At 37.2% G+C, this 288,358-nt stretch overlaps 7 protein-coding genes, 4 long non-coding RNA genes and 1 pseudogene across 20 annotated transcripts; 5 read left to right on the top strand and 7 right to left on the bottom strand.

Annotated features, from left to right (window-relative positions):
- Positions 1 to 7,361: 7,361 nt before the first annotated feature.
- LOC5569187 (protein Gawky) lies at positions 7,362 to 61,947 on the bottom strand. Of its 5 annotated transcripts, none has more exons than XM_021845365.1 (11): positions 61,386 to 61,947; positions 31,839 to 32,077; positions 31,697 to 31,774; positions 30,644 to 31,630; positions 20,879 to 22,480; positions 20,497 to 20,808; positions 19,792 to 20,399; positions 14,904 to 15,063; positions 14,372 to 14,818; positions 9,433 to 9,757; positions 7,362 to 8,294 (listed from the first exon to the last, which is right to left on the bottom strand). In XM_021845365.1, the coding sequence occupies exons 4-11, from the start codon at positions 31,625 to 31,627 to the stop codon at positions 8,143 to 8,145; spliced, it is 4,590 nt and encodes a 1,529-aa protein (XP_021701057.1). In that variant the 5' UTR covers positions 31,628 to 31,630; positions 31,697 to 31,774; positions 31,839 to 32,077; positions 61,386 to 61,947; the 3' UTR covers positions 7,362 to 8,142. The 5 variants fall into 5 exon arrangements, with proteins under 5 accessions (XP_021701057.1, XP_021701059.1, XP_021701058.1 ...); XM_021845367.1 differs by having other exon boundaries at positions 14,910 to 15,063; positions 61,386 to 61,946; XM_021845366.1 differs by lacking the exon at positions 31,697 to 31,774.
- A 7,481-nt stretch (positions 61,948 to 69,428) lies between these two features.
- LOC110675693 lies at positions 69,429 to 70,270 on the top strand (annotated as a pseudogene).
- Positions 70,271 to 71,143: 873 nt separating this feature from the next.
- LOC5569186 (protein Gawky) lies at positions 71,144 to 105,911 on the top strand. 2 transcript variants are annotated; one of them, XM_021845363.1, is made up of 11 exons: positions 71,144 to 71,281; positions 81,400 to 82,182; positions 94,212 to 94,263; positions 94,324 to 97,222; positions 97,279 to 97,575; positions 97,629 to 98,068; positions 98,480 to 98,612; positions 98,683 to 99,141; positions 99,202 to 99,517; positions 100,999 to 101,230; positions 101,301 to 105,911. In XM_021845363.1, exons 4-10 carry the CDS (start codon positions 94,388 to 94,390, stop codon positions 101,142 to 101,144), a joined length of 4,626 nt encoding a protein of 1,541 aa, XP_021701055.1. In that variant the 5' UTR covers positions 71,144 to 71,281; positions 81,400 to 82,182; positions 94,212 to 94,263; positions 94,324 to 94,387; the 3' UTR covers positions 101,145 to 101,230; positions 101,301 to 105,911. The 2 variants fall into 2 exon arrangements, with proteins under 2 accessions (XP_021701055.1, XP_001652769.2); XM_001652719.3 differs by having other exon boundaries at positions 71,153 to 71,480.
- Positions 105,912 to 132,409: 26,498 nt separating this feature from the next.
- On the top strand, positions 132,410 to 149,274 carry LOC5569185 (DDB1- and CUL4-associated factor 11). Its single transcript, XM_001652718.2, has 8 exons — positions 132,410 to 133,051; positions 133,130 to 133,217; positions 140,676 to 141,093; positions 147,531 to 147,814; positions 147,885 to 148,131; positions 148,198 to 148,353; positions 148,422 to 148,528; positions 148,610 to 149,274. Exons 1-8 carry the CDS (start codon positions 132,882 to 132,884, stop codon positions 148,793 to 148,795), a joined length of 1,656 nt encoding a protein of 551 aa, XP_001652768.1. The 5' UTR covers positions 132,410 to 132,881; the 3' UTR covers positions 148,796 to 149,274.
- Positions 149,275 to 155,986: 6,712 nt separating this feature from the next.
- LOC5569184 (F-box/LRR-repeat protein 20) lies at positions 155,987 to 202,084 on the bottom strand. Of its 2 annotated transcripts, none has more exons than XM_021845361.1 (11): positions 201,914 to 202,084; positions 198,022 to 198,652; positions 169,174 to 169,281; positions 169,027 to 169,110; positions 168,690 to 168,962; positions 168,522 to 168,624; positions 168,376 to 168,461; positions 168,120 to 168,311; positions 167,954 to 168,055; positions 157,215 to 157,427; positions 155,987 to 156,257 (listed from the first exon to the last, which is right to left on the bottom strand). In XM_021845361.1, the coding sequence occupies exons 2-11, from the start codon at positions 198,070 to 198,072 to the stop codon at positions 156,150 to 156,152; spliced, it is 1,320 nt and encodes a 439-aa protein (XP_021701053.1). In that variant the 5' UTR covers positions 198,073 to 198,652; positions 201,914 to 202,084; the 3' UTR covers positions 155,987 to 156,149. The 2 variants fall into 2 exon arrangements, with proteins under 2 accessions (XP_021701053.1, XP_021701054.1); XM_021845362.1 differs by having other exon boundaries at positions 198,022 to 198,431.
- Positions 163,571 to 164,931, top strand: LOC110676648. Its single transcript, XR_002500597.1, has 2 exons — positions 163,571 to 163,751; positions 164,854 to 164,931. It is a non-coding gene; the product is annotated as an uncharacterized LOC110676648 (long non-coding RNA).
- An 847-nt stretch (positions 202,085 to 202,931) lies between the features above and the next one.
- Positions 202,932 to 203,646, bottom strand: LOC110675692. 3 transcript variants are annotated; one of them, XR_002499719.1, is made up of 3 exons: positions 203,591 to 203,646; positions 203,159 to 203,445; positions 202,932 to 203,100 (listed from the first exon to the last, which is right to left on the bottom strand). It is a non-coding gene; the product is annotated as an uncharacterized LOC110675692 (long non-coding RNA). The 3 variants fall into 3 exon arrangements; XR_002499718.1 differs by lacking the exon at positions 203,591 to 203,646 and having other exon boundaries at positions 203,159 to 203,232; positions 203,302 to 203,575; XR_002499717.1 differs by lacking the exon at positions 203,591 to 203,646 and having other exon boundaries at positions 203,159 to 203,575.
- Positions 203,647 to 206,639: 2,993 nt separating this feature from the next.
- LOC110676645 lies at positions 206,640 to 213,113 on the bottom strand. The gene is made up of 2 exons (XM_021845359.1): positions 212,364 to 213,113; positions 206,640 to 206,904 (listed from the first exon to the last, which is right to left on the bottom strand). The coding sequence occupies exons 1-2, from the start codon at positions 212,960 to 212,962 to the stop codon at positions 206,667 to 206,669; spliced, it is 837 nt and encodes a 278-aa protein (XP_021701051.1). The 5' UTR covers positions 212,963 to 213,113; the 3' UTR covers positions 206,640 to 206,666.
- Positions 209,529 to 273,338, top strand: LOC5569183 (myosin-2 essential light chain). Of its 2 annotated transcripts, XM_001652715.2 has the most exons (4): positions 209,529 to 209,686; positions 209,798 to 209,825; positions 272,352 to 272,680; positions 272,742 to 273,338. In XM_001652715.2, the coding sequence occupies exons 1-4, from the start codon at positions 209,684 to 209,686 to the stop codon at positions 272,823 to 272,825; spliced, it is 444 nt and encodes a 147-aa protein (XP_001652765.1). In that variant the 5' UTR covers positions 209,529 to 209,683; the 3' UTR covers positions 272,826 to 273,338. The 2 variants fall into 2 exon arrangements, with proteins under 2 accessions (XP_001652765.1, XP_001652766.1); XM_001652716.2 differs by lacking the exons at positions 209,529 to 209,686; positions 209,798 to 209,825 and adding an exon at positions 250,300 to 250,842.
- LOC110676646 lies at positions 234,445 to 236,932 on the bottom strand. The gene is made up of 2 exons (XR_002500595.1): positions 235,307 to 236,932; positions 234,445 to 235,199 (listed from the first exon to the last, which is right to left on the bottom strand). It is a non-coding gene; the product is annotated as an uncharacterized LOC110676646 (long non-coding RNA).
- LOC110676647 lies at positions 270,331 to 271,911 on the bottom strand. The gene is made up of 2 exons (XR_002500596.1): positions 270,718 to 271,911; positions 270,331 to 270,653 (listed from the first exon to the last, which is right to left on the bottom strand). It is a non-coding gene; the product is annotated as an uncharacterized LOC110676647 (long non-coding RNA).
- On the bottom strand, positions 272,894 to 280,107 carry LOC5569182 (STE20-related kinase adapter protein alpha). Its single transcript, XM_021845358.1, has 4 exons — positions 279,655 to 280,107; positions 274,932 to 275,629; positions 273,727 to 273,857; positions 272,894 to 273,665 (listed from the first exon to the last, which is right to left on the bottom strand). Exons 1-4 carry the CDS (start codon positions 279,817 to 279,819, stop codon positions 273,586 to 273,588), a joined length of 1,074 nt encoding a protein of 357 aa, XP_021701050.1. The 5' UTR covers positions 279,820 to 280,107; the 3' UTR covers positions 272,894 to 273,585.
- Positions 280,108 to 288,358: the final 8,251 nt, after the last annotated feature.

The following is a 288,358-nucleotide window of genomic DNA, read 5'->3' as shown; positions in this document are numbered from 1 at the left end:
CTTTGCCGATATCGTATCAGGTAATTTGAACTCATCCCCTTTTCATACTACGAGGACCCGTTCTAATTGTTTCAAATCAAATGGAAAATACCCTGCCCCTACAGGAAACTTTTACTCCGCCTCTTATTTAGTTCATCTACCAAAAATTCTAACGGAAAATCATCAAATGTACCCACTTCAAGTGATATGTCTGCCTCTGATTTTAATTTTCTAACTGAACAATTGAATATAATGATTGATGCAATGTTCAAAGCCACTACTATGACTGAAGCAGTCTAAGTCGGTGTAAAATTTATTGATCAGATTGTTATTGGATTACGTTTTTCTAATGGATCCAAAAAAAAATTTAAATATTTTAAATTGGAATGCTCGTTCTTTGAATGGTAAAGAGGACGAGCTGTTGAATTTTCTTACAGCTAATAACGTGCATATAGCAGTTATTACTGAAACCTATATAAAACCTGGATCCAAACTTAAAAAAGATCCTAACTTTTTTGTTTATCGTAATGATCGACTTGATGGGGCATGTTGGGGAGTTTCAATCATCATTCATAGGCGTATAAAACATCAACTGTTTTTGTCATTTGAAACTAATGTTTTTGAAACGTTAGGTGTTTCTGTTGAAACACAGCTTGGTAAATATACTTTCATAGCGGCCTATTTGCCTTTTCAATGCTGTGGACAGCAAGTTTGTTTGCTCCAAACTGACTTGCGAAAATTGACTCGCAATAAGTCAAAATTTTTTGTCATTGGTGACTTTAATGCCTAACATCGGTCATGGAATAATTCTCAAAGTAATTCCAACGGCAGAATTTTATTTAATGAGTGCTCTTCAGGATATTTCTCAATTCAATACCCTGATAGCCCTACTTGTTTCTCCTCTTCTAGAAATCCATCTACGATTGATTTGGTCTTAACCGACACTAGTCATCTTTGTAGTAGCCAACTAATAGCTCATGCTGATTTCAATTCTGGTAATACCCTTTTACATTTCAAACATCCCATGAAGCGATTCTCAATCCAATCAGCTGCAATTATTTTCGAGCCGACTGGAATATATATGAATCATATATTGACACTATTCTTGATGTTAACATTTCTTTACAAACAAAACATGATATTGACAATGCTCTTGAAACTATAACAAATTCCATTGTTGAAGCCAGGAGCATTGCAATTCCAAAATGTGAAGTAAAATTTAAATTCGTGATTATAGACGATGATCTTAAACTCTTGATCGGTCTTAAAAACGTGAGGAGAAGGCAATTTCAACGCACTTAAAAAAATTATATGGCAGGATTTGCAGAAAGAAATCAAGAAACGTTTTGCATATTTGAGCAACAAAAATTTTGAAAATAAAATTTCTCAATTGGACCCTGGTTCTGAGCCCTTTTGGAAATTATCTAAAATTTTGAAAAAACCTCAGAAGCCAATTTTGGCATTGAAAGAGGATAATTTGTTATTAACTAATTACGCTCAAAAACTTGCTATGCAGTTTGAAAGCGCGCACAATGTTTATTTAGGACTAACTAGTCCAATTGAAAATCAAGTTACTCAGGACTTCGATAATATTCTCAATACGCTCTCTTGATTGAGAATATTATATATTCTAAAATTCCTGGGAGACTGATTTGGACGAAGTGAGAATAGGGTAACGACTGTTTATTCCATTCTTAAGCTAAGTATGCTGTTTCGCTCAAGAAAAGTAAAGCAATTCCTTGACTGAATGGGTCAATAAATTTCCTACAGAGAGCCCCCTTTGAAGTGACATTTCTTCTCAACTGCGTACTGCGATCAGAAAAATTAGATTTTCTTGACCATTTCTTGGAAGAAATTTTCCACGCATCGAGATAGGCGATTCCTTTTCTTGTCAGTAGCAAACCAGCCTTTAAACGCTAACAGTTGGCGCCAGCGGCAAAAAGTACAGGCAACAACCTTTCGAACACTCAGTTTCTTTTACTGGTCGCCGAGCGACGACACTGTTGTTTGTATTCCACTCACTGATCGCGCTACGCTAGATTCTCAAATTTCTCAAACTTTCAACCCAAGCGCATGGAAGAACGGTAGTCGGAGAACTGTTAAAACGTATGGAAAATAATGAAAAACGTAAATTACTTATAATTGAGAAACTGGATCAAAAATGCAGTGATAAGAAATCAAGTGCAAAGTGAATACATAACTTTTTGTGTTTAGTTCATCTCTCGTGGTGTTTTTTTTTTTGCTTCAGGATTTCGTTTTTACTACCACTGAAAAAACACCATCTATTGCATTTTCAGTTTTGAATATCGCCCTATTGGGTCCTAAAATGTTTAAAGAAATCTTGTTTTTATGTAATGACACGAAAGGGCAAGTTTACTGCAACTACTTTAGCAATTTTTCCCGCTCGCTCGGGTACATCACATTCAAACTTCAATTTGAAAATCGGGTCCATAAATGAACCTTGACACTTTTGATCATGTTTGACGTTCGCTTAGTCGACAAAAACACCACAGGGCTTTTAGTTTTAACACTGGGGTTGTTCCTATCTGACATTTCGGAAGGGATACGGAAAACAAAATACACCCAAACTTTGAGTTTAAGCCAAGAAGTGTGACAAAATCTAAAAAAATCTATTTTTTGGACTTATACATATACATAAAAAAATGAGAAAACATGTTTTTTAGGCCTAAACTAAAGCGTTTAGCATTAAAATTGAGACAGGCCTTTAGGACACTATTTTTAATAAAAAAAATCAAAGCTCCTGGCGATGATGGAATATTCTACATCCTCATCAAGAAACTTCCAGAAAGTAGCTTATCATTCTTAGTTGATATATTTAACAAATGTTTTCGATTTGCCTATTTTCCTGACAAATGGAAAAATGCTAAGGTTGTACCAATTTGAAAACCAGACAAAAATTCTGCAGAAGCTTCTAGCTATCGTTCAATCAGTTTGCTTTCCTTCATCAGTAAACTTTTTGAACATAATGATGGTCCACATCAACGAAAATACAATTTTTGCAAATGAACAGTTCGGATTCCGCCATGGACCGACCACTCATCAACTTTTACGTGGAACAAATTTGATCCGTTCCAACAAATCTGAATTCTATTCTACTGTTCTTGCTCTTCTAGACATAGAAGACAGTGTTTGGTATTAAGGTTTTATTGTGGTTTGATCGTAAAATCTCCGCCAAAGAACGAAGCCTGCGTGTCATCCATATAGTCGATTACAAAAAAGTTTGGATATTTTTTCATCATATTTGCAAAAATGGAAGAATTCTCCTAATGCTTCCAAAACTCAACTAATAATATTCCCACATAAACCAAACCTTCAAGTAGACATGTTGTCACGATGAGAGGGGTTCCAAAAAATTGGTCAAATGAAGTTAAGTATCTAGGGCTCATGCTAGATAAGAATTTAACTTTCAAAAATCACATTGAGGGCATTCAAGCCAAATGTAATAATTATGTAAATTGTCTCTATCCCCTTATTAATAAAAAAATCTGTCTTAAGAACAAGCTTTTGATATTCAAACAAATTTTCAGGCCAGCCATGTTGTATGCTGTACCAATTGACTGTTTAACGATAAACTTGAGACGATCGACGCGCCACCATATTTCATATAACGGAGGTTATTAGAACTAACTTAGAGGTGATGATTTGGAGGTTATTTGGCAATTGGGTCCTAAAATTTGTAACGAAATCTTGTTTTTATTTAATAACACGAAAAAGCATGTTACTGTAATTACTTTAGCAATTTTTCCCGCTCAAATAATGGCTATATCATGTTTAAACTTTAATTTAAAAATTTGGTCCATAAATGAACCTTGACACTTTTGACCATGTTTGACGTTCGCTTAGTCGACAAAAACACCACAGGGGTTTTAGTTCGACCACTGGGGTTGTTCCTATCTGACATTTCGTAAGGGACACGGAAAACAAAATACGCCCAAAATTTGAGTTTAAGCCAAAGGATGTGACAAAATCTAATACAATTTTTTTGGGCTCAAACCAACGGAAAACATTAGAAAATTGAGTAAACATGTGTTTTTGGCCTAAACTTAAGCGTTTGGCACTAAAATTGGGACAGGGCTTTAGGACCCAATTTGGAGGTTAAAATCCCCTCCAAACACTAGCGATTCTGCGGTGGGATGTTGACGTTTGATGACGAATATGTACTAGCTGTTGTAACACCATGAAGAAAGCTCTGCAGAGAATTCAAAATAAAATTTTAAAAATGATTCTGAAGCTTCCTTCCTGGTATAGTACCAATAAGTTATATAGAATATCCAATGCACACTGGGCCAGGAACAGAATTTATCCAGACAAAACCTCTAGTGCTTTAGTGGTGCATTTTATCAGGTTGGTGTCTTCGAAGACTTATCATGGATTTATTTATTCTTTAATTTGATGATAAAAGTTACCGCCGTGCGGAGTGACATTGGGCTTGACCGCCCTTTCTAATGCATCTCATGGCTAGTACGGGAGTCTAAAAACTAATCCATTTAGCCTGGGACACGGTTATATGAAAAATTTAGATTCTCGCTCCAGTCCACTTTTTGGATTGCATTTAGGTCCCAGAACAACTGTGCAAAATTTCAGCTCAATCGGTGAAACTATATTTTAGCGCCAGCCCTTCAAAGTTTGTATGGGATTTACTATGGGAAAACTTACTTTTGCAAAGAAAAATCACCAGAGGTTGCCCATTGTACTCTATAAAAATTCTGAACACGTCCTTTGATAGATATTTATACGATGAACAACATTGTCGAAGACCGCAAAGCAATCCGACGCTTGATAAAAAAGTTATGAAGTAAAGACTTTTCGGAAATTTTGCACAATTTTGTTATTATTGTTATTCCTTTACGTGTTAATCATCGTTGCCTTGTCAGTAGGTTTTCATTGAATAACTTTTTTCACAAGTGTTGGATTGTTTCCCGGTCTTCGGCAATATTCTTCATCGTAAAAATACTTATCGAGGCCTGTGTTCAGAATTTTTATAGAGGTCAATGGGCGGCCTCTGGCGATTATTCTTTGCAAAAGTAAGTTTTCCCATAGTAAATCCCATACAAACTTTGAAGGGCTGGCGCTAAAATATAGTTTTACCGATCGAGCTGAAATTTTGTACAGTTGTTCTGGGACCTAAATGCAATCCGAAAAGTGGACTGGAGCGAGAATCTAAATTTTGTCCCACACTAATGGCCATCAAGTGGCTATTTAAAATGTATTATTGAAGCTTACCACATTGTTTTCATATTTCCGGTTTAAATCTTTGCCCAAAACGACCCTTATGGCACAATGTCACCCCGCATGACGGTTATTTGAAGTCTTAGAGCTCTTGTGTCTTCGACAATTTGTCGTAAATTTACACGTTCTAAGACTTTTCCGAAAACGTGAAAGCTATTGGACGCGAAATTTAAAAAAAAATACATCGCAGCGCCACGTGTGCGGCGAAATTTCCAACTAACATCTATCATCAAAATACAGAACAAATAAATCTAAAAGAAGTCTCCTCAAACACCAACTCGATAAAATGCACCTCTGAAGCGCTAGTGGTTTTGTCTGGCTAAATCATTCTCCTGGCCCAGTGTGCAATGTTGAAACATTGGAACAAATGTCAAATAAAATAATTAATAATTTCAGGCAAAAATCGTTACAATCTTTTATTGCCACGATTAATGCGCTTTAGGTTAAGACAGGTTAAGTAAATTAAAAACGTGTTTTTGTTCCCTCTTATAAGCAGGTGAAATCAACTCACCTGTAAAAAATCTGAACTGCTACGGTAAATAAAATGTAATATATTGTTAACAAAATGTTAATAAAATCTTAAATTTGTTTTACCAAATTAGGATGATAGTGTTGTCTAATAACACAGAACACCTAGATATAAGAAATTAATGTAATGTTTAGTAGTGATCCTTTATAGAGAGATAAGCGGAAATAAAATGGAATGATTTGGCAACAGACCAGCAGTGATAATTTTGCTTGGCGTCGAGAATAATATTGTAACACGGACATAACTTCCTCATTGCTAAAAAGTGTATTTCAAGCAATCAACAGAGACCTTTATGCGATTGAACGATGGGCAGCAGGAAACGGCCTACACCCCAATCCCAAAAAGACGCAAGCGATAATATTTAGCAGAGAAGAACTTCCACCTAACGTTGATATCATTTTCTGTAATGAAGCAATTCAATTATCAGAAGTGGTAACAAACCTAGGCTTGCAATTGGACAGCAAATTCAGTTGGTCACAACAGGTAAACGCAATCACGTCTAAAGTATTCAACTCAGTAAGAGTCATGAAACGTTTTTCACCTGTGTTACCTGTGCCCATTCGAAGAAAATTGATCCAAGCGGTTGTGATGCCGATCCTCACCTACGGTGATGTAGTATTCTACCCTGGACTTACGAACCTGCAAAAACAACAACTTCATCGATGTTTCAAAGCTGCAATTCGCTTCGTCTATGGTCTACGGCGTAGGGACTCGACGCAAGCCTTCAGAAACACAATCACTGGTTGCGATCTTCAACAATACTATCACCTACGAGTATGCTGCTTTATGAGACTAGGATACCATGGACAGCTGCCTGAGTATCTTCAACAGCATATGCAACGAGGACAGATGGAAAGAGCTAGAACCTTCGTAACTCCACGGTATTCTTCGATCGCTAGAAAGAGTATACTTGTGAGTGGCATCTCCCAGTGGAATAATCTCCCCTTTGCACTTCGAACGATGCCATCAGCAACAAGCTTCAAGGAAGCTTTGAAGCAGCGTACGCCTAGTAATTAAGGAAGCAAACACTTTATTTTCATTATTATGTTGAAAGCTTTGTTATCCAATGTAATTTAATCCTAAAATTGTTTTTCTTTGAGCAAATGTTTGTATAAACAGCAAGTTATCGTACACAATAGCTAACAATAAATACAAATACAAATACAAAATTTTGTTTCGTTATAGATCTTTGAGCTACATCCAAACTAATAAACAGCCGAAAAAATCAACAACTAAAAATCGCATTGACAAACATTTAAAAAAAAAAAAATATTTCATTGTTTTGCTTCATGCAAAATTACTATGTACAAATATTGCTTTGTCATGTTCCTGTTTGTTTCCGTTTTCCGGCTGCTTTTGCTTGTCCATGAGTGGATCCCTGCCCAGACGAATACCAGTACCAGACACAGCAATATCCGGGTTTTACCCACATTCTTCTCATCCGTCGCCCATAGTTCGTGCACTTCTTGTCCAGTCAACCGTTCCTATGATTCAGACCCAAAAAGGATTTGATAAACATTTGTTGGTCAATAGAAGATACAGGACGAAACTAGTTTTTAATTCATACTGGTTTATTCAGATATCTAAATAATTTCAAAAATAATTCAATAATAACATTTATGTATATTTCTCATATACAGTAAATTTAATGTTCTCGCCTTGATGTATATTAAAATTAATAAATATAGTTTTAATTTTCTTATATACTTCAAATGTCTATATCTCTGGTTTTCATTACCACTACTTGTCTTAAAATCTAAAAAACTGACTTAGACAGCTATTTTTTATCATTTCATTAATACTAGATTTATGTCTCCTTTTGTTTATTCACTGCAAAGTGTATGCTTTTCTATTATTATTTTATTTTGCTACGAAGATTAAAACTTTTTTTCATATAAAAATGATGTTGCAATCGCTTTTTTTTTTCTTCAATAGTCGACTATATGTCCGTTGTCTTCCTCTGAAGGTATTGTCGCGACTCGAGAGTAACAGATCTATGTACGCGTTTTCTTGTGTAATCTAAACAATAACAGTTCATCGTAAAAACACTGAGAATCACCTTTGTGAATTGCATTTATGTTCGTTTTAGCATTTTCTAAATGTAATAGAATAGTGCCCTTATGGGCACAATGACTGGTTTGTTTGCTTTATTTTTCTCTCAATAGAATGATAAAAATACACGTTTGAAAAGAAAAGTTGATAACATGTTGGACGACAGTTCCTGTGTAATTTTATTTCACCAAAATAAAGGAAAACAATAAATATACATATTTTTAAAACATATGTAAAAACACAACCTTGTAGAAAAATGGATAAGTATGTTTATAATTAGACTTTCAATGCCTAAATAGGGCTCGAGACCATTCTATGTTGGAGAAGGTTTTCTAGTTCAACTCGCTTCCTAGTAAACTTTCTGGCAAAAATGAGTTCAGATTGGAAGGTGTGCTCCGTTCGGTGGCGCCTTCGATCGGTGCCCAGAACATACTGCCAGTGCCAGTGCTAGTAGGTGGCCACCCGGAGCCCCAGGTGTCAGAGCCTGTAAAAAGAAGTAGAACAATATGCGATAGTTAGTCAATAGGTATACTGCCCATACTCGCATAACAGTCCCATTTGAATTTTCATCATTTTTCAGTTTTCTTCATGAATCGTACTTATTATTAGTGTACTTCTTGGTAGCATATCTAAAATTGTATCTTTGTATGGACAAAATGCGAAAAAAATACCAAACTATGTGCGTCCCATATTGAAAGTACCCGCATAACAGTCCCACTAGTAGATTACGATGAAATTCAAGCCAACTCTTTCCTGTTATGATTCCTGTAATCTTGCGTCGTAGTTTTCATTTCAAAAGAAAAAGAAATACTACTAATTTGAGTATTGTAAGTCAACTTTATTCCATGAAAATGTAGTTTTTGTTTTTGCTTTACATGACTTCATTTTTTTCCAGAATGCTTCTGGTGATATTGATGGTTGAAACATTGTAAGTTTTTAATTCTTAAGAAAGTCTAAACAAAACATAAAATAAATAGCTTTCCTCCAAGTCAAAGCTATACCTGTCACATCTCTCGTCCTCTGGTCAATTAGTAACGAAATCTCCGCCTCCGGTAGGTTAATCTTCAAACGACATGGAGGGGAAAGCTTTTTGGGCCTACATGGGCATACGCACATCACCACTGGTATCGTCGACTGGTCGAACTGAACACTGTCACCACCTCCACCGTATAGTTGATTATTTTAAAGGAAATATTGCAATTAAAAGATGATAGCACTAATTATAGCAAAAGGAAAAGTGCTTTGGAAGATGTAGTAAACTTGCCAACAAATGTGTCAATGTGCGCGATAACAAAGTAAGCGAGTCCCAAGTAATGGGACTGGTATGCGGGTATATTTGCATTTGATGAGAAAAGTACTCGGATAACGAGTCCCACCTGCTTTTATCTTGGATTTATACAGTTAAATCAATTGCATCAACAATATTTTATTCGTTGACCATTTTCTTATACTGTAATGATAATGTGCTTAGTAATGCCACCAGAATTTTATGTCGCCACCAGCGGCGTTACGAAAAATTTTTCAATAAGGTTCAGATGCGTTTTTCTCGACATGATGATTTTCCAAATGGGACTGTATTGCGAGTATGGGCAGTATAAGATGGGCCAAAATGTAAACCCTACCGCCAGTTCTGGGAGCTTGGCGCCAGGATTGGGCAACGCTCGTTACTCCACCACTGCTGTTGGGTGGTGCCACCATGGCGTTGCTAGTGATGCTTCCAGCTTGCGTTCCGAGCTGTTGTAGATAGGCCTGCACCTCGGTGTCGCTGGGACATTCGGCCCCGATAGTACTACTTCCAAGTGGACAGTTGTTGAGCGCCTGTTGAGCCTTGTTTGCTTCCTCGCGAGAAGAGTATTTGATCAGTGCCAAACCGTGGTTGGCGTACAGTTGCAGATTTTGTAATGGCCCGTGTTGCATGCAGAGCGTTCTAAGCGTAGCGACATCAATCTGTAAGAAATAAATGTGTGTAGTTTAAATAATCGAGTACATTCGCTATACCCCACTGTGTCTTACAAAAAATATGTAAAAAGAGATTTGTAAGCCAACGCTTTTGAAATATTTGTTTAAACGTGTTAAATAAGATTGCACAAGATTTTTTTTTTGTATGGTATTCAGTTGGAGCTGCCTGACAGCTTAACTTGTCAAGGCTGAACCCTCGGTCTGGCTTTTGCCAAGTTTCCCCTCTACCAGGACCAATACTCAGACGGACTAGGCAATGGCGCCCACATGAACACTGTTTTTTAATTAGTATTTTGACGTGGTAGTTTTTGAAAAGTACCCATTTTCCCTTGCTTCTGGGAAAAGGAAGCATTGTGAAAATCAGCAGCTCTATCAGAATTTGTTTGAAATAGTAGTGTAGTAGTGTCATTACTAATACTGTCTAGTCGAAATGGTTTTGAATAATTTGTCATTCAAGTGCTATTCTGATTACTCCTGTTTTTTTACGTAAGATTAGAGTCTTAAATGTCAATTGTCGTCAAGTCTTAACAAAATTAGGCTATTTAGTAGTAGTTCTAGTTAATTTCATTTTTGTTGTTAAAAGTATTTATTGGTCATTACGTTCATATATCCTTAAAGAAAAAAGTCGCTTTCCTTGTCTGTTCAACAATTTTTCGAAACTAGCAAGTGTACCCTAATGATCGATCTCTGCGTCTTACTTTCCATAGTCATTTTTATAGTGAATATTGAAGAGTAAAGTTACCTTAGGCTTCTATTACAGTCTCCTACAAGATTCACTTTTCGGTGGCAAATGCAATGCTTCACAACGCCTACTTTCTGCTTGTAAATTTTGCGAAAATGAAGCTGGAATCAGATTATTTATAACGTTGTTACAAAAGAGGTATTTCTTATGGCAATGTAAAAACCATATTAAAATAAGATTGTCGCCACTTTTTGCTACTCAGTGAATCTACTACTCATTTTCCTAAGAGTTCCTAAGTATTCGCTACGTCGTATATGTGTCTAGCTAGCTAATAGTAAGAGTGGCTACGGATCATTCTGGTTAACAAAAGGCAAACTGAACGTCACCAATAGTATTAATGTCCACTTCGAATAGATTAATTATTTGAAATGGGCATCAATTCTATCAATGACGCAGAATGTCCGTTGGATCACATCCGAGATATTATTGCGTCTATGCCATATGAATTATGACGCGGCTTTAAGCAAAAAATGCCAAAATGTGATAAGGTACCGCGGGGCAAGTGGGTAAATGGGGTAAGTGAAAACAATTGATATATTTTACTGAGTATGTGAATTAACGTTTTAAACTCATGCGTAAACCTTTGAGGCCATTGAGAACATTACGATAGGTAAGAGATTTTTGAGATTTTTCAGCCTTTATTGCATAATAGAGCGAAAAATTGTTAACTTGTCAACTGTTACTCCGTAACAAGTTGGCGGCGTACAATCTTATTTTAATATTTTCAGTGGAAAAAAGTTGCGGAAAATAATTTCCTGTACCACTTCTTAGTTGTCCTCTGTGACAGTTTCAAACTGCAATAAAAAAAGTTTGAGAATTCATTCGACGTAGACTTAAAAATAACTAAATTTAAACACCGTCAATTTTCTTATCAGGTGGGGCAAGTGAAAAGTTTATCATTGAAGATTGAATTTGTGTTTCTCTTTAAGTAGCCATAAGTAAACATGGTTCGCAATTATCATAGAAAAACCTAACGTGCTGATAATTCAAGAAACACTATACTCAAGCGTTAAAAGCTATTAGAAATCATGGAACTTCTCTAAAAGATGTTGCCAAACATTACAATATTAATATGTCTGCTTCGGGCAGCCAATTAAAAGGAAGACGTTGACTGAAAAATTGCAATATTAGAGAACACACGGAAACCTCGTGGAATGTCTTTGTAAAGCTAGTTCCAAACATAAAAATGGGGTATAGGTCTATCCACATAAAAAAGATATTAAATTCGTTATTGAAGGATTCCGTTCGATTTCTCCCGAAAAGTTATCCGACGTCATATCCGACTTTCTCAAAAACTAATAACGAGCGGAGGAAATTCTACAGAGCAGAAATGCAATTGCTGTCCTATAATGTAAGAACTAACATTGGAAATGTTGCAGTTATAATGTTGTCGAATCATTTCAACTAACATAAATGAAGATTAGAAAATTCAAGTGAAAAGAATAACATTTTCTTTGTTTATATGTCATTTATATTATTGTTCATTGGGAAGCCTTAACAAATGTTAAAGCTAATAGAAATCTTAAATATAACTGTTTGTTTTTGGATTTATTGTTCAAAAGGGTAAACTTTTCACTTGCCCCACTTTTGGGGCAAGTGAAAAGTAAGGAGACATTTTTCAAAAACTTTTTCTGTATTTTTTTCTTCAATTTTTCATAAAATTCAATTTCAGTATGCTGCTTATATTTGGTGGGAGTCAAGCTAAAAAATATACACGACCTCATTTGTTTCAATTTAAAGTCTCTAGAATTTGAAGAATCTCAACTATGGGAATTCCATTACCCACTTGCCCCACGGTACCTTACCACCACTACAGGTTACGCCTTTGGTTTCGGCCTTTGGCAAGGTCGCATAACCAAGGGGAGGGACAAGATTTGGCGGCGTTTTTTGCAATTAAAACGTTTGGTTTTCATCGGAATCGAATCGTCGATTTTCTTTATAAAATCACATATTTTTAGATACCTACCTAAGTTCCAACAAAATTAGGCATTGAGGTATAAGATTTTACGATTAAGGCTTTTTTTATTTAGCCGATAAAACTTGATTGTTCCCAGTTCGGCATAATGCCACCTGACATATAGTCGTTTGACATGATAATTGCTTGACATAACTCTAAAAACATCATGATACAATTGATTTCACGAAACAATGGAGCGTTAATAAACCGACAGCGATCGCAAATTGCATTATCAGACATTTACCATTAATATGTTTTAATATCATATAGCCGTAGTGGTAAACGCGCAGCTATTCAGCTAGACCAAGCTGAGGGTCGTGGATTCGAATCCCACCGGCCGAAGATCTTTTCGGGTTGGAAATTTTCTCGACTTCCCAGGGCATAGAGTATCTTCGTACCTGCCACACGATATACGCATGCAAAAATGGTCATTGGCACAGAAAGCTCTCAGTTAATAACTGTGGAAGTGCTCAAAAGAACACTAAGCTGAGAAGCAGGCTCTGCCCCAGTGGGGACGTAATGCCAGAAAGAAGAAGAAGATGTTTTCTATTCTTTTACATACGTGCTATTACATCGATCTTCGATCTAGGTCCATGGCAGTGTCTCTCCATCCTCCATGACGGCCAACGAATTATGTACAATAAACTGCACAAGTGTTAGTTCGAAAATCCATACGGGAAAGTTATGCTTTTATGGATAATTGGGTTAATTCTACGAGTTGCGTGAGGTGACAATTGTCGGTGTCGTATAACGAGGTGACAATTGTCGACTCGAGTGAAGTGACTCGCCGTGCAAATCAAATGGAGAGTCACTTCACTCAAGTTGTCACCTCGTTATACGACACCAACAATTGTCACCTCACGCCAGTCGTATAGAATAAACCCAAATATATCGAGGTTTCAATTCTCGACTCGAATGAGGTGACTCCCCATTTAATTTAGGGAGTCGACCCTTTGCGTATTATGGACCCCCTACAGAAAAACATAAAATTAACACTCAAAGCAACTTTATTCCTATGAAAATCCACCGGGGGAACTTCGATTACATTGTTAGTCAGCAGTTTCAGGCAAAATATTTGGTTTAAGACGCATAAATACAGATACAGTGAAACCTCCATGAGTCGATATTGAAGGGACCATCGACTCATGGAAATATCGAGTCATGGAATAGCAATCCTTGGAAAGCTACTTCTAGGGACCATCATAGCAACCATGAAATTTTGTTTTTAGTATGGTTCCATGAGTCGATATCGAGTCATGGAACATCGACTCATGGAGGTATCACTGTATTTGAACAGTTTTGTAAATGAAATCACACAAGAGGGTCCATAATACGCATTTCCAGGTGGGTCCATAATAGGCTCGTCGGCAGCGAGCCGGATTACATGGGAATCAAATGGAGGGTCCATAATACTCAACGTCAAATTTGTAAACAATCCTATTATGGACCCCGGGAGGGTCCATAATAGGCATTCGGACAACAGTTTTTCAAATGCATAATTCACTGGAAAAATCGAATGATTTTGTATGTTTCATAGACGTACTATGAAGTAAAGACATTGAATTTGTTGTTAGACTCCACAAAACGTATATGCGTCTGAGATATCATTGCGGAAAAGCGTCTAGAATGAATTTCAGGTACTAAGGGGTCCATTACTAGCATTGAAACCCTACACGGCGAATAACTTTTCTCGAGTCGAGAATTGTCAACTCGCTAGACGAGACCGACAATTCTCACCTCACTCCACTCGTAGAATGAACCCAATTATCAGATGGATTTATGTCGAACGGAATTATACCAAACTAGCTAGGCTCACTATACTTGTGCACTCTTCTTATTACAGTTCCTATTTTATTCATCTCATTTTCATGTTTTTTTTTTAATTCTGCATACCCGTACATACCTGTGGAGTTAGATTTTTTAGTAAAAGCCACGACGACCCCCATCCACTCGGCCAGTTACCGCCCGAACCGGATCTTTGAACACCACTGCTGCCGGGCCAGCCATTGGGAGCGGACGACACATTTTTGTTAGCACCCAGTCCCGGTGGTGGTCCACGCGTGGGTTTTCCCACCGGAGCTCCCCAGAGATCAGAACTACTGCTTGCAGTGGTGGATGTTATCGTATCAGGCCATGTATTTTTGGCAGCATTGCCAGCCAGCTTTCCACCAGTTGGATGTGATGAGTTGAAGCCCCATGTGGAAGACGTGAGACCCATTGAATCTGTCGGCGATGCTTTGCCAGCGGTACCGAACAAATCAGTCTCCTTTGCTGTTGCAATAGACAACGGACTGCGAGCCACACTACCAGGGGTAATACTTGGATCGTCGTCAATTTTCATCTGCGCACCCTGAAATGGAACAAAAGCGCTTAGTTAGAAATTTGATTCTCCGGCTTTGTACCGAAAAATGCGTTCGAAAACGCTTAGCGATCACCTTTACCTTCCACGGTTTGCCTGGTTCGAACTCAGGCACTAGGTCGGAGAATGCAGCATTATCCTGTGGTGAATTCCAATCCTTGTTATCCGGATCACTGCCAGTAGAGGTTTGGTCAGGCCAACCATCAGCCATGTGAGAACGTCCAGACGACCACGTTCTAAAATGAAATATAAATGTTTGAATTCTGGTTGACAAATTATATTTACACTGAAAATAATCCAAACGTTATTGTTAAGTGAAAAGAAATGTGTTTTGTTTTCACTCAACTTTTTTTGAGTATTTACGCGGATCATGATTTAGCTCAGAATGAACCCATCTTATGGATCTTATGGACTACCGTCAAACGGGCTGACTTGCAACGGCGGAGTGACTTGCAGCACATTGTAATTTACAACCAAATTTCACTATAAACACAAATAAGGTACCGCGGGGCAAGTGGGTAAATGGGGTAAGTGAAAATAATTGGAATATTTTACTGAATATGTGAATTAATGTTTTAAACTCATGCGTAAATCTTTGAGGCCATTGAGAACATTACGATAGGCAAGAGATTTCTGAGATTTTTCAGCCATTATTGCATAATAGAGCGAAATATTGTTAACCTGTCAACTATAACTCCATAACAAGTTGGCGGCGTGTAATCTTATTTCAATATTTTCTGTAGAAAAAAGATGCAGAAAATAATTTTCTGTACCACTTCTAAGTTGTCCCCTCTGACAGTTTTAAACTGCAATAAAAAAGTTTTAGAAATAATTTGACATAGACCTAAAAATAACTAAATTGAAACACTGTCAGTTTTCTAATCACGTGGGGCAAGTGAAAAGTTTCTCATTGGAGATTGAATTTGTGTTTTCTCTATAGGTAGCTATAAGTATAAAAGGTTTGCAATTATCATAAAACAACAGAACGTGCTGATAACTCAAGAAACACTACACTCAAAGCGTTAAATGCTATTATCATGGCCAAATCATGGAACTTCTCTAAAAAAAAAGGTTGTCAAATAATACGATATTAATATGTTTACTTCGGAAAGCCGATTAAAAGGAAGATGTTGATTGAAAAGTTCCAATATAAGAGAACGCACGGAAATCTCGTGGAATGTCTATGTAAAGCTAGTTCAAAACATAAAAAATAGGGTATAGGTGTATCCACATAAAAAAGTTTCTAAATACTTTATTGAAGGATTTCGTTTGATTTCTCTTGAAGAGTTATCCGACGTCATATCCGATTTTCTTAAAAACAAATAATGAGCGGTGGAAATTATAGAGATCAGAAATGCAATTGCTGGCCCATGATGGCCCATAAGAACTAACATAGTAAATGTTGCAATTATAATGTTGTCGAATCATTTCAACAAACATAACTGAACAGAAGAAAACAAGCATAAAATTTTCTTTGTTTACATATTACTTATGTTATTGTTCATTGGGACGCCTTAACAAATGTTAAAGGTAATGGAAATTGTGAATGTAACTGTTAGTTTTTGAATTTATTGGTCAAAACGATGAACTTTTCACTTGCCCCACCTGTGGGGCAAGTGAAAAGTAAGAAGAGGTTTTTCAAAAAAAAATTCTGTACTTTTATCTTCAATTTTACATAAAAATCAATTTCAGTATACTGCTTATATTTGGTGGGAGTCAAGCCAAAAAATATACACGACCTTATTTGTTTTAATTTAGGGTCTTTAGATTTTGAAGAATCCCAACTATGCGAAATCCATTACCCACTTGCCCCATGGTACCTTATCAAAAGAAAATTTGTTATAAGTCGGTGCTACAATACGCGTGACTCACAATTCAAGTAGGGTGATGTGCTAGTATCCATCGTATTAAGCATTGATCAGTGAGAACTGCAATTTTCCCAGTATTGCAGTGAATGATGCTTATACAAACCGATGCCAAACAATTCTTTCTAAAAACGGCTTTAGTATTGTACAATAGGATTTGGATAAATCTTGATCGTCTTTTTGGAAATAATGCAAAGAAAATGCATCTTGCCGTATTCTCAATCCGTCGTATCGTTTTCATTTCTGTCGCAATCAGTTTCTGGATTCGTCTCACAGCTTACGGCTTACTGTGATATATTGAGTGGTCAAAACACAACATATCAACACCTGGGAGGGAGAAACCGATACAAAATTTATGTACGTCATATTGAGCCGAGATTCTGCTGTCACGAACTGTCACTGTGAGCCCAGATCTTAGAGAATGGACAAACTTGATAAAAGCGCGTAATGGATCAAAACATTTTTTTGCATTTCAACAAAGTTGACAACAATCGGTTGAAAATCAATTCCTGCACACCCAAAAGCAATGCTACGATAGCACCTTATAATTTGATCAAATATAAAGTATTGAAACACGTATCTTTTTACTCTTTCTCAATCAAAATTAAAATTAAGTACACATAAAACTATGGCCCTTTTTCCAAGTTTGTCCAGAAAGATCGAAGGTACACAATAAAAGAAAAGTAGCGATTCTTCCAAAGCCTGCCTTGATTGTCATTGGTGAGCGGGAGTTATCTTGCAGTTTGGAAAAGTGTTGAGTCATATTTCGTGTGTAGTATCTGTACCTCCCTCCCAGATCAACACTATTGCTGTTTGCATTTGAGATGCAAATCTTAACTAAACGTCCTCCAAATGCGGTAACACAAAACAATCAAAGGACACCTAGCAACGATTGTATAAATCACCGCCGCCCTAGCAAGAAAAATCTATCTTTGACACCGCATTTCTTATGAAAAATCTTACGCATTTAGAGTTCCCGCATTTGATATTTGCATTTCAAACGCACACAGCAATATAATAAAATGTTTCACTAGAATGTATAAATCTACGGGCATCTCCTTCCATTCCTTCAGCAAGATGGAATATAGTAATTTCCTTTAAAATTCATTGTTCGTCATCAAAATTCAGCCCAAACATATGAACACAATTCCTTTTGACCGTACAACTATGGCATTTGCTCACAGTACAGCGAAAACAACCATATTATTACGTCGAGCATCGTGCACACATTGATGCGCACAAGCTTTTTTTTTATTCAGTAGGTACGACGGATTGAACTTTGTTTACATTCTGAATTTTACGCGGCAGGTGAGGAAATTTCATAAAATTTCGTGAATTATTGAACTTTCACGGCGTGTGACTGGAATGAAATCCTTCAGTGAAGAAGTACGAAGGTTTTCCATAGTGAAAATAAGTGCCTGGCGAAGTAAGTCACACAGGGGGCGGGAAGAAACTTGTATCATAAAGTGGTGTTATTGGTGTCGATCGTTAAGCATTTCTCTCAAATCGTGTTCATCCATGCGACTTCGGTGAAAAAGTGCAAAATGGATAATTGAACTGAAGTTATTTAACGAAATACAGTAGTTTTATTGCATTTTTGGTGTACAAGTGCACAAACCATGACAGCTTCCACAAAAATACACTTGGAAAATGAATCTATGTTGTAGGTAAGTTGGAATATCCGTCGTAGTAGAACATTTTAAGTTTGATACGACGAATAATAGCGCTTACGACGAAGTAGAACGAGACCCTAGTGGCCACAATTAAAGCAGCCATTAAAAATATGTTTACACATTAAACATGATTCATTAAAATGTCTTGAAAACTGATAATTGATAGAGGTTCAAAATCGTGGTCTGAAACATGAGGTAGATTTAATTTACAATACTGATTCTACTGATTGGTGTTTCTGATTTTTAATAAAAATACTTTTTATACAAATGTACTTTTGCGGGGTGACTTGCAACACTTAATTTCCAAGCAATTTAGAGTTTTATAAAAATGGAAAACTTAATACTCAAGTCTACTTAATAATCAAAAGAGTAATAATTCATCAATCGACTACAAACATTCGTTAATAATATTGTTCATTTTTCCATTCATCGTCTCATTTTTCCATATAAAAATATCTTAATTATTTTCTTACAAATACACAATCAAAATGCGCTTGTACTGGCTTGAATCCTTTAAATACATGAATAACAATACTTTACAAGTACGACTAAAAAATATATCAACATGTTGTAGGCAAAAACTAAATTAGCATTGAGTGTTGCAAGTCACCCAGCACAAGGGCATTTGAAAAAGTTCACCTATTTTATGTTTTTTGAAATGATAGTTTGATTTAATCTTCCGTCATCTCATGCTGTAGGCGGATCGGCGAATAAAAGTTCAAAAAGGAATTTATATTTTTAAATGACGTTTAGATCATGGTTTTGGCTGATTGAAGTTGAAAATTTTTGCAAGTCACCCCGTTTGACGGTACGTCTGATCCACTGTACTTTCACGTAACTGTTACGTGGATTTTCCAGTATCTTTTACAAATTGTTTCAATAGATCTTAGATGATAGTTCAATGAGATATATTTATATATATTTATCTGGTGGTGAAAAGATATTGGTAGAAGATTGAAACTGAAGCGAGTCATTTGACATAAAGCCAACAACTCCGTTTTAAATTGACGCTTATATTGAGCTGTTCGGTAATCCAATCCGCATGGTTATTAAATTAATTAACTCATTACGCGTGGTAAAGATGGACAAATTATGGGTGAAATTATGAAAAAAATCCACGTGCTCGGATCTGTTTTGCATAATAGCCATTTGACATAACTAGAAATATATCCCATCTTGCCAAGTGACCATTATGCCAAATGTCCTTCATGCCAAACGGCGTTATGCCAAATGACCCAGACCCGATATGCCGCGAAATCTGATTCACTGATGGTATCTTTCAACCCCCATTTGATTTTTATAAATCGCCTGGTAATTGTTGCCAGTCAGGTAGAATTAGTAAAAACTGATTTTCAACGATTTACGAACGAATTTTTACGTAGCAATGACGTTTGGATTATTTTGAGTGTACTTTGTTTTACTTTACCCGTCTTGTAAACCTAGAGAACTCATGTTCGAGCTTGCCGTTGATAAAGTTGATTTTCCGGTCGTGCCAGGAGCACGAGAAAAATCAGTGAGATCATTAGCACCACCGGCGCCACTTTCTTTTTCAAGCGATGGCAGTTTCCACTGGTTCAGGCGAGACTGTTGACTAGTAATACCAGTGGCACCGGCAGCAATTCCGGCGTTCACTGCAGCGCCACCAGCGCTGTTATTGACTGCAGCAACGGCGGCGGCCGCAGCTGCAGCACTGGTTGGAAATCCTCCACTGGAGGTCACTGGATCTTTTCCAAGAGCCATATCTGCAAAGTTGCTTTGCAAAGAGACAAGGTCTTGTTGGCGCAGATAATCAGCCCCGCCAAGGCCCGGGTTCATCCCCCCTGGAGTTACAGGTGGCTGGTGGGGACCTGTAGGCTGATGCTGCTGCTGTGGTTGTTGCTGTTGCTTAACGTAAATTGCTTGCTGCGCTGCTATTTGTTGCTGAAGCTGGGAGATCTGCGCCTTGTGTTTGTTGATTTGCATTGTTAGCTGCACGGTACTAACACCGGTAGCTCCACCACTTCGAGCGAGGTTGTTTTGAATGTGCTGCATTTGCTGGAAGTTAAGATCATAAAGATGTTAATAAATGCTACAATTTGAACCTTTTGAACCACTTTTGTTGTACTGATTGTGAACTTCACATGGTACTTACTCGTATCTGACTGAGTAGCTGGTTGAGTAACAACAAAGTCGTAGGAGCAAGGGGCTGATTCAATATCTGGTGGTTCAGAAAACCGGCATGAACTGCCATCTGTATCTGTTGCACGAGCATTCTCAATTGTTGAGTCGAAGGTTGTGCTTGGGCGTTTTGTGGGTTTGATGCGGATGCAGTAGCTAACGGATTCGGTCCTTGCGAATATGACGAATGACCGGCTACTGGACCTTGAGACAGGTACTTGATACTGTTCAAAGCAGCCAGATTGGGATTAGTGCCTCCAACGCCCGGTAAATTGTTCAGGAGATTCTGCCATTCGAAATAGAATGATTAGATACAATTTTTAATGTACAAATATTGCTTTACGGGATATACAAACCTGTGAAAATGGCATTCCCGATCCATGACCCGCTGGGAACCGGTTGTTGAAAGGAGCGTCGAATCCACTTGCCGAATGATCATCCGGGCGTCTCCAATCGCCCAGGCCACCAGTTGCACAATGACGTTGCAATATATCAAACGATTCGTCGAAATTCATGTTAGTATTTCGGAGAGCACATTCAACATCTTCTTTCTTGAAACCATTCTCACAAAGCATCCGATACTGATTACTCTTCCGAATAAAATCAGCCTGACTGAGTTTGTTCTGTGGTTTATTCATGTTCCAGTCTGCGCTTGCGCCACCACCGCCGCCAATCATATCACTAGAATCAGGCCACCCACCACTACCTTGCTTTCCCTTATTCCAGAGATTATTTTGACCAAAGTCATTCCAAGGTACATTAGCACCCAAAGCCTTATCATCCCATCCGCCGTCATCCCATGAACCATTCAATGGCATTCCTTGGTTTTGACCCCACATATTGCTGTCAGGTTTCATACCAGGATTCATTCCACCCAAACGCATGCCTCGTGCAACTGGCCCACCAACGAGCATATTTCCAGCAGGATTTCGTGATACGGAATTCCGTGAAACATTATCTGGCATATCTTTCCAGTTAGAAGCATTCGAATTTTGACGTGACAAAGGTCCTTGATTCCATATCGCATTCGGTCCATCATCTAACGATGGTCTTGTGTTTAGTGATGGGGACGAATCGTCCCATGCTCCAGGCAATTTGTTAGGAATAGGCGCATTCCATTGGTTGCCGCCACCGCTGGTTACTGTAGGAAGAGGCCCTTGTGCAATTTTTGCAGCAGCCGATAGATTCGGGACATTTGGTTGATCCCACATTCCAACGTTACCATTCAGACGGCCAGATATGCCACGAGGATCGCCACGAATATCTCGAGCTGTATCCATTGGAGTGTTTTGCCCAATCGGGCCTGGAATATTAACAGATGGAGCGGCTGCATTTCTTCCATCCCATCCGGAAACTGCTGGCGGCACAGTTGGATTGGCAGCGGTGTTGCCACCAATCACACCAACTCCTCCCCATTCGTTTTCTTTTTTAACCGCGGCCGTATTTGGTCCAGAAGCGTTGCCTGGTGGCCACATGGCAGGGTTATTCTGACCCCAAGCAGGTGGAGCTGCTGCTTGTGGATTTGCTGTTGCACCACCGTTCCAAACGTTGGCCTCACCTGAATCATCGTCTTCGCCCCATGTGCCTCCAATGTTGGATGCCGGACCCCATGGGGCTTTTTGCACTGGTTGTGGTGCTTGAGGCGCACCACCGTTGCGCAGATTTGCCTCCCATAGCTCTGTGCCATTGTTGGTATTACAAGGTTTCCATCCTGTGGCGGACGGGTTCGGTCCATTGCCTCCTCCAGATCCACCGGGTGGTGCATTATTTTCCGGCTTTCCAGGTTCCGGTGACCCAGGAACTTCCCAGTTCGTATCCTGATTAACATTCTGGCATCCCCAGCCGTCCTGACTGAACAACGCTTCACGCATATTACTCAGCTGCTCCAATTGGCTTTTTGCTGCAATGGGTCCGTTGTTGGCAAGGGCTATTTGCTGCTGTTGTGTTGGCTGCTGTTGCTGAAAATAAAGGAAGAGCAAACAATGAAAATATGTTGGATATGCGGTAGCAAGATTAAAACGCTGGGTTTTTTTATACGCCATACAAGAAGGTTTGGACCAAATATATAACATCACGAATTCTTGATGATCTACAAAAACCGCGAAAACACAAAATGCCCATACCGGAGACGATAACTTTTCTAGAAGATCATGAATTCAGTGTATGGACCCATTGTTAGGGACGTATTTCCAAGTAGGTGTAATGTTATAGTAATGCCTTTAACATTTCATTAGTCGCTCACGCAGAGAAAACAATTTTAAATATTAATGAATTCTATATGGATCCAACAAAAAATATGTATTGTTTGTCGGCCTATGAATGGTTTTCATTGTTTCAACAACACTGCGAATTAGGTTCAACCATTTTTTTTGTTGATTTTGACAACCGCGTACAAAACAGTTTATATTCCAAGTGATGTAGATTATTGTTGATTCAAAAATAATTAAAATTATTTCAACTCAGTACATCCAGTTGTATTGAATTGCATATCTTTTTTTGAAAGAAACAACAAACAATATGTTCTTCTTCTTGGCATTAACGTCCTCACTGGGACAGAGCCTGCATCCCAGTTTAGTGTTCTTATGAGCACTTCCACAGTTATTAACTGAGAGCTTTCTTTGCCTAAATTGCCATTTTCGCATTCGTATATCGTATTGCAGGTACGATTATACTCTATGCCCAGGGAAGTCAAGGAAATTTCCATTAAGAAAAGATCCTGGACCGACCGGGAATCGAACCCAGATACCTTCAGCATGGCATTGCTTTGTAGCCACGGACTCTAACCACTCGGTAAGGAAGGCCCCAACAAACAATATTATTATTTTGAATAGCTGATAATTCTTTGCGTGCTGTATTGTATTTTGTACAACACAGGTGAAAGAAATTGCTTTTTGTACACAGCATCACGGTGCTTTTGATGGTGATCAACTGCACGACGCGCTAGTCCTGGTCAACAATGCAGAGAACCAAATTTACATATAATTCCCCTATATACGTATTTTCGGCAACCTAAGCTGATACCTACTTTCTCCTGCAATTTTCTCAGACATAAGGTAAAACAACGCAATCAAATGACATGCTTGTCTGTTTGTTTTTGTGCGCTAGCTAATCCTTTTTCGATTCATATCGACAGAATTTTTACATTTCGCGGTTTGAAATCTAATTCTTCAGAAAGAGGTGCACTTTGCGAAAAAGAACCACGTGGTTATTGAGCTGAAATCGAATTCAGGTTAACTTTTGCGTCCATGAGTCCTCTTATGGCGTAGGAGTAACGCGCCCTAACTAGAGATCAGGGAGTCGTGAGTTCGATTCTCACTGAGAAGACGTGTAACTTTTTCGCAAAACTTCACATCAATTTGTCCATTTAATTCAATTGCAAAGTAGGAATGTTTAGCTTTTTGGTAGTTGTCAAAAAATATATTTGGATATATTACGAAATTCGAAATAATGCATTTTGTAGTAAGTTCGTCACGGAATCTGTTTACCGTGAGCGGAAATAGGAACACTTAGATGCAGTAACAATTTGTTACTAACAAATGCAATTAGGGTAGGTGTACCAATTATGGACATAATGGTTCCCTATATCGCCATATGTCATAATTTGATTGTCTTAAAATTTTTGATCATTCTGTGTGTGTTCAAGTAGTTTTTTTTTTTCTATCTTTATTAACGAGATTTTTAGCCCTGGGCTAGTTCATCTCGGGACCAACGGCTTTACTTCCCTTCCGAAGGAAATCATCACTGAAATTTTTTCAGTGACTATCTCGGGGTTGGGTTTAATATCAAATATATTTTAATTTTCAAACATTCAAAAATATTTAAAATGTGAAGGTTTTCGAGAAAACAAAAATGGCCAAATAGGGAATCACTATAGCCATAACTGGTACACTTTCCCTATACATTTTTTATGGAAGTTTTTCAAATAATTTTTAATTTGCCGCTGGTTACCTATATACTTGGAGCTACATTGTGACATAAAAATAGTATTGATCGACACAATAGTTATTTTACAATAAACATTTGAACACATAACTTCCCTTAAATGAGCGGAATCTGGTGCACTGATGGTACATCAGTATTGAAATAGCTTTCTAAAAAATCAGAATTGATGGAGTCATTAACGTATAAAAATACTAGAGTACCGTAAAGTGCCCTAATTCATCGCATTGCCTAATTCCGCGCATTTCATACAAAATTATTTATATATGGGAATACACATCAATATTTCAGCAACTTTTAATGCCATTTGATGCTACTATGATTTAGAATAAGTTTGAAGTCTCAAATAAAAGCAAATAAGGCATTTTTCACGGCGTAAAAAAATAATTAGTGGAGGTTTGTACGCTATGTCTGAACCAGACGATTATAAAAATCGAATTTACATCGTTTTTTTTTCTCGCTAGAGATTAGTATTTGATCCATATTTTCATAATCGGAAAGTTTTAAAATATTCTATCGGTGAAATTTTTTCTATACATTTTGTATGGGCTGAAATGCGTCCAAAAACGAGGTTTCCATGGGTTCTGGTATGAAAAATAGCTGAAAAGTGCAAAAATCAAAATTTCACCGATAGAAAATTTTAAAACTTTCCGATTATGAAAATATGGATCAAATACTGATCTCTAGCGAGAAAAAATCCGATCTACATTCGATTTTTATAATCGTCTGGTTCAGACCCGGTGGACCGTCTAAGATGACGCATTTTTTTCAATTTCCTTAGCGTCCGTGCTAAGACTGTAGGAACTATAAACAAACGCGATTTCTTTATTGAAAATGTTTATTTTTTTATGCAATTTTCTATGGAACTACTTGCTACAGATATGTTTCATGATGCTTCTATTAAATTTTATCAAATATTAGCATAGTTATTGAGTTTTATTTTTAAAATTATTGCACGGACACGTCTTTTTAGAAACCACGGTTCGTTCATGATGGGAGGAAAACTGCCGTTTTATGCATAACTGTCCCATATTACTTTTTTTCATTTTTTATTTTTTGCATCCAAATAGTCTATTTTAACCTATATTATTAGAAAACAATTTCATAACATATACTTTGTTCGAAGACTCTACGAAAAACATACCAAGTCAATTTGTCCCATTGTTGAATTTCTACGCATAACTACATTTCTACGCATATTTGTCCCACTATGTATTTTTCAGCATCACTTTCAAATAAAGTGCTAGATTTTTAGGTTTTATTATTCTGTGTAAAATCATTTTGACAACATTTTGTTACTTAGGCTTTACATCATATGGAACATTACCTGTTTCACAACATAGTGTTCTAAGACTATTGTTTGAGTCCAACAAATGAATAATTAGGTAAAGAATGCATAACAATGACAAAATAAATTTTTATCATATTGGCGCTTACGTCGATTATGCGAACATGATCAAAATAGCTAAATGTCTCTCCTTCTTTCTTCCCACCTTCCACTTTGTCTTCATCTTACATACGACTTTTCTCATAACTTTGCATTCAAGTGCCTATGCGTCCTTTTTAACCACATAAATTTGCATACCCATTATACGGCTGCACTTTGCTACATGCTACATGAGCCTTAGTTTAGACCCTCAACGTAGGCTTTATAATACATATCTTCCACTTTCAGTACAAAATTCACGTCAAAGCTACCGTCAAGAACAATGTGCAAAAATCGGTCTGCTAAAGTTAGTGGGACTTTTATGCGTAGAAATATCCCCCAAAACTCGGTATTTCTAGGCAAAACTGTCCCACTTTGAATTTGAAAGCAAAATACACATTTTTTTCGGTAAAACCAACTCTTGACTCTAGAATAGACCCATTTCCCCATATTATAGTGAAGAAATTTAAAAAAATGTCATAACCTTTATCCATACGGAGCATAAATGTGCCAAAATCTTTAATTACGTTTTTCTCGGTTTCATATTTTGGAACATGGGACAATTATGCGTATAACGGCAGAAAAGTTTGTCCAAACACTAAGGACCAAAAATTTCAAAATTGTTGTGTGAACAATAGACCACAAGGAGAGACAAGGGTAGTTCTGAAAATAAAAAAAAAACACCACGTGGCTTATGGACAACCCCAATAGATTATTCTATACATCTGTAGATACGAAATTAACATTGTGAACCACAAATAACATTGCCAATGTTCACTTGATTGCGATACTTATTTATATTCTACAATTCTTATTGAGACTTATTGAGATATCAACAAATAGGGGTTTTCTATGAATTACGACACACTCTCGGGAATGATTCACAAAAACGTGACGATCCATACATAATTTACGAAGCCTCGATACAAAAAGTATGTGATATGGGGGAGAGGGAATGAAAATGGCCATATGTTGTGTGACGTAAGAAATTTAAGTTTCAGTTACCTGTGGCATTAGCGGCTAGCATTAATTGAATTGTTTAATACATACCGATTCCAAGCAATAATGTGAACTGGACCTTGTATTGTATGAACAGTGGAGAATACAAATAAAGGGGTAGTAAGGGCGGTTTCGCAAATGGGGTGGAATGAGCACCCCTTGAAATCTGCATAAATTTCTCCTGAAATAACATGCAATCCCAAAGCTGACATGGAGATGAAGCAATAGGCATATTAATAGTGAGTATTCTGAACTCAAAGAAAAAGGAATAAATTATATTCGAAAAAACTGCACATACATATTGCCCCAAATGGCTCTTACAAATTTCATCATTTTAGAATGTTGATGTTTGACTGTCACAATGTTTTTTTTTTTTAATTTAATCTTTTTGTGCAGAATGTTTCTAAATTTTAATAACCTTCAAGTTTAATTGTAATTTGTAATTGCTCAATCCACACCCTGGCAGACAATTATCCGCCCATCTAGACACGGGCTGGGTGAGGACCTACCAAGCCTCCCCCGTTAACATGTCCTATACCGTTTAGCACACCGGGATCTTCCACAAGCAGGCGCCGGAATTAAAGCGGTCCCACAAGCTTCAGATACATTAAATAGATATAGTCCCTCTGGCACTAAACCGAATGGCGCCCTCCGCTTCACCACTAGTACTGCTTCCCCACACGCCAAGCACAATATCGAAAGTAGCGCGTTGTATAGCAAATACAGTACACCACCTCCGACACTATGCCAAATGTACAGGAAAAACAGCACCAGTAAGAAAGCGGAAGGCGCACCACTCGGTTCAGTGCCAGAAGGACTATAAGTATAACGAAGAAGAAATGAAAAGATAGTAGAGTTGGTTCGGTTATTTGATTGCTGAAACGAAAAAAAACAGAAAAAAACAGAAACAAAGTGTTAACATTAAAACGGGGTTTTATAATTGATAAATGAATCGATAGTTTCTCATCTGTTACGTTTCCTTATCGTAGCGCTGTCGATTTTTTCCATCTCCAGGGTGTTCGTCTCCGCTCGAGCAATGAGGACCATGATGAAATGAGAATATAAAAATGTGAGCATTAGTGTTGATCTAGTAATAGATTAATTTAAACTGCTTTTCATGTGCTAAGTAACTTGTAAACTCCTACTCAATTATGTTTTGTTGGCCTACACGTTTTATTTAGACACAATTTTTATTTAGAAAACTATTTGGATCCGAGATTTTAGGTGCAGATTGAGCATGTTTGATAAAACAAGCATCCTGTTTTCAGTTAAAGAATGTTCAAGAAGTTGATGATTCTGTTATTTATACTGGCTACATACAAGAATTCACTATTGATGTAATATATGGATATTGAAAGTTCCAACGCGCGATTATAATACTTCAGTTTTCGTGCTGTTGTATTGGTGTAAGTAGTGGGAAACCAATCAGTTTGGTGATTCTAACGGTAACAAATAGCAAGACGAAAGGAAAGTTGATAATCTATCATCATTATGATTTCAGTCCTAATTTCATGATCCGTTTAATAAATTCCGCGTATGATTCGGCAATTTTAACAATTTATACATGTGTATTCTAAGAAAACAGACTACGAGCATTTATTACCTGTTGCAAGGTTCCTAAGTGATCAGATATTTATCATTTTCTACAGCCTAATTTAATAATACCTACATTGGGTTGTAACAAAAATTTGATCTTGGGATGTTGATTTGCCTCCTAATCATAGTTTCGACAATAGTCACATGCTTACTATCCCTTATGGCAGTGTTGTTGATTCTATTGTCTATCGCTCATCAGTTTCGCGCCACCCGGCAGGGACTTGGTCCTATGTACCCAATACTCTGCTGTGTCTTAACTTCACGCAATACATTCTGTAGATGTGTGATACAGTTTGCGGAATATTATGATTTATCACTTCGTTCAGATGGAAAATTCTGTTATGGTACCATATTCACATATCAGATAACTCCCACCTGGAACGATGTAATACATCGGAGACATGTAGATTCAGATGTATGTATACGATCTATGCCTAGTTCGGCTCTGATCGACAGGCAATCAGTGTATTCAGTTTTTCAACTAGCTTGAAGCGATGAACGTTTCAAGACAAGCTCTCCACTATATCTGCTAGCAATCACCGGTCGTCGATAGACATTTCGGTTCTTTTCTGCTAAAGATAGATCCGATTGTATGCCAAAGACTATGGCTCATGCTTTTCAATACAGCTGGAAAAACAAGAACTACACCCAGCACCAAATAGTACGTAACTATGAGGCGGACCGGAAGGTTTGATGAGCAATCCCCACCAATTTTAATAACCTTCAAGTTTAGTGAACAAAATAATTAATTTAGTATATTGTATGAGATGATTTCATAACCTAAGTAGGGTGCTCATATCACCCAATCGATAAAAATCGACGCGAAAAATGTCAAATCTTGAAAATTAATTCATTTATTCGTGAACTTTCTAAGATATGATAAGATATTATAATTTCATAATATGTTCTGCTCTTCTATCGAATTTTCCTTAAGGTGGTCAAACTGCTCCACTTTCCCCTATACGAAATACACACGTACCAACGCCACGGTAATGAAAATACTATAACAAATGTTATCTTTATTTCATGTGATAGTCAAAATATTAAAAAAAAAAACGTATAAAAATATAAAAACGGCTCATACAAAACTTTACTTTTTTTTTAAACAAAAAGTGTTATGCAGGGGGCGAAGGGTTGAAAATGTTCAATTTCAGCGTTACGTAATGAATGGATTCCTCCTTACATTAAAATTAATGTTAATTTGATTGTTTCGCGAGTGCGCGGAATTAGGCATTCTTCTGCGCGGAATATGAAAAAGCGTTTAAAAAATGCGCGGAATTAGACAATTTCAACGAGTGAACTCTTAAAAAAAAAAAGTCACAATTGTAAATTATGAATATAGTCAAGTTCATATTTTTCCCATAATCTAAAACAGATTTGCTAGCGATCCACTCATAAAGCTTTTTTGTTGATGCAATACTAATTTTTAATCAGCCATTTGAAATGTTTTATTCCTTAACTGCGCTGAATTACGGCACTTTACGGTACGCCAAAAAATCATGTAGTCCGGTCTGTCTGAAAACCGACCGACCGAGATTCATTGTGATTATTTGAGTTATTTAAAAAAATTCCCGACATGATCATTGAAGGATTCCTAAGAATATTTTGAAATATGTATTTCTGGAAAAACGACTATCAGCATACAATTTGTTTTAAATGGCGGAATCTTGAAGTATACTGATGTTTGTTAGATTTCAAAAAATCAGTCTGTACAAAATTTTATGTGATTGTGCTCACCAGTTTATGTGGATTGTGACCTAACATGTCCTAAATTGGTCGACGTGCTCTAAGAACAATGTACACACTAAGCTCTTACGGTGAATTTCACCGTAATCTCAACAGCTGAACAGTTCGGTGAAATAAAACACCGTAATTCCGTCGAAATTTTACGGATTCCGGTGATTTTTCACCGAATACTGTAAAAATTTACCGTACTCCGTTAATTTATTTCACCGAACTGTTCAGCTGTTGAGATTTTTACAGGAATCCGTAAAATAATTTAAGGGTGTATAATGTTTCAAAGAAAAAGTATATGATTTACGCATCAAACATTTCAGTATGGACGCATAAGGCACTATGAAGCATTATCTAATCCGGGCTGATGTTTAAAAATTGCTTGCCTTATTATACACATGTAAACTCATACATTCAATTACCGTACCTGTTGTTGTTGCTGCTGTTGCAGTTGTAAATTATTGTTAGCAGTATTTGGGTTCAGCCCTGTGGGCTGCGTGGGATTTCGGTTCCAAGCGTTCGGTGTGCTGTTGCTGGTGGTATTTTGCCCCTGTTGCGGCGCTTTGTTCGCATTTTGATCCTGTGATTGTGATGGCTGCCGTTGCGATTGACTCGTTGCTGGTTGATTGTTATTATTACTAGTATTATTACTGTTTGCATTGCTATTGCCTGGCGTTCCGCCCCATGCTTGCGGCGGTTGTTGGTTTGCCATGCCCCAAGCACTAGTACTGTTGGCGGATGTCGGAGGGGTTCCCCAGGCACTGGTGCCATTATTGACCGAGTCCTCTCCACCACCACACAAACGCATGCGAGGCCGTAGTCTTCCTTGAGATTCTGAAACGAGACGTTGCAGCAGCGTCTTCTCATTGGCGATCATTGCCAGTAAATCGTCGAATTTCGTATACGAGCTATGTCTGGAACATGATGGAGACACGTCGTCAATTTTCTGCTCGTTGATCAGTTTTTGTCGGTCGCAGCTTAAAGTAGTACATTCAGCTAGTGGTAGATTACGACTAATACTAACATTATTCAGGTAAGCATTAAAATCACATTTCATAGTCACAGAATTAGTGGTTTGCATCAGCTCAGTAATATGGCTAACGAACGCCTTGTTGGCGCCGAAGTCATCCAATGGAAATCTTGTGATCAGCGAGAAGGTGCACTCACAGTCGCTGTCCGTTGATTGTGTCAAGTAGATATAGTCAGACTTGTTCAGATACGGGAAGGCCACTTCCACGCTAGATGTGATGGAAGTAGAAGAACTTTTTTCAGCTCTAGTGACATTTGACATATCACCGTGCGTTTTACGGTGGAACATTGTCGGAATGTTGACGCCGCGTATGAGTGGGTTCAATCTGAATCGAACCAATGCGATGCTGGGATTTCTGGTGCTACTTTTCATCATCTCCATGATCTGTTATAAAAAAAGTAATCTATGTTACAATACGCACTTTTCTACAACCCTACTAATATTACATACAATTAGAACTTAGAAAGCATTAGTCAACGCCACAAGTTTTTACCCTACCGGTCCAATAACATGAAGCACCTAGATGTCCTAAAACCAAAAAAGAGCCATTGAAACTTTATAATGCATCTATAAAAAATTAGAAGTATTTTACCTTTTTCCTCACTTGGACGGAGTTCAGATCTCCTAGGGCAAGAACATAAGGATGCTGCTTAGTTGAATTTATCACAGTTGTCACACTTTCCTGTGCAGTGTTTGTCGAGAACGATTTTCCAAGGGAATCCCTGTGTTCTTAGTAGGTATTTATGATATCTCCTTCGAAATCTTGGGATTAGTTCCCCAAGTATGGCATACACTCACTGCGGCACCTCTTTGCACAAGTGTTTTAATTGTCTGCGAAATAATGAAACACACAATGAAACGTGCTATTAGATATTTGATTATCCTATTCTGTATCCTAGAACTGTGGATGACGAAAGAAAACTGTACAAACAAAGCAGATTTATTGCAAGCTACACTATTTTTCTTTATCAAACCATGTAGACTACGTACATACGCTCTGTGATAAAAGTTACTAATAACATGCTGTTCTTCAATACAAAATGCCCAAGTTTGCGGATCTGTTTCTCAGCTTCTGGTGATCTGAATTGGCTTAAATTTGAATGACGAACTACAAATAACTTGAAATTTTAATTATAGTGAAAACATTACAATCCGGTCATTTTACAAAAAGTTTTGGAGGGTTATTCAAAGACAAAAAAAAACAATTTAATTCAAAACCGGTAAGTTATAAGTCTTTATTTTGCTCTGAGAATTTGCATAACTTTGCCGAAAAAAAAAACAACCATCCACAACCTACCGTTTTTTAAATTGAATTAAAAAATCTCTTGGTTACTTACTTTTGTCGTTGAACAATCCTCTGAAACTTTTTGGAAAATGACTGAATTCATTACAGACAAAACTTCATGTTGTTTGTAGTTCGTCATCCAAATTTCAAACAATTTGAACCACCGGAAGCTGAGATACAGATTCCCGAACTTGGGCATTTTGTATGGACAACATTAAGTTGGGGACGAACCTGGTGTAGTGGTTAGAACACACGCCTCTCGCGCCGAGGACCTGGGATCGAATCCCATCCCGAGATAGTCATAAAAAATTTTCAGTGACGACTTCCTTCGGAAGGGAAGTAAAGCCGTTGGTCCCGAGATGAACTAGCCCAGGGCTAAAAATCTCGTTAATAAAGATAAAAAAAAAAATTAAGTTACTAACTTTTACCACCTAATGTACAAAGCTGTTGCCCAAGTATAGTCGACTACAATCGTTGAAATAATGGATTGATACTAAAGTTAACATTTATAATGAAAAAAAATCTTCGCTTAAGTATTTTCAACTATCAAAGTATCTAATATCTTGTTTCAAAAAGTGGCCAGAAAAACTCGGATTCAACATTATAAATGAAGAGTTCTGTACTATTTAGAATGTACCGGAGGTGGTCAGTCGGATTTCATACCATGAAGAACCGACTACAGATTTGTTGGATAATAAACAGTTTCAATTCTCGAAAAGTAAATATCAATCATAATAGTTCACTAAAACGCGTTTCCATAAGCTTAGCACAGATGTTTAGATACTAATTGATCACTTTATCGTACATTTGAGGCGTTCCGGAACCCGAAAATGTATATTTGTAGGAGCAATCATGTGCTGGAAACATGGTTATCCACTTCAATCGTTTTGATATATTAACCACATTATAGCTGATAATAAATCTTCGAGCTGTTTAGTAGAACACCTATAAGTAGATGAAAAAACCGAATTTAGTACTATACCATTTAATTCCACTAAAGTTTGTATCCTTTGACAGATACGCGTATTTCGACCTCAACTGTAAGGCCGTCTTCAGTGTCGTGTCTAGTACACGACACTGAAGACGACCTTACAGTTGAGGTCGAAATACGCGTATCTGTCAAAGAATACAAACTCTAGTGGAATTAAATGGTATAGTACTAAATTCGGTTTTTTCATCTACTCACATTATAGCTGATTCCAGAACTCCAGAAACTGTGACTTGAAATTCGCCTACCTTCAGAGGCACAAAAGAACAGCATCCTTTTCACCCGACCTGATCCAGTGACCCACTGGAATAACTCTGGTCATAGGAACATTCACGAGATCCTTTGGCAACTTTTAGAAACTAGATATGTACGAGTATACTGACAAAAAATTATTGAAATCCATGAAGTATTCGCTGAGTAGTGAGTTTTAGCTTTTCTTCTTTCACTCAGGCCTCAGAAACTACTACTGGTGCTTCATTTTGGTTTATTATTATGATTTTGTTGATGATGTTTAAATTTTTATAATTTTCACTCCAACAATTTTTGTTAACCAAATAGGTGGCACACTTACCCCAATAAGTATACATTTCAACCAAACTGGATTTCGTCTGTAAAACTTAATACTTTTTTCGTTCAAATGCCACAATAACTTACATATTTGAATAGTTTCACGATGTACAGTACGTTAGAAAAATCTGTTAGGGTATCCGTCCTATTATGGAGGACTTAAGCAAGGTGGTTGAAATTAAAATCGTATTGCAGTGTCTAAAATCTAAATATTATAGTATTTTGCAATGTTAAGTGTTAAAACTATCCTTTATCTGGAGTATAGTGAAGTAAAACAGTATTGTTTGGAATTATACATACATTTTCTGGATATAAATCTGAAGCTCTTCCTCTGTCCTATTATTGCGGTATTTTGTCTTATATTGCGGTAGTGCCGTCCTATTATTGCGGTATACCAAAATTTATAGATTTTATTACATTCAATATACATTCAATACCACACAATGTTCGAGCATTGAAATTATGCTTCCTCCATGTTAATGACACTGCACGGTACTGTCAGTTTGTGTGACTTTGGACATATCTATGAGGAAAACTAATTTATTACTTTATATCACGATTTGAAAACAAATCAACAGAATCGAATGATTTTCTGCCGGTTTCGTCTCCACTTTCGTCGTAGGTGGACAATGTTAAAGTGAATAGAAAAGGTTCTTCCATCTGAGACCACTAGTCGCTATATAAGAAATGAATTTGTTGACTTAAGTATAACCTACAAATTTGATGCTTTTAAAAATATTTTCCACTAGCAGCACAATTTTAAAGGATTGCTTCCTTGCGATCATCTTATATCCCAGTTTTTCAACGTGTTTTTTGAATGTGTTCCGATTTTCAGTCAGTTTACGTGATTTTTTGGTAAAAGATTGTGCTTATTTGCAAAATATTTGTAAATAAGAGGAACTACAGGGTAAAGATAAACATTAATCTTTTGTTTGACTAAATAAATGTATGAATAACTCAAAATTATGTCCCTAATTAGTATCCTAATAATACAATTAATGTTTTTAGCAATTACATTTAAAATGACTATTGAAATTTCGTATTTTTGAATGAGATTTGCAGATACCGCAATAATACGCAAAACGCTATTTTCATTGTCCTATTATTGCGGTATATGTTTTTTCTCAAAAATATAGAACTTTTATTCAAAATTCAATAGCTATCACGTAACTACATCCATATTGAACTGATATACCCGCTACATATAATTGGTTTGGTTCTAAACTTAAAAAACTAAGCTTATGTAAACCCGCCCGTAGATAGAGAGACTGGTTAAAAATATAGGCTTTTCTTGATGCATCATTTAAAACTGTTCTTCCAACGATCAAAATCGTTTAATTTTTAAAGCATTCATCTGGTACAGCTTGGGAATACTATAAGTTTTCATCATCACCAACAATATCCATAGAAAATAGAGTTTTCGATTGATAATGAGGGTTTAATTCTTATACCGCAATAATAGGGAATACCGCAATAATAGGCAAATTACCCTAATAATTTACCTTTCACCATGCTATTTAGAAACAAAAAAATCTTATAAAAATCCACTCAAATTTGGTTGTCTTTGCATTAGTCGAAAAATAGGGCAATTTTCATCATATTTTGATCATTGTATTGTGAACTATAAGGGAACATATTGTTGAGCTCAAAAAGAAAATATATGTTGTAGTTTTTATAAAAAAGCAGGGGTGGCACACTTGCCCCAAAGTCCGCTTCAAGGTTTACATATTTCACTGAATTCAGCTCCTCAAATTGAGTTCGACGTGCGCTAACAAGCCCTGAGTTGGCCGAAGCAAGAGCTTTAAAAGCAGCCTGACAATCTGGCATATTCCCTTACAAATATCCAGACGTCCACTCGTCTCGCGAAGGGAGTTGTGAGGAACATTTCCAATAAGCAACGTGACAAGCAATTGTGACATCACTCGAAGCAAGGACAGTTGTGTCTCAATTCACCGGAAGTGGAAACATCCAAATCACTAGGAGTTCCAATGGACGGAGAGGATTCATGGAATTTGTGGAGTATAACAAATGCAAAGTCTGCGAATTTACATTCATATGTTCAGAGAGATGTAGCGATGATCAGATAATGATTCATCAACTGATACATGCCAATTCGTCAACTTGTGACTAATTCTGTTCGAGCAGAGCATTATGCCTTATACTTCTTCTCTAGCCGATACCATGAAGGTTCGGCGATTTCCTACATGAAGTAATCCAAGATTTGAACTACTTAAGCATTCCATCAGACTGCAGCTTCTCAAATTGATATCTGAGCTGCTCCAGATGATGCGATGAGTATCAGCATCACTGCTCACAATCAGCAGAAGGCCTTTTCATAGGCAGTGAACGACAACTCGTTTAAAATCATCCATTGGGGATGGTTCATCATGTGGTTAATACACCACAAAACGAAAGACGTATTTCCTATTGAGGTCACCAAGAAAAATATCAATTGTGACAGCACATACATCTCTGGTTGTTACCTCAGAAATGAGTGTAGCAACATCAGCGCTATTTACCAGCACTCAAGCACGAAGCATGGCACGCGAATTTGCCATTTTATGTTTCTGAAAGTAGCAAAAACTGGGTCCACAAGGTTACCTAGATAAAAGTTCACAAAAGTAAAGTTTTTGAACTAGCGCCACTTGAGCTGTATCATTTGCATGATACAAAGCTTGATCGTTGCTGATATTTTATGCTGTAGATTGGTTTAACTAAGCTATCCTAACCGTAGCCACTACCCAAACTAGGCAGGAATAAGCTTTTCGCAATCTCAGCACGAAAAAGACCAGCAGCGAAAAAAATCAGATCGGTATCTCTTAAACATCGCCAAAGGCGAAAAGCACTGTGTAAAACGAATAATGCGGAACCATAAAGGTGAAAATTTAAACTAAATTACAACGTATTAATAATCCCACCCTTATTTAGCCTTAGACTTGAGACTGAAGAAGGGCAGCCGATTATCTCGGAGAAACACAAGGTTGTTCCGGGTAGCACAGGAAGTGCACAATACTGTAGAGGGCACCCTGGTACTCCACAGGCTCCGTTTGCGGTTAGAATTTATTTGGACCCCCCTAACCATTCATTCTTAGGCACGGTAAGCTTAAAACCGCATGAATTAGGGGTCACCTGTTAGGTGGATTTTTACCACCGGATTAGGCAGTCCGTAGTGTTAATTCTTAGCCAATTGAAACAACCGCTACTGACACTACGCGGCTATCTAGACTGATCGGGAAAAGGAAGTTAATGCTTCCAAAACTCAACTAATCATATTCCCACATAAACCAAAAGCTCTTTATTTGAAACCTTCAAGTAGACATGTTGTCACGATGAGAGGGGTTCCAATAAATTAGTCAGATGAAGTTAAGTATCTAGGGCTCATGCTAGATAAGAATTTAACTTTCAAAAATCACATTGAGGGCATTCAAGCCAAATCTAATAAATATGTAAAATGTCTCTTTCCCCTTATTAATAGAAAATCAAAACTTTGTCTTAAGAACAAGCTTTTGATATTCAAACAAATTTTCAGGCCTGCCATGTTGTATGCTGTACCAATATGGACTAGCTGTTGTAATAGCAGGAAGGAAGCTCTGCAGAAAATTCAAAATAAAATTTTGGAAATGATTCTGAAGCTTCCTCTCTGGTAAAGTAGTTGCATAGAATATCCAAATGTTGAAACATTGGAACAAATCGTCCCCTTAATGCTACAACTAGATAACTCGAAAATCAAAATTTTGAGATGTGCAACTTTGTAAATATGACCGTTTAACAAGGTGATGGTTATTCGCAGAGAATATGATTGGAAAATAAACTTCAAGTTATGTATATTGAATCACACGCTTATGAGCTGTAGATATTTTTCAGATCTAATTGAGAATAATATTTTGACATATTGAAGTCAAAAATTTCAAATTTCGAGTTATCTAGTTGTAGCATCAAGAGGACGAAATGTCAAATAAAATAATTAATAATTTCAGGCAAAAATCGTTACAATCTTCTATTGCCACGATTAATGCGTTATGTATTTAGGTTAAGATAGGTTAAGTAAATTGAAAACGTGTATTTTTTTTCTCCTACAAGCAGGTGAAATCAACTCACCTGTAAAAAATCTGAATTGCTACGGCAAATGAAATGTAATATGTTGTTAACAACACCTAGATATAAGAAATGAATGTAATGTTTAGAATGATACTAATAAAGAAATAAAAAAAAAACAAACGGTGTCCATGTCGAGTGGATATTTACGGTTGATGGGCCGTCTATGAAGAACCTAACAAAATCCAACTTTATCCTCAACTATCGTTTTGTCGAAATACAGCTGAGAAAAATAAAGGGCAAAACCACTCAGTCGAACGAAAATTCAACTAACAGGCTGCCCCAAGAGAAATCTATGGCAGCCTTTAGCCAAAACGCACAATTGGCCGTCCCTTATTTTTCGAAAATGCGAAATGCTAAAAGTTCGTCATTGTAAAGTGGTCGTTTTAGTAAGAAAAAAATCAGGTAAAAATTTGAAGTCCGTACGTGGACGCTAAGTGATCCCCCAACGACCCTAAAGGTATTGGGTGTAGATGACCCCCGTGCGCCAAATTGCGCTCGCTGCTCTAGTGTACGCAACATGAGTACGAAAAGCCGCTAGCAACAAATTGATAATCAGCATATAATTTTAAGTAAAATCATATTTTTTACTGTGGATATCTTCATAACACTGCACGCTGACATAAAATTCTTCACTTCAAAGGGATCGTTCAAATATTACGTAACACAACCGGGAAGGGAGGGGGTTTTCCGTAGTGTTACAGTCCACACAAAAATTGTAATTTTTCCATACTAAAGTTGTTATGTGGGAGAGGAAGGGGTCTAAAATTGCCAAATTTTGCGTTACGTAATATTTTAATCATCCCAAAGAAAACGAACTTCTATGCTGTGCTGATTATCAATGCGCGCACAGCAATTTGTTACTGGTGGCATTTCGTACTCATGCTGCGAGCACTAGAGCAGCGAGCTCAATTTTGCGCACGGGGTCATCTACTCCTAATACAGGCCCGCCCAACCTACCAGTGTTATAAAATAAAATAACGCATTGAAATGTTCACAATTCTGGACTCTTGAGAATATTTTCCAGAAATTTATTAGAGTCTTACTCAGGATTCTGTCAGAAATTCACCTACTGTTATGCAAAACCCCTGTTTACGAGATGTTTAAACTATGCACTAAACACCGAATTTGATCTGGTAATCCTTGATAACCTATGGAATTCTACTAAGATTCTTTGAGAACTCTCTCCATGAGAATCCAGACGATTTTTCATTAAAATAATGTCTAGAATTCTGTTAGAATCATGCCAAAGATTTAGTAAGAAATGAATCTACTTAATATTTGTCATTATCCTACCCATGACTGCCTGTTCGACCAGTTTAGCTCAAAGTTGATAAGATGCTTTTCTAATTATTTTAAATAAAATTTTAAATGATTCGGGTGTTATTATGGAATAAATTAATAGAATAAAAGAATATAAGAAATCACCTAACTGAATTTTTAGCTTGAAATTGACTTTAGTTGAAAATAGCCCTTAGTATGATCTCACATTACGTTGGAGGATCAGTTATGAGGAGGGTCTTCAAACTCTTCGCGGGCCGCACAGAATGAGGCCGTGGGCCGGATGCGGCCCGCGGGCCGTACGTTGGGCAGGCCTGTCCTAATACCTTCAGGGCCGTTGGGGGACCACTTAGCGTCCATGTACGGACTTTAAATTTTTACCTGATTTTTTTCTTATCAAACCGAGCTCTTTACAATGATTAACTTATAACATTTCGCATTTTCGAAAAAAGTGTCTAGTGTTCATTCCTTCTCGCCAAGAGTGGCAACCGAGTATTCCTCCAGGCTCAATCAAATTCTACACTGATGGATCGAGAATGAACAATCGTTCTGGATCTGGAGTGCAAGGACCAAGAACTAAAATCTCTGTCCCTCTCGGACAGTGGCCTACAGTTTTTCAGGCTGAAATGTATTCTATCATTGAATGTGCGCAGCTCAGCGTAAAAAGGAATTACACAAATGCCACAATCTGTATTTTCTCCGACAGCCAAGCAGCTCTTCATGCTATGAAAGCTTACACTTTTAACTCAAAATTAGTGTGGGAATGTGTTCTTGCTCTAAAAACCCTAGCCATCCGCAATCGAGTTAAACTATATTGGATCCCAGGACATACGGGTCTAGAGGGTAATTATATTGCCGATGAGCTAGCCAGGAATGGATCGGCCAATACATTCATTGGTCCTGTGCCATTCTTTGGCGTATCAAACTGCTCACGAAATATTGAACTGGACAGTAGCCTGGGACACGGTTATATGAAAAATTTAGATTCTCGCTCCAGTCCACTTTTTGGATTGCATTTAGGTCCCATAACAACCGTGCAAAATTTCAGCTCGATCGGAGAAACTATATTTTAGCGCCAGCCGTTCAAAGTTTGTATGGGATTTACTATGGGAAAACTTACTTTTGCAAAGAAAAATCGCCAGAGGTCGCCCATTGACCTCTATAAAAATTCTGAACACAGATCTCGATAGGTATTTCTACGATGAACAACATTGCCGAAGACCGCAAAGCAATCCGATGCTTGTGAAAAAAGTTATTAAGCATAGACTATTCGGAAATTTTGCCCGATTTTGTTATTATTGTTATTCCTTTACGTGTTAATCAACGTCGCCTTGCCAATAGGTTTTCAATGAATAACTTTTATCACAAGTGTCGGATTGTTTTGCGGTCTTCGGCAATATTCTTCATAGTAAAAATACCCATCGAGGTCTGTGTTCAGAATTTTTATAGAGGTCAATGAGCAACCTCTGGCGATTTTTCTTTGCAAAAGTAAGTTTTCCCATAGTAAATCCCATACAAACTTTGAACGGCTGGCGCTAAAATATAGTTTCTCCGATCGAGCTGAAATTTTGCACGGTTGTTATGGGACCTAAATGCAATCCAAAAAGTGGACTGGAGCGAGAATCTATTTTTTGTCCCACACTACTGGACAGCTGGTCCAGTCCAGTCAAATTATATCCAATTGGAAAACAGTTTCCAATACGAATCAGTCCAAAACGCATCCCCCAGGGAAGTGGTCGGCTTTATCAGGCTGATCGTACCATATTGGGGAATTCACAATGCGGCAACTTAGGACTTAGGACGCGCAAAGTATTCCGGTGGCGTTCTCGCCACTAAGGGTCTTTATAAAAGCAAAATGGTATATCACAATAGTTCTAAAAAATGGACGCAGTGATCTCACACCCGACAGAAGAAGGAGAAGGGAGAGTTAACTGTAATATATTGAATAAATAAATTTAAGCAAAATCATATTTGTCATTTATTTAGCAGAACAAACCCTAAAATCTAAAATTTTGTTTTTAAAATCTATTAAACGATCATATAAGAATCACAAACAAGAGGAATACTTTACATCTGAATTTTGCATGGAATTCATTAACAAAATCCAATACTTCACATACGTATTTATAATCAAATGTATATGTTTTATCCGATGAATGTAATTAAAATTAAAAAGCAACAGTTCGTATTGCAAATTGATGAACGTTATGTGAAAAGCTACATGAAAAAAAACTATATGTGTTTTCAGACAAATCTGACATGAATACTTGGTTCAGTGATGATAAATAGAGAAAAGGTAAGTACAGTATGTTAAGAGCGGATCAATATGTGCGGTTGGGGGCATCAGCATGAGGCATGTTCGTCTGCCGACGCGGTGTAATGAAAACACCCCGGCAGCTTGCTGATGGCCTCAACAGTACATGTAAGATGTCAAATTTTAATACAATATAGGGTAACTCGGTGTAATACGCCCCAACGGGGCAATACGCCCCTCTGCATTTTCACGGGATTGAGGCTTCTTTTACACCTAACTATGATTACATATCTTAACTATTCGCGAAAAAATGATGTTGCGCATATATGTTCTTTGAGAAGTATAAACAATCAATAGAAATTCTAAAAATATCGAAAATCAGGTTTTTGGTGTAAAATTTTGCTTCTGATAAGCAAGCCTCAGGGTGGATGAAGCCCATTCTTTACTTTTGTACTTATTACAAAAACTTTTACCGGAATACGCTAATAGACCCTTTTAAAGCTTAGCAGGTGGTGGAATTCTCCTTGGAAACATTTATACAACGCTGTGGACCTTTTTTCTATGGGAGGGGCATATTGCCCGGGTTTGTTTTGAAATGTAAACATTGGGACGGTATACAAAAAAACATCTTGTACACTTTTTTGAAGCAACTAGGAAAGATAAAGTTGCATGCAGAGCATGGCCAACTAAATAAGCAACACTTTGACATAAAGAAAACTTTAGAAATGAGGCATTTGCTACTGCGATAGAGCAATTTTTTTCTTAAGGGGGGCGTATTACACCTTTTTACCTTACAGTGTTGTATCCAGCTTTTCATCATATTTTTAAGAAGGGTGCATCACAGTCTCATGAGGCTACCCAGAATAGCGATAAAGACGTTTGTAGTATCATGTTATATGTCTCCGAACAAACTGACTATATTATGTATACATTCGGCAAAATACCACTATTCTGCATAATAAAATGATACAATCTTCTTAACACCAAATCTAAAAAAATGTAAAAATATCTTTCTGAGTTTTGCGCAATATAGTCTTCTATTCTTATTTTATAGACAATATGACAAGAAGTAATTTCTCATGATAATTCAAATGATCAATTATGGTCATAACGCCAAATGGTCACTCAATGTTCCATATTATTAACATATTATTAAGGGGAGGGGGTTTTGAGATATCTTAGGTGCCATACACATTATTTTTTTATTTTCAAACAAAATATCATACCACAGAGGGAGGGGATCGAAAAATCGCCAAAATTGACTTGCGTAATTAATGGGCAGACCTTATGTCTATCAGATTTACATAGAAAAATCTTTGACGCCATGTTATACAGTATTGGACAAAACATTTGCAACTTTTTCGATTTTCCATACAAAATGACCAACTTTGGTAAGCTATATATCAGCTATTTATGGACCGATTGGAATGAAATGTTGGCGGAACATCAGATATAACTTGAATATCAACATATATTTTTGAATGATTTTTCCACTAACAAGTTTAAACGCAGTAACGGTTTGACTAAAGTGAATTTTTTGACGATTTTTATAAATGACATAACTAAACATATTCAAGGAATAGCTTCATGGTAGTTGTAGATTTCAACGAGATGAACAACTTTGCTGAATACAATTTTTTTGTAAGGCTATCAGATTTTGCGATAAATAGTTTTGAATTTTTTGTCAAAAATTACACTTTAGTTAAACCGTTATTACTTATAAACTCGTGATTGGAAAACATATTCAAAAATATATGTTAAAATTCAAGTTATATCTGATGTTCTGTAAAAATTTCATTTGAATCGGTTTAAAAATAACTGAGATCTAGCTTACCAAAGTTGGTCATTTTGTATGGAAAATCGAAAAAGTTGCAAATGTTTTGTCCATTACTGTATGAGAAAAATAAGAGGTCTCTTCCACTCTCTTCAGTACGTATTCAACTAATCCGTAATTCCAGTTGTTGCTAGGAGTGGCCAGAGTAACTATTGATTATTGCAGGATGGGTCAATCTTGTCCAACAGACTATACTAAGTTTGAAAACTCCAATTGGTTAGTGGATAAGTGAAACCTTATTGTATCGTATACGACTTAAGGATAAGTAGCCCGTCATTCGTTTTGGCATCAATGATGATTTTTCAGCTTGCATTTCAAAGTGAGAAAACTCAGTCTTGATAGTTTATATTGACTTGAAAAAGTATCACTGTACGCGCTAACATGCATAAAGTATGCTGATACTTTTTCAGCTGTGTCAGTGCAAAACCAACTGAGAGTGTTTCGGAAAGCCCAAGCAAGACAGTTTGTTCTCGGGACGCCGGGGTTTGTGTTTCGTTTTCGCGCGTTTTGCTGGGCAGTGCTTCGGAGAGCCCAAGCAAGACAGTTTGTTTTCAGGACGCCAGGAGTTTGTTTTTGTTTTTAGTTTCGCGCGTTTGCGGGACGCCGGGAGTTTGTATTTCGTTCTCGCGCGTTTTGCTGGGCAGTGTTTCGGAAAGCCCAAGCAAGACAGTTTGTTTTCGGGACGCCGGGAGTTTGTGTTTCGTTCTCGCACGTTTTGCTGGGCAGTGCTTGGAAGAGCCAAAGCAAGACAGTTTGTTTTCAGGACGCCAGGAGTTTGTTTTTGTTTTTAGTTTCGCGCGTTTGCGGGACGCCGGGAGTTTGTATTTCGTTTTCGCGTGTTTTGCTGGGCAGTGTTTCGGAAAGCCCAAGCAAGACAGTTTGTTTTCGGGACGCCGGGAGTTTGTGTTTCGTTTTCGCGCGTTTTGCTGGGCAGTGCTTCGGAGAGCCCAAGCAAGACAGTTTGTTTTCAGGACGCCAGGAGTTTGTTTTTGTTTTTAGTTTCGCGCGTTTGCGGGACGCCGGGAGTTTGTATTTCGTTTTCGCGTGTTTTGCTGGGCAGTGTTTCGGAAAGCCCAAGCAAGACAGTTTGTTTTCGGGACGCCGGGAGTTTGTGTTTCGTTCTCGCACGTTTTGCTGGGCAGTGCTTGGAAGAGCCAAAGCAAGACAGTTTGTTTTCAGGACGCCAGGAGTTTGTTTTTGTTTTTAGTTTCGCGCGTTTGCGGGACGCCGGGAGTTTGTATTTCGTTTTCGCGTGTTTTGCTGGGCAGTGTTTCGGAAAGCCCAAGCAAGACAGTTTGTTTTCGGGACGCCGGGAGTTTGTGTTTCGTTTTCGCGCGTTTTGCTGGGCAGTGCTTCGGAGAGCCCAAGCAAGACAGTTTGTTTTCAGGACGCCAGGAGTTTGTTTTTGTTTTTAGTTTCGCGCGTTTGCGGGACGCCGGGAGTTTGTATTTCGTTTTCGCGTGTTTTGCTGGGCAGTGTTTCGGAAAGCCCAAGCAAGACAGTTTGTTTTCGGGACGCCGGGAGTTTGTGTTTCGTTCTCGCACGTTTTGCTGGGCAGTGCTTGGAAGAGCCAAAGCAAGACAGTTTGTTTTCAGGACGCCAGGAGTTTGTTTTTGTTTTTAGTTTCGCGCGTTTGCGGGACGCCGGGAGTTTGTATTTCGTTCTCGCGCGTTTTGCTGGGCAGTGTTTCGGAAAGCCCAAGCAAGACAGTTTGTTCTCGGGACGCCGGGGTTTGTGTTTCGTTTTCGCGCGTTTTGCTGGGGAGTTCTGTTTGATCTTTCGACCTTGACGCTTGCTTTTGCCGGAGCGAGCGACGAGGGCAGGATCAAACATGTCGCGCGTCGATCTCGTAAGTGAAAAAGTGGCGTGATCGGGGAGTTCGGTTGGAGTAAGTTAAAAAGTGCCGCGATCGGTTCGTTCATTTTGATCTTTCGACGACCTTGACGCTTGCTCCTGGGCAGTGCGTCAAGAAAGCCCGAGCTGTCGTCCGTGTTTTTTTTCGGGTCACGCGCCTATTTTTTTATTTTTTTTTTCTGAGTGCTAGCCGAGCAAACGAGTGAAGCTGAAAGTGGATTGTGGCTGCTCAGTCAAGGATAACGGATCAATTGGTGAGCTCGTTTCATGCTACTATTTCTAATCTATAAAATGTATGACTGCACATTTAATCGTTACAATGGTGGGATGTAAATATGATGTTTCAACAAACTATGGATGGTTCGTCACTGTGAGTGTCGACACAAACTCTGATTCATGATTTATTTATGTTTAACATTTTTTTGTCAGAACACCCCTTATATACCTTTATTTTTGTAATTAAAAAAACTTTGAATGGTTCGACACTACAAGTGTAGACTTGCGAAAGGTTCACTTTATTCACAAATCTCCCAACTGGTGGGGAACGTGCCTTTGGAGCCGGCCTTCTGATGATGTCCCACCCAATCAAGTTTTTTGTTTCTTTTCAAATGAGTAAAATATAATAACACATGCTTTCGTACTGACAGCTGTAGCAATGTTACATTTAGGTATTTGTCCAACAAACTTTGAATGGTTCGTCACCTCAAGTGTCGGCATAATTTTCCTCTACATAGAAATTATATGAACAATTATATTTACGTATAAGCATGTATATATCTCACAAATCATTGTTTATCATGGTCTAATCGCTTATCAAAGTGAATCCTTTGACCCAACGATCCTCCCCATTGACAAACATCCCTCCCAGTAACCTTTGTGGAGATGCAGAGGCAAACACGGTCTCCAAATAGCAAAGGTTACACACTAACATTCCTTCCCTCAATCCCACCTGACTGCAAGGACGTGGCCGGCGCCGTTATTGACCTTGTATAAATAGAGGCACTGAATTATGCACACTGAAGAAGATTATGGCCAATCCCAGCTGAACTTCTAGTTGATTCTTTGTGCATTTTCACTGACTTCGGTCAATCACGGAATAGCAACCATTGATATGTGTAGTCAGTCTAAGCTAAGCTAAGCTAAGCTAAGCTAAGCTGTGTCAGTGCAAAACCAACTGATTTTCTTTGATTCGAAATCGTGAGATGACTTAGCAACAATCATCAACGATGCGTACAAATTTCAATGACGGCCTACTTCGCCTTAACACCTACCATGTATACTAGGTATTGATCCTTTATAGAGAGATAAGCGGAAGTAAAATGGAATGATTTGGCAACAGACCAGCAGTGCTGATTTTGCCCGGCGTCGAGAATAATATTGTAACGCGGACATGACTTCCTCATTGCTAAAAAGTGTATTTTGTTTCGTTATAGATCTTTGAGCTACATATCCAAACTAATAAATAGCCAAAAAAATCAACAACTAAAAATCGCATTGACAAAAATTTTAAAAAGAAATATATTTCTTTTTTTTTTTGCTTCATGCAAAATTACTTTTACCGAAATAATTTCAAGCGGATTACATAACTCTTCAAGAAAAGTCAAAACAAACATAACGCTTGTTCGTTTGGCTCACAATTTGACAGCTCTCGCTGCTCGATTGGCTCGCGCTTTGACAGAAATGTCAACTTCCGCGAATCTCTTTTATACTATTGCTAATACTAGGTGCTCAACATTAACATAGGGTGATGTGCTAGTATCCATCATATTAAGCATTGATCAGTGAGAACTGCAATTTTCCCAGTATTGCAGTGAATGATGCTGACACAAACCGATGCCAAACAATTCTTTCTCAAAACGGCTTTAGCATTGTACAATAACATTTTGATAAATCTTGATCTCTTTTTGGAAATAATGCAAAGAAAATGCATCTTACCGTATTCTCAGTCCGTCGTATCGTTTTCAACTCCGTCGCAATCAGTTTCCAGATTCGTCTCACAACTTACGGCTCACTGTGTGTATTGAATGGTTAAAACACAACATATCAACGCTATAATAAAATGTTTTACTAGAATATATAGATCTACTGACATCTTCCTCCATTCCTTCAGCATGATGGAATATACTAATTTCCTTTAAAATTCATTGTTCGTTATCAAAATTCAGCCCAAACATATGAACACAATTCCTTTTGACCGTAAAATTATGGCATTTGCTCACAGTACAGCGAAAACAACACAATCAAAGAAACCGTATTTTTACATCGAGCGTCGCGCACGCATTGATGCGCACAAGCTTTTTTTTTTCTCAGTACGACGGATTAAACTTTGTTTACATTCTCAAATAAACGCGGCGGTTGAGGAAATTTCGTAAAATTTGGTGATTTATTGAAGTTTTACGGCGTGTGATTGGAATGAAATCCTTCAGTGAAGAAGTACGAAGGTTTTCCATAGTGAAAATAAGTGCCCGGCAAAGTAAGTCACCCACGGGGGCGGGAAGAAACTTGTGTTGGAAAGTGGTGTGGCTCAGTCGATCGCTAAGCATTTCTCTCAAATCGTGTTCGTCCATGCGATTTCAGTGAAAAAGTGCAAAGTGGATAATTGAACTGAAGTTATTTACCGAAATACAGTAGTTTTATTGCATTTTTGGTGTACAAGTGTACAAACCATAACAGCTTTCACAAAATTACACTTGGATAATGAATCTATGTTGCAGGTAAGTTTCAATATCCGCCGTAGTGGAACATTTAAAGTTTGATACGACGAATAGTAGCGCTTACGACGAAGAAGAACAAAACCCTAATTCAAATCTGAGGATATTAAAAAGCATTTAAATTGCTTCAGTTGCTTGCTTAGTTTATATTGTAAATATTTTGAAAATTAAAAGAGAACATTTTTTGTGTGTTGATAAAAACTAAATAATTTGTTGACGAAATCGGAACGCGACAAAAACGGAACATACCTGTACTTTTAAACCATTATGAATTTATAGAATCGCTTTTTCGAAAAGAAAGATATTCATAAATTCTAGCGATAACGACAAAAATTTCTTGTGAATATCGCACGTTTTATTTCAAAAGAATCTTATGAAAGAGCGAAAACCAGTCAAGAAATCAATTCACAAGCGTTCTCTTATGGTATTTGTTTATTTGTAATATATTTCAGAAATTGAGCAGGCCTGAAGTACTGTAAAAATTCATTGTGATAGGACAAAAATAACTGAGTTTATTCTTCCCAAGTAGATCATTCTATTTGGAATCATTGGCTAATACTGCACGTTATGTCTAAACCAGGAGATTATGAAAATCGAATGTATGTCACTATCAATTTGTGTGATTTGTGCTAACGTAAGAACAACACGACATTCACGAAACGCGACGCGAGACAAGACATAACACTTATAGTTCTTACTATCGTCAAAAAGTTTTAAAAATTACCTTTCTGTCGACCGGTTTCGGGCGCGATGTAGCCCATCTACGGGACAATGTCCGACTGACTGCATTTCGTACGTTGCTCGTACACGTCCGAAGAGAAATGCTACTGGTGCTTCGTGTCTACCAAATCGAATAGGCACGATGTGATGGGGGGATCGTCTTCATTCATCAGCGGTCCTTGATTGTTGCTGATAAACATGGATTCCCATGCGTTTAAGTTCGAAGCTTTCCTAATGCTTTTGATGAGCTTCGCACTTTCCCAAAGGATTTCATGATTTGTATTTACCGCATGAGCTGCTACACTGGATTCGTTTGTTTTACCGCCCGTTACGGCATTTTTATGTTCTCTCAGGCGGTGTTTGACTTTCCGGCGGGTTTGATCAATGTAAACAGCTGGGCAATCCTTACAAGGTATCTGATATATTCCAGATTGTTCGTCCGGTGGAATCTTGTCCTTAAGGTTGCACAGTAAGTCGCGTAGGGTCTTATCGCTTTTGTGTACAACTTGTAGGCCTTGTCGATTTAGTGTGTTTTTAATAGAATTGGTTACTTTCGGAAAGAAAGGCAGACTGACTCTTCTAACTTGTTCGGTATCCGATTGTAGTGTAGTTATGTTTCTTCGGTGTCTTTTGCGTTTGTGTTTTCGGAGAATTTTGTTAACAAATGTTCTGTCATACCCGTTTATCTCGGCTGCCACGTGGATTTGGTTTTCTTCTTTATCGAATTCGTCTTGTTCCATTGGAATGTTGTAGAGCCGGTGTGCCATTGAGTGAAAAGCGGCCTGCTTTTGGTCGCCGAAGTGGTTGGAATCGGAAGTGATATAGCGATCAGTGGACGTAGGTTTGCGATAAATACCAAATTTTATTGTATCATCTTCTTTCCTGCTGATTGTCAGATCGAGGAAAGGCAATTTGCCCTCACCTCTTTTTCTACCGTGAAGTTAATCGAACTGTGTTGGGAATTTAACATTCTCAGGGTCTGGTCTAAATATCGTTCTTTCACTGGGGCAAAAATGTCGTCTACGTACCGCCACCAGACTCTGGGAAACAATATATCCTTCTGAGCATCAACCTCCAAGTCACTCATGAAGACGTCTGCTAGTAAAGGCGATAGCTTGCTGCCCATGCTCAATCCGAAAGTTGGCCTGTAAACCTTTCCTCTAAATGTGAAAAAGTTTTGCTTCATACACAACTGAGCAACGGAAAGATACGCGTCGATGTGGTTTGGTGGAGCTCGACTGCGTTCCAAATGACGACGGAGACTTAGTAGAGCTTCGGTGACAGGTACGCTTGGGAATAGTGCTGCGACGTCAAACGAAACTAAAATCTCACCTTTTCTTAGCTTGAACTCTTTTAATTTTTCCACTAAGTCAACCGAATTTTTCACGCTTTTTCCATGCTTTACAGGGTATTTTTTCATTTCATTGACTAGCCAAGCTGCCAATTTTTCCGTGGGCGTTCGAATGTTAGACGAAATTGGACGCATTGCAAACGGCTAGCAAAACAGAGAACAAAAATCGTCCTAGTTTCGATACGTGGTGCACAATTCGAAAATTAAAATCCCGTGATGTGGTGTACTCCCGTGCGGATAAGGGAAACGCGGTGGTGATAATGGATCGAGAGGACTATGATTCGCGTGTGCATACAATGATCGGTTCTGGGCCGTACGAAGAAGTGAAATTTAAGAACGGTAAACCGAAAGATCCTCTCAATAAAATGATCGAGGAAGTGAATCATACGCGGCAAAAAGTGGCCCATCTGATAGGCGAAGAGAAGCTTGAAAGAAAACTTCATGTGCCGAATCCAATGGTTGCATCTTTGTACTGTTTGCCGAAGATCCACAAAGATCCCATTGCAATGCGTCCAATTTCGGCTAACATTCGAACGCCCACGGAAAAATTGGCAGCTTGGCTAGTCAATGAAATGAAAAAATACCCTGTAAAGCATGGAAAAAGCGTGAAAAATTCGGTTGACTTAGTGGAAAAATTAAAAGAGTTCAAGCTAAGAAAAGGTGAGATTTTAGTTTCGTTTGACGTCGCAGCACTATTCCCAAGCGTACCTGTCACCGAAGCTCTACTAAGTCTCCGTCGTCATTTGGAACGCAGTCGAGCTCCACCAAACCACATCGACGCGTATCTTTCCGTTGCTCAGGTGTGTATGAAGCAAAACTTTTTCACATTTAGAGGAAAGGTTTACAGGCAAACTTTCGGATTGAGCATGGGCAGCAAGCTATCGCCTTTACTAGCAGACGTCTTCATGAGTGACTTGGAGGTTGATGCTCAGAAGGATATATTGTTTCCCAGAGTCTGGTGGCGGTACGTAGACGACATTTTTGCCCCAGTGAAAGAACGATATTTAGACCAGACCCTGAGAATGTTAAATTCCCAACACAGTTCGATTAACTTCACGGTAGAAAAAGAGGTTGAGGGCAAATTGCCTTTCCTCGATCTGACAATCAGCAGGAAAGAAGATGATACAATAAAATTTGGTATTTATCGCAAACCTACGTCCACTGATCGCTATATCACTTCCGATTCCAACCACTTCGGCGACCAAAAGCAGGCCGCTTTTCACTCAATGGCACACCGGCTCTACAACATTCCAATGGAACAAGACGAATTCGATAAAGAAGAAAACCAAATCCACGTGGCAGCCGAGATAAACGGGTATGACAGAACATTTGTTAACAAAATTCTCCGAAAACACAAACGCAAAAGACACCGAAGAAACATAACTACACTACAATCGGATACCGAACAAGTTAGAAGAGTCAGTCTGCCTTTCTTTCCGAAAGTAACCAATTCTATTAAAAACACACTAAATCGACAAGGCCTACAAGTTGTACACAAAAGCGATAAGACCCTACGCGACTTACTGTGCAACCTTAAGGACAAGATTCCACCGGACGAACAATCTGGAATATATCAGATACCTTGTAAGGATTGCCCAGCTGTTTACATTGGTCAAACCCGCCGGAAAGTCAAACACCGCCTGAGAGAACATAAAAATGCCGTAACGGGCGGTAAAACAAACGAATCCAGTGTAGCAGCTCATGCGGTAAATACAAATCATGAAATCCTTTGGGAAAGTGCGAAGCTCATCAAAAGCATTAGGAAAGCTTCACACTTAAACGCATGGGAATCCATGTTTATCAGCAACAATCAAGGACCGCTGATGAATGAAGACGATCCCCCCATCACATCGTGCCTATTCGATTTGGTAGACACGAAGCACCAGTAGCATTTCTCTTCGGACGTGTACGAGCAACGTACGAAATGCAGTCAGTCGGACATTGTCCCGTAGATGGGCTACATCGCGCCCGAAACCGGTCGACAGAAAGGTAATTTTTAAAACTTTTTGACGATAGTAAGAACTATAAGTGTTATGTCTTGTCTCGCGTCGCGTTTCGTGAACGAATGTATTTACTTGTTAAAAGTATTTATTGGTCATTACGTTCATATATCCTTGCAGAAAAAAGTCGCTTTCCTTGTCTGTTCAACAATTTTTCGAAACTAGCAAGTGTATCCTAATGATCGATCTCAGCGTCTTACTTTCCATAGTCATTTTTATAATGAATATTGAAGAGTAAAGTTACCTTAGGCTTCTATTACAGTCTCCTACAAGATTCACTTTTCGGTGGCAAATACAATGCTTCACAACGCCTACTTTCTACTTGTAAATTTTGCGAAAATGAAGCTGGAATTAGATTATTTATACCGCTGTTACAAAAGAGGTATTTCTTTTTATGGCAATGTAAAAACAATATTAAAATAAGATTGTCGCCACTTATTTCTACTCAGTGAATCTACTAGTCATTTTCCTAAGAGTTCCTAAGTATTCCCTACGTCATATATGATAAAGATGTGTCTAGCTACCTAATAGTAAGAGTGGCTACGGATCATTCTGGTTAGCAAAAGGCAAACTGAACGTCACCAATAGTATTAATGTCCACTTCGAATAGATTAATTATTTGAAATGGGCATCAATTCTATCATTGACGCAGAATGTCCGTTGGATAACATCCGAGATATTATTGCGTATATGCCATATGAATTATGACGCGGCTTTAAGCAAAAAATGCCAAAATGTGATACCACCACTACAGGTTACGCCTTTGGTTTCCATCTGAGAGAGAGGAGACAGCTTACTGACAACTAGATTGTTTTCTTGGCTTCTTTGATTTCTTCTTCTCATGTTTGGGTTGTGCACAATGGTTCGGAGAGCACAAACTGGGTCAAAACCATTTTCACATTCCATTTGCTATCAAAAAAATCTAAAAATTACAAAAAAAATCAATAGCAATTTGAGTCCAATCGACAATATTTAAATAATCAATGATTTTATATGCGAGAGCACAAGAAAACAACCTGGATGTTCAATCATATCCAGCCTGAGTTTGGCCAAATTTTGACGGTTTTTCATGGTCTGCCCTTCGAATGTGCGGTTTTCCAGTGACAGTTGATGACAGGTTCCCTTGACTTTTGGGAGCTCGCAATCTAAGCCAGCTGTCTCCTCTCTCAGGCTCATATGGGCTAATAATAAAAATAGAAAACTATAGAGGACGAATGTCGCTGCTGTTCCCATTGTTCTCGCTCAGAAACATGTCGGGTACATAACTGTCAAACTGCATACGTTTTCTCGTTGACATTTATAGCCCCGCCTATCTCCGCCAGCAAAAGATGTTCCGACGGCGACGCCAGCGACATTCTTCCTCTATGGTTTATTTTTTCTATTGGGCTAATGGATTAGGGTTCATTCAAATATTACGTAACGCAAAATTTTCCAATTTTAGACCCCCTCCCTCCCCCACGTAACAGCTTTTGTATGGAAAATTTTAAGTTTTTGCATGGACCGTAACACTATGTAAGACCCCCTCCCTCCCCCTGTTGCGTTACGTAATATTTGAACGAACCCTTATGCCCTTCCATCGCGGCAAGGTCGCATAACCAAGGAGAGGGGGTAATTCGGGGTAAAACCGACACCCTAAGTTTATTGATAAAGTTTGTGTACTTTCGCTTGTTAAACAAACCTAAAATTGTTGTAGAATTACATATTGGTTAAAAATCTATCAATCCTTACGATCGCTGGATGATATATTAAGATTATATAGTGATTTAAATCAAATTGTTATTTCATCATTTTTAGGTGAGACAATTTAGAGTGCGGGTAAGACCGACACATGCACTTTGAATAGAATGTATACGTTGTGAGCATAACCATCACATGGCATATTAAAAAGAATGCTTTAAACATGACTTTCGATTTTTATGACCCCTTCCTCTAATGGATTATACACATATTACGTAAATTATTGGGGAGAAGCCAAAGATCTACTAAATATATGTGAAAATTTCAAATATTCCATGCTAATTTTATAAAGTTAGGGTGAATACACATGGATATGATTGATTTGTGTTCATGGAATGTTTACGAAGATGAAGTTGTAGCGAATGATTGGTTTTGAAAATAAATACTGTTTTATTTTAACAGAACAGAAAAGTGCAATTATTTTTAGATAACAAAAACTGTGGAATCTCATGGTTTGTAAAAAAACATCTTCTTCTTCTTCTTCTTTCTAGCGTTACGTCCCCACTGGGACAGAGCCTGCTTTTCAGCTTAGTGTTCTTATTATGAGCACTTCGACAGTTATCAACTGTTATCGTGTGGCAGGTACGAAGATACTCTATGCCCTGGGAAGTCGATTTCCAACCCGAAAAGATCCTCGACCAGTGGGATTCGAACCCACGACCCTCAGCTTGGTCATGCTGAAGAGCTGCGCGTTTACCGCTCCGGCTATCTGGGCCGGAAAAAAATAAGATTAATTTATGTGAAAACATTTCAACTTCTCAAATTTTTTTATATGAGAAAAATGTCTTCAAGCTTTATCAAATAAGTTTAAACGTGAAACATAGAAATATTTTTTTAATACTCAATGATAAGTTTGTGGCAAGTTATATACAGGGCTGGTAGCAAAAATTGGTACCGAAAAAAGTTATTTTAGTGACCAGTAGGCGAATTCCGGCGCGTATTTTCTTCGAAGAAAAGAAAATTTTCTTGCTGGTGGATTATGGAAGAAAATTTCTTCTCTTCGAAGAAAATGTGCGCCGGAATTCACCTGCAGATTTGAGAAAAAAGTGACTAAAAAGTGACTTTCGATTCTCGAAAAAGTGACTAAAAGTGACTTGAAAATCCAATCGAAATCAGTTTTATTTCAATTCTAATATATTACTGTTTTATGATCAATATCCAATAGATTGAGAATTTTCAATATGATCTTCTGCAGGTAGTAAATCTAGTTGAGTACCATATTTGGAAATTTGTATTTTACTTCCAAAACTTCAAGATATTCCCAACAATTTTTCAAACAGAAAAGTTTACTTTTGCATAAATATTCCTGTTTTAACAAATTTTCAATCTTTTCAAAATGTTGTGTCTAAGTATCACCAAACTATTTTATTTTGTAAATTTCAATACGATTTGGAACATTTGAAAAAATAAAATTTTTGTCGTTTCACATTTCCATCCAAACTCTCCTACCTAATAAGGTTAATGTTTTATGTAACCAGATCAAGATTACGGAAAATGTTATACTTGGGCAATAATCAATATGTCAAATAAAAAATGATGATAGAAGATCGAATATGATTAAAATACTTCTTAAAACCGCGTCCTTCAAACGCCGACTTAAAAAGAACAAATGGTTGATATAAGTTACATTGGAATTTTCCATCAGTAAGTTTAATGGGAGGTACGTTTGGCTGAATGGACATTTAGCATAAAGACGATAGGTTTAACAGGCTGTTTTTTTGAGCTATTCTTTTAAAGTAGTTAATAGCACTAATCTTCTAATATTTAAATCAAAATTACCGTCAAACGGGGCTTCTTTTGACATTATTTCCACATTCTTTAACTTTGAGAATTTGTAACTCTTAGAATTATGGATAGATGTTGATAAGTTTTGCCTATAAATAAGTTGTGTATGTACGTAACAAATGTGCAAAATATTAGGCAAATCAATCAAGAAATAACAAAAATGCTTGAATAGCGAAAAAAGCGTGTCTTTCAAGACAAAAAAGGGGCTACTTTGGACATTTTTACAATTTGCTAATGAAATGATTTTTTTTATAACTTTCAAACTGATTCTGTCGTCCACTGTGATGTTATGGAACGTTTTTCATTGATAAACTTAATGTAGAAAATTGCAAAGCTAGAATCAATTACACATATATAACAAATTTCAACGAAACATGCCATTCACTATTCTCAGTTTGCAGTATGAAACTTAAATTTTCAACTTCCTCTTAAATGGAACTATCAGTTACGAATGCTCGATTTTCAAGTTGACATAAACAAACGACGTAACTACTAGGTACTGCGATGATGAATGAGTTATGTACAAAAACTCTTTTTTTTCTATTCTTACTGTTATATGAACGATATGTTGAAGGATCACATTAATACCGGTAACTAATTTAATACCAGTAAGTAATTTTCATAGAAAAAGCAATCTATGAAGTACCCTCTCCTAGGACGTGTAATCTTGCCGCGATGGGTGGGCTTACCCCATTAGCACTTATATGGGAACCAAAGACATGTCCAGTCGTGGTGGTATCACATCAGGAAATATTTGTTTAATGCCGCGTCATCAACCATCTGGCATAGATGCATCAATCTTACGGATGTGATCCAACGGTTATCCTGTTACCAGGCATCGGGGTAACAGGAGCCGTAGCCACGCTTTGATGCAGATAGGTTAGATTTTGTTTAAATGTTTATAATATTGACTAATGAGGAGAATGACTGAGGATCCATCGAGTAGAATGTGACACAAATGTTAATTTGTTATGCTTCTCTCATTAGAATCATAATAAAAAACCACATTTATTATGTTGGTATCATAAAACTACAACAACTTCATTCTCGCAAAATTATAATAAATAGATAGGGCTTAGGCGCGATGAAGCTTTATTTTGTCACCGAAAAGTGGATCCGGACAATAAAAAATGACTTTCTATTTCTTTATTATTTCTAGTATAGTTTTTAACACATAGAAATGTATTTACGACGATTCTAAATGAAAACAGACGAGACCAGATTTGAATATGAATAGATGTATAAAACAAACTGATCAAAATCATTATTGACCAACATGACAAAAGTAGTAAACTTAAAATATTCAACTTGTCCAAGTACTAATAAACATGTTAAAAAGGACCTTTCGCAATACTGACCAACGGGACTGAGGAAAAACTAGATCAACAGTCAACACATAAAGTTTCCGATGTCGTTGACTATAATCAGCGATGTAGTCAAATGTAATTCAATGAAAACTCACTAAATTCTGTTTATTTCTAATAATAATAACTTTCTTTCTTTCTTTCTTTTCATGTATAACAACTAACAACAACACCATCACGAGGGTGCAAGTCGTCTGTCGTATGTATCAAACGTCGTGTTAGGAGCCGAAGCACATAGATCAGCACGGACACGGATCGAATTACCATCAAACTGAGGTAAAAACGATCCATATGCGTTGGTGGGTATACTAAGAAAGGGGTAAGTAACATTTTTAGTTCTTAGCGAACACATATTGTATATCATTTTAGCCCCCCTATATATTCATAATACCGTACCAATACTTTTGTCTATCCAAACTGTAAACTAACTTGAGACATTATTCAATTGAATTCTCATTTTGAGAAGACCTCAGAACAATAACAATAAGACGAACATAAAGCACATCGATGACCACACCAAACACATTTACAGTACATTTAGATTTGATACTTCTCCTCATATTAATTATCTACAACTTGGATTCGGTACTACAAGATGGCAACATAGACAGATAGACAGTCATCTCTCCTAGAAAAGTATTGCATTGATTAGCATTCCAGTACGACCTTCGGGAGATAAAGACTATTTAAAACCAAACACTTGATTCATATTTTGAAATTCATTCATATAGTATAACACATCACGTTTCAGACTAGTAGCATAAACGACTAAAATACTAGAGAATACATGACGTACAATGACGAGGCACTTCAGATAGTTCTTGTTCGCGTATAGATGGAAGTACATTTCATTTTTTTCACTTCAATAACCTTCATTCCATTCGGGAAAAAAGGATCTCCCTATCGCTATCGTTTAATATACGACCGCATTCTGTATAATTAACATTTTCTGTCTATCATTGTCAAAAGATTCTTGGAGATGACATCTGTGCTAAAATTTGTCAACATAGACTACTACAACATAGCTCTGTATGTTATTTCCAAGAAATGCATTAATTAATAACATATATTTTCATGTCGCTTCTCCATGCGTAAACAAGAATCCGATTGCTCAGAACTAAAGGATGACTATACAAACATGACTACGGGAGGGAAACTGAAGCAAAAACAATTTAATAAAACTACTTCTGCACAATATTCATCCAAAATAGTGTTAAAGCGGGCAACATAGCCTATTCCGTCTAAATATTGGCAAAAGTAGAGGTAAAAATTTGCACTACGGGGTCCAGCACAGACAACGAAGCTGTCATACAGCTCCAGCTGAGTACACCATAAAAAAAAAAAGAAAAAAAATACAATCTATGAAGTAAAGTTTAGCTTGATCGTAAAGAAGTAAGTTTGCTTTTGTAATATGCTTTTAGCTTCTAAGCAGTTTAGAGCTGGCTTGAGAGTAGTTTAATTTAGGCATTTGAAGGATGCAACTGTTCTGTACTACAAATTCATGTAAATTATGACGAAAAATTGTTTTTTAGAGATTATGTTGTGAATTTGGCATTGGTTTATTGACATATATGCGTTTTATGTCTGTTCACTTTTACAAACATTTATTTTATTTTTTTTAAGTTGTAAAATACACAAACCAAAACATTATAATAAAATAAAAGTCGCAAAAATAAGACCTTTGATCAATTATTTTAATAAAACAACAATTTTAGGCAAAACAAATCACAAGATTTTCATGAAACATGACGATTCGATAGTTTTGTGATGCTCCCAATAAGTTTCCAAGACATGGGTAAAATTCAAACAATTTTTGTATAGCCAATGTTTTATACCTTGTGAATATTTATTCGGGCTTTTTTGAAATGTTTTCTTGTTTATCCTGTTATTGTTGATTTTGTTCCAAGAAAAAATTATGCCTAGTGGTAGAGCATATATTGGGTAAAAAAAGTGCTGAAGACACAAAATAGCCCAGATTAATATTTACGCTGCTAATAAATACAAAACGTGAGTGTCCAAAGTAGCCCCTGGAATCAAAAGTAGCCCCGTCCGACGGTACTTGGACACTTTCATGATTCACTTGACATTGAGGGTTATAGTTGGTCGAATTGGAATAAAAAATACTTCAATACCGCGCATATTATTGTCAAATATAAACTCTGTGGCTCTCAAAAACCTCCTGCCGAAGTGAATCAAAAAATCCAAGAAGAGGAGGCCCCACATTTCTTTGAAGAATGCATGCAAGATTTCATGAACGATTCAGTGAAAACGATAAAATGACGATAAATTAATAGTCGAAAAACACGAGTCTTTTTTACGTCGTTTTTTCAAAACAACTTGGTTTTACGCCGTTTTTTGAAACAACGCGTTTTTTTACGCGGGACGTCGACCGACGTAAAAAAAAACCTTAGGGTGTGCTCTAGCTTAGATCCATCCGACCATTTTTAAAGGTTTGGTTTGCAAATAAAGTCTGTCTTAGGAAGCATGATAAGTTTTTACTCTCAAATAGAACATTGAATAATTATTCTTTGTTATTATTATCTGCGATAAAATAACTGAAATATAATCATGTTTATTTTATTGATATGATGCAATGGCGTAGTCAGAAATTATTTGTAGGAATATTAGGAGTCTTGAGAAGAAAAAAGAAAAATACACTAAACATAACCTTCTTAAAACCCTCTTTTTTACCTACGTTCAAAACAGCTAAACTATTCATATTGTTTATTGCAATACTAAGTTATCTCAAATGCATATGCATAAAAACTAAACACAAAGAATATATAAAAAAATACTCTGTATAATCGAGTCTAAAATTTCGGATAATCGAGTCCCCGGATATTCGAGTCCGACCTGCACTACAAATTACGTGGAACTCAATGAAAGATTAACTTTTTTACAAGTTTTTTTTTTTCACATGGAAACCATGAACCACTATTTTGATACCGACAAGAAGATGTTCTGGTGATGACCTAACTTAAAACTTAGCCTAAATTAAAAAAGGCCGGTCCATTATTTTCTCCCGAAAATTTAGCTCAAAATAGTTGAAAAAAGTGACTTTTTGACGTAAAGAGTGAAATGGCTTCGAAAAAGAGACTTTACAAGTGACTGGCCTCAAAAAAGTGACCAAGTCACTAAAAAGTGACTCGCTACCAGCCTTGGTTATATAGTGTCATATTTTACATGTTAACAAGTTCGCCATCCATGAACTTCACTGGAATTCGAAGATAAAGCCTCATATAAACTACAGAGAAAGTCTTCCGACAAGAAAAGTTCCCTGAAGTTAGATTATGAAGCAAAGAAAGGTGTCGATTTTACCCTAAATGAAAGTGTCGATCTTACCCCGTGTGGACATTTATTTTTCAACAGCGTTTTCAGCTGTCGAAAAACCATAAATTAAATTTTCCTCTATGTTGTATCAACGTAATAATAGTAAATAATGATGTAGACACAGAACTAATAATGACATTTCAAAAACTTCATATGCACAGTTAAAGAACAACAGCGAAATATTGCAACCGCTGTTGCTTCTATGTTATCCAACATGATTTTGTTGTTTATTTTGGCAGTTTATTGATAGCGTTAGTTGTAATGTCATCCGAAACAAAGCATTTCACAAGTAAAGATTGAGCGTGGTGGAAACTGCATGAAAAATCAAAGGGTGTCGATCTTACCCACAGTGTCGGTTTTACCCTGATTTCCCCTACTTCTTCATCACTACTCTACACCTAGGTACAATGTCAATTATTACATATTCATAACTACATTTACCTACATCGTTTTTTTTTTGTCGCTGGAGATTAGTATTTAATTTGGTCCATAGTTCCATAATCGAAAGGTTTTAAACTATTCTATCGGGAATATTATGATTTTTGTCATTGTTATCGATTTTTATAATCTGCTGTTTCAGGCATAGCGTGTACTGTATTACTTAAATTATGACTAACATAAATAATTGAAAACATAACTAGCCTACAAAAGTTTGGTAATACCTCTTAATTTTATCACCAACTTAGAGCCATTTGGTGAAGAAAAAAGAGATATACCTCGGTGTGAGGATCGTGAGTGAGCACGTAAGAAAGGAAGGAATGAATGAGTGAAGCAAGAACGGAAAGCAAAATATTGAGCAAGTGGTTTTTGACGAACCACCTCTTCTATGCTTTTTCGCTGGTTCTAGACAGAGTTAAACTTTGCATATTATTTTGTGCAGTTCAGGTCATGGTTCGTTTCATGGAAATCCCTTCGAAACAGGTACCAAGACTTGTCTTATAAAACTCATATCCCCCCAAATTTCCCCCTCGAGTATTACTTACCTTTGGCTAGTGAAGGTATTTCCATGCAGAAGTAGAATTTGACGACGACATCAATTTCTGCTGCTACCATTTTGTGGAAGTGAAATTCTCATTCCGTACTTTTGGTCCTTCATACACATTTTTCCGTCTTCTTGTGGCACATTATAGTCGAGATTCGGTTCTAGTCCTTAATCACACACTAGTTCACTGTTTCTCCCCAATCGGGGAACAGTTGGGGAATGATTTGGACCACCAATAACCGATTAGAACACCAAAAATATTATTTTCTTATAAGGTCATTTCGCCCGCGATCAGACCGACGAGAAAAAAAAAATATTTCACCTTCCACTGGTACCGTCCCCAATTTCAATCGGCCTAAAAATCAAGCACATCCAACAATGGGTGCCTATTTTCACTACACGTCGATTCTTCGTACCGGAAAGGTCACCGGGAGCAGGTTTTTCGCCAATTTTAACCAGAAAAATCACTTTTTCAATCGAACATCGAGAAAAATATGTCACATCAAAGGTATTCCAGATTCGCCATTGTGTAGCTTTTTTCCTCGATTGGATGTGTGTGCGTATCGCTACAGGTCCGGAAGCTTTATGCCGTTTGCATCGTTTTGCAATGACAAAAGCTTTGCGGGAAAGCTCGACTGATTGACATTTCGCCATGCCCTGCAGGGCTGTTCGTGAAATGCGCACCTCACAAGAAGCGTTTGTGCGGTACACACTCTTCAAACCCAATGAGCCATTTTACGAGACGTTTCGGAACAGCTGATCGCCGCAACGGCGTCAATTGACAGGAGACCTGGGATTAAATCCAGCGTGATTTTCAATAACGCCTCATCTTACCAAACGAGGACATGGAGAAAATGACAAAAATGAGATCCAAAAATGTTCGTTACTGCAACATTACACCTAGTTATTGTATCAGCTACCTCCTTGTTACCCATATTGCACATAAAAAAGCACTTTTGTGATCAGAAATATTTTAATAATTTTTCTCCATTTAAGTTTTCGCCTGGATGAAAAGCTACGCTAGAAATGCGCACAGTCATCAACCATCATCATCGCGAAAACTGACGCCGATGATTGAAAAATCCCAGGTCTCCTGTCATTTGACCAGGCTTCGTAAAATGGCTTATTGGGTCCTAAAATGTTTAAGCCTGATTTGCTGCTGAACAGGAATCGCTAAAGAAATTTCTCGCCGATTCCTTGCAGAAATTTTCTACAGCGACTCCCGTTTGCATTGACATCTCTTTTCAACTGCGTACTGCGATCAGAAAAAAGCACTTCCTTGATCGATTCCTTGCAGAAATTTGCCATGCATCAAGATAGGCCGAGAAATTACTTGTCAGCAGCGAATCAGGCTTTAATGAAAACTTGTTTTTATTTAATGACACGAAAGAGCATGTAACTGCAACTATTTAAGCAATTTTTCCCGCTCAAATAACTGCTACATCATATTTAAACTTTAATTTAAAAATTGGGTCTATAAATGAACCTTGACACTTCTGATCATTTTTGACGTTTGCTTAATCGACAAAAACACCACAGGGCTTTTAGTTTTAACACTGGGGTTGTTCCTATCTGACATTACGTAAGGGACACGGAAATCAAAATACACCCAAAATTTGAGTTTAAGCTAAAGAGTGTAACAAAATCTAAAAACATATTTTTTGGACTTAAACAAAAGAAAAACATTAATAAATTGAGTAAACATGTGTTTTTGGCCTAAACTAAAATTGGGGTAGGCCTTTAGGACCCTATTGGAAAATATTGCGCCGTTCCCACCTAACTGGACCCCGCACTTCAAAAGTGCGGGCGAGTTCAAAAGTGCGGAAACGTGAAACCTCGCGTAACAATTCAAAAGGGCCAATCTTCAGATCGTTGACTTTGAGAAAATTCGATTTGAATATTATTCACCACATTTTCAATTCCTATTTTTCAGTATTTAAATCAATCAATGTGATTTCTTGCTAGTTGAGTGACGATTTACTATTAGGGCTCATTCATTTATTTCAAAACGCTGAAATTGGCCCTCTTGGACACCCACCCACCCCCTTATAACGCTTTTTGTATGAATATTATTCAGTTTTAGTATGGGCCGTAACATCGTTTGGACACCCACCCACCCCCTCCAGCGTTATGAAATTTGTGAATGGGCCCTTACTACACGCTAGTAATCGATTTTATTCTGAAAACTGACAAAAATGTGGAAAAAATGCCTTTTCGGTTTTCAATGAATGAGCAAGAGAGAGTCATTGGCATCTCACCATGCTAAGACCAATGACAGTTTGCGAAATTTTCCGATTGTAGGCCCTCTTGATGGAGCGAGAACCAATCATTGGCCTTTTCGAGCGGGTGCCAATGAATGATTTGAAAAAAAGGTTATTGGTCGTTTTGAAAACCGAGATTATAACGGTAAGTTTAATGATTATGTTGATTATGTTTGCATACCCAAGAAACAATTTTTGCTTTAAGAAAAGTTTCTCAGAACTGTTTTATTAAGCTGTTAGTTGCCTAATGATTGACTTAGTTAATATTAAACTATTATTCAAGCCTTATTCACCCAGAAATGGAGAATCTATTCAACAACAAAAATTTTATTAACGTATTTTAGTACATGTTTATTCAATGACCTTACCTCGGCTGTTAAACAGTAGTAACATTATAAGTAGACTTTATAATGTTTATTCAACGTTTTATCCACCAGGTGTACAGCGAACATCCAGAGATGCTTATTAGGCGTTTGTTTGACAGGATTTCGTAACGTGTTATTTCTAAATTGTCGAAGAAAAGTTGTAGATGCCATTATTACTCATGGTAACAAGTGTACAAAATAGTAGACTTTGTTCAGCATTACTTCAACAACAACACATGCTGAACACAATCTGTTTAAGCGTTTTGTTCAACTGAATTGGACATCATATTTATTTATAGAATTAATTGTATAAACGTACAAAAAGAGGTTTGTTCAATGTTTCTTCAACATTTATTTTATAATGAAAACAGCAAAAACATTGGTAGTTATTTGCGCACTTCATCAAATACTCATATCTGGATGCCTAGGAATTTGGCACTTCATTATTAAATCAAACATTGTTAGGATGTCGAGACTCGAACTCAGGACCTTCCGATTTACAGGTGCATGCTTCTCCACTGCTCTAACCAAGGTTACATAGAACAGCAGATAAAGAGCAGTATTTAAAGATATAATAAGATAATCGAACAAATTATCGTACATATGTTGTTTAAACATTGTCTAACTATTTTGCTTGCCTACGGTGTATGTAAACATCTTTGTTGAACATTGCTTGTGAATGGTCTCAAACGTAAGACTTATTCAAGCTATCAGTTTTATTATAGTTTAATAACAGATGAATAATCACCTTATCAAAACATACTGTTGAATTAACACTGTACAAAGGCTATTTTTGGAATGACGATGATCATAAGTAATAAGGACTTCTTCAACTGTTCTTCCACGATTTAGTTATTACTCGTTATAAATCCCTGTTAAACAAACGCTGAACAAGCATTTCTGAATGATCGATAGATAAATGGTGGTTTACTTGTTGAATACACATTGTAGAGTCTATTTATAATGTTATTAATGTTTAATAGCCAAGGTAAAGTCATTGAATAAGCAAGTACAATATTGCGTTAACCAAATGGTTTATTATTGAATAGATTCTCCATTTCTGGGCCAATAAAGCTTGAATAATAGTTTTAATTTCATCAAGACAATAGGGTCCTAAAGCCCTGTCCCAATTTTAGTGCCACACGCTTAAGTTTAGGTCAAAAACACATGTTTACTCAATTTTCTAATGTTTTCCGTTGGTTTGAGCTCAAAAAACATTGTTTTAGATTTTGCCACATCCTTTGGCTTAAACTCAAATATTGGGTGCATTTTGTTTTCCGTGTTCCTTACGAAATGTCAGATACAAACAACCCCAGTGGTCGAACTAAAACCCCTGTGGTGTTTTTGTCGACTAAGCGAACGTCAAACATGATCAAAAGTGTCAAGGTTCATTAATGGACCAAATTTTTAAATTAAAGTTTAAACATGATATAGCCATTATTTGAGCGGGAAAAATTGCTAAAGTAGTTACAGTAACATGCTCTTTCGTGTTAATAAATAAAAACAAGATTTCATTAAAAATTTTAGGACCCAATTATTAAACAATCAGTAAAACAGCTCTCAGAAACTTTTCTCAAGGTAGTAATTGTTTCTTGGGAAGTTTAACAATACTTGTGATTGAGAATTTCAATCTTAGTCGGTAATAATGGTTACTACCACACTTCTACAAGGTTTGAACAAGGATGTACCTACAACTATGTTTAAGAGCTTTTATATTACTGGTGGTTGAAAAATTGAATTCAAAGCTTTTCAAAGCAAACATATTTTCACTGCAGTTTTGTCCCATTTAAGTATTGTTGAAAAGTGACGAAACAAGTGTTGCTAAAAATTGTAAAAGCTTGTTATACAATTGTTTGTCGCATATGGAACAACAGAGTCTGGATCTTGAGAAACAGCACATCTTCAATTACTATAGAGAGGCTCTTATACAACCATACTAAATTATCAACCAACGTTGCTTCAACTTTGGTTCTACTTGCTATTAAAATGCCATGAAAGTGAGGAACAAAAGTGCTGCTAATAATATATGCAACATTTGATCATCACTTTTTACAACTTATACTTTTGTTCAACTACCACGGCTGCTGTAAAGCTTTAGTTAAGCAGGCAAGTTTATTAATCACCTACAATTGTTTCTTGGGTAGTTTGTGGGTGTTGGGAGATGCTATCGAATGATATGAAAACCCGATTTGTTTACAATTTGATCATTGACCCTTTAGAATTGTTACGCGAGAAATCCTTTTTTTCAGAGTTGGTGGGCAAGTAAAGGCACACTGTAAGACCAAAGTACCCTTTAAAGGGTGAAAAAGTACCCTTTTTGAGAGAAACTAGTTTAACTCATAAAAAAGTAAAGGGCCTTTACTCTTTAAAGAGTAAACGGCTTGTACGTCAGATCAACGAGTGAATTTTACCCATTATCCAAAACATTTTTTCTGTGAAACAGAGTAAAATTTACTCTTCTTCCAGATATGAAAATATGTTTTTCTCGTTTATAAAAATATCAACTAAACAAACTTTGCATAAATTATTGTTCATGTGCGGGAGTGGTTTATGTTGATGTTACTCGCCTAGCAAACTGGCATTTACTTTCGGCAATTTTGAAATGCATACGGGATGTTTATAGCAGCAAAAGTATCCTGTAATCAAATAATTGTTTCTTTATAATCAGAGCACTAGAGGGACAGAAATTATACCTAGGGCGCATTCATTTATTTCATAACGCTGAAATTGGCCCTCTTGGACACCCACGCACCCCCTTGTAACGCTTTTTGTATGAATATTATTCAGTTTTTGTATGGGCCGTTACATCGTTTGTACACCCACCCACCCCCTCCAGCGTTATGAAATTTGTGATTGGGCCCCTACCATTGATCTATCCAAATTTAAAAAACACTTATTTCATCGTGTTACTGCAAGAATGTCTCTGCTCCATAAAGAACTATTATAAAATTGCATTTTTTTTTTCATCCATTAAAGAGTGTTCCGTTGTAAAAGGGTATAAAATACTCTGTACCTGAAAAAATAATGAACCCATCAGCCACTGCTTGGTGATCTTCTAAGTGCGATACACAACTTTCCCAATAATCCATCTATCAAAGCAAATTACAATATTGCTGTTTGCATTTTAGATGCAAATGTTGAGTAAACGTCCTCCAAATGCAGAAAACACAACCCGAATAAAAAATAAATTACAAAAACAATATAACGACAGTTTCGTTTCCATATGGAAGTAGGAAAAGGCTCATAATTAAAGAATTTCTCAAAGCCTCAATGTCTCGAATTTCATAAATGCGTAATGATTAGGCATCAAATGCAAATTGGAATGGTACTTTCTCGGTGGCTTCTTTCTCGATAATCTGTAATAAATAACGATTAGCAATGAATTCCAATAAAAAATAACGAACCATTTTCAAACATTCACAACAAACAAATATGCGTTGCTACAGAACGATACGTTGTTAAGTTGGTGTTGTTAACGTCATAGCTAAGTTGATTGGAATGTTGAAAAAATGCATCTGATGCAAATAAATGTACATTTGATGTACACTGAAGAAGTGATCCACCCCTTGGGTTATATCATGTGTAAACTTTAATTTAAAAATTGGATCCATAAATGAATTTTGACACATTTGATCATGTTTGACGTTCGTTTAGTCAACAAAAACCCCACAGGGGTTTTAGTTTTAACACTGGGGTTGTTCCTATCTGACATTTAGGAAGGGGACGCGGAAAACAAAATACACCCAAAATTTGAGTTTACACCAAGGGGTGGGACAAAATCTAAAAAAAATAATTAAAACATGTTTTTTGGACTTAAGCTAACGAAAAACATCAACAAATTCAGTAAACATGTGTTCTTGGCCTAAACTTAAGCGCTTGACACAGGGCTTGGGACAGGGCCTTAGGACCCTATTGATGGTGAAAAGTATTGAATTTTTATTTTGTGTGGTTAGTCCCCCAACTTACCGGATATTCGTGCCAACAGTAGCAAAAGAATTTTAACTCCCATAGAAGTAAAGATATTTATCATGGTTGCATTCGTCGTCACAGCTAATGTCAAGTGACCAAGCATGGGAAACATTCACTCGAATATTGCGTTTCTCTCGCTCACTTCCACAAGCGTTCAAGAATGAGATTGCCGTTTCTCCAACCAAGCTGAGTGTTTCAATTTCCAATAGGTCAGGAGAAGTGGATGAACTTGTCATTCATTTTTCTGTCAATTCTCATACAAAATCTACTTTTTCTTTGACATAAATTCACTCTAGGTGAACCACTTCCCCTGGCCTATGCGCTTTCTTCTTGTTCGCCGAGCGACAAGTTAGACAAAAACGGCAACAGAATGATTCACTACCGACTCCTTGTGCCGAAAGCATCCGATTGCTGTAACGAATGATTCTTTACATTCCGATTCCGCACGAATGGCATTCGTGTTTGAGAGCTGAAGAGCGTTCACTGACTGGGAATACACAAGGCGAAAGGGTTCATTCATTTATTTCATAACGCCAAAAATGGCCAGTTTTGACACCCCCCTCGTAACGCATTTTGTATGAATATTCTGCAAATTTTGTATGAGCCGTAACATCACAAGGACACCCACCCACCCCCTTTAGCGTTATAAAAATTTGTGAATGAGCCCAAATGATTCAGTGAACGCAAAATCTGTACATTTCGCAGAAAGCATTCAGTGATTGAATGGCGAATGCGTTTTTTGTGTCTCCCATTTAAGAGCGGATAGGTGCTCTCTCCCCAATTTAGTGCAAATGTAAACATTCTCTAAGCCCTCTTTATACGGCTTTATGCTGAGTAGAGGCGCTGTACATACGAACGAAAGCTTCTATGCGATCCTTTTACCAACAAATCTGGCGAATCTACTCAGCTATTTTTAAGCTGTGTTGGCAAGCTCTTATTCATACCGATCATTGCTCTAACTCGACAGTTATACGACATGTAGCTGTGTAACATCTTCGAAAGGCGCTTTCTCAATTATTTCGCAACTGTTGAATAATTTTTATACAGCTTCGCTGTATTATCGATTAAATATTATTTCCAAGCTGTTTCACAGCTTCCAGAATTTATATCTTAAGTATCTGAATTTAATGTTCCCAACGTTACACAATTAAAGTATCTGCCACCGCTTGGAATCGAACTCACGATCTCTGCATCCACAAGTCCTGACGTTGTCTTTGCTGCCATCACAGTATATATCGAAGGCAAAGAAAACACACCGTTTTGTTCCACATCGAGAACGGTCCATATAATATTCTATAATGATGGTAAAATATGTTATAGCCACGCTTACACCACTTCATCAGGCTGTAAGAGGGTGTGAAACGTCAAACGCAATGTTAACATCCAACAGGCTGTGTAGATTTGCGCTCCTGTTTGCGGAATCTTCTTCGATAAAGTGCTGCGGAAAAGAGTGCGCGATGGCTTTCGGTGATTATCCGGCGGAACACAACCCGAAGATCCACGGACCTTACAACCCTATCCGTTGCTACGGCAAGCCGGATACGCCCTTGAGCCAGGTAAAGTTGATCGAATTGAGTGCTTGATTTGGCCACCGTGACAAGAACCCAAGGCTGCCGCTGGAACCATGAGCCGTACCTTTTGGAGATGGCAACACAAATACTGGAAACCCAAGCGGATGGGAATTGCCCCGTTCTTCCAGGCGGAATGGTGTTCTTCTATGCCATCAACTGCGGCAAACGGAAGCACCACAGGACTACAAGTACCATTAAACGAAGGCACCCTGGAAGCAGGGCAGTGAGAAGCGGAACCTATCCACAATTCATTAGAAAAGCGCGATCCGTGGATAACAATTTAGGCAGGATCCGGAGGGTGGTTCCGGCTTATGGAAAATATACATTAGGCATAGATTGGTAGACGGATGCTGGCATACGCGAAAAATAAAATGTGAAAATCTAGCGGAAATTTCGTTTTTATGTTAAATGATGGTCACTGCTCCTGAATTGATTCTTCGAAAATTACAATTGTATATTCGCTGTATAACTAACGATAAAGCGCTTCTTAATTATATATTGAGCAGCATAATAAATCATATTGTATAGAAGCAACCAGATTAATGATGGGGACTTTTATTTCACATCATTGGGTTGCTACTTTTTACGGTGCTGAGTTACAGCTTAGTGAAAGCAGCAAAAGCGATAACTGACGAAGTTTATTCAGCTAATATTTATAGCAGCAAATTGTTTGCGATACAGCTGTATAAACGCTACTAGTTCTATTTTTGACAGCTTTCAATTTTTGCTGCGTTCGCTGCTTCAATTCAACTGTTATACAGCACAATGCAAATAATCTTGGCTTATAGCGCTAAAATTGTTAGTTGGGTCCGCTCCGTATAGCTTTTCATTTTCGGTTTATCTCAATAGGGTCCTAAAATGTTGAATGAAATCTTGTTTTTATTTAAAGAGCAATGTTACTGTAACTACTTTAGCAATTTTCCCGCTCAAATAACGGCTATATCATATTTAAACTTTAATTTAAAAATTGGGTCCATAAATGAACCTTGACACTTAAGATCATGTTTGACGTTCGCTCAGTCGACAAAAACACCACAGGGGTTATAGTTTTTTCACTGGGGTTGTTTGTATCTGACATTTCGGAAGGGACACGGAAAACAAAATACACCCAATATTTGAGTTTAAACCAAGGGGTGTGACAAAATATAATAAAAAACATAAAAAATGTTTTGTGGACTTAAACAAACGGAAAACATTTAAAAATTGAGTAAACAAGTGTTTATGGCCTAAACTTAAGCGTTTGGCACTAAAATTGGGACAGGGCTTTAGGACCCAATTGTTATGCGATTCATCGGGATTGCGCTCACCCTAGTAGTCACTGAACACTCGGTGGCAGCAGATACTTTGCAGATATTTTATCGGTAGCGTTCGGGTGAGTGAGTGAATTTTCCCATGCTTGCAAGTGACTTCTACAAAACTACTTATTTTTACTTTTTGAATATTTTTCACTTAACATTTCTTGCTTTCTGAACTTGTTTGAGTAGAGCTGCGTTGCCGTGTGGTTGAGCGTTAAGCCCCACACTCCCATATCCCGCGCAACCATTTTTTTCTCGCTGGGCCTCGCAAATGTTTCTGCACCCCAGAAAACGATCAAAACGTTATTTGCAAATGGCCATCGGGTGAGAAATGGCTCCAGTATGTGTGAAGTATTTTTCTAACTCAAAATTCGGCGTTGAATGATTGTCGCGATCGGCGAAAAACGTTTGCAAGTGCTACCGGAACCGTTCGTGCGTAAGTGGCTGGTGTTATTCAGTGAAACTGTGCTGCGGAAATAGTGAAAATCACGCATTTTAATTTCGTTCCCATCGCCCCCCCGAGAAAGAGAGCAGTGTTCACAATTCCTTCGGTGCGTGCTCCGCTGCTGTTTCGTGCCCGTGTTCGTACCAATACACATACACACCGTTAGTTTTCGACAGCAGAAGAACTTTCGGTACGTATACGAATACGACACACACCGTTAAACGTAACCCACACGCAAGAATGAATGAAATTTCATTCGGGCGTTTGTATGCGGTTTACGAGACGGCGTGTAGTAAAATAACTGCGCCTGTCGTATTGAATGTAGTAGTGCTTTGTTTACGACGTAGGTACGGAGAGGTTCTGAAAAGTGGTGATCACTGTACTTACGGCAGACACCTTTTCGACTTCTCGTCGTTCGGTTCGGTCAGCCTTTTCATATGCGACCACTTCAAAACAACTAGAATAATCGTTTCGTTTCCCGTGGTGTCACCTTATAATGAAATCGAGCGATAATTTGGATTTAAACAGTGCTGCCAATACCAGTCTTGGTATTTAGTATGGACATACTTTTATGTGTCTATAATAGTAGTTTTGTATACTTTATTTATCTCACAGTAGCAATTCATTGTAAATAAAACGAGTAAACTACTAGTTATTTTGCAACATTTACCATATTGAATTTTTAAGGTCAATTTCATATATTGCATTTAAAAAATCGTTTTCAATAAATAGCTGTCATCTATTATTCGACAATAATAAAAGTTCCCATTTCCTTTAAACTTTGGAATAATATAGTGGTTCCCAACCTTTCCGAAACCACTAGCTCCTATGGAGTCCTACAAACATTTCGCGGACCCCTAATAATATATATTGTTCTTGTAATTTATAGGTATTTCAAAATTAACATCGTAGATGTATTCAACAGATACTCTTAGCAGGTACACTTAAGAATCACGCCTGTTGTCGATTCTTTGAAGGAGACTACTAAGCACTGAACCAGGAGTCTATCAAGTATCTTTGCAGAAGTTCAACAAGAATTTCTCATAGATAATATTGCCAAAATCTAACAAAAATATCCAGGACAAGTAGGGTAAAGAACCATTTCAGCATGTCCAAGATTCACTTTGATATTAAGGTTTTTTTTTTGTCAAAATGTCTGAAACTTGGCAGTAAGATGTACTTATAAACGGGACAAATTGTTGGAAAGTATGAACCCAGTAGCTTTCAGCAAACTGCCAATGTGAGTTGAAACGTGACGGGAATAAGACACGTCTCCCTTCTTGAGAACATTCCAACGAACAATCTTAACAGACATTCGTGAGAGACATTCCCAGGTGTTAACTGAAGTTGTCATCAACGTCACTTTTAAATAATAAATGAAAATCTCGCCAAATAATTTTAAACATATGTATATTCAGGTTTCCACCAAGTAGAAAGCTGTTGTAAATATTTCAAGAGACTTACAAATGGGCTTTTAGAGGCCGAATATCCAATATATTAGCAGATCAACAGAATATTGGAACTAATCTATTTTTTCAGGACATGTGTAACAAAATGGCACCGTTACGATTATTTTTTTTAATTGCTCTTCATGTCTGTTTGTCCCGCTATCATTCATTTTTAATTTGTCGTTAAATAGTGCGGAACTTTTCCCGGACACTTAAAAGATTGCTGCACTGTGGGTGGTGTTAAAATAAATAGTTTGATGTGATGGTTTTAGGTGCCCATTTATGACAAATATTACCATTTTTGTAACGTACAAAAATAAATTTGAAAATATATATATATGAATTTTGACAATGCATTTTGATTATGTGTTTTAGTAAAAAATTGACCTGTCATAACATGTGGCTCCCAATACCGGACACGATCTAAAAATGCCTCGAAGTCTTACTTACTTACTTACTTATTTGGCTTTACATCAATTATCTTGATAAAGCCTCGCCAACAATAATTCGCCAATTCACTCGGTTCATGGCCGCTTCTCTCCATCCTCGACTGTGACCCACGCTCTCCAGGTCCTGGTGCACCTGGTCAGTCCACCTAGCTCGTTGCGCCCCACGCCTTCTTGTTCCGACCGGATTCGTAGCGAACACCATCTTTACAGGGTTGTTGTCCGGCATTCTTGCAACATGCCCTGCCCAGCGTATCCTTCCAGCTTTAGCTACCTTCACTATACTGGGTTCGCCGTAGAGTTGAGCGAGCTCGTGGTTCATCCTTCGCCGCCACACGCCGTTCTACTGTACGCCGCCGAAGATCGTCCTTAGCACTCGGCGTTCGAAAACCCCAAGAGCTTGCAAGTCCTCCTCGAGCATAGTCCACGCCATGAGGCCCATAGAGGACTACCGGTCTTATGAGCGTTTTGTACATCGTACATTTGGTGCGGGGGTGAATCTTTCTTGACCACAGTTTCTTCTGGAGCCCATAGTAGGCACGACTTCCGCTGATGATGCGCCTTCGTATTCCCCATTGTTGTCAGCCGTCAACAAGGATCCGAGGTAGACGAACTCGTCCACCACCTCGAAGGTATCTTCGTCTATCGTAACACTGCTTGCTAGGCGGGTCCTGTCGCGCTCAGTTCCGCCAACCAGCATGTACTTTGTTTTCGACGCATTCACCATTAGCCCGACTCTTGTTGCTTCGCGTTTTAGGCGGGTGAACAAATCTGCCGCCGTTTCGAATTTTCTCCCAATAATATCTCGTGAAAATCGTGCCTCGACTGTTAAGTCCGGCTCTCCGCATAACACCTTCAAGTGCAATATTGAACAACAGGCACGAAAATCCATCGCCCTGTCGTAGTCCCCGCCGAGACTCTAACGAACTGGAGTGTTCGCCCGAGATCTTCACGCAGTTTTGCACACCGTTCATCGTTGCTCTGATCAATCTTGTGAGCTTCCCGGGACAGCTGTTCTCGTCCATGATTTTCCATAGCTGTCGTATGCCGCCTTGAAATCGATGAACAAATGGTGCGTAGGGACCTGGTACTCACGGCATTTCTGGAGGATTTGCCGCACGGAAAAGATCTGGTCCGTTGTCGAGCGGCCGTCGATGAAACCTGCTTGATAACTTCCCACGAACTCGTTTGCTATAGGTGATAGACGACGGAAGAGAATCTGGGATAGCACTATGTAGGCGGCGTTTAGGATGGTGATTGCACGATAATTTTCACACTCCAGTTTGTCGCCCTTTTTGTAGATAGGGCATATAACGCCTTGTTTCCACTCCTCCGGTAGTTGTTCCGTTTCCCAGATTCTGACTATCAGCCGATGCAGACAAGCGGCCTCGAAGTCTCTAAATTTGAATAGCATTGAACGTTTTTCTCCATGAAAAGCTTTCCATTGCCAATTCAATGCATTTGCAACATTCACAAGAGTTTTTTAAGTTTTACTTAGTCTGCAAGTTGGTCATCAAAAAACCTCTTTCATAAACGATGAAAAACATCACATTTTACGTGTTGATCTGAATTTTCAGATTCTATAACATTCCCCAGAAAACCATTCCCCCGAAAACCATTCCCCAGAATTCCGTTTCCCAGAACGAACTATTCCCCAGAATCTCATTCCCCAGAATGTAACATTCCCCAGAATTTCATTCCCCAGAATGCACCATTCCCCAGAATGCACCATTCCCCAGAATGCACCATTCCCCAGAAAGCTATATGAATATCCATTTTCTATTTTCTTTTTTTAATTTTTGGTTTGCGTGAGTCATTTATGTGACAGGCTAAGGTCTGATGTGACAAAACAAATAAGTAAGTAGGGGATTAGAAGCATAATGAACACACGGGGCGAAATGGACACCCCCTTATTCTCTGGGAATATGCATATTTCAGCAAAATTTTATAAACTGTACGAAATATGTATTGTATATGAACTCTTTGACGGTATACAAGTTTATGCTTTGCTTCATTTGTCCTCTGAAATTCTACTATATTTTTTCTCAGCTAAAATTAGTTCATACGCAAAGCGGTGGAAGAATTAAATTTTAGAGCAAAGTAACTAACCTAGAGAAGTTTCTTCTTGCTAATGTGATAAGTGGGAAGCACTTTTACATGGCAGTACGTTTTGACACCCATTAATAATTTAGTTTTTACTAAATTCCACAAAAGTGTTCATTTTACCCGGATACCTTTTTATCAGTCGTGTTTTGGACCCAATTTTCTATCTCGTTTTTCTGACATTTAATAAGATTTTTTTCTCACCATGAATGGATCCAGCACGTCATACTAATTACGAACTTGGAAACCAGCCAAGAGTAACTGAAAAATTGCCATTCTATGTAAAATAAGCATTTGCCTAATGTGTCCATTATGCCCCATAATCCCCTTATTCATGATTATTTTGCATATTATAATAATACACCCTTCTTTCAGTAAATTCCCATAAAATATACAAACTATATGTTTATTTTTGCCTATATAGTGATGCACCTTTCTTCCAGTCTTATCTTATTAATTATATAGGCAAAATATATAGGGGCCCAGACAGCCGTAGCGGTAAACGCGCAGCTATTCAGCATGACCATGCTGAGGGTCGTGGGTTCGAATCCCGCTGGTCGAGGATCTTTTCGTAAAGGAAATTTTCTCGATTCCCTGGGCATAGAGTATCTTCGTACCTGCCACACGATATACACATGCAAAAATGGTCAATCGGCAAAGAAAGCTCTCAGTTAATAACTGTGGAAGTGCTCATAAGAACACTAATCTGAGAAGCAGGCTTTGTCCCAGTGAGGACGTAACGCCAGAAAGAAGAAGGCAAAATATATCGATGGAGAGCCCATATAGCATAAGGGCATTTGGTATAAAGTCATTTGCCATCCAGCCATACTTATGCTCCTTCTTTTCAAAAAGGATGTTCTTCATGTTATGCCAAATGGTCATTGGCCAAATGACCATGATGTCAAATGGTCCTTGATCATTTAATCAATCATGTCAAATGCCTTCTTGTCATTTGGTATCCTTACGGAACATTTTGCCTATATCGTTAACAGGATAAGACTGAAAGAAGGGTGCATCACTATTTTGTGCAAAATTAAACAAGTCATTTGTTTGTTTTTTGAACTTGACGTAAAGAAGGGCGTATCATTTTAATGTGCATAATATTACGTTTTTATTTTGCCGAATTTACGTAATAGTTATATCGGAAACGTATAATATGAAACTACGAACGTCTTTATTCCATTCGGGGTGGCCTCAAAAGGTAAGCTATGATGCACCTTCCTAGAACATTGATGAAAAGCTGGATACATCACTATATTTGGTAAAAATTGGACATACATGAGAAATTATACATTTGGAAACTACTATACCGAAAGAAGGGTGTAGCTCTATTATGTGCAGAATAGTGATGAGTTCCATATTCTTTTGATTAAATATTGGATATTCTGTTTGCCTATAGACTGATCTATCAGTCTTCATAAGTGCCAATAAAAGTGAAACTACTGTGATAGTTCATTTGCAAATGAAATTTGAATTATGCGTAAAGTGTTCATAATTAGCAGCATGAATGCTAATCTTCTCATGTACTTGTAAACAACTTTGTATGAAGTTTCATTTTCAAGTATTTTTAACTAAATTGTTTCAAAACTGTAGAGTAGGTATATACTTTTCTGGGGAATGGTCCATTCTGGGGATTGGTTTTCTGGGGAATGGTTCATTCTGGGGAGTGAAATTCTGGGGAATGGTACATTCTGGGGAATGAGATTCTGGGGAATGGAATTCTGGGGAACGGGTTTCGGGGGAATGGTTTTCTGGGGAATGTTATAGAATCGAATTTTCATTCTTCGGGTTTTTATTGCATCTTTGATACCGTGATCCATGAAATTCATAGAAAATGAATGTATTTTGAGACACTGGTGCGAAAATTAAAAAGATATCTTGTAAACAATCAAGCTGTCCGAAATTGGGCGATAGGAGGTGCAGGGCCAAAATTGTAGTTTAACCATATTAAATTTTTAGTTCAAGTATGGTACAAAATATATTAATTCTTTCAAATCATGATTGTATTAGTCCATGCTTGCGTGATCCAAATTATTTTGCCATATTCAAAATAACTACTAATTAGGTTCAAATTTATGGCGATACGTAAAATTTTCAACAATTTTCAAACATCTCAACTTTTTTGAAAAGGCATGCATATTTTAAGGATGTGTTATTCTGTGAAAACATTAATCTCTATAAGAGCTTTCTTTTCTTCTAATACACCATCTTGATTAGATCATGATTTCTCAATTTTTCGACTTTGTCCGGTATTGAGTGCTGTCCGGTACTGGGGTATCTCCCCCTAATTATATTGATCTCTTCGCTGCTTTTGACAAAATCAGTAGTAGTGCCTTTCTATTATGAATTCAGTCTTATCTTGTTGGTAGTAGAATATCCATTAAGATTGATGACTGCATCACATCGTCTTTCTATGTAGCGTCCGCCGTTCCTCAAGGGCTCTTAGGATCATATATCTTCCTTCTCTATTTAAGGTGATTATAAAACGAAGCCAAACTTTGAATTTTTGAGTGCACAAGACTGGAGAATCTGACAACAGTTCGCGTTGAAAACCAATCAAATTGCTTGCTTACTGGTGGTGACAAATGAGATAAGTTTTCAACGCGGAGCGCTGTTTGGTTCTCAAGTCTTGTGCTCTTGAAAATTTGAGGTGTGGCTTCGTTCCATAATCACCTTAAACAATGTTAACTTGTCCCTCAAATATTTTAAACTGTCCAATGCCGATGATTTTAGATTGTATACCTAATGTGGCAACGACACCTCATACGAGCATGAGCACTGATGATCGCAGAATTCATAGTTGCTACTTCGTGATTGGCCAGAATAATCGAAATTATACAATGTACATTTTCGAGAATTCCAAACAAGATAAAGTCGTTACGGTCATCGGGGGAGAGCAAATTATTGTGTCATCCTACGGGACTGGTAGCAGGTTTCTTTTCAGAGTCCTGGTCACTGTTTTAATGCTAGTCTCTAAAAAGTATCTATTTTTGATGGATGATCTCTAAAGACTTTTTTTTTTAACCAAAATGGGTTCTAAAATCACTTTTTTCCCTTTTCGTCTACTCTTCTGTGAATTCCATTTTTTTCAGATTACTCAAGGAAAAGCTTCGTGATTTCGCGAGTTTTCCAGTGATTTCTTCTAAAATACCTTAAACGACTCCTTAAACAGTGATCATAGCAAAAAGTCATCTGAAGATACTCTTAGGAATTTATTCAGATTTTCTTCTAGTGATTTTCCAATAGATTTTTACATAAATTTGTCCAGATCTTAATGTTGAAAGTCCGTGCGTGAGTACTCAAACGCCACTATCTCCAGTAATTTCCACAGGGCTTTATTTAGAAATTTTTCCCTCAGATTTTTTTCTCTGACTCTCCCAACGATTTTTCCAGGAAATCTACAGAAAAAACATAAAGTTGTATTCCGGAGTTTTTGAAATTCGTTTACGATTTTTTTTAGGAAAGCCTTTAAGAATCCCTTCAATAGATCCCTCGTCAATTTCATATTTCCAGTCTTTTTATATGGATTCCTTCAAAAATCCATTTACAGTTTCTTCCAAGACAAGAAATCCACCAGAGATTATTATTGAAAATGTAATAAGAATTATCACGTAACTTCTCACCCTCCCCTTGGTTATGCGACCTTGCCGCGATGGGAGGGCATAATCCATTAGCCCATATGATGGAAACCAAAGGCGTAACCTGTAGTGTGGTATCACATTTTGGCATTTTTTGCTTAAAGCCGCGTCATAATTCATATGGCATAGACGCAATAATATCTCGGATGTGATCCAACGGACATCCTGCGTTATTGATAGAATTGATGCCCATTTCAAATAATTAATCTATTCGAAGTGGACATTAATACTATTGGTGACGATCAGTTTGCCTTTTGCTAACCCGAATGATCCGGATCCAGAACTAGACACATCGGGGAAACTTGGAAAAAGCCAGACCGAGGGTTCAGCCTTGACAAGTTAAGCTGTCAGGCAGCTTCAATTGAATACCATACAAAAAAAAAAGAATTATCGCGTAACTTCTCAAAAGGACCTATCTAACATTGAGAGGCTCTTTTTGTGTACTTTCTCTACAATAACTGAGCCACATTAACCTCTTCTGTTGCTTTTTTTTTTTGTACGAAACGCTAATCAAGCACATTGTCTTTCGTGTCATACTATTTTTTTTAACAAAAACATTAGTATTGCACTGTTATCCCTTTTACGGACGATTTTGTACCATTATGATTAACTTTTTGTTCTAAGTGGTAATGCTGCATTGTTTCAGAATAAGGGCTTCTCTGCATACATCAAATTTTCTTCACCGTTGCTCTTTTCGCAGAAAATTGATTCTCACTATATATTGCTTCATTAACAAGAATTATTACAGATTTATATTATTTAGCGAAAGAGTGGATCGATGAAGAGAAATTGCTCATGTCAGTTGGACCCTTATGCAGTAACAGAGCAGAATTGTACACTTCTTGAGGTCCTAATAAAACTCATTGCCTTTGAAGAATTGAAGACGGAGAAAAAGTATAAATGAATCTGGCCCTGAATGAGCCGTTTCAAAAAAATATGAGCGAAATATCAGCGATAGAGGAGAGAATCTCTCATTGTTTTAGGTCCTTTAGAAAAGTTCAGCGAGAATTCTTCCACAAATATCTCAATAAATTTGTGGAATTCTTCCACAAATATCTCAATCATAAATTCATCATGAAGAACTCGTATGAAATTTCTCAAGTTATAATTCCAGGTTTTTTTCCAAGATTTCTTCTGCAGTTCCTTCAAACATTTCTAGAATAATTTCTCAAGTAACAAAAGTTTAACCACTTTCTGCCCACGACTTTTATCAATGTTTTTAATGATTGGAAATTGAAGCATTTAGCATAAGAAGTGCTTAAACAAATGTTTTCAGATTTTACTTAAATTAATCGGAATCTTAAAGAAAGGTTTTTGGATGTAAATCATTGTTTGATTGATTGTTTATCAATAGTTACATTATTGAACCAACAAGCAGGCTACTTTGATACTCCAACGAGCCATTAACATAATTGCAAACAAGCTTACAGTATTGAAGTGAATTAGTTAATGTTGAGTTAGTTAAAAGGTGATGGTGATCTACAGACACCATGTGTGAGAAATATCAAACGTATGAAATCGATCCTATTTAAAACTTCATGCTAGTGCACAAAGCTAAAATAGAAATTGCATTCCCATTTGTTGCTTTTTTTTGCGGAATTTGTGCCTTGTAAATGTTGGTACATTATTGAAGTTAGATACCAAGCTGTTTCGCCTTAAAGGGATAAAAGGGCAGGATCCGTCATTGGTTTCAGAATTTTCAAAAGCAGTTATTTCGTTCAAAATCGAGAAAATTTACACGAAAATGTGTTTACTATTACAGTGAATAGATTGCCTATTCTCCAACTGAAACACAGTGAACACATTTTCAATGAATAAGAAGTTTTGAACAAAAAATGCAATTGAATGATGATGATGATGATTACGATGACGGATTCTTGAACGTCAAGGTTCCACATCAGTGAACATTACATCAATCAACACACTTACTCAATAACAATACCTTCCAATGCATTTTACAAGTTTATCCAAAAATTTATGAAATTTTTTTTTCGGCGATTTCCTGGAGACAACGCTCTAAGAATTGTTGTATCAGGTCTTGTAATTTCACAAAGCATTGCAGGGGATATTTCTGAATGAAATTGAAAGGAATCTCCGAAGTAATTTCTTAGCGTTTCTCAAAGGTATTTTTGGATGTAATATTCAATAAATGCTAAACTTTAATTTTGTAAGAAATTTCTACAAATCTCTGAAAGCAGATCTGGAGAAATTGGCCTAAACAAAAATCATGGAAGAAATTCTTGGGAAGTCATGGGGTAATATAATTCAAAGTACCCAATTGTAAACTCGAGGTATCTAATAGAATTCGGTGTCATAGAATTATAGGGTTGTGGGTAAGACTCAATTGTGAAGTACACGAAGCTATGCTGAGTTTGCGCAAATTATTATATGTAGACTAGGCCAGACATTTTGAAACATTGTTAACCGAACTCATTAATCTTTAATACAACGTATACATTTTCTTATCATTTCAGATTTGGCAGCACTGATATTCGTACCACACCACACCAGTATCATTGCTGTCTCGCGCGGTGCGAAGGCGATTTTTTCGCTGTCCGTTCGTTCACAGTGCTCTGCTCTTCTCATGTCCCTAAAATAGAAATTTCAATATGTGATGTATATTAGTATTTAAAAACGGTATAGTGAACCCGAATAAAAAAAGGAAAGTTGATTTCATATATAGGATAAAAGTGCGAAAAACTTACATTACGGTGTTTTCAAGGATAGGAAGTGCGGTACAGTCTGCCAATCTAACGAGAGTGAACATTGCATTAAGGGAGAAGCCAGTGACGCAAGTGAAAAAAAACATACGAAGAACGGGAAGCAGTCCACTTGACGACAACTAATATTCAGTAATATTGTGTATTATGCTTGGATCCTTCGGCGAAATTTGTGAATTCTGCAATGAATAAGTGCATATAAACAGTGTTCTAAGTCAAAAGTGATTTTTCTGATAAAGCACAAATACACCAAAACGATCGTAAAGTTGCATAATTGAATGAATACGAGGGACAATAAAACTGGTGTTCTTGTTTCTCGCCATTGTCGTGTGGATGCAAAACATCACTCTCAAATATTCTGCTGATGAAAACAAAAACAACAGTAAAAATAGACGAGAAACACTGTCGACGAAAACAGTAAAACACTATTCCTGAGCGACACTATTGCAGCCACCCCTTGAGGCGATAAAGGCAGTGGTGTTTGTGGTGGAACTTGGGATAAGAGTTTCATACGATCGACACACCTCTACAGTCACGGTAAGTAGAGAAAAAAGCATTCATTTTAGTGATATATTTTTAAAGATTCTTTCCTTACCATCGCTTATCCGACTAGTTGGAAAGTTGAATGTAAGTCAACCATGTGAATAAACAACGGTTTCAAGTATTTGACAATTTGTATGCTTAAAAATTATAACTTTGGCAAAGAAAGCTCTCAGTTAGTAACTATGGAAGTGTTCCTTGCAAACTAAGCTGAAAAACAAGCTCTGCCCCAATGAGAACGTAGAAGACGAAGAAGACCATTACTTTTTTATTTATTTGGTGGAACAGCAATGAAATTGATGAAATCTCGCAAACCATATTTTGCTAAATTACTCGATGCATGACTGCCTCTTTCCATCCGCGGTCGCAATCCACATTCTCCAGATCATCTTGCACCTGTTTAATCCGCCTAGATGACTGTGTTCCTTGCCTTCTTGTTACAATTAGATCTGACGCGAACACCGTTTCTACAGGAAAACGAATTCATTTATCTCCTTGGAAGTATCCCCGTGGAAGTATCCCCGTATATCTTGATACATGGTTACCTTATAGACAAGTCCTGTCACCCGAAGTTCCACCTACCAGCATGTAGCCACTTTGTTTATGATGCCCTCTCTCAAACCAAACTTATGTTCCTCTGCGTTTTCAGGTGGGTTATCAAATCCACATGTATTCTGCTAATATTATCCATATCATTCACGGAGCACACAGATTCACCGTATATAGTAAAAATTTTACCAGGCTGTTAAGCTTGGCTCTACGCAAGATACTGCGCAATATTGAACAGTTTACGCCTGCTATCTATGATCCTAGCGAGACTTGAACAAACTGAGCTTCCCGGAAATTGGGTTTTGATCAATTCTATGGTTTTTCATAGCTCTACATCAGCAGTTCCTTTGTAGTGATCGAGAAAAAGTCCTCAGAAAACGCTCCTAGTAAACCCGATAGACCACCAAAAGATGTGTAATCAGTAAATCAGCTACTCAAAAGCAACTCTGTCAATACCATCTGTAACCCGAGATTTTTGCCTATCATAAAAGAATGTAGAAAAGCACACAAGGTGTCAACTACCTGGAAAAACCTGGAAAGTCAGGGAATAAATTTTTATACTGTCATGCAAAGTCATGCAAAATCAGGAGTTTCACTAGAGGTCAGAAAAATTATCTATTTTAAAGCACAGCATCAAAAAATTTGAATGTCTACAAAGTTATCTATTTGTTCAACTCAACGATACAGCGATCGTTAATACCCATGATGTGTAGACGAAAATGGTAATCAATCTTTTAACCCACCGTCGGTCGCCCTAGTGTACTGAGTACACGCACTTTGCGAAAACTCGAAAAACACTTTGAAAACCCCTTCAAATTGATCCGGGTGTTGGTCCTATTCCAAGATCTACTCTTCTTCTTGCTTGTAGAGAAGAAATTTTTCGAAAATATCAACGAAAAGTATTCGAAAACTTCGTGTTTCTAACCTAAGTTTTTACGCGTGTACTCAGTACACCAGTGCGACCGCTCGTGTAACTTTTTTTTACCAGGCCCGTCACACGAGCGGTCGCATTGTGTACTGAGTACACGCGGAGCATTTTGATTATAAATCTAAAACTAGACAAGATAGAATATTGATGTCTTCGGCAAATTTCTTCAGTTCAGCGGTACCAATCGGTCAGTGGACAAATGAAACTTTGAAAACATTCTCACCCTTCAGTGGTCATCGGAATGTGTCCCGAGGGAACCGATGGAGTGCACATTTCACAATGCAACATCTCGAACACAAATATCTCAGGATCTAGATATTTTAGCTAGATGGTGTCTTCGGCAAAGTTGTTCAGTAGATCAAGGACTAACATGTGATAGGCTGCTTGTTTCGGAATTTTGTCACCAGTTGGCGCTAGTGAGCATGTAATTTTTCAAACACGGATATCTCAGGATCCTGATCACCTAGAAAGATGCGGTCTTCGACAAAGTTGTTTAACAGGCCAAGGACTATCATATTATAGGTCATCTAACTTGAAATTCTGCCATCAGATGGCGCTAGTGAGCATGCAATATTTAAATCACGAATATCTCAGGATCCCGATTTTTTAGAAATATGGTGTTTCCGGCAAAGTTGTTCAGTAGTTCTAGGACTAATATGTGATGATGTATTTAATTCGGAATTCTTTCACCAGATGGCGCTAGTGAGTATGACAGTTTTTGAACATAGATCTCAGGATTCTGATTACCTAGAAAGTTGACGTCAACAAAAGTGTTGAGTACGTCATGGTCTAGCATGTGATAGACCACCCAACTTGAAATTCTACTACTAGATGGCGCTTGTGAGCATGCTGTATATTGATCGCGGCTATTTCACGATAGCAACACCATACCGAAATACCGTAGGGTTATTCCGGGGAGATAAGGGTCTGAGGCCAAGGGAATGTCGATGCACTGTGCACCACTTGAGCAATTCAACAAGAATTGCTCAAGAACAGTGCATCGGCTGGTTTTAGTGGGTCGTCGTTGGCGCGGCATCCCCACACTACCTGAGTTACCTTCTCAGGCGTCTGTTTGCAGGGAAATTTTAAAAAATCTCAGGATAGCTATATTATAGTCTTCAGCAAAGCTGTTTAAAGGATCAAGGACTAGACATATGATTCCGAATTCTTCGTCAAAACGGTGCTAGTGATCATGCTATTTTTGTAACGCAGATATCTTTGGATCTTGACTCCTAAAAAAATGATCCTGAGATATCCTCATTACTAAGAAATATTACATCTTCGGCAAAGGTGGCGCTCGTCAGCATGTATATTTATGATTGGTAATATCTGAGGGGATCCCGATTACTTCGAAAGATGAAGTTTTCGGCTAAATGGTTCAGTAAATCAAGTACAAACTTGTGATGGGCCTCACCTGGTTCGGAATTTTTCCGCTAGATGGTGATACTGAGTATGCTGTATTTTCAACCCAAATGTCTAGGATCGTGATTGCATATTCATGAAAATTATGTTTTCAACTGTCGTGCCTACTATGGGCTCCAGAAGAAACTGCGGACAAGAAAGATTCACCCCCGCACCAAATGCACGATGTACAAAACGCTAATGATGCTGGTAGTCCTCTATGGGCATGAGACGTGGACTATGCTCGAAGAGGACTTGCAAGCTCTTGGGGTTTTCGAACGCCGAGTGCTAAGGACGATCTTCGGCGGCGTGCAGGAGATCGACATGTGGCGGCGAAGGATGAACCACGAGCTCGCTCAACTCTACGGCGAACCCAGTATAGTGAAGGTAGCTAAAGCTGGAAGGATACGCTGGGCAGGGCATGTTGCAAGAATGCCGGACAACAACCCTGTAAAAATGGTGTTCGCTACGAATCCGGTCGGAACAAGAAGGCATGGGGCGCAACGAGCTAGGTGGATTGACCAGGTGCACCAGGACCTGGAGAGCCACAGTCGAGGAATGCATATATCAAATGCGGGAACACCAAACGCGGTAAGATTCTTAACAAGGAAGGCGATGTCAAAGATTGATTTTCTTTGCTAGGTTGGCGGTGATATGGATCATGGTTGCTTAGTACCCTTTGGTTACTTTGTGTTATTGTATTTGAAGCCCACTTAGAGTGGATTTGCACGTCAAACGCAAACAGCAATACTTTGTTCATAATTAATGCTATATCATAACAAATTTAGGAGGGAGTGAGCTCGAGATTCTGTATCAGAAAAATTTTAATTAGGACCTCTAGCGCAGACTGATGGAAGTACATCTAGCATCCTTCTGCATTTTGAATTGAACATGGACGAACTTTGAGTATATTTTACCTCTCATACGTTGGCCCGTGATATATACAATAACTTCATCAAATACGCCGTCTTTCTAATCTAATTTTATTTTTCTAATCAGGATCCTGAAATATCTGCTTTCGAACAAAATACACAATCCTAGGGCTATTCAAAATATAAAAATATTTGAAAATCCAATCTCCCACATCTTCCTTATCATCCTTACCATAAAAATAGTGTTCTGTTTTTAGCTTTTTCGGTGGTGATTTAAAGGTTGCCTAAAGACAATGTAGGTTTATATGAAAATTACTATGGAAAAATTTTGAGAAATGTTCCAGACACGTTAGTACTGTAATGCTAACAATACATTACAAATTTATCATCCCATAGTGAAAACTCATTCTTCAAACCCTTATGAAGGATGTTCCTGAAAAAACAAATCCCTTTTGAGCTAAATTGTTTGGGATTTTTGTTTTTATGTTTGCAGGGCTATAATCCCATATGAAGCTAAATAAAAGCAAACAAACTCATGAATTTCTCTTCTCCTATGGACCGATGCACGAGTTCATTATTTGACGTTTGAGTGGTGCCGTGTTATTTACGTGACCATGGCAACGAGTGAATTCGGCACCGCTCAAACGTCAAATTGGTGAACACGTGCATTGGTCCATAAGTTGGAATGAATTCATCTCTTTAGTAAATTACTTTATTATAGTTTGAAGAATGACTTTTTATTATGTGATGATAAGTTTTTACTTACAATCTAGTACTGACGTGTTTGGAACATTTTTTTTTCTATTTCTCCATAGTAACTTGCATATAAACCTACGTAGTCTTTAATAACCACCTAGGAACTGAAAATTTCACAGAACACTATTTTTATGGTAGTGATAATAACAAAAATATGGGAGATTGGATTTTCGAACTTTTTTAATTTTGAACCGCTCTAATAATCACTAGCACCATGTTGTGGAAGAATTGCGAATCAATCAATCACATGCTTAGTCCTTGATCTAATTTACAGCTTTGCCGAAATACAGCATGCTCACAAGCGCCATCTAGTAGTAGAATTTCAAGTTGGGTGGTCTATCACATGCTAGACCATGACGTACTCAACACTTTTGTTGACGTCAACTTTCTTGGTAATCAGAATCCTGAGATCTATGTTCAAAAACTGTCATCACCATCTGGTGAAAGAATTCCGAATTAAATAGATCATCACATATTAGCCCTAGAACTACTGAACAACTTTGCAGGAAACACCATATTTCTAAAAAATCGGGATCCTGAGATATTCGTGATTTAAATATTGCATGCTCACTAGCGCCATCTGATGGCAGAATTTCAAGTTAGATTACCTATAATATGATAGTCCTTGGCCTGTTAAACAACTTTGTCGAAGACCGCATCTTTCTAGGTGATCAGGATCCTGAGATATCCGTGTTTGAAAAATTACATGCTCACTAGCGCCAACTGGTGACAAAATTCCGAAACAAGCAGCCTATCACATGTTAGTCCTTGATCTACTGAACAACTTTGCCGAAGACACCATCTAGCTAAAAAATCTAGATCCTGAGATATTTGTGTTCGAGATGTTGCATTGCGAAATGTCCACTTCATCGGTTCCCCCGGGACACATTCCGATGGCCACTGAAGGGTGAGGATGTTTTCAAAGTTTCATTTGTCCACCGACCGATTGGTACCGCTGAACTGAAGAAATTTGCCCAAGACATCAATATTCTATCTTGTCTAGTTTTAGATTTATGATCAAAATGCTACGCGTGTACTCAGTACACGATGCGACCGCTGGTGTAACTTTTTTTTGAGCGACTGACGGAAGGTTAATATAGCAGTTACCTTGATACCAGAAAATGCTCTAATCTTTAGTAGAGTAAACTATACTCTATCATCTATATGTTTTGCTCAAAACCTTAAGAATAAAAAGACGTTTCAAAACATAGAGAAGTAAAGCCCATTAAAGCATGTCAAACTGCGTAATTTAGCTCAAAACATCGAAGTTAAATTAATAAAACGATATGTAGAGAAAAACAATGAGAATTTTCGTATTTAGGTAAGGATGAATCAATGTCATCTTAAATTTTCAAGAGCTCAATTTCACTTGTAACTACTCTGCTTTTACCACTTTATTCGTACGAATCTTCATTTTCGAAAAGTAGGGGGAGCCCTGTACTGCCCATAGCTGCATATTTGTCACATTCGACATTTTTGACAATTTCGAGTTAATACCGTGGAGAGTCAAAAAAATTATTTTTTTCAAATTCTTTTCATTTTTCCGCTGAGTACTCATACTTGGAGCTACATTGTGACATAAAAATAGTAGTGAAGTCATCGACTCAATAGCAGGGTGGCCACGGAACCGGGAAAAGCGGGAAAAAGACGGGAATTTGAATCCATCGGGAAAAAAAGCGGGAAAACCGGGAATTTGAAGCGGTCACCGGGAAAATCGATTTTGAACAAATATCTTTGAGCTCTAAACTCTCTAAATCATTAAAAATTATTTATTTGAAATAACAGCTTTGATTGTATTGTAACGAAACATCTATGAATTTGTACAAATAGGGCAAATGCTTTCTTAGAGGAGGTAGTGTGTTTTGACATGTTCCTCTCTAATAAATGATTATGTAATATTTTTCTATGATCTACGTTTCGAAAATGAGACAAGCAATCGAACAATATACACGTAATTGAATTGCTAAGCTATTTAAAACAATTATTTTTCTCGAAAATTTTGCTTCTTTGCACCTATAGTGGTGCAACAGTACCCATAGTGCAGGGTCCCATAAGCAATCAATGGATTGCGCCGTTGAAGGAACCATGCTTAAAACATACCACCACTAAAGGAACAGTGTTCCTAATATTGGTGCAAGGGTTTTTGCAGGGAATTTTTGAATAAATCGTAATTTCATACATTTAAATGATAGAAGGACTGGTTAGTTAAAATCACATATTTTATGATTTTATCAGACAGTTCAGCTGTTTTCCCTTAGGTGCACCACTAATAGTACATTTAATATGTCTTATCAAATATTAATGATTTGACTTGACTATTCTTTAAAATGTTTTATTTAACAATGGTTAACGATGTTTCGATTTACTTTTAATATTTCCTCTTAATGTCAGGGATAACATTTTTTGGACTTCTCTATAACTTATTTAACTTAAAGTTTCACATCGAAGTTGAGAAACTTCAGAAGATTTAAGCACTCAAAAATATCGCATTGAAAATAAGTCCAGATATTATTGAAAACAATCCTTTATTTATAAGAGCTTGTAATATGATATAAGCTAACTAATCGACTAAGAATAAATAAAGTACAGATACATGCTTTTACTTGTGTGGCTTCATTTCATTTTCAAGAGATGTGCCGGCCGGTAAATCTCTCAAATAAAGTTATTTATCTATCCTGTTTTTCATCATAAACTTATTTGGTTTAGAGAACCTTTCATTCTCATGAAGAAGTAATCGAAGGATTAGAAATTGTGGAAATATCTTCAACCTCATTGACTGTTTGGGACCCTGGATGGTTTACTTTGGCATCTGGGGCAATTGTCTTGACAGTAAGATACACCTAAGCAAGTAGCGTATTGTTGAAAAATATGGGTTCAGTAGCTTTAAAAAAAGGCTACCAAAGTGAGCAAAAACTGACAAAAATCTACTTACTAGCACAAATAAAAACCGGGAAAATACTGAAAAATATACCGGGAAAACCGGGGAAAAAACGGGAATTTGAAAATTGGATTTTGGTGGTCACCCTGCAATAGTTATTTTATAATAAACGTTTGAGCACATAACTTCCTTTAAATGGGCGGAATCTGGTGCACTGATGGTAATTGTAACCACATAACAGTAACATTGAGATTTTAAATGAGCCTCGTAATATACTAGCAATGAAATTTCTATCAACTTTTTTCTGACTATTCACCCAATATGCGACAAAATTTCAGCCTCAAATAAGCACTTTTGAGTGATTCGTAATTTTTAGAAATTTTGCACACTTGGTGTTCCATTTACTCAATGCCTACTTTTGTCGAATGTGACAAATATGCAGTTATGGGCAGTGTATGCTCGGACACTTCTTGTTTTTGGCGCCTGTATTTCGTTACGATACGATACGCGTCAACAAGGTATACAAACAAGGTTCCTCTCCAGGCTATCAAAAGATGGATAACCAAGTCCGTCAACGCGCATTGGGCAACCGAATGGTCCCAGCAGAGCACGTGTCATCTACGTAGAAGTACCCAACCATGGACCGACGTTATTTCATTAAAAGAACAGCGGATCATCTCCCGACTGCGGACTGGGTACACCTGTTTATCGCACAACATAGAAGGCTTGTCTTTCCATAGAATTCGCACTACTTGCAATACACACAACAAGGTGGAACATTTCCTATGTGTCTGCCCTCAGTACGAACAAGAGCAATAATGAACTAACGGGGAGCATTCAGAAAAACCTATGCAACGATACGACTACACTCAACACTGTCATTTGTTTCCTGCAGAGGCGTCGCGTCCACATGTGCAACATAAGCACTGCACAGGTGGCAACTCGTTTATCCTAACCAGGGATGGAAAATGTACTGTAGCAAACACAGTACATTCACATTTTTAAACACGACCATCAAAATCCAAAGCAAACCATGACCGTTCAAAACAAAAAAATGTCACGGCTCTTCAAAACTGTAATCAGGGTGGCCAGTGAAAAGTCAATTTCAAATTCCCGGTTTTCTCCCGTTTTTTCCCGGTATTTCACAAATATTCCCGGTTTGATGATATGCTAAGAAACATTATTGCGATGTTTTCACCATTTAAAAAGACTTTTAAGTACGAGTTTTTGGATCATAAACCAAAGCATTTCTATTAGGGGTAGACGGAAATCAGATATTTTGCTGCGCATTCAAATTTTCTGGGCTTATACTGATTCTGCTAAATTCCAGTTTGATATAATAGATCCGGCAGAAATAAGGACAAACCTTTTTTTAATTATTATTTTGTCAATCTTCAAGCGTCGCGACTAATATTTCAATAGCGCGCTGTGTTCATAAACATCGTAAGAATGCAGCGCCACATTTAAAAACTGATTTCAAAAAGCGGCAACTTGAGGTGCGTCGCGAGTTTCACTGGCGCGATCCGGATGGGTGGTGACGCGACAATATATGAAATGATATTTTACGACGATCACTTTAAGTTTTTATCGTTTTTATTGCTTTCAAGTCATAGTATCGATATATTAATATCGTTCCGTCTCTAGTCGTATAGTGATATCCGGAGACCTCAGATTGTTTTTCCAAGATATAGCATATTTTAGGTTAGGACTTTATAGACAATTTAAAAATATTCTGCATGCTCAATGTATCTACAAAACTCATGTGAATCAAGGTGTTTGACCACATCAATACTTCTAAAACTTTTTTTCAGAGCTTTAGGATCAAAGAAGTATTAGCCTTAGTATTCCTTATGGACTGCATCAAATTTTGAAAGTATAGAAGTGGCCCTCAAAATCAGTTGGGTTGAAGACCACTGGCCTAGTCCGTCTAAGTATTGGTTCTAGTAGAGGGGAAACTTGGCAAAAGCCAGACCGAGGGTTCAGCCTTGACAAGTAAAACTGTCAGGCAGCTCCAACTGAATACCACAAAAAGAACGATGAATCAACAATTTCACGTCACAATACTTGTTCCGTGGCCGCATATCTCCATCCTTGGTTCTGCCCCACGCTCGCCAAATCGATACGCACTTGATCCGCTCGCTGCGCTCCACGCTTTCTTGTACCAATCGGATCCGAAGTGAACACCATCTTTGCAGGGTTGCTGTTCGGCATTCTTGCAGCATGCCCTGCCCATCGTATCCTTCCAGCTTTGGCTACCTTCTGGATACTGGGTTCGCCGTAGAGTTGAACGACCCCGTGGTTCACCCTTCGACGCCACACACCGGTAAATACCGTCCTAAGCACCCAACGTTCGAAGACTCCAAGTGCTTGCAAGTCCTTCTCGAGCATCGACCATTTTTCATGCCCGTAGAGGATAGAGATGGTCGGGTCTCGGGTTTTCAAACCCGAAACCCGACCCGAACCCGAACCCGACGGGTTCGGGTCGGGTTCGGGTTTGAAAATTTTTATTTTTTCGGGTTCGGGTTCGGGTCGGGTTTGACGGTTAAAACAATATCGGGTACGGGTCGGGTTCGGGCTTGAAAAAAGTCGGGTTTAGCCGGGTTTGGGTCGGGTTTGGGGATAATTGTTCACAAAGTAACAACCGGAAAGCTTCCCTATGCATCAGAAACGATAAATTTATCATCTTTTCGAACTCGGGTTCTATTCGGGTTTTTCTTAGAAAACTTTCTCGGGTTTCGGGTCGGGTTCGGGTTTGAACAGCGAAGATTTTTCGGGTTCGGATCGGGTCCGGGTTTGCTTTTAAATTTTTGTCTCGGGTTCGGGTCGGGTCCGGGTTTGAAGGAATAAAATAAGTCGGGTACGGGTCGGGCTCGGGTTTGAAAAATGTGAAACCCGACCATCTCTAGTAGAGGACTAGCGGCCTTATGAGCGTTTTATACATAGTACATTTGGTGTGGGTGTGAACCTTTTTTAATCGCAGCTTCTTCTGGAGGCCATAGTATGTCCGACTTCCACTGATGATGCACCTCCATATTTCACGACTAACGTTATTGTCAGCCGTCAGCAAGGATCCAAGATAGACGAACTCGTCGACCACCTCGAACGTATCCCCGTCTATCGTAACACTGCTACCTAGGCGAGCCATGTTGCGCTTGGCTTCACCTACTAGCATGTTCTTTGTCTTGGTCGCATTCACCTCCAGTTCAACTTTCGCTGCCTCGCGTTTCAGGCGGGTGTACAGGTCTTCCACCTCTTCGAATGTTCGGCCGACAACGTCCATATCATCCGCAAAGCAAACAAATTAACTGGATCTCGTAAAAATCGTACCCCAGCTTTCCGCATAACACCTTCTAGCGACATATTGAACCTTGTCGTAGTCTCCGGTGGGATCCAAACGAACTGAAATGATCGCCTGAAACCAGTGTTGACAGGCTCACACTTAAATCTCAACCAATACGCTCTCCCGTGAGAGCAAATTCATTGGAGATCTGCTTCGCAAATCTCACGCTTGAGATTTTGATGCAAAATCAACTCAAACCGAAGATTCAGTCGCAAACCCGTCAAAAACTCGTGAAACCCGAATGTTGTTGTTTACGTGTATGAGTAAACTGTGGAAATACGAGACAATGAGTCAAAAAGGTGAGCCGACTCATCCATGATTTTTTGACTGGTGAGTTGCGTGCTTAAAATCTCACGCATGAAAAATCTCAAGCGTGAGTTATGAGAAATTGAGTTTTTCACAACACTGTCTGAAACCTTAACACAGTTTTGCACACCTTCCATCGTTGCTCTAATCAGTCCCGGGCACGTCGCATCCCTTGTCGAGTGCAACAGTGGAAAACTTACGTCAATCCGTTCATCCGTTCTCAAGCTATTTCATGACATACAAACACCACTTTATTTTTATTTATATAGAAGATAAAAGATACTTTGAGAACATTTGAGAACTCGTACTCGTACTCGAGTTTAGAATATGTTTGGTTTATCGGCTTCAAGATGTCAACATTGATCTTGCACTTTAATTCAACCAATTCAACATACTGAACTTTACCCTGTTTTATAATTCTGCTAAAATTCTAGTTCAAACCGAATCAGAACGGTAAACTTGTTAACTGCCTTAAATGTCCTTTTAAATCCTTGTATTTCATTCGAGATCTATGTGAATGCGGAAATAACGTCAAAGTATAACGAATATTATATTTTTAATTACTCTTTCTCTTTTTACATGAAAGTGTATAGGGTAAAACATAAAATTGATCATGCTGTTGATCGATTTGAGACATTTTTCAGGTTTTTGTCTCATTTTAGTACTATTTATAACGTGTCGTGCTCAAGACTACACTTTTGAGCATTGTAAAGTTATGTAAATCCTATACGACTTCTAACTTTGATGAGAAGGGGCCGTAGCCCCCCTCAAGGTCGATGGCTGTTTACGCCCATCCTGAGGATACCTTATTAAAATTCTTGGCGTATAATTAATCCTTGCTTTTCGATCTCTTTGCTCTTCTAGTCCCTATTTGATCTCTTTTTTAGACTTGATCGTGCATTTGAGATTCCCACCCAAAAAGCACATACATCTTTACAATTGACTAAATGACGAACAAATGTTTTTAACTACATTGCTTTGTTTTCTTTTTTTCAGCTTACAAAACATCGCACTCCAATCCAGTTTGTAGTATCAAAATAGGCAAAAGGTTAGTTAAATGTGTGTTATTATAAAACAGCGATACGATATTTTTTCTTTTTTTCCATAGGATTGAAATAGTTTCGTTCACACGCCAAGAGTAATCATAATCAGAGTACAGCAAATAACAGAAAATGCAAATCTTCATCTCTAGTATCGAAAATCATACAAAGAAATTAGACGTATTAGTAACGATCCTTAATATTAAGAAAGTGGACAAATACATCATTAGTACTGCTACTACTACCGCTACAGTGGAATCTACTATTACTCCTACTATTTCTTCAACTATTACAAAAACTACTCAAGAATACACAAACAAGTCTGAATACGCTTTTAAGAAATCACTTAATAGTCTGCTAAGTTCAAACAAAAACGGGACAAATTTCAAGCAAGAGACACCAGTGAAAGCGAATAAGACTTACCAGCTGCTCTCATCCATTGAACAGGATCTACCACTGTTACTACAATCGATCGATGAGTCTGAACAACAATCAGGGATTGTATCTGATATTATACTAATCGTTAGTGGTAAATCAAACTTTTGCAACAGTGTTGCAACATCCAGCATCGATTGCAAAACATCTGTAGTGTTCGAAAGAGGGCAGCGGCATTTGGTTTGGTCTCCAGCTAAGCAAAATTATGCGCTGATTGAGCATTGGCCACAAGAAGCATCAGGTGGCAACTTTACTGAAATGGAAACCAGAAACGGGAATTCGACACATTTCAATCATCTGATCAGAAGCATGATGAATGATAATGACACTGTGAATATGATATGTGATTCAATTGATTACCTGATAACAGTAAATACTAATCATAGCATAGTGATTGATGGATGTAGGAGCTTGATCTGTAATGACCAAAATCTAGTTCTTAAGGATAAAAATGATGTAGCCATGGCAAACAATGCAAACGATGCTAATACTTCCGAACAAGCCAAACGAACCTCGAAACTAGTATCAACGTACATTAAGTTTGATGATTTACTACGTATGTCAGAATGGGAGACACATGTGAGCAGAGCAGGCACGAAGCCACGCATGCGGCTTTGTGGCGGTGGAGAAGATTCTATTAACAACGGTACTAATGCATGGGGAGCACCAGGCACTAATAATCCAGGCAGCTCGTGGGGTAATGTAAACCCACAACAACCTGGTGTGTGGGGTAATAATCAGCAAGTTGGAGGTCCAGCCTCATCTGGTGCCAATTTGAAACAACAACCGCCTCAACAACCCGGTTCTGCTGGAGCGGTAAGTGCACCAACTGGACTGTCTGCTGCGGAAAACGCTGAACCTAATGCATGGGCAGGAGGCAATCCAGTGAATCCCAACAGTACAAACGCACAAAATCAACCTGCTAGTGTTAACAATGCATCCAACAATAGTAACAGTGCCAATTCGATTCAAGGCCAGCAGCAACAGCAGACGTCCCAGCCACCACCAGGGGAAACACCAGCGGCTCAACCGAATCCTAAATTAGAGCGTTTGAATACGATGATAGAAGCTCTTCATGCTTTGGATGGTTGGGGCTCTGAGAATGTCAATCAAGATTCCCGGTGGGATGTACCTGCATCTCCAGAACCAGGATCGAAACCCGATCCAAATAGCGCTACAAGTGGCCCTCATGCTGGAATTCCCATGTGGAAAACAAATACAGGAACAGAAATTTGGGAAGCTAATCTACGTAATGGAGGACAGATGCCTCAACAAGCACCTGTGCAGAAGACACCATGGGGCCCTTCCAGCAATATTGGAGGAACATGGGGAGAGGACGATGACGCGAATGAACCTGGAAGTGTTTGGAATGGAGCTACCGGTATGAATCAACCTCCTGTTACTCCTCAGAGTGGACCATCTCAACAGCCTCCATGGAATGCTGGTAATATGTGGGGCCCAGGTGGAGTTGCTCCTGGGGCTATCAAAAAGGACAATGAATGGGGAGGAGCAGCTGGTGGTCCTGCTGGTGGATGGGATCAAAGAAATCCTCCTCCATTGGGCGCACCTAATGCTAACGCCGGAATGGATCCCACAAATGTTGATTTGCGAAACATGCGTATTGCTGGTGCAATGGACAGTAACCGAGAAATTCGAGGTGATCCTAGAGGTATTTCAGGCCGATTGAATGGAAATGTAAACCTTTGGGAACAACACCAACTACCTGGCATGGCCCCGAACAAAATTCCTCAAGTTACAACACCGAGTACGCCAACTACCGGTCCTCAGTGGCCAGCTGGGCAAATCCCTGCTCATAACAAAATGCCATCTGGTTGGGATGATTCGTCTACCCCAGGAGTGCGTAGAAATGTCGACGACGGAACTGCGCTTTGGGGGCAAGGAAATCTTAGTCGCCAGAATTCTAACGTTTCGAACTGGAAGGATGGTCCGGAAGGCATTCAGCGAAATTCTCAACAAAGAAATTCAATTGTTGCCGGAAACCTACCGGGCCCAACTGGCAACCGTTTAGGAAACACTGGCCCAATCAAACCGGATAACCTGTGGGGTCAAAATAACGCTGGTGGTCGTGGCGGAGCTGGCTGGGATGAATCTTCTGGCAATAATTGGGACGATAAAAATTCTGGATCATTGTGGAATGAAAATGCATCCGCTGCCGGTTGGAACAAACCTAAACAAATGGCACCCAACTGGAACGAGCCAACTTCGGACATGGGCTCCGAATGGGGAATGCACAATAATGTTATGAGCAAGCCACCCAACAAGATTAATCCATTGGAAATTATCAGAAGCAGCAAACACTACCGAATGCTTTGTGAAATGGGCTTCAAAAAAGAAGAAGTTGAAACAGTTCTTCGTATTTGCAATATGAATCTTGAAGAATCCATTGAGATGCTACAAAGGAATGGTTCTTCTGCTGATTGGCGACGACAGGATGATCACGGGCCTGGTTTTGGTGGTCAATTTGGAGATAGATTCTCATCCGGTGGAAATTCAGCTTTGCCGTTCCCTCAAGTAATTTGTTGTAATATTAAATTTAGCAAATTTGCTCATTCTTGTTTATATTCTAGCCCAATCAGAACCCACTAAGCGGTTTTGGTGGAAATCCTAATATCAATTCATTCAACAACATGAAGTTTGGTGCTGGCAATGGTGGCCCTAATGGGGCCATAAATGGTCCGTTCGGACAACCTCCAGCAGCGCTCAATCAGAATGCACAATCTCAACCCTCGACACAACAGCTTCGTATGTTAGTCCAGCAGATACAAATGGCCGTACAACATGGTTACTTAAATCATCAAATTCTCAATCAGCCACTGGCACCACAAACTTTATTATTGTTGAACCAAATGTTGAATCATATCAAGGTAATTTTTCGCTTTTTGAATGCTTTCCGTTGACTTATTTTAATTATTTCTAGCAATTACAAGTTATGCAAAGCAATCTAAACCGAAGTGGTGGGGGTGGTGCTAATGCTGTACAAATTTCTCTTGGAATCAATAAGCTCAAATCGCAAATCGGTAATCTGCAAAACCAGATAACCGCCCAGCAAACGATTTATGTCAAACAACAACAGCAACAAAATAATCCGAACGCAGTTCCAGGCGGTGGCCATCCAGCAAATGACTTGTTCCGTACGCCTAACGACCTCTCCGGGTTGCCGGGCACGTTCTCTGACATGTCGTTGAAAGATAACGGCAATCCGTTCCCATCGACTGGAAGCACTAGTCAGCAATCTCGATTGAACCAATGGAAGCTTCCAGCGACCCCAGTAGCTGATAAGGACTCAGATCTCACCGATTTCCCTCGAGCCCCTGGAACAAGCTCAAAACCTGCTGGACTGGGTGTAATGGATGACGGGTATGTATTGTATTATACCGAGACTTTGAAGGCATTGTTGTAGTGTAGTTCTTGTCCACTTCGTATAATTGATAATGAGGCACATCTTATTTTCTCTACTTTGCTTTGCTTTCGTTATAGCGGATATGTTAAATAACCTAAAATTCTTTATACGAAAAATATCTCATTGTCGAGATTCAGACAATTAGAGACATTATTGGAAACTCCCTATGGCAAACTAATTCATAAAGATGCCAAAACAGTATTTTACTCTATTTATCTTCATTTCCTACATTATCAACAATGTCATAATTTAGCGTTATAATATTATCTTAATTATATCCAAATACGACACGTTGGTGTTACGTATTGGTTCGGTATTTTGGTGCTACATATAGAGGTGTATCTTTAATGCTTATTTCTACATTTTAGTACTTGGTCTAATGGTCGATCAAATACCGGTGATGGTTGGCCGGATTCTAACACTCATGACAAAGATTGGGCTGGTAATGCGGATGCATTTACTGATTTGGTGCCAGAATTTGAACCGGGTAAACCATGGAAGGTAAGCGTCTGGTGAAAAAATGTCCATAACACTATATTTTAATTAACCTTAATTTGTTTCTTTTGTATAGGGCACTCAAACAACTCGTATTGAAGATGATCCTACCATAACACCAGGAAGTGTTGCACGTTCTCCACTCTCCATAGCAGCTGCCAAAGAATCGAATTTATTTGCCAATAGCAATAATAACAATAATATTAACAATAACGCAACCAATAGCAAATCCTCGCCGACTGAATCTATTTCGTCCTCAACCTGGAGTTACAACCCAAATAACACTCATGGTGGATTTGGTGGTTCTAAACTGTCGAAAAATCCTTGGCCTGATAGCATAGTTCCTCCTTCAGACTTGTGGGATAATCCACTAGGTAAGAGTCGCGTAGGTCCACCTGGTTTGAAGACAGCTGGTGGTAAATTAGATTCCAATGGATGGTCATCACACTCAGCTGGCAGTGGAGCAGCTGGCTGGAATAGTGGAGCTGCAACGTGGTCATCAACATGGATATTGCTCAAAAACCTATCGGCACAGGTGAGTTGGAATATACTACACACACTGTTCCAACAAATATCTTAACTATATGTTTTGCAGATCGATGGTCCAACGCTACGAACCTTGTGCATACAGCACGGTCCATTACTAGCCTTCCACTTGTATCTCAATCATGGCATTGCCTTGTGTAAATACTCGACACGTGAAGAAGCGAATAAGGCACAAATGGCGCTGAACAATTGCATGCTGGGCAGCACTACAATCTGCGCAGAAACACCAACTGAAAGTGACGTGCAAAACATTTTACAACACCTGGGACCACCCAATGGTACTAACGGCCTCACCGGCAGTCAATCCGGTGGCCAAAACTGGCGTCTCGGAGCAGCAGCCCAATCACAGTCCGTGCGCACCCCAGGTAAGGATAGGGATAGGCGGGACAATATGGTCATACGAGGCAGTAATGGCATCTTTGGGAAGCGGTACGTTTGGCATTTAAATATTTGGCCGAATAAACTCCTATTCCAAACGAACATTAGGCGGAGTTTTGAATAGCCTTTTATTTTCAGTTATACCCGCTGTTCATATAATAACTGCACTAACCTGATAATGTTGATTATTTTGCAAAGACATCTTCTTCGGCCAAACATCCTTTCGATCAAACGTCTTTATGACGAAACATCAAACGCATCTTCTTCTTTTCTGGCGTTACGTCCCCACTGGGACAGAGCCAGCTTCTCAGCTTAGTGTTCTTATGAGCACTTCCACAGTTATTAACTGAGAGCTTACTATGCCAATGACCATTTTTGCATGCGTATATCGTGTGGCAGGTACGAAGATACTCTATGCCCTGGGAAGTCGAGAAAATTTATAACCCGAAAAGATCCTCGACCGGTGGGATTCGAACCCACGACCCTCAGCTTGGTCTTGCTGAATAGCTGCGCGTTTACCGCTACGGCTATCTGGGCCCCAAACGCATATCATATCCCAATGAGCCATTTTACGAAGCTGGTCAAATGACAGGAAACCTGAGACTAAAGTTTACCTTTTCAAATATCGTCATCAGTTTTCGCGATGATGATGGTTGATGACTGTGCGCTTTTCTAGAGTAGCTTTTCATACTGTCATCACTTGCGAGCAATCTCAGATCGATTTGTAAATTGGTGCCGATGAAATCGATTGACGATAAGCATCACAAAATGCTCTGTAATGACCTTCCATCGAATTGAACGCCATATCATCGTTGACTACCAAATCGATGGTATACTACTGAACAGAGTAGATGAAGTATGTGACAATATCAAACCACAAATTGATGTTTTCTTACAAATGTAAAAAAGAGCCCCTTTTCATTGTTCAGGTCCGTTTTCCTTTGATTAGCCATACTGTTCCGATCGACCCCATTGTATATATATATATATATATATATGTATATATATATATATATGTATATATATATATATATGTATATATATATATATATGTATATATATATATATATGTATATATATATATATATGTATATATATATATATATGTATATATATATATATATATATGTATATATATATATATATATATATATATATATATATATATATATATATATATATATATATATATATATATATATATATATATATATATATATATATATATATATATATATATATATATATATATATATATATATATATATATATATATATATATATATATATATATATATATATATATATATATATATATATATATATATATATATATATATATATATATATATATATATATATATATATATATATATATATATATATATATATATATATATATATATAACGCCCGGGAAGAGCGTTCAACTTGCTTGATGCAGGGACTAATTTTAACGAACAATTTCAGCTGCTGATGCCTGGGGTTCGGCTTGGCCCACTACTGGAGCTGGATCAAATCTGTGGGGCCCGCTGGAAGGTCCATCCGATCGAGCGACACCTGCTAATTTAAATTCCTACTTACCCGAGAGCTTACTTGGCACCGATTTGAACTAAATCGAAAATCAAAAAGATGCACTTTTGAAACACGAACATAGTTAGCTAGAAGGAAAAAGTGAGCCAAGTCTGCATAGGATAGATCGGTAAGTATTCATTTCCAGCTTTGCAAATGTTATTGCTTCATCGGTATCTTTCTTTAATCGGTTGTCTTAGAATTTTGTTGGACATCAATGAACGACGGTAGCTGAAGGCCTGGGTTTATAAATGAAGTGTCTTTTCATAGTCAGCGGTTTCGCCTGGCGTAGTATTAAGGTGTTGTGAATGTTTTTATCATTTTTAATAAAAGCGATATACAATTAATATATATTTAAAACAAACAAATGTGAGGATAACAGAAAACAAAACTGAAGCAACACGAACACACAAAACACTTCAAGTCAAAGTAACGTCTAGTTATATGTTTCAAAATGTTAAGTTTTACAGTTGTAAATTAATTTCATGAGTGAGAGGTTCTGAACCCTCCGAACACAAAGCATGCAAATCCTATTACATTTAGGTTGCTTTAGATATAAGGCAGAGAATAATCTGCTGTATTTGGATTTTGTGTACTTGCAGCATTCATTTCCACCGTTTTGTACAAAACAAAAACTAAAGAACATGAGATGGTGAGATTCGTGCATATTAATTTCGTCTAAAAGTCACACTGAATGATGCACATTTTGTAGGTGAAAGCAATTTATAAGAAAATCAAATGTGGTATTAGACTTTAGATTGACGTAAGCAGCAAGTCTGTAAAAATAATGGAAAAAAACTTTACTAATGCTAAGAAAGACAAAGAAAATATCGTTTGTTACTTTAAGCAACATGTGTGAGAAGACAATTAACACAAAAACCTGTTGTAACATTACTAAATGATAGGACCTAATTCGGTTTGTTCGAACCTGAAAACGCTTTTCAACGAACGCCATTTAAAACAAAAGCTTTCAAATTTAAGAGTATTGTTAACGGTAACGTTACTTGCTAGTACTGCAACTATTATTACTATTATTATTTTGTAAGTTTTCTGGTAGTATCAAGACATTATCATGCTTAAACTAAGAACATCCTCAAAGACAAGGAATAACGCGGAGTCAAAACGCGAAAGAAAAACAGCATATTTTCCTCATTTTATTATTATTTTAAAGAGGTGTAGAAAATTATTGGTTGTATTATTTATTGAAATATGTATTTTTATTTTCGTTTTAATAATGTTATCTTTGTACAGATCAGGTAATCTGAGAATACATTTTGTTCATTGACATTAATAAACCAGCTGTACAATGCGAACATTATTGATGAAATCAAAGTGATAATGTTCCACTTCAAACACTCGCCCCCCAACCAACGATTTTTATTCTCAGCGTCCATTGTAGTCCGTCAATTGTTTGGCAAAGCGTGACGCTAAACAAATCAAAATCAGCAATTTGGTATGTGTATTGCAATTATATGGTAAGTGGCAGAAATCAAAGGCATAAAATAAATTCGTTACTGATATTAGTCAATGTGCTTACAAGAAGAGTACGTACGTACAAGCAAACGCATAGGGCATCTTTAATCCGAAGAAAGAAATGATTTCTTCCTTGTAGTTGATTAACGTTATTGGCTGATAACGCCAGTAGAAATAATTTAATCTTATCGCGCCTTCCTTTGCCCGGTGAATCCTAGCCGGCTTTGAGACTATTAGCATCACGCGACTCAAATCAATAGAATGTGCACACCTCATAAAGGACAGGGTTGCGGTACATCTGTAAGAAACTCACAACCACGGTACTCACCAATTGCTCAATTTACCAAGCGCGGATATATGGTTTATTTTTTTTTAATTTCTCCATCAGACTCTAATTATCCTTGAAATGTTGTATTCGAATCATTGTGGTAATTATTTTTCGTTTTTGCAACATTATTTACTCGAAGCTCTAAACATTCAATATTTTATATAATAAGTTTTTCAGATTACTGTTTGACGATAAATATTTGTTTGGAACGTCAGTTGCTGTTACGCCATTAGACGCTTAAAACTGCCATTTTTTCCAGTGCACACGTGATTGAAAAATTGTAACGATCTATAAGTGATACGCCTTAGATTTGACAATAGACGATACATTATAGAGAGACGAGAAAAATGAAATTTCTTCAATTGATTACGAACGTTGCAGACAGTAATATGCAATAATGAGGATGTATTCGATTTACCTATTCCGATATCTTAAATGATAATGAATGGGTTTGAGTCAACCTTCCTCTGAAAAACAAATCTAAGTTGTGTCACTAAGTTTCAATGTAATGAAGACCTAGTCTTCAAATAATACATAAAATTGCAATATGATGCAATACTAAATTGTGATACTTTCCCATTGAATAACATGTTAAACACTAAATTATAGACAAAAAACATCTTCCATTGTTTTACCAAATCTTGCAAATGGAAACGCTTTATAGTTTATCGATAGTTATAATTTATACTCTGAACTTATTATGTGCCAAAACGTTAACTGTGTCCAAACAAATCCGTGCTAATAAAAAGTGAGTAATTCTGTGAGTTGTGAGTCGATCAGGCGTTTTTTACCCTTCCTATAGGAGTGTTTTTGCTTGCCATTCACATTGTATTCCAAATGATAACAATATAACATTTCAAACGATGAAACACATTAAAACTGAAACAATGATTACCCTTAAAACTTAGCCTCTGTAAACAATAAGTTAAATTATTAGTAAACACTAAGAAAGTGATTAACAAAGTTTTCAGATTGTCAAAATCGGGGTCCTTTTTGAGTTTACTGTCTTGTGATACTAACTAAAACAAATATAGGTTTGAAACCAAACTCCAAAGTTATTTTCCGTTTCCTAATATTAATGTTTGAATCGTAACGACTCTACTATTGTTTGTGCGAAACAGATCATCAATTCGCGTAGCATTGCATTGGGGTAAAAGTTTCAAAAACATTTTGTCAGAAAAAAAAGTCATCTCGTGATGATTTGTCACGGTACGGTTTTCTGTAACAACTTGTGATCCACCGCAAAATGTTGTACGGTCATAAAAGCAGATCTGTTTTTTTGACCGTTGAAAACCTTAACCGTAATGGAAATGGTTAGTCTTAGATGTAAGTATAATGAAGCTCTTTCCAGTGTGTCACCAATATTTTTTTTTATTTGATTGTTAAACATTTAAGGTTATGTACCTACATTCTTCCAAGTCAGCACATCGATACGCTAGTTTTGGTTGTTTTTGCTCACAATTACACGTTATTGTTTTGCCCTACTATTAAGAAATAAAAAAAAACTCAGATATACCAGTTCACGAAAACATAGCTTTAAGATTTCAAAATATGGAAACATAACACATAAAAAATGCATCCATAGAATTTAAGCAAAGCCAAGTGTGTGCTAAAACCTAGAGATAACAAATATTGATATCGGTTATTTTTTCCAATGAAAAAAAAAAAAGAATTACAGAAGATCTGGTACCATGAAGTACTTGAAATCAAAGGCAACTTTTTTTGATTAGAGCACATACGTTTTTCGCTTCACAGATACAGAATAGCTGTATTCAATCACACACCCTCGTGAAGATAATATGTTTCCACATTCAAAAGCGCTAATCACGCAAATAAATTATTGAGAACAAAACATTTGGATTAGAAAAAAGTCTAATGTAGCACGGGCTTATGCGCATTTCAAATGGTGGTTCGATAAATATGGAAGTTTCCGTCAAATTGATCGTAAATCTATAAAAAAATGCATCTAGATCATTCCCTCTGTACGTTATTGGCAACTACATGTCATTAACAATCGACTTTTATGTTTTTCCAACATTATCATCACAAACAGTGGCTACAGTTGACCTTTTTAAATACGCCGAATTTTACAGGCCATAAGAAGAGCCACAAGTATTGCTATTTTTTCAAATAAAATAATTAGGCATCGTTCAATAGGCAAGTTGGCCGTTTAAAATGACACTCTTAATAGACCTTTTTTAACTTTTCTGGTCAAAACCCTAAAATTTAGACCAATCTGATATATAAAATGGCCGCCTTAAACGTACTACCACGCATAATTCAAGGACGAAGTGTCTGATTTGAATTGTCAATGTTTTGTGTAGTTCGGCTTATTACTCAATGTAGTATAAGTTGGTATGCCTGGTTGCTTATAACTTTGGAGGTGATAATCATGTTCTCATTTCTTATTCGAATTTACTGTTTCTTGTATCAAACCAAAAATGTTTTTACATGTACATGTTTGATATTGTATCGAAAGACATATTTGCAAAAACCAGACAAATTCAAATGCCTGTGAAAGTATGTTCTTGTTCAGTATCAGAATTGCTAGAACTGTTGGCAAGAAATGTGTTTAGCTAAATATGGTAACGGTCTAGTGATCAGCAAATATTTTTTTTTAGTTTTATTTTTATTCTTTTGATGTAATGGGGCGTATTGTTAAATCTTTTTCTATATTCCTTATACTATATTGCCCTCTCTTTGTATAACTGTGTCATGTTCTATGGCATTTCTTAAATTGAGAAAGGCGGTGCATAATGAGAATATCAAACATTTGGTCACGAACAGCAGTTTAGTATCAATGTATTTTTCCATCACACACTTCTATAACATTTAATGATTACGTACTACCAAATGAAATCGTAAAAAAAATGTTTGACATTGTAAAATTCCACATTCTTCGAAGTATTGTGGAGATATATGAGATTTCCGGTCATGCATTTTTTAAAAACCCAGAAGGACTTTAGTTTTCATGATGATAAATTATGAATAAAATTTCATTTTTTTATATGTGCATCAAAACCAAAGCAAGCAATTACAAAGTGCGAAAGATTGTGATTTTTTACTTTTCCTCTTCTTTTTCATCACTGGCTCCACCTTCATAGTTAAACCGGTGGTTTTAGAAGGATCATGCAAAATGATACTTTTTTATGGATAGCGTTCTGGATAAAGCCCCGCTATCGGTTATTTAGACTTTGAGAAAATTATTTTAAAATGGTCGATTTTTATACAGTCAGGGCATGACCAAAACTTTTCATTTTTGTTTTTTTTTTTTGCAAAGTAAACATGGCTTTTGTATAAAAATTTACCATTCAAAGATACATTTCCAATCCGACGTATATGCAAAAATATAAAAATAGACCTATGCGCAGAATAAAAACATATATTTCAATCAACAGATTCGTCATACTATTTCTGAATTGACATGTTGAAAATTGAGTGATTCGGATTCCACTCAGCTGACGACTCGGCAAACTAATGAGGGAAATCATCAGTTTCTATAAGGTAAAACTTCTCGCGTAACTTTTCAAAAAACTTATCTATCATTGAGAGGCTCTCTTTGATTACTTTCTCTTTAATCAATTGCTAAGCCACATTAACTTTTTCTGTTACGTTTTTAGTATGAAACGCAAGCCAAGTCTTTCGATCTATAGTTAAAAACTTCCCAAAAGCTTTAATATTGCACTATTATAATCGGAAGAGAAGAAAATCACTCATTGTTACATAGGTCCTTTAGTAAAGTTCAGTGAGATTGCTCAAGATGTTAGTTCTTCCTCTATTTTTTGTTACGGCTTCGTTGGTTTTGGTTGAACATATAAACTGATAAATTTATTTAATTTATCAGGTTTTTATATGAATCTACAAACCGACGTATGTGCAACTTCAAAACAAATACCGGTTTATAGAATATTACACAAGTACGAAACGAAATGTCAAACCGACGTGTCAAGTAAGGTGTATGTCATGTCATCATGTCGTATGTGACAAACACAAAACAAAAGAGTTTATTTGTTCTTTTTTCAACTACAGTCGATTCTCCATAACTCGATATTCAAGGGACCATCGACTTATAGAATTATCGAGTTTTAGAACATAACGATACCAAAAAATTTAAAATCAAAGGTTCAAATTTCTATATTTCCAAAACTTTTATGATCACTTCTGCAAACAAACAATATCATTTTGTTGATATTATTTTGAAAAAAAAATATCTTTGGACACGTTTTTCAAAATGTTCGAAAAATTCCTTATTTTTACTAAAATTTGTTTTATTATTTTTATTTTTTAAACTTTTATTACAACTTGCAAGTCCTTTATTCACTGTCAAATCAGAAATAGGCCGTGTTTTCCTGTATAAAAAAGGGGTTTTTAGATGGATATCGAGTTATGGAGGGCAATTTTACTCCCACGTGGCATCGACTAGTGGTTATAGAAATATCGACTTATGGAGAGCATGATGTATGGGAATTTGAAGGGATCGCAAAATCCATCGAGTTATAGAACATCGTGTTGTGGAGAGTCGACTGTAATAGTGTTTACAATGTTCTTTTTTTAACTAAAAGTAGATACAATAATAGGAAAAAACAGAAAAAATAAAAAAAAAAGATTTAAAATGCTTTACAACATGTATTGCATCGCATTTTTCTCAAGTTTTTCCACTATACACACAGATATGTCGTTTTGATAAATTATGCGTGTATTCATTGATAATATTGATCATACTGAATAAACTACAATCAAATGGAAATTTTATGTATGGAAATTTACTATGGTAATACAGGGTGCTCACTATGCCTTGCCTACTCCTACCTGGTACAGTTACGTGTAAAAGATGATGTATTGAATGGTTTTAGACTTCTAAACTGTTCCAGCCATGCCATCTCTAAAAATTAAAGAATATGCAAATAAACGATTAAATTCAAAGAACTATAATTTCGGAACATCGTATTCATACAAGAACCGTCATGTGTAATGTTGGCTACATTAGACGTCGATTTCTTAAAAACATTAAATAAAACTTGGTGCCATCGATATTCACCCGTTGTTTCGTATACTATAAACTTCGGAGTAACAAACACTTGTCGAACCCATTCAAATATAATTTAAGCCGTAATCTAGATAATGTGAAATGTTTTGCATTCTAAATGATTTGGTTGGAATAAATATAAATTGTCACTTACATTCGGGAACACAAATTGCGTCACACAACCTCGTCTTGCGCACGAATACATAGTGCATACATTTAATCTACCGACTAAAATCAGGCAAGTACATACACACACCTACTAAAAAAAGAAAGATGCGTAACAAATTTCTTGAAGAGACTGAAATGCCAAATTGATCATACCTTTAAAGTAATGCAAAAGGATCGAAGAAATGTAGCGCCTGTTATTTATTGTAACAAACTAACACGAAGAAGAATGAAAATCGGACTAATTGTTTCTTAGATGAATCTTTTTATAAGTTTAAATTTCGGCGAGTATATTGGACTAATGATAACGTTCAATGAATATTTCAAATTGTATTTGAATAGGGCAACGTGAGGTACTGATATTTCGCGTTTTAGAGCATATACTGTTCACTATAGCTGTATTCACCAGACTACAACTACAAATGTGCAATAAACTATTTATCGTGGTGATCTTTTAAGGTTGTGCTGGTTTATGGAGCTTATCCCATCCTACAGCTAAATCAATTCATTCGGTGTCGGCAAGATCTAAATCAAGCCCAAATCGTGTGATATTTTTGAGATATTCCAACGTAAATGATTAAAAGAATCAAAATTTGCCATACTAATTATCGTAATGAATGATATTGTGACCCGAATGAATTGATTTAAGTTGATGTCAGATAGGAATGCGGATATCACTATCTTACGGTGCATAAAAACGGAAACGGCATCCAACGACGTCATTAGTTTACAAGTTGTACTGGAAACGCTCAAACTGTACCCATGGTCATTCAAAAAGAACTTGTTGCTAGTTACCATTATTAATTCTTAATTAGTTCAATTAAAAAAAACTTAACATCACTCGAAATAAAGACTCAATAACAGCTACATACAAGTAACATTGTATGCGGTTAAAAAGCCGAGACCTTCATTAATCTTTTTACCACATGACTTGGTAGGATATCAATATGCATTATCAAAATACATTATAAATTCACTGTAGAAACAGTAGAAGAAAACGCACGATAACTTCAAGGGACGTAAATCTCATCCCCGCAAAATATGATCCTCGTATTTCTTATTAAGTAAGGGTTTTACTAATTTATCTCCACCGTCTGACCAATGAAAACCAACGGTTGTTGCTTATCAGAGCTAGATCAGCCTAGATTAGACAAGATTGTTAATTACAATATTATTTCCACGCTTTTCATTCCTTATGAAATAAAACGCTGAGGCACACTGTTACATCGACAATTGCTTCCTTTCATTCTGTAGCTACTGAACAATATTATTGAAGTCAATTGAAAATATATACCGCGAAGTTGATTTAAAGGCAACTTTCTGTGAGCTAAACCACTATGTGTTGCGCCAATTGGCTACGAATGTGAGCTGTTATTTCAAGGTATACAAACCACATATGCACATAAAATCGCAATCTATGGCACCACTCAGGGGTGCAATCGCAAATGTATCATAATTCAAAAATCTGCATTCGTTTGCAGAGTTGAATTCACTAAAACAACTGCAAATTACACAAGGAATGTTAAATTTATATGCAAAAGATAAAATTGTACTAACAGTAATAAAATCTGATACGGCAAAGTGTTCATTTAAGTAATAATGCGAAAATAACAAAAAAAAAATCAACAGTAGTCTTATTTTCTTATTTTAAGTGAATTGAAGAAATAATGAGAAACCACATTTAGATCCCCAAAAATGAGAAAACAAAATAAAATAATAAAAACAAGACTGATTTAACGATAATGAAAAAAAAAAACAAAAAAATTATAATAATTACAATCACATATGAACAACAACATATACATACGTATCATGATTTCTACCTATATTGATGTATGTAACTGACGATGACGAGCACAGCAAAATCTTTAACATGTTTTTCTACTTGTGCGGTTGGCAGGTGAAGTGTGCAGACCCATGAAATGAATGAGAGGTTTAAGCCAAATAGAACAGTATAACAAGAAACAGCTATTTACTAACGTTGATTTTGGTCCATATCGTAATGTGTAATTTTCTCCTTCAACTGCCTTTTTTTATTATTCAAACCCGTAGTTGCCCAAATACTATTGGGTCGAGTAAGTTTTGCCTATGCGTGATCAATGCAATTCAAAAGTTGCGTGGCTGCATAAAACCATATCCGTCTACTTCCAATTCGAAGTGGTTTTTTATATGAACGAAAATAGATTTATATTATCTGTTTGTTTATCTGCTACTGTTTCATTCAGTAATCATACTTTTGACGCTTACGCTAGAAGCGCAAATAATATTCTGAACATTGCATTCTTAATAAAGTTATGCTCATTAAATCTTGTCCCAAAATGTTTTTTTTTGTCAAAAAGACATGCAAAAAGAATTGATTATCCACATCAGAAATCATAGGGACCCTAACATAAGGCGTAAACACGAAAGGCGGAATCACAAAAGGCGGAAACTCAAAAGGCAGACTGCCTAGACGTGTAACGAAAGGCGGAAAACAACATAAGGCATAATCTGAAAAGGCGGAATCAGTCAAAAACATATTGGAATTATTTACTTAAGCTTCCAAACGATAATTAGACTGTGTTGTTTGCGGTTCCTATTCTTGGCAAATTCTCCAAGCGGACTGGGATTCCCTTTTGAAAGCGTTTTTTTTTTAATTTGTGTGTACTGCCGTTCTACTCATATTTTTCCCGCGGTCCATAAGGTTTACATAGAACATAGGACAAGAAGGCGTAGAAGGCCTATTGATAGCCTATTGATACATAGGCGAAATGATGATAAATGTCAAAATTTTGGGAAAACTAAAATGCTTGTAGCTCCCTCCCATGCGAAATATCGTATCAGCAAATATTGCCAACCGATTGTAATTCGGAAAAGGTCATCGGAAAAAAACATTTTCCGATGACTTTTTTCACGGAGTAGGATGATTAGCAACATTCAATTGCCAAAGTCACGTGATATTCATGAAATTTAACAGCCCTCTCAGAAGTCTCTTCCATACGAGGTTGATGTTGGGTGAAATAGTGGCGCCTGTTTTTATTTATATGTGTGTGCTCTAAATGTTCAATGAATCTAGCCAATTGTATTGCTTCTTCTTCTTGACATTACGTCCCCATTAGGGCAGAGTTTACTTCTCAGCTTAGTGTTCAATAAGCACTTCCACGTTTATTTGCCAAAGTTGCCATTTTTTCATTCGTATATCGTGTGATTCTACGGCACTAGCTCGAAAATAACATTAGCACGAATGATGGACATAGTATATTCTTCGAAAAATAATAATATATTGTCAGTGATCTTTCCTTCTTTTAATCATCGGCTATTCTTTCTGGACTTATCACCTTGAACATATTTGGCACCACGAACCACAAAAGAGTCAGCTACGTCAGCAGAGTAACCATACGCTGTTTCTTCGAGTTACATTGCAGCTGCGATAGTGGAATTCAAGCTGCCCATATTCGGGCTTGTGTCATTCGGGCTAATGTTATAGAATCAATAGAGATGAAGTTATGGATTGTGATTATTTGAGTGATACGGCAAACAGTGCCTAATTATTTCCTAAAAGCAATCCACAGGACCACATAAGGCTAATTTAAATTAGGCGAACTTTTTGAACCAGCAGAGCAAACGGCCGGCCTGCGTCTGCTGGTTCAAAAAGTTCGCCTAATTGAAATTAGCCTTATGTGATTCCGCCTTTCGTGGTTCTGCCTTTTGTGCGTAGTTGCCTTTTGTTAGTTCTGCCTTTCGAAATTCCGCCTTTTGTGTTTCCGCCTTTCGTGTTTCTGCCTAACGTAGGACACCCGTTATGCTCATTAAATCTTGTCCCAAAATGTTTTTTTTGTCAAAAAGACATGCAAAAAGAATTGATTATCCACATCAGAAATCATAAAGTATGTATTAGAAAGCCTTTGGCAAGCAATCATCGTTTATGTAATTCTGAAAAACTTTTTTGGGTACTTTTCGTTGAAGTGATGCAACGTACATCCTATTACTTTTTTATTGGCTTTATCATCCAGATCAACAAGCAAAACAGTAAATGAACTATATCACCTATTATCCTTCACAGGGTCGCATTTTTCGAATACTACACTACTGACAAAGCCTTCCCCAAACAATTTCAGGTGCATAGCTAAAATGAAATTCATATATTTGACAACTTATTTTGAGTGTTGAAAACGTTAAGACAAGACGTTATCCATTAATACCTATGCTATAGTATACACAAGCGATCGTGGTTCCCATTCAAAAGGTACATTCTAGTCACTGATACTGTGTTAAAATGAGATATTAAACCAGCCACTGCTTATTCTTCAGAAATTCCAAAACCTACAAAGGTGCGTTGCGGCAAACCGTAAATTATGCTTATTCAACAACAACAAAAATCAACTATAGACAAGTAACGTTAACACACTCTGATTGAACTGATATAGAACCAAAACTATTGCGCAACATCTGGCTGAATTAATCAGATTCACGCACAATGTAAAGCTGTTTTGCATAAATGAAACTATCACGTACTAGCATGGAAATGACTCGTTTCACTGATCTTGGCGAGACGAAAAACTACCCTTTCCCAAACAGGTGCTGTGTAGAAAGTAATACCTAATTAAGCGTACTTAGACCATTAACGCTACCACCTCTCTTAGGCTAAATCTGACAAAAATAAACAAAGAAAACACATAATAATCAAGAATAATCTAACATGGTGCGTCCTTTAATGGCAAATAAACTGAAATATAAGAATAGTAGATTGTGATACATTTATATCTTGAGGTCTTACATACAACACACCCAACAACAACAAACAACAACGTACATTTATCGATATTCGGTTACATGTTTAAAGTCATTCCTGTCTAATGATTGAGAAACAAGCTTGCAGGACACAGAGATAGGTTTCATTTCTATTGTTTACCGTTTTCTTTGTACAACTTTAGGTTTTGCTAAACATTTTATAGAAAATTCAGTTTGCTAACTGATACACATAAACCCACAATCACACAAATACATATAGATAGTAACATGTGCATCAACAGGAAGAATCAACCAAAGTTTGGAAACAAATTTAAATGAGATACATTCAACAAAACAATAAATGACAAACTACCAAACGAATGAGCAAACACAAATTTAACAACTAAGTGGTAAAATTAAAGCCGAAAATAATTCTAACTGTAAAAAATTGAGAAGAAAAACATTTCTTCGCGTTCTGTTTTAATCATAGATGAACAAAACACGTTGAAATAATAAAAAAAGATCACACACAAAACACAACACAATCAAATTGTATTTTACGGAAATGAGGAAAAAAGACAACAAATTCTAACGAATAAAAGTCGTTGCTGAAACGACGAAACATGAGCGGTGAACATTGAAAAATACAATAAAATGAAATCGTGAGAAATGTTTTGCCTTTAAAAACACTATTTATATGAACAATAGCATCTAAATCAATGTAGCCAAAAAGTATAATTGACAAGGAAAATACTATAGTAATTAATGCGATATTAAAAATATCAATAAATAATAATTGAGAAATTTGGTGTCCATTGATTGTCTATTCCTTCAAAGAAATAAAAGAAAATCATTTGAAACTTTTATAGAATTTTATATTTACCATCAGCGGTCAAAAAATGTAATTAAAACAGGAAGTTCTCTGACTGACATTGAATGTGTACGCGCATAGGTTTAAACTTAGGTCAGCGGTCGCATGCGAGGACATCCCAGCTACAAGCTAAATGTGTTCCAAGTTTACTGCAACAGACTTGTGTGACTCAAACTTTCCGTTCTATCTCACGTCTTTCCTCCAAATTGGGTCAAATCCATGTATCTGTTGGTCACTACAGCAAAACAAAACGAACAATATTGAAACCCACCCGGTAGTCTGGCCTCGCAGGTCGTGGGTCCGTTCCAAAAAAAAGTCGTACACCAAAGGTCGTTCAAGTCAAATTGAAAGCTGTAAATTTATGAATTTCATTGGAATAGAAAAGCAGTCAAAGTCCGTTTCGTTGTGTTTAGTCAAATATTGAAGTCTGTTGAATGTGGTTGAAATCCGAAGTTAAGCAACATTATAGCAAAAGAAAGTATGGACAAAAATCAAGAATGGAATGTACTTTGTGATTATTATAATATTTTGACACAAAATGATGTAACATTGAAAACGATAAAGATAAGTACTAAAATAATGTGTAGATATAGTTTCCATGAAAAAGAATATTTTAGAACAATCGTAGTCTTTAATAAGCAGAAAAAAAAACTAAAAAAAAAATAATAAAACCAAAAACTAAAAAAAAATGAAAACACAATTCATGATAATATTCTAGCCTTATTTAAAAATAATGAAAGAAAAATGAACCTATATTACGAAGTGAAAAGCAAAAAAAAAGAAACCTATGAAAGTGATTAATATTGAGCATTGATTTACGAACATATATTAATGAATAAGAGTCATTGATTATATAACATTTAAAGTGTAAAAAAAAAGAAAAATAAATTATCTATTATGTAATGCTAAGATCGTTTTATTCTTGTTTATGTATTCCAATAACAAAGCAGCATAATCAACGGTGCCACAATTTCTCAGCTGTCGTCTGTTCGATTCAGGTAGGTATAAAATGAGTTCATAATATGTTTCAGCCATCAGCTTCATCCTATTGGAAACTGCTGAAAAATTACGGCGGGAGAAAAATGGGGTGGTAGTGTCTTATAGATAAATTCGTGCCTGGTCGATTCTTGGTACAGAAACAGATCTTGCGTTTAGTATCATACAGGCCTATTTGCTGTGATCGATTTCTCTTCGGGTTGGCATTAGCATTAAGAATTTCGCACAAATTCGTAGGTCGTACAGTCCTAGACCATTATGAGGGTTTGAGGGTTGCCTCCTTCCCGTCCGTTACCAAAGTCAGAAATTTGGGACTAACCTCTAACTCTTAGACAAGATTGACGCATCCGCCAATAGTCATTGGCGTAAATACAGGGGGGCTAGGGGGGCTTAGACCACCCTAGAAAAGTTCAAGACCCCCTAGAAAATTTTAACTTTCATGCTAAGTATACACTTTACTTAAGGGATTTTTTCGATCATAAAGGTCAAGCCCCCTCTAGATTTGAGTTCAAGTTACGCTTATGCCAATAGTCGAGAGCTGTCCTGGCCTCGTCCTTGCGAAAGCTGGGGAATGGGAAAGGATGATTGATTGAACACCTACTTCAGAAAGATGCAGAGAAATCTACGACCTCTCATAGGTGTTACGGGATGTTGAGGAATGTTGATGGAAATGGTAGTGATACGTTCGGTACACGTTCTGACCGACCAATGGTTAATATTTACGCATTGTCATGCGCTGCTGATCAGAATGAACTCACCAAATCCCTTTTTCAAAACTCCTCTGAAATCCGTCGCTTCTCTAACAATGAATAATAACGTGAGACGTAACTTAGCGTTGCACGCCCCGCACCGTGATCGATTTCTCTTCGGATTAATACACAAAAAAATGATAAATCGATAATCTGTTGACCGGCCAAGTTATTAGCTAAAGAGAAGTCGATAAAGTGAAATCGACCATTGCTGCTACGCCCTTAAAATATTGAACGCGAAAGATTCTCAAAACATTCTATTAGCGCGTTTGCTCAAAAGGACACACGTGGCGTTACCTAGAGGAAAGAAACAGCCGCGATTCTGCTCCCTTTTGCTTCACTTTTTTATCTCTATTAATGAGATTTTTATCCTTGAGGTAGTTCAACTCGGGCTTAACGGCTTTATTTCCCTTCCGTCATAACCTTTTGCGTCATTATTAGTGACTATCTCGGAGATGGGATACGATCATAGGTCCTCGGCGTGAGTTCTAACCAGGCCCGTCCCCAACTTTTTACTTCACTCAGAATAACGGGTAGTCTAGTCAGATAATTACGAATTCGTTTTTGAACCTTGGTTGGAACTGACGCAAACCGTTCTGAAACACAGTTGGGCTTATTCTACGAGTGGCGTGAGGTGAGAATTGTCAGTCTCATATACACTCAAAAAAATCCAAACGTCATTGCCACGTGAAAAATCACGTAGATCATTCCAAATTCATTTTGACTTCACTTCACCTGACTAAGATAAAGATCACTAAGCCATTCATAACCATCAAATAGTGAATCGGTAATTGTTACTGAGGTTACCTATCGCACTTACGTGAAATTCACGTAGGTGCCTAAGTTCATTTTGACATCTGCATATTGTACGTACATTCGGTGTTGAGCGCAAATCCTAAGATGGCGCCCGCTTGATTTTTGCAGAACTTCAGAAGCTGCTGAACTTTAAACCCTGTGTTAGATTGATTTTAAGGTAAATATGCTTGGAATACCGAAGAATCCCTGCATTACTTCATATTTTACACCTGATTTATAACCTCTATCAATTCTAGCACGCGAAGGCTGCAACAAAACAGAGCATACTCACAACATATGGGAAACAAGATTCACAATGCTCAGATTGAATATAAAAATATCACAATCTTTTAGATTTGTTTACATTTTCCAATTGGGAATTAGTTTTCTTCCAAAGCCTATAAGAGATAAGGTTGGTCTATATTCTAGTTAATTTAATGCAAAACCATCTAGGTCCTATTGAAACGCTTCGTAAAGGCTACCGGAAAATCCACCTAGCTCTTACTTGTAGCTCCGGTGGAATGGACGAAGTTCAAAAGTTCATGCGTTCATTCTGGGCTACCTATGATTAACGTAAGAGCTACGTGAAAAGTGCGATGGAAAAAAACCACGTATGTTTTCACGTAACAATGACGTTTGGATTATTTTGAGTGTAGCGAGGTAACAATTTATTCTCGACTCGATTTGAAGTGACTCTCTATTTACACGGCGAGTCACTTTAATCGAGTCGAGAATTGTCACCTCGCTATACGAGACCGACAATTCTCACCTCACGCCACTCGTAGAATAAACCCAAATGTGTCTACCTACACAGCAAAAAAAGTTGTTGAATATTACATCGAAACCGCTGCAATCAAGTATTTCCCTCGATCGCGTTATATTACACAGCCCGACGTACTCGCGACCTACACACTTAGATTTTCTTTCGTTGTTCGGTAAATTTTCTTACCGAAAACGAACTGTAAAAGAAAATTTAACAGAAGTTTCGGTATTGCAAACGAGCTCTACCGAAAATCAGTAATAATTAGCTAAATCTAAACATCATTTCTCTGTTTTCACCAAAACCGCCAATTCTTTTACCGAAAATCTTATAAGTTGCTAAGATGCACCGTAGACTGTAAAATTTTACCGTACTTCAGTACACCCGATTCTGTTTTTGCACGGATTTTTTTTACACGGCCGTGCAAAAAAAAGTTTCCATACATTTTTTTCCGCCAAAAACTTATTTTTGCATGAAACGTTGAGAACTGGTGTTATTTTTTTTGCACGGTTTTTGAAATTTTGAACTGAAAACTTTTTTTGCACGGTACGCATCCCCCGTGCAAAAACAGAATCGGGTGTACATAGTGTTACATAGCCTTACCGAACAAACGGTAATTTGAAATGTTTGAGTCCGCCATATTTGTTTGTGAAAGCAAAACTTTACTGGGAAAAGCAAAAATCTAAATCGTCGTTGAATGGATAAAGGTAAATTACCGAATAAAGTCCAACGGTATTAACAAAAACTAATCTAACTTGTTATTTTCTAGATGGAACATGAGACATTCATTGCATCAGCTTTGTTTGCTATAGGAGAATTGCAGCAAACGGGCCAGGACTGTGGAATTAGTGGATTGTTGCACCTTACCTTTACGTTGTTGCCGGAGTCGCTGAGAGTATTTAATGTCCCATTTTCGCGAACTTTCCTGTTCATTAACGAGGATTTTTGAAAGACTTTAATAATGAGAATAACAGGAGCAAAACTCATGTGTTAAATATGTATACATTGTCATTATTTTATTTCAGTGGAATTGAATTCATGAAAAAAATAAACTTGTCTAGAAGAATACAAAATGTGGATTATTTAATTTGATATCAGTTTAAATTCTGTTTCTCAATCATCCTATTCAATACCGACTGCTTGCTGATATGAACAATATATTGGTGTAATAAATGCGACCGATGTAATTTTTCCGATGTAATAATTTCAACGTTCACAATACGATGTAATATAAGAACTATGTAATCTAAGCGATTTGAGAGAAAAAAGCGATCACAAATTCTACTCAATGCTTGATTAAATTGCTATTTTTTTATTCTTTTTCAATCTTTAATCATATTTATGATTTAAAATCGAGTATTACTCATGCAGATTGAATTAATACTTTGATAATAGCAATTTAATCAACCATTGAAGATAATTCAAAGATAAAATATGTTTCGAATAAAAAATATACAGAGTCATTTAAATCATAATTTTTTTCTATTACATTTTTTATTGATGGATCATAATGGCTAGGACGCTTCTTAGACGAATCCGGGGAACTCTTGCAGATAAAATACAAGCCTGAAGGCACTCGGTGATGTATTCAGATTTTCTCAGCAAACAGTGCTCGTTTGTGTTTTTCGTACCGAACTAAAAGAAAAGAAAATATCGAATTAGTATATAGGTACATATCTTGGATTTTAGTATTCTAGATTAAAGGATCAAAGGGATACTAAATATTTGAGAAAGTATTGTTATGTTGAACGGAAGTTCTATCCAAATATTTAAAAGGAATGTAAATTTTCTTTTTTTTTTTTTTTTGAAATTCCCAGATGAAAAGATTTAACAAATTCGCTTCAGGAAATCCTTTTGGCATAGGTTCGTCTGGAATTTCAGAAATTAAAGTAACATATTCCTCGCCTAGAAATTATTGCAGGTATTTCACAATTTCTCTTCTGGTCATTCTTTTGAAATTGCAACCAAGGTCGTCTCTATGAGGTTTTCAAGCTTATTTCACTAACGATGCGCTTCGAGAATTCTACTACAGATTCCTCTTCATGTTAAAATCTCGCATACTCTGAGATAACGCCCTAAAAGCCATTGGTAACCACGTGCGTAGCTCGTTGTTTCTGAGCAGATGAAAGAATAAGCATCCAAACCAACATCACGGACAGGTAAACATTGATCCTTTCTTCCCCATAGCGTTGTTCAATAACATGAAAATCCTTTAGAATGCTCAGAAACAACTAGCTACACACATGGTTACCAATGGCTTTTAGGGCGAGATCAGAAGTTATGCGAGAAATGATTATATTATGCTTTGTTCAGACTATGGAGTTGTATCATGATACAAGCAATGTGATACAACTTTATCACGAAACCCGTTCACACTGGATGTTATGGTGATATTGTTCGATAGCTGATATTATGTTTTTACTTCTTATTCTTACCACATTTCATTGATTACTTTGCCAAAAACTCACAGCTTCGGAAGTTCATCGGAAAAATTCGTCTTCCTATCAGGTTCGTAGTTCGATTCGGAAGTTCCTTCTGGAAAAGTATAAATGGGAGCATTCCTAAAATTCCGAAAAATTCGGTAAGTTCTTTCGAGAAGCTGGAATTTTCTGTGAAATTTTCTACGTAATTTCCTTTGAAAAGTTGATCAAGCAAGTTTCTTCTAAATTTTCTTCGAAATTTCCTTCGAATTTCCATTGAAATTTTCTTCGAAATTTCCTTCGGAATTTTCTCCGGAATTTCTTTGAAGTTTCCTTTGAAATTTTTCATTAGATTTTTTTACGGAATTTTCGACGGAATTTCCTTTGAAGTTCCTTTGTAATTTCTTTCAGAATTTGCATCGGAGATTCCTTCGAAATTTGCTTTGGAGCTTGTTTTAATTCTACGCAATTTTCGTTGGAATTTCCTTAGAAGTACCCTTCAAAATTCCTTTGCAGTTTTCTTCGGAACTTCCTATCTAGATTTCTTAAGAATTTCCCTTGGAATTTATTTCGGGAAGTTGCTTCTTTCGGAATTTCCTTTGGAGCTTCCATCAAAATGTTATTCGGAATTTCATTTCGAATTTCTTTTAGAGCTTTCGATTTCACTTCGGAATTTTCTTCGAAATTTCCTTTGGAATTCTGTAGAGATTTTTCTTCTAAATTTGCTTTGAATTTTCCTTCGGAAATTCCTTACAAATTTTCTACGGAATTACCTTTGGAATTTCTTTTGGAGTTTGCTTCGGACTTTCCTTTGGAATTTTCAGTGGAATTTCTTTTGGAGCTTCCTTCGGATTTTTCTGCGCGATTTGCTTCAGATTTTTTTTTTAATTTCTTTTGGAGCTTCTTTCGAAATTTCCATCAGAATTTCCGTTGTAATTTTGTTCAGAATTTTCTTTTGAATTTTTTGGAATTTTTGTCGGAATTTCCTTTGGAATTCACTTCGAAATTTCATTCTGAATTTCCTTAGGTGTGTCCTTCAAAATCCCTTTGGCGGCATCCAAAAATTACGTAACGCCCTAGGGAGAGGGAGGCTCAAGCGTTACGGCTCATACAAAAATTTATAAATTTTCATACAAAAAGCTTTACGGAGGGGGGAGAGGGGATCAAAAATTTCCAATTTTAGCGTTACGTAACCAAGTTATGTCACGCTAAATTTCAATTTTTTGGACCCCCCCCTCTTTGTCTCGGTTTTTGTATGAGTCCTCCGAAGTTTTTGTAAGGCTTGTCACGCTCGGCTTGACCCCCTCCCCCCTTCGGACGTAATTTATGCATGACCTCCTATTTAATTTTCCTTTGGAATTTCTTTCAAAATTTCCTTCTCAGTTTCCTTTGAAATTTGCTTTGGAGTTTCCTTTGAAAATTCTTTCGGAATTTCCTTTGCAGCTTCCTTCCGATTTTTTCTGAAGCCACCTTCGGAATTTCTACAGAATTTTCTTGAGAATTTCCTCCTAAATTTGCTTTGGATTTTCCTTCGGAAATACCTTATAAATTTTCTACGGAATTTCCTTTGGAGATTCTTTTGGATTTTCTTTTGGAGTTTAATTCGGAATTTTCTATGGAATTTGTTCGATATTACTTTTGGAATTTTCTGCGGAATTGATTTCGGAATGTTTTTCATAATATTCTTAGTAATTTCTTTCGGAGCATCTTTCTAAAATTCCTTTGGAATTTTCTTCACAATTTTTCTTTGGATTATTTTTTAAATTTTCTCTAATTTTCTATGGAATTTTGCGCGGATTTTTTTCGGAATTTCCTTTGGATTTTTTTTTTGAGCTGTGAAATTTTCTTCGAAACTTACTTCGGAATTTCCTTTGGATTTTCTTCGGAAGTTCTTTCGAAATTTCCTTCGGAATATGCTTTGAAATTTTCTTCAGAATTTGCTTTGGAGTTTACTATGGAGTTTCTTTTGGAATTTTCTACGGAATTTTCTTTGGAATTTTCTACGCAAATTTCGTCGGAATTTCCTTTGGAACTTGCTTTAGAATTTCCTTTGAAATTTTCTTCGGAATTTCCTTGGAGCCTCTTTTGGAGCTTCCTTTCTTCGAAATTTTGTTCGGAATTTCCTTCGGGATATCCTTTTGAATTTTCTTCAGAATATCCTTTGGAATCTTCGTAGGAATTTCTACATAATTTTCCTTCGGACTTTCTTCTGGAGTTTCCTTGGAATTTCTTTTCGAGCTTCCTTCACTGAAATGAATAGTTTCGTACAATGAGCAAATATTCTCAAAGTTACTATAAAATCAGTTATAATGAACTTTATTATATTATTTTCAGAATGTGCTCTGTCATTTATGTATGGTAAATTCAAGAACACAATGTCTTCAAAAAGTCCACGCATATTTTGTTATTTTATGGGTCAATCCACTATACTCATTGTTGAATTTAGAATGTATAATGGTTCTCAATTCTACAATAATTATAGTGTGAAGTTGACGAACTTCGAAGTAAAAAATTCCATTCGTTTTTGTCAACATTCCACATAAATTACTTTTTTTTTTGTTTTATTAGTATCATTCCAAACATTACATTTATTTCTTATATCTAGGTGTTCTGTGTCATTAGACAACACTATCATCCTAATTTGGTAAAACAAATTTAAGATTTTATTAACATTTTGTTAACAACATATTACATTTCATTTGCCGTAGCAGTTCAGATTTTTTACAGGTGAGTTGATTTCACCTGCTTATAAGAGAATAAAAAATGCTTTAAATATACTTAACCTAACTTAACCTAAACATATAACGCATTAATCGTGGCAATAGAAGATTGTAACGATTTTTGCCTGACATTATTTTTTATTTTATTTGACATTTGTTCCAATGTTTCAACATTGGATATTCTATGTAACTCATTGGTACTATACCAGGGAGGAGGCCTCAGAATCATTTTCAAAATTTTATTTTGAATTCTCTGCAGAGCTTTCTTCCTGGTATTACAACAGCTAGTCCATATTGGTACAGCATACAACATGGCTGGCCTGAAAATTTGTTTGAATATCAAAAGCTTGTTCTTAAGACAAAGTGTTGATTTTCTATTAATAAGGGGATAAAGACATTTAACATATTTATTACATTTGGCATGAATGCCCTCAATGTGATTTTTGAAAGTTAAATTCTTATCAAGCATGAGCCCTACACTGAGGAAAAAAATATATCGATTTCCATACGAAACGGGTATGAAATTTTACCAGAAGAAAATATTATAAATTTCATACGATGTCGTTATGAACGAATAGGGTCCTAAAATGTTTAATGAAATCTTGTTTTCATTTAATAACACGAAAGAGCATGTTACTGCAACTACTTTAGCAATTTTTCCCGCTCAAATAACGGATATATCATATTAAAACTTTAATTTAAGAATTGGATCCATAAATGAACCTTGACACTTGAGATCATGTTTGACGTTCGCTTAGTCGACAAAAACACCACAGGTTTTAGTTCGACCACTGGGGTTGTTCCTATCTGACATTTCGTAAGGGACACGGAAAACAAAATACACCCAAAATTTGAGTTTAAGCCAAAGGATGTGACAAAATCTAAAAAAATGTTTTTTTGGGCTTAAACCAACGGAAAACATTAGAAAATTGAGTAAACATGTGTTTTTGGCCTAAACTTAAGCGTTTGGCACTAAAATTGGGACAGGGCTTTAGGACCCTATTAGCTTGTGGCAAGGTATTTAGAAGGGAGGTAGATCAATGTGTCAATTACAGTGTTTCGCCATATTGGAAAAATTGTTGACAGCTGGCCAATTTGTTTTGCTCGATCGGGTCAGCAAGCCATGAAATCCGAAAAACATTTTCATCTCAATCCATTTCATATGAAGAAACTTCATTAAACATCTAGCTCTATCCATTTTTGTTTTAGATTTCAGATTGCATTTCATAAATCAAACAACTTTATGTTCAACCATTCATTTTTATTCAAATATATTTGCATCATATAGAATCATACAACAAATTTAGTCGAAATTCCGAACATTCTAAACAGAGTCATGGTAATAAAAAACTTTCTCTTCGGGATTCATCAAGGATCATTGAAGGTAGTTTTTGTCAGTGCTCACCGCATCAAAACAAAGGCGCCACTGTATATGGGATTTAACATTGTGACAGCATTGCTGTTCTGTCAAACACACAAGGCTACGGTGGCGCTATCTATGATTTCCATAGCGGCCGTTTTGGTTATTTTAATGATCCATTGCAATCTCTTGGCTTGTATGCATGACCAGTTCAGCCTGTGCTAGCGTTGTACATATTCAGGCAATCCACAATTCGGTATGTCTTTGCCATAGATAATCAGTCTTGTAGTGCTGAAAATGAGATAATACGTTAGTAATGGGTTATAACTCTCGTCTTAAAAATATAGCGAAACATCCCTCACTCAGCACTTGGTCTGGTCCTGGGAGGGAGGCACCGATACTACACACGAAATATAAGACAACGTTATTTTGAACTGCAAGATAACTCCAGCTTGCCAACAACAATCAAGGCAGGCTTCGAGAAAATCGGTAGTTTCCTTTTGTTGTGCACCTGCGACCTTTCCTGACAAACATGAAAAAAGGGCCACAGTTTTCTATGCACTAAATATTCATTTTCATTGGAAAAAGTAGAACGATGCGTTTTTCAATGCTTTATGTTCAATAAGATTGAATGGTGCTCACGTGACATTACTTGCGTTATGTGCATGAATTGATTTTCATTCGATTTTTATCACTTTTGAAGAAATACGAAAATGTGTTTTAATCAGTTACGCGCTTTTTTCATGTTAGTCCAATGTTTGAGATCTGGGCTCACAGTGACAGTTCGTGACAGCGGAATCTCGGCTCACTATGACGTACAGAAATTTTGTATTGGTTTCTCCCTCCCAGGTCTGGTCAATTCAGCTGCTAGCTTCCGATGGAGAGATTCACACAATTTCACTCGGGTTTCAACACGTTTTCTTGACTACCCTACTAGCTTGTGCACCTCTTGAGTATCGTAGAGTTCAGTGTCATAACGGTATCCTGAAAATAGCAATATTGAACCAAAATTACAAAGATATGTACTTACTACCGAAAGCTTTCGTAAAATTTTCCGGGCCAAGACACAGTCATAAACAATAAACAATTGAACAATCCCATGGAAACGATAGCGGAGCAAAATCATTAGGACAAACTTGCCAGCTCGCTGACTCGCCTGCTGTCATTTTCCTCCCCCTCGCTGTTTACCACACTTCGCATCCACTGACTGCTTAGATCCTTTTACCTGTCTTCTAAATACCTTGGCTTGTGGTATAGTATGCTTTTTGCAGTACAGTAGTATAGATTCCATAAATGTTTCGTATGAAATCTATGAATACTTGTTATGAACATCAAATTGTACTCGTATGAATATCAATATATTTGAGTATGACCCTTGTACGACACTTCATGTAATTTATTTTATACTATTATGACTTTTGCAGTATTTCAATTGTAACAAGACGTTTCTCGTACTTTTCTTTGTCTTATAGAATATCACTTATAGCGTCCTTTTCATTCTAAACACGGCCACTTATTGGAAAATGTTGTTTGCAACTTTTTAAATTGATTAGAAATGAGTACTTCAATATGTGTAAACTATGCTATATTTTTGCAAAAAATAGACAATAAAAACATCATTCACTTAAAAACATACATTTCGATCGCTGTTTACAAATCAACAGTTTGTATCCCCGTTTAAAATGACATCCTATTGATTATTGCCGTTGTCAGAACTGAAGTCTCCTGGCAGTTTGGCACCGCTAAAGAAAGTTTCTTTGAGATGTTGAACAGATTCTGAAGGAGATAGTCGATTAATAATATGAAACATAAGATAAAATCTAATAACTCAACTTACGTTTTGTTCTACCCTTCTTGATAACCTCGTATTCCCATTGTGCTCCCATTGCACGAGATAAAGCTTTACAAACTTCTTCTTTAGGCCGCCGTATTTACGCTCTACGTAGAATTATCGATAATTACTTTTTACCTCTAAACACGACAAAGGCCTTCATCAAAACTATGAAATTCGCGAGCTTCTTCTGTACAAACGCCATTTTGATCCGAATAGAAAGTAGACCAGACTCGATTCATAAGAAAAACGTATGAACTTTTTCAAACAAGGCTTGCATTGGATTTCATAAGTACATCGTATGAAATGTTATAGAGCCTCGTATGAATCTTGAATTTGATTCGTATGCTCTTCATAAACGATTTATGGGAATCATACGAATCGTATGAAATGTTTTTCAGCTAGCAAAATACTGTTTCATACGAAAGGTGTTATGAATAACATAACTCCAGTTTCCTCAGTGTAGATACTTAACTTCATCTGACCAATTTATTGGAATCCCTCTCATCGTGACAACATGTCTACTTAAAGGTTTCAAATAAAGAGCTTTTGGTTGATGTGGGAATATTATTAGTTGAGTTTTGGAAGCATTAGGAGAAATCTTCCATTTTTGCAAGTATGAAGAAAAAATATCCAAACTTTTTTGCAATCGACTACAGATGACACGCAGGAGAGGCCTGTGTCATCCGCAAACAAAGATTTTTGACATCCCTGAGGTAACTCAGGTAAGTCAGATGTGAAAATATTGTATAATATTGGTCCCAAAATGCTGCCTTGAGGAACACCAGCTCTTACAGGAAGTCTTTCAGATCTGGAGTTCTGATAATTAACCTGAAGTGTACGATTTGACAGATAACTTTGAATTATTCTAACAATGTATGTTGGAAAATTAAAGTTTTTTAATTTTACAATCAAACCTTCATGCCAAACACTGTCGAATGCTTTTTCTATGTCTCACTGAACCAAGAAATATTATAAAAAGTATTAAAAAAGTCACATACATCAAGAATCATTGAAACCCTATCAATGTTATGTGTATCCATTAATACTCATTTGACAAGAACATAAACCTCATTAAAATTCCCTATCATATTTATTGATCAATATTGTAAATTGTATGTGAACAAAAGCCATGTATGTTATCCGATAATAATCATGTGATTTGCAGATATGAAAATTTAGGTTTCCAAAACAGTATTTGCAAGATGGCGTATTTGGTGTATAAAATTTAAGCAGTTTTAGGATTCTTGAGATGCAAAACACAACATTTTCAATATTTGTGAGCAAATTAATTATGTAACGACTGAAAAGGTAAGTGCAAGAGTTACGTACAAAATAATTATACATTAATTCAAGTTTTGAATCTAAAATTTACAGAAAAAAAAACAGAGGAACCAATCAACCAAATTTTACAATCCTCAGACTTGGCAGGAAGAAACAGACTTGGAATCGGATTGTTCAATATTCTTTGTTGATATTATTGATGCCTTCGACTAATATCAAACTTGATCTTTATCAAATGCAAAAAGTGATACGGATAAACGAAAATAAAATATTGTATAAATAACTTTAAACGAAAATCATGTTTTTCTTTTATTTGGTAGAAAAAGCCTAAAATCTATAATTTTGTTTTTAAAATTTATTAAACGATCATATAAGAATCACGAATAAAAAAAAATACTTTTCATCTGAATTTCGCATGGAATTCATTACAAAATCCCATAATTCACATATGTAATTATAATCAAATGTATGTGTTTTATCTGATGAATGCAATTAAAATTAAAAAGCAACAGTTCATATTGCAAATTGATGAACGTTATGTGAAAAGCTACATGGAAAAAAACTATATGTGTTTTCAGATAAATCTGACATGAATACTTGGTTCAGTTCTATATAGAAGAGCAAGACCAGTAGAATAGCCTTCAGATTTGTTGGAACGGATCAAATTTGTTACACGTAAAAGTTGATGAGTGGTCGAATGTCCATGGCGGAATCCGAACTGTTCATTGGCAAAAATTGAATTTTCGTTGATGTGGGCCATCATTCTGTTCAAAATAACTTTTTCAAAAAGTTTACTGATGGACGATAGCTAGAAGCTTCTGCAGGATTTTTGTCTGGTTTTGAAATTGGAACAACCTTAGCATTTTTCCATTTGTCAGGAAAATATGCTAATTGAAAACATTTGTTAAATATATCAACTAGAAATGATAAGCTAATTTCTGGAAGTTTCTTGATGAGGATGTAGAAAATTCCATCATCGCCAGGAGCTTTCATATTTTTGAATTTTTTAATAATAGTTCTCACTTCTTCCAAATCAGTCTCCCAGGCATTTTCGAAAACGTTCTCTTGATTGAGAATATTTTCGAACTCCTGAGTAACTTCATTTTCAATTGGACTAGTAAGTCCTAAATTCAAATTGTGCGAACTTTCAAACTGCATAGCAAGTTTTTGAGCTTTTTCGCAATTAGTTAGTAATAATTTGTTTTCCTCTTTCAATGCCGGTATAGGCTCTGAGGTTTTTTCAAGATTTTAGATAGTTTCCAAAAGGGCTTAGAGCCAGGGTCCAATTGAGAAATTTTATTTTCAAAATTTTTGTTTCTTAATTGAGCAAAACGCTTTTTGATTTCTTTCTGCAAATTCTGCAATATAATTTTCATAGCAGGATCGCGAGTGCGTTGAAATTGCCTTCTCCTCACGTTTTTAAGACGGATCAAGAGTTTAAGATCATCGTCTATAATCACGGATTCAAATTTTACTTCACATTTTGGAATTGCAATGCTTCTGGCTTCAACAATGGAATTTGTTAAAGTTTTAAGAGCATTATCAATATCAAGTTTAGTTTCTAAAGAAATGTTAACATCAAGATTAGAGTCAACATACGTTTCATATATATTCCAGTCGACTCGTAAATAATTGAAAGTGGAGCTGATAGGATTTAGAATCGCTTCTTGGGATATTTGAAATGTAACAGGGACATGATCAGAATCAAAATCAGCATGAGTAACTAATTGGCTACAAAGATGACTAGAGTCGGTTAAGACCAAGTCAATCGTAGATGGATTTCTAGAAGAGGAAAACATGTAGGGCTATCAGGGTATTGAATTGAGAAATATCCTGAAGAGCACTCATCAAATAAAATTCTGCCGTTGGAATTACTTTGAGAATTATTCCATGACCGATGTTTGGCATTAAAAAAAATTACAAAATTATTATGTTTAATTTACATTTCACTACCAAACATGATTATAGAGATTTAAAGAATAAATAAATTTGCCATAACCGCAACACAAACGTTTTTTAAAATGATGAAAACAACAGGATATATTCTATTAAATAGTATATCAATGCTCTCTGCCCATTCAAGTTATTTTGTATTTTTCTTATAAAATCAATAAATTGCAAAACAGGGTGCTATTTTGAATATAATTTGAATATTAATTCAAAGATAATTGAATGTTGCGATAACATCAATTATGTGGAGGTATGTATAGCGTAGCTAGAGATCGGGGAGTCGTGAGTTCGATTCTCACTGAGAAGACGTGTAACTTTTTCGCAAATCTTCACATCAATTTGTCCATCTAATCCAATAGGGTCCTAAAATGTTTAATGAAATCTTGTTTTCATTTAATAACAGGAAAGAGCATGTTACTGCAACTACTTTTGCAATTTATCTCGCTCAAATAACGGATATATCATATTAAAACTTCAATTTCAAAATTGGATCCATAAATGAACATTGACACTTGAGATCATGTTTGACGTTCGCTTAGTCTACGAAAATACCACAGGGGTTTTAGTTTTAACACTGGGGTTGTTCCTATCTGACATTTCGGAAGGGACACGGAAAACAAAATACACCAAACATTTGAGTTTAACCCAAGGGGTGTGACAAAATTTATAAAAATATAAAAAAAATGTGTTGTTGTACCTAAACACATGAAAAACATTAAAAAATTAAGTAAACATGTGTTTTTGGCCTTAACTTAAGTGTTTGGCACTGAAATTGGGACAGGGCTTTAGGACCCTATTGTAAATTATATGTAATGTTTAGCTTTTCGGTAGTTGTTAAACTTCCACTGGTTAGCCGTAAACCACGATTCATAATTAAAAACAAGTATTGTAAAATTGTCATTTATCATAATTTTACCTGAATTTCATACATGTCAGCTAATAAATTGTCCAAATGTACTTCACTACATCTGAACATCATAATACAGCACTTCAGCCATCAAATAGAGCTTTGAAATTTAGTTTTCAATGTTCTGCGTTTAAATTTTGGTAGGTGTACGAATATGGAATAAGGCTATCCATGAGGACTTTCCGCGATAGGACTGACAGCTAAAAGTGTGAATGCAACCGAAACGAATGCGTAAACAAAGCATGTGAGTGTTGCCGGAGCTTTACATTTTCCTTTGTAATCGAACGGTCACTCCGATCGCGAAACGTCAAAAGCTCTTGGTAAACAAAAAAACCAGCTGATCGCAGCTGTCTCATGGATTGCCTTATTGGGTGAATTTTAGACATAAATTCAATACTTTTCCATTAATCCAAAGATGAATGTAAATGGAAACATTTTTTGATTGGCAAATAATAGATGACAGCTATAACCTTCAATGTGGATAAAGTATTTTAAACTCAATACATCATTTAATAGTTTTTTACTAACTTGATGTGAAAACAGTATTCTGTACGAATATGAAATTGGGCCACTGTAAATAGTTTTCAATGACACAGCATTGAAGATTTTTTTCAAAGTGCAGCAGTTTTGAATGCCATGAACTATGCAGCAGTTTCATCAACATAGTTCAAATAACAGAGTTTTTTTTTGTATATTTAACTAAACAATGGACCTATGCACGGGTTCACTATTTGACGTTTGAGCGGTGCCGTGTTATTTACGTGGCCATGGTAACCAATGAATTTGGCACCGCTCAAACGTCAAATTAGTGAACTCGTGAATCGGTCCATAGTAATATAGTATTCATTAGTGAAGCCAACAACCTCCCCCATTAAACATTTGACAGTTCAACAGCCGACTAAATTTGTTGAAAAATCGGTCGATTGTTGCACCGACGCTTATGGAAGATTAACACAGGGATCAACCGAATATCACCCGATTTGATAGGGTGGGCCAACGTAATCCTACTAAATAGGTGGATAAATCGGTATTTTAAGTAAAATCCAAACAAGTTGACCTACTAAACACCAGATTTCGTCGGCCACCCGATTTAATCTGGTGATTAGTCAGTTGATCGCTGTGTTAAACTTCCATAAGCGTCGGTGCAACAATCGACCGATTTTTCCACCAATTTAGTCGGCTGTTAACTGTCAAAATGTTTAATGGGGTCGACAAAATTCTGTCATAATAGTAAAAACTACAACACATCTTGTTATAGTAATCATGAAATCACTTCGGTTAAAAATCGTTGGTGCGAGTCTGTCAATTGTAACCCCTATTGTAGTAATTTTCACTTCAAAGCTGTTTTCAGTGATTAGAATTTTTTTCGGAATATCCTTATAATATCTGCTTTAAAACGACGAGCTACACGCTCGATTATCAATGGCTTTTAGGGCAAGGTCATAAGTTATACGAGAATTCTCGTATTCTATTATAAGCATGGCTTTGCTTTGTAACAAAATGCACTGTAAAGTTCCCTTAAGGGGGCAGGATTCGTCATTAATTTCGAAATTTTCAAAACCAGGTTTTTCCTTCAAAATAAAAATAATCACAGGAAAGCGTGTTCACTGTATTCTATTCTTCAACCGAAATACAGTGAACACATTTTCATCGAATAAATTTTAGTTTTGAACAGGAAAACTGCTTTTGAAGTTTTGATGATGACGATGATTACGATGACGGAGCGTTGAACGTTAATTCAGTGCAATGTCTAATTCCAAAATTCTCACACAAACGTGTGATCTTGCCCTAAAAGCCATTGGTAACCGAGTGTGTAGCTCCTTGTTTCTAAGCAAATGAATGGAACTATGATGAAAACCAGAGTGGATTTAGATAAGAGTGGCGTTAATGTCAAAATTGGAACAGCGGTGAACTGTCATTTCCATACAAATCCGCGTTCCAATCGAGCAGGAGACCTGTCAAAACTGGAACATGACGTCACTCTTCTTGTTTACAGGCACTCTAATGAAAACTATCTCCACTGGGAGATAGAGTATAAGGATCTTTTCTTCATCGAAGCATTGTTAAATAACGTGTATATCCATTCGTTTGCTCTGTAACAACATGCTCCAACAAGCTTTTTAGAAAAATTCTCTGCACGCAAAATAATTGTGCGATAAAAACTACCATTTTAGGGGGTTAACTTAAGCGCTGGCACCGGCAATTTGCAGCAGACCATAAATGCGCTTGATTTTACCATGTTTGTAGTCGGAATCAGTTTGTTGTAAATTATTTCTGTCAAATGTACCAGTAATGTGGTGGAGTGTACCGCAAACATAGTAAATTGGTCTAAATTTCCATAGTGGTTTCTGCGCTCGTGTACATACACGTTACATGTCACCAACATTATTTCAAGAATGCTGGTTGAAAATATAAACAAAGATCAGTTGTTCCCAGCAAAATCAAACGGCAGTATTTACAATCAGCAAATTTGCGTAGGTGTTCGTGACACCGCTTAGTGAGAGCTCAATGGTAGTTACAAGAATGGGCGTAGTCAGCTAAAATAGTTAATTTTACCACAGATTTTTTTCCCGTGTGGGGCTTTGATGTGGCAAAACATTATTCAATTCATGGTGGAACATTTCGTTCGGTGTGTCTGAGCCATCTGAGATGGCTGCGTACTGATTGTAAGGAACAGTTTTGGAAAGTGAAACAAACGTCATCGAGTTGTTGCGCTTGTTGCTGTCACGACAGAGCTTGACTGTTTTTCTAGAGCAAATAACCATTTGGGCGGAATCGATGATACTACCAATCTTGAAAAGAATGATTTATTTATGAAAAATCCCTTTAAAAATTTGCAGAACATTACTGATAATATACAGCACATAATTTAAATAATCTCTTGCTTAAAACCTTGTTTGATTGTGATTGGTATTCATATTATTTATCTACAAAAAAAAACCTGTTGCGTCTTCATCGTAGTTTACCCCTGACATCGTCATTGTTGTTTTTCGTTTCTTCAGTTCAATAATCGCGATCAGAATAAAATCGGGAAACTTCTGAAAACCCGTTATTTAATTCGTAAAAATAAATGTTGTTGATTTGGTGATCGTCGCGACATTTCAAAAATAGTATTGTAAAGCGGAATTATTATCGACATTACTGCAAGAAGGCTAAATCAAAAACGGCTAGGATTTATTATAGTTGCGTAGAAAACAAGAAGACGGCGTGAATAGCACAGCTAAATTCTATTTGTAACTCTGGACGCGGAACAAGGATAGCACTCGTGTGATCTTGAAAAGCTCATTAAAGTTTGAGATTATTTCCATGTTTCCTTGATCCATTTGGAGTGGAGTGAAACAATAATACTTTGAAATTATTGGGATTGTGCCGGCCAGCAGGATATCGTTTCTTGTAACCCGCAATCACCCTTCTTCAAGGGGTCTTCAGTGGTTTTATGGGCAATATTGTCCTCAGGAGTCGTGCCCTAGCGAACATGAGCGACGTCGAATTCGAGGAAGATGTTGATATTATCGAGGAGGAGGATCTGTTCGATGACCCGCTGGAAGGGGAGGAAACAACACATGAAAATCATCTGGTTTCCATTTTACGACAACTAATCAGCAGGTAGCTACATGATAACGTTCTGGTTGTTCAAGGACAACAATTTCTAAATTTTTTTTTTGTATTGTTTTTTATCAACAGTGGCGAGATACAAATTCTCAATAATGATCATTTCCCCTCGATGGCTCTACCCGTAATCAAAAAGCGACCGAACTTGGATCAATTAAAGGTAAAGCGCAAAAAATGTATAGGTGGATTGATAAACGAAAGGCAGTTAAGCTTAGTTGGTATTTATGGGAATACCTCTAAGGATATACTGGAAGATAAGATTAGGAGTAGATGTCTTTCATAAATCCGTCATTGATTTTAGAATTGAACAAAAAAATTTGTCCACTGTATTCTATTCCCCAACCGATACATAGGGAGCCTGATCCTATTCTTGGCATTTTTGCTTCACTTCGGCAGTGGGGTTTCTTGAAAGCTACTGAGCTCAAATTTGGGCACAATATGCGTCGTATTGAAGTGCTTTTTATTGCAAACCCCCATGCCAAAGTGAATCAGGGAAGTGCCTAAGTAGCTCTGCACCCGAGTGAACGTGTATTCATTTTTTTTTTCGATTTTGAACGAAAAAACTGCTTTTGAAAGTTCGATGATGACGATGACGGATTCTTAAACGTTAATTTCAGAAAACATTTTTTTTTTGTTTAAAAAACCATTTAAATCCTTGTAGCACAATAAAAAATATTGCTAATAAAATTAATATTGTATCTTGTAATTTCCTGTTGCATAATGAAAGTACAAGTACAACTGTACAATCTAATACATATTATAGGTCGGTTTTAGTAAGCTTACTAGTTGAATTTACAAGTGCGCGTTGCATCTAATCTAATCTAAGCGCTTGCACAGCCAATATTGAAAAGCATCCTGGAAATACCTTAAGTAGGGGAATTCGGGGCATAATGGACACATCAAGCAAATGTTTCTTTTAAGGCCATACAATGACATTTTTTTCAAATCACTCCCGGCTAGTTTTCAAGTTTGATATTAGTACGACGTGCTACATTCATTCATGGTAATAAAAATCATATCATATGTCTGCAATGTGAGATAGAATATTAGGTCCAAAACAAGGCTGGTAAAAAGGTATCGGGGAAAATGAACACTTGCATTAAATTTAATGATTCCAAAATATTTAATGTCTGTGAGTCGTTCCGATGTGTAAAAGGGCTCTCCCTCAACCATAAGAGCTAAAAAGAACCTTTCTGGAATCGTTATTTTGCTCAAAAATTAGATTCTCCCACCAATATACGCCAATTAGAAGCAGAGAAAAACTTAAAGTCAAATTTCAAAGGACAATTGAAGCAAAACGTAAACTTTTTTTTACCGTCAAACATTTTACATGCAACACAGATTTCATGCAGTGTATGAACTTTTGATGAAGTATACATATTCTCAGAGATTGAGGAGGTGTCCATTTCGCCCTGGGTGTTCATTATGCCCCGAATCCCCCTATTTAAGATATTTTCTTGTCAGTATTAATATTTGCAGAATATCGGCGATATGATACAAATATTAAAATGGCCAGGCCCACTGTGCAGACTTTGGGGTTGAAGGCAATTGAAAAAATCATGACGAATAGGTTATTCACGCATGAATAAACTGATAGACAAAAAAAATTTCAATTCAAGAAAGAAGAAACGGGGACAACCGTACCAACCGTTTCAATTCAGGGTTAGAGGTAAAATCGTTGGGAGTGGCGTTGCTAAAAAAGTTAATGCACACTCCATTGTTGTTCTCCTGGGATGGGACATAGGCATTTCTTCCTCATGTCCTGGCTCTAGAGCCTTGGTTTAAGCGCCTTTGATCGCTCTCTGAAACGAGAAGAAAATTTATTTTGCCCCAAACCCGCTATATAGGAACCCGCTGTACAGAACCTGTTCCCCATGAATTCATTATGTGCGCAATTTGACCAAAAACTATAATATTGAGTATTTAAAACGATCTCACCAAATGTAGTGTACCAACATTTGTTGTTTTTATACTCCCGGATTGCATTCCGCTGTTACGAGCAATGCTTGCATGTTGCGTTTTCACAATCAACGGTAGCTTCTCGGTGGTCAGCAAATACAGCATGTTTCGTTTCTCGTAGCCTTGTGTATTGTATGTATGCAGACGCTAAGACCGAAACTTCTTGTCCATAAGCTATAGTCACTTTTTCCGACTGAACTCGGGCTCACACACTGAACGGCACACACGAAAGTTCACCGTTTTTGGAAATAGCAGCAACATTGCTTGAAAAATGTTCTCAGTATCAACACTACTACCGGATGCATACACTTTATACCGTAATGAATCGAATTTACAAGTGCGCGTTGCATAAACAATATGAAAGGCAAGGTGTTCATCTAACTAGAAAATTTTGGCGGGGCATGCACGGCTGCCTATTAATTTGCACTTTGCTTTATGACTTACTTTTTGTGAGTTGCTATAGCAATAGTTTACGGTTTCTAGTATTTTTTTTTAATTCAATTTTTGGTTCTCTGGTCAGATTTTACTTACAGTTTCTATGGATTTCTTGTGGATGCTTTGTGAATTTCTAAAGTCTGCTCAATATCAGACTTCAAAGAGATTTTGTGGAACACTATTGAGATAAACACTTGGAAAAAAAATCAGAAGAATGCCCATAGTAATTTTATATGAGGTCCTTGATAGATCCATTTTTAGATTCATGGTCATTTAGATTCAGATTAGATGAGAAATAAAGGAAATCGTATCGCTTCGATTGACCAATTACGTGATTTTTTTTTTTGGAAAATCACCAAAAGATGAATTGCTAACAAGATAATTTCCTCGGCTGATTTTCTTGAAATTCTAAGAAAATTACTAACGTTTTGTAAAAAGCTAAGCTAAAATATTTCTGGAAAAGATCTAAGTGGTTTTATAATGGAATTCTGAACTGACTTATTAAGAATTATTGTTTGGTTGTGGTGTCCTGGAAATATCGATACTGATTCTTGAATTCTTGGATTACCAACTTGTTTAGTCCGTGATCTATTACAAAGTACTGAAGAGATTTTCGTTTGTATTTCTGCAGATTTAAAGCGATTTTCAGCCATTTTTAGCGAAATTCTTGTGATATCCTCAATGAATTCATGGTAAGATCTTTGATTTAAAAATAAATTCCAAAGTCCTTTGGGTATTCTTGGGCAACTTTTTGTTTAATTTTTGACGACATTTATGAAAAGATGCTGATGTTTTGTAAAATATGGTCTAATTTAGCTGTGTATCTAAAGCAGATCTTTCTTCGTTTTCAATAATATGTTTTGAATTTGTACGAATTTTTGTGATTTTATTTTTTTTTTTGTTTCAGTTCAACGGGGTTGGTGGTCTAATGGCTACCGCTTCTGCTTCATAAGCAGAAGGTCATGGATTCAATCCCAGGCCCATCCCTTTCTCGTACTTTATAGTTGTATCTTTCACTTGCTTCTTTCTTCCATTCTTAATATATCACAGTTGATCTATCATAGTTCATAGCATTTGCTAGAAACCGGACGGACAAAACAAAAACCGTTTCTCTAAGATTCCATCCTTCCATCATTATAGCACGCCTTTCCTTACCAAACAGCAAGCCTTTCTGCCATAATAATTACCGCACCTTTTCACCCTTTCCGCATGAACTGGCGTAGACATCTACCGTGGGGGGACCCAGTTTCATACATCATCAATTCCTCCCCCTTTCCCTCATTGGTCTGCATTCTGACTCGGCAGGCGTCATTGTTGCCTAAAAAAGAAGATCACCAGCACTTATACATTACGCACTCGCGATCCTGCTATGGAAATTATATGGCAGGATTTGCAGAAAGAAATCAAGAAACGTTTTTCACAATTAGGGAAAAAAAATTTTGAAAATAATATTTCTCAATTACAGGCTTAGAGCCAGGGCCCTTTTGGAAATCATCTAAAGTTTTGAGAAAACCTCAAAAGCCAATACCGGCATTGAAAGATGAAAACAAATTATTACTAACCAGTCTTGGGAACTGTGACCACAATTCACCACAGTTCATCGATTCTGCCATTCCACCAAAACACAAAGCAGCAGCAGCATCAATACCATCAGGCGTTGCGCTGCCAACGGTTCACACACTGCTTGACTGTTTTTGTCTCTCCACTATGACCATTTTCGGGCAGCCATTCCAAGCTGAATGATTGAAAAAAGTGTTAAATCATTCAATCGCTAATATTTCGCTTGTGTTTTCAACTAATTGAAATCTATTAGCTCTAACAGAAAGACCACAATCATTCCGTTACGATACATATAAACAAGTTCAATTTCATACTGCCTTTATCGAGCAAAAATGCAAAACCCCGAAAACCGCAAAAATCGTGTCACCACTGTGCTCGAGTCATTTCGCATTCGGGGTTGAAAAACGTTAGGAAGAAGAAGATTACATTTTTTGAAGAGCCGTGACATTTTTTGTTTTGAACCGTCATGGTTTGCTTTGGATTTTGATGGTCGTGTAGAAAGATATAAATGTAGAGGCGGTTAATGTTTGCTCCAGTACTTTTCCCATCCCTGTTACTAACTAATAGCGAAAAAGCTCAAAAACTCGCTAAGCAGTTTGAAAGCGCGCAAAATTTTAATTATGGACTTACTAGTCCAATAGAAGGGGCCCAGATAGCCGTAGCGGTAAACGCGCAGCTATTCAGCAAGACCAAGCTGAGGGTCGTGGATCTTTTCAGGTTGGAAATTTTCTCGACATCCCAGGGCATAGAGTATCTTCGTACCTGCCACACGATATACGCATGTAAAAATGATCATTGGCAAAGTAAGCTCTCAGTTAATAACTGTGGAAGTGCTCATAAGAACACTAAGCTGAGAAGCAGGCTCTGTCCCAGTGGGGACGTAACGCCAGAAAGAAGAAGTAGTTCAATAGAAAATCAAATTACTCAGTAATATTCTCAATCAAGAGAACGTTTACATGTGACTTGAAAAGCATCATTTTCATAGCAACCGGGACTGTTAACCAAGAAATTTACGTGAAAGAGTGTTTGAATAAACGTTGGCTGCCTCTCCTGAAGAAACACGGTTGTTCCGTACTGTTTTGGCCGGATTTGGCATATTGCCATCACGGTAAAAAGGCCATGGAGCGGTACGCCGCCAACAACGGTGCGGGTGATCCCCAAGGACCAGAATCCTCCCAACACGCCAGAACTCCGCCCAATTTAGAAATATTGGGCTATTGTCAAGCGGAACCAAAAAACTGCTAGTGACAAGAAGGAGTTTAAGGCAAACTGGCGTTCTGAGGAAGGTGGACAACGTGACTGTACAAAATCTGATGGCAGGGGTCAAGCGAAAGGTCCGGCAATTCGGATTTGGAAAAGTGGAAGATTAACTGAATATTTTTCATGAATTTTATACTGTTTGAATTTGAAAAAAAAATATCATTTGGTTTTTAAACGATTTCACCAATTTACACGCATTTTCCCTTGATCAAATTTTGACCGTATCATCCTTACAGTAGAAGATGGGAAAGGTAGTTTTTTCTCACTTTCATCACTTTATAATCGTTAATTACTTTATATCACTATTCACTGGTGATTATTATCGGTACACCAACATTATTATCACCTTCATATCCAGCCACCACAATGTCACTATTATCTACATCACTTAACCCTCTAATACCCAACCCCGCCTTAAGACGGGGTACACTTTGGAATTTTGTGTATTTTTTCGTAGCTCGGAAATAATAATGATTTTATTTTTGGCTAAAACCTTGACTCATAACACGCATATAGGAAAAGTTTTTTATGACTTTTGAAACTTTTTTATATTTTTGAAAATTGTTTGAAAAATTGTATTCTTATATAACCTACAAATGCCCGGGGTTCATTTAACGTGTGATATAAGAAATCGTACCTTTTATATTTTTCTACGATCAATTTATCACAAAAGAAGAGCTTGGTGGTATTCAAATAATTTCAAACCTGTTTTTCCGTTAAATACACGGAAAATAAAAATATTTCTAGAAAAATATTAAAAATTCAATATTTTTAAAATTACTGTAAAAATTTGAATTTTTATTATTGCCAAAAATCAGTAACTAGAAGAGGCTTCAAGAAAAAATAAAAAAGGGTAGGGATGTTCAAAAATAAAAATTATAAAAATCAAAAACCGAAATCCATAGATTTGCGAATAAAAATAAATCATTGCCCAAAACGTGTTTAGAACGATTTTAGAAAACTTAAAATGATATTTAGATCGAAAATAAAAATTTGGGTATTAGAGGGTTAATCACATGTTTTGTAATCTAACACCATGACTTTATTAACGAGATTTTTAGCCCTGGGCTAGTTCATCTCGGGACCAACGGCTTTACTTCCCTTCCGAAGGAAGTCGTCACTATAACTTTTTACGTCATAAGTGACTATGTCGGGGATGGGATTCGATCCCAGGTCCTCGGCGTTAGAGGCGAGTGTTCTAACCACTACACCAGGTCCGTCCCCATTATTATTATTATCACAATCACTTCAAATGTCATTTTCAAAATTTCATCACCAATCAAAATAATCCAAACGTCGTTGCTACGTTAAAAATCACATATATCATTCCGCATTCATTTGGCCTTCTATTCACCTGACTAAGGTAATAATTACTAATAATTAGACCCGGTGATTGTTACTGGAGCGACCAATCGCACTTACTTGAAAATCACGTAGGCACTTAAATTCATTTGGTCATCGCGTTCATTCCCTGTTGAACTCAAATGTCAAAATGGTGGCCGATACTTTTTCAAGAAGCTGCTGCTGCTGGACTTCAAAATAAAAAGAAATCGCTTATTTCATAACGACAAGTGTAACGCAGAGTTCCATCAGACACCCATTCTTACGCTGCATTATAAAACGATTGATCACACGTTGGCTTCGAAACTTAACCAACATTACTGATTAGTACAAGCTCGTGTAAACGAATTGAAACATCAACCAACAACCATCACTGGTTTATAACCAACTACTGAGACCTTCAAAGAGAACCGGATAATATGCCGAAACAAATTGAAAGATCTTCCGCATGAAAGCAGTCGTTTCATGATAAATCATAAACCGTTAAAAGTGTGCCAAATTGTTGGTAAGGGCACAGACAAACAGACGTAACACTTAGAACAAATATCGATCAAAATCATAGTCACGAGGACATGTACGCCCAATGCTAAAATCGGTGTGTTTGGCCGATAGGCCAACAGATGGCGGTAGTGTGCAAACGTCAAACACGAACAAAAACGATGCGAGCGCTGCGGGTGGTGGATCGGCCACCTACCATATTTTTTAACCGACCGTTAAAAAGGTTGTCGATGGCCAATGATGAGAGTGTGACGTCTGTTTGTCTGTGGTAAGGGGATATGTTTTACAGGCGGATATTGTTATTGTGAAATTTCTACTTTAGCACCGTCAAACCCTGTGATCTCGGCCAGGGAATCGAATTCAAAGTGCTGTTTCAAACAATAAAAACCGATTGTCGACAAACAATACATATATTTGTTCAATCCATTCAGAATTCATTTATTATTGAAATTGTTTTCTCTGCGTGCATTTCAAAATTTTACAATGCTGTCTATCGTATCGTATACAAATAATTTGCAGATGTTTCTTCAAGTAATATTGATGTTCTTTCTTTTCCTCATTATAGAAAAGTGCGATTTATCAAAGCATCAAACAAGCATCCGGATATGGAGCAGACGCCAGTAGTCCTTCGGAAAAATTTTCCGTGCTCAATATGCTTGCCCAGCGGCAGAGTGGATTGGGAACCAAAGGTGGCCCATTTGTGCAGAGTGACAAATGCAAAATCAACAACCTCTTTCTGCCGAACCGAACGGAGAAACACGTCTACAACTGCAACTCCAAAGTGTTTTGTGGAACGTTTTCTCGCGACGGTACCCAGTTTATCACCGCCAGCCAGGACAGCAAAATTCGAGTGTTCGATGCAACCACCAGTCGGTATCCTTTGGTGAACCAGATCGAAGCGAAAAATGTTTCTTGGTCCGTGTTGGATATCGATTTCAGTCCCGACGGAGAGCACTTTGTCTACTCGACGTGGAACGATGCTTGTAAGTACTGTGGTGTCTCGTTTTGTATATAAATAAATTAAGACTGCGTCAAAAATAAGGTATACCTACCTAACAAATTTTCACATTTGGATCCCCAGAAGCTACAGTAGAAATTTAAACAAAATCTATCAAGTTTAAAGTGGACTCAACAAGTTATTTATATAATAGAATTCCATATCAACATGTGATATTGGCTTTTAAGCTATACATTGAATAAAAGTCATCAGCATATATTAGTAGGTATACCAAAACGGATTGTATTAGAATGGAATTCATATGATTTTATATTATATACTATTTAGAAAAAAAATAGGCTGTTTAAGGCGGTAGACATGAGTTGAACAATGATTTTATTATGGCAGATCGAAAAATGCTTCTTAGCTGCCACGGTTTAATTTAAAAAAAAAATTTCTTGCTAAAACAAATGTTTTATCTTACGTCTAGCGCAAAAAGTTGCGGAAAATATAAAAAAACGATTTTTTACAGAATTTAACGTGTTGAAATGCTGTTAAATGGGCGGTGAATGGCGTCCTTACGGTACAAGTATTTTATTGAGAAATTGTTTAACAAATACCATCGGTGCACCAGTAGCCGCTAATGCCCCTATTACCGCTCACTAGTGTAAAAACGGATTTTTCGTGTAAAAATGCAATCTTTTTCACACGGATATCGTCTAATAACATCAACAATGAAGCCATCTGACATTATTTTGATTTGTTTAAATAATTCTTTACATTAAAACCACAAGACCTCGTCAGCGGCTCAGTAAGCATTTAGGTGTGTTCCAATTACCGCTTAGGTCAAACATTTAACAATATTTCAAAGAAGTGTCTATGTTACAGTACAGCCTCTTTTATTGCTGTTGTAGATGTGGTTTGACCATAAAACATGTCAAGATAAGTGACAAAATTTGAAATAATGCGCTTATCGCTATTGTCGAAAACCTTAACTACCGTAAAACGGGGTGAATAGAAAAAGTGGGGCGAATAGAAACAAAGTGACCTACAGGTAGAAATGCGTCTATTATGTAAAGATAAACTTAAAAAACCTACTGAAATATATTTTTTCCATTAGTTTAATAGTAACAGAGTATCGACCGACTATTTTCAAATAATAAATTTTGCAACATTTTGCTTAAACAAAATAAGAAGAAAATATTGAAATCTCAACCGTTTTTGATAGCTTGAAACATCCGCCATTTTTGACAATTTGCAACATGATCAAAAATTGAAATTGTTTTTAATAATTTCAATTTTTTTCTTCACTAGGTTAATTCGTTATGATATTTCTTCAAGATGCACTCGAACAAGTGTTTATTTTTCCATTTAAACGGAAAATATATTGATATTCACTGAACAGTGTTTCTATTCGCCCCATTGCGGGGTGAAAAGAAACATACAACATTTTTACAAATATTTGTACGAAATAATATTTGTTTTTTTTAACGGCTATTGGGGTCTCAGCTAAGGAAGACGGGACCCATATTTGAGAGTAATAAAAATGGTTTTTATCTACACGGTTTAAGTTGTACACATTCAAACATGTCGGAAAGTGTTTCTATTCGCCCCATTTTACGGTATACGATTTTCGTTACCCACTTGCCTCACGGTACCTTACTAATTACACACAGGTATGAAATTGGCAAAGGTTAGGAACATCTAAAACTCAATTTGAAACTGATTCCACCTTTGATTTCTTAACATGTGTTGAAAAACGTATAACGAAGCGTTTTTATAGTGCTTTGTTGTATATGCGATTCCTTCTACTATTAGCCAAAGAGCTGCTTTTAGGTCTTTCCTACCTTCTCCTATATTGATTCCTATAATCTCAGTAGCACTGCTAAAGTTAACTTTTATCTGTTTCCTCACTACTTTTTCAATCCAATTCCATATTTCTCTAGAATATATACACTCTTTCATCCTATGTATATTAGTATCAAGTTTACTACATATTTCACATTTGTTTTCTGACTGACCTCTTATTTTATATTTGCACAATTTTTCATTATTTGGAAAAATGTCATTCAAAATTACATATAACACTGATTTAGCTTCTGGACTAAAAAAATTCATACTACAATTTTCCCAGACATTTTGCCAATCATAATTTGGAAATTTCAACTGAATTTTTAGGACATGTTCTTGTTTTGCTATTAAAGAATCGTATATTAATGAAACCGTATTTAAATAGTCTATGGCTTTATATTGCATGGCGATATTAATCCAATCGTGAGTAACTCGAGACAATTTGTGTATGGACAAAAAAAAAAGGAAATGATCATTTTTTCTAATAGAACTACTAATACCGTAAAAAACTTGTTTAATAAATAAGGCTTTCAACTTCTCTTCTACGCAAATTAGTGCCATACCACCTTTCCCGAAGGCAAAGTACAATTGTCGAGCATCCACCTTGAAAATCTGAGAGCCCCAAAAATAACGAATGACAAGTTTTCTTAATTCCTCTATATGGTCTTTATCCGGTGGTAAAAGTTGGCCAACATACCAAAGTTTACTCAAAATATACGAGTTGATTATCCAAGATTTTTGAACAAAATTAAGATTTCTAACTCCTAAAGCACCCAGTGCACATTTGCAACTATTGATCAACCGACTGTAATTAACTTTAGTAAATTCTATCAAATTTTGCGCAAAAGTTACTCCTAAAATTTTTAATTGCTTTTCTTCCTTTATCTTCTGTGGACCTAATGCAATATTATTAATTCTCGTAAAAGCTGATTTCTGAAGATTCAATCGGATTTCAAACTTTCTTTTATAATCATCAGCTATGCTCAATACAGTATCAAATTCTGAATCTGAACGAATGATAATCGTAACATCATCCGCATAAGCAAAAATTTTAATGAAATTTCCGTCAATTAAAATTCCTGTCACTGATTGATAAACTTTTCTTAGAAACGGCTCCAGATACAGAACAAATAATATCATAGATAGCGGGCAACCTTGCCGAACAGATTTTTCAATTTTGAACTTATTTGTCAAGTGGCCATTGAACAGCACACTTGAAGAGGCATGACGGTACAAATTCTTCAAACAATCTATTAAACGAAACGGGAAATTGTATCCTTCTAAAACTTGCCATAATCTACCATGGTAAACATTGTCGAAAGCTTTTTCCATGTCCAAACTAAAAATTGCAGCTTTAAATCTCTTCGATCCATTCCCTTTCGCTATCATAGTTCTTAACTGATCGAGATTTTCTATGCAGGATTTGCTGGCAACGCATGCTGTTTGTCCTTCACCTACTACCTTTCCTATCACCTGCTGTATGCGACTAGCAATGATTTTTGCGAAAATTATGTAATCGCAATTGAGAAGGCTAATGGGTCGAAAGCCTGAGATGTTTTTTGATCAACCTGATTTTGGTAGTAATGTTATATATCCTTCACAAAATTCGGAAGGAGGAATAACATCGCCATGCAATAATCCATTGAAAAGTTCCAACATATCATTTTTTAACAAATCGAAGTGTTTTGCATAGAACTCATAACTTATACCGTCTGGACCAGGTGTCTTTTTCTTTGTACAGCTAAAAACCACATGTTTCAGCTCATCTTCACCGATTTCACGTATCAAGCCCCCAGCATCATTATCTCCTAACTTCTTGGTTACGTATTCGAGCATGTCACAGCGGTCTTCAGTTTCATCGTCAGTTTGTCTAGCAAAATTACCGGAAAAATGTTCAAAAATGTATATTTTCAATTCGTTCGTTCCTCTAATAGTGTTACTTCCATCATGTAGTTCTACAATCGTTCTGCTTTTCGAGCTTTTGTGTCTGGCTATAATCTGATAAATATTAACTTTTTCGTTTTTCATTATTCTATTCGCGGATAGTTTTGTTTCCATGTTTTTCAATTTTTCGTTTTCAATTTTGAATATCAAAGCTTTTGTAAAGTTCATTTCAGTACTAACGTCTTCATTTTCATTTTGTAAATTCGAAAGCTCTACTAACGTCTTATACAGCTCAGATTTTCTTTCGGTCATACTACGGTTGAATTCTATACTTTTACTTTTGTAAAACTGTAAAACTTGTAACTCTGGTAGCTTTTCCAACGTCTTTCAAATCTAAGTTTGTTACCAATGTTTTCAAGCTGTTACAGTAATTTTTAGTTGAACCTTTTGTATCATTTGCATCTAAAATACAATTGAAGTCGCCACCAACTTAGTGATGACAAACTCCTAACTTATTGAAGTGAATTGCAATATCTTCTGAAAATAACTTTTCTCTTTCCTTTTTGTATTGGTTCCCTGCGTGGCCGTAAATATTGACGTAATTGATATTATTAATTTTAACCGAGATTATCCTTCCACTAGGATCACAGATTACATCGCTGTAATCTAGCCCCCTTCGTATTAGTATAGCTGTTCCTTGATTGTTCCCAATGTTAACGATCGCAATGTGTGAATAGATGAAAGAAAAATTTCGAAAGGCTACTTCCTGACAGAAAATAATGTCTGCGTTGCTGTTAACTATGTAGTCTTTGAACAACGAAAGCTTAACTCTTGTCTGTACCGTGACCTGCTCTAATTCCGTGTGTTGCCTAATACCGTGTATTTGGGAATTATGTGGATTTCTAGCATATTATATTATTTATTTTTCTAAATGATTGTCACAAACGTTAGCACATTAAGTAGTATTTAGAAAGCCATGACAAACTTGAACTAAAGTTGCACACACAAACAAGCAAAAATAATGTTAGAATGTAATCGCCTGGTGCCAATACACGGTATTAGGGCACGGTTGCTTATGTGTTCCAAATACCGTGTTTCAGTTATAATTCCAAAATGGCGAAGTGAAATATATATTTTATTTCCCGAATCAATCATGCAAACCTCAATACGTTCTTCGATACAAAAGTTTTATTTTTGATGCGCTTCGTTCGTTCAATTGAGAGATGTTTCAAAATGTGACTCAGCAGTCGGGGTCAGATGCACGGTATTTGGAACACTGGTATGTTTAACAACATCAACTGTAACTATGGTTAAAATTTTCAAAATGATTCAAATCATATTTTTTATGCAAAGTATATAAAACGGTCTACTATATAAAACATAAGAGACTTGAAAATAATCATACGTTATTTTTATCTGATCGATTGAAACTTAATTTTTTTTTAACCTCACGGTAATAGAGCATGTCACGGTATAGCATTAAGATTAATGCTGGCTACAATTCTACTGTATACCATCATTACTTTGATTTTGAATTCCGCTTACTATGCCCTGAAGATGACCTACTCTACTTCCTCGTTTGATTCGGGACATCCTTCACCACACTTTTGTGAGCGTCGAACTCAGGCGACTCCTTATCACTATCGTTACCTCGTCTCTTCTGCATGGTTCTACCTTGTCTGGTCTGAGTGCTGAGACCTTCACTTGCAACTTCGAGCGTTCGAAGCGGCGATATATCCATCTCTTTCATTCGCTGGATGATGCTTTTCGAACCTCCTGAAGATTCACCTAGTTCCATTTGCTTATCCAAAGCCGGCATTTCATCCACCTGGTTCTCTTTTTGGTTACCCGAATCCGTAGGTACCGGTGTGATACCCTTAATGACATCTGCAAACGATGTTTCGTGAGCGGTCACGTTGTCCTTTTGCTAGTTTCCAATTCTGTGCTGCACTGAGGAACGCTTTGGGCAGTCAGCCTTGACGTGCCCTTCCTCTTTGCAGACGAAGCATCGATTGCGTAGTCCTTCATAAAAAATACGACACTTAAAGTGTCCAATGTACAATGCTGACGGAATTTCCGACTTAACCTCCATATGTACCCCACGTGTTCCACTGTACGCATTGAACCCAAGATCTGCAGGCAGTTTCTCTCGCACCACCTGCCGCACTGAACCAAATTTTGCCATTACATTCGCGATCTCCGTATCACCGACCTCCGGCGGGAGGTTGAAAACTCTCACATAACGGAAGAACCCATCAGCTGGTACCACGTGGACTTGAGCCGTTGTGCCATCACCATATTTGAATGTTTCCGTTGCACGCAAACGTTGCGTCATTTCTTTCAGCACTTCTTCGTCAATGAACTTAACATAAAACGTGTTTTCCGTTGGATCTCGGTATACCGTATGAACATCTGTCTCCTTGATTTTCAAATCCTTTGCCACAAAAGTTATGGCATCCTTCACCGAGGGCATAGCTCTATTCTTTCCGAATTCAAATCCAATTGTGTTTTTCTTCTGCACTCGATCCATCCTTTGTTCAAATCCGTGTATTGTATAAGCGATAGCACTAGTGACCTTGACCACTGGCAATCTACTTTTTTGTAATTGACCGAACGGAGCAAACCACAAAAGCGTGTGTACTCGACCGCTTCTCGTCTACTACTGATGTTAAACAATCCTTGTAACTAGGCAATGCGCTTTAGATAATCATTCAGGAAGCATCCTAATTAATTGATATTTGATTCTAGTGTTCGTCTCTCGCATGCGCAACATGGAATCGGATGATATAAACTGTCTGTTTCTTCGGCCACTTTGCCCAAAATTCGGTGTATTCACTGTTGCATACTCTAACTGCGGTAAGCAAATCCTGGCAGGAGCAAACGACGGTTGCTTATATACATACGATTTGGTGGCAAATCGACGCGTTTTGATGGTTCCTGTTGCTCAAGAGAAGCATCATGTGAATGCTGTTGGATTTCTGGATGAAACGTCGAACATCTTCTTCAGTGGAACCGATAATGGACTGATAAGAGTAAGTTGATTCATGTTCTGTAAGTGTTGAATTAAGGTAACAGTCAATAAATATTGTTTTATTGAACTAGGTTTGGGATCAACGCTGCTTAAACGAAGCAAACCCAGAATCCGTCGGGGCGCTAATTGGACACTTTGATGGCATCACTTATATTGACTCGCGTAATGATGGACGCTACATCATTTCTAACTCTAAAGACCAAAGCATCAAACTATGGGATCTGCGAGTGTTTTCTCCTGCTGATGCTGAGTCAAGAATCAAAGACCAAGTTAGTTATGGCCACTGGGACTACCGATGGGACGATGTTCCCAAAAAATGTGCGTTGAGATTTAGATTTGTCACTATACACTAAGCTATACTAATTGTTCTTTCTATATCGATAGTCTATAACCCAACAAAGTCGATCGACGGCGACACTAGCGTGATGACCTACAGAGGACATAGAGTACAAAAGAGTCTGATCAGAGCCAAATTTTCTCCGGCTGCGACCACTGGACAGCGTTACATTTATACAGGCTGCGGCACAGGTCGTCTTATAAGTAAGTTTAGTTTTACCTACTATCTGGTCAAAAGTCCTGATTATGTTCTAAAAAATCTCTTTTTTCAGTTTATGACGCTCTTACCGGGAAAATTGTACAAGCAATCGAAAGTCACAGAGATACAGTTCGTGATGTCGCTTGGCATCCGCATAGGCCAGAAGTACTAACCTGTTCGGTAAGTTGTTGTTTCTGCACGCCCTGAGAAAGCGTTCAAAAGCCATTGTTGGACGTAATCGACACTATTTTCTTATTTCAGTGGGACTTCCATGTAAACCTCCAGACCTACCAATGCGCGGACAATGCAAAAAAGAAGACTTGTCCATATGCGTCCAGAACCCGTCGAATGGTGGACAGTGACGATGAAAGTGAAATCAACAGCCCGCCGTTGCGTCGTTCACGCAGAATAGCCGAACGGGGAAGGGCACAAGCCAATTACGAGTAGAGTGCATCCGGTAGGAAACAGCAATACTATCTCAAACAACAATCATTTGTAGTCATGTGGAATTAAGTTGCTCAGTGGTGAAAAAATACCGCTTTGAAATAAGCCAATTTTTCTTGCGATCGACTCGATAGTTGAACCAATATCTATGATTTTATTCTTGAATATGGAGGAGTCATCCAGTTTCGGCTTAATAAAGACATGTGTGATTCTAAGCGGTACCTACACATGCATGGTTTTATTGCTGGGTATAAGAATTGTATAAATATTAGGTACGTAATACTGATATGTTATTGCCTTCAATTATGGACTGTCCGAGTTTAAATTTGATTATGTAAGACTCGCTCTAAAGCTTTCTTCAAATAACTTTTTGACCTGCTCTTTTGGAATTACATAAATTATACCCCTACCGTTTATAGGTTAACTAACATTGATATGTAAATGAAATTACGTTACATAAATGATAAGGACATGGAAGAGAACTAGACGTATATTTTTCTTTTCAGTTATATATAGAGAATACTTCTTGGGGCCGCTCATGACCCACGTGGACTTTTTGGGAGGAGGGAGTCAGACAAAAATCTGTGCTTTATGATAATTTCTAGTATTTTGAATTTGAGTTTCACGTTATTTAGAAAATTAACGGGCAAAAAGAGTCGATTGACAGTACAGTTACCTAGGTAACTTAAGAGCAGTTACATCCTCAGGTAGCACCAGCATCATAACATTGTGTTTTTTTCGAGGTGCACGTGCTGAGGTCTGGGTCATTTGGCATGAGTCATTTATTATAAATGAGATTTAATTTGCCATAACATTTTTCTATCATCTCTAAGTGAAAACCCATTTTTAAAACGTTAGTACCGCGTAAAAACCGCGTTATTTCAAAAAACGACTTAAAAACCTGAGTCAGATTTTTTCCGTATCCCTGGTGGGAGAAATTCAGACTCCTTCTGTGTGACCTTTTCCGGATCTGCTTTGCCGAAACCAGAAATGGAGAGACGGAAAAATGAGTAGATGGCTGCATTCCATATTTCCACAGGTGTCGAAAAAAAACGTGGTTTAAGTTTTAAGGGGTTGTGCATGAGCCGTGTTTTCATTCGTGGCATGTGTCGGATTAGGTCCAATGATTATTCGTTTAACGCGCATACCCACCGTATTGGGCTCTCAGAAAGCAATCTCTGTTTGCGGCTTGGCCTACCTTACCAGAATATCGAACATGTCGTATGTCAGATCAGATCTGAACTGACTGAAACTCTCCGGATACGAGGAAAACAGCAGAAACCTGTTAGGGAAGTGTTGGCGGGCCTTGATTTGGAATATATGAATTTGATCTACCTGTTTTTGAAGCGTATCAATATCCGAGTTTGGTTGTCGTTCGTTCCCTGTCTTCCTTTTCTAACTTCAAATTGTCCTCTTCTCGCCGGGTCTCCCACAAACCGTTTCTGTTTAGTTTCGTTACAGATTTGGGCATCCTGTCCCATCAAGCTTCATCAGCTTAGTAATCTAAGTAGCTTAAATACCATTATAAAAGTACAATTAAAATCCCGAAAAATCCTTTCCTTTTCTGTTGAATAAATGTATTATCTAATCTCGAAACTTCCACAAACTAACATAGTTTTATAAAATAAATACAAATTATAAAATGTAAATAATGTAAAAAAAGAAGAGATTTCGGCTCTGTTATGCCCTACGGCGCTCGTGTCTGCCAAACAAACGAGACAAGTAAAATAAATCGAGCGAATATTTGTCATGAATCTTCTCAAATTCCAAATTTGCCATCAAATGCTTCTGGATGCATCCATTTTTCAAAAACTTACCAGTACCGTAAAACGGGGTAACTTTGATAATGCGGGTAACTTTGATAGTGTGAGACTCACAACATATTAAACGAAATAACAAGGTTTATGTTAATCAGTTAAGCAAAACAAATGCAAAAGTAAAAAGTATTAGTATGACACCTCATGTCAAAGCTATTTTCATTGAAATCAAGTACATTTGAGGATTTTTATGCAAATATTTAAAATTTGTGAGATTTTAGCATTTTTGAAACGCTTACAAACAATATGTTCTATGATCACTATTTGATGAAGTCATAATGAGTTCGTTACTTATTTTTGAAAGCCTAGTTGTAGCAGACCATGAATTCGGTCTCAAATCTCTGAGCGAAAACCATTTTTAAAAACTGGGACCATTTTTGTAATCTAAGTCAGAAATTTCCTTATAGCGTTAAACGCATAGAGGTATGCGACACCCTACAAATGTTCCGTAATGCATTCAATTTTGTTCGATTTATACTCCATTATCAAAGTTACCCCAAAACAGAAAACCGACTTTCGATTTTTTGAAAAAATTATATATCCATTCAGAATAAATCTTTTGGCAATCTATCAACTGGAATCGATAGTTAGGATACCAGTACTTGTTTTAAAAATATATATTATAATTCTTTGAAACAGCATGCATAAATATTCGCACGGCGTGTCTGGTAGAACAATATTATCACAAAAAAATAGGCATCGCTAAATCTTTCAGCATTCGAAAATATACGTTTTTAGCTTTCATTTGACGGGTTCCCCAAAAAAATCCACCGAGGGATCCCGAGCATTTTTTTTTTATTTTAAATTTTTGTTCCTTGAAGTACAATATTTTCAAATATAATCATGGTAAAAGACAGTTTTTTTTTCTCTCAAGCTCGATGGTAGCCCAAATTTCAAATGGAAGTTGATATAACATAGATATATAAGATTACATATTGTAATAGACATAACTGTCCTATGTGATCTTGGGGATACGACATTTACTCGTACAGTGGAGGACACACTCACTTGAGTTCAACTAATTTTCATTCTTTTACCAATATCCGCACAGCTGAGCGGTAAGCAAATTAATTTTAACTGATATGTCAGCCTTACATCAAGTTTACTTAAAATAGCACCTTTGGGTGCCGTTACCAAACGTCACTTTTACTAACATGTCAACAAACGACCTTTTACCGAGATTTGCACAGCTGAGATCGGCATTCGGATTTAAGTGTGTATTAGATTCTAGTGTTTATTTGTTTCTGTTCATATTTAGAAAAGATTAATTTTATTTTCCTTCTTTCTGGAATTACACCCCTATTGAGACAAAGCCAAGTTCTCAAATAAGAGTTCTTTGGTTATTCATTTACTGAGAATTTGATTCGCCTATCATGATTGTTTTATTTTTTTATATTGTGTGTAAGAAAAATATACTCGACCGATGAGATCTAATCAACCATCCTGAAAATTCCACAAACTACGTAACGCTATAGGGGGAGGGGGGAATAGCGTTTAATTTTTCCATACAAAAAACGTTACGGAGGGAGATGGGGTGAGGTGGTCAAAAATTTCCGATTTTAGCGTTACGAATAAATGGACGCTGCCAAACGATTGATACGAAATAGAGCTCTTTTTAACCATTTTTACAAATCAATATCACTTGCTACTGGGTTAATATTGTCATGTTTTCCACAATTAATATGATATAAAAAAACAACATGCCAAAATAGTGACTCTTTGAATTGAAAATAGTCTTGCAGTTGTGTTAACTCAACTGTTAAATCCAGAAAATATCGTGGTCAACAGACACTATTTGCTTCATAAATTAGCAAAAATGCCACATTTGAGGAACAGAAAATCTATTCAAGATTCAAGAAACGCCATTCCATGATCAAGTAAGTACTAACAGTTTGGACCAGACCAAAAGAATCATTGAGTCATTTTTTTTTTCAATCAGTACGAAACAGTCGATAAATTCGATATCTTTGGAAGTTTGTTCATTATGTCTCTGCAACATAAATTCCATGGACATCTGACATAAAAAAGGGACACATGATTTGAAATTGGAGATCCTAATTTGGCTCCTTCTGACTTAAGTTTATGGAGCTACTGTAAAAACAGAGGCAGAGCTCAAGGCAGACTCTTGAGTCGCTATCATCGCAAAACTCCCCAAAAAGCTCCAGAAGGTAATGTAAAATACATGCTATATGGAGCTCATTTTGCTACGACCAATAAATGCAGCCACTTGATTGATGTTGCTTTCATGAAATAGCCCAAAAAATTGCAAAAGTTGCACCCTGTATTCGCTGATGTCCGCACGAATGTTAAGGTATCCTTTCGAGATATTGAAACCCTTAGAATAAAGTCATAAAAATCTACTGTAAATTGCAGTTACTCAACTCTACGGGGCAAGTGGGCACATGAAATTTAACTTTTTATTCTTCCTCATAACACTTACCGTTGCCAATAATCACATAATTAACCATATCTCATGTTGAAAACATATATTATATGAATATGATATCAATCTAAAAGGAGTATAAAATGGTTAAATTTTCTTGTTTGTAAGCTACTTACGTGTTTTAATTACTGCAGTAACTGTGAAAATTGTATTATTGTTGTTCTGCTTGTCAGAAAATCACTTTCACGGTGGAATTATTTTTATGATTTGATTTAACAGAAAATATCACTATATTCTTATAAAATTTTAAAATTCCAAGCTAAAAACATCAAAATAACTTCAATACTATTAAAAAAGTCTGTGTAGTGTCATTTACTCCGGGTGCCTGAATAATATTCTTAATGAGGATTTTTTAAGCTTTTTGCTAAGGCTTGGGTAACACGGCGTTTAAGCATATTCCATTTACTTTCGTAGGCCGTTGTAATGTTGATCCATTCTACTTTTAATCTTTAACGGTTGATTGGCAAAGAAAATTCTCAATATCTAAGTACTCATCAAACTCTAAGCTGGGAAGCAGGCTATGTCCCAGCAGAGGTGTAATGCCAGACAGAAGAAGAATAAATTTAATGTATTCTGACCATGAACAGAAACAGTGCTCGGTTAGATATACTTCCACAGTATGAATAAGTGAACAGTCGAACTTACAACATATCTAATCGAATAAGTGTCCTATAGCTCAATAAATCCTCAAAATCACATAGGACAGTTTTGTTTTTTACAAAATGAAACTCAATAGATATGTATATATATTTATTTTATGAACTTTTATATGGAAATAAAACTTTTATCCAACGAGCTGTCTTTTGCAATGATTACATTTAAAAATAATGTACTCTAAAGAACAAAAATTTTAAATAAAAAAAATGTTCGGGATCCCTCGGTGGATTTTTTTGGGGAACACGTCAAATGAAAGCTTAAAACCTATATTTTCGAATGGTGAAAGATTTAGCGATGCCTATTTTTTTGTGATAAACCTTTCCCATATACACGCCGTGATTCAAGTTTTCTTCGAAAAAACTATCAAAGTTACCCCGTTTTACGGTATTTGATTTTAGGCAAAATTTTAGCTATCCCCTCTGTATATCACGAGGAATGTAACAAAGATATGGAAGAGGGGGTTTTTAACATTTTTTAATTTGAACACCATTACTGTCTAGGATCCTTCGTGTATGTAAAGAAGAAGATATCTTGAATGGCTTAAGCATTACTTTTCTCAAAAATAAATACATGATTGCAGGTGGAGATATAGGGTGATAGGTGATATTGGTACCAGGACTGTGTTTAAAGTTGTTGAATAATTTTTCAATCTTGGCTAGAACATATTATTTCGGAATGTCAATAAAACACTTTTTTACATTTATCAGAAAATAATTATTCTCCGCGCATGTTTTTTTTTCGTTTATTTATATGTAAAACCTTGTTTTTCATCAATTTCATGTCTAATGTTCTTCTACAATCTTATGTTGTAGCATCGTAAATATATTTCAATGTTTATGTATAGATCACAATCAAATTAGCTCCTTGCTCATTTTACGTCAACTTGTTCGTTTTTATTTCACTTTCTATGCATTTGCATCAATCAGTCCCGCCTGTTGCATCATCATCATCATCATCATCGTCAGTCAGTCGCTCCAGAGCCACTCCATTCCCATTCATTCCTGATACCTCAAAAATACGGTTTCTCTATTTCAGCACAGTTCTCGTTCGCCCAAAAGCACATCGCCAATATTACTAAATCCCTCTCTCTGTATCACAATCGCTCGCTTTCGTCACAGATCCGATATAGAAGAAAAATTGCTCCACAAAATCATTTCCATCAACACCCATTCTGAAATGGTTTGCCGGTTCTTGTTTTTTTTTAATCTCGCATCAAGTTTGGTTGTAGTGTGTGTGTTGTGTATGTATGATTCATGCATTCGCTTGCTTATTTTGATTCGATTAGTAATAGTGTTTTTACGACTAATATCATTATGCCTACAGTTTATTGTTTTTTTTTATTCTTTCTTCCTTGAAAACTTAATTTGCTCTTAGCGCTGTTACTATCATGCATTTGATCGATTCAATGTTTTTTTTTTGTTTTTCAAAAGCTACGTACTGTAACCTAGACTGCAACTGTTTTATTTTACCTTATTAGTAGAATAACCGTACGCATGATCTTCTTTCCCTATTCGAATAGTTCATTAAGCTAAGAGTTGAATATGTGACTCGTGTTATTTACTCGCTAACAAATAATGCAAAATTCCAGTTCTTTCATTCACCCTACGTGCTTTCTCCTTTCTAATTGAACACATGTTTGTTTATATTTTACTGTTTTTTCGTTATTCAATTTATTATCGAATCCTAGAGAAGATTTTGATAAAGGAAAATATTATGTTCAAACTTGTTAGCGGTAGTGTGTTGTGTTGTAAGGGGAAAATACTGCGAGACTCTAGTTAAATTGTTGATAAATGTTAGCCTGGCTTTGCACTGGTTGATATTTCGTTTGTTATTCTTGTATTTTCTCGGGTGTTTCGTGAAAGCAAATGTTTTCATTGGGTTGGGATTGACTTTGAACATAGTTGCTTTCTTGGAGGCATTTCGTTAGATGCCCTGTTTGTGGTTATACCAATTATACGACGATGATATTTATGGTGGTGATTAGAATAGATTATTATCGTTCAGTTTTATTTTTTTCACATCCTAAATAATGAAGGATAGGGAAAGTGTACCAGTTATGGCCATATTGGTTCCCTACTTGGCCATATGCAAAATTTGGATAACTTTTACATTTTTAATCTTTTTGAATGTTTAAACATCAAGATTTATCCTTTATTTTACTGCTAAAACACAAAAGATTTTTCTAAATGTGAAGGCATTAAAGATATCATGTATGGCGAAATAGGGAACCACTATGGCCATAACTGGTACACCTACCCTATCTCTAATTTTAGCGCATTTCTCATGAATAAAATGTTTGTTCCGTGAGTAATTTAATGCTGCCAAGGTTCTTACTTCCCATCCTTGCTCATTTAAGAATCATAAGTATAAATTATAAGTATAAATATCAGTCATCTCTACTCCTACAGAGAACTTTTCTGGCTAAGCCAATTGCCTGATCTCAGAGAATCTCACAACAACGACAATACCGGGGTCGTGGTCCGTTTGAGGTCGGTGGCGGTGTCACTGGAGCAAAGTACGCATGTACTTTTATATTTGGTAGATGGTTCTGAAATAATAGAAGTTATGTGTTCATTAATAAGTTTAGATTAAAAATTGTTCAACATATAAATGAACGCACCAACATAACGATACCACAGATGTAACATTTTTTAGAATAATTTGCAATCAAAATCATCGAGTGTCCGTTTGACGCGATTCAATATCTTCGAATCAATTAAAAGGTTGTCGAGATGAAGTGAGAAGTGGCGATACGTCTGTTTGTGGCAATACTTTGAACAACATAAACTCTTTTATAACCAGCAACAGTGAGATACTTGATTTAGGATTTTACTTTTACTTTGTTTTGTTATAATTCTAATCTGAATTTTTAAGGAAAAAGTTACAGTATGACAGCGTTGAGCATTTTATCAACAAATATGATAATACTTTCGATGCTTAAAGGTTATTTTTTGATTATTTGTATATTGTCATATGAGAGTGGCGAAATCGCAAAAGGCGAAATACCACTTAAATAAAGATAAATAGAAACTTCACATCAATTTGTCCTTTTAATCCAATTGCAAAGTATATGTAATGTTTAACTTTTCGGTAGTTGATAAATAGATTATTATTTATACTATATGCAAGAAATGAAGAATTTTGAGTGGGGGCTTCAAGCATGTTGAAAACAATTTAATTTAAATTCTATCGTGAAAATTAAACCAACCTATGTATATCTTAAACGAAAATTTAAGTCCTATTTTACATGCTTGGTGGTTTCAGATCACTAAAAAGTTTAATGTATCATAGTTTTAATTTCATGTGAATATCAATAAAGCTAGCATTTTTTGCAGCTTTCGCGACCTGTGGCCCAAAATTGTGACGTGCTGGTACATTCATAAGAATCAGAAACCCAAAATTTACTAGAGACACATGATTTGATCATGGAGACTGGCAAAAATGGTATTTTTGTTACGCTGTTTAATAAAATTTTGGTGCAAGTGTAGGTACTGCATTAACTTACCCTCAGCCGACGGATAGCATTTCTAGATATTAGTTGGCAGTCGTAGAGTTCTATCCGCTGCAAATTGTGACAGGATATTAGATGTTCGAGCGTTGCATCGGTTATCAGTGGACAGTTGTCCAGTTCCAGGACGGAGAGACTTTCTGCAGCGCAACCGCCGGCAGCCAGCTGCCGGATGCCTTCGTCGGTAATCAGTTCGCAGTGTGATAGAGTCTTGAATGACAAATATAAAAGAAAGAAAATGTTAGTCAACGTAGGTAAAGACTTATGGTAATGGATAGCGGTGATGGTCTTCTTCTTCTTCTTCTTGGCATTACGTCTCCACTGGGACAATGCCAATGTACTTTTCCACAGTTATTAACTGAGAGCTTTTTTTGTCAGTTGTGATCCAATCCAAAGAAGAATCCAAAAAAGTACACTTAGTAAATATTCAAGAGACATCCCTTCTGAAATTCTTCTTCTGTCAACTTCCTGAAGAAAATACCAGAAAGAATTCCTAAAGAAAATTTTAGGACAATATCTGAGAACAAAAATCCAAACAAATTCCAGGAAATTTCCCTGTGGTCCCTGTGGAACATCTCTGGGCACGAAAATTGTTGTAGATATTATAGTGAACTTTCTTGTCGAATTCTTGAAAGCAATGCTTCTAAAATCTCCAGAATTCCTAATCCATTTTTCAACCTATTTGGTAATTTACAGCTTTAGCACCATTTTCCAAAACTCAAAACTCATTATTTCTTCAAAAACTCAACTTGGGCGAAATTTGAAAAAAAAAAAATGTTTTGAAATACTGGATTGTTTCCACTCCATCCATTGCAATGGCAGAATCTTGTAAAAGTTATTAATTGATGCCTTACTACTGATAACTCGTAGATTTCTTCATCACCCAGGGAGCATTCCACATGATATCTGTAGCAGATATGCAGTTCGAAGTAGATTTTTGTGAAGATTTATGACGAATTTCTGACAAGGTCAACGGAGTGTTACAGCTGAGAATTTCAACGGGTTCTTTTCAAATCCCATACTTCTGATGTAGCTACCATGCAAGGTAGGGATTTTCCGAATATTCATATCGAGTTGCGTGCAATTTATCAAAAATAAGATTCCTGGCTTGCAAAAAATTCATTTTTTCTCAGAGATATTTTTTTTATGTAAACAATTTTTTTTTCAGAGTTTTATATTTTTTTTATGAAAAGTTGAAACCTTAAGCTTTTATTCCATGCAAAAAAAGAATGGTAATCGGTTGAGCTGTTCAAATGTTATGATTTTTTTAAAAATAAAAAAAATGCGCTGAGACCTACAGTGTGTACCGATAAAAAAGTACTATTTATTTATTTTCAAGAAATATATCTCAAAAACTAAAAAACATACCTGGCTGAAAATTTGACAGTAAACGTAAAATTTTCTGAACATTCAAGAAAAAAAAATGAAAACAGCAATAGTTCTTTTGGTCCCGAGTTGAAGCCTCGGTTCAAGCGGTTCAAAAGTTATGATTTAAAAAAAATAAAATTTTTGCAAAGTCGGAAATGGTCACCCTAATCATAAAATCCAAAAACACGTCTATCCTCATTTCGGAATTCTCAAGGAATTCGGTGACCCACAAGATAGTTTTTTTTTCATGGAATGGCTTGTTATTTATTATAGAGTTTTGGCACTTTTTAGCAAAAACTGCTGGAAACTTTCACCTACCCCGAGCTATCTGTATGCCTAAGAGGATTAGGCTCTGTGGATCTCATTCGTCAGTTTTTATTATCCTAAAGAGTCTGCTGGATGAGCTTCTCAGTTGTGGTGGTGGTGGTGGTATGGTGGTTCAGGAACCGTCTCACTATACTGCAGGTTCCAAGAACCACCGTGTTTGGATGCTGTGTAGGTTCTTCGTTAATTCCATTTCGTCTACGGTCCTTAGGAGAGATTCCGGGACAATTCCAGTCGCTGATAGGACTACTGGAACTATACGGACCAGGTGCCACATCTGCTTCAACTCCTCCGCCAAGTCATGCTACTTTTCTATCTTGCTGGAGAACGTTGATTGAACATTGTGGTACAACGATGTCGATGAATGTAACTCGCTTCATCATTTTGGGGGGTTGGCACGGATGAGGACGTCCTACAGCAGTGTACTGCTAGACAAAACCTCAAAAATTCATGTTCTCAAAATCACTTGTTAATATTTTCAGAGACGGTGACGAGTGACGGTTTCTCAAAATTTGAGACTGATCTGTTTTGTTTTCGATTTTTGGCAGCATCGTAAGTGTGGGAAAGTCAGCAAAATTGGACTGATTAAAATTCATCAACTATGGTTCAAACAGTTGTATTTCAATGAAATCATAACCGATTTTAGCTCAATAGGCTTCATTTGAAAGCGTAGTCTTAAGCCTTCTATTTGACAACAGTTACATAATGTTTAAAATATTGAATTATTATCTGCAGCAAAAGGGTTTTTTACAATCTTTCTCCAAAATATTGGTAAACTTGCAAACTTTCGACAACTTTACATAATGAAGAGTTTCGGGAAAATGAATTACTCACTATGAATGCAAATGCAAATCGTTCATACTTTCAGACATGCAATAGTTTTTCTTGTCCCTTTTTGCCCCTAGGGATGAAAATTCCATTTCCTTTTATCACTATAATTTATATATTTCATTATTTAAATCTGAATAATATTTCATAACTCGTTTAAAACTTTAATGAAATTACTAAAAGGATGATACATTTGTATCTCTAGTTCAGGATTATGCACAAATGTCAGCATTACAACCATTTTTTGTAATAATAGTTTTTTATTCGATTGGATAAAAAAACTTAATTTGGACAAATTTCACTAGAAAATTTTAAATTCGACAGTTATTTCTTGCGGGATGATATCAGGTATCCAAGATAGTTAATAGATTATAATTATCAAGCGATCTGGGACGTATTTGAGGTTTTGTCCGACCTTTGCATGAAGGTCCGCCACTGTACGTTCCTTATGATCTCGCGATCCCAATACAGCTTTATGCAACTATTTTCCAAAACCGGGTCAGGCACCTACCTGCCTATAGTAGGGCACAAAACGATTTATCAAGTTGTGCTTAACTTCGTTGTGACGATCGAAGTAGGCTAATTCAGCTAGTACAGGACAGCCGGCAACTACATGCTCGATAGTCTCCCCTACTGAATTACACTTCGTATAGCGGTCCTCCACGTTTTCGTGCAATATGTACTGCCGATAGTTTTTCGTCGCAATTACCCGGTCCTGGAAGGCTACCATGAAACCTTCTGTTTCTGAGAAGAGGTCACCCCGCATCAGCCACGTGTTTGACGCCTCCTTACCGATGTACTCGAGTTTCAGTTGATGGGGGATGCGTTCCTTCTGCTTCCACGTTGCGATCATCTCGTCGACAGTTTTGATTTCGCAGTTCAGTTGGTAATCTTCCTTGCGCCAGATACAGGGCGCCGGATCCGTGGTCAGCTTCGCATACAGTGCGGTAAATTTCGTGGCGGATCTGGCTTTCTACGAAATATGCCTGCAGCTGCTCGATCTGGGAGACACATAGTGCCTGGATATCGGTGACACCTCTTCCTCCCTCCTGCTGCACCAGGCAGGGTGACTCTCTCAATGGACGATTTTTGGTGGCGCATTCGGTGCTTGGTGAACGCCACTTGTACTGCTCGTTTTATCGCTTCCAAGTCAGTCTTGGTCCACTTTATCACCCCGAAACTTTACGTCAGCAGGGGCACAACAAACGTGTTGATCGCCTTCACCTTGTTGCCGGCAGACAGAAAGCTCTTCAAAATACAGTTGACACGAGATAAGAACTTTTCCTGCAGCTACTTCTTGATCATCGTGTAGCGAATCCGAGGTATTCATACGTTTCGCCTTCATCCATATTCTGAATCTCCTACTGTTCGTTAACGCGGAAACAGCTGGCATCCACAGCTTGACCCCGATGAAGATGAATTGACCGGCATTTGTCAATTCCAAACTCCATCCGGATGTTGTTATTGAATGTCGTAACTTGCTGCAACAGCTAAGGCAGCCTCTGCACTGATTCCGCAAACAGCTATGCCGTCGGTAATGTATAGGGATCTGCTCCACATCCCCATCGCGTATTACATCAGCCTGATGACGTTCCCGTCTACCTTATACAACTGCAGTACCTTGAGAAGGTACGAGTGCGGTACTGTGGCGTATGCCTTTTTGAAGTCGATGTACGCCATACTCAGCTTCCTTACAACGACTGCATCTATGATAACCTGATCTTTGCAGCCTTGCATGTTTCTGCGACACCCTTTCTGTTCCTTAGCCATCACGTTGTTGGTGTCGCAATGGTCTGGCACCCTCCACGCTATTGCCGACGACAGCACTTTGTACAGACTCGAAAGGCACGTTATTGGTCTGTACTTCGTTGGGTCAGCTGTGTTTTGGTCCTTTAGCAGAAGAAATGTGACACCCCTGGTAATGAATTCCGTGTCCTAGTGCAACCTACTGCTCTACTTTAAAAACCTTTGAAACTAATCCTGGTTGATTTTTCTAACATATTTCAGGTATGTCTAAGAAATTGATATGCAAAATTCTTTGATAAATACATGATTTTTTTTCAAGCTGGCCATCAAACTTCCCGAGGGCTTGAAGATGTTCACTTAAGGCTAAGTATGACGAGCTACTTACTCTAGCAGCCATGATGACTTCACATCTCGCAACTTCAAAGTAATTAAAATAGTCCTCATTGTTCATATCGATATGGAAAAGTATCTCTATATGCGCTTACATGCAGAATGTACAAAAGATAGACAAAATGATTGAGATAGGCAAAATTTTGTCCAATTTCAAATGATCATAACTTTATGAAAAATGGATAACATTGGAAGCATCTGGAATCAGTCGAAGACAAATTTGGTCTAGTTTCAGGAACTTGCTCGGCCATGCATATTGGCCACCGGACACCGGAAATGTTCCAGATTGTCCGAATGGCATTTTTTTCTGTCGCTTGTATTTTTGTGTGGTGTGAAGTTGTATAGATGTTTACAATTTTCCTAGAAACAAGAACTTATAGGAAGTTGAATACCCGCGGACGCATTAAGATTCGTTAAAAATCATCAGAACAAGTGGGTAACAAACTTTAATATTTTTAAGGAAGCAGTTTTAGAAGCTCCGTTTACCATGAACACTGTGCAGTAGATCCCATGTGCTTTGGAAGATGTGGAGAATTTTCAGAACCACAAGATCTAATAACCACTTCATTAGTAGATTCCAGGGACCCCTAAGGCAGTGGTCAATTCGGAACATGACCACATCCCCCGGAGGAAATGAAACCTACTACCGTGACCTGCTCTAATTCCGTGTGTTGCCTAATACCGTGTATTTGGGAATTATGTGGATTTCTAGCATATTAAATTATTTATTTTTCTAAATGATTGTCACAAACGTTACTATATTAAGCAGTATTTAGAAAGCCATGACAAATTTGAACTAAAGTTGCACACACAAGCAAACATAAATCATGTTGGAATGTAAACACCTGGTGACAACACACGGTATTAGGGCACGGTTGCTTCGGTGTTCCAAATACCGTGTTTCAGTTATAATTCCAAACTGGCGAACTAAAATATACATTTTATTTCCCGAATCAATCATGCAAACCTTAAGGCGTTGTTTGACACAAAAGTTTTATTTCTGATGCGCTTCGTTCGTTCAATTTAGAGATGTTTCAAAATGTCACCCGGAAGTCGGGGTCAGATGCACGGTATTTGGAACAATGGTATGTTTAACAACAGCAACTGTAACCATGGTTGAAATTTTCAAAATGGTTTAAGTCATATTTTTTATGCGAATTATATGAAACGGTCTACTGTATAAAAATTAAAATACTTGAAAATAATTATATATTCTTTTTTCCTGATCGATTGGAACTTAAGTTTTTTTAACCTCACGGTAATAGAACATGTCACGGTATATAATGGTCATGGCAGCCGGTGGTTCTGAAAGTGATCCCGAGAGCATCATCTTCAAAAATCTTAAAGTTTGATACACATATTGATATGGTTCCAGACATGTTCCAAATTGGCTACTGGCACCTGAAACCTACTATTCAGTGGTCAAAGAAATAAGTTGCTCTGAAGGCTTCCAGAAGCATCACCTTCAAAAATCTTGATCTTCGAGACCCATTTCTGAGTGTTTCCGGACATGTTTTAAATTGGCCACATCCCCCGGAGCCCCTGGAACCTATTCTAGAGTGGTCATGACAGTGCTGAAAATGCTTCGAGAAGCATCACCTTTGAAAATCTTGAAGTTTGGTGCTTATATTGATATGGTTCTAGATATGTTCCTAATTGGCCTGGAACCTACTATAAAGTGGTCAATGCATCTGATGGTTCTGAAATTGCTGCTGGAAGCATCAATTTGATGTTTGATGCCCACTTGGATATAGCTCCGGATAATATATACATGATTAGAAATACTATAATCGAAGTTACCATTTGTGGCTATCGTGAGCAACTGTGATCAAAGTTACCTTTGAAGATCTGAGCTGCCAATCGTCATCGACCTGATTTGTTATTCCCTAGGACAGGACGTGACAGCTCAACTAAGACTGCCCCGTTGTGTTTCAGTCGTTAACCTTGACGATACAAAAGCCAGTGTTACCAGTATCCTTTTGAAGCAAATTTTGTGAACAAATTCAAATATAAAGGCTCATAATTTGATTGTTTCTTGTACGATTCATACATTTAGTGCATCAAGGATGCTATATTAAAAAACAAATCAGATTTTAATTCAAGACCGACGATATTTTAGAGAGAATTGATTCCATATTCGATAATTCCAATGGGTCCGGGGAGTGGCACAAGCAGGCAGGCCGAGGTTTCTTCGAAGCACGTATTCCTGAGCCGACCAAAAGTGAAGTTTTTAGAATTTTCTTCACTTCGGAAACCAAAAAAACAATAATTGGAGCTGGTCTGAAGCTTCGTTAAAATGCTTACACAGCTGCCGGTTTGCAGTAAATTATTAAGACTTTTCTAACTACAATCGGTATCAGAAAATAGCACCTTCACACTGGCTACGAATACAGTTATCGGATGGTATCACACTCTATCAGTCGCTAGATCAGTCGGGACGGAGGACAAGACCGGTTACAATACGAGGGAACTCAGCTAGTGTTTTTTTTTTTTTTGGAGAGCAGTAGCTTTTCCTGAGCGCCCTGAAACGCTCAATGAGTTTGACATTTTGACAAGAATAGGAAATAAACATTGGAGCAAGCCATGAATTGCCGATTTCCTGAGTGTGCATTTAAATGCATTGAAATTTAACAGATGCATCAGAAGTGATCCACCCCTTGGAATTGACACAATTTCCATTATTTTGGTCTCAATTAGGCATTTTTATGTATTTTAACATTGAAGGAGCACATGCTTTGAACCTAACATCGAATATGAATAGATTTGAAACAAAAAGATTCCATTTAAAATTTTCAAATTTTTGATGAAAACTCTAAAAAATGAACTAGCAACACGGCCGGGCTAGCAACAAAGTGCCCTGTTGCAATCAAACTTAACGATGTGAAAGTAGGCCTTTGTCAAAACGACCAATGAGAAGTGGTCTTTTTTGACAGGCAATTGGTTTCATTTTTGTACTTTGACCTGTCCGGTCTTGTCTTAGGTTATTCCTAATCAAGCCCTCATCAAGAGCAGACGTATTTTATTACAACTCTACAATAAACTGTTATTTGTTCATCAAGCTCTATTTACTACTTCCTTCCCACTTTTGAGATCCGAACAAGACCAAATCTCTTCAGGTTATGGGTCCCTCGACGAAAGAGAATTACGGATGAGGGCAGGATCGTCAATGCACAGAGATTTGGTCTTGTTCGGATATGCTACCGTTTATGGGATAGGTCAGCAAGAAAAGTTTTCATTGCGAGAGATGTACGCTTCAATGAGTCCTGTATGCCGTTTGCAACAAATTCGGAGCCGGTTGATGATAGTCCGCTGGTGATTCCAATACGTTACGAGCAAGAGGGGGAGAATCAAGTTGATGATGCTGCGAACGATGTGGAAACCGTCCGTGAAAGTGACACAGATAATGATGATGATGATGCTGATCGATTTTCCGAAAATTTCCTCGATGAACTGAGTACAGACGAGGACGAATCTCAAGTTAAAGACCGACACGATACACAACCTGAGGCGCTCCCTTCGCATTCAAGACGTGAAGACAGCATAGAGTAAACCACGAGGCGCAGCGAACGGGAACGCAGACTCCCAGGTAAGTTCCTGGATTTTTTCACCGGTTTTAGAGCAACCTCTGCTGTTAAAATTCCCAACCATGTAGATTCACCGACGAACTATGCGGAAATCACAGACCGTGATGATAGGGCGCTCTGGTATGCTGCTGTGAACGACGAGCTAAAATCCTTGAAGAACAATCAAGTTTGGAAGATCGTTCAATGCCCGGATTGTGTGAGACCGTTACAATCGAAATGGGTTTTCTGCACTAAACAAGACGAAAACGGCGTTGTCATCAGACACAAGGCAAGACTTGTAATCAAGGGTTACCTGCAGAAACCTGGATTGGACTATCAAGAGACGTATGCTCCAGTGGCATTAGGGGCCCAGATAGCCGTAGCGGTAAACGCGCAGCTATTCAGCATGACCATGCTGAGGGTCGTGGGTTCGAATCCCGCTGGTCGAGGATCTTTTCGTAAAGGAAATTTTCTCGATTCCCAGGGCATAGAGTATAATCGTACCTGCCACACGATATACACATGCAAAAATGGTCAATCGGCAAAGAAAGCTCTCAGTTAATAACTGTGGAAGTGCTCATAAGATCACTAATCTGAGAAGCAGGCTTTGTCCCAGTTGGGACGTAACGCCAGAAAGAAGAAGAAGATGCTCCAGTGGCAAAATACGATACGGACAGTATTGGCAGTTGGCGTTCAAAAAGGGTATTACTTCCACCAGATGAATGTGAAAACAGCTTTTCTGCATGGCGAATTACGCGAGCAGATTTACATGACGATTCCAGACGGAGTGAGGGCGAACCATGGTGAAGTGTGCCAACTGAAGAAGTCCCTTTATGGCCTTAAGCAGTCGCCAAGATGTTGGAACGAGAAATTCAACAATGTCATTTTGAAGCTCGGATTCAAGAGGTCTAGACACAATTATTGTCTTTATGTGCGACTTGGAAAAACAGCCGGTGAAACCATATTCTTGGTACTTTACGTGGATGACCTACTTATAACTGGAGCCCATTTGAGCGAAATTCAGGCCCTGAAACTGCAGCTGTCCCGTGTGTTCAATATGGCCGACTGTGGAGTAGTGAAGCACTTTCTTGGGGTCAAGATCCAATACGATTAGCAAAACGGAAGAATGGAATTATCGCAGAAAGCTAATATAGCGAAGATGCTTGAAAAATTCGGTATGGCTGAATGCAATTCATCACGTAGTTCTATGGAGAAAGGTCTACAACTAAATAAAACCCAAGGTGAGCGAACCCAAGAGCCATATCGAGAGCTTCTAGGAAGTCTGATGTACACGATGATGTCGACAAGGCCGGATATCTGCTTCTCTGTTGGGTACCTTGGCAGATTTCAACAACAACCTAATCAACAGCACTGGATGGCACTCAAACGTGTGGTACGTTATTTAAAAGGAACTCAACATATAGTGATGAAATTCAAACGGTACGACCACGCGAAGCCGCTTATTGGTTTTGCTGATGCGGACTGGGCTGGTGACCGAGAAGATCGCAAGTCAGTGAGCGGATACATTTTTCAAGTCTATGGAAACACCATATCGTGGTCTAGCAAGAAACAAATAAGTGTTGCAATGTCATCGAGCGAAGCCGAATACGTTGCCTTGAGTTGTGATGCTGCCGAAGCTATATGGTTGACAGGTATTCTGGATGATTTAGGAGTGAAGCAAATCGAACCGGTTACGATGTTCGAAGATAATCACGGATGCATCGGTATGGCGAAAAATTTGGAGTCCAAACGAGCTAAACATATAGACATCCGATATCATTTTGTCCGTGATCATGTTGCCGAAGTAAAGCTTGACGTACGACCAATAGGTACAAACATAACTGACCGAAAATATGGAACCAGTTTTACGAAATTGGTCATATTTCTGAAGATTTTCAATGAATATTTATGCGTCCGCGGGCATTCAACTTCTATACTTCTATACATCTTCACACCGCACAAAAATACAAGCGACAGACAAAATGCCATTTCGACATGACCTCGGGAAATGCGGAGCGTCTCCGGTGTCCGATGGCCAATATGTATAGCGCAAGTTCCTGAAACTAGACGAAATTTACCGTCGACTGCTTCCGGTTGCATCCAATTTAATCCATTTTTCATTAATTTATAAGCATTTAAATTTAGGCAAAATTTTGCCTATCGCCTTCATGCTGATACTTTATCAGCTACGTCAGTGCTAAACCAAGCGATTTTCATTGATTTGAAATCATAGGATTACTTATCATCAATCTTCAGTAGCGCGTACAATTTTCATTTATGGTGGAAGCAATTTTTCAGAAAGCTCTAAAAAAATGAAATTCGGAGGAATCTTTCATTTTTTAAAGGATTCTCTCAGAGGTTTATTAAGACGTTTTAGTCACAATTTGTACTCATAAAAAATGACAAGAGTTTTTCAAGTAAAGAACTTTTGGATGTAGCTTTGGAGGAGATCATAGAGTCATGTGTCTATGACGGATAAAATACCTGTACATACTTCAACTATAGCTATATGCTCACCAATTTCTCCAGACTGGGACATCCCACTGCGAGGTTTGACAGTGTTGCGTCAGTTATTTGACTACATTCCTCCAGATCCATTCGTTCCAGATATTTACAGTTCTGCAAAAAAAAGCAAAATATTTATTAAATGACGCTTATTGATTGGTTCCAATTTTTCATTTACCTTAGCTAATGCAATGAATCCTGAATCGGTAAACTGAGTGCAACCGGCGACTTCGAGAGTGTTGAGATAGTGATTGTAGGTTGCTAGTGCTATCAGTGTGTGATCCGTGAGCTCACAACATTTGGACACGCATAGTTGCCTGAGATTGATGCACTTTTCTGCTATCTTCGACACGGATGCATCTGTTATAGTCTGGATTTTAAGGGACATTAAATAAATATACTCTATACTCTATTCGAGTCTTACTAATACGTACTTCACAGCTGTGTAGATTTAAAACTTCAATATTAGGACAAAATAACGCTAGTGCGATAACAGCTCTGTCGTTCACTTGTTTGCAACCTGCTTTAACGAAATAATTATTAAACAGTTCGGTTTTGCTGAAGCTGTTGAAGTACTCGCCTTTACTACTAAACTTTTTAACTTTATTGCAACCCCTGGCTATAGCCTCGACACCATTTTCCGTAATCAGATTACACCAGGAAACGTTAATTTCTGTGAGATTCTGCAAACCAAAACCATAACCTTAATAATGATTAATGTCCACCTTCGATTATATTTGAATCTTACTGGACACCCGTCCGATAGTGCCTTTAGGCTACAGTCAGAGATCTCCGAGCAGGACTCGAGGTTGATGGCGGTCAGTTTACTGCAGTTTTTGCTGAGCGGTTGAATGGCAACGTCGGTTATCTTTTTGCATTCGGCCAAATCTAGATGTTCAATGTTATGGCAGTGTTGAGCAAGGGTTCTAATCGATTGGCTTCCAACGGACTGGCAGCCACGGAGGCAGAGATATTTCAGGAAACCGCCGCACCGCAGCGAAATGTTTTCGATAACCGTACCCTTCAAAAGACAAAAGGTCGAATACGCATTGCATTTAAGGACATCAATGAGTACAACTACCTACCTCAATATCTCTCTGAAAATCAAACAGATTGATTTTCTGCCAATTCGAACCATCTAGGGCTAGGATATTCCAATACCGGGATACCTTTAAACGAGAAAAAACTATTTTTATGAACTTGAAATGTTACAATCAATGAAATCTTTTTACCTGACCACATCGGCATAGCGAGGTGACGTCAAGATAGGATAAAATTCGCAACAATATCTCTTTGGGTAGTTTCTTGGATATTTCATCTTCGGGAATTATGTACGTTTTCTAGAATAAATGGAAAAAAAATGTTACAATCGATGCATAATGCCGTAAGTATCACCTGATTAAAAGAACAAGAAGAGAGTAATCGTGACCATGAAAACCGATGATTATAGCACATTTATTTAGCTTACAGTGTAGTACTTACCGTTGCATTGATTTGAGAATGGCGTGTTTTGAGTCAATTAACAAATAAGGGTGCGAGGTGTTTGGTACGATTTTTACCTCATAATTAGAGAGAGTCAATGGACAAAAATAACCCTGAGTACTGTGACCTGCTCTAAATACGTTGAAGGGCTAGCTACCACTCGTTTTTAATTCTTTTAAATACAATTTTTTACAATTTTACAATTTCTAAATTCGAATCGGTTGGAAACCCATCAAAAAATTTGAAATAGTAGTACTGCAGGAAAGTTTGCAAATGAAAGTGCATGAGTCCTATCCTGAGTAAGATCCGAGAAACTTGCAAATTATTGGAATTATGCCAAGACTTCTGTTGAGAGCCCCATCAAAAATTTAACTAGAAATTTCATCATAATTACTACCGGACTTTTTAGGTTATTGTCAAACTGACCTACACTAAAAAATATTTAACTTCCCCAGGAATTATGGGAAAATGCTTTCAGAAATCCATTTAAAAGTGTTACCAGCTTGTTAGGGATTTTTTTTTCTAGAAGTTTGATAGAAACTTATCTGGTAAAACTTAAAATGATCCGGAAAAATAATCAGAGCCGATAGCAGTCAGACAGCAAAATAATAGTGACTTCAGTCACCAAAATGATCAAAAAGTGACTTCAAAACTACAACTAGAAGGCAGAGCTATTTGGGCACTGCATGATTCACTTTGACATGGGGAGTTTTTAAAGGCCGAATTGTCTGAAGCATTGCAATAAGAAGTAATTCAATACGACGTATATTGAGGCCAAATATAATATAGTTCAGAAGCTTTCAAAAAACCCTCTGCCGAAGTGAATCAAAAATGACAAAAATAGAATCCGGCTCCCTATTAGTCATAAATGACAAGAAATGAAAACACATGAATTTAGAAAGTAATTTGAAATATTTCTTAACAGATATCTGTCTGGGATAAGACTTGATTGTCATAAATGGTCAAAAAGATGACGCATTGTAGATTTGACTTTTAAATTTTTACGAGACGAAAATTAGCCTGGTAGAAGCCGGATCCAGGCTTTCTTGGTACATTTGATTCACTTCAGCAGTGTTTTTTTTTTCAAAGCTACAAAGCTCCTATTTGGGCTCAATACGCGTCGTACTAAAGCGCCAATTTTCGACCCAACACTAATGTTCGACCCATTTATACGAATTTGGCCTACTTTGTATGAAAATCCGAAAATTGGCACATAATTCTTGTAGGTCGAAAATTAGTGCTTTTTCCCTAGTTTATCAAATACATAAACTCAGGAAGATAAATTTATGATTTATTTTTAGCGATATTTTTGTTCATGAGGAACTTTCTGGCAAAACTGCATTGAAAGCTTTGAAGTAGAGGTACAAAACGAATTATTTGAAGCATTAACAAAACCGTGAAATAAATTAGATTGTTGACAACATTGTAGCAAAAATCGTGAATGAAATTCAGATCATTCTGTTAAAATCCTGACTGAATTCAATTCCTGACAAAATTCAAAAACAAGCAAAAAATAGAAACTCAGACTAAATTTGTGACAACGTTTCTTTAAAATTAAACCTTTTCTTCCAACAATGACTCCGGAACAAAAATTATTATTGATGAAATTGACCCAAACCGAATTAGAATGTTGTGCATAAGTAATTAGAGAATGGTTACATGTAGGCATTGCAGAATTCGCTCTCATTTGAGTGTGAAGCACGATCAAAGCAAGCAAAGAAAAGCATCCCATCTGTTGCGCTCCACGATCGCCATTGTATCGCTAGGTGTAACAAGTCTGATAAATGGAAGCAGCGAGCGAGAGCCCCAAAGAGAGAGCGATGATAAAATCCATTTTTCTCGCTTGTTTACCGTTGGGGATAGGTGTTTTTCTTTACTGGCACCATAAACAATCCACGAACTTCCAATAGCAATAGTGTCCCCCAGGCTTGGAGCATGTTCAGAGGGGTTTTATCATGCACTGTTATCCCCCCAATCTGATCAAAGTTGTAGCAGTGCACGATAAACAGTCTCTCATAATGTGCAGCATGTTATGATAGTTACAGAGAGCGATACGTGAGAGATTCTCTAAATTTTCTCAGGATTCAATCCCTGGTTACATGAGTTTCAAATGAACTTTCCAATAAATGAATTATTGTAAACTATCACATCACTCAGTATACGACAGCTTTAGCGGTCGAATTTTGTATACTTAGATAAAACAAACAGTAAACGATTGGAATCGCATATTTGTTGCTGGAATTCATGAAGAGGTGAGTTTAAGGTGAAACATCTTGGAATACAAAGATGGCCTTCACAATGGCCGACTTGTACACCTATTCACGATTTCAAAGGCACTAAACTGGAGAAATAGTTGCCAAAGATATTTGATCTTCTTATTTTAAGCTTTCTGCTAGTGCACAAAGCCAAAATAAAAAGTTCACTGTAGTTGGATGCTTTCTTCACGAGATTTGTGCCTTTGAAGTTTTAGTGCAATCTTAGAAATTGATTCCAAACTGTTTCACCTTAACGTTAGGGTATAGCCACTGATATCCCTATTGATTAACCTTTCGGTCGTCGCGCGAGTTTTTGTAATGCGAGTAGTCGTGTGTCGTGTGTACAACACCCTGGATTTTTCATTTTCAACATGAAATACCTCGCGATCTAGATTAAATATAGAAAAACCATCTTCGACAAACTTGTTTAGGGTTTATTCATAAATTACATAACTCCAAAAATGGTAATTTTTGACACCCACCCACCACCTTGTGACGCTTTTTGTATCAATATTCAACAAATTCTGTAGGTGCTGTAACACTTCAAGGACTCCCACCCAACCCCTAGAGCGTTAAGGTGAAGCGGCGTGTAACTCAAAGAATCATTAGAATCATCATTGATGTAATAGTAGTAGTGTCGCCTTTCCATGTATATTTTCAAAACAAACAAACAAAAAATATAACATTTGTGTTAAGCATATTTTTATGTAAACACATGGGAAATTTAGTAGATTGACGAGTATTGGAAATCAAAATCAACTCTTCAATCGTACATATCAAAAGAAAACATTACAATTTAATGAAGGGCAACGGAATTTCTCTGTTTTCAATTGGATTTATCGCATATTTTTGTTATGCATCGGTACGGTTTATGTTTGCAAGGGATGACAGTGTTGCCAGGTGATTGGTGACAGATTTTTCTAGCAATTGTTATATGCTTGTTTTCGGAACATTTGCTGCATATTATAAAAACTTATCATTTTGCAAATAGATTTCCATCACAAGATCACTGATTTAATAAAATTTTAATGATTTTTGTGATCAATTCACATTAAATGCTATGATTTTACAGATAGCAACTCTGACATCACTGCGCTCAACGATCGCGATGATTGTGCACACACGATAGACGCGTCCCGACGCATCCCGACGCATCGCACTGTGGAGCTTTTCAATTATTTTGGGTGGTCCAAATTGATAAACTCTTGGTATGATTTTATGCTTCGTAGAGATGGTTTTTGTAATTTGAGAGAATCGAAAAACAAACAACGTATGAGTTTCAAGTTTCTATGCTTTGCTCAACCTTTCCGCACTGAGAATTCATACAACAGAAAACAAAGTTGGATATTTTAGACTATAAAAACAGGCATGTCTCAGTGTGCGGTGACGGCATCGATTCGCAGCAAGTGAAAACCACCGCCATAATAGTTTTGAGTGTTGCGGCTGATAAAACTTTATAAATATTAGATTCCCGTTTGAAATGTGTTCCTTTATAGAAAGTGAATGGAAGATTTGTTTAGTGGAAGTGTAGTGAACGCAATATGAAATCCAAAACACAAATGTTTGCTGCAGAATTACAATGGAAAAGGTAAGCACCTTCTATTTACAAGTGTAGTTGTGTGAGGCAATGAATTGCCGCATAAAATCGAAGATTTTTTTTGAGAATATAAATCTCATGTATATTGTCGCTAAATTGATAATGCTGTATCTGAAAGTGTTGATTAAATATTGAAATACCACCTGAAGCAGTTTTCTTCGCATAAATTATCCATTAAATCAGGTGATAAGCAGTTATATTTTATCGATGTTGCAAATACCAATACTATCATAACGATATGTTAATGATTTTGGAAGAAGCCATTTTGTGATGACGCACCAAAAGGCCTTAAGAAATTTGTGATTTTGGCATTCGTGTGGATTTATTAATGTTTTATGACAGTTACGTGAATGCTAGGATAGCTAGAGGCGACGTTGCTAGAAGATTATATTTTGTGAGTCAGCTCTTAGTTGTTTTCAAAACCTTTTAAAGACAAACTATAAAGTTAAAATTTTGTGGCTACAAAACCAGCTTTATTGCAGCATATAATACCTCATTTGAACTGCTAGTGGTGGCTGAATAACACTTAAGGACTGTTCATTTTATAAAGTGGACACTTTGTTTATGCTATATCTTTTTTATTTATTGATGAAATCGTAAACGGTTTTCTGTGTATCGTTCAACTATTATTCTACAATGTTATGAAAATACAGAAACTTACAAAATGCTTTCGGTTGAAGAACTAAATAGTTTTTGCAAAAACTCCTAAGAAAAACTGTTCGTCAAGTTTGAGCATTATTTTTCGCATGAAAAAAATCCTAAATTTAATGAACAAATTGTATGTTGGTATCCTTTACTATTCAACTTAAGGTAGAGCTTTTAAAAACATCAATAATATTCCATCAGTTCCTGACGCTGAGTCACTTTAGTGATCTATTCCTTATGGTCAAATTTGCTGATACACCATCTTTTTACTACCAGCAAAAAAGTAAAGTAATAAGCGTGTTCAAAACTGGTTTAGATTACTAAAGAAACTATATATGTATAAAAAAAGCAAAATCTTGAGTTTTAACCGCATTCTTGGGTACCAAATTTACTCTTTATGGTGGTTTTATTGAAAAATCCCATACTTTTTAAATTATATACGCATGTTTATCGATCTAGAGCAAACTGTAAGCGTTTTTCTCAAAATATTTTGATAGGTAGTCTCAGAATAACACATTCTGAAAATAATACATGCAAAATAAATTTGATTTAATTCAAGCAGTGTTCCCAATCTTGATGATTGTCACTGTGCTTTGAGTGGTCTTCTGAAAATAAATTATTTGTTTTTCTATTGTGCTTAAAATATGACGTGGGGACTAAATCAGCAACTCTATGAAGGTGTAAGTTATTTTTATTATAAATACTATATTATTACTTCCGTCTGGACGTACTTTAAACCTTAAAATTCTACTCATATCAGTTCCATTTAAATTTAAGATATTTTTCTTTAAAAAAAATTGATAAAAAATTATTTTATGATATCTGCAAAATTGCTTCTCCAAAAATAACTTGATATTTTTTAGCAAGCTTCTAATTGATGATGCTTTCTAAGTACAACCAATTTTTGAAAATAAAAAATATAAATTGTCGAATTTTCCTGCCGATTTTTAATAATCCTTGATTTTGATAACCTCCAAAAATCGACCGTTCTAAACTGTGCTATATTCTGGCCTGCGAGGTGAACACGCTCCTCGGCACCGTGGGGTTGGCTTTTTGCTCAGCGCCCAAGCTTACGCCGCGCTTATGAAGTGGGAGCCTATAAATGAGAGAATAATCGTCGCCAGATTTAGAACACGGGTCCGAAACCTTACCATAGTCCAATGTTATGCGCCAACCGATGCTGCCGAATTGCAGGACAAAGAGAACTTTTACAGTCAACTCAATACTGTCGTGGATAAGATTCCGAAGGGTGATATCAAGATCTACATGGGCGACTTCAATGCGAAGATCGGATCCGACAACTCGAGCTATGAGCCTGTCATGGGACGCCATGGTCTCGGAGAAACTGTTGGCAGAGTTTTGTGGCAATAACGACATGGTGATCGGGGGATCGCTCTTCTCCCATCGTCCGGTTCACAAGGTCACGTGGGTCTCCCGTGACGGCTTTACCGAAAATCAAATTGACCACATCTGTATCAGCCGAAAGTGGAAACGGAGCCTTCTTGATGTGCGGAATAAACGTAGCGCTGACATCGCATCCGACCATCACCTCCTCATCGGCGAGGTGCGTCTGCGCATTGCGCGGATTCGTCGACAGGAGGAAAGAGTCGGACGTCGATTTAACACACGCCGACTGGAAAATGCCACAGTGAAAAGGTCCTTCGTCGAAGAACTGGAGACTCGTGCTGCTAATATTTCGGAAGGTGGCAGCGTAGAAGAGCAATGGACCGCCATCAAGAATGCCTTCATCACTACCAGCGAAAATAATCTGGGTGAGCTACGCACTCGGAGAAAACCGTGGATTACCGATGAAACCTGGAGGAAGATAGAGGAGCGGAGAGAAGCCAAAGCCGCGATAGAGCTGGCGAAAACCAGAGGAGCCAAGGCACTTTCCCGTCAACGATACTCGGCTCTAGAAAGGGAAGGCGGGACAAACGAGCGTGGGCGGACTCCCTGACGAAGGTGAGAAAGCCGCAGCAACCGGCGACATTCGTCTTCTCTACGATATCTCACGACACCTTAGCGGGGCAAAGATGAATACGACGATGCCCGTGAAAGACACGACTGGACAACTGTTAACCGACCCCACTGACCAGCTAAAACGCTGGTTTGAGCACTTCGAACAACTTTTCCAAGTGTCAACCCGGCCACCAACACCTCAGCATGATCCGCCTAGGGTTCGGCGTATTAGTTGCGTTAACACCGAAGCTCCATCACTGCATGAGATAGAAACAGCCATCCAAAGTATGAAATCCAACAAAGCCCCTGGGGTCGATCGCATATCAGCCGAGATGCTCAAAGCAGACCCCGCAATACCCGCTCAACTGTTGCATCAACTATTCCGCAATATCTGGGACACCGCGACTTTTCCGGCCGACTGGATGCAAGGCGTGTTAGTGAAGGTACCCAAAAAGGGTGACCTCACTGTATGCGATAATTGGCGGGGCATCATGTTGCTTTGTATTGTTCTCAAAGTTCTATGCAAAGTGATCCTAAACCGGATCCAGGAGAAGATAGATGCGACTCTCCGTCGACAGCAAGCGGGATTCCGTGCCGGACGATCCTGTGTGGACCATATTGTCACGCTCCGTATCATCTTGGAGCAAGTCAATGAATTCCAAGAGTCCCTGTATATGGTATTCATTGACTACGAAAAAGCTTTCGCCCGACTCAATCACGAAAATATGTGGGGTGCCCTGAGACGCAAGGGTGTTCCTGAGAAAATCATCGGCCTCATCGAAGCGCAGTACGAGGCCTTTACTTGCAGAGTATTGCACAACGGGGTCTTGTCTGAACCCATCCGGGTTGTAGCTGGAGTGAGGCAAGGATGTATACTATCACCACTACTGTTCCTCATCGTAATTGACGAGATCCTGATAGGCGCCATTGACCGTGAACAAAACCGTGGGCTGCTGTGGCAGCTTATTACTATGGAGCACTTAAATGATCTCGCTTTGGCTGATGATATTGCTATACTAGCTCAACGGCGCTCGGATATGCAGAGTAAGCTAGACCATAGTTTCCCAAACTGTGGGTCGCGACCCCCTGGGGGGTCGTGGGACAGTTTCTGGTGGGTCGCGAGAAAATTTCGTTTTGAGCTTGACTTCCAGGACACATTATTTATTTTTTTCAATCAATGCTTCAAATGTTTGATATGGCACCAGTCAGGAATATTCACGGCTCTTGAAGAATCTCTTGAATTTTCAATTTGCTTGGGATTGGAATCATAATGGATTCCGAGACCAAACTTTCTGCATTCCGTAGAGCAAAATATTCGGAGATTGATTCAATAAACTTGATGATAACAGATTGTGATTATTTTTCTCGATAATTTGCAGTATCTTAGTTTGAAAAAAAAAAAAAACAATATATTGATTTTAAAGCGACAACCATAGCGTGTGTAATATTCTTACAAGAATTATAAAGAACGATAGGTGTGAAATGTTTTTAGTTGAGGAAACTAAACATCGCATTTTTATTTAATTTCTGAATATTATATATCTTTTAAAAATAATTGAAAAAATTATTAGTTTTACCATCAAACAATATTTACTGGATGAAGTCATTTTATTCGAATTTGTATAACTACGAAAAAGTTTCAAATATGCACCATTTACAAGTAGTTCGGTAGCTTAGTTGGTAAAGCACTCATCTAGCGTATAAGAGTCCTGGCTTTGAATCCCTGCCGATCACGTGGATTTTTTTTCATAGTTCCACCGATAATTTATTCATTATTACCACGTGTAATGAGTTAATTAATTTAACCATTTACAATTTCATCATTTTTACTACAATTTTCAGCAAATGATTTCAAAGTAGAAAGTTGGTCATAACCTTTATCTAGATGCCTGTGAGGAGAAAATCTAAAATAATTCGTTGTTTATCTTTACAATAACGAAAATCAATCAAAAACAACAGTGGTGCTTACTTTGACTATGCGAACATGAATTTTATAGATTGCATGTCTACCACTTTCCTGGCAATGTAATTAAAGATCTCGAAAATTTAAGTACGAAACTCATTTTTTTCCACAATTTTTCACTGGTGGGTCGCGAGAAATTCTCTTGATGACTAGGTGGGTCGCGTACACGAAAAGTTTGGGAACCTATGAGCTAGACGATCTTGCCGAACGCTCCTCAGCGGCAGGTCTCAATGTCAATGTCAAGAAGACCAAATCGTTGGATGTAAACACGGCCGGCCCTTCCAGCTTCATAGTAGCCGGGCAAACAGTGGAGAACGTCGAAAACTTCCAATATCTTGGTAGCCAACTGGCGTCTGACGGCGGTACCAAGATCGACATAGGTGCACGGATCAAGAAAGCGAGGGCTGCTTTTGCGAGCTTAAGAAATATTTGGAAGAACAGTCAGATTAGTCAACGCACCAAAATTCGAATATTCAATTCCAATGTCAAATCTGTGCTGTTATACGCCAGTGAAACGTGGTGTGTATCAGCGGAGTGCACTCAACGGCTGCAGGTGTTCATCAACAGATGCCTGCGGTATATAATTCGGGCATGGTGGCCACACAACTGGATTTCTAATGGTGACCTCCATCGTCGGTGCCACCAGCAACCGATACAAACCGAAATTCGACAACGATAGTGGGGGTGGGTCGACCACACTCTACGTCGGGGCGGAAACGAAATCTGCAAACAAGCGCTGGAATGGAATCCAGCAGGACATCGCATCAGAGGCAGACCCAGAGGATCATGGCGGCGCAGCCTCAACAAAGAAATAAAAGAAGTCGACGGCAATTTGACCTGGTCAGGTCAAGGCGATAGCTGGTAATCGCCCAGGATGGAAATCTTTCACGTCGGCCCTATGCACCAGAATGGGTGCCCAGGACCCATAAGTAAGTAAGTAAGATGAAGGCAACAGTGCCTTGACCGTGGCTTTATGGGCATTTATTTATGGCACCCTGGAAGTAATTCGTAAAACTAAAATTGTTACTTGGGCTGTCTCTGGCATATCTACCTCATTTTTCAGACGGCAGATTGAAGGTTCTGATGAGGTGTTTTCAAAAAGCAAATTTAAGGTTTCTTCTATAGAAGCAGATTACTGCAGAAAGTTCACTAGTAATTTATTCAGCAGGTATGTCCTGGTTTTCGCCAAATTTTTATTAAATTTCGGCCAGAAACTTCATTTCAAAGTCGTTTTCTTATGTTTGCCAAAACCTTCTCCAAAATATTACCCATTTTTTTTTTGAACATTCTCCGTTGAAATTGATCATTAAATATTAACCTAAATTCGTCAGGGAGCTACTATCTTTCTTCACACTTGGATTCACAAATTACACTTTAGTTGTCTTTATAGCAACACATAACTATTAACTTGCTAGTTATTTGTGAAAAGCTAACCCAGCCTTAAATTACATTATTATCACGAAAATAGTGCCTTTAGTGACCATTTTTCTGCAAAAAAATGACTATAATGGCTTTTTGCTGGAAATAGTGACTTTTTAGTGACCAGGTCTAAAAAAGTGACTTGCCAGCCCTGAGTTTATTCACTTTTGTAACTGACAAGGATACTAGAGAGCGAACGCGGTGTTCCGCTGTGAATGTAATTCAAAACTTCATTCACAGGTTCAGTGATAAAAAACAAGATATGCTATCCCGTTTTTGACACACACGCAAGTTCATTAAAGCGAACCCCGATTTGATCATCGTCGAATCGGACAAAGGTAGGCAGACGGTGGTGATGTATGAGGAAGACTACGATATCAAAATGCGCAAAATGCTAGCTGACCAACACACCTACGAGGTCATCAAGAAGAACCCAACATCGGGATACCAGAAAACGAACAACAACTTCGTGCACAGACTTCGGAATCTTTCACTGTTCGATGCTAGAACTGCATTCCAGCTTAAGACAAATGCAGCACAGTGTCCCAGAATACATGGTTTGCCAAAGATACACAAGCAGAACATGCCACTAAGACCTGTGGTTTCCAATATAGGGGCACCAACATATATGTTGTCCAAATTCATTGGCAAGATAATACAGACGTCGATCAAAAGTAGCTACAACGTCAAGGATTCTTTTTCGTTCTGTAGCCACATTAACTCGGTCGTTTTACCAGATGGCTACGTTCTGGTGTCCTTCGATGTCACATCACTGTTTACGTGCATTCCTCGCGATCTGGTATCTAGGATCATTATAGAAAGATGGCCGGATATTAGAGAAAACACGGATATCAATTTGGATCTATTTTTGGAGATAGTAGAGTTCTGCCTCGGATGCAGCTACTTCTCATACAAAAGGAAGGTTTACAAGCAGATCTTTGGGACTACAATGGGGAGCCCTTTATCACCTGCAGTGGCAGATCTCGTAATGGAATCGCTTCTTGATAACGTGGTGGGAATAATACAGTGCCCCATACCATTGCTAAAAAAAATATGTATATGATTTGATCCTTGCCCTGCCACCTGATAGGATAACAGAGGTCCCACACATATTTAACAGCTTTGATCCGAACATCAAATTCACATGCAAAGTGGAGCAGAAAGAGAGAATTCCATTCCTGGATCTAACACTTGTACGACAACCAGACCAAACCATCAGGACCGAATGGTATTGTAAACCCATGACGTCTGGTCGCTAAGTGAATTTCACCTAGAGTGAATTTCTATCAGAGAAAAAGTAGATTTTGTATGAGATTTGACAGAAAAATGAATGACAAGTACTGTAGTACTGTACTTCTACAAGTAAACACTGGGAGTTTGGATATGGGGAAGGGATTCGTTTTGGTAAACGATAAATATATAATTTGAAATGAATGCGACTAACCGGATTCGCCATATTACTCGGTAAACGCATTGAACGCCGAACAAGTGTGCGTCACTCGCCCTTGTGAGCAAGCAACAAGATCAAAAGATCAAACACTACTAACGCGTTCCGTGATCCGTGACACTATTCCACCGTGCTACGCGAGCGGCGCGCAACACGATTGATCCTGCTCCCATCGCTCGTCCCCACAGGAGCAAGCGTCAAGATCGAAGGGTCAAACACAACTAACTCATTTTATGTGGTGGACAAAAATACGAACATACAGTCAGTAGAGATGGTCGGGTTTCAGTTTTTTCAAACCCGAACCCGAGACCAAGATTTAAATGCAAACCCGGACCCGACCCGAACCCAAAAAAATGTCTCTGTTCAAACCCGAACCCGACCCGAAACCCAACATTGTTTGCAAGAAAAATCCGAGTTCTAAAAGATGATAAATTCATCGTTTCTGATGCATAGGGAATCTTTCAAGTTGTTACTCTTTTCACGATTCTCACCAAGCCCGACTTTTTTCAAGTCCGAACCCGACCCGTACCCGATAATTTTATAGCCTTCTAGCCCGACCCGAAACCGAACCCGCAAAATTTTAAATTTTCAACCCCGTTCGAAAACCCGAAACCCGACCATCTCTAACAGTCAGGTCTCCTATAGGGTCTGCCACACACTTTCCTGCCACCGCAATTTCTCAGCGGGTTTTAGTTGCAGATTTTTTGTTTGTGACTTTACTGCTCATACTTGCAAAACAGTCCCATTTATATAATACATTATATAGAATATGGGACTGTTATGCGAGTATGGGCAGTTTGTATATACTTATTAGGCAGCATCCATTTATTACGTAACGCTAAAATTGGAATTTTTTGACCCCCTCCCCCCCCCCCCTTCGTAAAGCTTTTTGTATGAGCCGTAACGCTTGGGCCTAATCCCCCCCTTCTCCTAGAGCGTTACGTAATTTGTGGATGCCGCCTTAGTGATACTCAAACTTAACATACACTTATTTCGTAATGGGAACGGACCTGGTATAATGGTTAGAGCACACGCCTCTCATAACGAGGAACTGGGACCGAATCCCATCCCCGAGAGTCACATATGACTTTTATAGTTCTAGTGACACCTTCATTTGGAAGGAAAGTAAAACCGTTGGTCTTGAGATGAACTAACCCAGGGTTAAAAATCTCGTTGTTAAAGATAAAAAATATACTTATTACCTACAGAATATCACCAGCACAGATTGAACGTCAACTAAAAAATTGCGGTGGGCGTAAAATCGAAAGCTGAGTTTAAGAGGAGACCACCCATTCATACGATTTTGGACTACATTGTATGAAAATCCTAAAATTGTAGGTCGAATATAAGTGCTATTCCCCTACTTGTGAAGTAGTTGTAGCGATAATGTATTTGAATTTGGTTAACATTAAGACCATTTTCTATGGGAAACATTCTATTGCAGAGTGACGCTGAATGCATTTGTATTGATCAGAAAGCACGTCGCCATCACCGTCATCACGCCACGGTCGAAGAAGGATGGCATTCCTGCATCTATATACTACGTGAGTCCCTTTTTCTTTGTGCTGTGGAAACGTATTCCACGCCAGCGCGAACTGGCCCATTCAGATGTTCTGGATAGGAACTGCTCTGTTGCTTGCTCACTAGTGGGATGTAGGTATCTGCATGCCTTGCGCTTGCAGAGAGCGTGTCTTTTCAGCCATGAATGGTATTATGCACTTCGTGCCTTCGTCTGGATCATGTCTGCAGTGTTGATAGACTCGCACTCAAATGTCAATCAATACGCTCTCCCGAGAGAGCAAACTCATTAGAGATCTGCTTCGCAAATCTCACGCTTGAGATTTTGATGCAAAATCAACTCAATCAACTCAAACCGTAAAAAATGATTCAGTCGCAAAACCCGGCCAAAACTCGAGAAACCCGAATATTGTTGTTTACGTTAGAAAGGATTAACATAATTTTACCAGACTAACAAGAAATTATTGCCGTGTGTGAGTAAACTGTGGAAATACGAGACAATGAGTCAAAAAGGTGATCCAACTCATCCGTGATTTTTTGACTGCTGAGTTGCGTGATTGACAACTTACGCATGAAAAATCTCAAGCGTGAGTTGTGAGAAATTGAGTTTTTCACAACACTGCATGTCTGGAGTTGTAGATATATGGGAGATGTATTTCCCCAGTACCAAACTCGCACACAGCGACTGCAACAAGGTATGCTTATTTACTCTGTTTCCTCGTGTAGATTTATACTTCCCTCGAATTTGTACTGACCACTGGCATTGGCGTAGTGTTTGGTACTTAGCTTCTTTGTTCAGAGCTAGCGATTATTTTTTCTTTGGGGCACGTTCCAGGGATCAGTTTCATTAGCCATTAGCAACAGCTGGCTGAGAAAAATAAGGATTTTCGCAAACTCAATTCGGAAAATTTAAAGTCGTGCCACACGATATACGAAAGCGGAAAAAGCATATTGGGCAAAGAAAGCTGAGAAACAGGCTTTGTCCCAGTGGGGACGTAAAGTCAAGAAGAAGAAATATCTAATTTCAGATTATGAAATTTTTCATAAGGAATGTGAATGATAGCTTATAATATATTTCATTAGACGAAATTCGTAGACGAAAATCATTCAGACCTGGTAAATATCTCGAAAGGCTAACGAATATGAGAAAACAAGTCTTTTCGCTATTCGAGCCGATTGGAATACATATGAAACAGACATTGATAGTAATCTTGATGTTAACATTTTTTGCAAACAAAACTTTATGCTCTCGAAACTTTGACTAATTCCATTGTTGAAGCAAGAGGCATTGCAATACCAAAATGTGAAGTAAAATTCGAATCCGTAATTATAGACGATGATCTTAAACTCTTTATTCGTCTTAAAAATGTGAGGAGATGGCAATTTCAACGCACTGGACATCCTGCTATGAAAATTATTTGGCAGAATCTGCAGAAAGGAATTACAAAAAAAAAAACGATTTTCTCAATTAGGAACCCAAAAGATTTGAAAATAAAATTTCTCAATTGGACCCTAGCTCTAAGCCCTTTTGGAAATTATCTAAAATTTTGAAAAAAAAAAACCTCATAGGCCAATTCCGGCATTGAAAGAGGAGAACAAATTATTACTAACTAGTGGTCCCGGCAAACTTCGTCTTGCCATCAAGTAGGCTATTGAAAAACGCTATGGAACATTCCATACAAAGTGACAGCTCCGTTCACGCTCGTTTTTTTCCAAATTTCCCGGTGAATATCCTGGGATTTTTATACACACGAACACGTCGGAACCCTTGATAAACAAAACGGAGAAAGAATAATTTAAATACGTTGACCCGTTCGTAAGTCATTTCGTGACAACACCATTCCATTTTTATTTATATAGACTAATTGCGAAAAAGCTCAAAAGCTTGCTATGCAGTTTAAAAGCGCACAATTTCAATTTAGGACTTACTAGTCCAATATAAAATAAAGTTACTCAGGACTTCGAAAACATTCTCAGTCAAGAGAACGCTTTAAGGAGGTCTGTAGCCTTGAGGTTACGCTTTCGCTTCATAAGCGGAAGGTCATGGGTTCGATTCCCAGCCCCTCCACAAAAAAACCCGCCCAGCCACCAGAAGACGCCTCACGGAGGACCGTGCTTTGGGGAGCACATCCATCCTCCGCCAGTATCAGATGGTGACTGAGACAAACTGACCCTCTTCGCAGGCAGCTAGCCTCACTAACAACAGAGCTCTCTCCTACCTGCTCGGTGTGAGAGTAAAAGAGTAGGAGAGAGTGAAAGTTGATGTAAATATAGATAAGTTAAAAATAGATCTGTATCGATAAAGAAGCTACAGATCACCTAATTTCGGCACAGTAGTGGCCACGAGCACAGAGTGCTCGAAAATTCCTGGTAGACTGATTTGGAAGAAGTTAGACCTATTATTAAAAAATCAAAAATATGAAAGCCCCTCCCCTGGCGATGACGGAATTTTTTACATCCTCATCAAGAAACTTCCAGAAAGTAGCTTATCATTCTTAGTTGATATATTTAACAAATGTTTTTAGTTGGCATATTTTCCTGACAAATGGAAATATGCCAAATCTGTACCAATTTTAGAACCAGACAAAAATCCTGCAGATGCTTCTAGCTATCATCCAATCAGTTTGCTTTCCTCCATCAGTAAACTTTTTGAAAAGGTCATTTTGAACATAATGATGGTCCACATCAATGAAAATTCAATTTTTGCCAATGAACAGTTCGGATTCCGACATGGACATTCGACCGCTCACCAACTTTTACAAATTTGATACGTTCCAACAAATCTGAAGGCTATTCTACTGGTCTTGCTCTTCTAGACATAGGAAACGCATTCGACAGTGTTTGCTATGAAGGCTTGATTGTAAAATTTAAAAAACTATAATTTTCCAACATATGTTGTTAGAATAATCCAAAGTTATCTGTCAAATCGTACACTTCAGGTTAATTATTAGAACTACAAGTCTGTAAGACTTTCTGTAAGAGCTGGTGTTCCTCAAGGCAGCATTTTGGGGCCAATATTATACAATACTGATTGATCTGGCAAACGTCGTATTGCCATGCAGTAGGCTATGAGAACCCGCTTTCGAAATGTTCGGTTTGTAATTACCGTTCATTAGTACTTTCTCAGAAATGTTTACCTAATTTTATACCACACGAACACGTCGTAGCTCTTCACGATTTGAACTGTGAAAGAATCACGAAGATCAGTTGACCCGTTATGGAGCCAAATTTGTGATATACAAACACCATCCCATTTTTATTTATATAGATTTTCACATTTGACTTTCCTGAGTTACCTCAGAAATGTCAAAAATCTTTGTTCGCGGATGACACAGGCCTCTCTGCCGTGTTATCTGTAGTAGATTGCAAAAAAGCAATGTTGTGACAGTTCTTTTGGCAATTGGATTGGTCTATGAGAGGGGTTCCAATATATTGGTCAAGTGAAGTTAACCTTCTGTCTGTGTTTTGGGGTTATATTGACCCCAAATTCAAATCGCGAAATACAAATGGATTTCCGATTTTTCTGCAGTTTTAGAAAGCGAATTTAATTGAGTTTTACTAAAAAGTATAAAAAAATTCAAAAGGGAGATGGTTCATCGCGGGTGGGGTTATTGTGAAAAAGGTCTAAAAACAGCGTTTGTTTGAAACTTTGGATGCTTATATCTCAGAAGGAGTTCTTTATAAAATTATACTTTCTTCGGTGAAGTTTTGCAACAGGGAAGGGCTACTATATCACGCATTGGTTAGTTGGGAATTTCACCCCATGATGACGCTAATTAAAAAAAAACATGGTTTTCTGATTCCTCTAAGCGACTATGATGTTCTGTAACTAGATCTGGTGCTAAATTCTGATGATTTGAAATATTGAAGTATTCGGCAAAGTTGCTCATTAGTCTAATGGCTATACAATACATGTTTGCTTACTTCAACATTCTACAACTAGGAAGCGCTAGTGAGCTACAATTATTTCAAACTCACATATCTCACGATGTAGTACAGCTAGAAAGTCGGCGTTTTGGGGAAAGTTGTTCGTTAGGTTTAGGACTATGTGCTTGCTTTATTGGTGAGGAATTCTATAACTAGGAGGCGCTAGTGAGCATTAAAAATTAAAAAAAATATATTAGCTTATGTAGTTTGGATGGAAGGCTGTTGTTTTCGGCAAAGTTGTAATGGTTAGATCAACGGCTATATACTGTATAAAATGTTAAGCATTCTACTGCTAGGAGGTGTTAGTAAGCATCATAAATTTCCAACTCATATCTCATGATGCAAAACAGCTAATAAGCCAATGTTTTCAGCAAAATTGTTTGTTAGGTTCAGGTTTTTCATTACGATATTCTGTCACATAGCCCTGAACCTAACAAGGTAGTGGAGGTAGCGAGCTTTGAGAATTTAAATCATTTATATCTGCCTTAGCAAATTAGTAATAAGGTTGATATTTTCGGTAAAGTTGTTTTATAGGCAGGTTTTATGAGTTACGGTCGGAAGAGTATAAGAGAGTAACAAGCCACTAAGACCCACCTATTTGTCCTAGATGATGAGGAGGTCGAAGTGGAAAAATGGCTCAATCAGCATCTGAGGTTGGTTTCAACTCATGAGACAAGTTCTTTCCGAGTCCAAGAGTTTATCTTTCGATATCTAGGAGGGAAACGATTCCGAATCAGTGGAGTAGTAGACCTCTTAACTTCTAAAATAAGCTTCTTGTTTCAAGGAATCTAAATGTCTCATGCGATGAAACCTGTTCACAGTTTCAAAAAACGACTTTGAAGCTTATAAGTAGAAGCAATAATTTGATACGCTAGAGTACCGATGCATGGTCAAAATCAATATCATTCAACCAGCATAGTGGCCGAACCTGATTAAGGGGCGCGCTTTTGAGAGTGCAATGGTGACAAACTTTTTCTCCAAAAGGTATAAATAGCGGTATCTTTTTCTAAAGAGGCTCTATGCAAAATGGTAAAGAATGATATTTGAATAAAAAACGACTACTTCATTATTTCTCAATAGTAATGGAGTAGAACGACATGCACTAAACAAAGGACACGGGTATACCACAAAAGATCAAAGAAAATTGGTCGCAGTGGTTCATCCCGAACAGAAACAAAAAAAAAAATTGAACTATAATGAATTAGCCAAATTTAACAAATATATAAAATGTCTTTATCCACTAATTAATATGAAATCGAAACTTTGTATTAAGAACAAGCTTTTGATCTTCAAACAAATTTTCAGCCCAGCCATATTTCATGCTCTACCAATATGGATTAGCTGTTGTAATGCCAGGAAAAAGGCTCTGCAGAAGATTCTAAATAAAATTTTGAAAATGCTTCTGAAGCTCCCTCTCAGGTATAGTACTAATGAGCTACATAGAATATCCAATGTTAAAATATAGGAATAAATTTCGAATAAAACTATTAATGATTTTACACAAAAATTCTTGCAATCTTCTATTGTCACGATTAATGCGTTATATATTTGGATTAAGTCAATTGAAAGTGTTTTTTTTTTCTCTTATCAGCAGGTAAAATCAACTCAACTATAAATTCTGAACTGCTGCGGCAAATGAAATGAAATGTGTTGTGGACAAAATGTCAAGAAGAACTTAGTTTTACAAAATTAGGATGATAGTGTTGTCTAACACAGAATACCAAGATATAATAAATAAATGTAATGATTGAAATGATCCCAATAAAAGGAGAAAAATCTCAGAATCCACAAAAGGCCGTCACAATAGTCAATTTCTGGCCCAACTCAAGTTTTCAAAGAGGATGGGGTGGTTTTGCAGATAGCCGTAGCGGTAAACGCACAGCTATTCAAGCAAGTCCAAGCTGAAGGGTCGTGGGTTCGTGGGTCGAGGATCTCTTCGAGTTAGACATTTTCTCGACTTCCTTGGGCATAGAGTATCATCGTTCCTGCCAAGCGTTATACAAATGCAAAAATGGTCAATCAACGAAGAAAGCTCTCAGTTAATATCTGTGGAAGCGCTCATAAGAACACTGAGCTGAGAATCAGGTAACGAGAAAGAAGAATAAAACTAATGAAATATATATGGAGTTATTTTCTTACTTCAAGGTTCCATCCAGTGTACAAATCCAAGTAATCAAATAGCAACATATTTCGCCCTTTGGGCTAGTATAGTGCTATTCTAAAGCTAGCATGCCCTATATTAGCTGTATAACAGCCCTTTAAGCCCAAAAAGGTGTATTAGTGTACTAGTGGCTACACATAGTAGTTTCAAAATATTATTGTGGCGCCCAAAAGGAATCAGATGTTTCCAGATTCATTCTAACGTTCATAGTCTACATTTCTAACAACTTTAGAAAAGTAAGATCTCATTCTTTATAACTGGAACTTTTTTTCGCAAATACATTATGGGATTAGTCATATCACAAGATTCCACAGTAAAACGATACGAATAAATCCACAACGACAACGTTTCCTCTCAGCTAATTATATTGAAAGATAAACATTTACCAACATCTTCCCCGTTAATCTGTTACCTACACTCACGGCTGTTGGGCCACATTTTCCTTTGTCTGGTCGGGATAGTGGTGCAACGCAGCCGTGATAAAGTTGACGATTTACTAACATTACCCGCGTTCCGTATAGTTATCATCATCATTCATGCTATTATTGGAAACTCCCAATTCGTCTGACCTACATATTTGTGTCGCTGTGTGCACCGTCACGAAACGTAAACAATTCCGCCGCCCGTTTCAATTCCACACCGAGTGCATAAACCAGATTCTGAACAGGCGAGAATCAAAACATTACAAAATGTGAAAAGCACAGTGCAGCAGCTGTTGATAAGATAGTAATATAGGCGGTTGGGGCTTGACCAAGGACAAGATAGGTACATTAAATTCTCAAAATCTGTCTCAAACCTATAGGTTAGTTTGAGTTGAATTTTATTAGAGCACTCTATTAAAACTCATGGCTTTTGTCAGCAAATCCGTATTCGCCAAAAAAGACAATTGCTTAGCATTCAAGGGACTTGCTGTCCAAGCTTAATAAATTGTGTTACCAGTAATTTAGAGTTCCGAAAAAAATCACTTAGGATCTCACTCTCCGACAGGGTCTTAGAAAAACTTGAAATTTTGTAATTACTAAATTCACCATAATTGTAGTTTTGTGGAAATAATTTCAGCTCGATTGCTTGAAATGAAACGAAAGTAGAGCATGTCAAAGTTGAGCATTTTGTATGAAAATCCACATGCGCTGCTATTGACCAGAACAGCACTGTTTTGACAAATTGAGTTGTTTCGATAATCTCGCGTTAGATTACTATGTGTAAATTGTTGTAAAAAATTCAAATGAATGTGCTTGAAATTTACCTGCTTAAGGTGAACCAGCTTGGAATTCACCTTCATAGACCGTATTATATATCTTTAAAGGCACACATCAATCTGACGAACAACAGCGCTAATCGAACACTCGACACTGAAGAAGTCTGTAAGTCGCAGACGAAATAGGCCTATCCGTCAAGATAAGCAACATATTAGAGTTTAAATTCCTAGTAATAGTAATAAATACCTTTTGCTCGTCTTACTAGTGATTTTAGTATTTTTTTTTTTTTGCAAAAGTGAAGTGTGTTTAACTAGTAGTTATTTTTCTCTTTGCTTGATTTTGTTTCTGATCATGTCCCTGTTATATTTCAAATATCCCATGAAACGATTCTCAATCCTGTCAGCTCCACTTTAAATTATTTTCGAGCCGAGTGGAATACATATGAAACAAATATCGATAATAATCTTGATTTTAACAATTTTTACAAACAAAACGTGATATTAACAATGCTCTTGAAACTTTAACAAATTCCATAGTTGAAGCCAGGAACATTGCAATTCCAAAGTGTGAAGTAAAATTTGAATCCGTGATTATAGACGATGATCTTAAACTCTTGATCCGTCTTGAAAACGTGAGGAGAAGGCAATTTCAACGCACTCGCAATCCTGCTATGAAAATTACATGGCAGGATTTGCAGTAAGAAATCAAGAAACGTTTTGCACAAATAAGAAACAAAAATTTTGAAAATACAATTTCTCAATTGGACCCTGGCTCTACGTCCTTTTGGAAATTATCTAAAATTTTGAAAAAATCTCAGAAGCTAACACCGGCATTGAAAGAGGAAAACAAATTATTACTAACTAATTGCGAAAAAGCTCAAAAACTTACTCTGCAGTTTGAGAGCGCGCACAATTTTAATTTAGGACTTACCTACTAGTCCAATAAAAAATCAAGTTACTCAGGACTTCGAAAATATTCTCAATCAAGAGAACGTTTTCGAAAATTCCTGGGAGACTGATTTAGAAGAAATGAGAACTATTGATACAAAATTCAAAAATATGAAATCTTCTGGCGATGATGGAATTATCCACATCCTCATCAAGAAATTTTCAGAAAGTAGCTCATCATTCTTAGTTGATATATTTAACAAATGTTTTTAGTTGGAATATTTTCCTGACAAATGGAAAAATACCAAAGTTGTACCAATTTCAAAATCGTCCAATCAGTTTGCTTTCCTCCATCAGTAAACTTTTTGAAAAGGTCATTTTGAACAGAATAATGGTTCACATCAACGAAAATTCAATTTTTGCCAATGAACAGTTCGGATACCTCCATGGACATTCGACCACTCATCATTTACGTAAACAAATTTGATCCGTTCCAACAATGTTGAAGGCTATTCTACTGGTCTCTACTAGACATAGAAAAAGCATTCGACAGTATTTGGCATGAAGGCTTGAGTGTAAAATTAAAAAACTCTAATTTTCCAACATACATTGTTAGAATAATTTAAAGTTACAGTCGATCCACAATTAAGAATCGTCCACAATTAATGAATCAGCTGACATTAAATGACAAAATAACAACAAAAATCAACACAAAACATCACGTAAACAATTTTACTCAAAATAAATTATAAGCGAAAATGTTTCCGTGATGTTTTGTGCTATTTTTTACTGTTATTTTGTCCTTTAAAGGCAGGTGATTCATAAATTGTGGGTGATTCTTAATTGTGGATTCACTGTATCTGTCAAACACTTCAGGGTAATTATCAGATATTATATAATATTATATATATATATATATATATATATATATATATATATATATATATATATATATATATATATATATATATATATATATATATATATATATATATATATATATATATATATTATACAATATTTTCACTTCTGACTTACCTGAGTTAATTGCAGAAATGTTTGGATATTTTTTCGTCGTCGTGTTTGCAAAAATGGAAGATTTCTCCTAATGCTTCCAAACCTAACTAATAATATTCCTACATAAACCAAAACCTTTTTTTAAACTTGAAGGAGACATGTTGTCACGTTAAGAGGTGTTCCAATAAATTGGTCAGATGAAGTTAAGTATCTAGGGCTCATGCTAGATAAAAATTTAACTTTCAAAAATCACATTCAGGGCATTGAAGCGAAATGTAAGCAATATGTAAAATTTCTTTATCCCCTTACTAATAGAAAATCAAAAAATTGTCTTAAGAACAAGCTTTTGATATTCAAACAAATTTTCAGGTCAGCCATGTTGTATGCTGTACCAATATGGACTAGCTGTTGTAATACCAGGAAGAAAGCTCTGCAGAAAATTAAAAATAAAATTTTGAAAATGATTCTGAAGCTTCCTGGTCCTGGAACAAATGTCAAATAAAATAGTTAATAATTTGAGACAAAAATCGTTGCAATTTTCCACGATTAATGCGTTATATATTTTAGTTAAGTTAGGTTAAGTAAATTGAAAGCGTTTTTTCTCTTATAAGCAGGTGAAATCAACAACATGTAAACATTCTGAACTGCTACGGCAAATGAAAGGTAATACCGTACACCCCCGTTAATTTGAACGATACCTCATGCAAACCATCGGGGTTCATTTTTAATTTGAACATCTAGTCACCCTAGAATCGTGTTTCTGGTCACCTCTTTCACTGTTTTGTTTTGATTCTGCGTTCCGTTTTACAGCGTTCCATTTCACTTTACTCCGTTCCATGAGCGTTTGAACCATTTTTAATCTGAACGACGTGCAAATTAGCGGGGTACAATTATATTATTAACAAAATGTTAATAAAAGTTTAAATTTGTTTTACCCAATTAGGCTGTAAGTTTTGTCTAACACAGAACACCTAGATATAAGAAATGAATGTAATGTTTGAAACGATACTAATAAAAAAATAAATAGAAAAAATGTAATTACCCTTTGGATGGAGTTATGATTTAAGGACTGTTCATTTTATAAAGTGGACACTTTCTTTATGCTATATCTTTTTTATTTATTGATAAAATTGTAATCGGCTTTCTGTGCATCGTTTAACTATTATTCTACAATGCTATGAAAATATGAGATCTTAGAACATGCTTTGGCTGAAGAGCTAAATAGTTTTTCCAAAAACTTTTAAGAAAAGCTGATCGTCAAAGTTTAACATTATTTTTTCCCAAAACAGAAATCCTAATTTCTAAGAACAAATTGTATGTTTGTATCCTTTACTATTCTACTAAAGGTGTAGATTTAAAAAAAATGAATTATATTCCACCATTCACTGACATTATGTAACATTAGTGATTTATCCATTTATGGCCAAATTTGCTGATACACCATCCTTTCACTCCTAGCAAAAGAAAAAAGTAAAAAGCCTGTTCAAAACTAGTTTAGATTACTGTATAAACGAGAGCTAAATCGCGAGTTTAAACCGCAGTCTTAAGTATAAATTTTACTCTGTATGGTCGTTTTACTAAAAAGTCTAATACTTTTAAAATCATGTACGCATATTTATCGATCTACAGCAAATTGTAAACATTTCTCTCCGAATATTTCAATTGGTAGTCTTAGGATAACGTGTTATGAATATAATATGTGGCGAATACAATTGATTTTGTTACAGCAGTGTTGCCAATTTTGATTATTGTCATTGTGCTTTGAAAGGTTTTCTAAAAATAAAGCAATTGTTTTGCGATTGTGCTTTAAATGTGACGTGGAGACTAATTACGTAACTCTAAGAAGGCGTAAGCTATTTTGAATATTAATAGTATATTAGCACTTCCGTCAGGACGTACTTTAAACCAAAACAATTCTACTCATATCAGTTCCCTTCAATTTAAAATATTTTTCTCCAAAAAATATCGGGGAAAATGATTTTATTATATCTGTAAAATTGTTGCACAAAAAATAACTTGATTTTTTTCCGTCAGGCTTCTGATTGATGTTGCTTTCGAAGGACAAGCCTTTTTTGCAAATAAAAAATAAAGATACTCGAATTTTCCAGCCAATTTCTAACAATCATTGATTTTGATAATCTCAAAAAATCGACCGTTCTAAACGTTTTTCCATATTCTTGTGCAATTAAATTATTTTGGAGAATATTTCATTATTACAACATTGTAAAATATTAGTCGAACGATGTACAGAAAACCGATTGGAATTTCATTGATAAATCAATAAGATACAGCATGCAAAAAGTGTCCACTTTATAAAATGAACAGTCCTTATACGTCGTTTGTAAAATCCCAAACAAAAACATTTAATTTAAATACGCACACATTAACCGAAAGCAGACGTCAGCGTTTGGATTTTGCGTTGTGATGAATGGTGGCCAATTGTTTTAGACGGAAATGCAGAACGTTTAGAGGTAATCATACCATCTACCAGAGCTGCGGCAACACACGTGAGCTGGGAACAGCTTTGGTGGCCGATCAACGAAAGAATGTGCCAGTTCCTCAACTTTAGCATCATAAACGTGCATAGCCCTCACTTCGGAAGCACTGATGATGACAAGGACGCATTTACGCGCAGCTCGAACGCGAGTACGACAGCTGCCCAAGCCACGACGTCAAGATCATCATAGGTGATTTGAACGCTCAGATTGGCCAGGAGGAGGAGTTCAGACCGACGATTGGAAAGTTCAGCACCCACCGGCTGACGAATGAGAACGGCCTACGACTGATAGCTTTTGCCGCCTCCAAAAATATGGCCATTTCGTAGCACCTATTTCCAGCACAGCATCCCATATCGATGCATTGACTCCGACCACTACGTGGTGATGGTGACACTGCGCCCAAAGCTATCCGTCATCAACGATGTACGGTACCGACGCACCGCCTGGAAGAGGTGGAATGTCAAGAGATGGAGTTTCTGTACCGTTCTCAAGAAACGTGAAAGTTCTATCAGAAGCTCAAAACATTCCGCAAACGCTTCGTGCCGCGAGCTGAAATGTGCCGGAATAAGGATGGGAGCATCTTGACGAACGAACGCGAGGTGATCGAAAGGTAGAAGCAGCACTACGATGAACACCTGAATGGCGCAGAGAACACAGGCACAGAAGGTCAGGACAGCGAAGGCGATGGCTACGTCAGCACAGCAGACAGCGGAAAACAACCAGCTCCCACGATAGGGGAAGTTAAGGATGCCATTCAACAGCTGAAGAACAACAAGGCCGCTGGCAAGGATGGTATCAGAATCTGGGAAACGGAATAGCTAACGGAGGAGTGGAAGCAAGGCGTTATATGCGCTTTTTGAAAGAAAATTTGAAACGGTAGCAGATTTGTTCACCCGCCTTAAACGCGAAGCAACAAGAGTCGGGCTAATGGTGAATGCATCGAAAACAAAGTACATGCTGGTTGGCGGAACTGAGCGCGACAGGGCCCGCCTAGGAAGCAGTGTCACGATAGACGGGGAGGGGATACCTTCGAGGTGGTGGACGAGTTTGTCGACCTCGGATCCTTGCTGACGGCTGACAACAATGTTAGTTGCGAAATACGAAGGCACACATCAGCGAAAGTCGTACCTACTATGGACTCCATAAGAAACTTCGGTCAAGAAAGATTCACCCCCGCACTAAATGCACGACGTACAAAACGCTCATAAGACCGGTTGTCCACTACGGGCATGAGACGTGGACTATGCTCGAGGAGGACTTGCAAGTTCTGAGGGTATTCGAACGCCGAATGCTAAGGACGATCTGCAGGAGAATGGCGTGTGGCGGCGAAGGATGAACCACGAGCTCGCTCATCTCTACGGCGAACCCAGTATCGTGAAGGTAGCTAAAGCTGGAAGAATACGCTGGGCAGGGCATGTTGCAAGAATGCCGGACAACCCTGTAAAGATTGTGTTCGCTAAGAAACCGGTCGGAATAAGAAGGCGTAGGGCGCAGCGAGCAAGGTGGATTGACCAGGACCTGAAGAACGTGGTTCGCACTTCGAGGATGGAGAGAAGCGGCCATGAACCGAGTTAATTGGCGGAATATTGTTGGCGAGGTTTTATCAAGATAATTGATGTAAAACCAAATAAATAAATAAATAATAATAAGCTGATAGCTGTTACATTCAAGTGGAAGTGGTTTTGATCGTGATTCCTTGAAACACTTTGCAAAACAGTGAACAACTCTTCAACTGGGCTTATTGTTCTCGTCTGTATCGTTCATCTCACCGTAATATTGGAACGACACAATGGTATGCAAGAAGTGCTTACAGCCGATGAAATGTGTCACTGACGTTTTCACTGTCTGCGAAGGAGTTTGCATGCAAGCATTTCAAATATAAAATTTGGTTATGTGATGACTGCCTTGCATATTTTTACGATCATCAACAGAAAAAGTATACTGCTCAGCCCGATGATAATGCACCGCAAAAAAATTATGAAGAGTTGGTCGTCATGAAATCTAAAATTGCAAACATAGAAAAGACACTTTCCACCATGTGTGCCCAAGCGAAAGATTCAGTTTCTTCGATGCCGTCTGTTCCAGGACACTCTGTACCTATACGTTCAACGAAGCTCTATGATGGTTCAAAAATTGATGTCAGCCGTTCGATACAAGAGATCGTTCCAGCATGCTTCTAACTCAGACAGCCCCGTTCATCATAGCGAGGAAATGTTTTCGTTGTTTCTAACTAACATCGACGGCCGAGTAACGGAGGATGAAATCAATGTTTTGGTATCAGAGTCATGTCGTCTTAAAGAAAATCGAACGTTTCGTATCAAAAAACTTGTCCCAAAATGGAAGATCGATGAGCCGTTTGACTACACTTCTTTCAAAGTCATTGTCGAAAGAAAGTACAAACGATTGCTGCTACGAGAAGATGCCTGGCCCACCGGAATAAAATACAGGGAATTCATCGAGCGACCGAGAAACACATGGAAGCCGTGCCGATTGTAAAATAAGTATATGTACACTGTGGAAGCTGTTTAAACTTAAATTTGTTAAAATTCGAGTTTGATTATTCATGCTTGTATTATTGTTAACATAGATTTAAGATTATCATTTAGGCTCAATTAAGCTTGTTGATAAGTAGAGAATAAAAAAGAATAAATAATTGAGGGATGTGATATCAATTAACTGAGAGCTTTCTTTGCCAAAATTGCCATTTTCGCATTCGTATATCGTGTGGCAGGTACAATGATACTCTATGCCCTGAAAAGTCAAGGAAATTTCTATTACGAAAAGATCCTGGACCGACCGGAAATCGAACCCAGGCACCTCCAGCATGGCTTTGCATTGTAGCCGCGGACTCTAACTCGGGCTAAGGAGTGATCATGTTAGCCTATTCCCAAGTCACGAATCTATTCGAAATGACAATTTCAGCGACTTTCCAGGGCATATAGTATCTTTGTACCTGCCTCTCGATGCCAACATGCAAAAATGGTCAATTGGCAAAGAAAGATGTAAGTAAATAACTGTGAAAGTGCTCATAAGAACACTATAATCTGAGAAGCAGGCTCTGTCCCAGTTGGGACGTAACAATTGAGAGGAAAAGTGCGGCAAGATCCGGTTCGATTCAGTCTCATTTCCATACGAGTTTGTAACAGCAACATGTTTGAGTTTCCAAAAATTCATAACCCAATAAATCTCCAAAAACCGAAGAAGCAAGAGTTTTTGTCCTTGAGATGTTCAGATTCAATTGTAATTAGCCTTCGGAGGGAGTTGTGATTTATACGTCGTTCGAAAAATCCCAAACAAAAGCCCCAATTTGAATACGCACACATCTGCCGCGGGAGTAAGAATCCGCGTGTGTGTTTTGCGTTGTGAGGAATGGTACGGGTAATTGTTGCAGACGGAAGTGCAGAAAGAATAAACATTGCTCGGCACTTTGCTCAGGAGTAGGTATGACCAAGAACCAGAAGTATTGAATACGACAAATAATATACGTTCTGTGGCTGAGTGGTGGTATCAATTAGAATAAAGCAACAAATGAGCAGTTCAAAATGGGCAAAAAGAGGGAGTCGATTGATGTGTGTTATTGTACCATGGTCAGCGCGCCAGGTCGAACAAAACAGCGAGATGGGCAATGAGAATTACCACGTTTTTCTTTTGGTCATTCACTTGTAGCCGTATACCGATGTACGACACGCTAATAGGAAAGGGAAGGTCAATGGAATACTGGCTCAGAGGAAGAAGCTGAAAGGAAGGTGGTCACAAAACAGCTAACTAGTAATACCTGAAAATTGCGTCGTAGAACAGCAATGTCCTTAAAGGAAGAAAATGAGGGCATTTGAAAAAAAAAACAAGACGAACTCTGGAGTGTGAATAAATTAACTGATCCTAACAAAACAGATAAAAAGAAAAAAAATGATAGGGTTTCTTTGTTCTTATTTGAGAGAGAACATCGTTCGTATTGTTACGTCTGGATGGTAGGAAAATGATTGAAGTGCTATAAGCAGGGATGGGTGTTTATATCGGATTTCATGGTCATTTTATCACAAAATGGGGGTTGTTTTAGGTTCTCTAGAGGACTTATTGACCAAATTAATCTTATTTTTGGTACAAACCTCGAATCTATATCTGGACACTACTTGGTTCATCTTGTCTGCACTTTTCATGTTACACCGCTGCTGCCCCTTGGCCCTTCTCGTAGATCGACGTTTTTGAATGGTTTTCGAACCGTCTGATCCCTGAAGCTCCAGCTTTTTATTCACTATAGAATTATTCTTCAGCACTTTCTTTGTGACACTATACTGCTTAGGGGCGATGTTCTTTTCGACACAGATCCCCTGCTTAAAATGTTCTTCTAATTTTACGACGTATAGACCGATTCCACAATAATCTTTAGCAGTCACTCCTTTAGCTGCTGAGCATGATTCCACATTCAATCACTGTGTCAATTTCATCGTAGAACTCCGGAACAGCACTTCACTCGCACTCCACCGGACCTTCGGGAAGCAGGAACCGAACCTTTATTCTGGCAGGCAAAATTTGAAACTTATCACAAGAGTTCTCGCAATTCAATATGGCGAAGTTTATTTTTTATTTTCTCTTCTCTCCGCTTATTTTCTTTTTTGTTGTTGCTCTGCTGCTGATTGCTGTTTATTCACGAATACCATCACCTTCATCACCAGCCAGCTCGAGAATTTGAACTGCGGCCCAGAGCAGCACTTCGCATCGTATCACGCTATTCATACACTACGAGAACGAGACCAGACAATATCGGACTGTCAGTCTGTTTGTCTGTGCTGTCAGTCCGACCGCGAGAACCCGATCACCCAACCAAAAACAAAAACATCCAAAGCTGCAGCAGCTCTGCTAACCAACACTTGCGGTGGAAGATAGTGTGCGAGAATGAGACAACCGATTTATGTTTTCCCCGCATCGAATGCGAGTGGGTTCCCGTTATTCACTCACGCACACCGATCGATTATCGATTCATTCATCCTTTTAAATAACAACAATGCGAATGGTGCAAAATGTATGCACTGAAATAAATTAGTTAGGCTATTTTATCGATAATATCATGTAGTATTAATCTTTCGATCGACATATTCGTATTTGTTTCAAGTTGTATCCCGTACGCTCCACATGCTAAACATGTTAAGTGTAATTGCAACCTTATGTTTTTAACAAATATTCGTGATCGATTAATTTATATGTAGGGGGATTAGGGGCATAATGAACATACGGGGCGAAATGGACACCCTCTCAATATCTGATAATACGCATATTTCATCAAAAGTTCATTCACTGCATGAAATCTGTAATGCATTTGAAATGTTTGACGGTATAAAAGTTTATTTTTTGCTTCAATTGTTCTTCAAAATTTGACTTACAAATTTTCTCAGTTTCAAATTGGCATATAAGCAAGACCGTGGAAGAATCTAATTTTTGAGCAAAGTAACGAACGCAGAAAGGTTCTTTTTAGTCATTATGATTGAGGGAGAGCCCTTTTGCATATCGGAATGATTGACAGTCATTGAATATATTGGAATAACTAAATTTCATGCAGGTGTTCATTTCGCCCCGATACCTTTTCACCAGCCTAGTTTTCGACCCAATTTTCTATCTCGCTTTTCTGACATATGATATGCTTTTTATCACTATGAATGAATGTGACACGTCGTACTAACATCAAACTTAAAAACTAGCCGGGGGTGAATTTAAAACATTGACATTTAATGGTCTTAAAACGAACATTTGCTTAACGTGTCCATTATGCCCCTAATTCCCCTACATCAAATGTACAGTATAGGCAAAGATATAAGGATTGCAAATAACCTTCACTTTTTTTGTTTAGGTTGTACATCATATATGAGCGAGTGTCATGTAGGTAGTACCATTTTCATGTCAAAGCTTTAGAACAAAGAGTGCTAAAGAGTATCAATCCACATGTTTTCAAGATAGGGCTGAATTCTTGGTAAGTGTTCCAATTTTAACTATAGTTTCGTCTCCAACAATATTTATCTTCCATAGAATCTGTAATCAAACCATAAATGACCAGATTCAAAGGCGCTTTGGGTAATCCTTTAACCAACACCGCTCAAACGTCAAATTAATGAACTCGTGCATCGGTCGGTCCATAGACTAATGCAAGGGTTGTCCCATTGATGAATTAATGCCAAGAAGAAGAAGAAGAACCTTTGTTCCCCAAAATATGGATTCGAGGTAGTTCTGCTTGGGATTCATTCGCAATGGAACTTATGTGGAAGCATTATGGAATCTTTGTCGTCGTTTGTTGAATCAGTCCATAAAGCAAAACTGAAGGATTGAATGTGTAACACACACGAAGTTTGTAAAAAAATCACAACAAGTTGATATGGGGACGTTCATGGATTGATCTATAATTTTTAACACACAGATCGAACGTGTGGACTTTTATCAGTGATACTTATTTGCACATTAATGCACACTAAAATTAAGTGGATAGTCAGTGGATATATTATTTTCTAGTGTATTATGTGTGGCGTGAAAAATTCTCGCGCAAACGATCTCAAAAGTAAAAAACGCTTGGGGTTTATTCACAAATTTCATAAGGATGAAAATGGCCATTTTTGACAGCCACCCACCCCCTAGTAACACTTTTTGTATGAATATTCTATAAATTTGTACACGGGAAAAAATTCTGTGGTAAAAATAACTATTTTAGCTGACTACGCCCATTCTTAAAACTACCATGGAAATTCAGACCAGTTTACTATGTTTACGGTACACCACACCGCATTACTGGTACATTTGACAGAAATAATTTACAACAATCTGATTCCAACTACAGACATGGTAAAATCAAGCGCATTTCTGGTCTGCTGAAAATTGCCGGTGCAAGCGCTTAAGTTAACCCCCTAAAATGGTAATTTATACCGCACAATTTTTTTGCGTGTATGAGCCGTAAGGGGTCATGCACAAATTACGTCACGCTCCAAAAGGGGGGGAGGGGGGTCAGGCGTGACAAGCCTTACAAAATTTCGAAAGACTCATACAAAAAGTGTGACAAAGGGGGAGTGGGGCTCGAAAAAGTTGAAATTTAGCGTTACATAATTTTTGTACCATCCTTAACATCATGAGGACACCCACCCATCCCCTTCAGCGTCATGAAATTTGTGAATGGGCCCTTGTAGATCGAATCGTTTTGGTGTATAATGCGACACCACACGACACCAAAAACAGAACTGAAAAGTGCTACTTTTCAGCATCGTTAACAGTGCTGAAAAGTAGCACTTTTCGATACTGTTTCTTTTGTTAGGAAAAGTAGGCCGTAATGCTGTTCGCCCTCTTGATGAAAAGTAGGGTGATATGGAACGGAATAGCAACAAATATTATTCATATTATGAAGATTTCCAGCCATGTGAATTACAAATCATTCAATTCGAGGCAAGAGCATTGGTTCAGTGTATGTGGAAATTTTTACCTTCGTTTCACTAGGTTTTCAGTTCCGTGTATATGTTTGTTGATTAATCCGGGAAGTGTATATGAATGAATCCACGAATCGAGTTCTCAACGGGACTTCTCGTATATGCATCTTCAAACACACACTAATACAAAAACGGTTTATTTTCGAAAATCAGCTGTCAGCTGATTTTCCTGTACTGGGCCAGTACTACTGGCAGACAGAGAGAATGAAACCAAAATTTTACTTTGTTAGCAAGTGAAAGAGCAAAACAGATAGCCAATAATTATTATGATATCCAGCTACCAAAAATGTGAAAAATAATGTAAAGGCATAACAGAAGTTAACCGTCAGTTTCCCGATTCACAAATAATATATACAGCAAGAATAAACTATCAAATTTCCAACAATTTCTTCGTCAACTATTACTGCATTTTCATAAATCTCTGGAAACAGGATCAAACACCTGTAGTAACACCGATCTCATTAAATTTTGTCAAAGTTTTGTAAAAATTTTATCCTTTCCTTGCATTTATTCCGTGGACACTGTTTATTCGGTTTAAACTCACAACACTTTTCTTTTGTTTAATTATTTGTTTACACCCAGCACTAGCTTTTTTTATTCGTGGTTCTGCCTGTTGACATCAGCACTAGCAAATCAAACGGCGCGCATAAAAATTTTAGACAGTACAATCTCACAGCAAAACAAAAACAGTACTCAAAACACTAATCCTCAAAAGACACCGTTGTGAAACCTGATATGAAACATAAACGTCTACCCCACCAACGCAACTTGTCTTTCGTTATGTTTTTGAATATCAAAGTTTCGTCGAGTTTAAATGTCACACGCAAAAGCGAATCTACCCACACCGTACACGGAGAAATTAAAGTACTCAAAGTGAGTTCACCGTCCATTCCACGAATAGAAGTAAGTGGCGATCCATTAATTACTAAGACAATTTTAGGGGTTTTCCAACCCCCCCTCCCCACATGGTAAGATTTTTTTTATGAAAATTAAAAATAAATTGTATGTCGCGTAAGAAATCTCAAACCCTCCCTCCCCCCATAAACCTTTACATAATTAATGGACAGCCTCTAATATTGTGAATTTTCAGCGGTGAATCAACCACGATACATAATTAAAAACAAGTATTATCGAGCAACGGACTCATGTTCCGTAACCGGTCGTTTGAGAACGTCGCGACCCATTGGAAGCCCACACAATAGAAACCTCAGCCAGCGCAGTTGCTGCACGCAGAGAAATATATTGTAAATTCAACAGATTTCTACATAGGTTCAACAAATTTTATTGTAGACTCACGGCTTACCAGCATTTATCATTGTTTCAATAAATATACTCATTTATTCCTACAATAAATATTGTTGTTTCTAAAAATGCTTCAAAGCAGCTAACTGTCAAATACAAAAAATATATTTTTTGAAACGAAAATATCCTTTGTTGAATCTATAAAAACATTGTATTGAAGTAACTGTATGACTCATGTAGAAACAAAAATAATAACTGTTCATTCAATAAAATAATATTTTAATTTCAATAAAGCTCAACCAAAGTTGCAAAAGGTGATGTTTTTATTGATGCTTGCTCGTTTATTATATAATCATGTTTATCTAATCAGAATGAATGATTGTGATGTTCTAGAACAAAGTTCATCTCTGGATGGTTCCATAGGTTGTGAGCAGCTCACATCAAATTTCACCAGCCGTTGTCGTTGCTGAATAACCCGGACGGCACATTCTGGAACAAATATGCAAATTGATTAATTTGTTAATTACATAGACTTTTTTATAATTACCTTTTGCTTTTCTTGTGCGATAGTTTTCCTCCCGCCGCTAAAAGTATAATTTCCATTTCTTCGGCACATATTGGCTGAAAATAAATTGTGTGATATATAAATGAAATGCCTTCTGAAAGTATTAACTTGCCTCAAATAATTACCGTCTGATAAATCAAAAATTTGCAGCAATTTAATGAATTCTTATCGTTTTTCACCGGATATACTTTCAGCTCTATTCATTTCGTTCGCGTCACTTTTTCTCACAAATACATGATGGCGACCATAAATAAAAAATATTGTAGATTCTAAAAATCACAATTATAGAAATAATAATTGTAAATTGTTGAAGCGAAAATCTACTACCATATTTTCATTCAACTAGAAATTTTGTTGTTTTAAAAATATACTGGTTTAGAAACTAACATGGGAATGAATTGATTTGATGCATACATAAATTATTGATTCTAACCAATGCGTTCTTAGTTTCAACATATTAAAATTCTTCTGCGTGTGGCTAGTGTAGTGTGCTATTCCTATACCTAAAAAACAATGCGCTCTCGGGCTAGGCATTGGATATATATAGAAAGCGTTGTGTTTGGATGGGCATCTAATTCTTCCGAAAGAGGTGCACTTTGCGAAAAAGTACCACGTGATTATTGAGCTGAAATCAAATTCAGGTTAACTTCTGCGTTCATGAGTCCTCTCATGGCGTAGTGGTAACGCGCCCCAACTAGAGATCGGGAAGTCGTGAGTTCGATTCTCACTGAGAAGACGTGTAACTTTTTCGCAAATTTTCACATCGATTTGTCCATCTAATCCAATTGCAAATTATACGTAATGTTTAACTTTTCGGTAGTTGGATTAGTGTGTTTAACATCGTATTTGAAAGAGGTAACTTTGCAGCGGCATATGTATATTTTTCCAGCTAAATCATGAGCAATGCTGGTTATGCCGGCGAGGTTCTGATGAAATGTGTCTAGAGATATTTATTACCACATAGCAGCGCAGCGAAAGCAAAACCACAGAAAAACTAACCAATTATCAACCAACACTCCCCCCTTCCCCTTTTCAAACCTTTATAATCGATTTAGTATATATTTTGTTTCATAACTAAAAGTCTTCCGCCGCAGATTCGTTCTGAAAGATTTTCGGGACTTCAATGGTCCTGATACATTCGAGGATACATTATTTGCATTGGGTGTGCGAAAAAGAGGCAGAAAAATGTGTTTCACTTTATTCTCTCATGCGTTGCCAGTTGCTTACGATATTTTTCGTAGGTGCAAGCGTGATATGAAATCTCTTTTGGCTTCGCTACCCTGATTCATTTTTGATTTGTTTTGCAAACGTCATGACACTAGGCCGTTGATCAGCATTGACGGCCGATGTGAACTGCTTATTAGCGCAGGGCTTACAAGCACTAAAATAAAGCGTTATATACCCATATAGGGCCAATATCAGTGCCTGAGGGTCACAGTGCCTATTAGCATTTGAAAATGTTCTATGAAGCTAGTAGGCACTGAAAAGCCGTTAAATGGCTCATATGCCGCTTATAACAGTGCTTAATGGTTACCTGGGAAATGTTGACAGGAGTGTCGTAATGTGTGAAAGTAGCTGCCCAAATTTAGTTTAGTTTTCGTTGGACAACAGCGAAAAAAAAATCAGTGCAAAAAATTGGGGTGGGTAATGGTGGAAATACAATACAGTATACCGGGTACTTCCGTTAGTTTGACCACATTTAATCTGAACACTTTTAAATCTCTACCCCGCTAATTTGCACATCGTTCAGATTAAAAATGGTTCAAACGTCATTTAGCTCATGAAACGGAGTAAAGTAAAATGGAACGCTGTGGTACGGAACACAGAATCAAAACAAAACAGTGGAAGAGGTAACCTGAAACACGTTTCTAGGGTGACTAGATGTTCAAATTAAAAATGAACCCCAATGGTTTGCATGAGGTACCGTTCAAATTAACGGGGGTGTACGGTATTGTAAAATGATAAAACAATTACAGTACAATATATTGTTTTGAACAGTTCACTGTATTGTATAAGAGATTTTGCCAATATAATGTATGGGTGGTTAAGGCTGAGAACCGTTTCACCAATTCGTTTAATTATTAGTTCAAATTTGACATTTCGACGGTTATTTTCCCCTCAAATGGTTAAATTGAACTTCGCGGTCGACCCATTTCCCGCATAAATCAAAACCGTAAAACAACCACACACAAAATCTCGCATACTCTGAGATAACGCCCTAAAAGCCATTGGTAACCATGTGTGTAGCTCGTTGTTTCTGAGCAAATGAAAGAATAAGCATCCAAACAAACATCACGGGCAGGTAGATAATGACCCTTTCTTCCCCATAGCGTTGTTAAATAACATGAAAATCCATTCAAATGCTCAGAAACAACGAGCTACACACATGGTTACCAATGGCTTTTAGGGCGAGATCAGAACCCGGATAAAAACGTATCATTCAGTGAATGGAATAAACCATTAATGTACAATATAACGTATTGGATACAATACAGCGTATTGTAATTGAATGTCGAAGCAATATTATTCATGTTTGGATATACAATTCAAAAACAATATAATATGTTGTAACAGAACATTGTATTGTTTTTAATTGGTTTTATACCTTACAATTTTGGTCAAATTCCTATTTTCGCGTAAAACAACTGTTGCTTTTTTCTATGTAGCTTTGCTGAAAGAAATAAACAAAACAAGTTCAAAAAGCAAGAAATGTTGGGTGGAAAATATTCAAAAAGTCAAAATAAGTAGTTTTTTAGAAGTCACTTGACATTAGCTGACATGCAACCATGATACAGTTTGTTGAATTGTTTTTGTATTGTACAACAATACACGAATTGCTTATCAAGACAATACATGAACAATATATCATATTGTGTTTTCAAAATATTTGTATGAGAAAATATCTATATTTGTATTGTTACGATACTTAACCACCCATACATTATATTGCAAAAATCTCATATACCATACAGTGAACTGTTGAAAACAATATATTGTACTGTAATTGTATTGTCATTTCACAAAATACTGTATTGTATTTCCAATATATTGAATGGTACTGTTTCAATACGTTATATTGTTTTTGTATTGTATTTTTTATCCGGGAAGTTATGCGAGAAATGGTCTATTTTCATCCTCTGACCGTAATGGATAAGGTTTAGAAAACCATAAGAGGACAGTACTGGGATATTGTTTCGACCTTAATAGTTACAGTTTTTAGCCAACCGACCGTACGAAAATCGAATTGTTAAGAATGTTTACCGTTTCGAAATCTCATTTCCCCCATACAAATTTTGTTTGTCGACCGTATTGGGAACATATCTTTTATGGTGCATGTGGCTGCTTATGGAACATTTAAGTTTATGGTTCCAATATGTTTTAATTGTTACAAATAAAGAGAGCTTTCAGGGTTTTTGATGCAAATTATAAATAATTTGATGATTTGGAATAAAAGGCGAATACATAATTGAACATAACGACGATTCCAGATTTATTTTATGTGCGCTTCCCGAACCAATTTACAACTTTTTCCTGCCACATTAATAAAGGTATAAATTACACGACCCGCACTGTAATGCCACTCGTAAATTAATTGATTCCGGCATCTGCTCCGACATCTTTTTTGATTGTGCAATACGTCCAAGGCTGCGCCATTATTCGTGGATTTACCAGCTACGTTCGCATTTGAATTATTCATCCACACAGCTGCAAAAATGTTCTGAAATTTTCTGAGAAGAAAAACTCTAGTTATTCGTTGATGCCATCTACAGATGCAGACAAATTCAAAATATTCACGTTTATATCGATGCGCTGCAAATTTTATGTTGAACTGGTGAAATTTGATAATTTTCAAACAAATATGTACGTGAAAAAAGGAAAAAAACCGGGGAACTGAACATTCAATGCATAAAACATTGATTTTTGTAAACATGCCTGTCGGTTTTTTTTTCAGTCAGACTGCCGTCGGGGACGAACATCAATACGTATGGTTCTTTTAAGTTTCGATAATGTCTCCACACACTGAGACCATTTGTAAAAATAAATGGACAATACTCATTACTGTAACCGTAATACTTATTAGTAATATTACGGTTCTACCATAACAAATGTACCATACGTTATCATATGTTATAAATAAGTGACGACAAGAATAATGGTTAGGGTACTGTTGGAACCGTTCTAGGTACAGTAAATTTCTATGCGGGTTGAGCTTTGACAGTCGAGAAGTTATTTCAGAACAAAGTTGACAGATGGTTAGCTATTGTCAAATTCACGGGAGCAGAAAATAATTTTCGAACTGTCAAGTTTAACCATGCTTCAGAGCATGGTTATTTCAAACCAGAGGGGAAATAACTATTGAGCTGTCAAATTTTAACTAGAAGTTAAACGAATCGGTGAAACGGTTCACAGCCTAAGTATCGTAACAATACAAATATAGATACTTCCTCATACATACATTTTGAAAATACAATACGATATATTGTTCATGTATTGTCTTGATTAGCAATTCGTGTATTGTTGTACAATACAAAAACAATTCAACGAACTGTATTTCAATTAGTGGTGAAAAGCATAGAATATGTATTTTGAATGGATTGCCCTCCAACTTACCGGATATTCGTGCCAACAGTAGTATAATAATTTAACTTCTATAGAAGTAAAGATATTTATTATGGTTGCATTCGTCGTTACAGCTAATGTCAAGTGACTTCTACAAAACTACTTATTTTTACTTTTTGAATATTTTTCAACCAACATTTCTTGCTTTCTGAACTTGTTTTGTTTACTTCTTTCAGACAAGCTACAAAGAAAAAAGCAACAGTTGTTTTACACGAAAATAGGAATTGGACCAAAATTGTAAGGTATAAAACCAATAAAAAACAATACAGTGTTCTGTTACAATATAATAATATTGTTTTTGAATTGTTTATTCAAACAAGAATTATGTTGCTTCGACATTCAATTACAATACGCTGTATTGTATCCATTACGTTATATTGTACATTAATGGTTTATTCCATTCACTGAATGGTACGTTTTTATCCGGGCAGCACTGTCTGTTTGCTGCCAAATCATTCTATTTAACATCCGCTAATCACTATTATATGGTGTCATGCACAAATTACGTCTCGCTCCAAGGGGGGAAGGGAGTCAGCGTGACAAACCTTACAAAATTTTGGAAGGCCTCATACAGAAAACGTGACAAAGGAAGGGGGGGTGTCGAAAAAGTTGATATTTAGCGTGACATAATTTGTGGGAAGTACACAAAGGATCATTTTGAATGGATTAACACGTCATTTGGCAACGCTATGGTGAAGAAAGGATTATTCTGTACCTGCCAGTGGTTTTTGTTTTATATGCTCCATCAATTCGCTCATAAACAACGAGTTAGGGCCCATTCACAAATTTCATAACGCTGAAGATGGATGGGTGTCCTCAGAATGTTACAGCTCATACAAAATTTGTAGAATATTCATACAAAATGCGTTACGTGGGGATGGGTGGGTGTCAAAAATGGCCATTTTCAGCGTTATGAAATTTTCGAATGAGACACACAGGGGGGTGAAATGAGCCAATAATTAGCTACCCAACATTGATTCAACATGGCGTCCAGTGTCTTTGTTTTGATTCTTTTGGGACTGACAAAACATATGATTTTTTGGATAGGGTCCATTCACAAATTTTGCATAACGCTGAAGGGGGTGGGTGGGTGTCCTCAATAAGTTACAGCTCATACAAAACTTGTAGAACATTCATACAAAAAAGTGTTACGAGGGGGTGGGTGGGTGTCAAAAATGGTCATTTTCGGCGTTATGGAATTTGTGAATAAACCCATAGGAGACATCAATGATAGCTCACTGATGCGTAAAACATTCAACAAAATGTTGATAAGAGGAAGAGCGTCATCAACTAGCACTAGCAGCACATGAGCCGTATCTAAATTTAGGTAAGCTCGAAGGAACCCAAATTTTGCTTATTCCTCGGACGTTCGACTCTGGGTCGGTGCGTCTCTCTCAGTTTTAGACAACAATACTGTTGCGAGACCGCGAGAGAAGCAAAACAACCCAACCGTGGGTAAAAACTAATTGTAGTTTAGGGTGTTTTATGTATTTTGGACAGTGCGTTACGCGTAAATAATTTGATCTATTCCATTTGATTTTGCCGTAAATGACAAAATTATATTCGCGTAATGGTCTGTCCAAAATACTTTGATCACCCTACTGAAATTTAAGTTTATAGAACTTGTTAGTTTGGGTAGTCTGATTTCTCCGTGTATTAATTTTCAAAGCTGACAGTAAATTTTTGCCACCGGGTTGTCCCTTGTTTTCAGTTAAATCTTAACGAAACTTTTGACTCATCATCACCACCACCCATCTGTCAAGTCGTTCTGGAGTAAATTTCTGCAGATTCGCTCGCGTCGCATTCAATCGCATTTAAGTTGTGCAAAATTTAATAAAATACTAATTTGATCTTTGGTATACCATCAGCTAACCTCATCAAATCATAATGGTAAGATATTAGAATGCAATCATTTATGTAGTAATAAATTTTACGCACTATTGCAAACAATTTGTGTGGTCCCGTCTTATTCATGTTGGTCTTTGTTTCTTTCTCCTACAGACAAATTTCACTGAAGATCAACTTGCTGGTAAGTTTTCACGGCATTCATCATGAATTTGCTATATTTCTTTGGTAAAACTGCCAATGGTACTCGTGAACGAACAGAATAAACACAAAAGGCTTAGATCCTGTTTGGATTTGGATGATGGGTACGACGAATTCTTCATTCATGACGTCACCCCACAAAGCGATGTCTATTAGGGGAAATTGGGGTCACACTATCGTATAGTCATAGTCGTTTAAAAAAAAACTGAACACCTAACAATACTTCAATAGTTGATATTATTTGGTATTTTATCTAAAAATGTACTTCGTACTTTGATTTTTTTTTCTTCTGAGGTGATTCAGTTTTTCTTTGTGCGTTTCCTCGACCCGATGTAAAGTTTAACTAATCGGTTATAGTCAATCGGTTAATCGGTTGGGTCAGATCTCGTAAAGAGACAATTACGAAAAAACGTTTTCATGAACGAATGGGCTAAATTCAACGAAATCAGTTCCTTCAGTTGTTTTTCAACTAATAAATTAATTGGTTATCAGTAGTTTTACTATTGAACAGTTATTTGACTTTTAGATTGATCTGATGAGAATAGAATCATATTCTAGTTACAGTGAAACCTCCATGAGTCGATGTTCCATGACTCGATATCGACTCATGGAACAATACTAAAAACAACATTTCATGGTTACTATGATGGTCCCCTCAATCAGCTTTCGATACCATTTCTGTTCTATTACTCAATATTTCCATGAGTCGAAGGTCCCTTCAGATATCGACTCATGGAGGTTTGACTGTAGTTGCATATTATTTTTCTGATTCGATTTGTCTCGAATTCATCTAAAATTAATAGAGCTCTGGAGTTACCACAGAAAAGAGGGAAAGAAGGTTCTGCATAGAGGTCAAGTGAACTTATTACAGATTTTTTTCAACACTATTCTATGGAGCCCCAATAGTTTATCAAGCTAACTCAGTAGTCAATTCTTCACCTGCGATTGAAAAAAGTACCCATAAAAGGTTCGCAGATTCAACTGAATTTAGTTTCTTAATTTAGCTTCGACATACGATAACTAACCTCGACTGGCCGAAGCAAGAGCTTTGAGCGTATTATTTTACCCATTACCTACGTGTCGTTAAAGTGCTAATTGAATCCCCATGCAACGTGAAACAAATACAATTTTGTTTGAATCCTCCAAAGTGGGATATCAAAGTGTATGTAAGTAGATTTTTCTCCAGTAAACTTAGTTACCGTAAATTCGGGTGTAATTGATCAGTAGGGTGACATTGATCGCCGTGTCACGCGATTTTATTTCTTAATAATAGTGCACCAAATTCATAGCAACCTATATTCAATGAACGGTGTTTGTCATAAATTATGTATATTCGTGTATAGTGAAGCTTTTTGTGCCACAGAATGTTCATTTTTATGAAAATAATGTAAAATTCCAGAATCAAGTTTGGTGTGAAATTGATAGCCATCCATAAATTTCTAGTTCTAAACAAGGAGTTGGACATGGTGTAAACCTGAAAGTTTGTGAGGATGCTAAAAATATATCTCCAAAACAGATTTTATTACCAAAACTCTTACCAATTTGCTCGTTTTGTTGATAAATTTGATTTTCTGCTACAAAGTAGAGAAATCCTTTGGACATTGCCTACATTTAGGCGTTTTTGCAGTATTCTTGAAATTTAATTATTGATTATTTCCATAAATATCGTCTCGTTAAGAATTTGGCAAGCATATTTGAATTCAGGAGGCCCAAATTAAGTATGTAATGTTAATTTCAAAACTAACAATAATTACATTGACAAGTGATCAATTTCACCCCGAAATGGGATTCCACGATTTTTAACTTTAGAGCTGATTTTTGGCACTAATATCACATTTGTTAGAAAATTTCGGTGCATGAGCCAATGAGGTTCGCCGTCGTACTTGTTTTCCTGAATTTAGTTGTATGGTATTGATAAAATTTTAGAAAGCATACCAAGAAAACAGTGACAAATGATCAATTTCACCTGAAATTACGGTACCATAAATGGTAAGAGCACAGACAAACAGATGTAACATTTGAATTACTTTGATCGTATTTGTAAATTGTAATAGGTAATAAATCTCCGGCTGCTACGGCAAATGAAATGTAGTATACAAATTGTAGCCACCATCCAAGCTAGACAGGATTAAGCTTTTCGCAATCTTAGCACGAAGAAGACAGATCGGGCAAATCGCCAAAGGATCAAAAGCACTTAATACATTGTGTGGCATACAGTTAACAATATGAGAAAGGACGGGCCTGGAAATTGAACTACGATCTTCCGCTTCGAAAGCAGAAGCGATAGCCATTGAACTACCAACCTTCAATCCTGAAACATTACTATTTCTAAGGAAGCGTAAATCTGAGTCTAATTCTACAATATATAACAAGAAAATGTCCAACTAACGAGAATAAATTTGATTCTGAGAGCATTTTGGGAAAAAATAGCCTAATGTATGAAGAAAAATAAAAAAAAGTTATTTCTTCGTTTAATGCTTTCACAAACTATTCGTAACACGGCATGATATAGAAGCCATACTTTCCGGGAAAATCATCCGATGAGCTGCGCTTGATAGTGTCCGTGAAAACTTTGCCTTCGTTCCACCCGCTTCTGTGTTGTTCGTCCGAGAACAGATACTCCTTCGTGAACTGGTTCTGCAGCTTGTAGTACTGCCCTGGATATGTAAAATGCCACAGTGAATACTTGGTCAACACGGGATGCGTCACAATCTCCCGATTCGTAAACTGCACTATTTTGTGCGACACCACCAAATACTCCGTGGATAATATATTCTGCACGGCCAGGGGTACATCTGCTGTGTCGCTAACGTTTTTCCAGGGATAGAAAATCTTCCAAAATGCCGTGTGCGAGTAATTGGGCTTGGCGGTCTTGTAATGCGAAACGTCGTGGAAAACGTAGCGATCACCGTCGATTACCACATCCGAAGTGAACAGGAATCCCTTACTGTAGACACTTTTGATGTATACACAGTTGGCGTTCGTTTTCAAGTAAGGATTCACTTGGACCGCAACTAGTCCTCGGCACGGACAAGTACAAGAATTAAATGATAGCTGGGCATTGGCACCCACCAGGACATTTACGGTTAACCAAAGCAAGCAAAATAGAATAGGAAACATGTCTGGTTTGTAGTTTTCAGGTGTGTAACTTTAAGAATGTATAATAACTGCCTATACTGTTACGGGGCTTGTTAGAATCGTTGCCCGATAGCATCCGTTTCGCCAAATGATCCAGCGAGAACAGACGATTTGCCGATTTAAGGGGAACGAATAACTTTTGCTAAGCCTTGCTTTGCGATTCTGGTGCGAATTCCAACTGGTCGCTAATACCGACATACAGAAATATTTAAAAAAAAGATAGCAACAATATTTTTTTTCAATATTTTCAAAATGTGTTTGCACATTTAGCATTATGTTCAATATTTTAATAATCTTGTTGGACGTTGAACCACCAAAAACATCAAAAAGACACCTATTTGGTTGAAATTAGTCTATGATATGCCGTTCATCAGGCGATGTATAGTATATACATCTTCTTCTTCTTGGCATTACGTCCTTACTGGGACAGAGCCTGCTTCTCAACTTAGTGTTCAACAGTTATAAACTGAGAGCTTTCTTTACCAAATTGGTCATTTCCGCATTCGTATATCTTGTGACAGGTACGATGATACTCTATGCCCAGGGAAGGCAAGGAAATTCTCATTACAAAAAGATCCTAAACCGACCGGGAATCGAACCCAGACATCTTCAGCATGTCTTTGTTTTTCAGCCGCGGACTCTAACCACTCGGCTAAGTAAGGCCCCTCAAAGTCAATCTTATTAGACAATCATTTACTTGAAACCAATATATTTTGGAATTGCCCTCTTATATATTATAATAATTTTTAAACATAAGTGCTATGTGGTGTAGAAACTATGACTTATATATTATTATGAGTTTACAGTAATCGTAAAATATGCTTAAAACGTGAAACATATGCTAGTTTGAAGGATATACAAACGCTGAAAAAATGCTTTCCACTCATATGTGCATAAAAGTGTCATGCAATAATTATTATATCCGCTTCATCCTTTTTTTAACAAACATACCAAATAAATCTTTAATAACCAACCAATAAATGTTTTGATAAGCACTTACGACCACTTCACTGCCCATACTCGCAATACAGTCCCATTTGGAAAATCATCATGCCGAGAAAAACGCATCTGAAACTTATTGCAAAATTTTTCGTAACGCCGCTGGTGGCAACATAAAATTCTGGTGGCATTACTCAACACATTATCATTACAGTATAAGAAAATGCTCAACGAATAAAATATTGTTAATGCAGTTGATTTTACTGTACAAATCCAAGATAATAGTAGGTGGGACTCGTTATCCGAGTACTTTTCTCATCAAATGCAAATATACCCGCATACCAGTCCTATTACTTGGGACTCGCTTACTTTGTTATCGCGCACCTTGACACATTTGTTGGCAAGTTTATTACGTTTCCAAAGCACTTTTCCTTTTTCTAAAATTAGTGCTATCATCTTTTAATTTCAATATTTCCTTTAAAATAATCAGCTATATGGTGAAGGTAGTGACAGTGTTCAAGATATTCCTGGGCGGATGGTAGCGTTGCGGCCAGCCAATATGAATAGTACCCCCTGGATTCATCAGCAGTACGTTTATGTTGGGTTGGTAACATAGATAATACTAATAGCTATCAAGGCATAAAATCGGACAAGCTTTGGTAAGCCTGATTTCGGCAAAGCTGTTAAAAATTTCTAAGATATGTCTTTTTATTTCTCAGCATTAATTATCGTATCACTAAAACATAGTTTGACCAGTCGACGATACCAGTGGTGATGTGCGTATGCCTATGTTGGCCCAAAAAGCTTTCCCCTCCATGTCGTTGGAAAAAGACCCTACCGGAGGCGGAGATTTCGTTGCTAATTGGCCAGAGGACGAGAGATGTAAGAGGTATAGCTTTGACTTGGAGGAAAGCTATTTATTTTATGATTTGTTTAGACTTTCTCAAGAATTAAAAACTTAATATGCTTCAACCATTAATATCACCAGAAGCATTCTGGAATGAAATGAAGTGATGTCAAGCAAAAACTACATTTTCATGGAATAAAGTTGACTTATAATACTCAAATTAGTAGTTTTTCTTTTTCTTTTTAAATGAAAACAACGATGCAAGATTGGAGGAATCATAACAGGAAAGGGTTGGCTTAAATTTCATCGTAATCTACTGATGGGACTGTTATGCGGGTACTTTCAATATGGGACGCACATAGTTTGGTATTTTTTTCGCATTTTGTCCATACAAAGATACAATTTTAGATATGCTACCAAGAAGTACACTAATAATAAGTACGATTCGTGAAGAAAACTGAAAAATTATGAAAATTCAAATGGGACTGTTATGCGAGTATGGGCAGTTCAGGTCTCGCTATTGTATTTTGTACAAAACATATTGAAAAAAAAAAAAAGATTTTCTACGTAAGCAAATTTACAAGGCATTATTTTTGTATCAAACTGATCCTCGAAGAAAAAGAAAATTAATCAAACAAATGAGTAGAGTGGGGCAAAATTTCGACCTAAGTGGAATAATCAATATTTCCAGAAAAAAAACTATAACAGTTTAAAAGACATAAGCACCACAGAGTGATCCTTCAACACGGTGTCTTTTTCATGTAACATTTTAACAAAAAAATCGGCATGTTTCAAATTTGGACCAATGAAAGCTAAAACCTTCCTATTTCATTTGCTGTTAAAATCAAAATAATCGATCTATCTATCGATCGGGGTCTAGTGCAACTTTTTTTTTTTAATTTTGTTGTGTGTAATATCATATTAAATCCACCGTAAATTAATAGATTTTGGTGAGGTGGACTATTGAAACTTTGCTTTCATCCATTGTTGAAATTTGTTTTGCTTTTACAACTAAGTATGTTAAACAAGTATGTCATTCATCTTTTTGACTTGATCCAGGGACAAATGATCAAAAGACAAAAGGTCGAAAGGACTAAAAATCGAAAGCCAAAATGTTGGATGACAAATGGTCGAAAATGCAAAAGGTCGAAAGGACAGAAGGTCGAAAATGATTAGCATTATGGAAAATTTAAACATCTTAGAATGACGATTTTTACCTTTTGTCCCTTCTTTATTCTTCTTCGACCTTTTGATTTTTGGACCTTTTGTCATAGATTCCAGAATATTGACAAGTTCACATTTGTACCAATTGTACCAAATGACAATAACATTTCATAAATACAATATTCTAACCCAATTGCAATAGCACTGCAATGTTGAAACTATTGTCCATTTGATAGTTGTGATAATTGACAGAGTATTGCTTTTGTTTGCTATGGAAAAGAAAACACAAACAGAATTGCTTACAAATACTCTGAGATGAGCCAGCTTAGAGCTGAAGATCTCTTGAATGAAGATAATAATATTAATAATAATGCTGACCAATACACACTTCCCTGTTGAATTGATGGAAGGAAAAGTGCAAATGATTTCATACAAACATCGATAGGTTTCTTTCACAACAAATCTACCTGTGAAAGATTGATCGTGTGATATTGATAGTAACATTTTTCTCAGAGATCTTAATAAACTGCTGTAATGTTTAGTTGTCTTCTTCTTTCTGGCGTTACATCCCAATTGGGACAAAGCCTGCTTCGCAGCTTAGTGTTCTTATGAGCACTTCCACAGTTATTAACTGAGAGCTTTCTTTGCCAATTGACCATTTTTGCAATTGTATATCGTGTGACAGGTACGATGATACTCTATGCGCTGGGAGTCGAGAAAGTTTCCAACCGGAAAAGATCCTCGACTGGTGGGATTCGAATCCACGACCCTCAGCTTGGTCTTGCTGAATAGCTGCGCGTTTACCGCTGCGGCTATCTGGGCCCTAATGTTTAGTTGTAGCATAGTTTTATTAGAGTTATGCGGAAAACTAATAATAAACCATAAAACAGAACTAAATCCAATTAGCTTTGAAAATGTTACTCAGAAACTTTACGATTTCGCTAGCTTAATAAGGAAAATTGCCGCTTTATACGAAGCGATCTCAAGTACTATGTTTCGTATAGCTACGTTGTGTTCATAACTTCTAAAAGTGCCAGCTCGAACGTCTTTTGATGAAAGAGTGGGCTTATTAAAAATATTATTAAAATAAGTTTTATGCTAAAACCACGAGGAAAATAGAAATGTACTTTTCATTTCATTTAACTTTAACTTTGCTTATCAATTCCATGCTTTTAATTGCATTGCCAAAAAAAAAATATAATGAGTTTATTATGCACTATTTGCACTTCACTATTTCGAAGAACTATGTTGAATGGTTCCGGGTCATTTGGCCGAACGCCGTTTGGCCGAATGCCGTTTTGGCCGAAAGGGTCATTTGGCCGAATGCCATTTGGCCGAATGTCGTTTGGCCGAATTTGTAAAAATAGTGAGCTACAACTACCATGCATTTTGCTATTAAGTTCAAAGCTGAATTTCAAAGAACAGTTTAGAGGAACATCCTAGAGGTAAGCAATTTTTCACTTCTTTGCTAGTGGAAATAGCTGCCACCATAGGTTTTCGCATTGCATTTGTAGTCAGCCAGCTTTTGACAGTTACTAAAACGGTTTACTTATTCGTCCTTCTGTAGCATCAGTTTGCTTCAATCATTCTGATCGTACTTAGTAAATTAATTAAAAACAGTGAGCTTATTTGATGTTAGTATTTTCCGACTCGTCCGGTTCACTGATATACGCTATCAACGGTGCAGAGTTCAGTTAACACTTTGTAATATTAATCTTGGTGGAGAATGACATCACATCATCCTTTGTGTTGAAGATTATATGTTTTAATAAAACTCTTTACTTAGACTGAATTCCAATAACTATGAAAAATATTCAAATATGGAAGAACAGCATATGATCAAAAGAAGGAAAAATCTCTTATAAATTTTAAGCAAGTGTAACGCAAATAACTGTTATATCAGTATAACTACAAAGAACTACCGATGATTTAAAGAAGGTAAAATTCCCTTTGAAAATAAAAGCTAAATTATTTCCAATAATAATGAAACCAGTACAAATCGAAAGAAAAGCCTATGTTTGAAAGAAGGAAAACATTCTGATGAAAATATAAAAAAAAAACTTCGAAACCCTAGCACGCCGTTGGTAATCTACAGCTTAGAGTCTTGACGCGAGCTCACAACTTCGTCCGGAATGAACGGATCGTATTGATTATGCTCTTGGAGCACTTATATATCGACAAACATGATATCCCGCCTCATCTTAAAGATCAACAAATTAATTAGTTGATCAATTATTGGGCCACACTTATGATAATGCTACACATCAGTGTTGAAAAAAAGAGATATTTTTGTTCGTTATTCGGCCAAACGGCATTCGGCCAAATGACCCGTTCGGCCAAATGGCATTCGGCCAAATGGCGTTCGGCCAAACGGCATTCGGCCAAACGGCGTTCGGCCAAATGGCCGGACACCATGTTGAATGGTTACAAAAATAAGTTGAGCTATTAAAAAAAAAAAAATAAATGATGCTCATTTAAATTGTATATTAAAATTGGCATTTTTGAGCTGTTTAATAAAATTAACGCACTTTGTGTACTTCATTGGATTTATAAATAAGAATCGTTTAATAATGACAATTTCAAATCTTGCAAACTCGTATCTTTGAAAAAAAAGGAAATTAGAAAAACTTGTTGATGTTTAAAAATTTACATGTTTCTGAATTATGTTATATTGTTGATTATCTCCCACTTTCATTATTGATCAAACGAATGAAATAAATTTCCAAGCCGTAATTTACAAATACTTACAGTTGTTCAACTAAATGTATTGTGTGATTCTTGGGCATATCACAATTCATATATCATTGAATCTAGCTACCTTGATTTTCCTCTTTGTGTAACGTATTTCTTTTTGTTACAGTATTACTTTTCAAACTTCTTCACTTGCTACCTGATCTCGTACATTTTGTTACGGTTGTGACTACTGATATACCGATTATTCGGCCGCCACAGTATTGGGTCAATTCCCTAGCTACGCCACTACCTATTTGCCTTTTCAATGCTCTGGACAGCAAGTGAATTTGCTCCAAACTGACTTGCAAAAATTGGCTCGCAATAAATCCAAATTCTTTGTCATTGGTGACTTTAATGCCAAACATCGGTTATGAAATCATTCAAAAAGTGATTCCAACGGCAGAATCTTATTTGATGAGTGCTCTTCAGGATATTTCTCAATTCAATACCCAAACAGCCCTACATGTTTTTCCTCTTCTACAAACCCATCTACGATTGATTTGGTCTTAACCAAGGGACTCCGACTCTAGTCATATTTGTAGCCAACCTATTGCTCATGTAGATTTTGATTCTGATCATGTCCCTGTTACATTTGAAATATCCTATGATGCGATTCTCAATCCTATCAGTTCCACTTTCAATTATTTTCGAGCCGACTGGAATATATATGAAACATATATTGACTCGAATTGATGTTAACATTTCTTTACAAACAAAACTTGATATTGCCTCTTGATAACTTGATATGAAACTCAAAAACTTGATATGCTGTTTGAAAGCGCGCACAATTTTAATTTGGGACTTACTAGTCCAATAGAAAATCAAGTTACTCAGGACTTCGAAAATATTCTCAATCAAGAGAACGTTTTCGAAAAATCATGGGAGACTGATATGGAAGAACTGAGAACTATTATTAAAAAACCGATTATTCGGCCGCCACAGTATTGGGTCAGAATCGAACGGTTTTTGCAGAAAATCTGTTGCCGCAAAAGTTGCAAAAGAATCGACAGCTAGACATTTTTACTACAGAATCGCCGAATACCAATGTTTGGTGCAACAATGTTCTTATTTTTATTTATTTTAAAAACACCTACACATTAACGCTTACAGTTGACATTATGCCCTTTGAAAGCAGCACCACACTAGTAAACGGACCAGTAGGCAACGTCCAGTGGCACAATCGGAAAACACTCCTAACGAAAAGCTTACCGGTCTGAAGCGAGAATCGAACCCACCCTCCTTGACACGAGACGACTGAATTCCTGAAGACACTAATCACACGAGCATGAAGCCCACGTGACTAGTTTTTATAATTTAATAGGGTAATTTTTTTACAATTTTACATGCACATTGAATTTAGAGCTATAATAATTCCAGTTAGATATTGCTCTAGACTCCCCGACCAATTTTTTTCGTTTTACAGTGATCACACTATTATGGGTCACCTTGTCACGATTATTAGTCACTTTGTTTCACATGCAATGTAAATGGAAATTACCCATATTAGTGGGTGACCCATAATAGTGTGACCACTGTAGTTGCAAATGAAAGGGGACAATCATGGCTTTCTTGTGTCAAAATTTCAGACATGCCGATTTTTTTGTTTTGAAATTGCTCTACGAAGCACATTGGCTACAATTTTGCTTAAACAATCTGTATCAAAATATTGACCCATTTTTAGTTATGACAGTTTCAAAAATGATTGTTTTAAACGAAATTTTGCCCCACTGGCAAGAAATTCGGAACTAATGTGGGGCAAAAGTGCGCTGACTGAAACACGAAATATTGATACTTTTATAACAGATATACTTTATACCTGCCAAAAACATATGGGGTAAGTGTACCAGTTATGGATATAGTGGTTCCCTATTTCGCCATACGTGATAACTTTAATGTCTTCAAATTTTGAAAATTTTTGGGTGTTGTAGTAGTTAGATTTAAGGTTTATCTTGATGTTAAAGCATTCAAAAAGACGTAAAATGTGAAAGTTATCAAAATATCCCCTATGGCCAAATAGGGAACCACTATGGCCATAACTGGTACACTTTCCCTGTTTGCAGAAAAACGTACATCGAAAATATAAAAAATATGGCCAAATGGGGTTAGTTGTAGTATATTTTAAAATACCAGTTTTTCGCAAAACTGAGAATTAATTAAAAATGGTTAAGCAGTAAAATCTTTACTTAAGGCTAGTAAAGTTGTAGTTAAGTAGCAAAGTAAGGTGGTAAAGTAAGTAAATTAAAAATGGTTTCCGAATATTTATGCAAAAACTAATACATCCCAAAGCATCCTCAAGATAGGTTTGTAGGCTTCAATAAAATAAAGAATCGAATAAGGCTTTATTTTTATTTTGTTTCATGCAATGAAGGTTTTTTTTTCTAAGACCAACACGTTAATGTTTCCAGTGGACGGTTATGTTCTTTGAAGGAAGCACCACACCAGACAACGTACAAGCATGCAACGCCCAATGGCACAGTCGGAAAACCTTTCTCACGAAAAGTTTTTCAGACTGAAGCGAGACTCAAACCCACATTTTTGTCACGATGCGACCAAATACCTGGCGAGCCGCACCGCCACAAAGCCCACAGTTTGGCTAAAAATTATAATTTTAACGTCTAAAATTAACAAATAGCCATAACTTCTCCAATCTACATGTAGTAGTTCGAGTGGAAGTCTTTTACTTGAATAGCGTTCGAACCACCATGTCATTTATTTCACTTGTTTTGAAATGAGCTAAATATCTTAAAAATAGCTTTTTGACCACATTTTATTTTCGAAAAATCACAAGAAAACAAATTACAATATCCATTCACAATGGCGTAATTCCCATCCATGTTTCGATGATGGCGGAGTATCTCCTTCTCCAAGCAGCTGTTTAATGGCTGGGGTTTTCGTGTCTGTAAAAACTCTGCCTTCGTATTTGGTATCGCCGACCAATATTTCATCAGCCTGTAGAAGCTCGTTCAGGACGTAATTGCGAATTTTAGTCGCCAAGCCACCGCCACCGATTATAAAATACCACAAGCTCTTAGCGGTCAGCTCTGGCTTGGCAACAACGACTCGATCAAACTGATTCGGTCGGTGTTTTCTTGTGGGAACCAAAAACTCCAATGTGAGAATATTTTGTATCACATACGGAACGTCCCCCGTACCGTTCTTCCATGGATAGTACAGCTTCCAGTAAGCAGTGTGTTTGATTCTCAGTGTGCTAACCAGCGTTCCGGAAGGGGGTCTATATTTGTCAACATAAGCCAAGTGACCTCCGTCCTCCATCTTGTTGCCTAAATACAGAGTTCCATAGTTTTCTGTACTTTTCATTCGAACACAGGCCGCACCTGTTTCAAAATACGGTTGCACAACTAATACTGCAGCTCTGCTACAAGGACAATCGCAAAAGTTAACAGCAGATGTAATTGTTGCTACTATTAGTAATAAAACTGTTAGGAATATTTGCTTTAGAACACACATCGTGCAATGCCAATAGTTCAAATGGAATCTTTGCAAGCCGTGTAATCTATTAAAAGGGTATTTGAAGCGTAGTAAAACCATTATATGCGGATTACGTTATCTACACTATTCATAATTGATAAACCATACTTTACGTAAAACGAAAGATCCAGATGGTTGTACAACTTCATTTTAATTGCACATAACTGCATATTCGAATAATAGTTGTAGTTGTAGAGCAGGATCTGCAGTTACTTGTTGTCTTCTTATATTTAAAAGACGTAGGTAAATGCCATGTATTTTACAAAATCGCTCTCATCCCCGATAAATCGGACCATTACCAATCGGTATGTGATGACCATGCCATCAAAGAAAAATGTTGAACTGCTAGAAAGTTCGACGAAGGAATAACTGGATAAATTCTCAGGGAGAGACCTTGAAATTATTGGCTTTGGGAAATTCAAGAAACCTCTGGAGCACGGATCGCGTTAGTAGTGTTTGATCTGTTGATCAAATCGCTTGCTTTTGCGAGAGTGAGCGATGAACACTTGTTAGGCGTTAAACGGGTTAGGCGTGAATGTATCATGGATCGCATCACCAATCGCTGGTGGCTCCCAGATCTTTACCTTATCCCACTAACCCAATGTCCTTTCCATGATAACTCTGGAGATGCAGAAGATTCTTCGGTCTCTAGTAACAACGGTTGTCTAGCTAACATTCCTTCCCTTCCCCGATGACCGTAAGGACGTGGCCGGCGCCGTTATTGACTTTTAAATTTGAGCTCTCGATTTGTGCACATTGAAGAATGGTAAGCTAATCCCAAGCCCCATTCATTAATTCCCTGTGCAACTTCGATTGCTCTAGTCAATCACGGAGTAGCAACTACGAATTGTACGGTCATATATGCTCATGCTCATGCTCATGCTCAATAGTTGTACCGTGAAAGAGCAGCTCCTAATTCTGACACTCGCATTGAAATTTATTAAAACGTAATACAATATTTTAATTTGATTAGAAACTAGTAGTCCCGGCAAACTTTGTCTTGCCATCAAGTTGGCATAAAAACCCCATATCTTTTCAACAATCAATAACACATACATAACATATAAACGTCTAAATAATACAATGGTCTGGTAAAAACAATAGCAATGAGCAAATTAAAACAAAAATATAACCAAAATTACAAAATACAAATAATCAATCAAATATTAAACATTTTACTCTTCACCTCATGAATGGAACACTCTGCTCAGACATGTATAAGTCATAATGCTCAGCAGTTTAGTTGTAGCGGAGGGCCATGAATCTCAGAGCATCATGTTATCCATAACGGCTGTTACGGCTTGGTAAATGTAGAAAGTTTCGTCGACGGAGCGGGTGTTCAGACTTGTTCGCTAGAATAGCTGGTGCATCAACTTCGCTGTTGAGAACTTTCGAAATGAACTCTGCTTGCATACTATGTCTTCTCTTTTCCAAAGTGTCAATACCAAGCAGCATGCATCGGTGTCCGTAGGTTGGAGATTGAGGGCATCCTGCCATGGAAGTTTCCTAAGTTTCTGCTGTAAGGACACCAAACCAGCACAGAAGATTCCAGTATCGAGCGTACTAAAGCGCAATCCAATACAGTAACCTCGTCCTTGCGCTCTAAAGTATGACCACAGAGGTAGTAGTCATGTCAGTAGTCATATGGTTCTGCATCCTGCTAAATGAAACTGTGCAACATACAGATACACACAACTTCATAAAGTTACCCAATCCTCGAACGTATTTAAATTCCGCTGAAGTATTTGGTAATCCTCTAAGCTGGTGATAATCATGAATAATTTCACATCATCCGCAAATAACAGGCGGGTACCTCTAACCTTCACACGAGACATGTCGTTGATGTAAAGGGAGAATATGAGAGGACCCAAATTACTCCCCTGCGGAACGCCGGACAAGATTGAAAATTGTTTATGAATATGTAGAACCAATGCGTACTCTCACAGATCTGTCTGCCACGTAAGATTTCAACCGGCGTACAACTGTTAACGACACACTCATTCTTTCTAGCTTGTATAGAAGAATTCCGCGATTGATTCTGTCAAAAGCAGCACTAATTTTTTTTTAATTTCTTTATTAGTATCATTTTAAACATTACATTCATTTCTTATATCTAGGTGTTCTGTGTTATTAGACAACACTATCATCCTAATTTGGTAAAACAAATTTAAGATTTTATTAACATTTTGTTAACAACATATAACATTTCATTTGCCGTTGATTTCACCTGCTTATTAGAAAAAAAAAAACGCTTTACTTTTACTTAACCTAAACATATAACGCATTAATCGTGGCAATAGAAGATTGTAACGATTTTTGCCTGAAATTATTATTTTATTTGACATTTGTTCCAATGTTTCAACATTGGATATTCTATGTAACTCATTGGTACTATACCAGGGAGGAAGCCTCAGAATAATTTTCAAAATTTTATTTTGAATTCTCTGCAGAGCTTTCTTCCTGGTATTACAACAGCTAGTCCATATTGGTACAGCATACAACATGGCTGGCCGGACAATTTGTTTGAATATCAAAAGCTTGTTCTTAAGACAAAGTTTTGATTTTCTATTAATAAGGGGATAGAGACATTTTACATATTTATTACATTTGGCTTGAATGCCCTCAATGTGATCTTTGAAAGTTAAATTCTTATCAAGCATGAGCCCTAGATACTTAACTTCATCTGACCAATTTATTGGAATCCCTCTCATCGTGACAACATGTCTACTTGAAGGTTTCAAATAAAGAGCTTTTGGTTTATGTGGGAATATTATTAGTTGAGTTTTGGAAGCATTAGGAGAAATCTTCCATTTTTGCAAGTATGAAGAAAAAATATCCAAACTTTTTTGCAATCGACTACAGATGACACGCAGACTTCGTCCTTTGGCGGAGAGGCCTGTGTCATCCGCAAACAAGGATTTTTGACATCCCTGAGGTAACTCAGGTAAGTCAGATGTGAAAATATTGTATAATATTGGTCCCAAAATGCTGCCTTGGGGAACACCAGCTCTTACAGGAAGTCTTTCAGATCTGGAGTTCTGATAATTAACCTGAAGTGTACGATTTGACAGATAACTTTGAGTTATTCTAACAATGTATGTTGGAAAATTAAAGTTTTTTAATTTTACAATCAAACCTTTTATGCCAAACACTGTCGAATGCTTTTTCTATGTCTAGAAGAGCAAGACCAGTAGAATAGCCTTCAGATTTGTTGGAACGGATCAAATTTGTTACACGTAAAAGTTGATGAGTGGTCGAATGTCCATGGCGGAATCCGAACTGTTCATTGGGAAAAATTGAATTTTCGTTGATGTGGGCCATCATTCTGTTCAAAATAACCTTTTCAAAAAGTTTACTGATGGAGGAAAGCAAACTGATTGGACGATAGCTAGAAGCTTCTGCAAGATTTTTGTCTGGTTTTAAAATTGGAACAACCTTAGCATTTTTCCATTTGTCAGGAAAATATGCTAATTGAAAACATTTGTTAAATATATCAACTAGAAATGATAAGCTACTTTCTGGAAGTTTCTTGATGAGGATGTAGAAAATTCCGTCATCGCCAGGAGCTTTCATATTTTTGAATTTTTTAATAATAGTTCTCACTTCTTCCAAATCAGTCTCCCAGGCATTTTCGAAAACGTTCTCTTGATTGAGAATATTTTCGAACTCCTGAGTAACTTGATTTTCAATTGGACTAGTAAGTCCTAAATTAAAATTGTGCGCACTTTCATACTGCATAGCAAGTTTTTGAGCTTTTTCGCAATTAGTTAGTAATAATTTGTTTTCCTCTTTCAATGCCGGTATAGGCTTCTGAAGTTTTTTCAAGATTTTAGATAATTTCCAAAAGGGCTTAGAGCCAGGGTCCAATTGAGAAATTTTATTTTCAAAATTTTTGTTTCTTAATTGAGCAAAACGCTTTTTGATTTCTTTCTGCAAATCCTGCCATATAATTTTCATAGCAGGATCGCGAGTGCGTTGAAATTGCCTTCTCCTCACGTTCAAGAGTTTAAGATCATCGTCTATAATCACGGATTCAAATTTTGGAATTGCAATGCTCCTGGCTTCAACAATGGAATTTGTTAAAGTTTCAAGAGCATTGTCAATATCAATTTTAGTTTCTAAAGAAATGTTAACATCAAGATTAGAGTCAACATGCGTTTCATATATATTCCAGTCGGCTCGAAAATAATTGAAAGTGGAGCTGATAGGATTGAGAATCGCTTCATGCGATATTTGAAATGTAACAGGGACATGATCAGAATCAAAATCAGCACGAGTAACTAATTGGCTACAAAGATGACTAGAGTCGGTTAAGACCAAGTCAATCGTAGATGGATTTCTAGAAGAGGAAAAACATGTAGAGCTATCAGGGTATTGAATTGAGAAATATCCTGAAGAGCACTCATCAAATAAAATTCTGCCGTTGGAATTACTTTGAGAATTATTCCATGACCGATGTTTGGCATTAAAGTCACCAATGACAAAAAATTTTGACTTATTGCAAGTTAATTTTCGCAAGTCAGTTTGGAGCAAATTAACTTGCTGTCCAGAGCATTGAAAAGGCAAATAGGCAGCTATGAAAGTATATTTACCAAACTGTTTCCAAAGTTTCAAAAACTTTAGTTTCAAATGATGAAAACAGTTGATGTTTTATACGCCTATGAATGATGATTGCAACTCCCCCACATGCCCCATCAAGTCGATCATTACGATAAACAAAAAAGTTAGGATCTCTTTTGAGTTTAGATCCAGGTTTTAAATACGTTTCGGTAATAACTGCTATATGCACGTTATTAACCGTAAGAAAATTAAACAGCTCGTCCTCTTTACCATTCAGAGAACGAGCATTCCAATTTAAAATATTTAAATTATTATTTGGATCCATTAGAAAAACGTAATCCAATAACAATTTGATTTGTAAATTTTACACCTACTTGAACTGTTTCAGTCATAGTGGTGGCTTTGAACATTGCATCAATCATTAGATTCAATTGTTCAGTTAGAAAATTAAAATCAGAGACAGACATATCATGTGATTTCCCATTAGAATTTCCGGTAGACGAAGAAGTGGAATTACCTGTGGCGGTAGGGTTTTTTCCATTTGATTTGAAACAAGTAGAATGGGTACCCATGGATCGAACAGGGGAGTACAAATTTCCTGCTACGATATCGACAAAGGATTTACCGTGGGTAGATACATTCGAAATTGAAAGATTCGAACGGCTACCCGAAGGATTAAAATTAGTTTGTGAATGAGCATGATTATGATCTTCCTGATGGGTATGATTCATGATCAAGCGATCGTTAACTGAAAAATGAGCATTGTTCGATACTCTACCAGGCAAATTGCGGAAACGACCGTTATCGTAACGGATATTATCTTTCATCTGCCTGGCACGAGCCTCAATGACCCTTTTGCGTGAAGGGCATTCCCAAAAGTTAGCTTTATGAGGGCCCTTGCAATTGGCGCATTCAAACTTTCTGGTATCTTCTTTCACAGGACAGACGTCCTTAGCGTGAGAAGAACCTCCGCAAATCATGCATTTAGCATCCATGCGACAATTTTTTGTACCATGACCCCACTTTTGGCACCGACTGCACTGAGTGGGGTTCTGGTAATTTCCTCCAGGTTTCTGGAAATGTTCCCATGTCACACGGACATCGAACATAAGTTTTGCTTTTTCTAAAGCTTTAATATTATTTAGTTCTTTTTTGTTAAAGTGAACTAAATAATATTCTTGAGAAAGCCCTTTCCGAACAATGCCAGATTGGGTTCTCTTTTTCATAATGATTACTTGGACTGGGGAAAATCCAAGTAAATCATTTATTCCATTTTTGATCTCTTCAGGTAATTTATAGTCACTTGAGAGACCTTTCAAGACGACTTTGAACAAACGTTCAGTTTTGTCGTCATAAGTAAAAAAATGTGCTTCTTTTCTTCAAGATGTCTGAGAAGAAGTTCACGGTCTTTAAGAGTTTCTGGCAAAACGCGACAGTCTCCTTTCTTTGCGATTTGGAAGGAAACCTTGATTCCCCTAATGGAGTTCAAGATATCCTGCCTAAATCCCCCAAATTCGGAACAACTGACCACGATAGGCGGCACTCTTTGCTTCCTCACTTGAATCAAAGAGCCTAGGCTAGAGGCTGCTTCGATTTGGTGTTCGGAAAATTTGTCGAACTGATTGCTCATTTCGATACAATTATTCATTTCACCCTTGGAAGAAAGTTCGCATTCCGGGGAAGCGTCCTTTCTTCCATTCTTGCCACGTGTAGTGACAGTTTTAAAACCCTTTTTTGGAAGGAAGTAGTGAATTCAGAGATTCACCCTTCCTTTTGTTTGTTGTTGATACCATGTTTAATAAGAAACGAAAGAAGACGTGACCTTCGAGAGGTTTTTTCCCAAGACGGTGTTCAAGAAGGATTACCACCGCTAGCTTTCACCAACGGGTCCAAGGAAAAATCGAAGGCACGGGTCCAAACAAGGATCGTAAAGGGATCAATAGTAGAAAAAATAGTACTGTTTTAGTAGCACTGAAAAGTACCGTTTTTAATTTTAGCACCGAAAAGTACTGTTTATGTAGCACTGAAAAGTACTGATTTATTGCTTTAGGTAGTTTTTAAGAAAACTTCCAAGAGCAGAGAGAATTCGTGTACGCACAGCACGAAGGTACGATGCGCACTGAGCAGCTTTAAATCATTATACACAGCGTTCACTTGTAAACCAGCATCCATAGAACGCAAACATAGAGATGTAAATTCGACGTGGTTGAATGTAACTGATCGTTTAGGATAGAAACCTCGTTGAACACTGCTAATAAAATTCTTGCAGGTTTCAAAAAGAAGAAGCATTCATAATAATTTCGAACAAGCGCTTGAGGTAGTTGGCACTTTGCATGTATCACATATTAAAGATTTTAATTATTGGCGTCATCAAAGCAGTGGGGCATTTTTTAAGTAAGGACGCAGTACAGTAAGCCACGAGATATGAGACCTCTCCACCAGGTGGCGCTCGTGAATATTAAACTTGAATCTTGATTTCTCAGAAAGATGATGCCTTCGGCAAACTTGTTCATTAAGTCAAGGGCAATCATTATTTGTCCCAAAGAGATTTGAGATTTTGCCGCCAGGCGGCGCTAGTGAGCATGTAACTTTTGTTTTGCAGATATGGGGTCATGCACAATGGTCTAATGGCAGATGCAGAAGCGGTAGGGGTTTATTCACAAATTTAATGACGCTAAAAACGGCCTTTTTTGACACCCACCCACCCCCTCATAACGCATTTTGTATGAATATTTTTCGAATTCTGTATGATCTGTAACATTCTAAGGACACCAACCCACCCGCTTCAGCGTTATGAAATTTGTAAATGAGTCCTAGTGCTTCACAGTATACCAGCAAGACAATCTGCCATAAAATTTATACCAGCCCTACACCTTCCCGCATGAACTGGTGTAGCTGCAGTGGCATATACGGTCTACAGTTTAATGCATCATCAATTCCTCCCCCTTCCCCTCATTGGTCAGCATTCTGACGCGCCATTATCGCCTAAACATAGATTAACCAGCACTTAAACACTGAGGGTGTCTGTTAGTCCCAAGCAGTTATCTGGTTGGTACCTTGTGTAAGTGCAGCTGATCTGGAAATACTGAAGTAGCAACCACGGGCGGCCAATAAAATTCAAGTTCAAGTTTATGGGGTCACGCAAAAAATATGTCGCGTTGTAATGGGGATGGGGGAGGAAGCCAAGCCAAGCGTGACAAGCTTTACAAAATTTTTGGAAGATTTATACAGAAAGCGTAACAAAGGGTTGGCATTACAAAAATGGAAATGTTGCGTGACATTTGTGTACCAATCATCCCTATTTCCTGATCCTGACCACTTGGAAAGATGGCGTCTGCGGAGAAAATGTTCCTTAGCCCAAGGACTATCATTGAATAATGAAAGGTTTGAGATTTTGGCAAAAGGTGGCGCTAGTGGGTGTGAAATTTTTCTTTTTCAATAGTGTAACGACTGTTTATTACGTTCTTAAACGTTAACAGTTGGCGCCAGCGGCAAAAAGTACAGGCAACAACCTTTCAAACATTCAGTTTCTTCCACTGGCCGCCGTGCGACGACACTGTTGTTTGTATCCCTTTCACTGATCGCGCTACGCTAGATTCTCAAGTTTCTCAAACTTTCAACACAAGCGCATGGAAGAATGGTAGTCGGAGAGCTGTCAAAACGTATGGAAAATAATGAAAAACGTAAGTTACTTGCAATTCGGAAACTGGATCAAAAAAGTAGTGATTAGAAATCAAGTGCAAAGTGAATACATAACTTTTTGTGTTTAGTTCATCTTCCGTGGGGCTTTCTTTGCTTCAGGATTTCGTGTTTACTACCACTGAAAAAGAGCCATCTATTGCCTTTTCAGTTTTGAATATCGCCCTATTCTTTCAGGATCCTGACTACTTAGAAAGATGACACCTTTGGCTAACTTGTCAGGCACTAGTGCCACCTGGTGGTGAAGTTTTGAATCAACTTTCTCGAAAAAATGATAGCCCTTAACATAGTGAACAACGTTGCCGAAGACGCCATCTTTATAAATGGACAAGATTCTGAGATATCGGCAAAGCAAAAGTTTTATGCTCACTAGCATCGCCTAATCTAATCTAATCTAATCTAAGTGCTTGCACAGCCAATATTCAAAAGCATCCTGGAAGCACCGAAATATCTTTCAGTATTTTCTTGTCAGCATTAATATTTGTAGCATATCAATGATTTGATACAAATATTAAAATGGCCAGGCCCACTGTGCAGACTTGGGGTTTGAAGGTAATTAAAAAATTTACAGCGATCAGGTTATTCATGAATGAATATCATGATAGACGAAAAATTTTCAAATTCTGTGGTGGAAGAAACGGGGACAACCGTACCAACCGTTCCATATAAGGAGATAGGCAAAATCGTTGGGAGTGGCGTAGCTAAGAATGTTAATGTGCACTCCATTGTTGTTTGTGGTCCATTTCCTGGGATGGGACACAGGTATTTCTCCTTTGTGTCCTAGCTCTAGAGCCTAGGCTTAAGCGCCATTACTCGCTCTCTGAAACGAAAAGAAAACTAACTCCCACCCGTTTTTCAAATATTTGCGAATAATGTATTGAAGATAAAATCATCGTTTGCAAACCATGTGCTAATGGCTATCTATGCAGTATGTGAAACAATTTTCGAGATTTCTCTCACACTCCTCGTCTCTTTACAAAGTAAGATTATATGCTTGAAAGACGAGTAAGATATTATAATCACTTCTTTCCTCATAAACCCTTACGCAATTGATAGACAGCTTTCTATTATATTCAAAACATATCAACCGCTTCGTTTTTCAAAAGCATATAGTAAACGAAACTCAATATCTTTCAAATGTATGGTGTTGATAACACGAAAAAAATATCAACCTTTGATCCCAGGTAGACCCTTCTACAATGACGTAGTATAATTATTATAATCCAATTCAGTAATTTGAATTTGACTCATGAGCCTTTACCTACAGTTTTAGAATGTGAAATCTTCGTGGATCAGTGCTACCAGATCCCCGTAATCAAATTGTACAATGATTTTCCTGTCATAACACATTGAATGTCGTTATAATCATGAGGATAACTCTCACATAGCTTGAGCTTGAGCTTGAGCTTGAGCTTGATTGGCCGCCCGTGGATGCACTCCAGTATCGCCAGATCAGCTGCACTTACACAAGGAACCAACCGAATGACTGCTTGGGACTAACAGGCATCCTCAGTGTATAAGTGCTGGTGATCTTCTATTTTTAGGCAACAATGGCACCTGCCACGTCAGAATGCAGACCAATGAGGGGAAGGGGGAGGAATTGATGATGCATTGAACTGACTCCCACGTAGACCGTATATTCCACGTCAGTTCATGCGGGTGTGTATGGATTGGGGGAAAGGCATGGTAGAGAGGTTTGCTTTTGTGGTTAGCAGACTGCCTATGTATCAGGCGTAAGAAAGGCGTGCGCGTGGAAGTAGGAAGCGTTAGGGAAACGGTTTCTTGTCCGTCTCTGGTTCTAGCGTTTGCTATGAACGAATAGTATGAGTTGGATATATTTAGAATGGAAGATAGAACCAAGTGAGAGATATACAACTACAAAGTACGAGGAAAGGGACGGGCCTGGGATTGAACCCATGACCTTCTGCATATGAAGCAGAAGCGGTAGCCATCAGACCACCAACCCCGTCTAATCATGAGGATAACTCTCACATATTTCATGAAATGCTGACAAACAATTGGTCATCGATTGTGCAGTTCGCGCTGTTTAGTTTCGATGGAAATTACAAACCATGCAAGATTCATTTGGAACAAACTCACCGGATCCAACTTTCAGCTGAAACGTTTCATCGTCTAGGAACCGTTCAAGAGGGATGATGAGCCTGCCGATGATCCAACATGCACTGTCAATTCTTCATATTTGCGGCATAATTTCATGATAGAACGGCTTACATATCACATATCCAATTGAACGAACATAAATGAGCTCGAATTAAATTCAAAAATTGCAGATAAGGCGGCATCCAAAAATTACGTAACGCTGTAGGGGGAGTGGGGGAGGTGGAGTAGGCTCAAGCGTTACGGCTCATACAAAAAAGTGCGATCATCATTTCGTCACGCTAAACTAGGTTATACATTTCATGTAACACAAAAACTGCCGACTGTTGAAGAAATGTTATACTTGGTCTTATTTTTGCGTATTTTTTTCTTTTGTAAAATATATATATTCTAACTAACTTTCGGTTAGAATCCATCCGATACAATCGATTTACTGAACTTATCGTTAACATCAAACGGCACCAGGTTTGTGTAAAGTATTTTCTGAACCTTAAAAATGGTTTCCGGCGTGGCACTGGTGGAAAATATAGTGATCAAATTGAATGATCAAAGTGTTCGAGACCGCACCCCTCAGGTAATGAGTCATTTTATCAAAACTCTTCGTTGTGGTAAGTGTAAGTACATTGTATCTGAGATGCTCCACAAGAATTTTTGATATTTTTTTTTCAGTCGGTATATATTTATATTTATATTTAAGTTTATTAAACACGCTTTTTTTATCTCTTGCAGATATGTGAAATAAAAAATGTTTTTAAATTCCATTCATCGGTGAAATTCTGAACTGCTATAGGGTGTCCCAGAAAACATGGGCACGACTTCACCATACTGCCTATTTCAAGACTAATGCAGATATAATCTGATTTTCTCGCATTTTATTATTGCACTAATTAACCTGAATACCTATACAAAGCACTTAGCGTAGCAAAAGAACATTGCAACGATTTTTGTCTAAAATTATTGATAATTTTATTCAACATTTGTTCCAATGTTTCAACATTGGATATTCTATCTAAATCATTAGTACTATACCAGAAAAGCAACTTCAGAATAATCCCCCCCCTCCCTTTATGTACTTACATTCACATGTGCGTTGTTCATATCCTCACTATCGGATGAACTTGCCTAAACTTTAAATAGAAAGTTAACAAACAAGAGATTTTTTTATTTTCTACCACAGTAAATTTAAACCACTCAAATTTCGGTGGTCTCACCAACAATAGAATCGACCTATCTTGGCACCTAGGCAAGTGGTCGACCCAAAACCAGTCATATGTTATCCTGTGCCGTTCACGTGACCAAAGCAGCGCTCATATCCCTCTTCGAGGTTACTGTGTAGCGAGCGCGGCAAAAAGGGGTCGCTCCTCAATTTGGTATTAAATTGGCGACCCAAAGGCAATCGGGGTCTGCGTGTCTTCCTTATAAGGAATTACAACTCGCGCATTCAACAGATTTCGCTTATACGGCGTGCCGCGCTCCTCGGCGGCTGACACACTCGCCTTATGAGCAGAAACATCAACAGCGAGCTTTGAGGCCGGTCACCGTCGTCGCGTCGTATTTAATACCTAGGGGTAGGCGGGGCAAGATGCCCACAGGCTAGTTGCTGCGGTTATATGAAAAATATAAATTCTCGCTCTAGTCCACTTTTTGGGTGTCATTTGGGCTCAATAACAACCTTGCTACATTTCAGCTCGAGGGTTAAAACTAATTTAGCGCCACCCGTTCATATTTTTTATGAATTTACTATGTGAAAATTTGCTTTTGCAGAAAAATCGCTAGAGGTCAAACATTGTCCTCCATAAAATTTCTGAACCTTGATAGGTGTTTTTACAGTAAAGAACATTGTCGAATTGCGGTCTTCGAACTATCCGATCTAAAAAAAAAACCTTATTTTGTAGGGAACGAGAGAAACCCGAAATTCAGTGACCTAGTTTTAACTTTTTTATTTCTTAAAGTCCTCTGGTTTGCTGTGTGCTACTTTTAATTGAAGAGTCTTCTAAATGAAATTCATCGAAATTCGTCGATTACAGCGGCATCTATGGTTAATAGAACCGTTTGTTTTCTCCATACATTTGGTTTATTTTCTTCATACACAACAAAAAAATAAATTAATATCGGCCGACGTAAATTTTCGGTTATGTATCAAGAATCGAACATAAGTGAATTCAATCACATCTATTTTACAACAATATTCCGCTCATAACGTAATCGGATCTAATCGATGAAAACTTAATCCAAGTAACAACACATAACTTGTATCAAATTGAACTCACTTTCATCAGTGTGGTGAGATGACCGATAGGTTCGTATACGACTCTCACTCGCTAGACCAGGTTTCAATTCCCGGTCATAATTTTGCATCTTTTTCATTAACTTCTCAAACCGATTCTTTTGATTGCTAGACTGGTTTTATACGCTTAAAAAATGTAATTGTACATCATATTTGCGACGGAACGGATATGCAGCTAAAAAGTCGTGAGATTACACTTTATTTTTTGATGTGTACAAACTTCAAACTCGTTTAAGGGGGGCTTTGGAGTTGAAGGATTCCACTCATATTTTCACAGTAGCTTCTCGGGTGCAATTGAACAAATATGAGATGTGTAACTCAAGTTTTTGTAGTTTGATCATCCTAGTGTTCATCTTGTCCCGTCTACCCCTACTGCACTGCAACTTCCAACCGGAGAGAAACGACGAGGTTAATGGCGGCGCCCTACTCACTTGGCGTACACATCGCTGTGTCATAAAGGTTGGTTGTGTGATATGTTTTGTATGTTTACCTTCTTGGTCAGCTTGGTTTGATGAGTAAATGTTGTACAGTGGAAGGTTAGTCAGTCTTATACAAAAAAACACGTATCTCACTTGTATTGAATTGGTAAAATCAACTAGAACATAACATTTAGCTAAAATGAAAGTTCTTTCAACTTCGCTATGAATAAAATTAATAAAAAGCTGTTCAAAAATGCCTTCGATATTTTCACCTGTCCGGAGTTTTCTCTCCAAAAGCGAGTGGCTTGCTTCTGTACCACATTTCCAAGATCAGCTACTGTATAGCCATGCCATACGAAGAGGTCAGTTGATTCTCAGAGAATGGTTAACTTTTATGAGGCTAATTGCATATTTACGACTTTATCCAAGTGTCTCCAATTCATTGCAACGACCGAAGGGAACGCCAAAAACAAAAAAACGGTGGAAAACGAGCGAAACTGAAAACTGAACTTGATCGCAATGTACCATTACCGTACTGTGGGAAAATTGATTGGTAAAGCATTTTTTTGTAGTTTTGCAAAACTTACTGCTTTCGTAGCTTATTGTTGTTTCCTTCAAAACAAGTCGATAGGTAGCTACAGTATAAGTGCAGAATACATTGATATACCCCTTTACGTCTGTCTGGTGACGAAACGTCCTGATTGGTGACTATTTAATTTTCTACCATATATGGCGCTGTAGTCTCTCATGCTGGCAAGTTGTGATTCAACAATGTTCGATTATTTAGTCACATGGGGTTTACTTTATAAGATGTGCTGTGGTATAGTTATGGGAGTATTACATCTCTTTATACATACATTAGGGTATTTTTAAAAGGAATCAGTACTGTCCATCTTCGCACAGTCGGCTTATGTTTCATTGTTTACAGCAGTGCTTCTCAACCTTTTTTGAGCTGCGACCCCCTTTAGATTTTCAAAACTTCCAAGAAACCCTGAAAATTATTGTTCTAGAAATCATATTTTTTTGATACCGAAGGATATCCATTGCGTTATGCAAAGACTTTACATATTGAAATAATATTGAAATTGTTTACTTGAAGTATTTACTATAATCGCCTCGACATTCAGTAAAATTGTGTCCAGAAATCCAACAAGGATCTTGAAAAAAAAATACTTTGTCTGATATGGTAAGGACGTCCTTACCAGGCACAATTTTTTTGAGAATCCGCCACTGACAATTCAACAAAACTACTATGGAACTCTGGAGAAGCCCACCAATAATTTTAGAAGAAGACTATACCTTGTATAATTCTTGAAGTCCTTTAAGTAATTTTCAAAAACGATTATATAACGGTTGTTAATGGGAAGAGCCCGTTAAAAAATTAAACTGGAATTTTTAAGGAACTTGTCAAAAAAAATCGTCCAGAATCATCCCAAAAATTGAACCAAAACCATATATCTGCTTCCTGGGCTATCAAAAAAATTGCAAACTTTTGAAAAATTCTGTCGTAAACAGTCAAAATATTCAGAAATTACCTGTCAGGAATCCCTTGTAAAGGACAAAATTCTTAAGAGTTTTTCAACGATTTAACAAGGCAAAAATCTGTCAATGCTTGAGCAAAAACGATGTTGGAAATATTCCATGGATACCTACATGAACGAACGTAGTTATTACATCTAACTGAGATTTACAATAAATTGAGTCAATTTTTGCATTGGCTTCGCGGACCCCCTGAGAATGCTTCGCGGCCCCCTAGGGGTCCGCGGACCACCGGTTGGGAAACCCTGGTTTACAGTATGCAACACACACGAAGACGGAATTCAACTCAATTTTGGGTTGTTTCAACGTAATTCCGTAGTTGAGCCCAATAACTCAATTTTGGCTAAATTTCCAAGGTCCCCACTAGGTAGTTTGGCTTTAATTCCATTAGAAAAATATACTCAATTTTGGGTTGATTTAACGCAAAATTGAGTTCTTTCGACCCAAACATAAGAAAAGTTGCATTTACCCAAATTTGGCTTATTGGGCCAAAGTACCCCCATTGGGTAGATGCAGCTCTCTCCATTTTTGACAACATTCGTGTGGGAGAAAGAGAAAACCGAGAGATTTTGGGTTGAAAATATAATCGATATACTTAATTTTGGGTAAAGTAAACTCAAAAATTAGGTAAAAATATTTCTCCGTGCATATTTGTTAATTTAATTACAGATAACAAATACACGAATAACAATATAGCTTTATTTACACACGCATCTATATGCCATCTTATTCAAAATTATACGCAGAATTATGGAGTAACTTAGTCAATTAGTCAAGTTAACCAGAATAATTCAAAATAGTCACAAAAATCAAAGGTTACGTGATTATTTCACTAAAAACTTAACGTGTAAACACTACTATTGGTCAATCTGACCCATTTGTGGTAAATTTTTGCACAATATTGAATATGCTCGTTATGTCAGAGTTGCATGATCATTTGGGGCCGTCCATAAATGACGTTTTTCACTGTTTTTTGACACCCCCTCCTTCCTCGTAGCATTTAGTCACAAATGCTGATACCCCCCCTTGGAAAATGCGTAGCATATCAAGTAAACCACCCCCCCCCCCCTACATTTTTTACTTGTTTTCCTCAGCGATTGGGCTAAAATAAAACATTAAAATCCAGAAATTCAAAGCAAAATTTGATATTAAGCTGATTGTAAAACGAAAGAGAATCTGACAACTGTTCGCGTTGAAAATCGATCAAATTGGTTGCTTGCTGATGGTGAACAATCGGATAAATTTTCAACGCGAAGCGCTGTTTAGTTCTCAAGACTTGAGTGCTCTTGATAACTCAAGGTGTGGCTTTGTTCTATAATCATCTTAACTGATATTAATTACTTTCGGAAACGTCAGGATAATCAGATATGATGAGATAATATTGTACTCTTTTGAAGAATTAAAACTCCAACAGAAAATATTAATAAAACTAAAACGATTTATTCTATATCTTGTTAGCAAATGGAAAAACAACATTTTCACTGAACTTATTAAACTTCTAATGTCGTGATAAATAAATAGAATAGATTGGACCTGAATACAATTTAATATTCACATAGCTATTTGAAGCTTCATAAAAGCTGTTTGATTGTATTTATCATGAAATATTTAAATTTCTCAGAAAATTTTTACCTTATCATATTAATGTTTTGAAGCTGAATTATCATTTTATAACCCAAGTTCAATAAGTCAAACAAAAAAGTTTGATAAAAAATGTTTTTTTTTTCAGCGCTTCTCTTTTTACTAAAATTATTCAAAATGCTACGTCCACTAGTCGAGACCTCCCTCCCCCCTAGTCACACATTCCGTAAAGACCCCCCTCCCCCCTGAAATGCTACGTCATTTGTAGGCGACCCCTTTCAGTCATTACATATTTTGTTTTTGTTACTCAATCTTGTCCTTTCGATACTTCAGCGTAGCGAACCAGTCCTACATTGTGATTATCACCTGCGTTTGCTGTTCGTATACCTACTTACAGTGTCACGTCTGCTGTATGTTGATGTTTATTATGACAGACAAGTTTTGCAAGGAGCAAAAAATAGCTTGATATTTGTATCGTCGTTTTTTTCTAGTCATGACAGAATGTCTGAGAAATGGGGAAATCTATACTATTTATCATGTATAGAAATGGGAAAATTTGACTTGAAACTCAAGGCTGGTTTTCGGAAAATTTTATTCGCCCAATCTAATTAAAGGTTGTTTATTGAAACAACTGCCATTTGCAGAATAAGTTGGTACCGTACAACGGGGTAACTTTGGTAATACGGGTAACTTTGATAGTGCGAGAACCACAACATGTTAAACGAAATTTCTGTAGATCAGTTAAGCAAAACGAATGCAGAAGTAAAGAATATTAGTATCACACCTCATGTCAAAGCTGTTTTCGTTGGAATCAAGTGCATTTGAGGATGCAAATATTAAAAAATATATTTTTTGCTACGCTTACAAACAATATGTGCTATGATCACTATTTGATGAAATCATAATGAGTTCGTCACTTATCCTTGACAGTCTGAATTCGGTCTCAAATCTCTTAGCGAAAACCAGTTTTACAAACTGGGACCATTTTTGTAATCTAAGTCAGAAATTACCATATAGCGTTAAACGCCTAGAGGTATGCAACGCCCTATAAATGTTCCGTAATTCATTGAATTTTGTTCGATTTATACTCCATTATCAAAGTTATCCCAAAACAGAAAACCGACTTTCGATTATATGAAAATTAATATATCCATTCAGAATAAACCTTTTGACAATCTATCAAGTGTAATCGATATCTAGGATGTCAGTACTTGTTTTAAAAATATAAATTGTTATTCTTTGAAACAGAATGCTTACATATTGAAGTTTTGTTCGAAAAAATTATCAAAGTTACCCCGTTTTACGGTAATCACTTTTCAATGACTGTGCCATTGGTGGCCTGATTACTTAAAAAAAGCACTTTACAACGAAATGTCACTGAACCTTTTCCACACAAAAATCACTGATGTCACGATTTTTACGATCTGATCACCATTCGTTAAAAACTTGAAAAAAATATTTAGGGACGAAATATGCAGAGTGATTGAAATTACGCTAATGTAACTTTTTATTTCACGAAGGATGAAGATTTGAATCGCAATATTAAATTTCGTATAGACTTTTTCAACCGTGGATATTAGGAATGTAAAATCTATTCTTATTTTTTATCTATCTATTCTATTTATCGTATTTCAGAAAACTTTGGAAAAATTCAAACCGACTCCCTTCAACTAGTGCTGTGAGTTTATATAAAAAGGAATACCTGGAGTGGACGACAAAAGCTGAAGTTTGCAGTTTGTTTCACTCTCTTCGAATGTTAGTCTAGAAATATATTTAGATTTTTTCACTTTCACCACCGTTTTACCTTTCAAAACCCCCCCCTAGAGCCAAATCCTGATATCGCTATTGGGCCCTAGTAAAAATGAAGCAAATGTCAAAACTGAAAAAGCAGTTTAATCAGTATCAGTAATAAAAGACAACTCGAAAAAAGAAATAAAAATACTGAAGTTTTACTGGCTTAATCGAACAGCTGTGTATTTCTATTTATTTTTCAATTTTTGATTAACATCAAACAATGTTTAAAGAGTTTATTTCCAATCCCTCAAAATAACAAGCGAGACGGAGTAGTGCGTAGTCCGTTGATTCCGTTAAATGCTTCTGTGGACCGAGCGAGGGAATCAAGCTCATTCGTGTCCGGTTCGCATTGTGCGAGCGTGTAAAAATTGTCGTGTTCAGTCGAGCATGGATTGCCAACTGGTGAGCTCGTTTCATGCTCATAATAACATAGTTTTATCGTGGCAACGTTCGTCACTACAAGTGTCGACACGAACCCTTATACCTGTTTCGTATGGTCGATGTTCAAACAGACTGGACCATATGTTCATTAATTGCTTCAGGGAAACGTATCTCAAGCAATCAGAACATCAACATGTTTGCATTATTTTCTGTAACATCTACAAAAATTCTTAAAGTTCTTATCGCATCTATACAACGTCATAATATCATCTATTCCGGTCTGTCTAAACACTGACCATATAAACATTATATACCTTTTTTCGTCATTATTAAAAATAATCTTTGAATAGTTCGACATTAAATCTCGCATAACTTTTAAGAAGGATCTATCAAGCATTGAAAGGCTCTCTTTCATCAATCACTATATATTTGTTGAGTTTTGTGTATGAAACGAACATTTTTTTTATCTATAGTGACAAATTTTCCTAAAGCTTTAGTATTGCACTATTAAAAAAGAGCGAGAGAGGAGAGAACCTTTCATCATCATTTGAGGTGATTATAGAACGAAGCCAAACCTCAAATTTTCAAAAGCACAATACTTGAGAACCAAACAGCGCTCTGCGTTGAAAATTTATCCCAGTGGTCACCACCAGCAAGCAAGTTATTTGATTGGTTTTCAACGTGAACTATTGTCAGATTTTTCAGTCTTGTGCACTTGAAAATTCGAAGTTTAGTTTTGTTTTGTAATCACCTTAAGTAAGAATCGTATTTTTATCCATGGATCGCATCTCCTACCAAAGGTGACTCCCAGATCCTTTTCCTCCCTCACTAATCAAAACCCTCCCCGTGATGATTGTGGAGATGCAGAAGTATTCTCGGTCTCTATAAGCAACAATCATTATTACACACCAACATTCCTTTGCCATCCCAAATGATTGTAAGGACTTGGCCGGCGCCGTTTTTGATCAATAATATGAGAACTGCTAAAATGTGCACTTCGAAGGTAAGCAGAAAGTATCATTCCTTATTCATTTGAATCGAAGTGCAATTCTTATCAGTTCCGATTAATCCCGGAGAAGCAACCATTGACATATACAATTAGTCTATGCTGTGCTATGATATTATGGAGAAATTTGCTTTTTGAATTTTGTAACGCTTCCTTTTTACTAATGGACTGAGCGTTACATTGCCAAGTCCCCGAAAAATCCGAACGAAATGTTTCTTTATTACCTGCAAACGACTTACGCGCCACTCCTAACAGGAGGTCGTTGGCGGAGATTGTTTCAGGGATGCCCGGCCTGAAACTCCAAATCTGTGGGCGAGTGTATCGAAACTAGTTCAAACCAATCAAGGACTAACTTGAAGTAGTTACCAAATCGAAATCACTCAAAATCATTTGATAAAAACATTTGTTACCGTTAATTTCTACGCAAACTACTTTAGTGGGAGTGCCAAGTCTACTACTCAATTTAAAAACCTATTTATTCCATCGCGCATTGTCTATTTACATAATTAAAATCATTTATGGATCATTCTATATATGTATGTATGTATGTAGGTAGCCACCATCCTAGCTTTAGTCTTGCTCTGCATGCGGTTCCACTTAACAGTACAGTCAATTTTCATTATCAATCTGAATTCAACATACTATTGTATGAAGGGCCAAAATGGGGTGTGGCGGACCCGTAAGCAGAGACACTTACGCGAAACCCGCGGAAATAGAGAATCTCCTTCCAATAATATGATCCAACGAAAAGTATAATGAAATTTGCAATACCTGTCAAGTTATCCACGGGATGATTTGTTATGAGAAGGGCGCGTTAAAATCGTTTATGGATCATTCTAATTAAATACCCGGGGTTTTAAAAGTATGAAATTCACCTAATTCAAATTGAGCTCAATTTGTTTCAGTATGTTTGTTTTATTAACGACACTTTACACCAGGGACGAATGACCTTCGGGTTAAAGTTCTTCTCAATCAAACAACAACAACAGCAACACTAAACTGGTGCATTCGTGTCTGAATTTGTTTCAGTGATCACTGACCTGTTTAGACCCTTTTCGTTTGTTCGGCTGCAAAGCTCCTCGACGACCAGACGGATTGACGAATTCGACACCTGCTGTTGGGTTTTCGCGGTTCGCTTCTCACTACGCGAAAGCTCTTCGCGCGGTACGCCTGAGCGGTCGCTCACTCTCTCGGCTTGACGAAGAAAGGTATGAATCGTTCGGCGCCTAATCGGAATTCGGACAGGTCTCCGAGTCATTGAAGTGCGTTTGTAATGCGGTTTGCATAAATGTTCGGTTCCCAAGACCTTCGAGTAGGCATTCAAATATATTTGCGCCGTAAAATTAACGATTTACAGTTGACTCTCCATATCTCGATGTTCTACACCTCGATAACTCTCCCTATGTCGATGATCTCGTAGGTCCCTTCATTCTGCATACGATTTCTCTCTCTATATCTCGACATCCTCCTTATCACGGTAGACACAACAAGATAAACTATTCCCACGTGTAAACAACGATTTTTCATCAAAACATTTGTCGTCATTTCTATCGTCAAGCATGAGGGCTTGAGGATAGTAAAGGAGAGCAGGCCTTGTTTTCTTTTGCACTCGTTCGAGTTTGCGATAGGAATGACGTCACTGCCAAATGTCATTTTGCGGAGTAACCTTGCTTCTTTTTACCGTGCTCCTTATCTCGTTATCTCCATTTCTCGATGTGCTCCTGTTGATTTTTCGTTCTCAATTTTCTTCGTATGTCCAAGGTATACTCAACAAGGTATTCCCACGTGTAAACAACGGTTTTCAATCAAAACATGTGCCGTCATTCCTGTCGTCAAGCATGAGGCTTACAGGATAGTAAAAGAGAGCAAGCCTTGCTTTCTTTTGCACTCGTTCGCAGGGCTGTGCATTTTCGAAAGCATTTTGTGAAACACGACCCAGGTAACCATAAGCCGTATATCAGGCCCAATCCTCCATATACGGCTTATATAGTGCTATTTAACTGCTTATTGGCATTTTATCAGCCGTAAATCAACATTTTGGCCCAATATACGGCTTATTGGTTACCTGAGGAAGGTTTGGTTGCGTCGTCTCGATGGTGACGAGTAACTGTGTCGCTTCGTTCTTCTTTCACCACCACTTCACTCATTCGTTTCGTTAACTGATTGAAAGCAGCGAACAAGAAAGGTGAAATGAAAGAGTAAGAATTTCGGTTCATTTGATTTCATTGAAATCTATCAAAATGTTTCAAATGAGATTTTACCTATTTTTTGCAATAGTAATGTATATAACTTGTTAGGTAATAAATTAAGATAGAGAAAGTATGCGGGCCACCACGTCGTTTATTTGAATTAATCTGCCTCTAAAGTTAGAGACTACCGATTGAAAGACCACCTCGCTGCGGTGAAGCTCTGATATATGACGCGCGACGCACAGGCAGCACGAAAGAAATGAAAGACTATACGCTTGCTGCGATGAAAGGAAATGTTTGTCGGATTGAAACGAAACAGTAGAGTTTCAATCGAAAGGGAAGCTTGAGTCAGTCAGATGGGGACTGAAAATGCTTTCAATGAATTGAAAATGGACGGCCATGCTCGTTCGAGTTTGCGATAGGAATGACGTCACTGCCAATTGTCATTTTTCAGAGTATAATACCTTGCTTCTTTTTACCGTGCGTATGTCGATATGATGAATATTAAAGGTTACTAGACCAAATTTTAGGGAATCAAATCAAATATGGAATGCGGAATGAGCTTCTAATCTGATTGTTTATTATTTTCCTAGTAACGAAGTAATTTTCGATCTAGTGTCCATTAACACTTTGTTCTTTGTCTCGATCTCTCCCTATCTCGATGGTCCCTTCGATATCGAGATGTAGAGAGGCAACTGCAGTGTCCTTTGAGAGAAACAATTGCAACATTCTGCGTCGTGGAAAATTTTACCTTTTTTGTTAATTTTGCCTACATATTCGTCTTTCAATTCGAGCAGTATGGATTGGACTATGTTTGTAGGGTTTCGAGTAGCTAAAGCCATTTGCAATAACGATAGGCAAACACTTTAAAATATCCATTAGGGTTATCAAGTATACGTTACAAATTTGAAGCAATTCACTGCAACTGAAATTCTGGTTGAATTCCTTGAAAATTGTTTGGAACAATATCCTGTTTTAAAGCATGAGGAAATCCGAACGAAACTTTGTAAGAAATCCTAAGCGTGTCCATAGAAGATAATCTATAAGAAATTACGGAGAAAATTCTTGGAGGCATTTCTAGAGAAATTTCGGAAAGAATCCCTGATGGAATAATGGTGTAATTTTTGAAGACATTTTTTGCCAAGCTACTGGGTAGAGTGGTAAAGTGGTAAACAACAAATATCTTGGAGGAATTCCTAGAGATATCTAGTGAACAATCACTGGAGTGATATCTCAAGGTATTTTCTGAGTATCTTTACAAAAATTCGTTGTTAAATTCCTAAAGTTATCTAAACGGAAATCTTGAAAAAAAAAACATCTAAGAAAAAACCGCCGAAGAATCACTATGAATCAAACTATGCGAAGAATCTTCATTCGCATATCCGCGCTATGAGCTTGTACGGTAGTACAGCGACGAATTAAAAGAATAATGAAATTTTATTACCAAGATTCTACAACCGCTATTGCTTTTTCTCCATTCATTCCAATATGAGGAAATAAATAACGTTCGATCGGTTGACACTTAGTCTCGGCGATTGTGGTAAGTGATAGACAGTTGAAGAGCATCCTGTGGTAAAGCATTAGGTATAGTGCTCTGGTATTATTCATCCATAAAGTATGTGAGGATGCTGCGTGCGGGAAAAAAACTTGATCCGTTGGAATTACATGGCGGAGGCAGCTTGGCATTCTCCTCTGACAAAATAACCAAGTAGCAATAACAATTGCACAGCACAGCGTACGCAGAGCATCCCACAGTGTTACGTTTTGTCGATTTCGTGCGCTTTTTGAGTAGCGTTTTAAACCTGTTTAGTGATATGTTTTTTCGGAGAAGTTTTTAGATATATTAACGCAACTTTTGATGCATTTTTTGTGATAAATCCACCTAGCAGTGAGATAGAAATATTATTTTTTCATAACATTCAGACAGACTTATTACAGGGTGTCGACTCAATTTTGAAAATAAAATTCCCTGACTTTCCCTGACCTTCCAGTCGTTTTCCAGAAAAATTGCAGGCCACTCAATTAATTAATTTGAACCGAAATTAGTAATTCAAAAAAGATACATATCCGAAAGTTTGCATGATGTAAAGTTTCACATACACATCATACTCATATTCAGTTTATTCATACTAGGTCGTATGAAGAAACTGAACAAAAGCTATTACTTTACTGAAATATATTTGTCAGATAACATTTGTTAGCGTTTATTCAAGTTGATATGATAAAACTGAGCAATTGAACAAAGATGTGCTCGGCTACTGAACTACCTCAAATATAGTATCACAAATTTCAGCCATAAACGACAATTCTGGAACCTTTCCTAATTATACCTGATTACAACTTTTTTTATATAAGAAGCAACACTATTACGATCATCCACCATGCTTTTTAAATGCAAGAAATTTATACTGAAATTTGGCTATTACTTTTCCAGGTAAAATTCTAGCCAATGCCAAAAAACTTTTTTGGAGAATGGCTTCAAGAAATTCCACATATATTTCTCAGAAATTCCTCCTGAAATTCTTAAACAAATTTTTACAGATATTCCTTCAATTCTTTTCCATGACGATTTCCTCTAAAAGCTCCCAATCTCCAGGGTTTTCTAAAAATTGTTAGAGTATTTCTTATAATCTTGAATTTCTCCAAGAATAGAATTTGGATTTTTCAGGATTATTTCAAGAATACGTCTAAAGATATTTTTCAGGAATCACATAGAGTTTTTCCCAAAATGTATTCATTTTTTTTAAATATTTTTAATAATGCTTCACGATGATTAGTTACAGGTAATTTATTTTAGGTATCATTTTAGGATTCCGATATGAATAACGCCTAGGTTTTCTCCTCAAGGAGTTTATCTAAGTATTCTTAAGATGAAGATGCAACGAAGCCACACCTAAAATATTCAAAGCACAAATCTAGAGAACCAAACAGCTGTTCATGCTCCAAACTTGATCGATTGGTCACATGCTGATGATGATCAATCGATCCAATTCTCAGAGCGAACGATTACTTGGTCCATTAGATTTATGCTCTTGAAAATTTGAGGTGTGGCTTCGTTGTATCGTCAATTTAAGGTGATTATCAACAAAGCCAAATTTCGAATTTTCAAGCTCACAGATCTAGAGAACCTGATAACCATTCGCGTTAAAAATTTGATGGGTTGGTTGCATTCTGGAATGATCAAACGATCACATTTTCTGTTCAGAGCGCTGTTTGGTTCTCTATTCTATTTTATGAGCATCTCCAAGTAATCTCACAAAATGTCAACAGCTTGTTGAATAGATTATTTCAAACAATATTCTTGAAATTTCTGCTTTTCAATAATGTTCTGGATAAAAATAAATCGAGAAATTTTAAGAGGCATCCTCAGAATTTCTAGAGTATCTCCTGATTATTGTAAGAAAAAAAGCTGGTCATATCTATAAGACAGCTCCTGATAAAAAACCTGAAGAAAGGCGGTATTATCTGAACAAACTATTTTCAGAAACAACTTGAAAAAAAACAAGAAATATCCTGCCCATATCCTAATATTTGAAACATACGTACTTTCGACAAAATTCGTATGTATTTATTTTCTCATGCTGCTATTTTACATCAAATAAGAATAAAACTGTCCAGAACATTGAACCGAAAAACTGTACCATCATCAGGAACACAAATCTAGAAAACCAAATAGTGTTTAGAGCTAAAAAATTGATTGAGTCAGTAACAATTTTTTTTCAAATAAATTATTGTTTGATTCATCAGATTTATGCTCTTAAAATTTTGAGATACGGCTTTTATTCATCATCACTTAAATACGAGAATCCATATTGGTTTTTTCTCTATACTTAGTTTCATCAGTTCTACTTGATATTTTGAGCAATTTGATATATTTTTTGAGCAAAATGCGCCAAACTAGGCAATTAGTTGATCTAGGAAACTTAACAACAAAATATTTTTAAATTAATCCACGTCAATTTCGAAGAAGTTGTTCGGAGAGTACTGTTGATGCTTTTTAATTCTGAGGATAAATATAAGCAGTATAGTACAGTTTACTCTATTATGCATAAGAGCATTTCCTCAATGGTTCTGCAATTTTGAAAGATTGATTACCATTTTTATTCCTTATATGGTATTGCTGACTTAGCCTGAACAATATATTTTCAGACAATCAACTCGTTTGATGTTGTAGCATTGATATTTTTTCCCTGACCTCAAGTGAAATTCCCTGACTTTCCCTGACTTTCCAGGTCAAAAATTGAATTCCCTGACATTCCCTGACTTTCCAGGTTTTTCCAGGTAGTCGACACCCTGTATTATGTCTTTGTCAAAAAATTAGAAATGACAATTTGAAACAATTTTGTCTTTTTTGAGAAAAAAGTCGTTGTATGCAAATGACCCCTAAAAAACATATTTTTATCACAATTTTTTTCCAAGATGTTTCACCCGGTCTAAGCCTTATGAAATCGATGAATCACTTCGTATTCAGAGATATTCGAGTGACTGCGTTCTATACTATTACTTGTTTTTCGGTTTCACAGTTAACGCAATTGTTTCAATGACTGCGAAGCCAAAAAGAAACAAGTAATTGACCAATAGCTTCTTTACTTAAAATGAGAGATAGAGAGTAATAATATTCAGTAAAACGCATGTTTTAATATGTTTGACAACTTGTTGGAAAACATTTGACATTTCTCAAAAATCGTAGTTAAAAGTTATGAGCAAAAGTGGTTTAAAACGAGTTTTTTACACATATTTGTGCACACTATGTTAAACATTTTATGACTTTTTTTTCAAGATTTTTAACATTTTTCATGTCTTCTACAAAATTATTAGATATCTCTTAAAGTAAATAGTCAAAACCAATGGATCAATTGTCAACCAACACGTTACAACAAAGACATTGTCCTGGTCTTGTTGCAACAATTCTATTCTGCAATAACAGTTTATAACCACTTGAACAGAATATGACAATGATCAATCACTGCGTGTCCAGCGATTTTCTAGGCTTTGCATTGTAATTTTTGAGAACTTTCTCCGTGTTGGTACCGTGGTGAATCAAAATCCGGAGGGTACCAATATCCGGACACTCTGATAGAATATATTAAAAAAAGATTAAAATAAATATATATCTACTAAATTTCATACATAATATTCACTTTCAATGTTGCTGATCATTTTACAATCATTCGCAATCTAGTTACCATTGCCTAAACATAAATAATAACCAAAACAAAAAAGTCGCTCCGGTTGCAAGGGGTGTTTCTGCAGTGTGAATCATTTTCGGTAAAAGTGGCGATGAACATTCAGTTGTGTACATGTGTTTAGTTTATGTGTTTAAATTGCATTGCTCGTAAAGTATTTTGAATTTAAAAGTGAAATAAACGATAGAATGTGTATTCTGATACTCTACAATTGTAAAATACGTATAAATATGCATATGACAGTGTAAAAGATACCGTCCGGAATTTTCGACAGGTGGTTTTAAATCCGGACATAAGTGAAGAGCACAGTGTTTTATTGCTAAAAGTGAATATTTGGAGGGTAAATCTAAAAGAAAACTTGCAAACATTATCAGTTATATGTTATCAGTGATTAGAATGCCGTTCTATACACAGAAAAACAGTCCGATTCAAATATTTCTGTGGTTCTAGCATCTAGCACCTAGCCGTATAGGTTCAGATTCAGTTGGGGTGATTGAACCACAAATTAACAATCATTTCAATATCATAAACATCATAGATCAAAAGCCTTCATAAATGTGACCTACGATTAAATGCAGATATTTTTTATTATGGATATTGTTGCACTATTTCATATTGCAAAAGTGCTGTCCGGATTTTGATTCACGAGTGTCCGGATTTATAGACAGGTAATGCTTGTGGTGTCCGGATTTAAGGACAAGACAAGTCTGATAGTTTTGATGATTTTCATGTTATTATCATAACTTTCAACATAAAATTTACTTTTCTTACCATGTTCTAATATAAAACTATGTGTAGCAAAAATGAGCTCACATCTTATTCGATGAAAAATGGTTTAAAACTGAGTTTGAATATGTGTTCCAGCTTAAGCGTCCGGCTATTGATGCAGCACGGTAAACATCCCCAAATTTTCCAACAGCATCCATAAAACAGATTCGATTTTATGTTTAAAATAACTGATTATTCACGAGTTGAAAAGGTTGCAACAATGTTGCCTCCTGTGATTGTCAGATTTCAGAACGTTGTTCCTTATTGGTATGAAATTCAATTTTTGTGGTGGCTTTTTATTATTACAATATCGTACAATATTACTCGAGCGATGTACAGAAAACCGATTGCGGTTTCATTGATAAATTAAAAATATACAGCACGCACAAGGTGTCCACTTTATAAAATTAACAGTCCTTATCGCTGAAATCAACGGTTAAGAGGCTATTCAAAAAAATGCACTAAATCGGCAAAATAAAATACTGTGCATCCGAATATAATTTGATGGAATTATCTCCCATCGGTTGCTCTGCGGAAAAAAATCGAGATCGAGTCGTGTTGGTTGGTTGCTTGGCTCGCTGCGCCAGAGAGAACTTACGCGGGCGCCATAGGCTCAGTAACGATCTTACGCTGAAAGAGTTCACACGCGCGTATTCGCTGAAAGACTGGCGCCCGTCGAACGCGATCTACAACAAGCCAAAGCGTCCTTATTATTGTTACGCGCGGATGCAACTAAAAAAGCCGCGATCGTGACGTTCTCACAGCAAGTGCGTGGCCTTCAGAACTTTGTGTTACCTTCTTCGTGAGTTTCGTAGACTAGGTGTTTCCCTTACTGGCATCGACGCGTGCTTATATGCGAATTGCATTGTGCCATACCATCTGCGCCTCGAGATAGATGAGAACTCTAGAGCAGAGCCTGTCGACGTCTGTAACTATTCACATTCACGGTTGACATCAATTGAAGAATAAAGTGGATTATTTTACATCTCCAATTGCAAAAGATAGTTAGTCTCGTTTGTGTCTGGTGATTAAAAGTTAAGTTTGTTTGTTCTGGAAATAGTTGTTGTTGATATTTGTATAGTGTACGAGAATAAGAAAACGGTAGACGTTAAAAATGTATATGTACGACCCACCAAAGAAAAACAATTTCACATCAGTTGAAGGTAAGGTTTTGAACATTCAACAAGTTGTCAAATTAATTTAACATAATACTTCCAGTAGTTTGGGATTACTAGTTCAAATGTTCAAGGCATAGGGTGCATCTTATGCAGCACTAATGGATTGAGTTTTTGACCCTGTATTTTCATATTTATTTACCAAATGGGTAGGTAAAGTGTTTCGTGTTCACTTCGTCATTTGAATCATATAACTTCAGCTATACACATTGGCCATAACGAAGGCTTGATTGTTTTTGTTCTTGAGGTCCAAAAAAGTCTGGAATTTATAAAAGACATCTACAGTCGAAATTAAAAAAAAATCACGCAATATTTAGGAAAACTTTAACCTTTAACAACAGTTTTCATCTCGTCTTTATTTGAATGTTTAACCCCTCTACCGGCAGATTCATTTTTACCGCAATAAAAATATTCAAACCTCGATAACTTTTTTGTTTCTTGATGTTTTTGCACCATTTCACAAATTCTCAAAAAAAAAAAAACTTCTTGTTGAGGAATCTGTATCGATATTGATGATTGGTTATACCTAAATCCAGAGATAATCCAAAATCTAATATCTCAGGCTACAGGATTTTTATCGTTTTCGGATATTCACTCTTCGGAACAATACATTAATGAGAGTATGTTGTGAAAAAAATGAAACCATTTGGTGCAGCCATCTTTTAGTAATGAGCATTCATGTGTCTGGTGCAACGCTGGCCAAATAAAGATCTTGAAAACTTCAGAAACCATCATCTCGTAATTTTCAGATATCTCCTAGAATACTTAACCGATTTTTGTTTTTTTTTATTGCGGTGAAAAAAGCTGCCGATAGAGGGGTCAATACATTGTTTGCCACATAACCTCCCTTCCTGCTATCAGTTTGACGTATAAAAGGACAACCCCCCACCGACATGTGTATTAAAGATTTATAGCTCAATTCAAACCAAATGTGTAGAATGTAGAAATCGATTGAGATTGCTAAAGTTATGGCTGTTTGTTGTTTTATGACGTGAAAATTGTAATCGATCCACCTTCTATCACATGGAACCAAATAAACAAATAGTAGTTTACGCAACAAGTTGCAGAATGATGATTTTTTCAGCGCGAGTCGTGCAAGCCTCGTTAATCACGACGAGTGCTGTAAAAATCGAGTTTTGAAACGCATTACGTACAACATTTTTTGCAATTTCATAGAAGACCACATGAGGATATCAGAAATCATATCGGGATGCATTCACCATCATTTTGCAGTTATTGTGTAATTATTCATTACGCAACTCAAAACAGTTGCGTAATGGAAAAGCGTTGCGTAATAGTCATTACGCAACTGATTTCAGTTAGAGTTACGTACTGCATAATTCAGTACAGGAAAGTACCCATTTTTATCTTAGTTCTACGAACTATTCTCATAGGAGCTCACAGCTAAGAAAATGTTTTTCTTTTTTTTTCTATCTATTAACGAGATTTTTAGCCCTGGGTTAGTTCATCTCGGGACCCACGGCTTTACTTCCCTTCCGAAGGAAGTCGTCACTGAAATTTTTAGTAACTATCTGGGGGATGGGATTCGATCCCAGGTCCTCGGCGTGAGAGGCGTGTGTTCTAACCACTACAGGCTAAGAAAATTTTGTTAATTTAAGTTTATTTTCATGCACATATTTTGAGTATCAAAATGAACGTAAAATTCAACGACCAATCAATTAATTTTCAATTGAATTCACATTAAATTTACACGATCATGTACAATTCAACCATTCTTAGTTGAATATTCAATACATATTCATTTTTTTACATGATGCTCTAACAATACATGATATTGGTTTATTTTTACAGTATTCTTCAGCTTACACTACATTGACATTTAAAAAATTTGATCTGTGAATAATCGTATGCATTGAAGATAAGAACGAAAAGAAAGGGGTTTTCAGTCATTTATTTACTGCAATTTGAATGTCTATTCTTGGCATAACAAACGTAAGATTTGTTGAAATATGCACTTCAACAGAAAAGTAATCGCCTATCTCGATGCGTGGGAAATTTCTTGCAAGAAATGCTCAAGAAAAGCATTTTTCTTTGATCGCAGTACGCTGTTGAAAAGAAATGTCAATTTAAATGGAGCTCACTGTAGAAAATTTCTCGACCATTTCTTGAGCAGAAATTTTTACTTTTCTTGAGCTGAACAGCATACCTAGCTCATATCTATAAATTACAGTGAATCAAATTGTCATCGAAACACACTCAAAACAAACAACAAAGCAAGCTCGCTCACAATCGTTTATCCCAACTGTTACAGATTGAGATACAATTTCAAGAAAAAATGTCATGACAAACACAAGTTGCAACATTGTTGCAAACTTTCCAACTGTTATTCATAAATTTGTTGTCACATGATCATATTAGCACGTTAGGTTATGCACATTATTTGCCGATTAGAATTATAGTGGCAACTAAACCGTTCTATTCTTTTAACACATTATTTAATTGTTCCAAAGTATTTCCTGTGAATGAATCTAAATACATATCATGATTAGTTTAATTTGTTTTGAATTACTCAACACAACTATTTTCTTTTGAACCACGTACACTGCCGTGAATCGCAAGTCAGTCCCATCTGCAAAAAGTAGGCATTGAGAAAATGGACTGTAAAGTTTCCAAAATCGTTTTCCATACGAATATTCAAAAAATTCCAGACGATTGGGAATCGCTCAAATCTTAATGAAACTTTCGCAATTTGCTTTTTACTACAATATCTTATCGAGAAAAATATAAAGATGATCAAAACACGGTTCATTGTTGTGTTACACGATGCGGAAATTTGTAGTGGGACTGATATGCGGTTACTTTTCATCATGGGACAATTTGACTTGCTGTTTTTTACTAGTTTTTCCGAACAAATCATATGATCTTATTAGTGCAGCTGAAAGAGCATTGAAAAATATGTTAAAACCTGAACTTAGCTCAATTTTGACGAAAACGCAGATGAGACTGACTTGCGATTCACGGCAGTACATGGCCGTGGCCATAATTGACTTATTATGTTTAAATAGATAAACTAGATTCGTGATCATTATTATTTTGATAAAAAAAATCCGTTCGATTTTGGCACGGTTCGATTTCTGTATTCAACATGAAATTATCTGTCAAAATTAAAAAGGCATTGTTGTATGGTGTGTGTGTTTTTGAGTAGCGTGCTATGATAAAACATAAGCTTATGACACTATCTTGCTTGAGTAATGATCTTCAAATGACAAATCATAAGAGCAGTTACGTAACGTAACAACCTTAACAGTGTTATTTCATATAAAAATTACGCCTTAAAAAAATAAAATACAAATCAAGTTAAAAAAATAATATTCAATATTTTTAATAAAGTTTTGTTTTGATTAATTTGGACATACGACAATTATGCGGTCATAATCAATCTGGTCGCAAACGGTCGCAGCTGCATTTATGCGCAAAATGTAATATGACTATATGGGCAACTCTCACGGAAGAACGCTTGAAGAGATTCGATGTTTCTCTTTCCGACATGTTGAATATTTCTGGAATTTTGAGTTTATTGAAAAAATCCTGTATAATGATGATGCAGTTTCCAATTTTTGCTAATTTCCTTTCTTATTATTCATGAACTGCCTTGAATAGCAAGTCAGTCCCATCTGCATTTTCGTCAAAATTGAGTTGAGTTCAGTTTTCAACAAACCTACCAATGCTCTTTTAGCTGTCTCAACCCTCTAATACCCAAATTTTTATTTTCAATTTCAATATCATATGTTGGGCATCTCAGAGAGCCGAAGGAGATGTAGGGTTGTGAAGGAGAAAATGGGGTCGTTACCCGTTCTGTGGCGTAGTTGGTTAACGCGCCCAGTCTAGCGTATTGGGAGTCGTGGGATCGAAGCCCACCAGAACGATTCTATTATTTTTCACAATTTTACATCTCAATTTGTCCAAATTGACTTTTGTGTCTACGTCCTTCAGGTATTGTCAAAACACCGTCGGCTGGTTAAGCCGTAATAGACATGACAACCCTAGTTGAGTATTGTTTTTTTGTTTTTATTCACAAATCTATGAATTTTTTTGATTTTTATAATTTTTAATTTTGAACAACCCTATCATTTTTCATTTTTTCTTGAAGCCTCTTCTACTGATTTTTGGGAAATAATAAAAAATCTATTTTTTTACGGTACTTTTAAAAACATTAAATTTTTATTTTTCTATGGGTTTTTTTCTTGTAATTAACGGAAAACAGGTATGAAATTATTTTTATACCATCATGCTCTTCTTCAGTGATAGTTTGATTGAAACATATAAAAGGTACGATTTTTTATATTACACGTTAAATGGACGCTAGGCATTTGTAGGTTATATAAGAAAACAATTGTTCAAACTATTTTCAAAAATACCAAAAATACAAAAAAGTTTCAAAAGTAATAAAAAACTTTTCTTATATGCGTGTTATAAGTCAAGGTTTATGCCAAAATTAAATTATTTTAATTTCCGAGCTACGAAAAAATGATATAATAATATGTGTTTGAAAAAAGTAGGAAAAAAACAGCAAGTCAAATTGTCCCATAATGAAAAGTAACAGCATATCAGTCCCACTACAGATTTCCGCACCGTGTGTTGATCATCCTTATATTTTTCTCAGACAGATATCGCAGTGAAAAGCATATTGTGAAAGTTTCAATAAAATTCGAACAATCCCCTGGAATTTTTTGAATATTGGAAAACGGGTTTGGAAACTTCACAGCCCATTTTCTCAATGTCTACTTTTTACAGATGGGACTGACTTGCGATTCACGGCAGTAAAGATTGAAAAAAACATTGTTGAAAACGAGTGCAATTAGTGACGTACTTTTAAAAACATCGTAAACATTTCAGATATTGTAATGAAAGTACATCATAACATTTCGGTATTTACAGCTTCTTTCTTCGCTCAACTCGTCTCACTTACATGGCCTATACCGAAAAGTAAAGGCAAGAATTCAGCAAAAATAGTAAATAGTATTTACAAGTTTCCACTTGTTATATAAGTATTCAACAAGATATCCTTGTCGAAGTTGATTTTTTAGATTTATGTCATGGGGGAACAAACGGTGGTGAAAAGTTCATTTTAGACTATCAGTTTTGAAACTATTATAGCTAAAAATAGATAAATATTTTGACACAGGTTTGTTAAGCATAATTGAGGTCAACAGGTTATAGTTTCACCGTGTGATATTTAATTCTTCTCAACTATCATAGTTTTTTTCTGGAAACATTGATAATTCTACTAAGATCAAACTTTCGCGCCACCTTACCCCACATGTTGTTGAATATTTGTCTAGGATTCCACAAAAGTAAATATCTATTCGGAACAGAATTTTTCTAGTGTAAAACAAATGTTTGTCCTTCAGCTCAATGACAGTCTAAAATTGGATATTATATTTATTACCAAAATTACCATACCATATTAACACAATATTTCACACCAACACGCTTATACCTCTTGGTTTAAACCGATGTTCACAATATGACCAAATAAATTAGGTTCATTGGAAACAGTTCACAAGCAAACTATTTTGTACTGAGAATTGATTTGTTTTAGCTTATTCTGTTCGCAGTATTATCAAAATATCAGAATAAGGGGGGTCTGTAGCCTTGAGGTTACGCTTTCGCTTCATAAAGCGGAAGGTCATGGGTTCGATTCCCAGCCCCTCCACAAAAAACCCGTCCAGCCACCAGAAGACGCCTCACGGAGGACCGTGCTTTGTGGAGCACATTCATCCTCCGTCAGTATCAGATGGTGACTGAGACAAACTGACCCTCTTCGCAGGCAGCTAGCCTCACTAACAACAGAGCTCTCTTCTACCTGCTCGGTGTGAGAGTAAAAGAGTAGGAGAGAGTGAAAAAGTTGATGTAAATATAAATAAGTTAAAAATAGATCTGTATCGGTAAAGAAGCTACAGATCACTTGATTCCGGCACAGCATTGGCCACGAGCACGGAGTGCCTTAAAAAAAAAAAAAATATATATATATATATATATATATATATATATATATATATATATATATATATATATATATATATATATATATATATATATATATATATATATATATATATATATATATATATATATATATATATATATATATCAGAAAGCAGATAGCAAATTTTTTTTTTCGGAGTAAATAATCTACATAAGAAACTATAATATAAGAGTATTTCCCGGAAAAATAAAATACTATAAAACTGAGAATTAAGAAAAATTGTCGAAAAATCTAGTTTTTTTGGTCTTTAGTGTCGTGTACTAGACTCGGCTTCACGAGGATGTTAAAAGGTTAAACAATACCTACAGTGACTAATTCGAAAATTCTGATGTCCTGATTTTTCAGTATATGTTAATAAGGTGAAAATCAGGAACAAATAACAGTGTTTGATACGTGACCCGAGCTGTCCAGTAACCCCCAAAGTTAAACTGACATGGGAAAATGGTGGAACAGCTTTGCAACCCAAAGTTTCTTCCATACCACTGGTGCAGTTCGAATGGTTCTCAAAAACATTCACCATTAACAGGAAGATCTGACGGTTGTTCTGCTTTTCCCCGATTGTAAGGCCCACAGAAAAAATTGCAATCAAAACTGTCATTGTCTACTTTATACATTGCAATGTGAGGAACGAACCTGTCATCTGATATGCACGGATGCAAGGGTATAATTTTGTTATCATCGACTAAACGCACATTTCAAAAATTTCGAGGACAGTGAAGTTTGAAAGAACCGCTTATAAAATAAAGAAGGGTGCATTCTTTATTCTAATAGCGGTTCTTTCAAACTTCACTGTCCTCGAAATTTTTGAAATGTGCGTTTAGTCGATGATGACTAAAATATATCCTTTCTTAGATTACTTATCGTTCTTTTTTGTTTACCACTCTGTCGTTGAAGACTTTTATAAGGTACATCCTTTTGAATCTTATCACATTTCGGGGAAATGCCATTCGAGGAACTGGAGGGAAAATGACACTTAGGGAAAAAAAGTCCATGTCGATCAAAACTTCTGCTAATGGAGCATAATGGGAAGGGAAGGAATATTAGTTAGACAGCTTTTGTTACTAGAAACCGAAGAATCTTCTGCATCTCCACAGTTGCCATGGGGAGGATATTGGGTTAGAGAAGGTTCAAATATAACGTTCTTCGTTTTTCGGGATTTCTAGAACCCCCTCCCCCCTCTGTCACGCTTTTTCCAATACCTAATACATGTACTGTCACACTTTCATAGACACCCGCCCCCCTCCCCCTAATGATGGACGTTATTTTTGGATGGCCCCTTAGTGGGATTAGGTAAAGATCTGGGAGTCACCATCAGTTGGTGATGGCACCCATGATATATTCACGATGTACGCCGAACAATGCTACCCTGTTTAACGAAACCGACAATGAATTTTACCCTGTTTAACAAAACCTAAATGTTTCAAAATTGGAAACGACATTACGTATTATAAATACCAAAATACAGAGGCTGCTTCCTCAATTTAGTATTCTTAAGAGCACTTTTATAGTTATTACATTGTGCCTGGGATACGAGAAATTTTCCGTTATGGAAAAATCCTCGACCAACGGGATTCAAACCCACGACCCTCAATATGGTCTTGTAGAATAGCTGCGCGTTTACCGCTACGCCTTATTGGGACACTTGATTATGGGTTCTTCATTAGTTTTAAAGTTATAAATTTTGAAAAGTAAACATTATCATAGGTAGTTTATCGTTAAATTTTCAATGACTGTTGATTGAAATCTTAAAGTAGTTTACACCTGTCACTAGAGATGGGCGACTCACTTACGAATCAATCAAAAGAGTCGACTCTCGAAAATGAGTGAACGAATCACGGTACTTTTCAAATGAGTCACGATTCACTACAGTGATATCTCCATGAGTCGATGTTCCATGACTCGATATCGACTCATGGAACCATACTAAAAACAAAATTTCATGGTTGCTATGATGGTCCCTAGAAGTAGCTTTCCAAAATAATGCTGTTCCATGACTCGATATTTCCATGAGTCGATGGTCCTTTCAATATCGACTCATGGAGGTTTCACTGTAGTACCGAAAATGAATCAGGGATAATATTTTTAATTTGAATTATCATAGTCTATTACAATAGACACGTACTTATAGTTAAGGAAGCTGTATAAAAAATGCTCTTTATCAAAAATAGTTATACAGTCGACTCTCCACATCTCGATGTTCTACATCTCGATATCTCTCCCTATGTCAATGATTTCATAAGTCCCTTCAGTCTGCATACATTTTCACTCTTCATATCTCGATATCCCCCTTGTATCGATATCTCCATATCTCGATGTGTTTCTGTTGATTTTTCGTTCTCAATTTTCTCTCCGTACGTCGATATGATTAATGTCGAAGGTTACTGGACCAAAGTTTTGGGATTCAAAATAAATTAGGAGCGCAAAATGACGTCTGTTTGTGTATTACTTTCTTGACAATGGACACGGTAAAAAGAAGCAAGGTATTATACTCCGAAAAATGACATTTGGCAGTGACGTCATTCCTATCGCAAACTCGAACGAGTGCGAAAGAAAGCAAGGCCTGCTCACCTTTACTATCCTCAAGGCCTCATGCTTGACGATAGGAATGACGACACATGTTTTGATAGAAGATCGTTGTTTACACGTGGGAATAGCCTACTGTCGTAAACTGCGCTCTTTTAAATACGGAACAGTAAAACACACGTCCGTTCTCACGCAAATCCGTTTCAAAACTGATTCAAAGGGAAGCTTTCATTTTTCCCGCGAACTACTTCATGCTGAGCTTTTTCTACACTCTCGACGAAACATAATCATATTTATTAAAAATTGGACTTAAACTTCACTTGTTCAGAATAATTACTCAAATGAACAATAATTTACCCACTAATAACTATTCCCTACATTCACCCTCTCCTCTACTCTTACTTGGAATCTATGGAATGAAAATCTGGCACATTTTTATTCTAATCAAAGTCATAGAAAGTTTCACAAGATTCTTTTCACATCATACTTTACATTTTCTAACACACCGCGTACAGTTCTGTCTGAACTTAGTCATGCTATTCTGGATTGAGCTTACCAGGCTCGAAGCATCCCATAAGCAGCAAAGTCAGAGAAAGTTTCACAAGATTCTTTTCACATAATAGTTTATATTTTCTAACACACCGCGTACAGTTTTGCCTGATCTTAGTTATGCTATTTTGGATTGAGCTTGCCAGGCTCGAAGCATCCCATTAGCAGCAAAGTCAGAGAAAGTTTCACAAGATTCTTATCACATCATACTTTACATTTTCTAACACACCGCGTACAGTTCTGTCTGAACTTAGTCATGCTATTCTGGATTGAGCTTACCAGGCTCGAAGCATCCCATAAGCAGCAAAGTCAGAGAAAGTTTCACAAGATTCTTTTCACATAATAGTTTATATTTTCTAACACACCGCGTACAGTTTTGCCTGATCTTAGTTATGCTATTTTGGATTGAGCTTGCCAGGCTCGAAGCATCCCATTAGCAGCAAAGTCAGAGAAAGTTTCACAAGATTCTTTTCACATCATAGTTTATATTTTCTAATACACTGCATACAGTTCTGTCTGATCTTAGTCATGCTATTTTGGATTGAGCTTACCAGGCTCGAAGCATCCCATTAGCAGCAATGTCAGAGAAAGTTTCACAAGATTCTTATCACATCATACTTTACATTTTCTAACACATCGCGTACAGTTCTGTCTGAACTTAGTCATGCTATTTTGGATTGAGCTTACCAGTCTCGAAGCATCCCATAAGCAGCAAAGTCAGAGAAAAAATCTTCTCACATCATACTTTACATTTTCTAACACACCGCGTACAGTTTTGCCTGATCTTAGTCATGCTATTTTGGATTGATCTTGCCAGGCTTGAAACATCCCATTAGCAGCAATGTCAGAGAAAGTTTCACAAGATTCTTATCACATCATACTTTACATTTTCTAACACATCGCGTACAGTTCTGTCTGAACTTAGTCATGCTATTTTGGATTGAGCTTACCAGGCTCGAAGCATCCCATAGGCAGCAAAGTCAGAGAAAAAATCTTCTCACATCATACTTTACATTTTCTAACACACCGCGTACAGTTCTGTCTGATCTTAGTTATGCTATTTTGGATTGAGCTTACCAGGCTCGTAGCATCCAATTAGCAGCAAAGTCAGAGAAAGTTTCACAAGATTCTTATCACATGATGGTTTACATTTTCTAATACACCACGTACAGTTCTGCCTGATCTTAGTCATGCTATTTTGGATTGAGCTTACCAGGCTCGAAGCATCCCATTAGCAGCAAAAGCAGAGAAAGTTTCACAAGATTCTTATCACATCATACTTTACATTTTCTAACACACCGCGTACAGTTCTGTCTGATCTTAGTTATGCTATTTTGGATTGAGCTTGCCAGGCTCGAAGCATCCCATTAGCAGCAAAGTCAGAGAAAGTTTCACAAGATTCTTATCACATCATACTTTACATTTTCTAACACACCGCGTACAGTTCTGTCTGATCTTAGTCATGCTATTCTGGATTGAGCTTACCAGGCTCGAAGCATCCCATAAGCAGCAAAGTCAGAGAAAAAATCTTCTCACATCATACTTTACATTTTCTAACACACCGCGTACAGTTCTGTCTGATCTTAGTCATGCTATTTTGGATTGAGCTTACCAGGCTCGAAGCATCCCATAAGCAGCAAAGTCAGAGAAAAAAATCTTCTCACATCATACTTTACATTTTCTAACACACCGCGTACAGTTCTGTCTGATCTTAGTCATGCTATTTTGGATTGAGCTTACTAGGCTCGAAGCATCCCATTAGCAGCAAAGTCAGAGAAAGTTTCACAAGATTCTTATCACATCATGGTTTACATTTTCTAATACACCACGTAAAGTTCTGCCTGATCTTAGTCATGCTATTTCGGATTGAGCTTACCAGGCTCGAAGCATCCCATTAACAGCAAAGTCAGAGAAAGTTTCACAAGATTCTTATCACATCATACTTTACATTTTCTAACACACCGCGTACAGTTCTGTCTGATCTTAGTCATGCTATTCTGGATTGAGCTTACCAGGCTCGAAGCATCCCATAAGCAGCAAAGTCAGAGAAAAAATCTTCTCACATCATACTTTACATTTTCTAACACACCGCGTACAGTTCTGTCTGATCTTAGTCATGCTATTTTGGATTGAGCTTACTAGGCTCGAAGCATCCCATTAGCAGCAAAGTCAGAGAAAGTTTCACAAGATTCTTATCACATCATACTTTACATTTTCTAACACACCGCGTACAGTTCTGTCTGATCTTAGTCATGCTATTCTGGATTGAGCTTACCAGGCTCGAAGCATCCCATAAGCAGCAAAGTCAGAGAAAGTTTCACAAGATTCTTATTACATCATACTTTAAATTTTCTAATACACCACGTACAGTTACGCCTGATCTTAGTCATGCTATTTTGGATTGAGCTTACCAGGCTCGAAGCATCCCATTAGCAGCAAAGTCAGAGAAAGTTTCACAAGATTCTTATTACATCATACTTTACATTTTCTAATACACCACGTACAGTTCTGCCTGATCTTAGTCATGCTATTTTGGATTGAGCTTACCAGGCTCGAAGCATCCCATTAGCAGCAAAGTCAGAGAAAGTTTCACAAGATTCTTATTACATCATACTTTACATTTTCTAATACACCACGTACAGTTCTGCCTGATCTTAGTCATGCTATTTTGGATTGAGCTTACCAGGCTCGAAGCATCCCATTAGCAGCAAAGTCAGAGAAAGTTTCACAAGATTCTTATTACATCATACTTTAAATTTTCTAATACACCACGTACAGTTACGCCTGATCTTAGTCATGCTATTTTGGATTGAGCTTACCAGGCTCGAAGCATCCCATTAGCAGCAAAGTCAGAGAAAGTTTCACAAGATTCTTATTACATCATACTTTACATTTTCTAATACACCACGTACAGTTCTGCCTGATCTTAGTCATGCTATTTTGGATTGAGCTTACCAGGCTCGAAGCATCCCATTAGCAGCAAAGTCAGAGAAAGTTTCACAAGATTCTTATTACATCATACTTTACATTTTCTAATACACCACGTACAGTTCTGCCTGATCTTAGTCATGCTATTTTGGATTGAGCTTACCAGGCTCGAAGCATCCCATAAGCAGCAAAGTCAGAGAAAAAATCTTCTCACATCATACTTTACATTTTCTAACACACCGCGTACAGTTCTGTCTGATCTTAGTCATGCTATTTCGGATTGAGCTTACCAGGCTCGAAGCATCCCATTAACAGCAAAGTCAGAGAAAGTTTCACAAGATTCTTATCACATCATGGTTTACATTTTCTAATACACCACGTACAGTTCTGCCTGATCTTAGTCATGCTATTTTGGATTGAGCTTATCAGGCTCGAAGCATCCCATTAGCAGCAAAGTCAGAGAAAGTTTCACAAGATTCTTATTACATCATACTTTAAATTTTCTAATACACCACGTACAGTTACGCCTGATCTTAGTCATGCTATTTTGGATTGAGCTTACCAGGCTCGAAGCATCCCATTAGCAGCAAAGTCAGAGAAAGTTTCACAAGATTCTTATTACATCATACTTTACATTTTCTAATACACCACGTACAGTTCTGCCTGATCTTAGTCATGCTATTTTGGATTGAGCTTACCAGGCTCGAAGCATCCCATTAGCAGCAAAGTCAGAGAAAGTTTCACAAGATTCTTATCACATCATGGTTTACATTTTCTAACACACCGCGTACAGTTCTGTCTGATCTTAGTCATGCTATTCTGGATTGAGCTTACCAGGCTCGAAGCATCCCATAAGCAGCAAAGTCAGAGAAAAAAATCTTCTCACATCATACTTTACATTTTCTAACACACTGCGTACTGTTCTGTCTGATCTTAGTCATGCTATTCTGGATTGAGCTTACCAGGCTCGAAGCATCCCATAAGCAGCAAAGTCAGAGAAAAAATCTTCTCACATCATACTTTACATTTTCTAACACACCGCGTACAGTTCTGTCTGATCTTAGTCATGCTATTTTGGATTGAGCTTACCAGGCTCGAAGCATCCCATAAGCAGCAAAGTCAGAGAAAAAAATCTTCTCACATCATACTTTACATTTTCTAACACACCGCATACAGTTCTGTCTGATCTTAGTCATGCTATTTTGGATTGAGCTTACTAGGCTCGAAGCATCCCATTAGCAGCAAAGTCAGAGAAAGTTTCACAAGATTCTTATCACATCATGGTTTACATTTTCTAACACACCGCGTACAGTTCTGTCTGATCTTAGTTATGCTATTTTGGATTGAGCTTACCAGGCTCGAAGCATCCCATTAGCAGCAAAGTCAGAGAAAGTTTCACAAGATTCTTATTACATCATGGTTTACATTTTCTAACACACCGCGTACAGTTCTGTCTGATCTTAGTCATGCTATTCTGGATTGAGCTTACCAGGCTCGAAGCATCCCATAAGCAGCAAAGTCAGAGAAAAAATCTTCTCACATCATACTTTACATTTTCTAACACACCGCGTACAGTTCTGTCTGATCTTAGTCATGCTATTTTGGATTGAGCTTACTAGGCTCGAAGCATCCCATTAGCAGCAAAGTCAGAGAAAGTTTCACAAGATTCTTATCACATCATACTTTACATTTTCTAACACACCGCGTACAGTTCTGTCTGATCTTAGTCATGCTATTCTGGATTGAGCTTACCAGGCTCGAAGCATCCCATAAGCAGCAAAGTCAGAGAAAAAATCTTCTCACATCATACTTTACATTTTCTAACACACCGCGTACAGTTCTGTCTGATCTTAGTCATGCTATTTTGGATTGAGCTTACCAGGCTCGAAGCATCCCATAAGCAGCAAAGTCAGAGAAAAAAATCTTCTCACATCATACTTTACATTTTCTAACACACCGCATACAGTTCTGTCTGATCTTAGTCATGCTATTTTGGATTGAGCTTACTAGGCTCGAAGCATCCCATTAGCAGCAAAGTCAGAGAAAGTTTCACAAGATTCTTATCACATCATGGTTTACATTTTCTAATACACCACGTAAAGTTCTGCCTGATCTTAGTCATGCTATTTCGGATTGAGCTTACCAGGCTCGAAGCATCCCATTAGCAGCAAAGTCAGAGAAAGTTTCACAAGATTCTTATCACATCATACTTTACATTTTCTAACACACCGCGTACAGTTCTGTCTGATCTTAGTTATGCTATTTTGGATTGAGCTTACCAGGCTCGAAGCATCCCATTAGCAGCAAAGTCAGAGAAAGTTTCACAAGATTCTTATTACATCATGGTTTACATTTTCTAACACACCGCGTACAGTTCTGTCTGATCTTAGTCATGCTATTCTGGATTGAGCTTACCAGGCTCGAAGCATCCCATAAGCAGCAAAGTCAGAGAAAAAATCTTCTCACATCATACTTTACATTTTCTAACACACCGCGTACAGTTCTGTCTGATCTTAGTCATGCTATTTTGGATTGAGCTTACTAGGCTCGAAGCATCCCATTAGCAGCAAAGTCAGAGAAAGTTTCACAAGATTCTTATCACATCATACTTTACATTTTCTAACACACCGCGTACAGTTCTGTCTGATCTTAGTCATGCTATTCTGGATTGAGCTTACCAGGCTCGAAGCATCCCATAAGCAGCAAAGTCAGAGAAAAAATCTTCTCACATCATACTTTACATTTTCTAACACACCGCGTACAGTTCTGTCTGATCTTAGTCATGCTATTTTGGATTGAGCTTACCAGGCTCGAAGCATCCCATAAGCAGCAAAGTCAGAGAAAAAAATCTTCTCACATCATACTTTACATTTTCTAACACACCGCATACAGTTCTGTCTGATCTTAGTCATGCTATTTTGGATTGAGCTTACTAGGCTCGAAGCATCCCATTAGCAGCAAAGTCAGAGAAAGTTTCACAAGATTCTTATCACATCATGGTTTACATTTTCTAATACACCACGTAAAGTTCTGCCTGATCTTAGTCATGCTATTTCGGATTGAGCTTACCAGGCTCGAAGCATCCCATTAGCAGCAAAGTCAGAGAAAGTTTCACAAGATTCTTATCACATCATACTTTACATTTTCTAACACACCGCGTACAGTTCTGTCTGATCTTAGTTATGCTATTTTGGATTGAGCTTGCCAGGCTCGAAGCATCCCATTAGCAGCAAAGTCAGAGAAAGTTTCACAAGATTCTTATCACATCATACTTTACATTTTCTAACACACCGCGTACAGTTCTGTCTGATCTTAGTCATGCTATTCTGGATTGAGCTTACCAGGCTCGAAGCATCCCATAAGCAGCAAAGTCAGAGAAAAAATCTTCTCACATCATACTTTACATTTTCTAACACACCGCGTACAGTTCTGTCTGATCTTAGTCATGCTATTTTGGATTGAGCTTACTAGGCTCGAAGCATCCCATTAGCAGCAAAGTCAGAGAAAGTTTCACAAGATTCTTATCACATCATGGTTTACATTTTCTAATACACCACGTACAGTTCTGCCTGATCTTAGTTATGCTATTTTGGATTGAGCTTACCAGGCTCGAAGCATCCCATAAGCAGCAAAGTCAGAGAAAAAATCTTCTCACATCATACTTTACATTTTCTAACACACCGCGTACAGTTCTGTCTGATCTTAGTCATGTTATTTTGGATTGAGCTTACTAGGCTCGAAGCATTTCGTTAGCAGCAAAATCAGAGAAAGTTTCACAAGATTCTTCTCACATCATACTTCACATTTTTTAGTACACCGAGTACAGCTCTACAGCATTTCATTAGACCCAACTAGGTCCGATGGTATATCAAATCCAACGACCAGCTCACTCCCGAGTTGGATTTCAAATTTCGATCAAGTTTCAAATCATCTTCCAACTCACTCCCGAGTTGGATTTCAGTTTTCATTAGACCCGACTAGGTCCGATGGTACATCGAATCAAATCCATCGACCAACTCACTCCCGAGTTGGATTTCAAATTTCGATCAAGTTTCAAATCATCTTCCAACCTACTCCAGAGTTGGATTTCAATTTTCATTAGACCCAACTAGGTCCGATGGTATTTCAATTCCATCGACCAACTCACTCCCGAGTTGGATTTCAAATCATCTTCCAACCCACTCCAGAGTTGGATTTCAATTTTCATTAGACCCAACTAGGTCCGATGGTATTTCAAATCCATCGACCAACCCACTCCCGAGTTGGATTTCAATTTTCATTACACCCGACTAGGTCCGATGGTACAACAAATCAAATTCATCGACCAACTCACTCCCGAGTTGGATTTCAATTTCGATCAAGTTTCAAATCATCTTCCAACCCACTCCAGAGTTGGATTTCAATTTTCATTAGACCCAACTAGGTCCGATGGTATTTCAATTCCATCGACCAACTCACTCCCGAGTTGGATTTCAAATCATCTTCCAACCCACTCCAGAGTTGGATTTCAATTTTCATTAGACCCAACTAGGTCCGATGGTATTTCAAATCCATCGACCAACCCACTCCCGAGTTGGATTTCAATTTTCATTACACCCGACTAGGTCCGATGGTACATCAAATCAAATTCATCGACCAACTCACTCCCGAGTTGGATTTCAATTTCGATCAAGTTTCAAATCATCTTCCAACCCACTCCAGAGTTGGATTTCAATTTTCATTAGACCCAACTAGGTCCGATGGTATTTCAATTCCATCGACCAACTCACTCCCGAGTTGGATTTCAAATCATCTTCCAACCCACTCCAGAGTTGGATTTCAATTTTCATTAGACCCAACTAGGTCCGATGGTATTTCAATTCCATCGACCAACTCACTCCCGAGTTGGATTTCAAATCATCTTCCAACCCACTCCAGAGTTGGATTTCAATTTTCATTAGACCCAACTAGGTCCGATGGTATTTCAATTCCATCGACCAACTCACTCCCGAGTTGGATTTCAAATCATCTTCCAACCCACTCCAGAGTTGGATTTCAATTTTCATTAGACCCAACTAGGTCCGATGGTATTTCAATTCCATCGACCAACTCACTCCCGAGTTGGATTTCAAATCATCTTCCAACCCACTCCAGAGTTGGATTTCAATTTTCATTAGACCCAACTAGGTCCGATGGTATTTCAATTCCATCGACTAACTCACTCCCGAGTTGGATTTCAAATCATCTTCCAACCCACTCCAGAGTTGGATTTCAATTTTCATTAGACCCAACTAGGTCCGATGGTATTTCAATTCCATCGACCAACTCACTCCAGAGTTGGATTTCAATTTTCATTAGACCCAACTAGGTCCGATGGTATTTCATTTCCATCGACCAACTCACTCCCGAGTTGGATTTCAAATCATCTTCCAACCCACTCCAGAGTTGGATTTCAATTTTCATTAGACCTAACTAGGTCCGATGGTATTTCAAATCCATCGACCAACCCACTCCCGAGTTGGATTTCAATTTTCATTAGACCCGACTAGGTCCGATGGTACATCAAATCAAATTCATCGATCAACTCACTCCCGAGTTGGATTTCAAATCATCTTCCAACCTACTCCAGAGTTGGATTTCAATTTTCATTAGACCCAACTAGGTCCGATGGTATTTCAATTCCATCGACCAACTCACTCCCGAGTTGGATTTCAAATCATCTTCCAACCCACTCCAGAGTTGGGTTTCAATTTTCATTAGACCCGACTAGGTCCGATGGTACCTCAAATCCATCGACCAACTCACTCCCGAGTTGGATTTCAAATTTTGATCAAGTTTCCAATCATCTACCAACCCATTTGCAAGTTGGATTTTAAATTTCGTGTGATAGATTTAGGTCCGTTGGTAGTTTGAAATCATCCACCACCCCATTCCAGAGTTGGATTTCAATTCTCGTTAGGCTAGATTGGGCCCAACTGTGCTTCTATGGAACACCTCACTTGATTGTATCTTTCAAAGCGAATTTTTTAGGTCATTTCAAATAATGTAATAGATTATGCATCATTTATCTAAGATCAATATTAGCCAACTTATGTTCGAATGATTTTTGCAAAACTGTTATATTTCAACCAATATCGAAGACGCAATTCCAATTCCATCATATTTAAAAAATAATTATACAAACAAATAAAAGTCTTGCATATATATCATATTAAACAACTAAATCAATTTTTGAACTTATCTCGGAATGTAAAACCAATCATGTCCGAATTAGTCAAGCCTTCTGTGTTTCCCATATTATTCACAGTATTATTTGTCTCTCTCGTTTCGTAAGACGAAGAAATGTGACACTTCAGAATATCTATATATTTTTTTTTTAATTGACTTTGGTTTGCCAAAAATTGCCAACAATCAAGTCTTTTGGGACGAGTTGTAAAACATGATCAATCAAAGACATCCCCAAGATCACTTCATTGCTCAATTTACTATAAAATGTGTGGTTGTATTACAACATTATTTAATAGAAGAATAATACTAATCATTGAATAATTTAAACTTAGTGAAAGTTGTTAAACGCACATCACAAACGAATCATTACAATGCATATACAAATAGTATCCATTTAGGCAAATACTCCTAGCTGCACCTTAGCTTTTTCCGAAACAGCGTTCAAGTTAGTGAACTTCTCTGAGTTTAACTTGACAATTACACAAAGGTCACAGATGCCGTTTAAAGGCGGAACAAAAATTGAAAACACTTACCATCGAAAAACTATATTGAATCAAATCGCATTTCGCCTTTTCTCGCTAAACGAAACCACTTTCTGCCAGTTTTGTTTCCATCTTAATGACCAATCCGATTGCCTCCGAAAGCTAAGTATGCTGTTCCGCTCAGGAAAAGTAAAAATTTCTGCGCAAGACGGATCGAGATAGGCGATTACTTTTCTGTTGAAGTGCATACTTCGCTGAAGTAGTGAAATGTTAACAGGTTTTTTTTTTTTTCTGTGACAACTGTCACAACATTGCCTTTTTTTTGCTGTGAGAAAGTAAACATAAACAAAATTGTTAACAAGCATGCACTTCTTTGTTTGCTGCGAAACTTCTTGCTTCTCTATCGCACAAAAGCATAATCTATTACGTCACTATTCATGCCTTTCATCATCCTTTTCTCATTTTAGCATTATTACTGACGGACATTCACTTTCTCTTCCCTTTGTCTCACAAACACTTTCATCCAGCACAAGCTCAAAAATAAACACAGCCAGCCCGCTGTACACAATCGCAACAAAACAGCTCTGTAAACTGCAGTGCGGCATTGACCCACTAGTTTCCACGCAGAAATCGTCTAAGAAAAAAATACCGATGGTCATCGTAAAACCAAGTTGTTCGTGGCCGAGTTCCTCGAGTAAAAAAAAAACACTTTTCTACGGTCACTTTAACTACACTCAAAATAATCCAAACGTCAAGGCTACGTGAAAACATACGTAGTTTTTTTCCATCGCACTTTTCAGGTAACAGCTACGTGAATGGTGAGTGCCGGAACTCAATTCCGCGAAGCTCGAGGTGACTAAGATTTCACGTAACAGCTACGTTATTGTTTCGATAGCGTTCATAGGTATTCAATAGTGATTTGGATTTATATTGGGTTTTCATTTCGTTTTCAGAATTTCAGGAAAATAAAGCCTAGCGATTTGAAATATAATAGAATAGCACACGTTTATTGATTTGATTCGGTTTGCGATTGATTTATTCTAAAATATGTTATTGTCTCAACGGTATGTTCCATTTTTTGCCGACTGCCGGAATCCGAGCTGAAATCAATGGAATATTCCATATATGTTAGTAAACTAAAAAAAATACGATAGAAGAACTTACCTTCATTTTTTAACCATATCAATTCGATTTTATCACTTTTAACTAAAAACGAAATGCACGAAACTAAAATGTTACATTTTCTTCTCGATGTTAACATCTGTACCAACTGTCAGAGATAAACTTTTGTATACAAAATTTGAGTGGCAATGAGCCACTCAGTTCCACTAATAATCAACGTCGCCCTTGAGTCTTGAGTCTGGCTCACGTAGCGATTGGTGAGTCTTACGTTGGTCAGGTAAAATTGACAAAAGTGATATAAATGAGAGCTTACGTGATTTTTCACGTAGCATCGACGTTTGGATTTTTTTGAGTGTAGGGAACGTTGTGTCCCTACCGACCGCGACATTGTCGTAAACTGCGCTCTTTTAAATACGGAACAGTAAAACACACGTCCGTTCTCACGCAAATCCGTTTCAAAACTGATTCAAAGGGAAGCTTTCATTTTTCCCGCGAACTACTTCATGCTGAGCTTTTTCTACACTCTCGACGAAACATAATCATATTTATTGAAAATTGGACTTAAACTTCACTTGTTCAGAATAATTACTCAAATGAACAATAATTTACCCACTAATAACTATTCCCTACACCTACCTTGTTGTGTCTACCGTGACAACGGAGTGTTTTTCAATCTAATATTCATCTAAAATTTGTTCTTTGACTCGATCCCTCCCTATCTCGATGGTCCCTTCGATATCGAGATGTGGAGAGGCGACTGTAATTTTCATTCCCTTTTGCGAGAAAAACTATTTATTTTTGATTTTATAATGAGACTTACTGAATCGATCAAATGAGTCGATTCATTTTTGTGAGTGAGTCAACTATGATTCGCTCCCATAATTGGACCATTTTTCCAATCTCTACGCCACACGATATAGGAATGCGACAATAGCAACTCTGAGTTAATAACTGGAAGTGCTCTGCTCACTGAACAGCTGAGCATCAGGCTCTGTTCTAGTGAGGACGTAATGCCAAGAAGAAGAAATAGTCCATAATTAATTAGTTCAATAATGGAGATAAGCGTTTTCACTCTGTATGGTAAGGTAACAATTGGCATCCCTCGCGGAGGCATTGCTGTAAGGGGAGTCGGATTCAATCACTAAAGGAAAATATCTTTTGATAATAAAATCAATACGCAGTAAATAATAGGCCAGGAGAAGTGGTTCACCTAGCGTGATTTTATAGCAGAGAAAAAGTAGATTTTGTATGAAAATTGACAGGAAAATGAATGACAAGTTCATCCACTTCTCCTGGCCTATTACCATCAGTGCACCATTATCCGCTCATGCTCCAGTAGCCCGCTCACACTGAAAAAAGATGAGTTTGCACAAAGTAAATTTGAAAACTGTGTACATTTTTTTGTGTATTTACTCAAATTACTTTACTTTTTAAGCTCGTGAGCGGGCTACTGGAACATGAGCGGGTACTGGTACGTTGACGGTACAAGTTTATCATCATCGCGTTCTCTTACAGCGACGTGACCATGTTTCCATTTTAGGACGATGCATGTGCTATCACACACAGCGAATGCATTTAAAATGTAAATTCAATCGCATTCCTTACGTACGTTTTGGGGTTTATATCAATGTGATCTAATCAATGCCTTTTTTTTTCTGTATTTCCATGTAAACCAGAATTCCAGGAGGCCTTCAACCTATTCGACAACCGCGGCGATGGTAAGATCCAACAGCAGCAGATTGGCGAGTGCCTTCGTGCCCTGGGCCAGAACCCGACCGAGTCCGATGTGAAAAAGTTCACCATGCAGCTGAAGCCAGACGAGCGCGTATCGTTCGAGGTTTTCTTGCCGATCTATCAGGCCATTTCGAAGCAACGCACCGCCGATACGGCCGATGACTTCATCGAGGGGCTGCGTCACTTCGATAAGGACGCGAGCGGATTCATTTCCTCAGCTGAGCTGAGACATCTGCTTACAACTCTGGGAGAGAAACTGGCCGATGATGAGGTTCGTATTTGCTAATATGTCACATATGTTAGTGGGAAATTAATATGCTTTTACTTTTTAGGTCGAACAATTGCTCCAAAATCAGGAAGATTCACAAGGTAACGTTAACTACGAAGAGTTCGTTCGAATGGTCATGAGCGGTTAGATGGACAAAATAAGCTGAGATCAGCTTATCCACCATTATTTTACTATACCTTGTATTGGATACTTCCACTTGAAAAACAACAACTTTTAGAATTCTTATGTACCCAAGTTTTGTTCAATGAACCTATGAAAAACAAATAGGTGGAACTATAGAAATCAATCAAATATTAGCTTCGTCCGTAATTTAGGACACCATGTAAGGGTCAAAATGTTACTTAACAATGTATATCTTGTTTCCAAAAGTTTTCCTATTAAGCCATTGGGCTGGATCAACGGCTCATAAAGGTGTAAATTTCATCAAACATGCTAGTATTATTTTCAATTTAATCTGTACATTCTTACTATCGATTGTTGAACTTTCGCTGCTTATCATTTTGTTGCGGCCTCAGTTTAACTCTTACAGATCGCATTTCTTTCAACTTTTGCGTTTGAATGTCAAACAACTGCTAATATCTATATAAAACCTTTATTATATTTTAATGAGTAATAAAAGCCTAATTTATACACTACTTAATTTGATGTAGTTCGCCAACTGATCTAGAACATATCCATTTTCAACTACCTATTAGTTCATAAGGGCAACAACTAAATCTGCACTAAGTAAACAGGTAACATCGAATGTTGTATACGTTAAACGGTATAATTTTGATTGTGAATGTTAGCGTTTGGATGTACGAGTGCGAGCAAACTAACGTGGAAGATTGACCATTGTCTACGCTTCGTAGGTTGTTTTTTCATAGATGCCTTCAATAGAACTCTTATTAAAAGTCCCATTCGAAGTTACTTCCGCTGGTGTCCATCGTCATTCCTGAGAATTCGTTGGTTAGATTCGATTCGTCTCCTGCAACAAAGGGGGAGTTTGTTGATTATTGTTTAAACAGAGTTTGGATTATTTTTCTTACCTTTCAGTGTATTAAAGTCTGCCGTTTCAATGCCACGTGCAGCAAATTGTTCCCTTATGCTTGTGTGCTTGCATTGTTTGAAAAGCGGGTGGTTAAGTAACTCGTGGGCACTTGATCTGTTGATTGGATTACTGAAAAAGTATAAAATAAGACATTTACCTACCTAATGTTCAAATCATCCGTAAACTTTTCAATGAAGCAGAACATTTTTCATCACGATTATTCAGCAAGTCGGGTGAGATAAGACGAGTTGAATGATGTGACTGTCTTTTGATTAATATTAGCCGTCTTGCGTCACTCGAGGTAGAAGCGACTCATTTTGACTCACCCGACTCGTAGAACAAGATTATAAAACTAAAAGGAACCACTGCTCAACATTCTTAACACAAATTCAATAGCATCTTCTAAGGAATCTATCCAAGATTTTGCCAAGAATTTTGTCAAGTTTCATAGACAAATCCGCCTAAGATTATCTGAAGGATTTCTCCATTTATTCATCCATCAAAGATCTTGGAAGAATCTTTTATAGAATCTACTGGCATTCTACTAATTACTGTTCTAGTGATATTCCAAAAAAAACTTACAAGTTCTTGCTCAATTCCCGTTAGAGGAGTTCTGCAAAGATCTCATGAAAAATATGCCATGTATCAAATGGAAATCTATCATTATCTAACCAGGAACCTTGCCAAAAATCCATAAATACCCTTAATGATTTTTGTCAAGGATCCTATCGATGTTCTATAGCTGTGATGAATTATAGGGAAAGTGTACCAGTTATGGCCATAGTGGTTCCCTATTTGGCCATATTTGAAATTTTGATAACTCTAACTTTTTTAATCTTTTTGGATGTTTTAATATCAAGGTATATCTTAAATCTAACTACTACAACACACAAACATTTTCAAAAATTGAAGACATTAAAGTAATCACGTAGGGCGAAATAGGGAACCACTATGTCCATAACTGGTACACCTACCCAAGGTCAAATTTCCGACATAGTATAGCAAGTTATTTGAATAACACATTTAAAATTAGTGGATCATTCCAAAAATGTATTGCTAACAAGGAACGAAATTCAAACAAGTGAAATATTGAGCTAGATTATGTTACAGTTGTTTGGAAGGTTTCTTTGCCTAAATGCACATAGCAAATACTATTTGGTATTAGCCGATCCCTGGCCTGTATAACCCTGTTATGCAACTTACCTAACCAAACACAGCTCGGCAAACTTATGTAACGCGTCTGAAAACTGCCTCGAAGCGTAGATCTGGCGTGTCTGCGAGGAATTGCCATCCCCCACACCGGAGTCCATTGCCTGGGCGAAGACCTCCTCACTGGGAATCGTCGTGCAGTCTAGAAGCAGCGGCTGATACCCTCGCATCTTCTCCGTCAGCATCAACGTGGGCTGGAAGTTACTGAACGGTTCCACGCCATTGGCCAACTCACACGCCGTTATGCCCAGACTGTAGATGTCGGACTTTTCCGTGTACCCTAGGAGATTCTGAGCCAGCACTTCCGGTGCCAACCAGTTAAGGCTTTTGGTCGACTGCGGCGGAAGTTCGTGTAGATTCTTCACACGTTTTCCTTCTCCCAGAAAACTTGTGCAAACGCGGAACCCGCCGATTATGGCTCGTGACTCGTTCAGGAAGATATGGCTGGCTTTTATCGAACGGTGAATGTAGCCTTTTCTGTGCAAATACTCCAACCCTAGTACAACATCTCGTAGGATGCAGGCCAGTAATGTTTCAGGGAACCCAGTCTCGAAGTAGTTGTTCATTGTGTCCCGGCAGGATCCAAAACACATCAGCGGCAGGATGAAGTACAGGTCCAAATTATGCACGAATGCTGTGTAGTAGCTTAGAATATTGGGATGATTGAACTCTCTCAAATGCTTGGATTCTTCCTGTAAAAATTATATTCTATAGTCACGAAGTATGAAGCAGAAACAATATCTGTCAGGACTGGAAGAGGCTAGACAAAAGAGACCGAACAGGAACTATAAACAGATCATATACCTAGCAATCAAGGAAACAAACCAAACAGGAGCCAGGAGATTAGAGTTATCATAAAAACTTTTCAGCGATTCCGGCCAGACATTTTTCTTTAAATTACAAGTTTTGCTGCCCGTATTAGGTACTGTATGTATTTTTTTCAAAATTATTTTCCAGGAATTTTATCAGAAACTAATTCAGGTATTTTCCCAAAGAATTCATCCATTGACGTATTATCGGTTTTCTTAAGGAAGTCATCCATGAAATCAGTTCAAGATACATTCAAGAGACTTCACCATTAATTTCAACAGAAAGATCTTTTCATATTTCTCAAGAAAATCCTGCAGCTCATCCAACGATTTTTCTTTCGTCCAAGATTTCCGTTTAGGACATTTTCAAGCACTCAAAACACTAATTTATCCAGAGATCTAAAAGATCTTAGAATTTCCTAAATCTTTCAGTTTTTCCCAAATTTTAAACTAGAATTTTGTCTAAGGATTAATTCATAAATTACTCTCGAGATTTTTCCTTTGATTTCCCCAGTAATTCCAGCTCTGCCTCCAAAATAATCCCAAGGAATTTATCTAAAAATGGCTCAAGGTCAAATTTTGAAAAAAAAAAAAAAAAATGGAGGAATTCAGAAAGCGTCGCTAAAAACAAACTCTTCAGTTATCTCTGATGAAACTTCTGTAGAAATCCTGATGGGCTCTCTAACTTTTTAGGAAGTCTTGGAGTTTTTCAAAATAAATTCCTAAGATAGGGTCGGTGTACCAAGAGCAACATAGAAAAAGAACAAATATTCGTATAACATCGAAAAATAAAGCCAGACGTAGGCAAAATACAAATCAAAATCCTTTTTTTTTTCAAAACTTTTATATTTTTGTTTGGTGGATCAAAAACTTTCGATTGATGTAAAAAGTTCTTATTTCTTCTTAAAAAGTTCTTAATTATTTTGGTCAATAAAAAAAAATTGTCAAGGTAGCGTTGCCGGAAAAGGGCGAGCTAACGCAGCCGAGGGCATCGTCGGGTATGTGGAAAGGAGGACATGTTCGACGAAGAATGCAAGCAGGTTTTGGAGGAGAAAGATACAGCGAGGGCTGCAATGCTGCAGCAAGGAACGCGACAAAACGTAGAGCGATATAAAAGGAAACGAAAGCAGCTAACCCGCCTATAGGCCTATTTACATGACGTCTCAAATCAGCTGATCGGGAAGCACTTTGACAGTTCTTCTATGAAAATGACAGGCCTGTGTTAGCACTGGTTCTCCACCGATGTAAACAAATGCATAGACGGATCTGTCACATGAAAAGGCCTATTCCGGGACAAAAAGCGTCGCCTGGAAGAAGCGGAATGTGAAGAAATGGAGCAGCTGCAACGTTCAAAAGAAACGCGAAAGTTCTACGAGAAGCTTGTGGGCTTCATGGCCGTGCGGTTAGTGTTACCAAGCATTTAGCTGCATCGGGTCAAGGAGTGTGGGTTCGATTCTCGCTTCAAGGAAACCAACCTGTTCTCTCATTGAGGGAAGTCAAGGATATCATCAACCAGCTCAAGAACAACAAGGCCGCTGGTAAGGATGGTATTGGAGCTGGACTCATCAAAAAGGGCCTGGAGAGGTTGGTCGCCAGTCAGCACCGGCTGATTTTCAGAATCTGGGAAACGGAACAGCTGCCGGAGGAGTGGAAGCAAGGGGTCATATGTCCCATCTACAAGAAGGGCGACAAACTGGAATGTGAAAACTATTGTGCGATCACTACCCTGAATGCCGCCTACAAAGTGCTGTCTCAGATTACGTTCCGTCGTCTATCACCAATAGCAAATGAGTTTGTGGGAAGTTATCAAGCTGGTTTCATCAACGGCCGCTCGACGACGGACCAAATCTTCACTGTATGAAAAATCCACCTGTTCATCGATTTTAAAGCGGCATCGACCGCAAAGAGCTATGAAAAATCATGGACGAGTACAGCTTTCCCGGGAAGCTCACAAGACTAATAAAAGCAACGATGGACGGTGTGCAGAATAGTGTGAAGATTTCGGGCGAACATTCCAATTTGTTCGAATCCCGCCGGGGACTTCGACAGGGTGATGGACTTTCATTCCTACTGTTTAATATCGCGCTAGAAGTCATGCGGAGAGCCGGGTTCAATCAACAACCGAGGTACGATTTTCACAAGATCCAGCCAATTTGTTTGTTTTGCGGATGATATGGATATTGTCGGCAGAATATTTGGAACGGTGGCAGACCTGTACACCCGCCTGAAACGTGAAGTGACAAAAGTCGGCTGATAGGCGGAACCGAGCGCGACAGAGCCCGCCTAGGATGCAGTTTACGAGACGGGAATATTTTTGAGGTGGTTGATGAGTTCGTCTACCTCGGATCCTTATTAACGGCTGATAACAACGTTAGTCGTGAAATACGGAGACGCATCATCAGTGGAACTCGCGCCTACTATGGGCTCCAGAAGAAGCTGCGATAGAGAAAGATCCACCCCCGCACCAAATGAACTATGTACAAAACGCTGACCGGTGGTCCTCTGGACATGAAGCATGGAACATGCTGCAAGAGAACCTGCAAGCACTTGGAGTATTCGAACGAAGGGTGCTTAGGACGATCTTTGGTGGTGTGTAGGAGAACGATGTGTGACGACGGAGAATGAACCACGAGCTCGCTAGGCTCTACGGCAAACCCAGTATCCACAAGGTTGCGTAAGCCGGATGGGTGCGCTGGACAGGGCATGTTGCAAGACTACCGGACAACAATCCTGCAAAGATGGTGTTCGCGTCGAATCCGGTTGGCACAAGAAGGTGGGGAGCACAGCGAGCGAGGTGGCTTATCAAGTGCAACAAGATCTGGAGAGCGTGGGCCAAAATCGAAGTTGGAGAGACACAGCCATGGACCGAGTAAATTGGCGTAACATCGTTAACGAGGTTTTATCAAACTAATTGATGTAACACCAAGTAAATAAATAATAAAACAAAGTTTGTCTTATCAGTACTACTATAGGAACAATAGGTCTACTATGCAAGGGGGCTTAAATTTTTAGCGAAACTATTTTTTTTTTCGATCAACCCCCCTTGGTTGCATTACTGGTCTGAATAATTGCTGTAGTGTTTGCTATTGCGAGAGAAGCCTCAAACGAAATTTTGAAGAATTCATGGATATGTTTTTAAATTACTCGAGAATTGATTAGGAGAGCTGCAGGAGTAATTCGTGGATGAAATGTTAGAAAAAATTCAGGATACATTCTGGACATTCTTAAGGAACTTAATGATGAAATCCTGGTCGTTTTTTGTGGAATTCCTGGAGGAGCTCCCAACAGATTTCTTTGGATAATCCCTGGACAATTCCTGAGATAAATTCATCAAGGAATTCTTATTAAAATGGCTGGATAAATAACTGAAAAAATTGCATTGGAACTTCTAGGGATTTTTAAGGGGATCCCTGAGCGAATGTCTTCATCTCTGGAATAAACCCTTGGGGATTTTCTCGACAGAACTCATATACACTGAGATAAAAAAAAAAACTAATTTAATTCAAAGATCTCACTTATGAAAGTTATCATCCCCTACATGGAATTCATCCCCTGTATATGGAATTGTTAAGCGTGCAATGACATTATAATTTGATTCATATGTCGTGATTTATTGAAAACCTAAGTATTTTTGCCTCAGCGTAGGAGTCTAACTACTTGGAAAATCGGTCGAAAACTGGAATTGGTAGAAAATCGGTAGAAGTATTCTGGAATAGCATTTTAGAAAAAAAATAACAGGGATGAAAATTCCTGGTTAGGTCTTTTGTATCGGAGTTCACTGCTAAGTGACTTTAGAGCCAACAGGCCTAAATTAAAACTAGACTTCTCAGACTTGCAAAAAAATAGAGACCAAGCCTCTAAGAAGAAACCTGCTACCAGCCCTGTATCTTCTATCTAAATATACTTACCATAATGAAATTGAAGTCATTTTTCAAATCTTCCATCAGAAACTTCTTGATTGCCACATGCTGTCTGGAAGGCAAATGTTGAGCGAGATATACAATCCCGTGACCGTTGAAGCATTTGGTCAGTTCCACCTTAAGATCGTAGCTTCGAATATCGTGACCGAACATTGTATTTAATTCAATCGCAATTGTGTCACCGATTTCATTTATTTAGAGTATATTTTAATGTTTTTCAAGATCTTACTTATCAAAATCGGATGTATTTATTACTTTTATTAAGTTTTTATGTAATTTATATTATTTTTCACGGTTAACGATACGAGAACGTTCAGGACGAATAATATTTCGTGATTTTGTTTTGAACGTTGTTTACATACGGAACGATGGAGAGAGAGAGACGATATAACTTTTATCAGCTGTCATTTCAATGCCCGCCACAATATTAGGGCAGCCATATAAATGCACTCTAAAAGTTTTATAGGATTTAAAGAATCCTTGGAAGAATTTCCAGAGGTAATTTGTAACTTGTAGTTATTCATTCATTAAACGTAAGCCTGTTAGTTACAAAACTTTTGATCATGTCAAAGGAAAATTTACAGCAAAAGGACCAGGTTCATCTCGGAGGAATTTTTAAACTCTGCTAGAAAAATCCACAAAACGTGATTATCTAAAAATGTCAATATTGCGGCGCTCATTTCAAATCCACATCCAGCGGCGGCGGTAACGCGCAGATCATATGGGGCTCTGCACAACAATCATTCGGACTCTTTCACTCCTCTGTGAAATTAGCAAACAACAAGGCCAGTAAACGTAAAAATTCCATGCAAAATCAAAACAGTGCAGAGCCTTATCCAGGTTTTTACGAGCGCTAATGGCTGCCGCAAAAAGGCTCACTTTCTGGTAGGGATCAGTTGATATGAAGGTTGGCTTGGGTCCGTTCTATATAAAATGACCCAAGGCAAACGTCAAATCGACTGATCCCTACCAGAAAGTGAGCCTGTTTGCGGCAGCCATTAGCGCTTTTAAAAAGCTGGATACTCGCAATCTTGTGCGCAATTCAGTTCAACAATAATATCAATGTTTGTATTGTTACGATACGTCCATTTTTTTATCTCTATCAAAGATATTTTTAACCCTGAGTTAGTTCATTTCGAGATCAACGGCTATCATTTTTTTAAAGTCATTCCCGCATAAACGCAAATCACAAAAAATCTCAATCAATACACGCAAACAAATTTTGTTGTATAATCTACCGAATCCATGGTAGAATTAAGAATTAAGTGCGGTCAAAAGTATAATGCCAAACTTGTCAAATCAAGAATTTTTCTAGTTATTAATACTGCAGCTCTAGTTAAATAAACCGAATATATCTCGCATACTCTGAGATAACGCCCTAAAAGTCATTGGTAGCCACGTGTGTAGCTCGTTGTTTATGAGCAAACGAAAGAATAAGCATCCAAACTAACATTACAGGCAGGTATCAGGTATCAGAAGGCCGGCTCCAGAGGCACGTTCCCCGCCATTTGGGAGATTTGTGCCATCGCCATATTTGAGCCTATTTCATCATCTACCCGATGGGAGAGGAAAGGGAAGGGAAAGATGGGAGGAAATAGGAGTGGGGTCCCTTGAAGAGGGAAAATCGCATAAGCGAATTGAGAGCATGTAGCTCCATACCACAATGGGTTCGAACAGCGCCCTAAAAAGGACACTGCAAAACGCATGAGCGTAAAGAGAGCCTATAGCTCATTACCACAGTGGGTTACGAATAACAGAATGTCCTGAAGATTCAGGTTTCTGAAATCAGTTTCACTTAATAAGTTCGTAAACTCGTGACTGATTCTATTCGAGCAGAGCGTTATGTCTAACACTTCTTCTCTATTAGAAACCAAGTAATTGGAAGCGCATTTGCACAAAAACTGGACAGTTACATATCAGGTGATACGAAGTTCCATAATCGGAGTCACAACTATCAAACAAAAGAGTCAGCACGCTGAATGTTTGCTATTTGATAGTTGAGTCGGCAGTGGCCTGTCAACGCTCTGACCAAGAGACTGCAATTCTGCTTTGACAGATTTGTTAAATACTTCGCCACCCTTGGAGATGGCTCAGTAATGTACAATTTTGTTTGACGACATGACTCCAAACTATTCCAATATTGCTTGTGCTGAGTTGCCGCCCAATAATTTATCTGAAGCTTCACCCAGCACTTCGAAATTGGAATAGCCGGCTCAGGGCCAATGAAGACATGCGATGCTCCATCGCGAGCTAGCTCATCGGCCAATTCATTTCCAGCGATGGAAGAATGGCCAGGTACCCATACAAGGTTTACAGAGTTGACTGAATTCAGTTCCTCAATTTGAGTTCGACATGCGATAACACGCTTCGACCTTGAGTTGGCCGAAGCAGGAGCTTTTATAGCACTCTTGAGGTCTTTACAGACCGCAGAGGACATGCTTCTTCAAAAACTTCCATAATGTAGGATGTTGTAGTATCAACGGCATCATGCAGATCACTTGGATTTTCAATGGACGGAGAATATCCATGAAATTTGGTCGCAACCAATTCAATATAGAGTTCCCAGTTTCTTGAGCGGGGATTCCTAAAACGCAAAGTCTGCGCAGTTACATTTGAATGTTCAAAGAAGATGTAGCGATGATCAGATAATGATTCCTCATTAGATACATGCCAATTCGTCAACTCGTGACTGATTCTATTCGAGCATAGCGTTATGTCTAACACTTCTTCTCTATTAGAAACCATGAAGGTTGGGCGATTGCCTATGTTAAGTAATCCAAGGTCTGTACTACGAAAGTATTCCATCAGACTGGAGCCTCTCAAATTGATATCTGAGCTGCCCCAGATGATGTGATCAGCGCGAGTTTGCCATTTCAAGTTTGCTGAAAGTAGCAAAAACTGGGTCCACAAGGTTACCTGGATAGAAGTTCCCTCTACGAAAGTAGGGTTATTGTACTAGCGCCACTTGGGCTGCACCATTTTGCATGAGTCTGCAAAGATTGATCGTTGCTGTTCTTTTATGCTGAAAATTGATCTGAGCTAACCTAACCGTAGCCACTACCCAAACTAGGCAGGATTAAGCTTTTTGCAATCTCAGCACAAAAAAGACCAGCAACGAAAAAACCAGATCGGTATCTATTTGAAGTCGCCAAAGGCGAAAGAGCACAGAATACACTGTGTAAAACGCATAATGCGAATCCATATAGGTGATAATTTAAATTAAATGTCAGCATATTCATAATCCCACCCTTATTTAGCCTCAGGATAGAGACTGAAGAAGGGCAGGCCGATTATCTCGGAGAAACACAAGGTCACCTGCACCATTGATCCGGGTAGCACAGGAAGGACTCAATACTGTGGAGGGCGCCCTGGTACCCCACAGGCTCCGTTAGCGGTTAGGTTTTATTTAGACCCCCCTAACCATTCATTCCTAGGCACGGTACGCATCACACCATAAATTAGGGGTCACCTGTGAGGTGGACTTTTACCACCGGAACAGGCAGTCCGTAGTGTTAACTCTTAGCCAGTTGAAACAACCGCTACCGACACTACGCGGCTATCTAGGCTGCTCGGGAAAAGGAGGTTAATATTGATGATTAACTCCTGACGTGCCCAAACGCAAATCACAAAAAATCTCAATCAATACACGCAAACAAATTTTGTTGTATAATCTACCGAATCCATGGTAGAATTAAGAATTAAGTGCGGTCAAAAGTATAATGCCAAACTTGTCAAATCAAGAATTTTTCTAGTTATTAATACTGCAGCTCTAGTTAAATAAACCGAATATATCTCGCATACTCTGAGATAACGCCCTAAAAGTCATTGGTAGCCACGTGTGTAGCTCGTTGTTTATGAGCAAACGAAAGAATAAGCATCCAAACTAACATTACAGGCAGGTAGATAATGATCATTTCTTCCCCATAGCATTGTTAAATAACACGAAAATCCATTAAAATGCTCAGAAACAACGAGCTACACACATGGTTACCAATGGCTTTTAGGGCGAGATCAGAAGTTATGCGAGATATTTTCTTGTGTAGTGATGTTGACTATAGGCCTTTTCATGTGACAGGTCCGTCTATGCATTTGTTTACATCGGTGGATGACCGATGCTAACACGGGCCTGTCATTTCCATAGGAGAACTGTCAAAGAGCTTCCGGATCAGCTGACTTGAAACGTCATGTGAAAAGGCCTATGTTATGGTAGAGTTGACAGATTAATGTAGTCGGTTGAAAATCGTTGGTGCAGTTCTTAATTTTACCATGGATTCAGTAGTTTCTACAAAAAAAAAAAATCATTTCAGTGTATGGTTTTCAAACCATTCCAAAATGGTTCAATCGACCATAATCCTACCGTTGCTGGGTAGTGTTTTGAATGTGATGGGTAAAATATTCTTCGATTCGACCATACGAATTATGGGTTGTTAAGAATGTGTATCGTTCCAAAATACCGGTTTTCTCATACAAATTTTGAACGAGAACCACAAAAGAAACGTATCTAGTAACCAATATGCAATCGGAAAGTCACCACTTTAGTCGCACAATCCTACTATAACGAGAAACAGTTGTAGCTGTGGTTCAAATCAAATTTGTTTTTTAGATTCATTTAAACAATTAATTTATTGAGCATTTTGCACCTTATTAGACTACTGTGCAACAAATTTTTGCACAGTGAACATTTTCACATCTCACACAAACACTTGCATAACAGTTTGACATCTGTTTCGATACCAACGTTTTTCGGTTCTGTTTTGATTTTTCTTTGTGCAAACGATTATTTACGGAACAACTAAAAATATTGATTGCGAATATGTTCGTTATGTCAAAAGCTCGTGCAACAATGCACATCTGTTTATAAACATCATATTTATGGAACGAATGGAATCCTTCTGAGCGGCAGTAAATACACTACACAAAACACGGGGGAAATCGTAGATGATTTGCATAGTTCTCTTCTTAGGGTTCATTCATTTATTTCATAACGCCGTTTTTGATACCCACCCACCCCCTCGTAACGCTTTTTGTATGAATATTCTACGCATTTTGTATGATCCGTAACATCATGAGGATACCCACCCACCTCCTTAAGCGTTATAAAATTTGTAAATAAGCCCTTATTTGATAACCGCTGCACCTCCTGATGCTTCCATTGTTGATGGTCATTATAAAAGATGCTGATGGACAACAGATCATCACACCCAAGCAACCATGCTTATTGCAATAAGCCGTAAAAATCAGCACCAAACCAGTTCTATAGTCGATTTAAAGGCATGACCAACAGGGCTAATTGGAACTATTTCGTGATTAAGGGCCGCTCAAAAGCCACTTTTGGCGAATTATTCGGCCGATAAACGGCCTACTCGTTCCGAGTCCCTGAAGTGAGAGATGTCAAAAAATTTATAGCACGTGGGCAGAGGAAAAAGAAAAAAGGAAAAAAAAAGTTTCTCTATCTCATGTACTTTTCTTTCTATTTCTGTCTCATCCAAGTCGGTTTTTTTGTTGATTGACTGCGGCTCGATCTAATAATGTTCTCCCATCTCGTACTATTATTAGATGATTTCGACAACTTTCCTATCTGCTCCATTGATGCTTTTCTGATTTGCCCTGCTCAGTATCGTATATAAAGCAAAACATCGTGGATGCTGGTGGCATAAATTGCATGTAATTTAACCAGATTTAACCTGGACAATTTATTGCTACATTTTGGCGAAAACAAAAACAAAAGTCTTAAAAACAAAGTGAAAAGAATTATAAATTTGAGAAGCCTCCTGGAAAACCCCCTGAGCGCATTAAAAATCAATGTATTTCATGTTTCCCGGAATCACAATCCTGATCGCAATCAGTGCAATCCGGACGGTCTCTGGAACGATAGAAAAGCGTGAGTTTCAGATTTTCTCGTTCGATGCAGTAGAATCACTAACCAGGAGCCCCGTTGTTCCAGAGATCATCCGGATTGCCCAGAATTATTTTTTTTAATCATTCCTAGTAACAATCCTCTTGCTACTCGATACCAATTCATCCTGCAAAAATTGCATCATCGTTTGTGATTTGTTTTGAACGAAGCCAAATTTGATTTGGGTGGCATAAACGTCATGTACACCAGCCTCTTAACAGCATTGGAAGCCGTTGTATACTGCTTGCAGGCACAGGACTTACAAGCACTGTGGTATAGCGTTATATACCCATATACGGCTTGTTTCAGTGCTCAAAGGTCACAGTGCCTAAAAGCACTTGAAAAAATTAAATAAAGCCTGTTGGCACTGAAAATCTGTAACGCGGCCCATATACCGCTTATAACAGTGCTTAATGGTTACCTGGGTAGTTTTGAAAAATGCGTAATTTTTATGGGGATTGTTTTGTGTTTTGATGAATATTTCACAGAGGTTCTGGCTGTGAGAGAAGAACATAAATACAATTTTTGGGATGACATCGAATCTTGCTTAAAACACACCAAAATGTCTTTTCAAAAACTTTGGATTTTTTATTTATTTATTTATTGTCGTCAATCATGTTTGTAGACCGTTACAGAGAGTTTCTTATGCGCTAGTTACACTTCTACATTCAATTACCTAATTTTTCTTCTTAAGATAATGTGCGGAAGTATTGTTTTAGCTTCGCTTTGGACCAAGTTAAGTCGATTGAATTGTAATGTTTATTATAAGTAGTCATCATTTGGTTCATTGGCCCAAATTTTGCATAATTAGTACGGTGATAGTTGATTGCAAATAGTTCTCGATGGCGTAAACGTCTGGATGGTACATAAAAGTTTAATTTAGATAATAATTCTGGTGAATCAACTTTATGGGATACAATATCGTTTATAAATGAAATCATTGCATATTCACGACGCTCTCTTAGTGTTTGAATATTAATCAACATACATCTAGCTTTGTAAGTTGGTAATGGAAATTCTGTCCAACCTAATTTGCGAAGAGCATATAATAAAAATTGTTTTTGCACCGACTCTATCCTTTCATCATGTACTGTTGAAAAAGGTGACCAAATTACGCTGCAATATTCAAGTATTGATCTAACATAGGCAATGAACAATGTTTTTATTGTGTATGGATCATTGAAGTTATAAGCGAAGCGTTTAATTAAGCCTAACATATTATTAGCTTTATTTATCATAGTGTTATAGTGATCAATGAAAGTAAGTTTTGAGTCTAAAATTATGCCTAAGTCTCTGATTCTATTACATTTTTCAACATTTTGATTGCCTAAAGTTATTGTTACATTGGGAATGTCTCTTTTCCTGTTAAAAGATATCAGGTTACATTTTTTTACATTCAGTTGTAGTAGGCTTTTCTGACACCACGTGTGGAAGATTTGTACTTCGTGTTTAAAAGTATGTATGTCCTGTGCAGTTTTTATTTCCAAATAAAGTTTCATATCGTCAGCATAGATTAATACTTTTATTTTGTCAAGAATAAACGACAAATCGTTCACAAACAGTATAAACAAAAGCGGACCTAAATGAGAGCCTTGGGGAACCCCTGAAGTGGCATGTATTGGAGTTGACTTTTTTCCTTTGAATTTCACTATTAGCTCGCGAGTGGTTAAATATGATTCAATCCATTTCAGCAATTTGGCTTCAATACCAATTTTTTGCAGTTTAAATATAAGCATGGGTATATCAACACGGTCAAATGCTTTACTAAAATCTGTGTATAAAGCTTCTACATGATTTCCATTCTCCATAGCACTCAATGAATAGTTTACAAATTCGAGCAAATTAGTGGCTGTCGATCGCCCTTTAAAAAAGCCGTGCTGCGCTGTAGTTATTCTGTTTTTGATTTGGATGAATACTTTTTCATTTATGATGGCCTCAAAGAGCTTCGGGATGCACGAAATAAGGGCAATGCCACGATAGTTAATAATATCAGATTTTTTGCCAGATTTGAAAATGGGAACAAGGTATGAGCTTTTCCACATCTTTGGAAAGACTCCAGTGACATATTAAAGAGCCAAAATAAGGGAGTAGTTAATTCAATTGCTAAAGTCTTCATGAAGATTGGTGGAACTCCATGTGGTCCATTTCCTTTGGTTACATCCAAGTTTTTCAAACCATTCAATATTTCATGCACATTTATATGACTGATACCAACATCGTTAGGAAATTCAGGATGGAAATCGAAATATTCATAATCACGATCAGCTTCAGAGTATGTTGTGTATACTTCTTGAAAAAAATTTGAAAATAAGTTGCATATATCTTGTGAGGTATGGCCAACCTTTTCATTAAAATACATTGTAGAAGGAAAGTTATTGGATTTTAGTTTAGATTTAACATAGTTGAAGAAATTCTTTGGACAGGTTTTGATTTCTTGCTCAGTTTTGGAGTTGTAGCTTTCATATGCCAATCGCATTGCTGAGTTGAGTTGTACGCTCATATTCAAATATACTTGTAAATTCTCTTGACTTTTATGCTTTTTGTAAATTTTATGTAGTTTCTGTTTACGATTCTTCAAATTTATTATTTCTTTATTGAACCAAACAGGATGTTTTGAAAAACCATTACACCTTCTTTTAATGATTGGTACTTCTTCTAATATTATTTTGAACAAACAGTTGTAGAAAACTTCTGTTGAATTATTTACATCATCTCTGCTTCTTAAAATCGATTGCCAGTTAATGTTATTTAATTTATTTCTAATGTTGTCATAGTTAGCTGAATTAAAGTCGAATA

Source organism: Aedes aegypti, chromosome 2 (genome assembly GCF_002204515.2).
Source record: "Aedes aegypti strain LVP_AGWG chromosome 2, AaegL5.0 Primary Assembly, whole genome shotgun sequence".
Classification (NCBI taxonomy): Eukaryota; Metazoa; Arthropoda; class Insecta; order Diptera; family Culicidae; genus Aedes; species Aedes aegypti.
This window is presented reverse-complemented; position numbering and strand designations above follow the sequence as displayed.

Excerpts from the sequence above, each read along its gene's own strand:
- LOC5569187 (XM_021845365.1), bottom strand. The coding sequence starts at position 31,627 with ATGGAGATGATGAAAAGTAGCACCAGAAATCCCAGCATCGCATTGGTT. Across the intron at positions 20,809-20,878 it reads CGGGAATGCCATTTTCACAG|AATCTCCTGAACAATTTACC; the intron begins GTTTGTATATCC and ends TTCGAATGGCAG. Across the intron at positions 14,819-14,903 it reads GCAAACCGTGGAAGGTAAAG|GGTGCGCAGATGAAAATTGA; the intron begins GTGATCGCTAAG and ends GTTCCATTTCAG.
- LOC110676645 (XM_021845359.1), bottom strand. The coding sequence starts at position 212,962 with ATGTTTCCTATTCTATTTTGCTTGCTTTGGTTAACCGTAAATGTCCTG. Across the intron at positions 206,905-212,363 it reads TCGGATGATTTTCCCGGAAA|AAAATTTCAGAACATTTTTG; the intron begins GTATGGCTTCTA and ends TTTTCTTCTCAG.
- LOC5569182 (XM_021845358.1), bottom strand. The coding sequence starts at position 279,819 with ATGTTCGGTCACGATATTCGAAGCTACGATCTTAAGGTGGAACTGACC. Across the intron at positions 275,630-279,654 it reads ATGACTTCAATTTCATTATG|GAAGAATCCAAGCATTTGAG; the intron begins GTAAGTATATTT and ends TAATTTTTACAG. Across the intron at positions 273,858-274,931 it reads GCCGAGCTGTGTTTGGTTAG|TAATCCAATCAACAGATCAA; the intron begins GTAAGTTGCATA and ends ATACTTTTTCAG.
- LOC5569186 (XM_021845363.1), top strand. The coding sequence starts at position 94,388 with ATGCAAATCTTCATCTCTAGTATCGAAAATCATACAAAGAAATTAGAC. Across the intron at positions 97,223-97,278 it reads CAGCTTTGCCGTTCCCTCAA|CCCAATCAGAACCCACTAAG; the intron begins GTAATTTGTTGT and ends TTTATATTCTAG. Across the intron at positions 99,518-100,998 it reads ACAGTCCGTGCGCACCCCAG|CTGCTGATGCCTGGGGTTCG; the intron begins GTAAGGATAGGG and ends GAACAATTTCAG.
- LOC5569185 (XM_001652718.2), top strand. The coding sequence starts at position 132,882 with ATGGGCAATATTGTCCTCAGGAGTCGTGCCCTAGCGAACATGAGCGAC. Across the intron at positions 133,218-140,675 it reads CGAACTTGGATCAATTAAAG|AAAAGTGCGATTTATCAAAG; the intron begins GTAAAGCGCAAA and ends TCCTCATTATAG. Across the intron at positions 147,815-147,884 it reads CCGATAATGGACTGATAAGA|GTTTGGGATCAACGCTGCTT; the intron begins GTAAGTTGATTC and ends TTATTGAACTAG.
- LOC5569184 (XM_021845361.1), bottom strand. The coding sequence starts at position 198,072 with ATGAAAAGTGCAGACAAGATGAACCAAGTAGTGTCCAGATATAGATTC. Across the intron at positions 169,282-198,021 it reads TGTCCAGATATAGATTCGAG|AAAACGTACATAATTCCCGA; the intron begins GTTTGTACCAAA and ends CATTTATTCTAG. Across the intron at positions 168,056-168,119 it reads GATTCATTGCATTAGCTAAG|AACTGTAAATATCTGGAACG; the intron begins GTAAATGAAAAA and ends TTTTTTTTGCAG.
- LOC5569183 (XM_001652716.2), top strand. The coding sequence starts at position 250,794 with ATGTATATGTACGACCCACCAAAGAAAAACAATTTCACATCAGTTGAA. Across the intron at positions 250,843-272,351 it reads CAATTTCACATCAGTTGAAG|AATTCCAGGAGGCCTTCAAC; the intron begins GTAAGGTTTTGA and ends CATGTAAACCAG. Across the intron at positions 272,681-272,741 it reads AGAAACTGGCCGATGATGAG|GTCGAACAATTGCTCCAAAA; the intron begins GTTCGTATTTGC and ends TTTACTTTTTAG.